The sequence below is a fragment of the Mobula birostris genome, chromosome 1 (assembly GCF_030028105.1).
Source record: "Mobula birostris isolate sMobBir1 chromosome 1, sMobBir1.hap1, whole genome shotgun sequence".
In the NCBI taxonomy this organism is placed as follows: domain Eukaryota; kingdom Metazoa; phylum Chordata; class Chondrichthyes; order Myliobatiformes; family Myliobatidae; genus Mobula; species Mobula birostris.
In genome coordinates this window covers 160280911-160569268 of record NC_092370.1, presented here as the reverse complement: position 1 = coordinate 160569268, position 288358 = coordinate 160280911, and the positions used below count along the sequence as shown (strand labels likewise).

The window sequence follows — 288358 nt, the reverse complement described above, 5'->3', positions numbered from 1 at the left end:
TTAGTTTGCAATACCTTCAGTGCTACGAGAAGGTCCTCCTACTATACGGATCGTTGTTTTGTTAACGGAGCTCTCTTTCTCCTTCAGCCATCTATTCACAAATAGAGCAGATGTCAAGTACCCAGACACCATCGCACTGACCTTCGACCCTACAAACCGCTGGCTATCATGTGTGTACAATGACCACAGTCTGTACGTGTGGGACGTGAAGGACATTAAAAAAGTTGGGAAAGTGTACTCTGCCCTCTACCATGCATCCTGTGTCTGGAGTGTGGAGGTGAGACTATGTCAGGAAAACCTGGGATCAACATTCCTCCATAGAAGTTAGGGAACCAATCCATGTAGGATCTGGAAGAGCACATCCATAATAGAATATGGGATCTTTAGTCAGTCCAAAGGAGATTGACTCTTGGCATTAGAGACAGTCCAAAATACAGACAGTGGCCAATTCTTGTGATGAGAGGATTGTCCTATCATGAGAGGCTAAAAAATTTCATCTCTATTCTCTGGAGTTTAGAAGCAGGATGGGTGCTCTAGTTGACACATGTATGATCTTGAGTGGGCACGATACAGTAAATGTCGAGGTTTCCTCTCTGGAGTTAATCTCGAAGGAGATAAAGAGTTGATCACTTAAAACTGCGTGTGTAGGAGCTTTTCCCCTTAGATGGTAGTGAATCTCTGGAATCTTCTACTCCGGGAGTTTGTGGAGGCTAGATCACTAGGTGTATTCAAAGAAGAATGATATAAATATTTGAAAGTTCGGGGAAGTGAGGGCTGTAGGGAACTGGCACTGTAGATGGGGCATGGTGTGATTAGGCATGATTGTGTTGGACGGCTGGGTGGGCTTAAGGAGATGTGGCCTATTCCTGCTCCTGTTTTCCTATGCTGTTGTGTCCTTTTCAGGTTTACCCGGAGGTAGAGGACAGTAATCGGGCATGCTTACCACCGTGCTCCTTCATCACCTGCTCATCCGACAACACCCTCCGACTCTGGAACACTGAGAGCTCCAGCAGCCACGGGACCTCGCTGCATCGGAACATGATAAGCAACGTAAGTATGCCACCAGTCCCCTTCAACTCCGGACAATCCGCTGTCCTACTGAGATCTGTTCTCCACAATCCGGCTGCAAATTGCAAGACGCCACGTTGGGACTGAATGTTTTGAGTGACAGTCTCTTTCACCCAGTACCACACATAGCCACTCAGCTAAAATCTAACAGGATAATGTCCCACCCAAGTCCTGAATACTTGCACTGCAATCAAACGGTGTGGAAGCAATTATAATTCCCTGAGCTTCATGTTCCACGTTTTGGTTTGTTCCTCAACCCTTGCTAATTTTCTTTGCTTATTTTAACTCAGAATTGTACTCAGGGTCTTAAAGTAAGAAGCTATTGAGCGATAATATCAGTAAAGACCACCCTGATAGGACTAGTGTGGAACCTCCGTCCCCCAACACATCGTTGATGCTGTTTCAAATTCATTTCCCAGGATCAAGCATTGATGCATCGATCAGCAGTTCATAGTTACCCCTGAACTCTTGGTGACCAGTTGGTGTTCCACCGGGATCTGTTCTGGGATCCCTGCTCTTTGTGACTTTTATAACTGACTTGGGCGGGGTAATAAGTTTGCAGATGACTGGAAGGTTGGTGGAGTTGTGGACAGTGTAGAAGGTTACAGTGGGACATCGACAGGGTGCAGAGCGGGGCTGAGAAGTGGCAGATGGAGTTCAAACCTGGAGAAGTGTGAAGTGATTCAGATTGGAAGGTCAAATTTAAAGGCAGAACATAGCGTTAATGCCAGGATTCTTAGCAGTGTGGAGGAACAGAAGCATATAGGGTCGACATTCATAGTTGCCACGCAAGTTGATAGGATGGTTAGGAAGGCGTATGGTGTGTTGGTCTTTATTGGCCAGGGGATTGACTTCAAGAGCCATGGGGTAATATTGTAACTATAAAATCCTGGTTAGATCACACTTGGAGTATTGTGTTAATGGAAGGGTGTGGAAACTTTAGAGAGGATGCAGAGGAGATTCACCAGGACGCTGTCTGGATTACAGAGCATGTCTTAGGTTTAGCTAGCTAGGGTTTTTCTCTCTGCAGCAAAAGAGGATGAGAGGTGAGTTGATAGAGGTGTACAAGATTTTGGGAGGTGTAGATGGAGTGGATAGCCAAAGACCCCCCCCCCCCCCAGTCTGGAAATGGGGGCATAATTTTAAGCTGATTGGAGGATGTCAGGGATAGGATTTTTACAGAGAGAGTGAAACGCCCTGTCAGGGATAGTGGTAGATGCAGATACATTAGGGACAGTTAAGAAACTCTTAGATTGACTCATGGGTGATGGAAGAATGGAGGGGTGTTTTGGAGGGAAGGGTTAGGTTGATCTTAGAATAATTTAAAGGTCGGCAAAACAGCATGGGATGAAGGGACCGTACTGTGCTGTAGTGGTCTATGTGTAATGGGATAGCTACAGAGTGACTAAAGAGTTCTTCCTCTGAACTATACTAGTGAACCAGAAAGGATCTCATAACAATCCAGTGGAGCCAAGGTCGTTGTTAGCCTTGGCTAAACTGTGAATAATCACTGACATGAAGTATTAACTCTCTGAGTATCCATGACATTTCCTGCCACCAATGGTTACTTAACCACCACACCACCACCACCACACCCTTCGATTGACCAGTGTACAGCTGGTGGCCAATGAATGTTTCTGAGTTTTGATGATTTTTTTTTATCAGACGTAGACATTAAAGTTTCACAGATCACCCATGACTGGTGGGACTACAGGAAAAGGTTCAAAGGATCACATGTGCATATTCCCTTTCTATAAATGCTTCTGAAATGTTTTAAGTGAACAGCCCTGCACATCTTTGGGTTGATCTAATAATAGGTGGCATTAATTAGTTAATTTGTTCCCTCTCAGCTCCCACTGATGGACATAAAAGGTCCCATGGCTCCACTTTGAATAAAAAGGGTTGAGTTTTCCTCAGTGTTCAACACTGATCTGTCAACCAGCTGCAGCACTGCAGGTTACCACGGTATTATTTCATTGCTTTAAGTGACGTCTTGTTTGGCCACAGTCCAATGTTTACAGAAGAGATCACATACATTTCCGATTACTTCGCTCAAGAAAGGGCTCTGGACATTCCAAATCTTCACGATTCAAAATAAAATTTATTAATCAGAGTACACACACGTCACCATATACAACCCTGAGATTCTTTTTCCTGCGGGCATGTTCAGTAAATCTATAGAACAGGAACTGTAAACAGGATCGATGAACAACAAGCTGTGCAAATGCAGATACAAATAAACAGCAATAAATAACGAGCATGAAATAACATAAAATAATAAGATAAAGAGAGACTATCAGTTGTGAGAACAGCAGAAGTAGGATGAGTATAGTTATCCCCTTTTGTTCAAGAGCCTGATGGTTGAGGGGTAGTAACTGTTCTTGGACCCAGCGGTGTGAGTCCTGAGGCTCTTGGACCTTCTACCTGATGGCAGCAGTGAGAAAAGAGCATGACCTGGGTGATATTCTTCCATATTCTCAGTCTTGCATTTTTGATTTTCACTTTGAGCACCTTTATGTTGTGTGGCACGTGGCCAAGTGGTTAGAGCATTGGGCTCACGATCTGAAGGTCGTGGGTTCGAGTCTCGGCCAAGGCAGCGTGTTGTGTCTTTGAGCAAGGCACTTAACCACACACTGCTCCAGTCTACCCAGCTGAAAGTGGGTACCGGCAAAACTGCTGGGGGTTAACCTTGTGATAGACTGGCGTCCAATCCGGGGGCGGAGGGGGGGGAGCCTCGTACTCTCAGTGGCTTCACGCCACAGAAACCGGCATGAGCACCGGCCTGATGGGCCACAAAGCCTTCAACTTTAACCTTAACCTTTATGTACACATATCAGACAAGCAGTTATTTGTGGACGTGTATATACTGGAGGTGTTCGTATGTATACAGAGAGTCGTTTGTAAATTCATAAATCTGAATGCACTTGTAAATTTGCTGATAATTGATGGGTTGAACAGATGTACAGATTTGAACAGATAATTGAACAGAATTGCATGTACTCGTGCTCATTCAAGTTTGAACACACGTCAACGTTCAGTTGCACTCACTGGCGTATTTATAGATATGAGCACATTTGCAGATATGCAGAGGCTCTTGGACACGTGCAGATGCTGAACACGCTTGTATGCAAGTATACTTGCACTCAGATTTAAAAGAATCAGATTCAGAATCAAAACCGGGTTTATTATCACCGGCTTGTGACGTGAAATTTGTTAACTTAGCAGCAGCAGTTCAATGCAATACCGTACATAATCTAGCAGAAAAAATAAATAAATAGATAGATAATAAATAAATAAATCAATTACGGTATACGTATATTGAATAGATTTTTAAAAAAACATGCAAAAACAGAAATACAGTATATTTTAAAAAAAGTGAAGTAGTGTCCAAAGATTCACCGTTCGTTTAGGTATCGGATGGCAGAGAGGAAGAAGCTGTTCCTGAATCGCTGAGTGTGTGCCTTCAGGCTTCTGTACCTCCTACCTGATGGTAACAGTGAGAAAAGGGCATGCCCTGGGTGCTGGACGTCCTTATTAATGGATGCTGCCATTCTGAGACACCGCTCCCTAAAGATGTCCTGGGTACTTTGTAAGCTAGTACCCAAGATGGAGCTGACTAGATTTACAACCTTCTGCAGCTTCTTTTGGTCCTGTGCAGTAACCTCTCCATACCAGACAGTGATGCAGCCTGTCAGAATGCTCTCCACAATACAACTATAGAAGTTTTTGCGTGTATTTGTTGACATGCCAAATCTCTTCAAACTCCTAATAAAGAATAGCCGCTGTCGTGCCTTCTTTATCGATATGTTGGAACTAGGTTAGATCCTCAGAGATCTTGACACCCAGGAACTTGAAGCTGCTCACTCTCTCCACTTCTGATCCCTCTATGAGGATTGGTATGTGTTCCTTCGTCCTATCCTTCCTGAAGTCCACAATCAGCTCTTTCGTCTTACTGACGTTGAGTGCCATGTTGTTGCTGCAGCACCACTCCACTTGTTGGCATATCTCACTCCTGTACGCCCTCTCGACACCACCTGAGACTCTACCAACAATGGTTGTATTGTCAGCAAATAGATGGTACTTGAGCTATGCCTAGCCACACAATCGTGTATATAGAGAGTAGGGCAGTGGGCTAAGTACACACCCCTGAGGTGCACCAGTGTAGATCGTCAGCAAGGAGGATATGTTATCACCAATCCACACAGATTGTGGTCTTCTGGTTAGGAAGTTGAAGATCCAATTGCAGAGGGAGGTACAGAGGCCCAGGTTCTGCAACTTCTCATTTACTTCTTGTAAATGTGCAGATCTGGACACACTTGGGTGTACAAGTATGCACAGACTGAGGTGTGGAAATGTCCTAAATTTCTTCTTTCCGAAACCCCAGGATTTGCTGAAAATTCTCTACATGGACTCCAACATGTTGGCATTGCTGGATTTGGAGAACAGTTCTGTAGGTGGTTCTGATAAGCAGGATTCCCAAGCTACTGATCTGAAGACGGGGATCAGGACACTGTGTGTGAGCCCCGATGGACAGCACGTGGCATCTGGTGACCGGGTGGGGACTCTGAGGTATGTTACCTTTGGCCAAGGAAGTAAGCGGTGTACAATATGGAACCAGAGAGATACTCAGACCATGCTGTCTGTGTACTGTACACCTCTCTGTAACTTGGGTGCATTTGTACTGAAATCGTCTGGACTTTGAACTTACAGGAATGATCTGCATCCTGTATATTACATGATTTTCTTGATCAGAGGTAATAATTATTATAATTTATATTGTATAATATTTCTAAGTTTGAAAAACAGAGCAGGTTAGCAGTAATTTGATGGCAGCTGGCACAAGCTTCAAAGTATTTAGTCACAAAAGTGTTAAAGGTTTCATAACTTTTTAAATCCTAGGAATTATTGAGATTGTGGGGGGGGGGGGGTGAGGTGAGTTACATTACCAAAACGTGCAGTGATCTCTTAGTTGCATCAGGGTCAGTAGGGTGAATTTTAAAAGTGTAAAAAAGACACATGGGTGTGACTATGTTGTATGTATAGTGTGTGCTTTGGGTTGTGGTTAGAATCCATAATCTGCAGCCATCTTTTGTCGCCATCGGTCCCCTCCCAGTCTCTATCACTGTCTCCACCTGGCTCCATTGACCCAATAACCCCTCCTGACCACTTGTCAGGCCATGCCCTACCCCATCCCCTTAGCTCTCAGTACTGCCATTGCCCGTCTACGATCTCAGATCTGAAACATCGACTATCCCCTCATCTTCCACAGCAGCTTCCTGACTTGCTGATTTTCTCCAGTTTGCTTTTGATTTTAACAAAGTGAGGATGTTAAGAAGGGTTTGAGCATACAGCATGATGTCATTTGACCATAAGATCATAAAACATGGGAGCAGAGCTAAGCCATTCAGCCCATCGAGTCTACTGTGCCATTTCATCATGGCTGATTTATTATCCCTCTGTACCCCATCCTCCTGCTTTCTCCCCGGAACCTTTGAAGCCCTGACTAATCAACCTATCAACCTCTGCTTTCAATATACTCAGTGTACCATTGTCCAGGGCAATGAATTCCACAGATTCACTACCTTCTGGCTAAAGAAATTCCTCTTCATCTATGTTCTAAAAGGATTCTCCTCTATTCTGATGCTATGCCTTCTGGTTCTAGACTCCCCCCAGTCGAGGAAACATCCTCTGTAACTCCACTCTATCTAGGTGTTTCAATTTTTGATAGTTTTCAATGAGATCCCCTCTTGTTCTTCTACACTCCAGTGAGTACTGGCCCTAAGCCATCAAATGTTCCTCATATGTTAACCTTTTCATTCCTGGAATCATTCTCCTGAATCTCCTCCGGACCTTCTCCAATGCCAGCACATCTTTTCTTAGATAAGGGGCTCAAAACTGCTCACAATACTCCCAAGTGCGGTCTGACCAATGCTTTATAAAGCCTCATTAATGCGCAGGGGGAAAGACAGCATCCCCTCAGACCCTGAGTTGAAGCATCAAAACTCTCGCAGGGATTGAATATGTTCAGGGTGCTCAGTAGCCCATGAGAACCCCGAAGGAAACTCCCGAATGGCGAGGAAGTAGAAACCAGAGCATTGAGGGAGAATTGTTAGGCTGGTCAGAAAAGAACACTATAAAAATACAAAGCAAAATAAAAATTATGAGAAGACTTCAAAAGCCCAAAATCAGAAATACAGTAAGAGCAGATGATTTAGAAATGCTCAGCAGGTCAGGCAGCATCTGATGAGTTGGAAAATTAATGTCTCAGCTGGATGACTTTCCATCAGGATTGAGGCCTTAAATGAAAAGGGGATGGACCAATTCCAGATACCCAGTGATATTCCTGATTACTGGATTTTAACTAATACTTGCAACACTCTTTTAATTCAGCTTTTTTTCTTGATGTTGCACAGTACAGTAACACAAACTTTCTAACAAACCCATTAGGTTTCAAAGGAACATGGCATACAGAAATAGGAGATCTTCTAGAGAGCATGGGAACCAGAGCACTGATGAGACAACTGCAAGGGATTGGGATTTTTGAGCAATTAGGTTATTTACTGAAGGGTTACATCAGAATGAAGATGTAACACCAAAGGAGCCCAAGGCTGGAGTGGAGTCAGAGTGGAATTAGAGAAAGTGTGGAAGGACCTTGAAAGGGCTCAGGATCCATCGCAATCTCCATAGAAGTTTTGCCATGAGTTGTCAGTGGTCAGGCAGACAGCCAAAATTGGGGAGTGGTTAACTGACATGTTTACCTTGATTGTCGACATCCAGTCATCCATCCATTCATGGTGGTGCAGTTTGGGATTGATTGACCTACTGGTGTTGCCTTGTGTCTGACAGGATCCATGATCTCCAGCTGCTCAGAGAGCTTCTTCAGGTTGAGGCCCACGACTCCGAGATCCTGTGCCTCGAGTATTCCAAGCCAGAAACCGGTGAGAACCTTTTGAGGGCTCCATGTTGTCTCACCGTCCGTGCTCATTCTGCTTGCGGCGAGGCTGATGGCTTCCTGTGCTCAGCGAATGTGAGATCATTTGAAAAGTGCTGCCAGACATCTAACTGAAAGCTGTCCCTCTCTTCCTCCACCCCTTGTATTTCAGTGGGCATGGTCTGTGAGCAGTGTCCAGGTTTCCCCATAACCTCCTACCCTTCATCAGCATCTCCCTCGTTAGTTCAAAGTTCATTTATGTCACCATATACAACCCTGAGGTTCATTTTCCTGCACGCATACTCAAAACATCCTTAATTGAATAATTACCATAATAGAATCAATGAAGAACTGCACTAACTTGGGCATTCACCAGTGTGTAAAACACAACAAGTTGTACAACTACAAAAAGAAAGAAGTAATAATAATAATAAATAAATATTCAAGGAATATCAAGAACATGAGATGAAGAGTTGTTGAAAATGAGCCCATCATTTGTAGGAACATTTCAATGATGGGGCAAGTGAAGTTATCCGCTGATGGTTGAGGGGTAATGACTGTCCCTGAACCTGGTGGTATGAGCCCTGAGGCTCCTGGACCTTCTTCCTGATGGCAGCAGTGAGGAGGGATGCGCGGTGGGGGTGCCTGATGATGCATGCTGCTTTCCTGTGACGATGCGTCCTTGGGGCGACAAGTCCTGGTTCAGCTTTGGATTTTGGTACTTCCCTGGTTGGAGTTGATGTACATCTGGCAGCCAGAACCCAAAGAACTGGAATTGTCTCCCTAAATGTCAACATCACTCCTCCCTTCACTTCTAGAAGACTCGCTCGTTGGTTTTCAATCACCTTGCGTAATATTATTTTATTGGCTGTCCTTTGATTTTTGTTTGGTAACTCTCCAATGAACTACCTTGCAATGAAAAAGGATCCATTTCTTTCCTGGTATATATGACAAATAAACTCTTCTCGGGCTTCCAGCCAGGTTCAGGTATCGATTATAACCGAGGTTTTGATGACAGACTTCACCATCTGCATCAGGGATGATGCCTGGACATGTCTAATCCGGTGGTATTTATACCCCTGTCATCCGTTCCTTCTGATTGGTTAGTTCTCATCCAGTCAGGTTTCCGCTGTCTCACCTTGTTTACAATCAAATTCCACTTCTTACCTAGAGCAAGACCTTTATCTTTGCTCAAATTCTTTTCTTCTTCTAGTTTTATTTCAACGACTTCATTCACCAGGTGGCCCCAAAAGCCATTGGTGCGGCGCAGTAGTTTTGTACCGTCAAAGTCAATCCTAGGGCATTGTGAATGCAATGTTCTGCTACCGCCGATTTCTCCAGGTAACCCAAACGGATACACCTCCTGTGCTCCTTGATGTTCGTTTCCACCGTGCATTTCATCTGGCCAATATATGCTGCTTCGCATTCACAGGGGATCCTGTAAATGCCAGCCGTCCTGACTCCCGGGTTGTTTTTGACCCACATAAGCTGCGACTTTAGCTTTCTTACAGGGTTCTGGACCTGGAGAGTCTCCCCGGGAAAATAAGAGGATTATGCACGATGTTCCTACAGAATGGCCACAAGGTGAAGGAAATCAATGGGCCAATGAAAAAAACAGGAACACTAACAACAAGGAGGAACTCATCGCTACCACCTGTCTTCCCTATATTCCACAGTTCCTGGAAGGATTGCCAGGATCCTGAAGAAATGCCGGATTAATACCATTCACAAACCTGTAAGGAAGCTCAAATCACAGCTTATGCGGGTCAACTATCCACAAAACAAGGCTCAAAGCAAAGACAAAGGTCTCGCTCTCAGTAAGAACTGGAATTCGATTGTAAACAAGGTGGGACGGCAGAAACCTGATTGGATGAGGACTAACCAATCAGGAGGGACGGACGATGGGGATATAAGTACCACCGGACTAGACATGCCCAGGCATTATCCCTGATTTTGTCTTTGAAACTTCAGTTAAAGTCGATACCTGTACCCGGCTGGAAGCCTGAGAAGAGTTTATTCATTATCTTGTAAGGCATTAAACTATCGTCATGCTTCTGCCAACTTTCAGATCAATGCTATTAATCCACTCCCCATTCCCTTATTTTTTCCCTGTAACTCATTCCCTCTTACAATCCCATCAACTCTACCTGATCCTCCTGCCTCATTCCTACATAAGGGGTATCTTGCAGTTGATAATTGACTGTTGTCCATGGATAAGGGTGGTGTAACTGCTACCTCACAGCCCCAGTGATGCAGGTTCAACCCAATGGGTTTCAAAAGAGTCCGGGGAACAGGCACTTCCAATCATCATACTAATCCTCCTCATCGGCCGTCCTCCTTCAGACCTACACACTAGGGACAACTTACAGTGTGCAGTTAACCTACTGATCTGCACACTGCTGGGAGGTGGGAGAAAACCAGAGTACCCGGGGAAAGCCATAGGGAGAATGAGCTCTGGGACCATCGGGCACTGCAGGGGATTAGTGTCATCATTGATAGAGATGGAAACATTTTAGTTCAATGTCACTTGTCTAGTAGTTGTGTTAGTCACTGGTTTTGTATATATTGCAGCATTGAATTCGTAATAAAGATATTTTGTTTTAAAAAAAAGGAGAATGTGCAAGTTCCAGGATTGACCTGGATCTCTGGGACAGCAGCTCCATTCGCCATGTCCCTTCACCACATTAGAGATCGGCTCTGTTGGGCGTGTTCCCCACCCAGGCCCCTACCATTCCTGTCATCTGTACCTGATCATGCTTTCGCCTCTTTCCTTGTCCACCGGCAGGCATGAAGTTGCTGGCATCTGCCAGCCGGGATCGACTGATCCACGTCCTGGATGCAGAAAATGACTACAGCTTGCTGCAGACCTTGGACGAACATTCCTCCTCCATCACGGCGGTCAAGTTTACAGGTACCCGTGTGTGTTCACACTCTTCTTGCTTGGTGCCTGGCGGTGCCCCGCCTTTCGTTCCACTTCTTCCCAGACTAGTAACTAAGGTGCCCCAGCAGAACCGTGGGATTTGATTGCAGAAGTGCAGGCAAGGTCGGTGCAGGGTTCCACAGAGATCAGCTTGGCTAATGGTGAGTGGGGCAAAGCACAAACTAATAGAAGGCCTGCTCCCTCAGGTGGAAGGGTGACATTGTTTGGGATCTAGTTAGCAGCAGTGTTCAACTCTAATGCTTAACGTCTGAGGTCCCTGCCTGGAAACTAGTTCTTGCTGCCAAGGAAGAAAACGATACTGCAGGCTTACCAGTTGATAAGGAGCTGCAGGGTTGTCAACTGGCATTAGAGGTGCACGTTATGAGGGAAGGGTGGGGAAATCCAGGAGTCAAAGTTAGTTCTGGTTTGCAGGTGCTCAATGGACACTGTAGTAGCCTAAACACCTTTGATCCCGTAGGCTCATAGAGTAACACAGCACAGTACAGGCCTCTTGTCCTATTGAGCCCATGGCAACAATCATGCTACCCAACCAGTCCCAATTACCTGTTTTTGGCCCATATCCCTCTAAACCCTACCCCTCCATGTACCTATCCACGTGTTTCTTTAATGTACCTGCCTCAGCCACTTTCCCTGGCACCATCTTTTGATATCCAGTCCCACTGAATTAGCGGAAGCGAATTTCAGAGGCTTGATGTATACGTAGCAAAGTTATGGTCATACCCCGGTATCTCACTGAGAGGTAAGACTTCTGCAACCTTCAGGCAGAGCTGGCAGTAGGGGGGGGGGGGGGGGGGTGCAAGAACCAAGCGATCAAAGCTGTGATGGAAGCACGTACAGCGTTTTAACATGTACACCAGCAGCACGCGGTGCAGCTCCTAGACCCGCGATCAACCCTGGGTTGAGCTTGCGCGTTCTCCCGGTGGCTCCCTGGACTTCCAATTTCCTCCCACATCCCAAAGATGTGCTGGCTGCCAGGTTAATTGGCCTCTATAAATTGTCCATAATGTGTAGGTGAGAGGTTGAATCCTGGTGGGGGGAGTGGGGGAGGTGTTGATGGGAAATTGTCTGGAATGTGTGGGTGAGTGGTTGACCTCTGGGGGGAGTGGAGTGGGGGAGGTGTTGATGGGAAATTGTCCGTAATGTGTAGGTGAGAGGTTGAATCCTGGTGGGGGGACTGGGGGAGGGATTGATGGGAAATTGTCCGTAATGTGCGGGTGAGTGGTTGACCCCTGGGGGGAGTGGAGTGGGGGAGGGATTGATGGAAAATTGTCCGTAATGTGTAGGTGAGTGGTTGCATCCCATTGTTGGGGGAGGGAATGATGGGAATGGTGAGAGACTGAAACGAGATTGATGTAGAATTACTATTAATGGGTATTTGGTGGCTGGTGCAGATTCCGTAGGCCAAGGAGCCAATTTCACTGCTTTTTGACTGACCGTACATTCAGCTGAACTAGTCAGAATCATATTGTTATTTAATGTTCTTTATCAATGTCACTCGAGGGAATTTAACCAAGACGTCATCTTGTTCAGCTTCAGTCCTGTCCACATGTTGGCTCCCACCTTGATTTGACAGACTTATTTTCAAATCTCTCAATGGCCCTTCCTATTTCTAAAACTTCTTTCCCCAGTAAAATTGAGTTTATGGGAACGTTCAGTGAGACCCATTGGAAAATGTCAGCAGGTCGGGAAACATCTGTGGAAAGGAAAACAGTTAATGTTTCCAGTCAAAGACCTTTCATCAGGTATTCTTACTCTGACTTCCAGTTCTGATGAAGAGTCTCGGCCCAAAGTGTTGACTGTTTGCTCTTTTCCCTAGATACTGCCTGGCCTGCTGAGTTCCTCCAGCATTTTGTGTGCGTTGCTTGGATTTCCAGCATCTGCAGATTTTCTCCTGTTTGTGCTTCGTCAGATATGAACTCTTTTTTTCTCTTTCCACATTTCTGCCTGACCTGCTGAACACCTCTGGCCTTTTCTGCTTCTTATTTCAGACTTACAGCAGTTTGATTTTCTTTAAGACCAGTCATTTGTTTGGGGTTAAGTGAGAAATTGTCCCAAAGTAGATGGTTTTAAGAAGTCTGAAATGATGTGTCTGCATTTTGTTGGAGTCTGTCTTCTGCTTCTGTGAAACTGGGAACAATAACGGGTCCCAACCAATTGCAGGTTACCATGGTAATCCAGTCACCTTCTGTTCTTCTTCGCAGCTAATGGAGGAAGTGTCAGGATGATCACCTGCGGTGCAGACAAGAGCATTTACTTCCGGACCGCACAGCAGGTAATAGACAGGCCATGCGTTTGTACGAATACATAGTTAGCTACAGGCTGGAGCCCCATCCATGGGCTCAATGTTTGTAAAATAATCAATACCCAGGGCGCCAGGGAAAGTCTGGGATCTAATTCAGTTTCAATATATGTAAAATAATTAGAGTTGCAAATTAAATCTAATCTAGAAAATATGGAATTACCAATAGGCTGAGAGTGACTTACGGATTGGAGTCTGGCCCCGAAGTTAAATATACACACTATAATCAATACATAGGATTGAGTCAGAGGCTGGAATCCATTCACCATGTTCAGTATAATCAGAACCCTCCCCGGCAGTGAGTTAAAGACCGGACTTTACTAAAGGGGAGTTCAGTTTGTTCATCTATCAGGTGCCAGAGTGAACTGTCTGTTGGAACCCAGCACAGAGGGTTGTGATGGTGGAAGGGCTGATAGGTATTGGTGTTCTGACATATTTCCAGAGTACAGTACTGTGCAAAACTCTTAGGCACATAAATATCACCAGGGTGCCCAAGACTTTCACTCAGTACAGTACTTGTCAGTGTGAGTTTATCAATCTGCTGGGCACAGAAGATGTTGGGAAGGGTGAGGGGGGACCACTACAGGAGGGGAGTGAGACAGGTAGCAGAGACCAAATGCCTCCCGGTGGGGGAGTGGGGGGTGGGGGTTGGTGGTGCAGTTGCAGTCACTCAGAACCCCGGCACACCAGGCAATGTCATTCGATTCTAAACAATTAGTTTACTCATCGCTACAGAATGTCTCTTTGTTGCTTCCCACTCCCTTCCATTTCACTTCCCCTTTTCACAACCTTGATTCCCCTCTCCCTGGCCCCTTGTCACTCTCAGTCCACATCTGAGACCCATGAAATTTGGTTTAATTGCAGTAGCAGTACAGTGAAATACATAAAATTACTGCAGTACTATGCGTAAGTCTCAGCGCCCAAGCTACATATGTGGGCCTCAGACTTTAACACAGTACTGGAGGGAAGGAGGAGCTTTAACCTGTATAAATAATAAATAATAAAGGCACCTGTTAATCTTGCGAGACCATGGATCTGCACCTGGAAAGTCTTCACTCTGCAGGGCGCAGGCCTGGGCAAGGTTGTATGGAAGACCAGCAGTTGACCATGCTGCAGGTCTCCCCTCTCCACGACACCGATGTTGTCCAAGGGAAGGGCAAGGGCCGATACAGCTTGGCACCAGTGTCGTCACAGAGCACTGTGTGGTTAAGTGCCTTTGCTCAAGGACACAACACGCTGCCTTGGCTGGGGTTCGAACTCACGACCTTCAGATCGCTAATGGTATGCCTTAACCACTTGGCCACGTGCTCACATAGACAAGGAAAATGGGCAATTGGATACAAAACAAAATTCAACAGTAAATGTGGTTTGTTTCCATTTACTTGTTGATGGAGAAACCACTGTGTTTATTAAATGATGGAGTACAACCCTGTGCTTATTTGATGATAGAGTACACCCCTGTATTTATTTGATGATGGGCTACGTCCCTGTCCTTATTTAATGATGGAGTACATTTATGTACTTATTTGATGATGCAGTTCACCCCTGTGTTTATTTGATGATGGAGTATGAGTCTGTATTTATTTGATGATGCAGTACATCGCTGTGTTTATTTGATGATGCAGTACACCCCTGCGTGTATTTGATGACAGAGTATGTCCCTGTGTTTATTTGATAATTGAGTATGTCCCTGTGGGTATTTGATGATTGAGTATGTCTCTTTCTTTATTTGATGATGGAGTACGTAACTGTGTTTATTTGTGGATGGAGTCACCCTGGGTTTATTTGATGATGGAGTACATCCGTGTGTTTATTTGATGATGGATTACGTCCCTGTATTTATTTGATGATGCAGTACATCCCTGTGTTTATTTGATGATGCAGTATACCCTGTGTGTATTTGATGATAGAGTATGTCCCTTTGTATATTTGATGATGGAGTACACCCATTTTTATTCGATGATGGAGTACATCCCTCTGTTTATTTCGTGATGGAGTATGTTGCTGTGTTTATTTGATGATGAATTACTTCCCTTTCTTTATTTCATGATGGTGTACATCTCTAGGTCTATTTGATTGGGGAGTACCTCCGTGTGTTTATTTGATGATGGAGTACACCCCTATATTTATTGACGGAGTACATCCCTGTATTTATTTGATGATGGAATACATCCCTGTGTTTATTTGATGATGGAGTACACCCCTGTGTTTATTTGATGATGGAGAATGTTCCTGTATTTATTTGATGATGCAATACATCGCTGTGTTTATGTGATGATGCAGTACACTAAAATGTTTTTAATGATAGAGTATGTCCCTGTGTTTATTTGATAATTAATTATGTTCCTGTGGGTATTTGATGATTGACTATGTCTCTTTGTTTTTATTTGATGATGGAGTACGTCCCTGTGTTTATTTGCTGATGGAGTACATCCCTTTCTTCTTTTCATGATGGTTTACATTCTTGTATACATTTGATTGTGGAGTACTTCCTTGTGTTTATTTGATGATGAAGTATGTTCCTGTATTTATTTGATGATGCAGTACTTCCCTGTGTGTATTTGATGATAGAGTATGTCCCTGTGGGTATCTGATGAGTGAGTATGTCTCTTTGTTTATTTAGTGATGGAGTATGTCCCAGAGTTTATTTGATGATAGGGACACCCCTGTGTTTATTTATGATGGATTGCCTCCCTCCATTGATTTGATGATGGGTACACCCCTGTGTTTATTTGTTGCTGGAGTCACCCCTGGGTTTATTTGTTGCTGGAGTCACCCCTGGGTTTATTTGATGATGGAGTTCGTCCCTGTGTTTATTTGATGATGGAGTATGTCCCTTTATATATTTGATGATGGAGTACACCTGTTTTTATTTAATGATGGAGTACATCCCTCTGTTTATTTCATGATGGAATACGTCACTGTGTTTATTTGTTGATGGATTACGCCCCTGTATTTATTTGATGATGGAGTACGTCCCTTTATTTATTTCACGATGATGAACATTCCTGTGTCTATTTGATGGGGAGTACCTCCATGTGTTCATTTGACAATGGAGCACATCCCTGTGTTTTATTTGGAGAACACCCCTGTGCTTACTTAATGAGGAAGAACACCCCTGTGTTTATTTGATGATAGAGTGTGTCCCTGAGTGTATTCGATGATGGAGAACCTTGGTGTGTTTATTTTATGATGGACTACGTTCCTGTATTTATTTGTTGATGGAGTTACTCCTGTGTTTAACTGATGATGAAATACACTCCTGTCTTTATTTGGTGATGGGTATGTCCCTGAGTATATTTGATGATGGAGCACCTTGGTGTGTTTATTTTATGATGGACTACGTCCCTGTGTTTATTTGTTGATGGAGTTATTCCTGTGTTTATTTGATGATAGAGTACACCCTGTGTTTACTTGACGATGGAATATGTCCCTGTGTATATTTGGTGATGAAGTACCTTCCTATGTTTATTTGATGATGGAGTACACCCCTGTGTCTATTTCTTGATGGAGTACCTCCCTTTGTATATTTGATGATGATGTACGTCCCTGTGTTTATTTGCTGATGGGGAATGTCCCTGTGTTTATTTGATGATTGAGCACATCCCTGTGTTCATTTAATGATGGAGTATGTCCCTGAGTGTATTTGATGATGGAGCACCTCGGTGTGTTTATTTTATGATGGATTACATCCCTGTGCTTATCTGTTGATGGAGTCACTCCTGTCTTTATTTGATGGAGTACACCCTGTGTTTATTTGATGATGGTGTACATCCCTGTGTATATCTGATGTACCTTCCTGTGTTTATTTGATGATGGAGTAGATACTTGTGTATATTTGATGGATGGAGTACCTCCCTGTGTTTATTTGATGATGGAGTACATTCCTGTGTGCATTTGATGATGGAATACTTTGGTATGTTTATTTTATGATGGATTACATCCCTGTGTTTATTTGTTAATGGAGTCACTCCTGTGTTTAATTGATGATGTAGTACACTCCTGTCTTTATTTGATGATGGTGTACATCACTGTGTTTATTTCATGATGGTGTACGTCCCTGTGTCTATTTGATTGGGGAGTACCTCCATGTTTTTATCTGATGATGGAGTACACTCCTATATTTATTTGATGGTGGAGTACATCCCTGTGTTTATTTGGTGATGGAGTACATCCGTGTGTTTATTTGATAATGGAGTATGTCCCTGTGTTTATCCGATGATTGTGTATATTCCAGTGTTTATATGATGAGGGCGAACACCCCTGTGTATATTTGATGAGGGAGTAGATTCCTGTGGTTATTTGATGATGAAGTACACCCCTGTTTTTTTTTTGATGATGGAGTTGATCCCTATGTATATTTGATGTTGGAGTACGTCCCTGTGTAATTTGATGATGAAGTATCTTCCCGTGTTTATTTGTTGATGGAGTATATTCCTGTGTTTATTTGATGATGGAGTACATTGCTGTGTTTATTTCATGATGGAGTTCATCCCAGTGTTTATCTGATGATGGAGCATGTCCCTGGGTTTATTTGATGATGGAGTACGTCCCTGTGATTACTTGATGATGCAGTGCACCCCCATGTTTATGTGATGATAATGGAGTCTGTCCCTGTGTTTATTTCATGATGGAGTACATCCATGTGTTTATTTTATGATGCAGTATACCCGTGTATTTATTTGATGATGGAGTATGTACACATGTTTAATTCATGATCAAGTACGTCCCTGTGTTTATTTGATGATAGAGTACACCGCTGTGTTTATTTGATGATGGAGTATGTCCCTGAATTTATTTTATGATGGACTACACCCCTGAGTTTATTTGATGATGGAGTACCTCTCTTTGTAAAATTGATGATGGAGTACATGCTTCTGTTTATTTGATGATGGAGTAGGCTCTTGTGTTTATCTGATGATTGAGTACATCCCTCTGTTTATTTTGTGATGGAGTACGTCCCTGTGTTTATTTGTTGATAGAGTCACTTCTGTGCTTATTTGATGATGGAGTATGTCCCTGTGATTATTTGATGACATCCATGTGTTTATTTGATGATGCAGTACATCTCTGTGTTTATATGTTGATGGAGTACATCCCTTTGATTTTTTCATGATGGTTTATGTTCTTGTGTACATTTGATTGTAGAGTACCTTCTTGTGTTTATTTGATGATGGAATATATCCCTGTATTTATTTGATAATGCAGTATGCTCCAGTATTTATTTGATGATGGAGTATATCCCTGTGTTTATTTCACGATGGAGTTCATCCCTGTGTTTATCTGATGATGGAGTTCATCCCTGTGTTTGTCAGATGATGCAGTATATCCCTGTGTTTATTTGATGATGGAGTACACCCCTGTGTTTATATGATACTGATGTACACCTGTATTTGGGAGGTAACGTGTCAGGGGATATATTGTGACCAAGCAACACTGATATCATTCCTTGTTGAACTGCTGTCCAGTGTGGTGGAATGGCTGCCTGCTTTGCCACCCATAAAGCTTTGATCCAAAACTAAACTCTTTTTTTCTCGACCTGTTCCCAAGTGGACAGCCCTGCCCCTGATACTCAACGCTGTCCATTACTGCGTTGCATCTAATGTTTGCAGCTCGTTTGTTTGCATTTTTAAGTAAATCAAATCAAAGTACATTCATTATCAAAGAATGTATAAATTACCAGACAACGAGGTGACCCGTTGGGGCACCCTTTGAGAGAAGGGTAGTACAGTCTGATGTGACCAGAATGTACATTAAATTTTCCTGAATGCTATTGGTATTGCTCTGCTTTGGAAACTAAAGTAGAAAACCTCAGTTTATTAAAGAAGAACGACGCATAGCAAAGCAAATATAGCTCCTCCTCTTTTAACGAAGGACACTTTGATGGCATCATTTCTTGTTTATCTGCTGCCCTTGTGTCTCTTGATGTCATTCTGGAGACGTGCAGCCCTTTCATCCCCTGTCTCTTCATCTCTTCTGCTGTTTGTTCTTTGTCTCTGATCCTGGAGACGTGCATTTCTCATCTCCTTTGTCTCTTCCTCTCTCCTCCTTCTGTGCCTGTTTTTGTCATTCTGGAGACGTGCAGCCCTTTGATCCCCCGTCTCTTCAGCTCTTCTGCTGTTTGTTGTTTGTCTCTGATCCTGGAGATGTGCATGCCTCTCCTCCTCTGTCTCTTCTTCTCTCATCTTTTTCTGTCCTGACTCTTTGATCCTGGAGTCGTGCGTCCCTGGCCTCATCCGATTCTTGTTCTCTCCCTCCCCTTGCCGCTTCCTGACGACGTTTGGCATCATTCTTGACCATAATGTCCCCCTTCCCTTTCCACGCGGCATAATTAGGCTGACCATTTTTTTTACCCTAATTCTGGATAGATGATACGAAGCATTAACACCAAAGGATGCTGATTATTCTTGATGATGTGGTTGGTGCTCTCCTCAATGGACGTGATATAGTCACCACTGTCCTTTGACTGCAGCAAAGGGTTTTATGGGTGTCTCGAAGTACGTCATTACAATAAGATTTAATTATCTCTTATTGATGGGTGGCAGTTAGGTCTGTCCCAATCCTGCACATGCTGATGGTGATTAGCAGAATGTGACCCCTCGAACTAGAGAGCTGCCCTGCCCTTTTGCTCCACTAGGTTTCACTGCTGAGGCTGGCCGTGCGCATACGTCGGGCTGTCGCGTCCCAATTTCCATGATGGCTGATCGGGTCTCGGGTGAAAACCAGCCTGTTGATTTTTGGCGGATGAGCAATTTTATACGAATATTTAACCTGGAACTTTGCCTGCATTCTGTAAGTTAGCGCATTTTAATTCGATTTAGCCAAAAAAAGTGCCGCTATAATGCTCTGTTTGTGCTAACTGGAGGTCACAAACAGACAACCAGACAGACAGAGCATGAGAGTTTTAGTAGTACAGAGATACAACTTTGAAATTTGTCTGTTTACAGGCAATTGCAAAGCCAGAAACCCCAAAGAACCCAATTAAAATAAAAGTAAAGGCCAACTCCCAAAGCGCACAGCGTAAGAGAATAAAACACAAATCATGCAAACAACAGAAGCAAGCAACAACAGCAGCATTCCGAACCAAATTGAGATCCAAATCCCCGGAACAGCCCAGAGTAGGCCCAAAGCCTCGGTCTCAGTTCACCGTATTCGTGGGGCAAATCGTCACAAAGTCCGCAGACATTCTTTTGGTCCTTGTCGTCAAAATCATATTGATTCCCTGCTGCATAGCACGAGTGAGCTACATCTCCTGCCTTCTCCTCTCCTTGTATGTTAATGCTTTCTTCATTTGTTTGGGCTGTGATTTGAGCTTCTGTCTGGATAGCACCATTAAATTTTGTAGTGTCTTACACAGTTTAAATTCTCCTTTTGCTAATGAATACATCCAATATTCTCTGTGCACACAGAGTATTGCTTTGCCTAGATTTTCAGTGGGAACTGGAAGACAGCTGCGCAAAGATACATGGCATGCAGGAGCCAATGACATGTATTTTGAACCCCTGAGTTTTCTCTGTTTTATCAGGCTCTAGGAATCACTGGCCTCACTTCATTCCGGATTATCAATGGTGGTTAAGCAGCCTGAGTCAGCCACACCACCCAATGAAGCTACATCCACCTACTCCGTCTCTTGGTGAATAGTCTCCCCACTCATGCTCAGGTTAAAATGACCGAGTAGAACCCAAACCTCAAGGCTCATACTCAGCATGTGTCCCAGTATTTACCACAAATGTAAACAATGCTTCTCACAATTCCCCATAGGTTATAGCAAATAGAAATATACTCAGAACAACCTTAATTTATGCTAAATACGAGTAAGTCTGCAGATGCTGGAAATACAAAGCCGAGCTCCTTGGGCATTTTGTGTTGGTTGCTTTAGTTATGCTACATCTTTAACACACAAAATTTGATATGGAAACTAAAAGAGCATTTTATAGAAGGGGAGAGAGGTAAAGGAGCAGAAAGATTAGGAAGAAGGTGTGAGAGATTGGGGATTTGACATGATCAGTAGCCTGCTTAGGGCAAAATCTGTGGCAATCAAGACTGGTGATCCAGAACTATGCAAGAAGTTTAGGTATTAGATTAGATTAGATTATGAGGACACTCAGTCCTCATTTATTGTCATTTAGAAATGCATGCATTAAGAAATGATACAATGTTCTGCCAGAGTGATATCACAAAAAAACAGGACAAACCAAAGACTAACACTGACAAGACCACATAATTATAACATATAGTTACAGCAGTGCAAAGCAATACCATAATTTGATAAAGAGCAGACCATGGGCACAGGAAAAAAAAGTCTCAAAGTTCCAGTCGACTCCTGAGTCCCCAATAGCAGGCGGCAGAAGGGAGAAACTCCCTGCCATAAACCTCCAGGTGTGGAAAACTGCCGATGTGTTGAAAGCACCCGACCACAGCCGACTCTGAGTCCGTCTGAAAACTTCGAGCCTCCGACCAGCCCTCCGGCACCGAGCACCATCTCTGCCAAGTGCTTCGACCCCACCCCGGCCGCCGAGCAACAAGCAAAGGCGAGGACTCAGGCCTTCTTCTCCGGAGATTCTGGATCACACAGTAGCAGCGGCAGCAAAAAAGACATTTCAGAAGTTTCTTCAGATGTTCCTCCGTTCTCTCACGTCTGTCTCCATCAAATCAGAATTGTGCACGGCACCCTACTTGACAGATTACAGATATCATTCACTGGAGTGGCCGCTGCGAGCTGCGTCGCGCCACCACCTTCTCCTCCTCCAGGTATGGACCATGGAAGGCTATTTTAAGGGCAAGAGATGGAATTGGATACATATCAACTCTGGCAGGGTTTATATGCCATTACTGCCTACAAAGCAAACCCCAATGTCATGAATAGATGTGCTGCTTCACTCCCAGGTTAGCTCACTGCCTTTTGTGCTTTGAAAGGCAGAATAAAACCACCAGGGTAAATGCTGCAGCATTTAGTGACCCTGTGATCTCTGGCTTGGAGGCCAATGTTAGAACATCTTTCAAGAGGGGGAACCCTTGCAAGGCATCATGCCCTGATGGTGTACCTGATAGGGCACTGAAAACCTGTGCCAACCAGCTGGCAGGCATGTTCAGGGACAATTTCAACCTCTCACTGCTGCAGTCGGAGCTTCCCACCTGCTTCAAAAGGGGGGCAATCATACCAGCGCCCAAGAAGAGCAGGGTGAGCAGCCTCAATGACTGTCACCCAGTTGCACTCACATCGAATGTGATGTAGTGCTTTGAGAGGTTGTTCATGGCCAGAATCAACTCCTGCCTAAGCAAGGACCTGGACCCACTGTTATTTCCCTATCGCCACAACAGTTCTACAGCAGACGCAATCTCACTAGCTCTCCACTCAGCCTTGGATCATCCGGAGAACAGTAATACCTTCATCAGGATGCTGTTTACTGATTACAGCTCAGGGATCAACTCCATCATACCCTCTATACAAATCCACAAGCCTCCAAACTTGGGCCTCTGTTCCTCCCCCTGCAACTGGATCCTTGACTTCCTCACCAGGAGACCACAGTCAATGCGAATCAGAAATAACATCTCCTCCTCGCTCGCAATCAGCGCTGTCATCCTTACCCACTGCTTTACTCTCTCTACACCCTGAGTGTGTGGCTAACCACAGCTCAAACACCAGCTATAAAATAGTTGATGATACAACTATTGTTAACAGAATTTCATATGGTGACAAGGAGGTGTACAGGACTGAGATAGACGAGCTGATTGAGTGGTGTCACAACAACAACCTTGCATTCAATGTCCATAAGACCAAGGAATTGGCTGTGGACTTCAGGAAGGGAAAGTTGAGGGAACACAGACCAGTCCTCATCGAGGGATCAGTAGTGGAAATGGAGAACAGTATTAAGTTCCTGGGTCTCAAAATCCCTGAGGGTCCATCCTGGGTCCAACATATTGATGCAGTTACAAAGAAGGCATGCCAGTGGCTATATTTCATTAGGGGTTTGAGGAGAATTGGTATGCCACCAAAGACACTCATAAATCTCTACAGATGTTCTGTGCAAAGGTTCAGAAAAAGCTGCAGAAAGTTGCAGACCCAGCCAGCTCCATCATGGGCACTAGCCTCCCGTACATCCAGGATACCTTCAAAAGGTGATGCCTCAGAAAGGTAGTACCCATCATTAAGGACTCCCTTCACCCAGGACATGCCCTCTTCTCATTGCTACCATTAAGAAGGAACCACAGGTGCCTGAGGACACGCATTCAATGTTTCAGGAACAGCTTCTTCCCCTCTGCCATCAGATTTCTGAATGGACATTGAACCCATGAACACTACCTCACTATTATCTATAGTTTCCCTCTCTTTTGTACTACTTATTTATTTTTATATATACTTCTTATTGAAATTTAAGGTTTATATTATTATATATTGCATTGTACTGCTGCCACATACAACAAATTTGACAATATTGAATTGAATTGAATTTATTTCTTACATCCTTCAAATACATGAGGAGTAAAAGTATTTATGTTAGGTCTCCGTTCAAATGTGCAATGTGCCATCATAGTAATTTATGGTAAATATTATATGCTGGTGATGTTAAATCTGATTCTGATTGTGAAGAGTTCTCTCGGACTGATATTGTACTCTGTAGATGTTGCCTTGTAGGTGCCCTGTAGGCTGGAGATAACTGATTGTTTTCATTCCTAACAGTCTAGTGAAGGCATTCAGTTTACCCGAACTCATCATGTAGTTCGAAAGACAACGTTGTACGACATGGATGTGGATTCCACGCGGAAGTACGCTGCTGTTGGGTGCCAGGACAGGAGCATTCGGTGAGTTGGATCCAGCTGTTGTGATCGGCTTCAGGTTCATGCAAGAAAAACTCATACAGCTCCTGCAGTAGGGGCCATTACACAGAGCTACTCCTTGTCCCCTCTACCTCGAGGTGAAGAATTACTTTTTTAATTGGTTTAGTGAGTTCCAAGGACATTGATGAAGCCCAGGTGGGGCAGGAGATACTAGCTCGATGAGTGGGTAGCTGGTACTCTCCTTCCACCACTTCAGCAGGGCTTCTGTGTGCTCCCAGTGCACAGGCTCGAGATTCTTAGTGCTAGTGCCAGTCTGAATGATTCCTTCCACTTTGGACCACCACAGCCAAAGTGATATTTCCTTGAGACTGTTCCTTTGCTATCCTGGTCTTCTATTCTCATGATGGAGATACAGTAATTGTTTCAGAATCTGGTCTTGGGAATTTCAAAGTTCAAAGTAAATTTATTATCAAAATATATCCATGTCACCATATGCAACCCTGAGATTCCTCTTCTTGCAGGCAATCACAGTAGATACAAGAAAAGCAATAGAGTCTGTGAGAGACCACATCCAGCAGGGTGGACAACAGTCAACGTGCAAAAAAAAACACAAAGAAAGAGAAAAAAATTATAATTGTAATAATAAATAAATGAGCAATAAATACTAAGAACGCGAGATGAAAAGTTGTAGAAAGTGGGTTCATCAGTTGTGGGAATGATTCAGTGATGGAGCAAGTGAAGTTGAGTGAAGTTATCCCCTCTGGTTCAAGAGGCTGATGGTTGAGGGGTAATGACTGTTCCTGAACCTGGTGGTGTGAGTCCTGAGGCTCCTGGACCTCCTTCCTGATGGCAGCAGTGAGAAGAGAGCATGCCCTGGGTGGTAGGGAAGACTTTACCCATCATGCACTGGGCCATATTCACTACTTCTTGTGTTTTTTTCTGTCCAAGGGTATTGGTGTTTCCATAACAGGCTGTAATGCAACCAGTCCATATACACCCCACCACACACCTGTAGAAGTTTGTCAAAGTTTTAGATAACATGCTGAATCTTTGCAAACCTCTAAGAAAGCAGAGTCCCCCCCCCCCCCGAATTAGGGTCATGCGAAGCCATGGGGGCAGGTGGTGGATGGTTGTGTGAGCAGACGGTGCAAGTCACGAGTCCTGGTGATGTGATCACTGGCGACAGGCAGACAACCTCTGAAGAGTTTTGATAATGGCTGGGGTTACCCATCTTGTAAAGACGCTGCCCAGAAGAAATCAAAAGCAAAAAACAGTCATGATCATAAAGACCGTAATCAGCCACATCGTATGACAGGGCTCATAATGATGATGAATATAGTCCTCGGTGTGGGGACGGGTATACCCCACAGTGTGGGGACAGGTATTCCCCTCGGTGTGGGGACGGGTATACCCCACAGTGTGGGGATGAGACGGGTACACCCCTCAGTATGGGGACGGGTATACCCCTCAGTGTGGGGATGAGTATACCCCCTTGGTGTGGGGATGGGTATACCCCACAGTGTGAGGAGGGGTATACCCCCTCGGTGTGGGGACCGGTATACCCCTCAGTATGGGGACCGGTATACCCCTCAGTGTGGGGATGAGTATACCCCCTTGGTGTGGGGATGGGTATACCCCACAGTGTGAGGAGGGGTATACCCCCTCGGTGTGGGGACGGGTACACCCCCTCAGTGTGGGGACGGGTATACCCCTCAGTATGGGGACCGGTATACCCCTCAGTGTGGGGATGAGTATACCCCCTTGGTGTGGGGATGGGTATACCCCACAGTGTGAGGAGGGGTATACCCCCTCGGTGTGGGGACGGGTACACCCCCTCAGTGTGGGGATGAGACGGGTACACCCCTCAGTATGGGGACCGGTATACCCCTCAGTGTGGGGATGAGTATACCCCCTTGGTGTGGGGATGGGTATACCCCACAGTGTGAGGAGGGGTATACCCCCTCGGTGTGGGGACCGGTATACCCCTCAGTATGGGGACCGGTATACCCCTCAGTGTGGGGATGAGTATACCCCCTTGGTGTGGGGATGGGTATACCCCACAGTGTGAGGAGGGGTATACCCCCTCGGTGTGGGGACGAGTATATCCCACAGTGTGGGGACAGGTATACCCCTCAGTATGGGGACGGGTACACCCCCTCAGTGTGGGGACGGGTATACCCCCTCAGTATGGGGATGGGTATTCCCCCCCCAGTGTGGGGACGGATATTTCCCCTCAGTGTGGGGGCAGGTATACCCCCTTGGTGTGGGGACGGGTATTCCCCTCAGTGTGGGGACAGGTGTACCCCTCAGTGTGGGGATGGGTATTCCCCTCAGTGTGGGGATGGGTATACCCCTCAATGTGGGGACAGGTGTACCCCTCGGTGTGGGGATGGGTGTACCCCTCGGTGTGGGGACGGGTACACCCCCTTCGGTATGGGGACGGGTATTCCCCTCAGTGTGGGGATGGGTACACCCCCTTCGGTATGGGGACGGGTATTCCCCTCAGTGTGGGGATGGGTATACCCCTCAATGTGGGACAGGTGTACCCCTCGGTGTGGGGACGGGTACACCCCCTCAGTATGGGGATGGGTATTCCCCCCCCAGTGTGGGGACGGATATTTCCCCTCAGTGTGGGGGCAGGTATACCCCCTTGGTGTGGGGACGGGTATTCCCCTCAGTGTGGGGACAGGTGTACCCCTCAGTGTGGGGATGGGTATTCCCCTCAGTGTGGGGATGGGTATACCCCTCAATGTGGGGACAGGTGTACCCCTCGGTGTGGGGATGGGTGTACCCCTCGGTGTGGGGACGGGTACACCCCCTTCGGTATGGGGACGGGTATTCCCCTCAGTGTGGGGATGGGTATACCCCTCAATGTGGGACAGGTGTACCCCTCGGTGTGGGGACGGGTACACCCCCTTCGGTGTGGGGATGGGTATACCCCTTGGTGTGGGGACAGCACTGACAACCTAATCAGTACCGTCCAACTTTTTACAGTATTGTTTACCAATATATTTCTGATTGTGTTGTGTTTCTGAGTGCTCCATTAGCTCTCTGGCGTCCCCCAAACATCTGAAAATGAAACTGGCATTTCCCATGTGGTTGTGTAAGGCACTGAGATGCCGTACACCTTCCAGCTTAGCTTTGCATGATACCTCGCTACAGCCCCGAATGAATAAACTGAATACACACACTGAGCAATGGGCTGTTATGGAAGCACAGTTTCTACTGGCCTTACCTTGATTTCCCCGCAGGTTTATTGGTGGAATGGCTTTACATGTGTGTGTACGGTACATTTCTAGATTGCTCTCTCACTGTCGGCACTGTCTTCCCTGCAGAATATTTAACATTAGCAATGGGAAACAGAAGAAGCTGTACAAGGGATCTCAGGGAGAAGATGGAACGCTGATCAAGGTGAGTGTTCCTGGATCAGTGCAACGTGCCACTTCTCAAGGGCGAGCAACGGGACAAGTCGACCAGCAAGGAACATTTTGCACCCTTGATTCCTTTTGGATCACCTCTGTGCCCCTTAAGTCAAAAGTTCTGTTCCATTTGTTACCTTGGAGACTAGCGAGGCCGCTGCAGAAAGATGGTAAATGAACATCAAAGGAATACCGAGGCTGGAAATCGGAAATGAAAACCAGAAAATGCCATAAACACAAAGCAGGTCAGGTAGCATCTGTGGGAATGGAAGCAAAGTTAACATTTCAGGTCGTAGGTCCTTTGTCAGAGCCGAAATGTGTCTTTCTCCACAAGTGCTGCCTAACTGGACGAGTGTTTGTGGTATATCCTGCTATTATTAAGAGCAATGTAAGATCGCAGCTCTCCAGCCTGGGGTATTTCACATCTGGTCCAATGGATTTGTTGGTTACCAGTCCTACTAATCTCACCAGTACTTCTTGTAACTGGCATCTCTGTTATTTATATCTACCTCATTATAACTTCACATTGAACTGAGATCAATGATATGCCGAGCTAATTAAATTAGGGAATCAAATTTCCAGCTAAACAAATCCCCACAGCCTACACTGAATCCATATCCTTCCGTTTCCTGCACTATGGAACAACATTAGCAACTTGTCATTTCTCTGGGACTGCAGAAGACATGAAGATACTGCTTAATCTCACCTCTTGCCTTTCTCAATAGCCCAGGGTATATCCCGTCGGCCCTGGGGACTTATCTGCCTTAATGTTAAGAGACGCAACATTACTCCTTCTTTATCTCTGAATGTCGTAGCATTGTAGCATGCTCCACACAACTCCCTCTCCTCCACATCCTTGGGAAAAACTAAATCAAAGTACTCATTTAGGACCTCACCCCTGTCCTCTGTCTCCAAGCGCGTTACCTCTTTCATTTTTGAGTCCTACCTGCTTCCTAGTTATCCACTTGCTCTTGATGTATGTACAGAATTCCTTAGGATTCTCTTTAACTCTACTGCCAACGACGTTTCTTGGCCCCTCCTAGCTCTTCTAATTCCTTCTTGAGCTCTTTGCTGGCTTCTTTATAGTCCCCAAGAGTTCTGTTTGATTTTAGCTTCCTAAACCTCACATAAATTTCCTTTCTGTTCTTGACTAATTTCACCACCTCTCTCAACATCCGAAGTTCGTTTACCTTGCTATCTTATCCTTCCTTCTGACTGGAGCATACCTGTCCTGTACACTGTGCAGTTGGACTTTAAACACCTTCCATACGTCAGATGTGGACTTGCCCAAAAACAGCTGTTCCCAATGAACTCGCCCTGTTTCTGCCTAATTCTCCCATAATTTGTCCTGTTCCAATTTAATACTCTCTCCCAAAGTCCATACTTATCCAAATCTATAGCTATCTTAAAACTTAACAAGTTATGATCACTGCTCCCTAATTGTTCTCTCATTGAGAGGTCAGTCAGTTGGCGAAGCCCATTACCCAACACCAGGTCCCGTTTGGCCCTTCCTTTTGTTGGACCTAACAAAATCTGCCCTGCCTAAGCTGCTTGCAGTAAGGAGGTCGCAGTCTCTATTGGGGAAGTTGAGGTCACCCACTGCAACAACCCTGTTTTTTTATAGCTTTCACTAATCTGCTGGCATATCTGTTCCTCAATGTCCTAGTGGATACAGGGATACAGGGGGTGGTACCTGTAGTATAATCCCATCAGAGTGATACCTGTTCCTGAATATCCCAGTGGATACAGGGGGTGGAATCTGTACTATAATCCCATCAGAGTGGGATTATTATTATTATTGTTTTTTGAGTTCTAACCCACACAGACACAATAGGTGAGACCTGTTTTGTGCCCCTCTGAGTGCAACTGTGATATTGTCCCTGATTAGTAGTGCAACTCCTGCCCATCCCACCTTTAGCTCCTGCTCTCTCTTTTCTGGAACATTAAGCATCCATTCCTGTCCCTCTCTCAACCAAGGTTCTGTTATGGCCACTGCATCATAGTTCAGTGTACTGATCCAGGCTCTAAGTTCATCAGCCTCATGCTTAATGCACCTAGCATTAAAATATATACACTTCAACCAGCCCATCCCATTGTGTCTATTGTCTTGTTCTTACTGGTCATGACTTTCCTCTCAATCCCTCCACTTTCTGATTTGGTTCCCTTCACCCTGCCTAAGTAGTTTTAATTCTCCCAAGCTGCTTCTGTTAAGATACCCATGCTCGCTTGTACAAATTGTGTACCCCTTATCCAAAACTCAAAAATCTGGAAACCTCCGAAATCCAAATATTTTTTGAGTGTAGACCTGACTTCACAAATGGAAAATTCCACAAGGTGCTGGGAAGATTCCCAGGCGATGAGTGGGTCTCCTCTCACCACAGACAGTTCTGAGATGTGACCTCACATAGGTAATGAACAGAAGTTAATAAAAAAATAGAAAAACACTGCATAAAGCGAAATGAAGATCCCGATCGTGTATTGAAATAGCAACGTCAGTATGTCATGTCGCTTAATGATATGCTGATTGTGAAATAAGCAAAGATCTATCACGACGAGCTGAAAGTTGAAGATAATTGTTAATATACAGCAGGCAGCTTGAAGAAATTTAAGAAAAGGCACAGCGTCAAATTTCTGAAGTATCTGCTGATCACCAAGCAGCTGAATAATTCGAGTTTGCTGAGATCATCACTGATGAAAACCAGAACAAGTCTACAGTCTGATTGTTTTTATACCTTACATAAAACATTTAATAAGTAAAATACCAATACAGTGTACTGTAACCTTTTAATCAAAACACAGTATTGTAGGCAGAGATTGAAAGCCTGCTGTTGTTCGTCGTTGTTAAACAGCTGATTCAGGTATTCTCTCCTGATGCTGCTGTGCTGGTTTTGTTACTCTGCACACAGTATAGTTTCATTACATTAATGGTATGGTATCATTTTTACTGTTAAGTACCTGTGTGATGAAGTACAAGACAAAGACTGGTTACTGGTAGCACGTAAATTCGGGGTTGGAAATGATGGTCACCCCAAGTCATCCCAAGCTCTCTTAACAAAACCCCAAAAAATACAGAATCTGAAGCCCTTCTGGCCACAAACATTTTGGATACTCAACCTGTATTATTCTTTTCCAGTCTGTGCACGACAGATGCATCATTTTTTCCACAGTCTTACTTCTCAGTGGAATGTATACTGGTGAGGATGAAAATGGAGTCCTTCAAGAGATTTGCTATTACCTATTGATTAGCACAGCTTTAAGATAGGTTTTTAATTTTTCTTACTGTTTATCTGCAAAATGGGCTGTAATTTAATGAACCCTGAAACCATCACTCTGTGCTGTCCCAACACAATTTTCTGATGCTCGCTCTCTCTCTTTCCCACCCCCCTCTCTCCCTGTCTCTCCCTCTCTCCCCCCCCCTCTCTCTCTCTCTCCCTCTCCCTCTCTCCCTCTCTCCCCTGTCCATCTGTCTCTGCACTGACCAACCTGTTTGATCGGAGCTCCTGAGTTAACATAACTAATATGGTGCGTCTGATTTTATCCAGGTTCAGATTGATCCATCTGGGCTATACATCGCGACCAGCTGCTCTGATAAGAATCTTTCCATTTTTGACTTTTACTCCGGCGAGTGTGTTGCCACCATGTTTGGACACTCAGGTGAGTTGTGCCTCTGGGAGGCCACCTTTTTACTGCACCTGCGTCGACTGCCTGAATTTCCAAGCTTGCAGCATGCCCTTGCGCTCAGAGTGAGCTGTGTTTTCTGCTGACGCTCAGAGGTGTGTGTGGATCAGCGGTTGCTCTGCATTGTGGGTTCATTAAAGCACCAGGGAGCAGAGGAAGCTGGGGACTGGAGCACCAGCATTGCTGCCCTGACTTGTGTGGTGTAGCGGTGCGAAAATCTGTCCTTTGTTCGACTTTGTTTAGCGTTCTCTGGACTGACATGAGTGCAGTGGGAGAACAGACCAGGAACTCAGCACAGGGGAGAGGATTGTTGACTGTCGTAGTGGATTCTCACAGGGTCGCTGCTGTCCGGAAATGGAGGTGGGGGAGGAGGTAGCTTTATCTCTGTCGTGGTGTGTCTTGTCAATGACTAGGTGCAGAGGAATGGCTGACTCCCATGTACAGACGGAAAGCCATGCTGATTATCCCTAATCAGATTATGTCTCCCCACATGTTCATAAATCCTGCCTCTCAGGATCTTCTCCAAAACTTGCCCACTACTGAAGTAAGACTCACTGGTCTATAACTTCCTAGCTCTACTCCCTTTCGTGAACAAGGGAACAACATTTGCAAACTTTCAATCCTCTGGTACTTCTCCCGTCCCTATTGATGATGCAAAGATCATCACCAGAGGCTCAGCAATCTCCTCCCTCGCTTCCAACAGTAGCCTGGGGTATTCCTCATCCGGTCCGGGCGACTTATTACCTTTCAAAAGCTCCAGCACATCCTCTTTCTTAATGTCTATATATTCAAGCATTTCAGTCCATTGTAAGCCATCCCCACAATTCCTGAGGTCCTTTTCACTGGTGAATACTGAAGCTAAGCATTCACCTCTGCTCCCCACTCCAGCTCCGTGTGCACGTTTACTTGAACAGGTGACAGGAAAGCGCGCATCTTAGAAGGAATGGGCAAGATGAGCTGCTAGTAGGAAGACAGAGCATAGAGGAACAGGGAGAGAGTCCAGGGAAACAGGAGGCTCGAGATGGTGTCAAGACTTAAGTGACTCGACTCCGCAAAGTCAGTGCAATATGTATTCCACATTGCCTTCATTTCCTCAGATTCAGCCCATCAAGTGTGTGCTGACCCTCCTGATTCCATTACCCCTCCCCTTATTTCCCAGTAATCTACTTTTACAGACCCATAGAGAAACAGCAAGGAAACAGGCCCTTCAGCCCACTGGGTCCATACTATCAACCACCCAGTTACGCTAATCCTACAGCCATCCTTTTTATAATTCTCCCCACATTCTCAATCATCCCCCCCACCCCACAGATTCTACCACCCACCTACACATTACAGCAGCCAGCTAACTTAACAATCTGCACATCTTTGTGAACTAGTGGAAAGCTGGTGAGACCCACACAGTTACTGTCAGACAGGTGGAAACACTGTGTAGACAGCATCCAAGGTCGGGGTTGAACCTGAGCCCCTCCAGCTGTGAAACAGCAACACCGTGACAGGGCCCCTCTTCACCATTTTGTGGGAATTTTCAAAGAAGATATAGAGGGAACAACAATGCCTGATCTACTGTCAAGGTCAACAGGGTCCATATTGGGAGGGGGAATGGGATGTATTTGTGAAACTAACGGACTAGCAACCAATTCCATACCGTTCATCCAGAAATGAATCCACCTTGAATCTAGGTTCAAATCAATAAATATTTAATAAATAAATGTGGAATTATAGTAACAGTCACCTGCTGGACTTCTGAAGAAGTCAATTTGTTTCACTTCGGTTATTGCCATTGCCAAGCGACTCCAGGCCCATGAACATGGTAGACCTTAATTGGCTCCTTGGGCTCAAGGGCAATGAGGGATGGAGCACAAAAGCTGCTTTTGTTAGTGAGTGAATAAGTAAAAAAAAAGGAGGTGGACTGACCATCACCCTCTGGGGGCATTGTCAACAGCTGCAGTGGCAAGCACATGGATGGGCTTGTTGGGAGCAAGCTGGAAAGAACCTTTGGATTGGATCTAACATGGAGTGCAGTGGAAGAGGTGGGAGGTCAGGGACAGTAGGTTTGGTAGTGATCTGAGAAGATGTGGTATCTAAGGAGGGTGGAATGAGACTTGAAAATGCATTGGATGTTAGGAACTTGGGACAGGGAAGAAGGAAATGAAGGTGATGAGCAAGGCTTGGGGTGATGGCCAGAACAGAATAACTTCTGGTTTCATTGTCCCACTTATATATTTAGTGTAGGTCAGACATGTACAGGTATGAATATGGGGAATGGAGAGGTGAAGATAGGAAATTGTCCAGAGTTAAGCTGGAGATCCCAGGGTAGGTTGGGTTCATCTTTGAGCACCCAGGCTTGGAGAGGTGGGAAATCAGAAACAAGAGAAAGTCTGCAGATGCTGGAAATCCAAAGCAACACACACAAAATGCTGGAGGAACTTGGCAGATCGGGCAGCATCCATGGAAATGAATACAGTCGACATTTCGGGCTCCCTCAGGGATGGAAAGGAAGGGGGAAGACGCCAGAATAAAAAAGTGGGGGGAGGAGAGGGAGGATAGCTAGGAGGTGAAAAGTGATGGGTAAGAAAGGAAGGAATCCAGCAGGAGAGGAGAGTGTCTTCCTCTTCCTTTCCAGTCCTGAGGAGTGGTCTTGGCCAGAAACATTGACTGTTTATTCATATTTTATAGATGCTGCCTGATCTGCTGAGTTCCTCCAGCATTTTGTGTGTGTTGCTTTGGAGAAGTGGGGATGGGCAAAAATCTCCAGGAATGAGTGGGGGGGGGGGTGGAATCATTGATGGCATTCCATGAGAAGGAAGAACCTGGCAGTGTACAGAATCACTGAGAGGGCAGGAAAACCATGGTGAGGTCGGAGGTCACCTGAATCCCCAGAGCAACAGAGGAAAGACACCAGTGATCCAGAGGGCCCTACAGTAAATCTGAAACAGTGATCAGACAGGGCTGTCACACTGGGTAAAAGCATCTGTGGTGGCCAGATGTGGGTGGTGATACTCGATAAAGTGATCTTAAAATACCAACATGAACGTATGGAGAAGTTATCTTAGAGCACAGGTCCAGTGCTGAGGAAAACTGAGAACACGTGGAGTGTGGGTTAGGCCTGGTTTCAACAAGGATTTGGAACTATTGTCATTTACACCAGGGTAGAACGAATGGGGGAGAGAGGAGAGAGGCCAAGTGAACAGCAAGGCATTCCCGAAATATTTCAAAGAAACCACAGGTCACAAGGTAACCAGTGCTTTCTTTCCTCAAAATTAAATATTGCCAGGAAATTCCCTGGGAAGGGATTGGGAGCAAAACGTCTGCCAGGCTGCCAAGTGCCAGTGAAGCAATGTACAACATACTGCAGGAACGTAGCGGATCAGGAAACATCTGTGGCGGAAAATCGACCATCTATGTCTTGAGTTGGGATGAAAGACCTCGACTGATAACAATAACTGTCCATTTCCCTCCATAGTTGCTCCCTAACCCAGTAAGTTCCTTCAGCACCTTGTGTGCGCTCCAGATCCCTGCATCCACAGCCTTTCTGTCTCTAAGATTGGCTCGTAGACAAGTTGGTCGGACGGCAACGCATTGTGTGGTTTAACGTGCCTACTGAAGGCATCCGCGGCAGGTTACAGACGAAGGTTGTCTGCCAGGTAGGAACAGCTTCGTAGAGGGAGGAGAAATTTAAAATGTCAGCTTAAACTGCAGAAGAAGTAACCAATCTGAGTGGCAGTCAACCAGTGAGATTAGGCTGAAAGTCAAAGCGAGCGGGACCGCAAAGGAAATTATGTGTTTTTATTGGGTTCATAAATTAGCCTTGCTGTCCAGTAAAAACACAAGAGGAGACACGGGGGAATAAGCTGAATCAATAAAGTGGCCTGCTATGCTTTCCTGTTTAATTGCTCGGGGATGGGTCACATGTGTTACACCTGCAGCGGTCACATGACATCTTACAGTATGACGGCTTGCCACAGACTTGTGATATCCTCTTCAATGCCGTCTGCCGGGTGTTGCTTTGTTGCCATCTGCAGGCAAGAGCTAGCAACTGTCCCCACCCGCCACATCATTTGTTTGTTCTCAGTTTAGCTCCACTCTGGAATGGACAGCATTCCTCTGCTGTGAGAACGCGGCCTTCTTCCGTCACCCCATTCGAAATTGCGCCCGCAGCATTACTCTGCTGAGAGAACATGAGCTTTATCAGTCTCTCCATTCGAAATTGTGCCCGGTGTTGCAACGTTGATATTGTGGCCCAAGACCGCTGCTTTCCTCCTCGAAAACCTACATACTGCCTTACACAGTAGGGTGGCGGGGTGGAGGTAACATCCCTACCAAAGGAGGTGTAAGGCACTCCTTCCTTCCACTAGCCTGCAGGTCACCCTTGGGCAAGGTGTAGCACCGGCTTAGCCCCCCGATCAGGGTCATGCGAAGCCAAGGGAGCAGGTGGTGAATGGTCGTACCAGCTGCCGGTGCAGATCACAAGTCCTGGTTACATGACCACTGACACCAGACAGAGAATCTCTGAAGAGTATTGATAATGTCTGGGGTCACCCGTCTTGTAACGACACTGCCCAGAAGAAGGCAATGGCAAAACCACTTCTGTAGAAAAATTGGCCAAGAACAATCGTGGTGATGGAAGTACCACAATCACCCACGTCATACGACGCAGCACAGAATTAATAAACTGCCTTACATCCAGTTGGAATCAAGTTAATGTAAGACTTGGAGCTGGTGTCTGTAGTGGGTGGAGATGAATTTAGAAAGATTACTTGAAGGACAGGGAGCTTGGTACATACAGTGAAGCTCCAGTAATTGGCGATCCGAATATTCGGAAATCTCACTGGTCAGGCATCTGGCGCACTAGGGAGTTTTGTCACCTCCCCCCTCGCACTTACTCATGTCCCGGCTTCCAGGCTCCCAGTAAAGGTACCTGGATCACAGGAAAATGTATTACTGAGGGAAAGGGCGATTCGTCAGTTATACAGAACAGGAACAGGCCATGTGACCCACTGAACCTGTACAGGCCATTAATGCCACAAAAGTCCTGTTTTACTGTCCCCACAACCCCATCAACTCTCTCAGATTTTAACACTCACCTACACATTGGGGCAACTTTCAGCAGCCACTCTACGCAGATAGTACCTGAAGTCAGGATTGAACCTGGTTTCTGGGATTGTGAGGTGACAGCTCCACCAGCTATGACTGGATTTGTGCTTGCTGCCATTGTGCCTCCCTGGGTTGCTCTGGGCATCTCTGAGAGCCGTTATCTGAACAGATTTGAATGCATTGTGAAAGGTTTGACAGGGGTCAGTTGAAGAAGACAATAGAAATTGTCAGAAAGAAAGGGAGTAAAGCCCTGGAACAGGCCTGAATTTGAGAAATGAGGACGTGTGATCATTCGCGGAGGCTGATAACAAAGAGGCTATGATCATGTCTGCTGGTGCACTGTCCTGAGGATTTGAGAAGCAAAATAGATACAGATCTCATGAGGAAAGAGACTGAAGTCATGATCTGTTATGAAGAGATTTGGCAATTTGAATAGGAAACAACTTACACTTAGGGTGAAGATAGAGGGCGGATGGGGAAATGAGCAGGGTGTAGAGGTTATTGGGAGAGGTCTTATGAATGGTTCCTGTGAGGTATATATGATTCAGCTATGAACTACCAAGTAAGAATATTTAGTTATGTGTTATTTTAACAGTAATTTTGCAAGCAGAGAATATTTATGGTGTTGCTCTAAATGAGACTTCCAATCTCAGGGACCTGTCTGATTGGTTCATCCCCATGCTCTTTCTTTGGTCGTTCTTTATATTTTGATTTATAGCTTTTAGAATCTCTCATGGGAAGCTTTCTGCCTGCATTAGCTCATGTGCCTTGATCTGGCTGTGGTTCTAATTTATACCGCTGTGTGAACATCCAGTTTTGCATATGAAGAAGATTGTGAATCACCTACATATTAAAATATCTAATAATTTGATCTCATCAACAGAGGTACTTGGCGAACAGCACTAACCTCCCCCCCACCCCCGACCTGGTGTGGTCAGTAAGATGCTTCCTAACTTGCGGCAATTAACTGGTCAGAGTATTTCCCAATAATCTCCATTAGTTGGAGTAGTGCTTGTGATCCACTATCAGTCAAGATGGACCTTGTCAATCAGCATCAGTCTCAGAGGTGATCAGTAAATAACACCCATCAGTCGTCCTCACAAGCTCATATCACTCACACTGGCAGTCAATAACTTGGTTTCTATAACATTTTTTTATTCCAGAGGTTGTTACAGGAATGAAGTTCACCAATGACTGTAAACATTTGATCTCCGTGTCGGGAGACAGGTACGTGCAGCACTTTCCACGCAAAACCCTTCCAAGTAGATTGCAGGCCCTCCCTCCACTCCCTCTCTCCATTTCGTTTATCTGACACTGTAGACACAGCAGATGCTAAAAATCTATAGCAAGGCACAGAAAATGCTGCAAACACTGACCTGGTCAGGTGACACGTGGATTACTAATCACCCTCACCCTCACCTTCACTATCTCTTTCTCTCTCACGCTCTCCTTCTCCTCTTCTTTGTCTGCTTCCTTCCACCATTCCCTCTTCATTTCTCTCCTCCTTTCCTCCTTTTCCTTCCCTTCTTTTTTCCCTCCATTTCTGTCGCTGTCCTCTTCACACTCTCTCCCACCCCCCTCTTTTCCTCTTACAGAGAGAGAGAGAGGGAGATATAGATATGGGGCTGGTGTTATCTGAAGATGTGCCCAGGACCTGACCGGTGTATCATTGCTTCCCGCAGCTGTATCTTCATCTGGCGGCTAAGCTCCGAGCTGACCATCAACATGAGGCAGAGACTGGCCGAGAGCAAGCAGAGGGAGAGAAAGCAAACCAAGAGCCCTCCACGAAAACATTCCACCCCAAGCAGGTAGGTTCCAGGGCAAGGGACGAAAAGGGGGACTGAATGAAAGATGTTAGAGATGTTTCAGCTACATTTTAACCCCGATAGTTTTCAACAACATAACATGGACCTAATCCAGAATTTGGCCGTTTGGCAGCTTCCCTGAGTGCGATTCATTCAGCCTGCGCCTGTTTGATAGTAATTTATCCCTGTTTTATGAGCATCCATTTTTTTCACTGGCAAGGACAGGAAGGAAGAGGAGATGGACTAGGCACGGGCTAGGGAGTGACAGCAGGCCTTTGTGTGGGTCGATGGGCAGTGCTGTGGTCACCCCACTGCTTCACGCCTCCAGCAACCTGAGCTCAGCTCTTACCTGTGAGGAGTTTGTATGTTTTCCCTGGAAACATGGACTTTCCACAGGTGCTTCCGTCTCCTGTCTCACCCCAGAAATGTGCCAGAGGCACAGGAGATGGCAGATGCTAGAAACCAGAGCAATAAACACTTCCTGTGTATTCGTGTGCCTCCTGATCACCTTGTTCATACTTGTCTTCACCACCAGCCCAGGCAGTACAATCCAGACCCTCTCCATCCTCTGTGTAAAAGAAACCTAGCCCATCTCCCTCCTTTGAGCTTATCCCCACTCACCTTAAATGCACACCCTCTAGTTTTAGACATTGCAACTTTGGGAAAAAGATACCAGTTGTCTATGCTTCTCATAATCTTATGAACTTCTCACAGATCTCCCCTCAAGTTCTACTGCTCTAAAGAAAGCAACCCAATTTTTCCAATGTCTCCTTCTAGGACATACCCTCCAATCCAGGAAACCTCTGATGCGCAGTCTCCACATCCTTCCCATAATGGGGAGACCAGCATTGAATGCAGTACTCCAGCTGCAGCCTCGCTAGAGTTTTATAAAGTTGCAACATAACTTCCCGGCTCTTGAACTCAGTGCTTAACTCTTAACTCACACTGCAAGCTGCCATATGCCAGTGAGCTAGTGTTCATGGGTTCAATGTCCATTTAGGAATTGGATAGCAGAGGGGAAGAAGCTATTCCTGAATCACTGAGTGTGTGCCTTCAGGCTTCTGTATCTCCTACCTGATGGTAACAATGTGAAGAGGGCAAAGAGTTATGGACTGGGACCCCAAGGTCCCTCTGCACATCAGCACTGTTAAGAGTCTTGCCATTAACTGTGTACTGACCTTTTATATTTTGCTGAGTTCCTCCAGCAGGTTGTTTGTTGCTGCGAAGATGTGCTGTCTCCTCCACAAAGGGGCGACCAGCATTGAATGTAATACCCCCAGATACGGCCCAACTTGAGTTTTATAAAGGTGTAGCATAACTTCCCGACTCTCAGGCATTAACCATTGTAGATGCATAGTATTTGTCAATAACAGGAGGAGTAGAACCAGTTGTTTTTGCCTCTCGAAAGTTCTGGGCCTGTAAAGCCAACTAAGACAAGAGAGCTTCTGCACAGGTGACTCCTACCAGGGGTGGTGTCTCTGGATGACAACAATCAGCAGCAGTACAGCCGGCACACGCTTAATATCCAATGCATTTTTAAGCCTTTGTCTACAGAGACTGGGGTATATATATTGTGTGTCACACAAGGAGCTGATATTGTATTGAATTTTGAAGAATAATAATCATTTATTTTTTTTCTGTCACGGTATTATCTTCTCCTATTAACTTTCTCTTATCTCCCTTTATCATTCTTTCACCTCTTCTCTCCCCCTCTCCCCTCTTTGTGCAAACCCCTATTCCCACTTTACATCTACCTTTCCAATCTATCTTTTACACCCCTTCTCTCCATCTCTGTCCCTGCTTGTGGCAGTAAACCTATTCCCTGCCTTTTTTTTGTTCCCCTTCAGAGAAACGTTTGATGTGGCTGCTCAGACAGCCATGTCCTCTGATAGTGAGAAGGAGGCTGAAGAGGACGTAAACGAGGATGAAGAAGGCCAGTGTGAGGGTTCAAGGCCCATTACACCAAAACGAGGCTGCTCAGAGGGACGGAACGGTACGTCCATGCAGATCAGAAAGAAAACACAACCCGTGCACTTCAGCCTGTCCGCCAGCTCTCTGTTTTTGTTGTTAACCATGCCTCGTAGATCAAGCTGTATGTAGCATAGCACAACGCTTTACCATACAGGCGACCCCGGTTCAATTCCCACCACTGCCTGTTAGGAGTTTGCACGTTCTTCCTGTGAGTGCGTGGGTTTCCTCTGGGTGCTCCGATTTCCTCCCACAGTCCAAAGGCGTTCGAGTTGGTTGGTTTAATTGGCCAGTGTAAACTGCCCTGTGATTAGCCTACGGTTAAATGGGGGGTTGTCAGGGGCATGGCTCGAAGGGTCAGAAGGGCCTACTCTGTATTGTATCTCGATAGATAGATAAATAAATAGTGAAGAGCTGTTAATGGGATCTGTCTTTCTGCAAATCCCTTGGTTACTTGTGAAGTATCAGATTAGATTAGACTATAAGGACACTCAATCCTCGTTTATTGTCATTTAGAAATGCATGTATTAAAAAATGATACAACGTTCCTCCAGAATGATATCACAAGAAAATACAGGACAAACCAAGACCAAAACTCACAAAACCACATCATTATAACATATAGTCACAACAGTGCAAAGCAATACCATAATTTGATAAAGAGCAGACCATGGTCATGGCAAAAAAAAATATATGCAGAAGTTCAAAATTCGAAGTAGATTTTATTATCAAAAAACCTAAATGTCACCATATACAACCCTGAGATTCATTTTCTTGCGGGCATACTCAATAAACCTATAGAATAATAACCATAACAGAATCAATGAAAGACCGCCCAACTAGGAGGTTCAACCGGAGTGCAGAAGACAGCAAACTGTGCAAATACAAAAATCAGAAATAGTTATAATTAATAAATAAGCAATAAATATTGAGAACTTAAGATGAAGAGTCCTTGAAAGTGAGTCCAATCATCAGGGGATTAGAACGAGAATCGGGTTTAATATCGTCTGGCATATGTCGTGAAATTTGTTGTTTTGCGGCAGAAGTACAATGCAATTACGGTAATATTTGATGATTCCCACTGGAGCTGCAAGCAAACAGTCGCCCCTTAACAGTGCCCGCTTAACAAGAATCACCATACCATCTCACACCTCACCCAGGAAATGAGGTAGCAATCTAGACCGCCGTTGTATCGCAGTGCAACAATAACATATTGATACACCTCATCATTAAGGCAATGGGAACTGATAGTACTGTGACAGGTAATTGTGGTCAAATATTCATCAGGCTTAGTGTTACAAGAGCAGGGACCAACATCATGGATGAGATGTTTAGTGTCCTGGTGTTACAAATTTGAAACAAAGTGTGTGGTGTGGTTGTTCCTCATGTCCAACATGGCAGCATTAACCATGGCACAGTGTTGGTATGCTGATTGTGTCAAATCAGTAATACTCGGGCACTAAATGCCTTCCTGGTGGTGCTATAAGATAGGTGTCCAACGATGTACCAGTTGTCTACTGTTCAGTGGATGTAACATTGCCCCTTTTGTGGAGCTTGTACCAAGGGTATCCAACACTGTGTCATAGGTAGTGCCCGGCAGCTTGTGTTAACACTGTGCCTTTGGTGCCACTGTACAATAAAGGTCCACATTGCACCATACATGTAGTGTGCAACGGCGTCCAAGACTGCTCGAATGAAATCAGAGACAATGGGAGTCAGCGTTTTATTATTGGTGGGACACATCAGTTGGAATGCCAGTCCACTAAAGTGACCAGGCAGTGTAAGTACACCACCAGCCAGTGAAACTACAATCTCAGTGGGGGTCTTCCACTGAAGTTGTGAACTTCAATATAGCTTTAAATTAATACAGACTGATTGCATGGTAATAATTACCACTTCTGGAAGGTCTAATGTTACCCCTCTCAGAATACGCTTGTGGTCAATGTCTGATGCCCGTCTGTTCAATTCCAGATATCTCTACAGGCAGACATTACACTGGGAGTATGAAGAGTCTGAACCACTGGGACAATGGGAAGGTAAGATTAGATCTGGACGTAAAACACAGCCACGGATTCAAAATTAAAGGAACTGTTACATTCATTGTTTGCACTTTATTCAAATAGTTCTGAAACTGAATTGGCACTTCTTTCGCATCCAGTGAGCAGATATATTTGTTGTGTGTTTCTCTGGGAATGATTTACATACAGTATGTCACCAGGAGGGATGTTAGCATGTTGAGTAGAACTTTTATGTTTCATACATACAGTGTATGTTGAGCAGAGAAAGAGTGCCAGGTGTGGGGGATGGCGTGGATGCAGGCACCCAGCCCCGAGACACCAGACAAGGTCATTTGATTCCAAACTACTGGTTTATTGATCATCACAGAATGTCTCCCTGGTGCTTCCCACTCCCTCCCCTCTCCCTTCCCCTTTTCTCAACCATGACTCCCCTCCCCCTGCCCCCATCCCACTCTCAGTCCACAACAGAGACCCAAATCATGATCAGGTTTATCATCACTCACGTATGTCATGAAATTAGTTTTTTGTTTTATGGCAGCAGTACAGTGGAATGCATAAAATTGCTACAGTACTGTGCAGAAGTCCTGGGCACCCTAACTATATAGATGTGCCTAAGACTTTTGCACAGTACTGTAGGTGCAGCTGGCAGAGATGCTGCCTGCTAGGTTTAATTCTGTCACCAGATGCTGGTCTAAGTTTGCATATTCTCCCTGTTTCCTTTGAGTGCTCTGGCTTGCAAGCCAAAGAAATGCAGGTCGGTGGGTTAATTAGACTCTTAAATTGCCCCTAGTGTGCAGATGAGTGATAGAATCTGAGTGGATGGGAATGTGGGGAGAATAAATTGTCATTAGTGTAAGTGCGTTTGTAATGTCCGACTGAGCAAAAGTATCTGTTTTCCTGTTGTTTGACTCTCTGACTCTAAAACTCTCACAACCTCCTGCCCAAACTTCTTACCCAAGGAGTTGCTGTGATATTTATGAAGGGAGGAGAACGTGGAAAGTGAAAGGCAAGCTTGGCTTAACTGAACGTTGGAAATGTATGATTGCGTTGCAGTGCAAGGAAACTTTCAGCTCATTAATGTGGACTAGAGTGCCCAGGGAGAGTAAACCAGTGGTGTCACTCACTCACTGTTCCTCTGTTGGGTTGTGTCAGTCGTAGGCAATGGGAATACTTGCTACCAAAACTGCAATAAGCGATTTAGAGCTTTATGGCCCAGTTTGTAAATATGTAAGTCATGCATATGGCAAGAGTCTCCAATTATGAACTCAAGTTAAATTCAAGTTTAATTGTCATTCAACTGTATATGAATACAGCCAAAGGAAATAGTGTTACTTCAGGACCAAGGTGCAAAACACAGTACCAACAGTCACACACAGCACACACACATATAACACATATAAAACATCAGTTTAAAAAAAGTCACACAAAAAATATATAGTTTAAGACCCTGAGTGCATAAATGTTGCAGCAGTCTGCAGTGGAACTCAGTACAGCTTGTCTTCTGCCAAGTGAACACTGGGGGGCGGCACTGACTCCAGCTTGGACACTGCTCCACACCACCCCCAGCGCTTTGGTTGAGCCTAGCAACTCCAGTGCTTCTCTCCTGGGTGGCTGTAAACAGGCAACGCTGCCTAGAAACGGGGCCACGCAGCTCCCCTGTCATCCACCAATAAATCAGTGAATTGGATCTGCAGCATTCCACATTAACAATGTCCAACAGGGTCTTGCGATCACAAGAAAAGCGACTAAGGCAATCACTTGTTGTTAAACTGCACACCGCCTTCGCGCACCGACCCCTCCAACACCTTTCTGACGCAATCAGCAACACAATCCACACCAAGTCCTTCCGTTTCAAGAGCTAAGGTATTCAAAAGAATATCTTGGCCCTTGGTTCAGGGGCAATGATTGTTGTTGCTGTTCATTTTTGTGCAAGGGGTAGCATTTCAGTTGAGTTCAGTTTTTGTTTATTGTCATTTAGAAATGCATGCATTAAAAAGTGATACAACGTTCCTCCAGAATGATATCACAAGAAAACACAGGACAAACCAAGACTAAATCTGACAAAACCACATCATTATAACATATAGTTACAACAGTGCAAAGCAATACCATAACTTGATAAAGAGCAGACTAAGGGCATGGTGAAAAAAAGTCTCAAAGTCCTGATAGCCTCATCATCTCACGCAGACGGTAGAAGGGAGAAACTCTCCCTGCCATGAACTTCCAAGCGCCGCAAACTTGCCGATGCAGCACCATTGGAAGCACCCGACTGCAGCGGACTCTGAGTCCGTCCAAAAACTTCGAGCCTCCGACCAGCCCTCCGACACCGAGCACCATCCTCTGCCGAGCGCTTCGACCCCGCCCTGGCCGCCGAGCAGCAAGCAAAGCTAAGGACTCGGGACCTTCTCCTCCGGAGATTCTGGACCACACAGTAGCAGCAGCAGCGAAGCAGGCATTTCAGAAGTTTCACCAGATGTTCCTCTGTGCTCTCACGTCTGTCTCCATCAAATCAGGATTGTGCACGGCACCCTACTTGACAAATAACAGACATCACCACCGGAGTGGCCGCTGCGAGCTGCGTCGCGCTGCCATCTTCCGCCATCCATTTTTGCCATATCCATAGCTTTTGACTTTTTTTTTCCCGAGGCTGAGTTGCTAGCACGACGCCCAACCCAGCACAGATGGAAAGCCTGCAAGGGGCTGGCCGGATTCAAACTCGGTACCATTTGCCTCAAAGTCCAGTGCTAATGCCACTACACCACTGGCCAGCTAATTGGCAGTGATTGGTAGTAGCTTTCTCCACAGTGACCACCCTGAAGCTTTCCACCATGGACAGAACTGAGGGCAGGGGAGAGCCACGCAGCCAGACAAGTAGGGGGGAAGCGACTGCTTGCATCATACCCAGCAGGAGGTGATGAGTGAGAGCACAGGATCTGGGCTGCCCAGATCCGATAGTCTCACTTGTCACTCCCTACTGTTCGACCGACAGTAGCTGGAACAGACGCTGCCAGGCCCTAGCTGTGGCCACAATCAGAGCTCAGCCCCGAGTCCCATTCGCAGTGCTTTGCGGCCGCCTCACCCATGCAGGACCCCTAAACTCTTCCCCCTGACGGGCAGTCCCTCCTCACCGAGCCATGGGAGGTTCACTGTGGGGCAGAGCCAGCAGAAGGCAGTTTCCTTGCACAACCCGTCAGTAAAATATATACAAAAGACCCTTTCAATGCTGATGACATGAGCGCTCTTGTCCCTGAGGATGAATCGGGAGCAACACACACAAAACGCTGGAGGAACTCTGCAGTTCAGGCAGCATCCATGGAGGGGAATAAACGGCCGACGTTTCTAGCCGAGCCCCTTCATCAGGACCAGAATAAGAAGGTGGGGAGGGGAAGGAGTACAAGCAGGCAGGTAATAGGTGAGGGGGAAGGTGGAAGCGGATAGGTGAAAGAGATGAAAAGCTGAAGAAGAAGGAATCTATTAGGAGAGGACAGTGGACCACAGGAGAAAGGGAAGGAATCCTGAGAGCTCTGCAGAGCATCAATGTAATTACTGTGATGGGGGATAGTACCGAGAGTTTTGGTCTCCATTGGTAATGTTAACCTTTGACCCTCTCTCCCCGCCAATACAGACAGAAGACCTGCCAAAGAGACTGGATTCGGACAACAGTCGTGCCCCTCGGCCTCGGGGCCGTTGGTCCCATCGTGTCAATAACCTGGACCTGAGTGTGAAGTCAATGCTGGACCTGCGACACTTGAACTCCTTCTCCTACTCACCCCTGATGGACCCTGTCTCCCAGGCGGAAGCCTCGCCCCTCAGGAGCAGCGTGTGCGGCCTCCCCACTGAGCATGAACGCAGGCTGCGGGTCAGCGTAGAAACGCTGCTGAGTGACGTGAGTGTTTATTGCCTTGGAAGAGTTTCCCACCTGGATGGTTCCTTCACCCTTTCAGGCATGCTTTCCAGGCCACAACTTCTCCCTGCCTTCTTCCATACAAACTCCTTATTAACTTCAGCTCTTATTAATTTTCCAGCACTAATTGATGCAGTTCTGGATTATATGCACAAAAAACATCATGATTTTGGTCACTGTTTTTCAATCTCCCTTTGATCTTCTCTGCACTTAAATGGATCAATTCTAGTCCAATAACTGAAATCTCCCTGTAGTTGATCTTTTCTGCAGAATTTCCAAAGACTGGAAAAGTTCCTAAAGCTTAGATGCAGAGTATGTTAGCTGGACCTAATTAATGATTTACTAAGACTCAGCCCAATTTTCTAGTTAATTCTACTGGTTACAAAGTCAAGGATCCTAAATTGCTAGTGGGGTACAGCATGTAGCCCACAAGCCAGATGTCTGTGTCCACCTGCCAACACTTGCTGCTCCCCTACGCAGCCTTGCCCTGAACAGTTTCTCAAAGCTGCCTCCTGAGCAGTGTGGAAAGCTTTCCTGCTGTGAATGACGGGTCCTGCTGACAGACATTCTGGCAACTTCTAGACAACACACACAGCTTACAACCTAGTGGTAAGAGCACTGAATTTTCCAAATTCAGATAACTCATACCTCCAGTGCTCTCCCCCCCACAGCTAGTAACCTTTGTTCATCCTTGCAATCCCCTCCTGCACCGGATTCCATTGCCCACCAACGCCTTCCTATCTAGATCCACTTATCTTTGGGGCTACCTCCCTTCATATCTGCAATCTCTCCTGCTCTCCCTCTGTGCTGTTGCAGGATCACGACCAGAAACTTTGACATACACCTTTTGCTTCCGTAGATATTTCAAAACCCAAGGAGATATTCCAGTGTTCCCAGGTAACAGAGCACAAAGTCGAGCAGTTAGTCAAAACATGATGATAATGAATCATTATTTTAACAGGTTAAAAATTATCAGCTTTTCCCAAAATTATAATATTAACATACTTAAAAATGCTAGAAAACACTTAAGAGCATTTAACTTTATTTAATTTATTTGTTTAAAAATTGAAGAGGTTCAGAAAAATTTATTCAAAGAAAAGGTAAACCATCTGCTACTTCTTTTCCCCACACTGCCGCTCGCCGTTGAAGTCAGGGGTTGCAGGAACTTAGTGCTCCTTCCACTGGGTTTCACACTGTCGGCATCCCGGTAGAACGATAGCAGCCAGGACACTCGGGAGGTTTAGGACCTCCCTGTTTCGGAGCTTGACCTTGAGAAGGGGCTTGAGTTTGGAGCTCCTGGCGAGATGCTGTTTATAACTGTCTTCTCTATCTTATCTGTACCTTCATAGATCTGCAAGCTTACAGTCCCAAGTGCTTTTGTTGTAGAAATAGTGAGTTATTCTCCACACTAGTTCATATTGCTCATTCTGTTTTCCTATGAAAACATGAGGAAGAAGGTAAAGACTCACACCACCTGGTTCAGGAATAGTTATTACCCCTCAACCATCAGGCTGTAAAACCAGAGGGGGTAACTTCACTTTCCCTACCCTGTGGCCTCACTTTCAAGGACTCTTCACCTCATGATCTCGATATTTATTGCTTACTTATTTTTGTATTTGCACAGTTCGTTGTCGTTTGCACACTGGTTGTTTGTCTGCCCTGATGGGGGCGGTCTTTCATTGATTCTATTATGCTTCTTGCACTTGCTGTGAATGCCCGCAAGAAGTTGAATCTCACGTTTGTACAGTATATGGTGACGTAGATGTACTTTGAACATTGAATTTTTGAACTTTGAAAATCTACTCTTCCATACCTGTCTGCAGCTAGTGCTGCTGCCTCACTACACTAGGATCCCAAGTCCGATCCTGACCTCGGGTGCTGCCAGGGCAGGGCAGACATTTACACGTTCTCGCTGTTGGTTCACAGGGCAGAGACATTTACACGTTCTCCCTGTTGGTTCACAGGGCAGAGACATTTACACGTTCTCCCTGTTGGTTTTCTCCAAGGCAGAGACATTTACACATTCTCCCTGTTGGTTCACAGGGCAGACATTTACACGTTCTCCCTGTTGGTTCACAGGGCAGAGACATTTACACGTTCTCCCTGTTGGTTCACAGGGCAGGCATTTACACGTTCCCCCTGTTGGTTTTCTCCAGGGCAGAGACATTTACACGTTCTCCCTGTTGGTTCACAGGGCAGAGACATTTACACGTTCTCCCTGTTGGTTCACAGGGCAGACATTTACACGTTCTCCCTGTTGGTTCACAGGGCAGACATTTACACGTTCTCCCTGTTGTTTCACAGGGCAGACATTTACATGTTCTCCCTGTTGCTAAGACTTTGTAGGTTTACTCCAAATGTTCTGGTTTCCTCCCACATTCCAAAGGTGTGATGGTAGGTTAATTGGTTCCTTTAAATTTTTCCTAACTGTAGAAAGACTGGGTTTTGATGGGACCGATTGAGAGGGAATAAGTTGCAAGGATAATGGAAAACAAGGAGAGTGGGAATTGGACTGGCTGGATTGTTCTGTTGGGAGTTACAATGGATTTGAGCTGAATGCGCTCCTTCCGTGGCATGGTAATATCTTTATTCTGCCTGTTCTACTGGCTGGTGATATCTGTACTTTAACCATATCTCTGATTTTTGTATTGACTGTGAAATTATCGATGTAAGTTTGTAGATTGTTACTGAAGGCTAACTTTTCTGCTCCTCCCATGCCCAAACCGCAGACCAAATCTGTTAGCAGGCGTTACCATTCATCCACCAGGACCACGTTTGTCTCAGGCAAGGATCGGGAGGTGGGGGGGCGGGGTAGCACAATGTGGGGCCCTTACAGCCACTCTCAACAGCTCCGGTGCCCCCGATGCCTCTCGACTCCCTCTGCTGGCAGGTTTGCCTTCCGTCCGGGCCCCTCATACCAGCATTCTCCACAGACATCGATACGCTCCTTAACTCCAAACAAGCAACCACCCCCCTCTCCAACATCGTCATTCATTGGGTCATCACTGATCTTGCCCTTGAACCCACTTCTGTGAAGTGCCTGCAATTGTGCTCCTTGCGCAGAGGAGCAGCGTGTTTTCCAGCCTTCAGTATCCTTTGGAAAGAACGCACATCCATCGCAAGTTCGTGTTCCTGACCAGGAGTCAAACAGCATGTCTTCCGTCTTCTTATTTTTATAGTAAGAGGTTTCAGTTAAAGAGAACATGTTTTTATTTGTGCTTCCTGGAATGTAGTCTTTAATCCCTGAGGGATCATTAGGAGCATGGAGCCCTAGCCTGTTGCGTTTATCTCTCTGACAGATAGAGGAGCAGGAGTCGACGCACGCACAGAGCTCTTCCTCGGTCAGGCCCAGCAGCATCGCACTGCCATTGGATGAGGTTGGCGATTTCGGCCAGGATCTGGAAACTCCAGAGGTTGAAGAGTGCGTCATATACCCTGTACACACAGAGAGTGTTGCTGAGACTGAGAGGTGAGCGCCCCGTCAGTGTCTGTGGGCAGACCAGGGGTGTAGAAGGTGAGCGCCCCATCAGTGTCCGTGCGCAGCCAGGGGTGTAGAAGCTGGGTGAACCCAGAGCATATTAGGGCATCTTCGTTTGGAGATAAAAGAGTGTTTGTGATGCCTTTGCATCAGGTTGGTCAGTGCTCCAAAGCTAATGTTGGAATTAGACCTCACTTGTAAAGTCAGTGGGCAGTCCTACAGCACATAAACAGGTCCTTCAACTGACTGAATCCAGACCTGCCTTCAGCCATCTATCTATGTTAATTCTATGCTAATCCCATCTTATTCTATGAACAATCACCTCAACTACACCGCTTCCTATCTTGTCACTTGCAAGGATGCCATTCTCTTCTGCTCCTCTACCCTTGCACACCTGTTCTCATGAAGAGGCTTGCTAATCCAAGACATCTGAATTGTCATCATTTTTTTAAAAGCAGGGTCTCCCTACCACCGCTCTGCAATCAATGCAGCCCTCGACCACATCTCTCCTACTTCCTGCACATCGGCCCTCAGCCCTTTCCCCCTCCTCCTCCCCCTCCCCCTCCACAGATAGGGTTCCCCTTGTCCTCACCTAGCACTCCATCAGTTTCCTCACCCAAATTATCATTCTCTGAAACTTCCACCTTTTCCAATGGGATCCCACCACCAGACATATCTTCCCTTACTCTTCCCTTCCCTCTCCTTTTCCCCAGAGGTCACTCTCTCCCTAACCCCCTGATCCCACTGACCCAACCCCAGGGTCCCTGAACATCCTCATGCTCTCTAAACATGGGGCCCTAAACTCATCGGAGATTGCCTGCCTGGTGTCAGTGGTCGCCTAACCAGGACTTCTGATATGAACCAGCTGCTCATACGACCATCCACCACCTAGTCCCCGTGGCTTCATGTGACCCTGATCGGGGGGCTAAGCAGGTGCTACACCTTGCCCAAGGATGACCTGCAGGCTATCGGAGGGAAGGAGGGCCTCCCACCTCCTTTGGTGGAAACGCTTGTCCACCCTGTCACCCAGGTAGGGGTCCATGGTATAAAAAGGATTGGGGACCCATGCATTTGAGCATTCCTAAAATCAATTTGAGGATGGATTATTGGAAGACTATGAGTAGTAGACTCTAGGAACATCAGTGTAAAGAGTGTCTTCACTGCATAGACCATGGTGGTTGAAGACAATGCCTCACTCCCATCTCTTAGGGATGGGTAATAAATAAAGGTCTTACTAGTGATATCCTCGTGCTGTAGGTCACTTCCAAACAGTTCCTTTCCACTGGGGATGTATTACACTGCTAACTTGCAATATATACATTAATTCTTTGTATCCTTGCCTTCTTGACGTGTGTTTAATTTGAGCCGGGTCTCGCAATATTAATGCTTGCCATTTCTCTCTCTGCCAGTGAGTACCAGGTGAAGGAGCTGCAGAAGGGGATGCAGGAGAAGGATTACTGCAGCCACGGCCTGGTGGAGAAGCACAGTCCGGACAGTGCCTGTTCCGTGGATTATTCCAGCGGCCACTTCTCCAGCCCGGAACATCCACATGAAGGTGAGAGCCCAGCAGGCACTTTCAATCTGTGCTCATTACTACCACTGAGAGAGTGGACGTTTTGCTTTTTCCCTGTAAATCTCTGGTTATATTTGAACGTTATCAAGCGTAAGAGTCTGTCCATGGCTTTCCTGTCCTTATGACCTTCCCATCCTCATAAACCTCCATCTTTCATCTTATGAACTTCCAATCCTCATAAACCTTCATCTTTCATCCTTATGTCATACATTCATAGAATATAGATCACAGAACAGGCTCATAGCCCCAGCCCATCCAAGCCATACAGGGTGCCCATCTAAGCTAGTCCCATTGCCCAAATCCCTCTAAAACTTTTCCTATCCATGTATTTTTTCTAATTTGTTTTAAAATGTCATTATAATACCTGCCTCAAATACCTTCTCTGGCAGCTCGTTCCATGTATGCACCATGCTCTGTATGAAGTTGCCCTGTAAATCTTTCCCCTCTGTCATAACCCATGTTTTTGGTTCCCTTTCTCTGGGAAAGAGTCTGCATGCATATACCCTGTCTATAACCTTCATTGTACAGCTCTAGAAGATCAACAGTTCCACTTAATATCAGAGAATGTGTACAATATACAACCTGAAATTCTTGCTCTCTGCAGACACCTTTGAAACAGAAGAAAAATAAACCCCCAAGAATGAATGACAGAACAAAGATGTAAAAACCCCAAAGCGCCCTTGCCCCCCCCACGCCCAAACGGCAGCAGCAAGCAGCATCAACTCCCCGCACTTGCTCTAGCATGAAGCATCAGTGTTGCCATCACCCACCATGGCAGCAACAGCAAAGCCCCCAGAAAGAGGCCATGGTCTATAGTCCGTCAAAAACTAACTGTTCACTCCAACAATGTTGACATCCACCAGTACTCTCTCTCTCTCTCACTATCAAGGGAGAGACAGATACTGCTCCGCACAGTGACGGAGTCGCTATTTCAATGTTACAGTCAGTCTGAAGTGTTGCTTTTTATTTCAAGTTCCCCAACTTGACAATCAGCAAACTGAGTACAGAGCCCTCCGACAGCCACTCTCGCTGTCTTCAATATTCCAGCTCCTGCTACACCTCAGTACACAACACCGGTGAAAATCCATGTCCACAGGGCTGCGCAGGCCCCACAGTCAGCCTCTGTGCCAAGGAATAAAGGGCTGATGGCAGGGTTAAGGGTGTAGAGGAACAAAGGTCCTGTATATCGAGGCTCACGTCCATGCATTCCTCAAAGGTGCAGTGCATGTCAATAGGGTGGTTAGGAAGGCGCATGTCGTGTTGCAACTGGTTTGTGCTCCCGGTGTGGCCTCCTGCATATCGATGACACCCGATGTAGACTGGGAGACGGCTTCACCAAGCACCTTTGCTCCAACCGCCAGAGAAAGCAGAATCACCCAGTGGCCACCCATTTCAGTTCCACTTCCCATTCCCATGCCAACAGGTCAGTCCATGGCCTCTACTGCCACGATGAAGCCACACTCAGGTAGAGGAGCCACACCTTATATTCCATCTGGGTAGCCTCCAACCTGATGGCATGAACATCGATTTCTCAAACTTTCGGTAATGCCCCCCCACTCCTTCACCATTCCCCATTCCCATTTCCCTCTCTCACTTAATCTCCTCACTTGCCCATCACCTCCCTCTAGTGCTCCTCCCCTTCCCTTTCTTTCCTCTCCTATCGGATTCCACCTTCTCCAACCCTTTATCTCTTCACCAATCAACTTCCAAGCTCTTCACTTCACCCCCTCCTCCTCCCCCTCCCCCTCCCCCTCCCCCTCCCAGTTTCACCTGTCACCTTGAACTTCTTCCTCCCCTCCATCCACCTCCTTATTCTGACTTCTTCCCTTCCTTTCTAGTCCTGATGAAGGGTCTGGGCCGGAAATGTTGACTGTGTACTCTTTTCCATTGATGCTGCCTGGCCTGCTGAGTTCCTCCAGCATTTTGTGTGTGTTGCATTGGCCTTCATTAGTAGAGGGATTAAGTTAATGTAGCAACCCTGCAGCATTAAAACTCTGGTTAGACTACATTTGGGGTATCGCTCATTTCTGGTCACCTCATTATAGGAAGGATGTAGAAACTTTACAGAGGGTGCAGAGGAGATTTACCAGGATGCTGCCTTGTCTTATGAGGATAGGGCGAGCGAGCTAGGACTTTTCCCTTTGGATAGAAGGGAGGTGAGAGATGACTTACTAGATGTGTACAAACAGCAAGGGGCATGGACAGAGTGGAGAGCCGGAGACTTTTCCCAAGGCAGAGTCAGCTGATAGAAGAAGGCGTCCTTGGACTCACTTTACACCGCACGCTGTCGGAGCAGTGCTGCCAGGATAACCAAGGACACGACCCACCCAGCCAACACACTTTTCATCCCTCTTCCCTCCGGGAGAAGGCTCAGGAGCTTGAAGACTCGTACGGCCAGATTTGGGAACAGCTTCTTTCCAACTGTGATAAGACTGCTGAACGGAACCTGACCCGGATCTGGGCCGTACCCTCCAAATATCCGGACCTGCCTCTCGGTTTTTTTGCACTACCTTACTTTCCATTTTTCTATTTTCTATTTATGATTTATAATTTAAATTTTTAATATTTACTAATTTTAATATTTTTAATATTTAATATTTGTAATCAGGGGAGTGGGAAGCGCAGAATCAAATATCGCTGTGATGATTGTACGTTCTAGTATCAATTGTTTGGCGACAATAAAGTATAAAGTATAACCCTGAGGTGATTGGAGGATTGAGTAGGGGGAGGGATGCTAGAGGTAGGTTTTATACAGAGTGGTGGGTGCATGAAACGCATTGGTGGGAGAGGCAGATACATTCGGGACATTTAAGAGACTCCTGGATGAACGAGAAATGGTAGGTTATGTGAAGGGAAGAGCTAGTTTGGTTTTAGGGTAGGTTAAAAGTTCGCTACGGCATTGTGAGCTGGAGGACCTCGACTGTGCTGTACTGTTCTATGTTCTGAAATTCTAGCCAGCCCGGTGTCTCCCTGTAACTCAGGCCTTTGGGTTCTGGCAGTGTTCTCATAAATCGGCTTTCTACCCTTTCGAGTTTAGTGCCATCATTCCTTCAGCAAGGTAACCAAAACTGTACACGGTAATCCAAGTGTAGCCTCAGCAACATCTTGTCCCACTCCAGCACTGTTCTTTAACTTCTTAACAGTGCTCCCTGATAACATACCAATATTCCTTGTGTGTTAGTGCAGTGGCTGGTTCAGAGCCTCCCCCAGTAACGCCCACTGAACATCTGCACTTCACGCTAGTAGAATGCCGTGCGTGTCGAAACTTCTGCCACAAGGCAGAAGAGTGCCAGTGACGAGGTCCGGGTAAAAGTGCTCCTTTGTGTTAATGCGATAGATTCCGAATGCACAGAGCCTCTGAGTGTGGATGGGATCTCCTCCGACATGGAAGAGGAAGAGGATGAGCTCAGCAGGAGCTTCCCACGGGAGACAGTTGTGCCGAGAACCCCGGATCAGGAAAAGTTCCTGAAACAGCATTTTGGGACCTTGGCGGATGAGGGTGTTGGAGGTAAGAATGTCTCTGCTTTGAAGAGGGAGGGAATGCATTTATGACAGATCTTCATTGCACTTTGTAATTTTTCAGGACTTTATCTCCTTCAGCAATGCATTGAGAGTGTCAGCCTAGATCTTGTGCTCAAATCTGTGGAGGGACAAACCCACATCCTTCTAACTGAGAGTCCAGAGCTCTTTATCGCTGAGGCACAGCTAGTTCTACTGTCCTGACTGACTACAGGCTTGTAGCCAATCTGCACGCTGTACAGACCAGCTGAGTGTCTTTATTTGCTGGACAGGTGCTCTCAACACTTTGACCCACTTCTCCTTCCAGTGCTGTCCAGGGCTGCAGACTTAGCCCTTGACCACTAAGTAGGAGTGGCTTAGAGGGCTTGTCTACTGAGTCCTTATGGGTGGAGCTGACAAACAGGAAAGGTATGGCCACATTAGTGCGATTGTATTACAGACCACCCAATAGTCAACGAGACTTGGAAGAGCAAATCTGCAGAGAGATAGCAGGCAACTGCAGGAAACATAAAGTTGTGGTGGTAGGGGATTTTAATTTTCCATATATTGATTGGGACTCCCATACTGTTAGGGGTCTAGATGGTTTAGAGTTTGTAAAATGTGTTCAGGAAAGTTTTCTAAATCAATATATAGAGGGACCAACTAGAGGGGATGCAATATTGGATCTCCTGTTAGGAAACAAGTTAGGACAAGTGACAGAAGTCTGTGTAGGGGAGCACTTTGGTTCCAGTGATCATAACACCATTAGTTTCAATTTGATCATGGACAAGGATAGATCTGGTCCTGGGGTTGAGGTTCTGAACTGGAAGAAGGCCAAATTTGAAGAAATGAGAAAGGATCTAAAAAGCGTGGATTGGGACAGGTTGTTCTCTGGCAAGGATGTGATCGGTAGGTGGGAGGCCTTCAAAGGAGAAATTTTGAGAGTGCAGAATTTGTATGTTCCTGTCAGGATTAAAGGCAAAGTGAATAGGAATAAGGAACCTTGGTTCTCAAGGGATATTGCAACTCTGATAAAGAAGAAGAGGGAGTTGTATGAAGTATATAGGAAGCAGGGAGTAAATAAGGTGCTTGAGGAGTATAAGAAGTGCAAGAAAATACTTAAGAAAGAAATCAGGAGGGCAAAAAGAAGACATGAGGTTGCCTTGGCAGTCAAAGTGAAGGATAATCCAAAGAGCTTTTACAAGTATATTAAGAGCAAAAGGATTGTAAGGGATAAAATTGGTCCTCTTGAAGATCAGAGTGGTCGGCTTTGTGCGGAACCAAAGGAAATGGGGGAGATCTTAAATAGGTTTTTTGCGTCTGTATTTACTAAGGAAGGTGGCATGAAATCTATGGAATTAAGGGAAACAAGTAGTGAGATCATGGAAACTGTACAGATTGAAAAGGAGGAGGTGCTTGCTGTCTTGAGGAAAATTAAAGTGGATAAATCCCCGGGACCTGACAGGTGTTCCCTCGGACCTTGAAGGAGACTAGTGTTGAAATTGCGGGGACCCTGGCAGAAATAGTTAAAATGTCGCTGTCTACGGGTGAAGTGCCGGAGGATTGGAGAGTAGCCCATGTTGTTCCGTTGTTTAAAAAAGGATTGAAAAGTAATCCGGGAAATTATAGGCCGGTGAGTTTAACGTCAGTAGTAGGTAAGTTATTAGAGGGAGTACTAAGAGACAGAATCTACAAGCATTTGGATAGACAGGGGCTTATTAGGGAGAGTCAACATGGCTTTGTGCGTGGTAGGTCATGTTTGACCAATCTGTTGGAGTTTTTCGAGGAGGTTACCAGGAAAGTGGATGAAGGGAAGGCAGTGGATATTGTCTACATGGACTTCAGTAAGGCTTTTCACAAGGTCCCGCATGGGAGTTTAGTTAGGAAAATTCAGTCGCTAGGTTTACATGGAGAGGTGGTAAATTGGATTAGACATTGGCTCGATGGAAGAAGCCAGAGAGTGGTGGTAGAGAATTGCTTCTCTGAGTGGAGGCCTGTGACTAGTGGTGTGCCACAGGGATCAGTGCTGGGTCCATTGTTATTTGTCATCTATATCAATGATCTGGATGATAATGTGGTAAATTGGATCAGCAAGTTTGCTGATGATACAAAGATTGGAGGTGTAGTAGGCAGTGAGGAAGGTTTTCAGAGCCTGCAGAGGGACTTGGACCAGCTGGAAAAATGGGCTGAAAAATGGCAGATGGAGTTTAATACTGACAAGTGTGAGGTATTGCACGTTGGAAGGACAAACCAAGGTAGAACATACAGGGTTAATGGTAAGGCACTGAGGAGTACAGTGGAACAGAGGGATCTGGGAATACAGATACAAAATTCCCTAAAAGTGTCGTCACAGGTAGATAGGGTCGTAAAGAGAGCTTTTGGTACATTGGCCTTTATTAATCGAAGTATTGAGTATAAGAGCTGGAATGTTATGATGAGGTTGTATAAGGCATTGGTGAGGCCGAATTTGGAGTATTGTGTTCAGTTTTGGTCACCAAATTACAGGAAGGATATAAGTAAGGTTGAAAGAGTGCAGAGAAGGTTTACAAGGTTGTTGCCAGGACTTGAGAAACTCAGTTACAGAGAAAGGTTGAATAGATTAGGGCTTTATTCCCTGGAGCGTAGAAGAATGAGGGGAGATTTGATAGAGGTATATAAAATTATGATGGGTATAGATAGAGTGAATGCAAGCAGGCTTTTTCCACTGAGGCAAGGGGAGAAAAAAACCAGAGGACATGGGTTAAGGGTGAGGGGGGAAAAGTTTAAAGGGAACATTGGGGGGGCTTCTTCACACAGAGAGTGGTGGGAGTATGGAATGAGCTGCCAGACGAGGTGGTAAATGCGGGTTCTTTTTTAATATTTAAGAATAAATTGGACAGATACATGGATGGGAGGTGTATGGAGGGATATGGTCCGTGTGCAGGTCAGTGGGACTAGGCAGAAAATGGTTCGGCACAGCCAAGAAGGGCCCAAAGGGCCTGTTTCTGTGCTGTAGTTTCTATGATTTCTATGGTACACTGATTGGATTTGACTGTGGCTGAGGACAATGGGGAAATAAGCTGCCTACCTTCCTACATCACTGGCCGCTGGCAGTGTGCTTAATGATTGCCTGAAAGGTCTCAGTCCAACCCTTCACAGTCAGACGGCCCCCAGGTTGCCCTACCGGAGCCCACTGGACAACAATTTTTTTCAAAGGCTTTGCTTCCTCAGAAATTTTTTTGTTTATCAGAATCCTTTATTATCGCCAAGTATGTGGACACATACAGGGAATTTGATGCCGGTTTCCCTGAGCTCTCGCTGTACAGAATCAAAAAGCAAACAAAACAATAGTGCAAATAATCGTGAACTATATACAATGAGGTATACCTGTGTATGGACAGGTGGACTTGGTTTATAATAGACTAAAATTCAAGTGTTCATAAGACTGATGGCATACGGAAAGAATCTGTTCTTGTACCTATTTGTCCTGGCATACAGTGATCTAAAGCATCTACCAGAAGGAAGGAGTTGGAACAGGTGATGTCCAGGGTGTGATGGGTCTACAATGATGCTGCTTGCTCGCTTCCTGACTCTAGATGTGTATAAGTCCTGGATCGAGGGCAGCTTCACACCAATAATCCTTTCCGCAGCCCTGACGGTTCTTTGGAGTCTGTTCTTGTCTTGTTTGGTAGCTGATCCAAACCAGACAGTGATGGACGAACAGAGAACAGACTGAATCATTCCTGAATAGAATTGAATCAGCAGCTCCTGAGGCAGGTTGTACTTCCTGAGTTGACGTAGGAAATACAACCTCTGCTGAGCCTTTTTGATCAGAGTGCCCACGTTGGGTGTCCACTTCAGGTCCTGGGAGATTGTGACACCCAGAAACCTGAAGGTCTCCACAGCAGACACAATACTGTTGAGTATAGTGAGTGGGGGGAGTATTGGGGGGCTCCTCCTGAAGTCCACTGTCATCTCCACAGTCTTGAGCGTACTTAGCTCCAGATTGTTCTGACCACACCAGAGGTCCTCTTGAAGATAGACTCTTTATGATAGACCTCTTGAAGCCGAACACAGATATAATTTCAGACCTCTTGTATCACATAGGAATTTGGAGAAATGAGAAATTAACTTTTATTGAATATAATGCATTTAATTGTATAACAGTGCTGACACCTTGCAATAGTTCAACTAAGCTAAAAATGTTTTGTTGATGATTTTCATTTGTACTCGGTGTCACTTCAGTCTCCAACAATAATCATCCAGCATTGATGGATTCCAGTTGCCCTGATACCGTTTCTCCATGACCACAATGTCCTGTGAAACCTTCCACCATGCTCGTCACTGACAGCGCCAAGAGTTGCAGGGAGGAAGTCTAAATGGGAATGCAGAAAATAAATCCTTAGTGACATGCTGCACTTCATGGTTTCAACTTACAGTGGACTTGAATTATGAATTGAAATAACAAATATAGGGATTTTTTTTGTGGTGTTTGATAGGGAAATTGCACGGTGGGTTTTGTGACCAGCAGCCAAACATCCAAAAATATTCAGGAAGCAAGATCTTTATTGTCCAGTGTAATGACACCTGGGCAAGGAGCGCAAAAGGCACAGGACTGAGTGTAGCTTTTGGGAGAGGAGGGTAGGTGACTACTGAACTCTGCCGTTGGTTAGCATTGTCCACTTCAGCAGAGAGCTTCAAGGAGGATGGACCTAGAGTCTCCACGTCATGTGGTGTATCAGGCCCCGTGGGTTATGACTCTGTCCCTGACTCGGAAGCTGCAGACACAGGAGCACAGTAATCTAGTTGATCCTTTAGTCCGGCCATAGGGTTCATACGTTCGTTATGTGCTGTGCTGAATGACGTGGGCGATGGCGATCTTTCTATGACTATGATTGTTCTTGGCAAATTTTTCTTTAGAAGTGGTTAGCCATTGCCTTCATCTGGGCAGTGTCTTTACAAGATGGGTGACCTCATCCCATTATCAACACTCCTCAGGGATTGTCTGCCTGGAGTCAGTGGTCGCATAACCAGGACTTGTGATCTGCACCAGCTGCTCATACGACCATCTCATGGCTTCATGTGATCCTGATTGGGGGGCTAAGCAAGTGCCACACTTTGCCCAAGGGTGGCCTGCAGACTAGCAGAGGGAAGGAGAGCTCCACACTTCCTTTGGTGGAAGTGTATCTGTACCCTGGCACCCACCGGTCACAGAGGGGCGCTGCAGATCTCTCAGTTGGTTGGAATGTTTAAGCAGAGACTTTGCTGCCATCACAAGTGGATGTACAAGATCCCAGGACACTGTCCTGAAGAAGCACAGGGTGATCTCTATCGTAGTCTGGCCAACATTCATCCCCCAATGAATATCACTAAGAACGGATTGTCTCATCATTTTGATGCAGCTGTCTGCAGGAGCCATGTGTGGAATTGGACCCTGTATTTCCTACACTAATGTCTATACTTCGGACATTATTTTTTGTACATAAAATACTTCGTAAGTTATAGAAGGGATATGTTAGATGTTATTGTATTTGCATGCAGGAGTTTCTGTTTGTCTGTCCTGTGCCATCTGAGATTGGTACATGAACCTACTCCGTGTTTCCCTCAACACTGGTCACCCTTTCTTTTAAAAACGTCTGTTGTGTTGCAGTGAAAGCTGACCACTGGCTGGAAAAGCCAAAGTCACTGTCGATGGGAGACACTGAGGAGCTGCTAAACCCTCGACTGAGCATTTCTGCGAGATTCCTCTCTCGATCGTTAACTTCGAGTTTCAGGTCAGTGGGGGAAAATTGTCATGTAGGATGTGTAATTAATTCAGGAGTTGAATCATCCAGGGAGTGTGTGCTGCTACAAAAGGGTGCCTGACACATTATGGTCGGGATTCAGAAGACTACAACCAGCAGACCAATATACTGTATGTGATGTAGGATTTCACTCTCCATAACCAGGTGTCCCACACTGTGGCTCCCTCTAAACGAACTTCCACTACAGTGCCCCGTAACTGAAGGTCCAGCACTCCAGTGTGCCAGACTCACGTCTCCAACGCTGTACTGCAGGGCTACCCTGCCACATAGACAAAGTCCAAAACGCAGTAACTGAGTTTCTGGGACGTTATTGTGGAGCCCCAGAGCCCGTTATGACAGGCCAGCACCAATAAAGGCTCCAGCCCACCCTCAGCACCAGTTCAACATTGAATACTTGGGCTACAGTCTCTGAATGTGTGGCTGTGTGACTGCTGGTTGCTTTTCAGTACTCAACACGCGTGTGTAACTCAGCTCCTATTAAAAGAAGCCAAATGCTTTCCTCTTAAATTAGTAAAACCTCAGAACTGAACTTCCAGGCCCTCTGACTGGCAGTCCATTGACCTACTGAAACACCCAACAAAAAAAAAAACAAGGTGCTTTCCATAACTGAGTGAGACTGTATCACTCTCACCTCTAAACCATGACGTGGTCCACTTAAAAATCCAACCCTGCATGTGGAGTTTGGAAAACAATCCAACTAAGGCTTTATATCGTTTGCCTTGGAGATAATTACCAGAAGCTGGGAAACAGATCAATGAATTTGCCAAAGATGATCAGTAAGGCTCTCTTTTCCTCTTTTAATTGTGAGATTCCCCAAATGCTATTTCACTACATAGTTACACTGTTGACATTTTTTGTGTTATTAGGAACTCGCCAACTCATACCTCCAAGCTCTTGCAGAATGGAGAGGTCGGACCCATTCAGTTGACAGTTCCTACCTCAGAGCCGGAAGGGAAGGAGGTCTTCACGGTGAAGAGAGGGAGCAGCAGGCATGAGCTTCAGAGGCCAGAGGAAGCAGTAAAATACCAGAAACACCCTGATGAAGTAAGTACTGAATTACAGTGACCTCTTCTTAACCGCTGGCTTTACTTGTATTTAAATCACCACTTCTGATTCTGCTGTGGTCAAGTCTCTGGAGAACACATAGAGGAGCTTCAACTGAATAGTCAGGGATAAAGGATTTCATTGACATAAAGTCGTCCAGCAGATAGGGGCTGCTTGGGAACGATCCATTACCAGTGCTGAAACTAATGCTGGGTTTCAGGTTGAGTAAATAAGGAGAAACCTATCAATGGCAGGGAGCATGGTAACGGGAATATTTAAGATAAGTACCAAAGCAACCGGGGGTAGATGAGAAAGTAATTGTTCAACTTGGTGAGTAGTTGTGGTCTTCCATTCACCACCTGAAAGATTTAGTCATCATCATCATCATCATCATGTGACATGATGAATGACGTAGATGACCGTGGTGACCACGATTGTTTTTGGCAAATTTCTCTACAGAAGTGGTTTGCCATTGCCGCCTTCTGGGCAGTGCCTTTACAAGACAGGTGACCCCCGCCGTTATCAAGACTCTTCAGAGATTGTCTGCCTGCCGTCAGTGGTTGCATAACCGGGACTTGTGATATGCACCAGCTGCTCATACGACCATCCGCCACCTGCTCTCGCGGCTTCACGTGACCCTGATCTGGGGTAGGGGTCTAAGCAGGTGCTACACCTTGCCCAAGGGTGATCTGCACACTGGCAGAGGGAAGGAGCACCTTACACGTCCTTTGGTAGAGACAGATCTCCACCCTGCCACCCAGAAATATTTAGTAGAGACTTTTAAAGGCTAATTGGATGAATATTTAAAAGTTGTAGAAAGATTACAGTTCAATGGGGAAAGAGCAGGATCAAATGAACAGCTATTCAAAAGAACCAGCATGGGCATGAGAGACCAAATAACCTTGAATATATTGTTTTCTTAAGTGAAATTCGTCGTGTTTAATTGACCTGATAAACTACTAATGTGGGAGGTTGTTTATAGAAGACAACAGAAGCAATGTGCTTATAGACAAATGATTGCAGGCAAAATGAAAACTTTCACATTCATGACCCTTGCAGCACTGAGTCCCAGCAGTTTATAATATCACACAGCTTGGGAGGGATTGGCCAGTCAGTCCGTCAGAGACTTTATGGAAACATGTTTGTGTTTATCTTTGAGCACCTCTGCTAAGATATTACCTTGTCTTCTGTCTTTACCTGCAGCTTACGGCAAACCTGAATTCAACCCCATGTAAAATCTCAGTGAAAACCTCACCCCGAACGGAATCCAGTCTTGTTCCAACATCTGTCAGAGCAATACACACCCAGAGAAAACGAAGCCTGGCTCTGGAGACACGGAAAGTATCCGTGGTGTCAGTAAAAGGACAGTCTTCCTCAGCACTTCCCAGTCCAGCTGCATCACCCAGTCCATCCATCAGAAAGTCCCAATCAGTCCATGACTTGATTCATGAAGGTAAGGAAAAAGATGATGCACCAAAATGATGAAAAACTTTCACTTGTTCCTGTCTACTGGGCTGTGCAAACGCCAAAAGTTTTGAATTGGACTCTTTCCAAACAAAGAATTAGTAAGAGAAAGATCTCCTATTCAAATGTGTCTCAGATTGTAGCCATCCTGACAACAGTGTGGGAATAATCAGTCAAATGGATGAAAGATGTGTTCTGTGCAATAAAGTGAGCCCTTCTGAGCCCTCCGGTGTCCCTGACAACGACACCTGCAAGAAGTGCACCCAGCTGCAGCTCCTGACAAACCGCGTTAGGGAACTGGAGCAGGAGCTGGAGGACCTGCGGATCATTCGGGAGGATGAGGAGATTATAGATCGTAGCTACAGGGAGGTAGTTACTCCAAAGAAGCAGAGGACAGGAAATTGGGTCACTGTCAGGCGAGGGAAGAGGAAAGGGCAGGCAGAGCAGGGTTCCCCTGTGGCCATTCCCCTCAACAACAAGTATACCGCATTGGATACTGTTGGGGGGGGATGATTTACCTGGGACAAGCTGCAGTAGCCGGATGTCTGGCACTGAGTCTGGCTCTGCAGTGCAGAAGGGAGGGGGGAAAGAGGAGAGCGGTAGTGATAGGGGACTCGATAGTTAGAGGTGCAGATAGGAGGTTCTGTGGTCGTGACAGTGTATCCAGGATTGTTTGTTGCCTCCCGGGTGCCAGGGTCAAGGATGTCTCTGATCGCTTGCATGACATTCTGAAGTGGGAGGGTTACCAGCCAGATGTCGTGGTGCACATCGGTACCAATAACATAGCAAGGAAGAGTGAGGAGGTCCTGGACAGTGAGTATAAAGAGCTTGGTAGGAAGTTGAGAAGCAGGACCTCGAGGGTGGTAATCTCAGGATTGCTACCTGTGCTACGTGCCATGAGGGTAAGAATAGGATGCTCTGGAGGAGGAACAAGTGGCTGAGGAACTGGTGTAGGGGGCAGGGTTTCAGATTTCAGGATCATTGGGACCTCTTCTGGGGCAGGTGGGACCTGTACAAGAGAGACGGGTTACACTTGAACCACAGGGGGACCAATATCCTTTCAGGGAGGTTTGTTAGTGCTATTGGGGAGGCTTTAAACTAGATTTGCAGGGGGATGGGAATCAGAGTGCCAGAGCTGACAGTGAGGCTGGAGTGAAAATAAATGATATTGAAAGTTTAAGCAAATCCACTGATAGAAAGGTTGTGAGTGGTGGTAAAAATCTTCTGAGGTGTATATATTTCAATGCTAGGAGTATTGCAGGGAAGGCAGATGAGTTGAGGGCGTGGATTGACACGTGGAATTATGACGTTATAACAATTAGTGGAACTTGGCTACAGGAGGGGCAGGACTGGCAGCTTAATATTCCAGGGTTCCGATGTTTCAGATGTGATCGAGGCAGAGGAATGAAAGGTGGGGGAGTAGCATTGCTTGTTAGGGAAAATATTACAGCAGTGCTCAGGCCGGACAGATTAGAGGGCTTGTCTACTGAGTCCTTATGGGTGGAGCTGACAAACAGGAAAGGTATGGCCACATTAGTGGAATTGTATTACAGACCACCCAATAGTCAACGAGACTTGGAAGAGCAAATCTGCAGAGAGATAGCAGGCAACTGCAGGAAACATAAAGTTGTGGTGGTAGGGGATTTTAATTTTCCATATATTGATTGGGACTCCCATACTGTTAGGGGTCTAGATGGTTTAGAGTTTGTAAAATGTGTTCAGGAAAGTTTTCTAAATCAATATATAGAGGGACCAACTAGAGGGGATGCAATATTGGATCTCCTGTTAGGAAACGAGTTAGGACAAGTGACAGAAGTCTGTGTAGGGGAGCACTTTGGTTCCAGTGATCATAACACCATTAGTTTCAACTTGATCATGGACAAGGATAGATCTGGTCCTAGGGTTGAGGTTCTTAACTGGAAGAAGGCCAAATTTGAAGAACTGAGAAAGGATCTAAAAAGCGTGGATTGGGACAGGTTGTTCTCTGGTAAGGATGTGATCGGTAGGTGGGAAGCCTTCAAAGGAGAAATTTTGAGAGTACAGAATTTGTATGTTCCTGTCAGGATTAAAGGCAAAGTGAATAGGAATAAGGAACCTTGGTTCTCAAGGGATATTGCAACTCTGATAAAGAAGAAGAGGGAGTTGTATGACATGTATAGGAAGCAGGGAGTAAATAAGGTGCTTGAGGAGAATTAAGAAGTGCAAGAAAATACTTAAGAAAGAAATCAGGAGGGCTAAAAGAAGACATGAGGTTGCCTTGGCAGTCAAAGTGAAGGATAATCCAAAGAGCTTTTACAGGTATATTAAGAGCAAAAGGATTGTAAGGGATAAAATTGGTCCTCTTGAAGTTTAGAGTGGTCGGCTATCTGCGGAACCAAAGGAAATGGGGGAGATCTTAAATAGGTTTTTTGCGTCTGTATTTACTAAGGAAACTGGCATGAAGTCTATGGAATTAAGGGAAACAAGTAGTGAGATCATGGAAACTGTACAGATCGAAAAGGAGGAGGTCCTTGCTGTCTTGAGGAAAATTAAAGTGGATAAATCCCCGGGACCTGACAGTGTGTTCCCTCGGACCTTGAAGGAGACTAGTGTTGAAATTGCAGGGGCCCTGGCAGAAATAGTTAAAATGTCGCTGTCTACAGGTGAGGTGCCGGAGGATTGGAGAGTGGCTCATGTTGTTCCGTTGTTTAAAAAAGGATCGAAAAGTAACCCGGAAAATTATAGGCCAGTAAGTTTAACGTCGGTAGTAGGTAAGTTATTGGAGGGAGTACTAAGAGACAGAATCTACAAGCATTTGGATAGACAGGGACTTATTAGGGAGAGTCAACATGGCTTTGTGCGTGGTAGGTCATGTTTGACCAATCTAATGGAGTTTTTCAAGGTGGTTACCAGGAAAGTGGATGAAGGGAAGGCAGTGGATATTGTCTACATGGACTTCAGTAAGGCCTTTCACAAGGTCCCACATGGGAGTTTAGTTAGGAAAATTCAGTCGCTAGGTATACATGGAGAGGTGGTAAATTGGATCAGACATTGGCTCAACGGAAGAAACCAAAGAGTGAAAGTAAAGAATTGTTTCTCCGAGTGAAGGCCTGTGATTAGTGGTGTACCACAGGGATCAGTGCTGGGTCCATTGTTATTTGTCATCTATATCAATGATCTGGATGATAATGTGGTAAATTGGATCAGCAAATTTGCTGATGATACAAAGATTGGAGGTGTAGTAGACAGTGAGGAAGGTTTTCAGAGCCTGCAGAGGGACTTGGACCAGCTGGAAAAATGGGCTGAAAAATGGCAGATGGAGTTTAATACAGACAAGTGTGAGGTATTGCACGTTGGAAGGACAAACCAAGGTAGAACATACAGGGTTAATGGTAAGGCACTGAGGAGTACAGTCGAACAGAGGGATCTGGGAATACAGATACAAAATTTCCTAAAAGTGGTGTCACAGGTAGATAGGGTCGTAAAGAGAGCTTTTGGTACATTGGCCTTTATTAATCAAAGTATTGAGTATAAGAGCTGGAATGTTATGATGAGGTTGTATAAGGCATTGGTGAGGCCGAATTTGGAGTATTGTGTTCAGTTTTGGTCACCAAATTACAGGAAGGATATTAATAAGGTTGAAAGAGTGCAGAGAAGGTTTACAAGGATGTTGCCGGGACTTGAGAAACTCAGTTACAGAGAAAGGTTGAATAGGTTAGGACTTTATTCCCTGGAGCGTAGAAGAATGAGGGGAGATTTGATAGAGATATATAAAATTATGATGGGTATAGATAGAGTGAATGCAAGCAGGCTTTTTCCACTGAGGCAAGGGGAGAAAAAAACCAGAGGACATGGGTTAAGGGTGAGGGGGGAAAAGTTTAAAGGGAACATTAGGGGGGGCTCTTCACACAGAGAGTGGTGGGAGTATGGAATGAGCTGCCAAACAAGGTGGTAAATATGGGTTCTTTTTTAATATTTTAGAATAAATTGGACAGATACATGGATGGGAGGTGTATGGAGGGATATGGTCTGTGTGCAGGTCAGTGGGACTAGGCAGAAAATGGTTCGGCACAGCCAAGAAGGGCCAAAAGGCCTGTTTCTGTGCTGTAGTTTCTATGGTTTCTATGGTAAGTGGTGTCATGGGAGTCTTGGCAATGGTTAGTTCTCAAGCCACACACACAAAATGCTGGAGGAACTCAGCAGGCCAGGCAGCATCTATGGAGAAAAGTACAGTCGATGTTTCGGGCCGAGACCCCGATGAGGGGTCTCAGCCCAAAATGTCAACAGTTCACTCTTTTCCAGAGATGCTACCTAGCCCGCTGAGTTCCTCCAGCATTTTGTGTGTGTGGCATTTGATTTCCAGCATCTGCGGATTTTCTCGGGTTAGTTCTGAAGCCTAATTGATGCTAAAGTTCAGTCACCTCTGCATTTTAGCTTTAAACACAGGTTTAAGGCATTGGGGGAAGAGCCATCTCAACGACAGAAGTGTGGTGGAATGGACCCTAATGTCCCAAAGACTGCTGATAGAGCAAATGACAGACAGTAGGTTTAAATACAAAGAGAAAGTGCCAGCAGGTGGGCTCCTCAACAAATGAAGCGAATCACACTGATGCAGACCTGTCTCTACAGGAGGTGTTGTGTCTCTCTGTGTCCTAGGTCCTACAGCGATGACCTCTCCCTGTAGAGATCCCAGTCCTCACAGGGAAATTGTGTGTGATGACTATTTTGTGCTGATAAGAATCTGATGGTATTGAGGCCCCACTGTTCCCAGGCTAAGCACAATCTCTGTCGTGGGGGAGAGCCTGGCTAATACTACAGCATCACGATGATGAGGCCTCTGCACAGCTCAAGAGAGCAGCAGTGATGAGATTGATTGAGTGACACAGCCCTTGTGAACCTGCTTTTTGATTAGCTCTGACTTTTGTCTTTGTCCTGTTTAGTTTGCATAACCAATACAACGCCTGCTGCGGTCACAACTGTAAAGCTGTGTCCCCACTCAGTGGCCGCCCCTGAGAAGGATGCCAGAACGAGCCAGCGAAGGACCACACCCCCTGGGTCCGGCAAAGTGGACGTCCCGTCGTTACCACTGGCAAAGGAGAGCGCTCAGGGAAAGACCATGAAACAGAAATCCTACATGAACCCCACCACCAGCTCCATAGCCAAAATGTCCCGCAGTGTTTCAGTGGGAGACAGCCTGAACCTCACTGGGAATGGCGAGGATCCATCGATTGTGGAAAGCAGTGCCAACGGTCAACCTCTGGAATTGTCGCCCAAGTCTTCGCCTTTAATTGACACGGACATAGTGACTGAAATCTCCCACAAACAGGAAATGACAAAACAGAACTGGAGAGAGACTGCAAGCTCCAAGCCTTTGTTGCAGCAGTCTGCAAGTTCAGCAGTGTCCCCTACTAATAACTCTCAGCCTAAGCTAAACCTTGGCACAAGGGCCAACTTGTTCCTCGATCTGCCCAAGCCGCTGCCTGACAAACCTTCCTTGGCTTCTTTCTCACCACCCATCAAGTTGAAGGCTTCATGTCTATCAGAGTGCATCCGACTGCCAGATTTACCGGGAGGAACAAAATGGAGCTCTTTGGCAGGCAATGTGCCCGACACACACAGGGAAATCCAGGAGAGGAAGGGGGACACTGCTCCCACACCTGGACAGGAGGTGGCTACTCCCTCAACTCCACGGGCCTTAGCCCAAAGTCCCCAGGAGACACAGGGGGTTAAATCTCGTCAGCCAGCAGCTTCCCATTGTCCACCTGCATCCAGGTTTGGCAGACTGCAGAAAGAACCCTCGGACTCTTTACCCAGATTTCTAGCCGCAAGTGGCCAGGCTGTAGGTATAGCCACAGCAGCAACCCACCCTTCGTTATCTGAAAAATCCATTCCAAAGGATGCAGGTATGAATGGAGTCCCAGCTTCTCCCTCCTCCACTCCAGTCTTGTTCTGTTTCCTTTGCTTTTATTTCCGTGATGTACTAGATTGTGGCGTGTGTCCACTGCTGAACACGCTGCTCTAGAACCCTTCTCACTCAAGTTTCCTCTCACTCCCCAACGATTGTGGGTTAATTGGCTCCATGGTGTGGGTGAGCAATGGAATCCAGATGCTGTTGATGGGAATGTGTAAAGTGGTAAGAGTGAATAGAGTCTTGATGGTTAGCATGGACTTGATGGGCTGAAGGGCCTGTTCCTATGATATTCACTGATGCTTCTGCCTGCCTCATTCCTCGTTTGCTTTATCCTAGTTATCTTGCAAATGACGTTTCCAAGTGAAAGCACTAATTATTTTCTCCCCTGCTCCTTTGTTCGTTCTCCCTCTTCTGCCTCGCACCGTTGGGCTGCTGTAGTCAGCTAGGTGCTCCAGGGCATCCCCTCCTCTGGCACTCCCTCCAATCCTGTGCCTCGTGCAGGGAGCACTGGTCGGATAGAGCTCAGTGACTCGCTGTGAGGGTCAATCACATCCTGAGGCATGGTGCTGCAGCCCTGCTAACTCTTAACAGCACGGGACCTGCACCACACCTTAGCTTTCTTACTGTCAGCAAACTAAGTGTTTTACATGCCTGTCACCACACGGATTAGTGGCAATAAGCCACTCGGCCCCAGCTGCCTGCTCTGCCAGTTAATGGGATTGTGGCCGTTCTGGTTGTAGGCTCTGTTCCTTCAAACCCCGGTACCCTTTCCTCCCCTTGCCTTCAAGAATCTACCTTAAAAATAGACAGACATTGACTTCACCACTGCCCAGAGGGAGACTCAAAGCTTAAGACTCAGGAAATAGACTCAAAGTCTATTTCCTGAGGAGACTGAGGTCCTTTAACATCTGCCGGACGCTGCTGAGGATGTTCTACGAGTCTGTGGTGGCCAGTGCTATCATGTTTGCTGTTGTGTTCTGGGGCAGCAGGCTGAGAGTAGCAGACACCAACAGAATCAACAAACTCATTCGTAAGGCCAGTGATGTTGTGGGGATGGAACTGGACTCTCTGACGGTGGTGTCTGAAAAGAGGATGCTGTCCAAGTTGCATGTCATCTTGGACAATGTCTCCCATCCACTACATAATGTACTGGGTGTGCACAGGAGTACATTCAGCCAGAGACTCATTCCACCGAGATGCAGCACAGAGCGTCATAGGAAGTCATTCCTGCCTGTGGCCATCAAACTTTACAACTCCTCCCTTGGAGGGTCAGACACCCTGAGCCAATAGGCTGGTCCTGGACTTATTTCCTGGCATAATTTACATATTCCTATTTAATTATTTATGGTTTTATTACCATTTAATTATTTGTGGTGCAACTGTAACAAAAACCAGTTTCCCCCAGGATCAATAAAGTATGACTATGACTATGACTAAAAGACCTCTGAACCATCTTCGAGAGAAAAAAGTCCACCTTTTTTCTGCCTTGAATGGACGCCTCCTTATCTTCAAACAGCAACTCCTAGTTTTCGATTCTCTCCATAGCCACCTTTTCTAAACGAAGGGCCCGCACTGTGATGCACCTGGCCCTCGTGAGCCCCATGCAAGGTGTTCGCAAAGACTGATCCGTCGCAGCCCCTACTTCCACCACAACCCGGGAAATACTTGTCTGCCTTTGGAAAGGATGCAGAATCAGTCTACCAGGGCTTGAAGTTGTTCAGATTTGAGGATAGGTCGCATAAACGTGGTCCCTTTCCCATGTGATGCACAATATTAAAGCAATGAGTGACATTGGTTAAACACAGATTTGGTAACTAATGTGCAGAACACTTCCATTCACTGTGCAAGGGCAACTCTGAGCTTCCAGCTGCCTGTCACTCTTAACCCCATCCCACCCACCACTGCGATAGCCTCCCACTGAGTGCAGCGTCTTCAGCCCAGAAGGCTGAGCCGGCTAGAGGACTGGGAATATTCAGAGAAAGAAGATGCATGATACAAGGGGTGATTGATAAGTCTGTGGCCTAAGGTAGAAGGAGTCAATTTTAGAAAACCTAGCACATTTATTTTTCAACATAGTCGCCTCCTACATTTACACGCTTAGTCCAGCGGTCACGGACCCCCGCCTTGTAGAAGTCGGCGTCTACAGCAGGGGTGCTTGATAAGTTCGTGGCCTGGGGTAGAAGGAGATGAGTTATACAGCTCTCATTACATACACGTGCAGTTCAATGCTTTGAATGAAAAAGCAGAAAGTTTCAAGTTAATAACTCATCTCCTCCTCAGGCCACAAATTTATCAATCACCCCGATGTGAACCACTTTCTGGAGGTCAAAGACGCCGACTTCTACAAAGAAGGGATCTGTATGCTCCACGACCGCTGGACTAAGTGTGTAAATGTAGGAAAAATAAATGTGCTAGGTTTTCTAAAATTGACTCCTTCTACTGCAGGCCACGAACTTATCAATCACCCCTCGTAGACATGGTCTGGAAACCAAAGAACAGGTGGAACGGGTACAGACTGAGAGAAAAGAGCTGGAGGAGATCAGCCACGGTGATGATGAATGGCGGTGGGGGGGGGGGGGAGTAGTCAGGAGGGACCAAGTGGCTGTCTCTTGCTCCTATACTCATGTGTTTGTATGTTCTTGCCCTGTCCAAACGGAGCCCAGTCCTGACACATGGTCATCCACTTCCTACAGTACATTAACTCAGGTTAGCTCTCTCCACAGGTGCTCCCTCATCTTCTGGCTATTTCCAGGTCTCCCCGCTATTTCTGATTTCTGTTCTGCCCCTCACCTCTCAGTGGCCTCCCTCTACCAAACTGATCAGCTGTTATTAGCGATCATTCACCACCCTCTCCCAGATGGCATCTGCACTTCCTGTGTTCACTGGACAGCCTCGTTCTCCACCCTACCACAGACACTTCCTTTGTTCTCCCCGGCACCCCTCTCAACGTAAAAGCTGCCTGTTTCCCTCACCCTTCCGGTTCTGTTGTGAAGGGTTTTCAAGCTGAATCATTAAACCTGTTTCTGCCCTCAGTGATGCTGGCTGGTCTGTTGATTAATGACATTCTGTTACCAATCTGAGATCCCTGGCATCTGTAGGTTGTTGCTGCAGAGGGGATGTGGATTTCTGTTCATTGCTGGAAGTAGTAGAGGGGACCTTGGGAGAGATCGTTTCACTCAGCAAATACTGGAACTTCCTGCTAGAAAGGGGAGTCGAGGTGGACTATCTCAGCACAGAGGAGAAAAAAAACCTGGTGAAGACTGAGGAGATAACACCCGTGAGGCCACAGGCTAACAAAATCTGTTTTTATCTGGCATGGTCCCCATGGGCTGAACGGCTTGCTTCTGTGCTATTAATGTCTAGTTCATCCAGTGTAAAGGTATTGTGGGTACCAAATAGGAATTTTATTTTCTTGGCAGGTCCAACAGTCAGCGTTCAGAGCTGCAAACTCCTGGTGAGTGAGCTACACAGTTGTCTACAGAGGGCCCTGAACCTGTACCGGACGGTGAGTGGTAGCGGCTGGTTTATTATTGCCACTTACAGGGAAAAGCTTTCGTTTCCACGCCAACTAAACAGACCATTCTGACCTTCGGCACATCAGGGTGCTACAGAAGGAAAGCAGCAACAGCATGCAGAATAAAGTGTTACAGTCACGGCCTCAGAATAGAGGGACATCCATTTAGAGCGGAGATGGGGAGGAATTTCTTTAGCCGGGGGGCGGGGGGTGGTGGAGAATCTGTGGAATTCATTGCCACAGGAGGCTGTAAGAGGCCAGTTGGATGTAGTTGAGGCGAAGGTTGGTAAGTTCTTGATTAGTTGGGGCATGAAAGGTTACGGGGAGAAGGCAGGAGAATGGGGTTGAGAGGGAAATCGATCAGCCATGATGAAAACTCAATGGGCCGCATTGCCCAATTCTTTTCCAATGCCTTATGGTATTATAGTTACAGAGAAGGTGGCAGCTGACAGTAAGCTGCAAACGCCACGGTGTGTTGATTGGGAAACCAGCAGTTCATACCAGATGTTCATTCAAGAGTCTGACGGCAGTGGTATAGAAACTGTTCCTTGAGCCTGGTGGTACACCCTTTCAAGCTTTTGTATCTTCTGCCCAAGGGAGAGGGGTCTTTGTTCACATTGGCTACTTTCCCAGGGCAGCCAAGATACATCCAGATAAGATGCTTTCTATGGCGTATCTATAAAAATTAATCAGCTGGGACATTTTCTCAGCTTCTGAGGAAGTAAAGAGGTTGGTGAGCTTTCTTGGCCGTGGCACCAAACAGATGGGACCAGGACAGGGCAATGTTGATGTTTATACCGAGAACTTCAAGCTCTCAACTATCTCCACTGCGTTCGGAGCAGGTGCATGGCTTAGAGCAGTGTTAATTCCATGGGGTGTGGGTGTTGGCAGAGCCTCCTCAGAGAATGAGAAACCATTGCAGGTGCTCCCTTGTGTTTAAGCCTTGTTTCAATAATACTGGGTATGATCACACCTGTGGCACTAAGCACAGGTTCAGTTAAAAGGGCTACACTTGCAGTTCACTGAGCTGATTCATAAGATGAAGGGGTTATCTTAAGTGGAAAAGATGAATGAATTAGATCTGTACATCACCATCTATAGTCACCTGGGTATTTATACTCCTTGGGTTTATTGGAAAGAAGTGACTTTATTGGAATGTAAGGTTCTGAGGGGTCTCGACAGGGCGGGTGTCGAGAGGGTGTTGTTCCCTCTCCAGGGAGAATGGAGAATCAGGAAGCAAAATTTCAGAATAAGGACCGCTCTCTGAAGATGGACAAGAGGAGGAATTTCCTCTGTCTGAGAGCCTTGACTGATGGAATCCTCCAGCGCTTTTGAGAAATATGAGAGTCAAGGTTTTCGGGAAACAAGCAGGAAAGTGGGGCGAAGATCAGATCAGCACAAATTTTAGAGACAGTTGCACTTAGGAAGGGATGATGGCTTGCTCCTTATCTTCTTTCTCATTCTTTGCAGGTAACCAGTGATAAAGACCCCTCCGCTGAGAGCTGCCAGGTCAATGCCGTTCTCTCCGAAACATTTTCCTCTGTGAGGAAGGAATTGGACTGTCTTCTGTGGCCAGGCACAGGCCCCGAGCTACCTTCCCAAGGGCCAGGCCACATATCTAACCAGGCCAGTAATCCCCCAGTGAGGGGGCAGGGCTTTGAAGACAAGAAGATGCTGGCTCTGCTGGAACAGTACTCTGAACTCTTACTGCAGGCTGTGGAACGAAGGTTAGACCAGAAACTAGCAGCAGGGAGGCAAGATGCAGAGCTGTGAAGCCTACAGTACACAGTGCAATCATTGGCTTGCTCCTAATCCCTCCACAACCATATCAACAAACACAGTCTTTCTACTGGATCACCCTCCCAGCTTCCTGATCCCAAGGAACATGGGTCTGGTGTCTCAGTACGGCCATTCTTCCTACATTGATTTGCCAATTAGTCTCCTGCGCGTCTGACCCTGTAAGGCAGAGTTAATGGCTCCTCAGCAGTGCCCCCTACCACACTCTCCCCATTTGGACCCCTGCCCTCCAGTAGAGCCTGGAGAGAGATGCAAAGAGCTCCTGCCTTGGCCTACTGGCAAGGCTGGGAGTCTGGTGATCCTTGGGCATGAGGGGAGACCTGTTTTACTTTGTCACCCAGAGAATGAACTGTAATGACACACGGCACAAATGTGGGAAAGCTGAGGCGGAATGATGCAAGTGATACGTTGTCTCCTTCAGTCTTGAGATGAGGGTTAGGTACCTCTCTTTTTCCATTTCCCATCTGCTCTGCACTTCCCTTTCAACCCCTCTTGCATTCCTGGTATTCCCCCCCCCCCCCCCCCACCTGAGCATCACTCTGGAACAATGATTACTGTTGTGTGAACCCGGATATGAACGGGAAGACTGTAACAGTCAGACTGGCTGCGGCCACCAAAACTTTGCTGACGTTCCCCTTGAGGAGAGAGAAAGCTGATGACGCAGTATGTGTTGGACAAATTCCTTACCACCCATGACATTAATTCACATTCCTGTAGGACAGACCATCGACTCTTACCCACTCCTTCCCTCTTCCCCTGCTGCAACAATAATGTCTTATTTACCAAAACACCAATGTCTGCTTATATCTTGCTGAAATCAGAATGAAACTGCTGAAGGGTTTCTTCACCATGAGCATGATGTGCTAGCACGATCTCCATCTACACTTTGCTCTGTGAGAAATGCTCTCAGTCAGTCACTAAGCCGTGAAATTCAGGCCCCTCGGGCAGACTCGTCCTGAGCTGTGCTCTCTTTGAGATCCCAGCCCTCTGACGTTTTCCAGAAGTTATTGCCCCATCACATTCCCCAAGAATCATATTCCTTTAAGTTTAGTGGTCCAAAACACTGCTCCTGAATTGACTGCTGAATCATTACCCAAAATTCATCCTCCTCCACATTGTCCCCAAATTCACCCTCCTCCACATTCCCCCGAATTCACCCACTTCCACATTCCCCCGAATTCACCCTCCTCCATAGTCCCCCTGAATTCACACTCCTCCCCTTTCCCCAATGGATATCAGGCTGTGTTCAGATTCGAGGGGGAGCTGAGTGGTGTGGCTTCAGTACCAGTTGAAGAATAGAGATGCCATTTGTGATATCCTGTAGCAGAACGGGGAACTGCAGTGGTGTGACCTGTGTTTGATCAGTGGAGCAGAATGACACAGCTAACTAATGCCTTTGAATTGACCTCTGTGGTCCTTTTGGGATGGATTTGCTTGGAGTGTAGACCAAGAGTGGGCAGGAGTGTGAGAAGTGGGGGAAAGCTCTTCAGCCTTGGATTATGGACGAGAACTCTCAAACCCCGGACAGGAACATTATGCATGTAGAGAAAGTTACCAGAACTTTAGATCGTTGACAGTAATCTCCTAAACTCTGGACAGGAACCACAAGAATGGATGGATGGATGGAAACATTCGAACTCCAGAGAGGAGTCTGAGAATGTGACAAGAATCTTCTTACCCAAACCTTGGCAAAAAGGAAATGTTATCTAAGGACAAAGTCTTTCATAGTGTTCTGTACATTGCTGATGGCAGGAGCCTTATTTCTTTGCTATTCCTGACCTTTTAGTATCTCCTTGCACTCTATGCTCCCTCAGGAAGATGATAATGCAAAACTTTACTACATCAATTAAGAGAGAGCTTCGTTTTTTTTCTACAAGAAGCGAATCTCCAGTACTTTGCTGTGTGTGATCTAAACTGTGAGGTCTCTGCACATCATTGAAAGAACTTGCACCTGGTTGTCGGAATCCCTCAGCAGAGGTCACTGGCTTTTTTCCTTCCGTACAAGAAATGTCAATTAAAAAGACCAGAATTGAGAATAGACAAACTTTGTTTTTCTTTTTGTAAAGACTTCTTAAAAAAATTAACTTTAAAAAAAAACTGCACATTTCGCAGAGACTTCGTACAAATGTTCAAAGAAGCTGCATGCTTTTGGAGAAGTGTTTCAAGTATTAAAAACTGCCTTACCTGTGTGTGTAAAGAAATCGCGTGGTGTGATATGGAGCCGTGGATATCTGGAAGGATCTGTGTGACCCAGATTTCAGCCAGGCAGTGGTGGAAGAGGCAAAAAATGCCATTTCCCTCTGTTTTGCCAGGCTGGGGAAGATACAGGTCAATGCTTTCTGGAGATTGGTGCATGTTAATGCAAGGGCTGTGACCCTCGGTCACAGGGGAATTGGACCAACCGGTGTCAGGGCGTATGTGTGAAGAATGGCCACAAGGAAGTTAGCAGCTTGGGACCAGCAACCATTTTTTATCTGTTTTGTGAAATTCAATGTGAGCATGGTGGCATCCGCCTTTTGGTACCAGCAGAGTCAGTGCCTTCTCTCACAATTACCAGCAGAGTTGGTACTTTCTCTCTCGGGTACCAGTAGAGTTGGTACTGTCTTCCTCAGGTACCTGCAGAGTTGGTAACTTCTCCCTCAGGTACCAGCAGAGTTGGTACTTTCTCTCTCAGGTACCAGTAGAGTTGGTACTTTCTCTCTCAGGTACCAGTAGAGTTGGTACTTTCTTCCTCAGGTACCAGTAGAGTTGGTAACTTCTCCCTCAGGTACCTGCAGAGTTGGTAACTTCTCCCTCAGGTACCAGTAGAGTTGGTAACTTCTCCCTCAGGTACCAGTAGAGTTGGTACTTTCTCTCAGATACCAGCAGAGTTGGTACCTTCTCTCACAATTACCAGCAGAGTTGGTACCTTCTCCCTCAGATACCAGTAGAGTTGGTACTTTCTCTCAGATACCAGTAGAATTGGAACTTTCTCTCAGATACTAGCAGAGTTGGTACCTTCCCTCACAATTACCAGCAGAGTTGGTACCTTCTCCCTCAGATACCAGTAGAGTTGGTACTTTCTCTCAGATACCAGTAGAATTGGAACTTTCTCTCAGATACCAGTAGAGTTGGGACCTTCTCTCTTAATTACGAGTAAAATCGGTGCCTTCTCCCTCAGAAACCAGTAGAGTTGGCACCCTCTCTCTTGCTTACCAGTCGGGCTTTGTATTCTCCTTTCCATGGTGACGGCTGACTTTTCCTGAATGTGCCAATGATTGGGGTGCCTTCTAGCGGTATCTGCTGCCTGGGATTTGCTCCTGATAAATCTGTAACAGGTCTGCTACATGGGGTCTTATTTATAATTTTTTAATTGTTGTAGTCACTCAATCAGAGAAGCTCCGCGCTTACAATGTAACAATGGAGTTGTGTGGGTACTGTAATCCCAAATTCTTTTTCCGTGGTTGAAATGTGAAGAACTAAAGAGACCTCCGAAGAGACTGAATATCTCTTATATCTGCAAGGTGAAGGACCAGGGAACAACTTTTGTGTGCATGAAGAGTTTTTGCATGGTGCATTTGATATACACATGTTGAGAGTACAGATGGTGCATGCTGAGAGTCTTTTTCAACTCTAATATCTTTGAATCATTGTTCTTTAAGATTAATTTGTACCAATGTATTTTATAATGAAAGCAATGTTTCATTTCTACAGTGGGTTACCAAACTAATTTTTAAGCTGGTTGTTGTGAATGCGTTTTATCTCTGTGTTCCTTGCAAAAAGTGAGTTTTTTTAATCTGGTTTTTGTTTCCAACTTGTACAGCTTGTTGTTCATGAATTAAATATTTGCAATAAAATCCCAAAATTTGGGAGAAAAGATTTGGAAGAATTCTTGTTGAAGTGAACACAGCAATTCATGAACTAGTGAAATTTCTATTTGATTATTAAATCAATGTTAATCCCTCAGCTGAAATGGTCTGTCCCTTATCGTCTGAGTCTGTGTACTGTTGGCCCCACTACCACGGTGACTATAGTTCAGCACAGCAGATGCCCTAAAACTTGGTGCAGAAAGGCATGAGTTTTGTTAAAAGCACTTTTCACTCACTAAAAAATACATTGCAGTTAAATTAAAGCATCTTGGTGTTGCTGAACTTGCATATACTCTATATCTGTCTCCGTGAAAGTCTCTAAACATTCGAAAGTTTGTATGTTTTATTCTTCTCATGCCAGCTTGCCTTGATTTAGGTAATATTCTTGTTGCTCTTCTCCGGGCAACAGCCCTGCCCTTTCTTTAGCATTTGTCTGTGTTTCTTTTTAAACGAGGCAGAGTTACTAGCTCAATGCTCAAAAGCGTGCAGGGAGCCGACAGGATTCGAACCGGGGACCACTCGCCTCGGAGTCTGAGACAGATGCCAGTCACCACCGGCCAGCGGATCATGTAATTTTACATCAGGCTGACTAACAACACCCAGCTCACACATCTGCTTCATGAAAAGACAGCACTGAATTTCTTAAAAACACGAATCATAGTTTAGCCCATTTTATTCTCTCCATATGCCAATCAAGTTCCTCTCCCCATTCCCTCTGCTGGATTTTACCCCTCACCTGCGCACGAGCTACTTGTCTTTGGGAAGTGGGAGGAAATCAGAGCACCTGGGGGAAACCGATGTGTTCACAAAGAGTACGTGCAAGCACCACACAGACAGCACAGGAGGCTGGGATTGAACCCAGGACATTGGAATGGTGAGGCAGTTCCTCTGCTGACTGTGCATAAATAGTGACAGAAATAATAAAGTTAAAGGGAATGGTTTCTCCTTTCTCATAAGATCTCGGCAATCTGTGAGAACAGAGCAGGTTTAATATCACTGACACACGTCATGAAATGTGTTGTTTTTGTGGCAGCTGTACATTGCAATACATAACAACATAAAAAACTGATTTACAGTAAGTGTATACATGAAATAGTTAAACAGGCAGTGCAAAAAGGTAGTGAGGTAGACGGAGACGTAACGTAAGGTTTTTACTCCTCATGTATGTGAAGGATGTAAGAAATAAAGTCAATTCAATTCAGGTAGAGTTCATGGGTTCAACGTCCATTTAGAAATCAGATGGCAGAGGGGAAGAAGCTTTTCCTGAATCACTGAGTGTGTACCTTCAGACTCCTGTACCTCCTTCCTGATGGTAAGTGAGAACTAGGCATGTCCTGGTGCCAGGGGTCCTTATGGTCACTGTGTCCCTCGAAGGTGTCCTGGACACGACGGAAGCTCGTGGCCATGATGGAGCTGACTAAGTTTACAACTCTCTGCAGTTTATATCGATTCTGTACCCTAACACCTCCCCCTCCATGCCAGATGGTGATGCAACCAGGCAGAACGCTCTCCACTGTACATCTGTAGAAATTTGCAAGTGTCTGTGGTGACATACCAAATCTCCTCAAACTCCTAATGAAATATAGCCGCTGTCGGAAACAGTGGGAAAAGCACCATTTAACATAGAAACTTAGAAAACCTACAGCACAATACAGGCCCTTCGACCCACAGAGTTGTGCCAAACATGAAATTACCAGGGTTACCCATAGCCCTCTATTTTTCTAAGCTCTATGTACCTATCCAAAAGTCTCTTAAAAGGCCCTATCGTATCCGCCTCCACCACTGTTGCCGGCAGCCCATTCCACACACTCACCACTCTCTGCATAAAAAACTTAACCCTGACAGCTCCTCTGTACCTACCCCCCAGCACCTTAAACCCATGTCCTCTGTGGCAACCATTTCAGCCCTGGGAAAAAGCCTCTGATTATCCACACGATCAATGCATCTCATCACTTTATACACCTCTATCAGGTCACCTCTCATCCTCCGTCGCTCCAAGGAGAAAAAGCTGAGTTCACTCAACCTATTCTCATAAGGCATGCTCCCCAATCCAGGCAACATCCTTGTAAATCTCCTCTGCACCCTTTCTGTGGTTTCCACATCTTTCCTGTAGTGAGGCGACCAGAACTGAGCGCAGTACTCCAAGTGGGGTCTGACCAGGGTCCTATAAAGCTGCAACATTACCTCTTGGCTCCTAAAATCAATTCCATGATTGATGAGGGCCAATACACCATACGCCTTCTTAACCACAGAGTCAATCTGTGCAGCTGCTTTAAGTGTCCTATGGATTCGGACCCCAAGATCCCTCTGATTCTCCACACTGCCAAGAGTCTTACCATTAATACTATATTGGGCCATCATATTTGACCTACCAAAATGAACCACCTCACACTTACCTGGGTTGAACTCCATCTGCCACTTCTTAACCCAGTTTTGCATCCTATCAATGTCCCGCTGTAACCTCTGACAGCCTCTACACTATCCACAACACCTCCAACCTTTGTGTCATCAGCAAACTTACTAACCCATCCCTCCACTTCCTCATCCAGGTCAGTTATAAAAATCACAAGGAGTAAGGGTCCCAGAAGATCCCTGAGGCACTCCACTGGTGACCAACCTCCATGCAGAATATGACTCGTCTACAACCACTCTTTGCTTTCTGTGGGCAAGCCAGTTCTGGATCCTCAAAGCAATGTCCCCTTGGATCCCATGCCTCCTTACTTTCTCAATAAGCCTTGCATGAGATACCTTATCAAATGCCTTGCTGAAATTCATATACACTATATCTACTGCTCATCTTTCATCAATGTGTTGAGTCACATCCCCTCAAAAAATTCAATCAGGCTCGTAAGGCATGACCTGTCCTTGATAAAGCCATGCTGACTATTCCTAATCATATTATACCTCTCCAAAAGTTCATAAATCCTGCCCCTCAGGATCTTCTCCATCAACTTACCAACCACTGAGGTAAGACTCACTGGTCTATAATTTCCTGGGCTATCTCTACTCCCTTTCTTGAATAAAGGAACAACATCCGCAACCCTCCAATCCTCTGGAACCTCTCCCGCCCTCATTGATGATGTAAAGATCATCACCAGAGGCTCAGCAATCTCCTCCCTCGCCTCCCACAATAGCCTGGGGTACATCTCATCCAGTCCCGGTGACTTATCCAAATTGATGCTTTCCAAAAGCTCCAGCACATCCTCTTTTTTAATATCTACATGCTCAAGCTTTTCAGTCTGCTGAAAGTCATCACTGCAATCACCAAGACCCCTTTCCATAGTGAATACTGAAGTAAAGTATTCATTAAGTACCTCTGCTATTTCCTCCAGTTCCATACACACTTTCTCACTGTCACATTTGATAGGTCTTATTCTTTCATGTCTTATCCTCTTGCTCTTCACATACTTGTAGAATGCCTTGAGGTTTTCCTTAATTCTGCCCGCCAAGGTCTTCTCATGGTCCCTTCTGGCTCTAAAATTTCCTCCTTAAGCTCCTTACTATTAGCCTTATAATCTTCTAGATCTCTAACATTACCTAGCTCTCTGACCCTTTTGTAAGCTTTTCTTTTCTTCTTGACTTGATTTATTACAGCCTTTGTACACCACAGTTCCTGTACCCTACCATAACTTCCCTGTCTCATTGGAACGTACCTATGCAGAACTCCACACAAATACCTCCTGAATATTTGCCACATTTCTTCTGTACCTTTCCCTGAGAACATCTGTTTCCAATTTAAGCCTCCAATTTCTTGCCTGATAGCCTCATAATTCCCCTTACTCCAATTAAATGCTTTTCTAACTTGTCTGTTCCTATCTCTCTCCAATGCTATGGCAAAGGAGATAAAATTGTGATCACTATCTCCAAAAAGCTCACCCACTGAGAGAACTGACACCTGATCAGGTTCATTTCCCAATACCAAATCAAGAACAGCCTCTCCTCTAGTAGGCTTATCTACATATTGTGTCAGGAAACCTTCCTGAACACACCTAAAAACTTCACTCCATCTAAACCCCTCGCTCTAGGGAGATGCCAATTGATATTTGGGAAATTAAAATCTCCCATCACGACAACTCTGTTATTATTACTCCTTTCCAGAATCTGTCTCCCAATCTGCTCCTTGATGTCCCTGTTACTATTGGGTGGACTATAAAAAAACACCTAGTAGAGTTATTGACCCCTTCCTGTTCCTAACTTCCACCCACAGAGACTCCGTAGACAATCTCTCCAAGGCATCCACCTTTTCTGCAGCCGTGACACTATCTCTGACCAGCAGTGCCACACCCCCACCTCTTTTGCCTCCCTCCCTGTCCCTTCTGAAACATCTGAAACCGGGCAGTTGAAGTAACAATTCCCGTCCCTGAGCCACCCAAGTCTCTGCAATGGCCACTACATCATAGCTCCAAGTACTGATCCACACTCTAAGCTCATCTGCTTTGTTCACAACACTCCTTGCGTTAAGATAGACACATCTCAAACCATCAGTCTGAACGCGTCCCTTCTGTATCACCTGCCTATCCTCCCTCTCACACTGTCTACAAGCTTTCTCTATTTGTGAGCAAACCTCCTCTTCCCAGTCTCTTCAGTTCAGTTCTCACCCCCCAACAATTCTAGTTTACTCTCCCCAGTAGCCTTAGCAAACCTCCCCGCCAGGATTTTGGTCCCCCGGGATTCAGGTGCAACCCGTCCTTTTTGTGCATGTCACGGACCCCGTGACGGGGATAAAGAACCAGCAGAGATGGAAAACACTTTGGAGTCTCGTATTGCTATAAACTACTAATATTTATTAGTAACTATGCAATACAGTAATATGAGTGTAGATAAATCAAACAGGTTAGCATGATTATATATAAAAGTAAGTGTGGAATATATATGTATGAAAAACCAAGCTTCTTTAAGTCTAGGGGTAAAAAGATACAGTCTTACGATGTTGAGTAAAGTTCAGTTCGTGGTATTTAGTTGAGTAGTGATGGAGAGAGAGTGAGTGAGTTGAGTCTTCAGGTAAGCTGATGCCGTCGATCTTCTCATCGTCCTCCGAAATCCTTTACAGGTCACCGACTGTGACTTTAACCAGGGGGACCGGTCTTCTGTGGTGGAGCTATCACCCAGGCGAGGGTGGACACATAGACAGCTCCCCACCAGTCAACCCCTTCTCCTCAAACTGGAATAGCAATTTGGATCAATCCGCCTGATCGATCCTCCAAAAACCCACTTTCTCTGCGGGCCCAGCAATGCTCATTCAGTGTCCAGATCATGTGTCCTGAGGTCTGTATCATCTGGCCTCCCATTTATTTCACCAGGCTGAGCATCACCTGTCACTCAAGGTCCCTCCCTCCTTTGTCTGTAAAGGAGTACAAGCAGGCAACAAGTCCTTGGAAGTAACATCAACAACCAGCTGAAAATCATAACATCGAGTGTCCACCGCCTTCGGTCACCATAGCAACCTTCGAGCTGCTTGGTGCTGTCTCTAACTCCAAACTCAGTAAAAATCCAAAGCTACTTCCAATGCCTTAAAGTGACAGTCCAACCGTTAACCTTCGTCTCTCTCTCTCTCTTTTCAAAAGCAGTTGTTCGTCCATTGTTGACGTCGATGAGGACCTCGACACCATTATGATGGTGTCGAGACTAGCGCGTGATTTGGATTTAAGTGAGGGAGAGTTGCGCAGTGTCAGCCTCACTCTCTCTTCCCAATTCCCATCTGGATCCAGTGGCAAGACAAGAGTCGAGACAGCTGGAGATGGGACTAGGCGCAGTGGCTGACCAGGATGTCTTCTGTGTCTTGTCCTGCTCTACACGGTCCACGACGCTTGCAGAGACCGCCTTCTTGACCATTGGACCTTCCATAGGTCTCGTCCGCTCAATCTGCCGGAGTCTGTCTTCACATGCTGGGATAGACAACTCCCTATCTCACCGAGGGTTTGAGACCCGTCAGCTCCCCTCACCTGGTTTGGCCGGCTTGTCAAAGCCGTTGCCCGGGGTGTGGCCGCTGTCGCATGCAAACAGCTACGGGGAGCCACAGGTGAGAGCTGAGTGCCAGGTGGGGACCAAAGCTGGACTAACCGCCCTGAAAAGAACGCGACATGTTCCCCCACCAGAGGTGCTACCCCTCCCTGACACCCCATACACAAAAGCAACATATCGGTGGTAAATACCTGTCTCTCCCTCCTTTCCAAACAAATCATCACTGATAAATGTCTCTATCCAAACAGTTAATAGGGGTACTCCTGGATCCCCTCACAGTACAGGTCACACCTGCCCCATAAGGGGTCCCAATGATCCAGAAATCTGAATCCCTCCCCCTGCTCCAATCCCTCAGCCACTCATTTATCCTCCACCTCATTCTATTCCTATTCTCGCTGTCGTGTGGCACAGGCAGTAATCCCGAGATTACTACCTTTGCGGTCCTGCTTCTCAACTTCCTTCCTAACTCCCTGTAGTCTTTTTTCAGGACCTCCTCCCTTTTCCTACCTATGTCGTTGGTACTAATTGGTACATATTAAAAAAAATGATTTTACAATAAATAAAATGGAAATGAACAAGAGAGTAAAAGAAAACCTATTTCCAGCATAGAGAGATGCTGGAGAAATGCAGCAGGTTAGGCAGCACCTATGCAGACAGTAACAGTTGACTTTGAGTTGAATTCACTCAGCAGAACTGCAAAAAAGTTGGGAGATAAGTATGTTTAAAGTTGCAGAAGGGGTGGATGTTATGGGACAGAGACCAGAAAAGCTAAAGCACTTTGAGCTCGGAATCCCAAGATGGTCTCAAGAGAATGTGTCAAGTGAGGGTTAAGAGTTTGTGTTGCTCCAAAAATAATTTATTCATTTCGCAAAGCCCAATCCAAATTGCCATCTCCAATGGGATCCCACCACCAATCACATCTTTCCCTCCCCCCCCCCCACATTCTGCTTTCTGCAGGGATCGCTCCCTATGCGACTCCCTTGTCCATTTGTCCCTCCCACTGATCCCCTTCCTGGCAGTTATCCTTGCAATCAGAATGAGTGCTACACCTGCCCCTACACCTCTTCCCTCACTACCATTCAGGGACCCGAACAGTCCTTCCAGGTGAGGCGACACTTCACTTATGAGTCTGTTAGGGTTATCTACTGTATCCAGTGCTCCCGGTGTGGCGTCCTGTATATTGTTGAGAGCCAATGCAGATTGGAAGACCGCTTCGTCAAGCACCTACCTCCATCTGCCTGAAAAAGCAGGATCACCCAGTTGCCACCCATTTTAATTCCACTTCCTGGTCCCAATCCCATTCCGATAAGTCTATCCATGGCCTCCTCTACTGCTGTGATGAGGCCACACTCAGGTTGGAGGAACAACACCTTGTAATTCATCTGGGTAGCCTCCAACCTGATGACATGCACTGATTTCTCAAACTTGCGGTAACACCAACCCCCCACCTTCTCCATTCCTCATTCCCCATTCCCAACCTCCTTTTTCCTCTCTCATATTATCTCCTTGCCTGTCCTTCACCTCCTTCTACTGTTCCTCCCCCTTTATCTTTCTTCCATGGTCTTCTGTCCTCTCCGATCAGATTCACCCTTCTTCAGCCCTTTATCTCTTTCACCAAATCAACTTCCCAGCTCTTTACTTCCTCCGTCCCCCTCCTGGTTTTACTTTATGTTTCTCCCTCCCCTCCCCCAACTTCTAACTCTTGACTCCTCAACTTTTTTTCTCCAAACCTGCCAAAGGGTTTCTGACTGAAACATCGACTGTACTTTTTTTCATGGACACTGCCTGGTCTGTTGAGTTCCTCCGGCATTTTGTGCGCGTCCTTAATAGTGTGATGGTGAGCTGTTGAGCATGGAGCCAGAGTTTGGATCCAGCGATAATATTTACATCCACATCGAGAATATGTCCAGCTGGGAGGGAAACGTGTGGGCTGTGCCTCGATCACGAAACAGACCAGCAAAACAGATCTCCTAAAGCAGGGGTCCTCAACCGTTTTTGCACCACGGACCGGTTTAATATTGACAATATTCTTGCGGACTGGCTGACGGGGGTGATGGGGAGGATGTCGTTCAAGTTCAACAGTCAGTGACAGGGAATGAGGAAAGGTGTGGCTGACTCATATCGTTTCATATCGCCAAATCATATCGTTTCCTCGCGGACCGGTAAAACATGCTTTGCGGCCCGGCGGTTGGGGACCACTGTCCTAAAGAACCGTGTATCTTCCCGGCCGGCAGGTGGCGTAGCGATGCGGGCGGTGCGAGACGTAGCGGTGCTGCGCCACCCGGCCGCCAGGTGGCGCAGCGATGCAGGCGGTGAGAGACGCAGCGCGGCGGGTTGCGGAGGAGGCGCGTGGTAAGGCTGTGCTTGGGGCGGGATTGGAGCCGCTGTTTCCCGGCGCTGAGGCCCTAGGTAGCACCGGAGTGTCCTTATAGCCGCCACCGACCGGACCCGGCCTACACCGCACTGACTTTACACCCAGCCGGCTGAGGGAGCCCGGCCTACTCCGGGTGTCCTTACACCCAGCCGGCAGAGCGATGCACCCGGGCTGTCCTTACACCCAGCCGGCTGAGTGAGCCCGGCCTACTCCGGGCTGTCCTTACACCCAGCCGGCTGAGGGAGCCCGGCCTACTCCGGGTGTCCTTACACCCAGCCGGCAGAGGGAGCCCGGCCTACTCCGGGTGTTCTTACACCCAGCCGGCTGAGTGAGCCCGGCCTACTCCAGGCTGACCTTACACCCAGCCGGCTGAGTGAGCCCGGCCTACTCCAGGCTGACCTTACACCCAGCCGGCTGAGTGAGCCCGGCCTACTCCAGGCTGTCCTTACACCCAGCCGGCTGAGGGACCCCGGCCTACTCCGGGTGTCCTTACACCCAGCCGGCAGAGGGAGCCCGGCCTACTCCGGGCTGTCCTTACACCCAGCCGGCTGACCGGCTTGGGATCCGGATCTGGAGACCAGGGATTTGCTTAACTCGATCCAGGCAGGGTGTTGTGGGAGGCCAGTAAGTACCGGCCGTGGGGTCACCCGAACCAACACTGACTGCTAACCCTGGTATAAAACGCTCAGACCCTGTCTGCATCTTTTAACCTGCGGGGTAACCATTCTGTTCTACCCGCGCCTTCTCTGATAACAACACTTCCTTCGGCGGTACCATGGTTGACGGAGTCTCCAGTTGCATTTCACTTCCTACCCCCGCTCACACTCCTCTTCCAACAGAAAAAGTAAACATAGTGTTCCCCTGCACCCGCCTTCCAGCCAGCCAGCATCCACATTGGACAGATTATTCTGCGACACCACAGGGTACCCTCCTCGCCCCCGTTTTCAGCATTTCGAGGGGCCCATTCCCTTCCCACTCATTCTTCTGCCCTTCCGTCTCCTCCGACTAATCGCCGTTTCGTGCAGCTGCTGGAGATCCAACACCCATCCATTCAGCTCATTCATTCCCACCTCCTTTCATTACCCACGTCCACTGAGCACAATGTTATCTTTACATTTGAGAAACCATTTTGCGGAACATCTCCACACAGGATGTTCGATTCTATGCTGCCGTCTTAGTTCCCACTCCCACTCCTACCTACCTACCTGTGGCCTCCCTCATGCCACTGTTACAAAAAAAGACCAACAAGGGACAACATAGTTTCCCACCTGGGCATATTGCGGCCTTCTAGACTTATTAACCAATTCAACAACTTCAAATAACTACTTCCTCCTAAGTTTCCTGTGCATTTTTTCTTTACTGGGGCGAGTACAAATGTCTCGGGGGGGGGGGGGGAGCGTGAGACGGGTGAAGAGCCTCTATGGCAAAGGGCTGTGGAGACCTGTTAATTACTTCACATTCAATCTATAACTTGCAGAATATTTGAACAATGGGGGGGGGGGATAAGGGTGTAGGGTGGGGAAAGGGTATTGTGTTAGAAAATCAGCCTTAATCCTATTCAATAATAGAACAGGGAAAAGGAGTTGAAAGGGAGGCTTGTGTGAAAATGTGTCAGCTGACGGGCCTACGTGTATGAGCGCAGCTCATGTGTAGAGACAAATTTACTTTGAACTTTAATGCAAGAACCAAAACCTGCATTTTGTTGGGAATTGGGAATTACTGAGGCGTCAACACTACAGCTGGGCTGTCCAGTGTGGAGGCGGGTGAGGGGTGAGATGATCAATTCTGCTGCTCTGGTATTCCGACTGGACGTGGCAACTACTGGCTGTTGGTGAGGGAGCATTGTAAGGCTTTTGCTTTATTGAGGGCTTTAACATCAAGTGTGCTGCATAATAGAACACTGAATATTGTACCTGGTCTTGTCCTGAAGCTGACTCTGACAGGCTTCTAAGAAGCAGCCTCGGTATGGAAAGGTGAATGCATGCGCATATGTTATTTTTATTCTATGTAATAGAAGATTATTTGATAAAGTGGTGGGACTATGAAACCTGTAACTTGATACAGATGCAATTAAGGGCAGGCTTGAAGCATATGAATAGAAAGAAGTTACAGAGGTTTCTGGGATTGTTATAAATCTGTAACAGGTGGTTCTGTGCAATGGCTGCACTGTTTTCCTCTGGGTATCTGACAGTGTCTTTAGAAGAGCAAGGCAGAAGGTACCTAGTAGTCACAGAGTTTCTCCCTACAGCGTGAATAACTTTTAGAAGCTCCCCAACTTCACTACTTCGAGTCAAACACTTCAGTGTGATTCTGTAGGGTCAGCTCCAAAGTGACCTCTCTTTTCCCGTGAGCTTTGCATAACATTGTCACTTGCCTATCAGTTCTTGACTTTGTGAATGCAGTGTTTCTGCTTTGTTCCCAGAACTGTACTTGAACAATTCGATACCTTACTTGGAGCAGCCTCCTACCCCATTGGAATTCTGGCGAAGTTGGCTGTGTCCCAACAAACCCTTCATCGTGCAAAATGGCATCAGTCACTGGCCAGCCGTCTCCAAATGGACATTCTCCTACCTCAGGTACGATACCTACACTCTTTAGAGCCGGAGGATCACGCAGCTCCTTGACCCACTATTGTTACCCAGTGTTTATTCAAATCTATATCTAAACTTAATCAGCTTTTTCAGCGTTTACTATCCAATAATGGACCATTGTTACACAGTCACATTTTTCTTCCTCCAGATGTGTTGTGGGGCAACTGAGGATAGGATTGAAGATCCTCTCCGACTTTAGCCAAGGAAAATAGCTCTGTTTAAGTTCCTTTAAATTAGTTTTTTGTTATTTTCTTTTCTTTCTGATTTAAGAGTTTAAAATTATCTCTCTTTAAGTTCCTCTTCCTTTGTTTTACAATTCCTCTGCGACCTTGCTGCCAGTTTACTTCCATTATCTCCTCCAGTCCCACAGCATTCAGAAATCTCTGCTTCTGCAATCTGAAGCTCTAGTGGCCCCTGATCTTCCTTGTTGCCCGGTAGGTGGCCATTGCTAAGCTCTAACCCATGGAATTTCCTATATTGCCCTTCTACCTCTTTCTCACAGTGCTCTTTCAAACCACACCACTTTGACTAAGCTCAGTAAGAAACTTTGGCAGGTTACACTCCAGTGAAACCTCTGTTTCCATCCAGGGGGTCAGTGTGGACATGGTGGAGGATTACACATACCTGCGGATATGAATTGACAATAAACTGGACTGGTCAAAGAACACTGAAGCTGTCTACAAGAAGGGTCAGAGCCGTCTCTATTTCCTGAGGAGGCTGAGGTCCTTTAACATCTGCTGGACGATGCTGAGGATGTTCTACGAGTCTGTGGTGGCCAGTGCTATCATGTTTGCTGTTGTGTTCTGGGGCAGCAGGCTGAGGGTAGCAGACACCAACAGAATCAACAATCTCATTTGAAAGGCCAGTGATGTTGTGGGGATGGAACTGGACTCTCTGACGGTGGAGTCTGAAAAGAGAATGCTGTCTAAGTTGCATGCCATCTTGGACAATCTCTCCTATCCACTACATAATGTACTGGTTGGGCACAGGAGTACATTCAGCCAGAGACTCATTCCACCGAGATGCAACACAGAGCGTCATAGGAAGTCATTCCTGCCTGTGGCCATCAAACTTTACAACTCTTCCCTTGGAGGGTCAGACACCCTGAGCCAATAGGCTGGTCCTGGACTTATTTCCTGGCATAATTTACATATTACTATTTAATTATTTTTGATTTTATTACTATTTAATTATTTATGGTGCAACTGTAACAAAAATCAATTTCCCCCAGGATGACTATGACTATGAAGTGCTTTGGGAGGCTTTACGCTGTGTCAGGGCTAACACTGAATTGTTTAACTTGCAGAGAAAGGGCTGGAGAGCAGAGAGTGAGTGTGGCAGTGACTCCCAATGGTTACGCTGATGCCGTGTACCGGGACCGATTCGTCATGCCTGAGGAACGGCAGATGCTGTTCAGGGAATTCCTGGACATTGTTGAGAGGAAGCAGGCAGCTGATGGAGTGTTCTACATACAGAAGCAGTGCTCAAATCTGACCGAGGAATTCCCTGAGCTCCTGAAGGATGTAGAATCACACATCCCGTGGATGACAGAGGCACTGGGTATGACATTGCACTCTTGTTGGTCACGGAATCAATGACAATACCTAGGCATCATTACAGAAAAGTCGTACTCAATTTCCCTTCTCCCCCTCCATCCAACCACCACACACAGAAGTTATGATCTGTCACAAAGATGGTCACTACTAGAAGAGAGTGCTGATATAAGGTAGATTTACTGTGGTCAGACAGGTAACTTTTTCCTGGATAAGGCTCAGAGTATGCTCCAGGCAAACTTAAAAGCTGGAGACTGCAAATAACTTTGGAAAACCCGGAGGTAGCTTGCTTCTTGGAGGCTCTTTTCTCTTTATCAACCGCTGGACTGGATTATAGAGATGTTCAAGTCCTGCAGCACCAGCAACTCACACCAGTTCCTCCAGACCCCTCAAAATTAGAGGGCTCTCCCTTTAGAGATTCCCACACACCAGCTGACTCTGACTGCCCATTCGGTGGTTCTGGTTAGTTTTACTTACTTAGTTAGCAGGTTGCCCTCAGGCCACTGTCCAGAACATCTATGCAAAGGATCCTATTAAAATGGGTCCTTTGCTCTTCCATGAACCTTACCCACTGGGCTGAAAATCTCATTGCCCAACATACCGTCTGGCCAGTAGGGTGATGACTGCGAGGTTTTGTTCATTTTATTGTAGGATTCATCTGCATTTTCTGTTTTTTTTTAAGGAAAGAGCCCTGATGCAGTAAATTTCTGGCTGGGGGAATCAGCTGCAGTGACCTCATGTAAGTAACCAGAGCTAGTGTATGAGGTGGGTGCAGGATGAGGGAGGAGAGACAGCAGTGTGCTGGAAATCCAAGATAACGCAGAGTGTTTCATAAATATTTCAGATCAGGCAAGAGATCCAAATTTAATCTGTTGGATAGATGGTCTTGCATCAGCATTGTTAAGCGTAGAGAATGGGGGGGAAAAGAAAGAAAGGACTAAAAGGAAACTTCAAGATCCTTCCCTCTAAGTCAACCATATAAAATAATGGAATTAAATTTATAAGGTTAAAGTACTTGCAAGACTGAGAGGCAGGATTGGTGATAGAGGCAATTGAAGGGGAAAATTGAAGTGAACATTGCAAATCAGAGACTAAAAATGCCCAAATGTTCATTATCCAAATTCCTGGAGCACCGGGAAGCTGTAGTGGATCTAGATGGAGAATGAGATGCCATTCCTTCAGTTCATATTGACCTTTGTTGGAAGAGAACTAGAGGCACAGCACAGAGGGGTCAGAGTAGAGATGAGAGGGACACGCTAAAATTAGAGTCAACTTTATTGTTGTCTGCACAATTACATTTGTGCACGTGTGCAATGGAAAACTTGCAGCAGCATCACTTCAGCTAAGCAGTGTTCACAAGAAAAACATAAACATAGATTATATACAACTTTTTACGAGAAAGAACAGAATTATATCCAAAAAATGTCCATTTTAGTGCAAAGTGATCGAAGTGGACATTGGTAAACTATTGTGATCAGAGTTTTGCCAGTTTACTCAAGAACCACGTTATTGAAGGAAAGTAGTTGTTCTTGAACCTACTGGTGTGGGACTTGTGTCCTATACCTCCTGCCGGATGGTAGCTTGAGAAGATGGCATGGCGTGGCCTGGATGGTGGGGATCTTCAATGATGGATGTTGCCTTCTTGATACAGTGCCTCCTGTAGATACTACCAGTGGTGGGGAGGGATATGCCTGTGATGTTTTAGACTGAGTCCACTACACTGCAGGTTCTTATGTTCTCCGAGCATTTCAATTGTCCCTCCAGGCCATTCCCCAACCGGTTGTCCAATGACAGGGAACTGACAGACTGCTGATGGGTTCGGGACGTAATGTCTGCAGAAGCCTGAGATGGATAGTAAGTGTGTGTGATAAATTATTCAGATACAGTGCTGTTTAGTTCCAGAGCCAAGAGTTGTAGTTGAGCTGCTTGCTAATTTTAAATCCAGAAATGATGTATTTTGTTAAACCAAAATGTTAAAGACATTCTTAACAAATTTAGGCAGGTGCAATTAGTTCAAAGGTCAACCTCATGGCAGAACTGGGTTTAGGAGCTGAAGGGTATTCCCTTCTTCACACTGACCCCACTGTGGATCCCGATAGATCAGGGTAAACCACACATCAGGTGCAGTGCCTCCATGTGTGTATCTGTGTGATCTGCTGTAGCCTCCTGATACAGCTTGGTGTGATGGGATGTAGAAGGCTTTGTCTGTGGATTGTAGTTTTGCAATATGTTATGAGGTTGGTCGCATAGCCTTATGAATATTTCTTCTACTGAGGGTGAACACAGGTTTCAGGGAAGATCAGAACTGAGACTCTGGTTCTTGCGGAGACTCACTTTCTTGGAACCTGATATGTTCTTGCCTCAGTGGAGATGGATGCGTGTTGTTTCCTGACCTGTGTTGATGGCATATAGACTCAGTCAGCAGTGGTGCTATTTTGATTCACAAAGGTGCGGCACACTACCCTATGCATCTAAACCAGCAGACAGAAAATTGTACGACGCTTGCTCATGCCTGCTGAGGGATGGAGGAATGGAGCAGGTCAGGCAGCATCTGGGAGGAAATGGATAGACACAGCCTGACTGGCTGAGTCCCTCGAGCACAGAGGTTCCCAACCTCTTTTATGCCATGGACCGAGGGGTGGGACCCCCTGCTCTAGCAGCTTGCTTTTGACTCGGGGTCCCAGCACCTGCAGTCTATGATGTCTCCTGACAGATGGGACTGGGGTCATGTGCCTGTGTCTGGGGCAGGAGGGTGCTGACTGGTGATGAGTTAGTATTAGAGGTACAATCTGTAGCTTGGAGCGCGGGGATGAGGAATACTGGGTGACAATGTGAGGAAGTTCAATTAAGGAAGTAATCAGTAATGTGTAGTTCTCGGGGAAGGTTACTGGCCAACTGAGGGAGCTTGATAATCTTCATGAATCAGTAACACAGTGTACTGGACACAATTGACAGTGTGAGGGAGGTAACTCACATCAGTTAAGTGTAGTTATTAATCAGGGTAGACTTGACAGGATTGCTGAGAGATGTTCTGGGGAGCTGGAGTAATTGGTTTAAGTACAGTAACTAACAGTGCTGGAATGGGAGTGGGAGTTAGGTAGTAACAGTATGATTCTGTGGTGGCCAGTGCTATCATGTTTGCTGTTGTGTGCTGGGGCAGCAGGCTGAGGGTAGCAGACACCAACAGAATCAACAAACTCATTCGTAAGGCCAGTGATGTTGTGGGGATGGAACTGGACTCTCTGGCGGTGGTGTCTGAAAAGAGGATGCTGTCTAAGTTGCATGCCATCTTGGTCAATGTCTCCCATCCATTACATAATGTACTGGTTGGGCACAGGGGTACATTCAGCCAGAGACTCATTCCACCGAGATGCAACACGGAGCGTCATAGGAAGTCATTCCTGCCTGTGGCCATCAAACTTTACAACTCCTCCCTTGGAGAGTCAGAAACCCTGAGCCAATAGGCTGGTCCTGGACTTATTTCCTGGCATAATTTACATATTACTATTTAACTATTTATGGTTTTATTACTATTTATTATTTATGGTGCAACTGTAACGAAAACCAATTTCCCCCGGGATCAATAAAGTATGACTATGATTATGGCACAGAAATAGACCATTCAACCCATTTTATCATACCAGTAACACACATAAAAGTTGCTGGTGAACGCAGCAGGCTAGGCAGCATCTCTAGGAAGAGGTGCAGTCGACGTTTCAGGCTGAGACCCTTCGCCAGGACCAACTGAAGGAAGAGTGACTCTTCCTAGAGATGCTGCCTGGCCTGCTGCGTTCACCAGCAACTTTTATGTGTGTTGCTTGAATTTCCAGCATCTGCAGAATTCCTGTTGTTTATCATACCAGTGTTTATATTCTATTCTGCTTCACCTATTGCTGTCTTGTCCATAGTGACTGCTTTCCTTTCTCCCTCATTAATAGTTAGCTTCCATTATACACATCTGTGCCTCTCATCTCAGGGGAAAAAACAATTCTTAAAAAATTCCCATTGCATTTACTAGTGACTACCTTGCAATAATGGCCTCAGAATTATCATTAGTTAGATTTTTACCCTGCACGTGGGCATGTGATGAAGGTTCAATTGTACGGATGTTCTGATGATCAAGACATTTGGCTCCATCGGACCAGAATGTTCTGGAGAGTGGGGCTGTTTTGGGGTCCTGCAACACAAGGGTCAGGAATGTGGATAGGTCTGTGGCTGGAGCCAAGGTTTGGAGTGCTCGAGTACTTTCTGCTCCTTTTAGACTCATTCGGTTATAAACTCTTCTCAGGCTTCCAGTCGGATCCAGATGTTGATTTTAACTGACGTTTCGATGACAAACTCTACCATCTTCACAGCAGAAACCTGATTGGTTGAAGACTAACCAGTCAGGAGGGACAGACGATGGGCATTGAGTATATATACCACTAGACTGGACATGCTTATACCTCATTCCTCATGAACATCGTGGAGCTTGCCATCGAAACATTGGTTAAAATTGACACCTGGACCCAGCTGGAAGCCTGAGGAAAGTTTATGCATCATATATGCAGGGAAAGCACTAGATACTTGCACGTTGGTTTAATTGGAAAACTGTGTAACATGCAATTTAAAAATGAAATAAAGGACATTTGGGTAATGATCCAATGATCTGGAAAATTTACTAGTCCAGCACCATCTAATTCCCAAAGGAGATGGATTATCAAAAGTTTACTGTATATAATATTTATATACAGTATACTCACCATCTGTTGTTCATACTGTTTTCTCATTGTAATGGGATTGCAAGAGGTTCCTAGTTAAATATTTACTTAAAGTAAATTACAAGGTACAATGTTTATATATGAAATCCGTTGTGTATATATAAAATAAATCCTACATGTAGATAATTCTATAAGTAAATATTAAGTGTTGAGGGGTGAGCAATTCTACAAAGGCATCATTTGTTTACTGAGGGAAATGGTGGTCCAGTGAGCTTATGCCTTCAGTGATAGAAGTCCATTGATTTGCCTACACTGGATTTCCTTTAACTTTGTATTGTTATTTGACTGACTTTGACTTATCTTTTTTCTCAGTGCATAAAGATCACTATGAGAACCTGTACTGTGTGATTTCGGGAGAGAAGCATTTTATCCTCCTTCCGCCCACTGACAGACCCTTTATCCCCTACGGTAGGTCAGGCATTCCCAGCAGCATCCATCCGCTGCCTCTGAGTTTCCTGATTATGGTTAGTCTCAAGCCATTCTTGAGCACTGGTCTATGAATCGATTTGTACACGTATTACCAGAGTGGTAGGAAATAGAAAAAGATGGAATAATCTTGGTTTGCTACAGGAGGTTAATCCTGATATAGATGTCACATCAACTGTTGAATTCCCAGTAAATTGCTGAGCACCCAGCTTCCTGTACCCTGTTCACCAAATACAGTGGATTCTGGTTAACTGGGCCATCGGTTAATCAGGGCAGCCACTTATTTGGGACAACTCTTAAACAACAAAAACAAATCAAGAAAATAGCCAGGATTCCCTTAGTTTATTCGGAACATTATTCAGCTTAATTGGGGCAGAATATAGCCTGTATTCCTGCCTCTACAATTCTCTAGGTATCTTATTCCACCCCTTCCTCCCTTAAATGCTGCGCTTTTCTGTATCTGGCTTTCATCCCTCCACTGGTTCTTTCTTGCCTGACTGCTTGTCCAGTATTTGGAGTACAGTAAATTTCAATAGGTTAGATTGGTAAGGTATTGTCACATATACAGATGTGGAATGAAAAGCTTTGTTTTACATTCTATCCATACAGATTATTTCGTCAATCAGTACCAGGCATTCCACCTCTCCCGGAAGTTCCGGGAGTCTTCCGCATATTGCTAGTGGCTCCCTATCAGTTTATATACAATATCCCAGAAATCGATTTTTTTGTGAGCGAGCGAGGGGGGAGAGAAACAGAGAGAGTGAGTGACAGACGTAGCAAGAGAGTGACAGAGAGAGCATCCTGATTGGTCTCTCTTTGTGCTAAGTAGACCTATCAGTGTTCTCTGTGGGCGGGCTTTACAGTCGACCTCTCTCTCTCTGTCATTGTCCATCAGTTCAATTTTGTGTCCTGCAGCGCCATGGCAGAGTGTTCCAGAAAAAGAAAATATAAAACGTACTTCACCCCAGACTACACTAAAGTGTACCCCTGCCTAATAGGGGTCAAAAATAATGACAGTGTTGCTCGCTGCACTGTTTGCAACAGTGACTTTTCTATTGCCCATGGTGGGTTAAGTGACTGTAAAAGACATGTTGAGGTGAGTTTAACAGGTGTCATTCGTTCATAGCTAACGTTATTTAAGCTAGCTGGCTAGCTGCTAAGGAGCTACTCTACTCTGATATCCTACAAAAGTTTGCTAGTTGATGAGTTCTGGGGGAAGCTGTCCAAAGTAAAATCTGTGAGCACAGGGCAGTTGAGATTCAAAGAGCTCTGCCAGTTGATTAAGCTGCATTTGGTGCTGCCAAATTCTAATTGTGATGTAGAAAGGGCGTTCAGCATGGTGCGTCACATTAAGACAGAATTCAGAAGTCAGCTGTCTCACAAAACATTTGTGAATCTGATGTCTTGCAAAATTAACAAATTCATTGACACTGTGTGTGTGTGTGTATATATATTATTTTTTTACAATATGTGATCAAATAAGTTGTTGTGTTCTTTCATAATCAAATGTCCTGTATACATACACCCTTGGAGGTCGACCGGGGCTGGGGGTGGTGGTGCTACCTCCCTGAAATGAGTTTTTGCAGAGTAGGATGTCTGCAGTACAATGAGGTAGTATAAAGGAAAACCAATACCAGAACACAGATTAAATTTTACAGAGAAGATGCAGTGCTGGCAGATAAGATGCAAGGCCACAAAGAGGTCGAGAGTCCATTTTATTGTGTTAGGGGCCTGTTGAATAATTGTATAACAATGGGATAAAAGCTGTCCTTGAACTTGTTGCTATGTGGTTTCAGGCTTTTGAATCTTCTGCCTGATGGGAGAAGAGAGGATGTCTTAGTGGAGTCCTTGATTATGTTGGCTGCTTTACTGAGGCAGCAAGAAATGTAGACGGAGTCCATGGAAGGAGGACTGGTTTCCGAGATGTGCTGAGCTGTGTCCACAACTTTCTGCAGTTTCTTGTAATTATGGACAGAGCAGTTACCATACCAAGCTGTGATGCATCAGGATAGGATGCTTTCTATGGTACATCTATAAAAATTAGTGAAGATCAAAGGACATGCCGAATTTCTTCACCCTATTGAGGAAGTAGTGGTTCTGGTGAGCTTTCTTGGCCATGATATCTAGATGATCCCCTCCGTCAGCAGACTCATAGTTAATGTGTTCAGATCTTCTCATGACTTCTTCCCATTCTACCTTTATAACCTTCTCTAGCTTTAGGATTAATGGAGAGCTCAGTCTTCCTCGCATTCCCTGAATATTCATTGTGACAGATGTGGCTCCAGGCCATTTCCATTTCCAGTTCCATTTCCAGCATCTCCATCTCAAACAACTCCACTTCAATGCCTCACTTTCCTCCTCCATATTCATCCCAAATGCCACTTTGACCAAGTGTTTGATCATGTTTTCTAGCATTACTCATGACCACATTTCCTTACTCCTCTGTGCAGGACCATGGTATAGCACTCCACGTTGAAGGTGCTCTGAGCTTGAATTTGTCATTTAGATACCTCAAATAAATCAGTTTGAAAACAGGCCCTTCAGCTCAACTGAAGACTGTTAAGCACCCATTTACACTAGTCCCATTTTATTTTTCTCACATTCCCCTCAAAATCGGCAGGTTCCTACCACACAGCTTCCCTTGGAGTCGGTGTACAGTAGTCAGCCTGCATGTCTTTGAGATGTGGCAGGGGAAGCCATGAGGTCAAAGGGAGAATGTGTAAACTCCTCACAGACCACCTCCGAGCCCAAGATTGAATTCAGCTTACAGGAGCAGTTAAGGAGTGCCTGCTCCCTGTCACAAAGCACTGTGGCTGACCCATCAGTCCAATGTGCACATGAACTGACTTAAATTGTATTGCTTTCCCACTTTTTGGGCAGTCTCTGCCTGTGGTATGGCTGAAATCCCAATAAACAAGTGATGCGGAGAGGAAAGCTTTTGGCACACTGGCCTTCATCAGTTAGAGCAGTGATCCCCAACCTCCGGGCCACGGACCGATACTGGGCTGCGAAGCATACAGGGGTGCAGCAGTAGCCAGAGAACCACCCAGCATATCTTTAAGAAAAAAGCCAAAATAAACAAGCTAATTAATTAGGTGCCGCCCAGATCAGAGGCGATTGTCAATTTCACTTGCTCTACGCGATGTTCTCTCCTCTTTCCAGGGCGCTGGAGCCTTTAGCTGTTCCATTGTTTGGTCAATTTAAGCACCAGCCCAGACAGGCTGAAAAGACAGGGCTGTCAGGATCGAGGTGACATGTTGAATCTACACAAACTTCTAATAAAGTATAGGCGCTGCCGTGCTTTCTTTGTAATGACAGTTACGTGCTGGTCCCAGGACAGATCCTCTGACACTTTTCGGAGAGAGAAATGTCGATCCTTAATGCCGAAGAATTTAAAGTTATTGACCCTCTCCACCTCAGTTCCTCTAATGAAGACTGGCTTCTGGGTGGCACCTAATTAATTAGCTTGTTTATTTCGGCTTTTTTCTTAAAGATGTGCTGGGTGTGCTCGGGCTACAGCTGCACCCCTGCATGCTTCACGGCCCGGAGGTTGGGGACCACTGAGTTAGGGCATTAAGTACAGAACTTGGGAGGTTATGTTGCAGCTGTTCAGATTTGTTCACCCTGCTATAGGAAAGTTGTTTTTAAACCGGTAAGAGTGCAGAAATGAATTACAAGGACTCAAGGGACTGAGTTACAGGTGTATAAAATCATGCGAAGCATAAGGAAGGACCTTACAGGGCAACTTTTTTTTTTAATATGGAATGTGGTATGTATATGGAATGAGCTACCAGAGGAAGTGGTCAAGGCAGGTAAAATGACAATTTTTAAATGACAGTTGGACAGGTACATGGATGGAAAAAGTTTAGGGGGATATGGGCCAAATGCAGGCAAATGGGGATACCTTAGATAGGCATCTTGGTCAACGTAAATCAGTTGTACTGAAGGGCCTTTCTCTGCTGTATGAATTTATATGAAGCAAGCTCCCCTTTCTCTAGCTGCATACTGTAACCTGGCATAAACATGTATGGGGATACCTAGCACAATGCAGCCTTATACCCTTATAAACAGAAATCTATTGTTCCTTTTGCAGAACTCTTCCAACCTGCAACATACAAGGTTAATGAAGATGGTTCCTTCGATGTGATAGATGTGCAGAATGCAGAGAAGGTAAAGCAACTAACACAGTGATTTGAAAGATTCTGTGGAATTGTGTATTTACAATGAAGCTATTTTTCAGTTTGATGTCCCTTTGTGTTGTCACTTCTTCACTGGCTGTCTGTAGCTGCTATAAACCAACTGTTCTTTATGATCCCCTGTAATTTTTGCTCTCTTTCAAAGAGGGGAGGCTACAGCCTCTGTTTGAAAGCCTTTCTGTTTCATATCATTTTAACTGATTCAAAGTAACGTCTTCCTACTGCATAACACAGTGAAAAACTAGCAGTTAACCTGGTGTGAGCAGTATAACAGATACAGGAAGTGGTTCTCTGTTGATGCAGTCAGGCTCACCAACTATCTGAAGTAAAAAGATAACAGTACAGACATTTGAAAGACAACATTAAATGAAGTTATTATCGTACACATTTTGTTTTAGTCATAATTAGTTAAAGGCATCCGTTAGTCTTGCGAGACCACGAATCTGCGCCTGGAAAGTCTTCACTCTCCAGGGCGTAGGCCTGGGCAAGATTGTATGGAAGACCAGCAGTTGCCCATGCTGCAAGTCTCCCCTCTCCACGACACCAGTGTTATCCTAGGGAAGGGTATTAGGACCCATACAGCTTGGCACCAGTGTCGTCGCAGAGTAATGTGTGATTAAGTGCCTTGCTCAAGGATACAACACGTTGCCTCGGCTGGGGCTTGAACTCACGACCTTCAGATCACTAGTGGAATGCCTTAACCACTTGGCCACATGCCCACACAGTCATAATTAGTATGTGTGATGTTACAATGAAATAATGCAATTTTTGGCTTTTTAACTTTGTTTAGAAGTTTACTTTGGATATCAGAAATTAAATTTGCTGATTGGCGAATGTATTTCTTTTCAAAAAGCATTTTGAATAATTCAATTGTTTCATCAAAGTATTTCGATACATAAAGAATTTTCTAGTTATAAAAAGTATTCATGTATTTTGATGCCAAATGTAAATATAAACCCCACTGAAAAATCTGAATTGAAGAAAGGCTTATGAACTGAATGTTTATGTGTAGAACTTCTTTTCAACATCTGGATAATTTAGTGTTTTTTTTGTTATAAATATGTCAATCCACAAGATATTACTATTTCTTTTCTTTATTAATAACAGGAATCTACAATCTTAAATAATATGGTTAGACCATAGACAGGTAGGCAGTTTCAAAATTACTGTATATTTATTATAACGACACACAAAATTATCTGGTAAATAGTCCAACTTTTGACACTTATTAAGGAATAAGTAACAACTAATAAATTGTTTCAAATTCTTTAACTATAGGTTTCTCTGTGTATCACCCTAACCCTGTTAGAGGGAAATCCCCAGTCAGGTTGGCAGCAATGGATGCCACGCTTCACCCTCCCAAAGCTAGAGATTCGAGAAGTTGGTCAGGATTCCTCCTCTAGTTCAGTAGTTCTTGACTTGTGTTGGTAAATGTGGATGTATATGTGTTTGGCAGGCAAAGCATGGGGCTAAGCTATGAGGTCCCCTATAGTTGACTTACAACTCCCAAATAAAGAATGGACACTAAGGTGAGATGTCACCATCTTGTTGCTGGGCACAGAAATGCATTGCACATGCACTGGTTCCTGCAGGAGTGGGATTAAGCAGTCCTAAGTATATTAGTACTCTCAGTTTCTCTACTCTAAGGTGGAAACTTAAGATAAAGCCTTCTCCAGCAATACAGGACTCTCCGATCTAGCTACCTATCTAAAGCACAGTCCTTATATTGTCCAAAGTAAACATGGTTTTTGTGCTTTGGTACTTTGTTTAAAAAACAGCTTCACTTGAGATACCTGGTTAGGATGATAGAACTGTTTTCTTTCCTCAACTTCATTTAAATTCCAGCTTCAGGGTTGAGCTTGTAATGAATAAACAAGCTAAGAGTGTTTAGCAAGATGGGATGTTTGGGTCTGCCTCCTCACAAATCACAGCTAACATTCATATGGCTAATAGTGAATTCTTTGTCAAAGGGCCTATTTGTTGATGAGATACTATATAAGAAAGTTGGGCACAAATATGACCACCAATAATAACATGGAATTGTGTCAGGAATAAACCTAAAAGGAAAAAAAAACACTGGTTAGGTAAACAGTAATAATAGTCAATAAAGATCAAACTTTAAGAATTTGAATAAATTGCATTTACTGGCTTGTGTGTTGTTAATTCACGTAAGTTAAGACAGGAGTTCAGGAGGCACATGAGGAAAATGGGAATAAAATTAAGTTAATTGGTACCTATCATCCATTTGCTTTTCTTCCAATTGAATTGCCAGGAAAAATAATTGAAATAGTCAAAAATGTGACAATGTATTGTGTGCATTTATGCAGAGGCGTGGAAATGAATAATATAGCAAGGAGCTGTAATTTAATTTCCAGCATAAATGCTGCGACTAGTAATGGTGGTAATCTGGTCAAGTGAATTATCTTAAGGCAACTACATTTGAATCTCTGGATCTCAACATATGTTATGCAGTGGATCCAGTATGATGTTTTCTCTCTACTGATAAATTGACACTACAACATTTAATGTGAATTAATCTCATCTGCTGCTGTGCCTGTATTATTTCTCTTGAGGTTTTGGAAGTGCTGTCTGCCCAATCAAACCCTGCTTTTGATGATAGGTCCTTGGATGATCAGTATGGCCTTTATAGTGTTGTACACTCCTTTTGCTTTTACACCTCTTTTTCTCTCATCCACTATAAGAGACTTCTGTGTCCAAGCCAGTCACAAGGTGGATAGTACTATTCTACACTACTGTACTTGAAAGAATACAGAGAAAATTTACAAAGATGTTGCGGGGACTGGAGGACAGAAGATTGAATAGCTTAGGACTTTATTGCTTGTAGAAGAATGAGAGGAGATTTGATAGAAATATACAGAATTATGGTGGGTATAGATGGGGCAAACGCAGGCAGATTTTTTGCACTGAGGTTGGGTGGGACTACAACCAGAGATCATAGGCTAAAGTGTAAGGGGAATATAAGAGGAAACTTCTTCACTCAGAGTGTCGTGAGGCTGGAATGAGCCGCTAACACAAGTGGTACATGTGAGCTCGTTTTCAACATTTAAGAGATGTTTGGATAAGGACTTGGATAGTAGGGGTATGGAGAGCTAGGGTTCAGCATGGACGGGATGGGCTGAAGGGCCTGTTTCTATACTGTACTAAGTCCTCTCTGTACCTGAAGAATATGTAGGCATGGGAAAATAATGATTCCTTTTAAGATTATAAATTAAGTAGCTCATAAGCATTCATTAGATAATGTGGATGTATTATTGCAAGAGTACAAAAGTAGAGACTCCTTGCTTCAGTTTTAAGGGGCCTTGATGACACTGAACCTGGATTATTGTAGTAGGTCAGGTCAAAACAGGATATGCTTGCAGTAGATGGGGTGCAGTGAATGTTCACCTGATTGACGCCTGGGGTAGTGAATTTGCTGCATGAAATGAGATTAAGTAGATTAACCCATTTTCTTGAGTTTAGAAGAATAAGAGGTTGACAGATTAGTTACTAGGTCAGTGTTACCTTGGGTGGTATGTCTTGAACTAGGTCACTCAGTCTTCCAGAACCAATGATTAAAATAAATTTTTTCTTTCAGAATGTGGTAAATATTTGGAAGTCTTTACCTTATGCATGTGAAGTCTCAGTTACTAAGTATATTCAAGACTGAATTTGATAGATTTTTATATATTAAGGGAATTGGGATATGGGATTAGTGCAGAAAAATGAAATGGGTAAAAGATCAGTCATGATCTGAATGATGGAGCAAGTATGAAGCATATTTCTACTTTTTAATATTCTTGAAACTTGCTGACATATTAACAGTACAGTTTGCTATTTTTAAAGCTAGGATTTTTTTCTAACTGATATAACGAATGGTATTAAGGCTGATTCATAATTGCAAGGCTACAGGTGCAAATCTCTTGAATATCATTTGCATGGAGTGCAGTGCTGACTTCATGAAGCAAGGGATTTCTGTGTTGCCATCAGGACTTGGGGTGACAATTTAACCACACAGCTATCACTAGATTTCAGAGCTTGCCACCTGTTTCCTGTCATCAAAGGGAAGTACTTGTGCAGTGTTATTTTGCTACAGAAAATGGAATTTCATTTCATTCCCATTGAAGCTCCCTGCTACAATCTATTGCAGCCATGTTGATTAATGATGAGCAGGTTTTCTCTTAAAAATATTACAAAATGTGAGATTTAGTTTGATAGGAGGGATTGATGTGTTGGGTGAGAGTGCCTGAAGGCAAGTTCATAAGGGGGCTCAGATTACATCACTATAATGATTACCCGTGGATCACCACAAGCGATCACTTCTGGCCTGGGTATTCTGCCAGGAAGTATTTTCACCACCTTGGGTAAAAGAGCTGGTTGATGGTTGTGTCCTTGCAACCATGTGAGTAAAGTACAGAAACACTCTCACCAATGTGTATGGCCCAGCCATTGAGAAGGAGCAACTCACTGACGGCTGGTGACATCCTTGTGGGTAGTCATCTGACACATGAACAGGTAGGGAATAAAGGGATATGGACTCTGTGAGTGGCATCATGGTCAGTGTCGATATGATGGGCCGAAGGACCCATTACTGTTCTGTATTGTTTGATATTCGATGTGCCTTGTGCAGTGATTGAAGACAAAGCAATGTCTTGCATTGTACGACCTATTTTATGAATACAGCAAACAAAATCATATCCCACGTAATCATAAGGGGGATTGGATGTTGTTTCCCAAACAACTGTCTTACAGCAGGAGGTCAGTGTATCAAAGCCAAACATTTTTTGTAATTTCAACAGAAAAGAAGTCTGTTCTAAGAGCTGAATTAATGTAATGGTCATTGGCACTACATGCACAGCTTCTTTTCATTCATTCTCATAGTTAAGAGTCTCAATAAGCCTAATTTATCTTCTACTCACGTTCATTCTTGTACAGATTTTCAGTGGGCCAAACCCCTGTTCATTCATTCTGTGATTACATAATTCTAGCTAACACCTCCTCATTTACTTCCAATCAATGCAGCTGCAAAGCCCTATTTTTGTCTACTCCCAATTTAGCATTCGGTAGAATAAGTACTTCCTATTCCCTTTTATTTGGCATATCTCTGTTTAGTGCTCTATATTTGCAGTGATTTGTTAATTGATCAAATGGTCTAAGATACTTTGCCACCAGAGGACCTCATCATGTTGTAGTCCTTCTCTTCCAGTTTTTCCCCTTTCTATCCCAATGGCTTTAATCTTTGGTGGGTTATTTCTATAGGCATCATACCACATTGAAAGGTTCATACGATCAGTTTTGTGCAATGACTCTCCTGCAATAACAAGGTCAGAAGTGGAGATGATTCCACATTGTTCACTTCTGTGGGCAACTCCTTAGCATGTGAAGCAGTCCACTGCTTCATGCTTGAATGTAGCAAGACCAAGATAACTTTCTGGCATAGACTGGGAATTGGCAAATAACAATCATAATTTAGATGTCCGAAGTACTGACCATCTTCAAGGAGGAGGAGGCTAGCAGCTACCTTTGACTACCATTTTCAAGTTCTCATTATCAATATTCCAGAGGTCACTGAGCAGAAACAATACTGGAAGAGCTACATGAATAGTTTAACACTAGATCAGAGGCCGATATTCTTTGGTGAGTAATTCACTTTCGCACAACCTCAAGCCTTTCTACCACCATCTACAAGCATAAGCCAGGTATATGATGGAGTACTTGCTGCCCACTCAAATTTGGGAAACTAGGCATAATCCAGCACAAAGCTATCTACTTGATAGGGACTCAACCCGCCAACGTAAACATTCCCTCCACCACCAATTCATAGCGGCTGCAGTCTGTCTAATGTACAAATGCTTGACTAAACTCCTCAACAGCACCTCACAAACCCTCAATCTCAATCACCAAGAGGAGACATGGGCAGCAAGGAAATAAACCTATCACAATGAGCTGGTTCACTACCAAGATGTGCACTATCTGGAAAAATGTTGCTGTTACTTTACTGTTAGTTGACCTAAATTCTGGCACATTCTATCTATCAGCATTGGGAGACTACCTTTAGAAGGACTAGAGAGCATAGGTTTAAGGTGAGAGAGGAAAGATTTAAAAGGGACCCAAGGGGTACTTTTTTACATGGAGGGTGGTGTGTATATAGAATGTGTTGCCAGAGGAAGTAATTGAGGCAGGTCTGTTAACATTAAAAAGGCATTGTGACAAATGCATGAATAGGAAAAATTTAGAGGGATATGGGCCAACTATGGGCAAATGGGACTAGCTTAGATGGGAATCTCACTCAACATGAAGCAGTTGAACCAGAGGGTTTGTTTCTGCACTGTTACATGTGGGAACTCAGGAAGGCTGACAGTGTCCCTGAAGACCACGTGTGCAGGAAGTGTGTCCAGCTGCAGCTCCTAATAGACCGCATGGCAGCACTGGAGCTGCGCATGGACTCACTTTGGAACATCAGAGATGCTGAGAATGTTGTGGATAGCACATTTAGTGAGTTGGTCACACTGCAGTTTAAGGATCTAAGGAAAGATAGGGAATGGGTGACCAACAGGAAGAGTAGTTGCAGGAAGGTAGTACAGGGGTCTCCTGCGGTCAAGATATACCACTTTGGAGTCTGTTGGGGGAGATGGCTCATCAGGTGAAGGCAGTGTAGCCAGGATCATGGCACCGTGGGTGGCTCTGCTGTGCACGAGGGCAAGAAGAAGAGTGGCGGAGCTGTTGTGGTAGGGGATTCCATGGTAGGGGAATAGAGAGGAGCTTCTGTGGCTGCAAATGGAACTCCCGTATAGTGTGTTACCTCCCGGGTGCAAGGGTCAGAGATGTCTCGGACAGGCTGCAGGGCATTCTGAAAGGGGAGGGTGAGCAGCCAGCTGTCGTGGTGCATGTAGATACTAACAATATAGGAAGAAAGCAGGATGAGATCCTACAAGCTGAATTTAGGGAGCTAGGAGATAAATTAAAGAGTAGGACCTCAAAGGTAATAATCTCAGGATTATTACCAGAGCCACGTGTTAGCCAGAGTTGGAATAGCAGGATAGCTAGAATGAATATGTGGCTTGAGTGATGGTGCAGGAGGGAGGGTTTCAGATTCTTGGGGCATTGGAACTGCTTCTGGGGGACGTGGGATCAGTACTGTACGGACGGTGTTCATCTGGGCAGGGTCGGGATCAATGTCCTCAGGAGATTGTTTGCTAGTGCTGTAAACTAATATGGCAGGAGGGTGGGAACCCACAAGAAAAGAAGAGGGAAGTGATGCAGAGACCAAAGCTAGAGTTAGTGAAGAAAATAAGAGTAGAGTACATAAAAGTAAAAAGCAAAAATTGCATAGGTCACTAGATTCTAAAAGGACAATGAGTATAAGGGCACTTTATCTAAGTGCCCGTAGTATTAGAAACAAGGTTAATGAATTTGTGGCACAGATCAGTACCAAGGCATATGATTTAGTAGCCATTACAGAAACCTGGTAGCAAGGTGGAGATGACTGGGAATTAAATATCCAAGGGTATTAGGTAATACAGAAAGATAGGCAGGAAGGCAGAGGAGGTGAGGTGGCGCTCTTGATTAGGGATGAGATCAGGGTGATTGTGAGAGACGATATAAGATCTTCAGAGCAGAATGTTGAGTCCATCTGGGTAGAGATGAAGAATAGTAAAGGGAAAAAATCGCTGGTGGATGTTGTCTATAGGCCACCTAATAAAAATATTGCAGTGGCAGCGGCGATTAACCAAGAAATAACCGAGGCTTGTAAGAACGGAATGGCAGTTGTCATGGGGGATTTTAACTTCCACATAGATTGGGTGGATCAGGTTGGTCAAGAAAGTCTTGAGGAGGACTTCATAGAGTGCATCCGTGATGGCTTTCTTGAGTAGCATGTTAGTGAACCTACAAGGGAAAATGCTATCTTAGATCTCGTCCTGTGCAATGAGACAGGTAAGATTAACGATCTTGTCAGGGATCCTTTTGGAAAAAGTGATCATAGTATGATTGAATTTCGCATTCAGATGGAGGATGAAATAGATCTAAAACTAGTGTATTATGCTTGAACAAGGGAGACTATAACGGGATGAGGGAGGAATTGGCTAATGTGGATTGGGAGCACAGGCTATTTGGTAGGACGGTTGAGGAACAGTGGAATACTTTCAGAAAGATTTTTCACAGTGCTCAACAAAAGTATATTCCAGTCAAAAGTAAGGACAGTAAGTGTGAAGAGAGCCAGCCTTGGATAACTAAGGAAATAAAAGATAGTATCAAATTAAAAGCTTGTGTACAAAGTCGCAAAGAGTAGTGGGAGACTGGAGGATTGGGAAAACTTTAAAAAGCAACAGAGAACAACTAAACAAGAAATAAGGAAAGGGTAGAAAGAGTATGAAAGTAAATTAGCACAAAATATAGAAACAGATAGCAAAAGTTTTTATAAATATATAAAGTGGAAGAGGGTGGCTAAAATCAATGTAGGTCCCTTGGAAGATGAAAAAAGAAAATTGATATTGGGTGATAAGGAAATGGCTGCGGCATTGAACGACTATTTTGTGTCGGTCTTCACGGTGGAGCACACGTCTAATATGCCAAAGAAGGATGTTATGGATGAAATGGGAGGTGAGGACCTTGATAAAATCTCTGTCACTAAAGAGATAGTGATGAGCAAACTAGAGGGCCTGAAGGTAGATAAGTCCCCTGGTCCTGATGGAATGCATCCCAGGGTGCTGAAGGAATTGGCGGAGGTTATAATAGACGAGTTGGTAATCATTTACCAAAACTCTCTAGACTCTGGGGCAGGTCCCGGCAGATTGGAAGACAGCAAATGTCACACCACTTTTTAAAAAAGGGTGTAGGCAAAAGACTATAGGCCAGTTAGCTTAACTTCTGTAGTCGGGAAAATGCTTGAAGCTGTCATTAAAGAAGAAATTGTGAAATATTTAGAAAGGGGTGGTTCCATTAGACAGATGCAGCATGGATTCAGAAAGGGCAGGTCCTGTTTGACAAACTTACTGGAGTTCTTTGAGGACATAATGAGTGCAGTGGATAGAGGGGAACAGGTGGATGTTGTATACTTGGATTTCCAGAAGGCGTTCGATAAGGTGCCGCACAAGAGACTTATAAATAAGATATGGATGCATGGAGTCGGAGGAAGTGTACTGGCATGGATAGTGGATTGGTTAACCAATAGAAGGCAGAGAGTTGGTATAAATGGGTGTTTCTCTGGTTGGCAGTCAGTGGTGAGTGGGGTGCTGCAGGGATTGGTGCTGGTCCCACAGCTGTTTACCATTTACATTGATGATCTGGAAGAGGGGACTGAGTGTAGCGTAGCAAAATTTGCTGATGACACTAAACTGAGTGGAAAAGCAAGTTGTACAGAGGATGTGGAGAATCTGCAGAGGGATATGGATAGGTTAAGTGAGTGGGCCTAGGTCTGGCAGATGGAATACAACGTTGGTAAATGCGAGATCATCCACTTTGGAAGGAATAATAGAAGAGTGGATTATTATTTAAATGGTGAAAGATTGCAGCATGCTGTTGTGCAGAGGGACTTGGGAGTGCTTGTTCATGAATCGTAAAAGGTTGGCTTGCAGGTACAACAGGTTATTAAGAAGGCAAATGGAATAGCCTTCATTGCTAGAGGGATTGAATTCAAGAGTCGGGAGGTCATGCTGCAACTATGCAGGGTATTGGTGAGGCTGCACCTGGAGTACTGTGTGCCGTTCTGCTCTCCATACTTGAGGAAGGATATACTGGCTTTGGAGGTTCACCAGGTTGATTCCAGGGATGAAAGGGTTAACCTATGAGGAGACATTAAGTCACCTGGGACTATACTCTCTGGAGTTCAGAAGAATGAGAGGGGATCTTATAGAAACTTACAAAATTTTGAAAGGGATAGATAAGATAGAAGTAGGAAAGTTGTTTCCATTGGTAGGTGAGACTAGAACTAGGGGACATTGCCTCAAGATTCAGGGGAGAAGATTAGGACGGAGATGAGGAGAAACTGTTTTTCCCAGAGAGTGGTGAATGTATGGAATTCCCTGCCCAGAGAAGCAGTTGAGACTTTTTCACTATATGTATATAAGATACAGTTGATAGGTTTTTACATAGTTCGGGAATTAAGGGCTATGGGGAAAAGGCAGGTAGATGGAGCTGAGTTTATAAGTTTCCTCGACGTTCCCCTTATGGACAGATCAGCCATGATCTTACTGAATGGTGGGACAGGCTCGATGGGCCGGATGGCCGACTCCTGCTCCTGTTTCTTATGTTCTAACTCCATAATCATCACCTTCACAAAGGCACTTGGAGATGAGCAAAAAATACTGGCTTTGCCAGCAATGCCCATAAACTATTCTTTTATTGGTGACTATTTTTAATTAAAGAATCTGAATCATATTCTCACCTGACCAGTACTCTCCAGCAGGGAATACACAGTGATTACCATGCATAGGTGCTCTAGATTTTTGTGCAAGTACTGTTTTCCCCTGAGGTCAACAGAAATCAATTTCAGGATGGTCCAAGAGTATAAACCTTCATTCCAGCGCAGGTTAGTGATCCAGCAGATAGCCAGGGAGGTATTTTGGGAACATTATGATGTAATTGAATTTCACTGGAATGTAATTATATCTAATTATTACTGAGTCTCCAACCTGAACATCTGATACTTATTATATTTTGTTACTCATCAGCTGGGTTTTGTGAAAAGCTCCAGGACACAAATTAAGATATTCTAGTACAACAGGAAATCTGCAATATCCAAGCTGCTGCCAATTGAATGAAATATTAATCTCAGGCTCTGTTCACTCACACACCATTACTCAGGATTGCATTATACTGGTTGAATTAGTCCAATGTTTTCACAGCCAAAAAGAATGAAATGATTATGTACTTTAACATTCGGAGATTTTGGTCGTAAATGTGTAGTATAATCATAATTATTATGCATGAAGTACAGAGTGAAATATGAAAAGATCTTCAAGTTGTAGCCTGACATACTCTCATTTAATATAACTAATGGCCTCTGCTCATGCCTAATCCCAGGTACCTTGGATTCCTTTGGACCCTCTGGATCCTGACCTCAGTCGTTTCCCTGAGTATGCCCATGCAAAACCGCTCCATTGCACAGTGAGAGCAGGCGAGATGCTATATCTCCCCTCATTGTGGTTTCATCATGTTCGCCAGTCACATGGCTGTATTGCAGGTACAGAATTAATATGATCATACTGTACACTACTGTGCAAAAGTCTTAGGCACATGTAAAAAACATCTGTAAAGCAAAGATGTTTTCAAAATAATAAAATGAAAAGTTTCCAAATATTAAAAAATATTATAAAAACCAGTGATCAGTTTTTTAAAAAAACTAAGTAAAATCAATATTTGATGCAACCACCCTTTGCTTTTAAAACTGCATCAATTCTCTTAGGTACACTGTTGTGTAGTTTTATAAGAAGATTGGCTGGTAGATTGTTCCAAGCATCTTGGAGAACTTGCCATAGTTCTTCTGTAGACTTTGTCTGTCTCACTTGCTTTTGTGTCTCTAGATAATCCCAGATAGTCTCAATGATATTGAGATCAGGGCTCTGTGGAGACCATACCATTTGAAAGCATGTAAAACATCTATAGTGCCTAAGACTTTTACACGTGTAAAAAAAACGGCTGTGTTCTCTTTACTTAACATATTGAGGAATATGTTAGATAGGTATGTGCTGAAACAGTGTTGTACAGGAAGTTGTACAGTCCAGATTCCAAGCACACCCTGCGTGAAAAAGTTCTTCCTCCGATCCCCTTTCAACCTTTTATCCTAAACCTATACCCTCTAACTTTAGATTTCTCTGTTACAGAATTATACAGCATAAAACAGGCCCTTTGGCACAATGTCCATGTGGAAGAGTTTCCCACTATCTACTCTCATGTATGCCCCTTCTAATATTCTATACGGCTGTTAAATCCTACCCTGCCCCTGCCCCAACCCAGCCCCCTCCCCTCAAGTGAATACAACTCAGCCTTTCCAGTTTTTGCTCATAACTGAAACACTCCATCCCAAGTCAACATCTTCTCATATCCCTTTTGTACCCACCCTATTCACTCACCTCCTTCCTATAGTATAGCAACCAGACCTACATAGCACTCTGCCTGTGGCCTAATGGTTTAAAGTGGTACGATAACTTCTCTCTCTTATATTTTATTCACCTTCTAACAAAGTCCTGTATGCCTTTTTCACTACCTTATCTACCTGTGCTGCCACCTTCAGATATTCTTGAACTTGCATCTCAACTTATTGCGGCCTACCTTTCATTGTAGTCCTCAAAGTACATCTCCTCACTTTAATCTGGACACCACTCTTTCTAGCTCTTTATAAGGACTATTGATCCAAACAATGAAAAGTCTCGCAAATGAATAGGCATTCCTGGATCAGCTATGTGGCAGTTACATTACATAGCAAATCTCCCAACAGTGTGCCTATGCTTTCCTGCATCCTCCTGTACCTCTGCTGCCCTGTAGTCTCTCTGGCAGAGATTAGCAATTCAGTGCCTGATTTAAATCCTGTGCTAATTACGAATGGACTGAGACAGCACTTTAAGAGCCAAGCAGAAAGCTGGGATTTTTTTTTAAGAAATACAATGTTTTGTTCTGAGAATCAATATGAATAGAGCATGGATTTCAGTTTCATCTCTCTCTGTTTCAGTGAATTTCTGGTATGACATGGAGTATGACATCAAGTACAATTATTTCCAGTTCCTAGACTCAGTAACAAAAATGATGAATGCACTGTAATCTTCCCAGGATTCAGCCAAGATTGAGTGAACTGCACCATGGGCTTCTGTCAGATATGGGCTAGCTTCTTCACTGTGTTCCAGATGAGTCACCAAGCAGCCAATATCAAATTAAATATTTGTACTGTATTCACTTTGGAGAGAGTAACTGTTATAGGAGGAAATCAATGTTACAAATGCAGAACACTTTTCATCACATCTGCAAAACTCATGTCTTAGCACATCAGAAGCTTGAAGATTTTGTATGTTGGTTATGGGTGGGTAAATATACTGACATTCTGTGAACAAATGTGGTGCTCCCCAAGTGAAGATCTTTCCAGTGATTCTCAGGATTGTGCATACCATATTCATTGCTTGAAGATAATTGACAATTTTATATAACTACTTAATTGAGATTAGCGAGACAGTGTCTTGAATGTACTATTCAAAGCTGGCACCATGTGAATTGCAGAACTCCTGTTAAGATGATCGATTTCATGGTTAGAATAATGCAGTCGCACAATATCCTGACTGTATCAAGCAACCTATTTATTCAAGGTAATTAAGGACAGTTTTTATTTCTACCTCATCAATTTCAATGGAGGATTGACAATGTGGAACAATGGAATACCAGTTACATTTTGCAGGAGAAAATGATAGGTGCAGTCTTCTGGAATGACCTGCCTATTTCTGTTTTTCAATGTGAATCCTGTCTGTCATTATATTAAAATCTGAATATAGGTTGGCATTTACAATGCATTGTCAATATCAGTCTGATTATTTTCAACAGATCAAGAGGGTAACATGCACTTTGTCTGGCAATTCAATGACATAACACAGTTTTTAGTGTTATACCACTGAAAAGTCAATTTTAGCGCAAAATAGAAACATAGAAAACCTACAGCGCGATACAGGCCCTTCAGCCCACGAAGCTGTGCCGAACATGTCCCTACCTTAGACTACCTAGGTTTTACCCATAGCCCTCTATTTTTCTTTTTTTTTTATAATTTTATTTTTATTTGGATAAGGAATTCACAAATATCATGTACTTTTTTCACACATATAACCTTTTCCATTTTTTTATATGTATAAAACTACAATTATTTATACATTCTTAAGTACACATTGAGATGATATAAAAGGAAAATAAACATTTAAATAGATAATTATGTACTGTGGTAAATCTAATCTATTAGGCTGAGTAATGGAATTAGTTGTTAAGAAAAATGGTAATAATAGTTTCCATATAACCCTTCTGGACCATTTCCACTGGTCCAAAATGTTGTATATAAGCCTTATGTATCAACCATTGTAGGTGTTTATATCCTAATTTGTTCATGCTTGCTCCTGCCCCCAGACATAATTATCCAATCCCTATGTACTTATTTACTTAATTTTTTTCTTTTTTTTTATCCCTTTCCCAAATCTTTCCCTTTACTTGTGTTAATTCTCTATTTTCCAAAAGAAAACAAAAAAAAACAAACATTTAGACTAGGGGTGCTTACGTTAGCAATATTACTGTGTTGATGAGAAGAGCAGTATAAATCATTAGGAGAGTCATCTAAAGTCTGCTCGCATTGGGGTTATATATTCAATCCATTTATTCCAGATTTGATAAAATTTTTCTTTTTGAGTTCTCAGGGAGTAAGTCAACTTTTCCATTTTAAATATTTCCAAGATAATTTCGTACCAATCTTCTAATGTAGGTGGTATTGGATTTAGCCATTTTCTAGTGATTGATTTCTTACTTGCCGCTAAGAGGGCCTGCAGCAACTTTATATCTTCCTTCTGTTCAAGAAACAATACATGCCCCAAATAGAGTGTCTCAAACTTCAGAGGTATCTGGGACCTAAGTACCTTAACTAATGTTCTATGAATACCTTCCCAAAATAGAATTAATTTAGGACAATCCCAAAAAATATGAAAATGATTTGCCTCCTTGGAGCCGCACCTTCTCCAACACATCACATTTGTATGTTTATATTTTTCCTGATATGGGGTCTTGAAGTATCTTATAATGTTTTTCCAACAATGTTCTCTCCAAGTCAAAGAATTAGTCGAGGACCATTGAAAGCTGCAGATTTTCTCCCAAGCCTCCTCTGAAAGTACCGACCCCGCTTCTTTCTCCCACTTCTCTTTAATATACAGTGTATTTACATTTTTAGCATGGGAGAGTGCATTATATAATCGAGAAACTGATTTACTAGGTATCGAACTGCAAGCCGAATTCAGAATCTTGAAAAATTCTAATTCTACTGTTGATAGGTCTGTATATCTACAACTCTGGTTAACATAGTTTCGTACTTGAAGGTACCTAAAAAAGTCATTATGTTCTAGACCATGTTTGTCCTGCAGGATTTGGAAACTTTGTAATACTCTTTTATCTATAAATGAGAGGTAGGTTGTAAGACCTTTCTTTATCCATAGCTCAAATCTTTTATCTCCTCTGTTGGGAAGGAATTCGGTATCATATGCACACCATCTAAAGGGTTTTAACATGTTATTAATTCCACATGAATTAACCACCTTCTGCCATACTTTTAATGTAAGATCTATCCAAGCGTTTTTAAATTTTTCCAACTGGGCCATCAATCCTTTGTCAGCTATTGAGGCCTGAAGAGGAAAACTGTCAACTAATCCAAATTCTATTTCGTTCCATCTAGCCTTATATTCCCTATTACACCAATCTAACAGAGGGGTTATCTGTGAGGCATAAAAATAATTTCTCAGGCAAGGAAGAACCATACCTCCTCCTTCCTTCCCTAACTGTAAGGTGTATCGAATTCTAGGTTTCTTTCCTTGCCAAATGAAGCGGGAAATCCATTTGTCCCATTCCCTGAATTGATTATCATCCACCTCCACAGGTAAAGTACGGAAAAGATACAATAACCGAGGAAGAATATTCATTTTTATAGTATTTATCCTTGAATTTATACTTAAAAAGGGAATAAGATTCCATCTATGCATATCTGCTTTTATCTCTGAGATTAATGGCCCATAATTTACCTGTGACAGTGTTGAAAGATCCTTCGGCAGGGTTATTCCTAAATATTTTAATGATTTAGCTTCCCACTTAAGATCATATGTATCCTGCAATTTTTTGGATGGTGTATAATTTAGGGACATAACCTGCGTTTTCTTTACATTTATTTTATAACCTGATATTTTCCCAAAGTCATCCAACAGTGTAAACAATCCTATAAATGATTTTTCTGGTTCACTCAGATAGACCAAAACATCATCTGCGAATAACGCCACTTTCTGTTCAATCCCTGCCACCTTGATACCTTTTACGATTTTGCTCTGTCTTATTAGTTGGGCAAGCGGTTCAATATATAGCGCAAAAAGGAGAGGAGAAATTGGGCATCCCTGTCTAGTGCCTCTCTCTAAGATGAAGGAGTCAGAGAGGTCCCCATTTATCTTAATTCGGGCTGTAGGGCTGTCATATAGAGTCTGAATTACTTTAATAAACTTTTCTTGAAAGCCGAATCTTCCTAACACTCTGTAACCGAACTAACCGAATCAAAAGCTTTCTCATCTTCCAATCCTACTACCATTGTCTCTGTCTCGTTCTTATTAACCTGTTCTAATATGTGTAGAGTTCTCCTTATGTTATCCTGTGTTTGTCTTTGTTGAATAAATCCAGTCTGGTCTAAGTGGATTAGGCCAGGTAAAAGCTTTTCCAATCTGCGCACTAATATAGATGTAAATAGTTTGTAATCTAAATTAAGAACACTAATTGGCCGATAATTGCCACATTCTAGTTTATCTTTACCCTCTTTAGGAATAACTGAAATAATCGCTTCTCTCCAGGAAGGTGGAGTTTCTCCTCTCTGCAAGATCCAGTTAAAGGTGTTAAGTAGTAGTGGGGCTAACTGTGTCTTCAGGGACTTGTACCACTCTGAGGTAAACCCATCAGAACCCGGGGACTTTCCAGCCTTTAACCTAGAGATGGCCACGTTCAGTTCTTTGACAGTTACTGGTTCTAATAAACTTTCATTTTGTAAATCTGTAAATTTAGGTAGATCTAAAAAATTCAATACACTGTCTATATAGGGCTCATTGGGGGCCCGGGGTTGGGAGTACAGCTCTCGATAATATGTTTCAAAACTCCCTTGAATTTTCCCTATTGTACTCTCCACAAGCTTTGTCTTTGGATTCTTTATTTTATGAATTGTATTGTCTGCTTGTTGTTTTTGTAATTTATATGCTAATAATCTAGCTGATTTACCTCCTACTTCATAATTCTTTTGTCTCAGGTAAAGAAAATTTCTTTGAGTTTCCAACGTATAAATATTGTCAATTTCACTTTGCAATTTCCTAATTTCCTGTTTTAGATTTGAATTACTTTTGTTGCTATCTACAACTTGAAGTTGTTTTAATTTTCCTTGAAGGTCTGCTAATTTTTGTGCATTGATTTTTTTCATGTGAGTGGTAATGGAAATAATTTTCCCTCTCAGTACAGCTTTCAATGTATCCCATAAGATCACTGGTGATGTTTCTCCTGTGTCATTAAGGTCTAGATATTCTTTGATTTCTCCCCTTAATCTCTCCATTACTTTCGGGTTATTGCGTATATGTGAGTTTAGCCTCCATAGTGTTTTCCTCATTTTCCTTTCCAGGATTAGAGACATAGAGACTGGGCTATGATCCGACAGATCAATTGTTGCAATATTACAGTTTTTTATCCTGAGCCTATCTGTATTAAAGATAAAGAAATAGTCTATCCTTGAATAGGCTGAATGAGGGAAAGAGTAATACGTATAATCTTTACTAGTAGGGTGTAATTCCCTCCAGACATCTATAATTCCCAACTCCTCCATCAATGAATTCACTTTCCGAGTCAGAGGTTTATTCTGAGTAACTATCCTTGAAGAATCTAATATAGGATTTAATCTAATATTAAAATCCCCTCCACAAATTACTACCCCTTGAGAACTGACCATTAGGTCAAAAATGTGTCTTATAAAATGACCATTCACAACCTGGAGGAGCATAAACATTCAGCAATGTTATTTCTGTACCTTCTATTCTTCCTGTGATTTTTACGAACCGTCCTTCTTTGTCTCTAGTCTCTGAAATATGTTCATAATTAAGAGTACTTGATATTAAAGTAGCTACCCCTCTTTTGTGACTCAATTTATATGATGAATAAAATACATGCTTAAAGCCCATTCTTTTTAATTTTCCATGTTCAGATTGGCTTATGTGTGTTTCCTGGAGGAAAGCTATTTGTGCCCTCTCTTTTTTCAATTTAGACATAATCTTATTTCTTTTAATTGGATTCAAAACCCCATTAACATTATAGGAAATTATTTTTACCAATTCAGTTTGCATTTTTCTCTAGTAGAAAAAAAACACTCTCTTCTTCTAACCAAACAATAAGCAATCCCTTCTCAACAGTAAACCAAGACATATAACCACACCCTAGACATTTTTGAACGTGCAACATTTGAAAATTTTTCCCGACTTCCCACAGTGAGTCCTGAGCACCGACCCGCCTCAGTTCAGAGGGATAACCTCTATCTTCACCCTGTGTTAGAGGGCCCTCAGCAGTTTGAATAATCATAGAGAATTTTCTCCTATTTATGTCTCGACCATATTGCTATCATTCAAGTTATTCCGTCTAGTTTATTTTCAGTTACCAGTTTTCATTTTATCTTTAAGTCCGATTTACTCTTTTCAGTCATTTCTCTTAATTAATCTGTGTTCTCTGTACATTCGCGTCTGAATACTTGCAGCTTTTTCTTGTAGTTTGACATTCTGGTTCGTGTGGAGCGTCCTCGCCGCACTAACTGCCACGACTTCTGCCGAATCCTCTCCAGTAGTGACTCCGGTTGGGTGATAACTTTAATAGGTAGTCCCCGGTCCGCCAGGTCCAACGTTGCCTCCTCCGCCGTAGTGTAAGTTTTTGTCCCTTCGTCGTAAAAGACTCTCAGCCGAGCTGGATACAGGGTCTGGAATTTGATGTTGTTTTCCTTCAGGACCCTCCATGTTTCTGTATATTCCTTCCATCTGGCAAGAATCCCCGGTGCGTAGTCGTGATCTAAACTGATTTTACAGTTGTTCCACATGAAACCTTTCTTTTGCCATGCCCTTTTAAGCACCTCTTCCTTCGTTCTGTAACTGAGAAATCTGACCAGAATCGACCTGGGCTGGACGCCTGCTGGAGGCTGTGGTGCCAATGCGCGGTGAGCTCTTTCTATCTGTAGGTCTTTTGCGGCCGGTATATCAAGGTTCTCTCTAAGTAGCTTCTCCACGAAGGGAATCATCAATCCGGGTTTACCTTCGGTTCCTTCGGGAACTCCGTAAATCCTCACATTTTCCCTTCTCGAGCAGCCTTCTTGATCTATTAGTTTCCACTGGAGCTGGTCTTGCAGCTTCAGCATTTCTGCTATCACCTCCTCTGCGTTTTGTAGCTTCTCTTCAATTCCAACAATCCTCGCTTCGGCTTCATCTATCCGCGAGTTAGTTTTTACTATTTCTCCTTTAATATCTTCCAGCTGTTTGCTGTTATCTTGTCGGAACTCGCGAATCTCTCCGAGAATCAAGGACAGAGTCACCGATTCCCCCTCGTTATCTCCGTCCTGGCTTGCCGTGGGGGAGCTAGGCCCGTCGCCTGCTGCATCTTTTTATGTTTATCAGCCTTCGGAGCGGACTTTTTAATCTTGTTTTTAGACATCATCCTTGCCCCTTTTATTAATATAGTTATGCAATATTAAGTATTTGTCTAAATTCGATTATGGGGCAGTTTACCTTCTTTTTTGTCGAGAGACCTTTTCCTTACGCCGCCATTCCCTTGATGACCTGGAAGTCCCCTCCTCAGCCCTCTATTTTTCTAAGCTTCATGTAGCCATCCAGGAGTCTCTTAAAAGACCCTATCATTTCTACCGCCACCAGCAGCCCATTCCACGCACTCACCACTCTCTGTGTAAAAAAAAACATCCCTTACATCTCCTCTGTACCTACTTCCAAGCACCTTCAAACTATGCCCTCTTGTGCTAGCCATTTCAGCCCTGGGAAAAAGCCTCTGACTATCCACACGATCAATGCCTCTCATCAACTTGAACACCTCTATCAGGTCACCTCTCATCCTCCATCGCTCCAAGGAGAAAAGACCGAGTTCAGTCAATCTATTCTCATAAGGAGTGCTCCCCAATCCAGACAACAAACTTGTAAATCTCCTCTGCACCCTTTCTATGGTTTCCATGTCTTTCCTGTAGTGAGGCGACCAGAATTGAGCACAGTACTCCAGGTGGGGTCTGATCGGGGTCCTATACAGCTGCAACATTACCTCTTGACTCTTAAACTCAAACCCCTGATTGATGAAGGCCAGTGCACTATATGCCTTCTTAATCACAGAGTCAGCCTGCATAGCAGCTTTGAGAGTCCTGTGGACTTGGACCCCAAGATCCTTCTGATCTGCCACACTACCAAGAGTCTTACCATTAATGCTATATTCTGCCATCATATTTGACCTACCAAAATGAACCACTTCACACTTACCTGGGTTAAGCTCCATCTGCCACTTCTCAGCCCATTATGCATCCTATCAATGTCCTGTTGTAATCTCGTGACAGCCCTCCACACTATCCACAACACCCCCAACCTTTGTGTCATCAGCAAATTTACTAACCCATCCCTCCACTTCCTCATCCAGGTCATTTATAAAAATCACAAAGAAAAGGGGTCCCAGAATAGATCCCTGAGGCACACCACTGGTCACCGGTCTCCATGCAGAATATGACCTGTCTACAACCACTCTTTGCCTTCTGTGGGCAAGCCGGTTCTGGATCCACAAAGCAATGTCCCCTTGGATCTCATGCCTCCTTACTTTCTCAATAAGCCTTGCATGGGGTACCCTATCAAATGCCTTGCTGAAATCCATTTAGCTGTGAGAGTCAGTAGGCTTATAGTAGACATCAGTGGATAAGCTGTCTCCAGAGACAGAGACAGAAAGATCTAGAAAGGGGAGGGAGGTGTCAGAAATGGACCAGGTAAACTTGAGGGCAGGGTGAAAGTTGGAGGCAAAGTTAATAAAATCAACGAGCTCTGCATGCGTGCAGGAAGCAGCGCCAATGCAGTCGTCGATGTAGCGAAGGAAAAGTGGGGGACAGATACCAGAATAAGGAGGCAAAGTTAATAATTTTCCGACACCTCCCTCCCCTTTCTAGATCTTTCTGTCTCTGTCTCTGGAGACAGCTTATCCACTGATGTCTACTATAAGCCTACTGACTCTCACAGCTATCTGGACTATTCCTCTTCTCACCGTCTCTTGCAAAAATGCCATCCCCTTCTCGCAATTCCTCCGTCTCCGCCGCATCTGCTCTCAGGATGAGGCTTTTCATTCTAGGACGAGGGAGATGTCTTCCTTTTTTAAAGAAAGGGGCTTCCCTTCCTCCACTATCAACTCTGCTCTTAAACGCATCTCCCCCATTTCACGTACATCTGCTCTCACTCCATCCTCCCGCCACCCCACTAGGAATAGGGTTCCCCTGGTCCTCACCTACCACCCCACCAGCCTCCGGGTCCAACCTATTATTCTCCGTAACTTCCGCCACCTCCAACGGGATCCCACCACTAAGCACATCTTTCCCTCCCCCCCCCGCATTCCGCAGGGATCGCTCCCTATGCGACTCTCTTGTCCATTCGTCCCCCCCATCCCTCCCCACTGATCTCCCTCCTGACACTTATCCGTGTAAGTGGAACAAATGCTACACATGCCCTTACACTTCCTCCCTTACCACCATTCAGGGCCCCAAACAGTCCTTCCAGGTGAGGCAACACTTCACCTGTGAGTCGGCTGGGGTGATATACTGCGTCCGGTGCTCCCGATGTGGCCTTTTATATATTGGCGAGACCCGACGCAGACTGGGAGACAGCTTTGCTGAACACCTACGCTCTGTCTGCCAGAGAAAGCAGGATCTCCCAGTGGCCACACATTTTAATTCCACATCCCATTCCCGTTCTGACATGTCTATCCACGGCCTCCTCTACTGTAAAGATGAAGCCACACTCAGGTTGGAGGAACAACACCTTATATTCTGTCTGGGTAGCCTCCAACCTGATGGCATGAACATCGACTTCTCTAACTTCCGCTAATGCCCCACCTCCCCCTCGTACCCCATCTGTTACTTATTTTATACACACATTCTTTCTCTCACTCTCCTTTTTCTCCCTCTGTCCCTCTGAATATACCCCTTGCCCATCCTCTGGGTCACCCTCCCCCCATCTTTCTTCCCGGACCTCTTGTCCCATGATCCTCTCGTATCCCTTTTGCCTATCACCTGTCCAGCTCTTGGCTCCATACCTCCACCTCCTCCTATCATTTTGGATCTCCCCCTCCCCCTCCAACTTTCAAATCCCTTACTCACTCTTCCTTCAGTTAGTCCTGACGAAGGGTCTCGGCCTGAAACATCGACTGCACCTCTTCCTAGAGATGCTGCCTGGCCTGCTGCGTTCACCAGCAACTTTTATGTGTGTTGCTTGAATTTCCAGCATATGCAGAATTCCTGTTGTATACATATTTAAAAAGTGAGGTAGTGTTCACAGATTCAATGTCCATTTAGGAATCAGATGGCAGAGGGGAAGAAGCTGTTCCTGAATCACTGAGTGTGTGCCTTCAGGCTTCTGTACCTCCTACCTGATTGTAACAGTGAGAAAAAGGCATGCCCTGGGTGCTGGAGGTCCTTAATAATGGACACTGCCTTTCTGAGACACTGCTGCCTAAAGATGTCCTGAGACTTTGTAGGCTAGTACTCAAGATGGAGCCAACTGAATTTACAACCCTCTGCAGCTTCTTTTGGTTCTGTGCAATAGCCCCTCCATACCAGACAGTGATGTGGCCTTTCAGAATCCTTTTCACAGTACATCTATAAACATTTTTGAGTGTATTTGTTGACATACCAAATCTCTTCAAACTCCTAATGAAGTATAGTCGCTGTCATGCCTTTATAACTGCATCGATATGTTGGGACCAGGTTAGGTCGTCAGAGATCTTCACACCCAGGAATCTGAAACTGCTCACTCTCTCCACTTCTGATCCCTCTATGAGGATTGATATGTGTTCCTTAGTCTTACCCTTCCTGAGATCAACTATCAGCTCTTTTGTCTTACTGACATTGAGTGTAAGGTTGTTTGCTGTGAAACCACTCCACTAGTTGGCATATCTCGCTCCTGTACACCCTCTTGTCTTCATCTGAGATTCTAACAACAATGGTTGTATCGTCAGCAAATTTATAGATGGTATTTTTTTTTCATAGTCATAGTCATACTTTATTGATCCCGGGGGAAATTGGTTTTCGTTAGAGTTGCTCATAAATAATAAATAGTAATAAAACCGTAAATAGTTAAATAGTAATATGTAAATTATGCCAGGAAATAAGTCCAGGACCAGCCTATTGGCTCAGTGTGTCTGACCCTCCAAGGGAGGAGTTGTAAAGTTTGATGGCCACAGGCAGGAATGACTTCCTATGATGCTCTGTGTTGCATCTCGGTGGAATGAGTCTCTGGCTGAATGTACTCCTGTGCCCAACCAATACATTATGTAGTGGATGGGAGACTTTGTCCAAGATGGCATGCAACTTGGACAGCATCCTCTTTTCAGACACCACCGTCAGAGAGTCCAGTTCCATCCCCACAACATCACTGGCCTTACGGATGAGTTTGTTGATTCTGTTGGTGTCTGCCACCCTCAGCCTGCTGCCCCAGCACACAACAGCAAACATGACAGCACTGGCCACCACAGACTCGTAGAACATCCTCAGCATCGTCTGGCAGATGTTAAAGGACCTCAGTCTCCTCAGGAAATAGAGACGGCTCTGACCCTTCTTGTAGACAGCCTCAGTGTTCTTTGACCAGTCCAGTTTATTGTCAATTCGTATCCCCAGGTATTTGTAATCCTCCACCATGTCCACACTGACCCCCTCGATAGAAACAGCAGTCACCGGTACCCTAGCTCTCCTCAAGTCTATCACCAGCTCCTTAGTCTTTTTCACATTAAGCTGCAGATAATTCTGCTCACACCATGTGACAAAGTTTCCTACCGTAGCCCTGTACTCAGCCTCATCTTCCCTGCTGATGCATCCAACTATGGCAGAGTCATCAGAAAACTTCTGAAGACGACAAGACTCTGTGCAGTAGTTGAAGTCCGAGGTGTAAATGGTGAAGAGAAAGGGAGACAAGACAGTCCCCTGTGGAGCCCCAGTGCTGCTGATCACTCTGTCGGACACATGGTGTTGCAAGCGCATGTACTGTGGTCTGCCAGTCAGGTAATCAAGAATCCATGATACCAGAGAAGCATCCACCTGCATCGCTGTCAGCTTCTCCCCCAGCAGAGCAGGGCGGATGGTGTTGAACGCACTGGAGAGCTCTGCCTAGCCACACAGTCATGGGTACAGAGAGAGTAGAGCAGTGGGCTAAGTACGCACCCCTGAGGTGCACCAGTGTTGATCATCAGCAAGGAGGAGATGTTATCACCAATCCGCACAGATTGTGATCTTACGGTTAGGAAGTCCAGGATCCAATTTCAGAAGGAGGTACAGAGGCCCAGGTTCTGTAATTTCTCAATCAGGATTGTGGGAATGATGGTATCAAATGCTGAGCTATAGTCAATGAACAGCATCCACACATAGGTGTTTGTGTTGTCCAGGTGGTCTAAAGCCTTGTGGAGAGCCATTGAGATTGCGTCTGCCATTGACCTACTGTGGTGATAGGCATATTGCAATGTGTCCAGGTCCTTGCTGAGGCAGGAGTTCGGTCTAGTCATGACCAACTTCTCAATGTATTTCATCACTGTAGATGCGAGTGCTACCAGGCGATAGTCATTAAGGCAGCTCACATTATTCTTTTTAGGCACTGGTATAATTGTTGCCTTTTTGAAGCAAATGGGAACTTCTGCCAGTAGCAGTGAGAGATTGAAAATGTCCTTGAATGCTCCTGCCAGTTGGTTGGCGCAGGTTTTCGGAGCCTTACCAGGTACTCTGAAATAATCAAATACTTTAAGAGGCTGGTTAAATCAGCAGCATGCTACCACCCGCACTGGACCCCCTACAATTCGCCTGCCAACAGAACCGGTCTACCCATGACACCATAGCCACAGCACTACACACTGTCCTCACTTGCCTGGAGAAGAGAGATGTATACGTTAGAATGCTGTTCCTGGACTACAGTTCAGCATTCAACACCATAATTCCCTCCAGACTTGACAGGAAGCTCAGAGACCTCGGCCTGCACCCCGCCTTGTGCAGCTGGATCCTAGACTTCCTATCAGATCACCGACAGGTGGTAAGGATGGGTTCCCTCACTTCTGCCCCTCTGACCCTCAACGCAGGTGCCCCCCAGGGTTACGTTCTGAGTCCCCATCTCTACTCCTTTTACACCCATGACTGTACTGCCACATACAGCTCCAATCTGCTAATCAAATTCGCAGATGACGTGACTTTGATCGGCCTTATTTCTAGCGGTAATGAGACAGCCTACAGAGGAGAGGTTAACACCCTGACACAGTGGTGCCAGGATAACAACTTCTCCCCAATGTCCAAAAATTACGAGTTGATTGTGGATTACAGGAGAAACGGAGACAGGCTCACCCCGATCAACATCAATGGGTCTGCAGTTGAGAGGGTGAGTAGTTTCAAGTTCCTCAGTATACACATCACCGATGATCTCACCGGGACTGTACACACTGGCTGTGTGGCAAAAAGAGCACAACAGCGTCTCTTCCATCTCAGGTGACTGAAGAAGTTTAGCACGAGCCCCCAGATCCTTAAGACCTTCTACAGGGGCACCATTGAGAGCACATTGACTGGCTGTATCACTGCCTGGTACAGAAACTGCACCAACCTTGATCGCTGGGAACTGCAGAGACTGGTACAGACAGCCCAGCACATCTGTGGATGTGAACTTCCCTCCTCTGAGGACATTTATAGCAGCAGGTGCAGGAAGAGGGCCTGGAAGATCATTGGGGACACCAGTCACCCCATAATAAACTGTTTCAGCTGCTTCCATCTGGCAAATGCAACGCTAAAGCCAGGGCCAACAGGCTACGGGATAGCTTCTTTCTACAAGCCTTTTAAACTTTTAAATTCACGTGTCTGAACATTGCAATGGAGTCATAATGCAAAGATTTTTACTCCCTCAAATTGTGGGATGGATATAAAATTGAAATAAATTCTAAATTCTCATTTTAATTCTAACTATACAGTGAAATGCATTGTTTGCATTTAACAACCAACACACCAGAGGCAGCCCACAAGCGTCACCACACATTCCAGCAATGACAGCATAAACAAGCCCCGTTCCTCTCTCAACCATGTACATACACAGTCCTCTAACCCCAGGGCAAACCTCCAGGGGACATCAACTGGGACCTGTAGATACAGAGCATCGATGTTCCCAGCACACTTGCAGCTCTGGGCAATTGGCCTCGACTTCCAATTTGATCCTCAATGATATATCTGCAGAAGCCCTTGGGATTTTCCTTCATCTTGTCTGCTAGAGCAACCTCATGCCTTCGTTTAGCCCTCCTGATTTCCCTCTTAAGTGTTCTCTTGCATTTCTTATACTCATTGGGTGCCTCATTTGTTCCTTGTTGCCTATACCTGCTCTGCACCTCCTTCTTTTTAACCAGGGCCTCCATATCTCTCAAAAACCAAGGTTTCCTAAAGCTGTTAGCCTTGTCTTTTATTCTGGCAGGAACAGGCCAACCCTGTGCTCTCAAAACTTGAAAGCCTCACACTTGCAACTTACCACATACACTTAAGGGTTGATACTTCTTGCATGGAAAGCTCCCGTTGATGCTTTGTAGAACTTGAATTAAGATGCAATACTCTCAATCACAGGAAATAAGAACTTGGTCATCGAGTACAAAGTCCCTGTCTGCTCATTATTGAATGCTGTTGGCAGAGGAGTGACCCATGCATTGTAGCAGTTACTTGTGATCATTTCCAATTTAGCTAGAGTTGAAATTAGATCAAATTCACAGTACCTGGAATGTACAAAGCTCCAGAAAAAGGGGGAAAAGTGCACCCAATGAGACTTGCATTACAGTGTGCCCTGAACCAGTGTACATAGATAACAACTGCTAAGGTTCTGTATGCCTGCAGAATGGGCCTGACCACATTGTTTCAGGACAATTCTTTCAGATGAACTGTACCACACTACCCATTGTTCAGACAGCACCACAGATCAATCAGACAGCAATCCACACAGAATGTCATCAGAGCCCTGCCAGGAAAGGATATCGTGTTGGGTTCTTCATTGAACATTTGTCAGAGTCATTTGCTAGAATACTTCATAACTGGAATTTTCAGACACCAACACTTGGCCAGGCTGGAGATGAAGAAAGACCTACTAGGTATTGGTAACACCCCACAATGCCCTCTCCAATAGCTGTGCTAGAAATAGAACCGATACTAATTTCCTTCTTAAATGCACTTTTTAGGGAAGGTGAGAGGAGGTTTCGGGATAAATGTAGAGGCTCATCATAACAGCTGTTCTCTGGGTTATTCACATACACAATTATCCACTGCCACTGGGGAACTCTCAGGCCTGCCTGAAACTCACTGGTGTTCCAGAGCTGTGAGTAAATTTGTTCAACTGGCACGCTCCAGGGCCAGGACTATTGCTGAGGGACCTGTGAAGGCTGAGCAGCCGTCGCACGGACTGTGGGCAAGGACAACTAAACAATTTCCTGCCATTACTCACTAAGTGGTTTGAATCTGCTTTGTAACCCCATGAACTTTGCTTGGGGTTTGTGTTCGAATGATTAATACTGTTGTGTTAACATTTTAATTAGAGTAACATTAATTTTGCTGAAAATGTTGACTTGACCTATATCAAATATTTGAAACTTTTATGACTATATTCTGAGATTTAAAAACACTATTCTGAGAATATGTCAGTCTGTCATTGAGTATTTCTGGGGCAAAATATCAGACTGAAATACTTGCAGGTAAGTGATACTGTATACTTACCAAACCTTGTTCTCACCCCAACAAACCATTGTCAAGGGAAGTCTTAATTCCCCTCTTGCTCTCACCACTCATCATTGATAAGAAGTGTGCCAACACACAGATATACATTTCAGAGTGCTGGAGTACCACACCCACAGAGCTGATTGGGTCAGTGTCCAACCTCCAGAACTGGACTTCAGGAGTGGAAGGCTGGACTGGGCATTACATTTTTGAAGAGATTAATGGGCACCTGAAGGCCATTGAACTTGAACACTGATGCAACAGAAAAGAGCTCCATATGATCTTTGCCCCATCCTATCCACATCCACTTCTTGGCTACTATACCTAAATCACACTAAGAATTAACAGTTTCATTCCTTGTCTATGATTCTGCATGGTGCCAATAACAGATTCCAGTTATTAAACTACAAGTTATAAGTAATGGATACACTGTCATGAGTTGATTTTATTAATAAAACTCTTAAGTGTCAATAGTAGTTTCAATGCTGCAGTAAGAAGTGTGTTGAAGCCTTTAAGTGCCTGTAGCCACTAAACCAGACCATCACGTCTTGAAGCAGCGAGGATAACTTCACTCACCTCAACACGGGCCCTCCCAGTCAGATCCCTCCTGTACGCCCGGAACGTCGTCTCTGCACCCCACTGCCCACGGGAGGACTGCAGTGAGGAGGAGTCTGTGAGCCACCTCTTTGCACACTGTCAGTTCGCAGAGAGGGTGTGGAGGAGGATGGACGGGCTAGTGTCACACTTCATCCCCAGCAGCTGCGTAACAGAGGACTCTCTGATCTACGGGCTGTTCCCGGGGACGCACACGGAGACCAACATCCGGTGCTGCTGGCAGATCATCAACTCGGTGAAAGACGTTCTTTGGTCGGCCCGAAACTTGATGATCTACCAGCACATGGAGATGTCCGTGGGAGAATGCTGCCAACTGGCACATTCTCGGCTGCAGGAGTACGTGCTGAGGGACGCGCTGAAACTCGGTGCAGCCACCGCAAGGGCCCGGCGGAGAAGGACCACGGTATAGTTTCTCCACCCGTGGGAGTGGGAGGGGTTGGGTGGCGGGGAGTATACCCCTCAACAATGATATGGTAAGCTGAACTACTGGAGTGCCACGTGGGTGGCCATAAGTATGGATATGTAGAGACCACAATGGAAACGTATGTCAAGGATGGAAAGTTATTGAATGGTTTATTGTATATCATTTATTTTTGAATAAAGTATATTTTGAAATTTAAAAAAATACTGGACTGATTCTACAACGGATGGACTCACTTTCAAGGACTCTACAAACCATGTTCTCAGTGTTTATTTATTTATTTGTTTGGGGGTTTTTTTGTATTTGCACAGTTTGTCTTCTGCACGTTGGTTGTTTGACAGTCTTTGAATGTAGTTTTTCATTGATTCTATTGTATTTCTTTGTTCTATTGTGCATGCAAGAAAATGAATCAATGGTGCTGTATGGTGATGTATGTCAAGGGTAGTATATGGTGACTTCACTTTGAAATCAGAAAATTGAAAACTGGTCTCTACCACAGAGCCGCACTCCTGAACCATTAGTCAAGAAGCATGCTGTAATGGATGAATAGAAGTTAGGAATAGGCAGATAAGTACTAGAAGAGCTAGGTGTCAGAGATAATGAAAATGCAAAGGCAGGTTGGTTCTTTGGGCATCCAATGCCAAAGAAAAGTTGCTTTGCAATGTTTTACCAAGCCAGTCATAGAAGCGAGAAGTCCACATTCCATTACTGTTGAGCTTGATGTATTTTCTCCAAACTCTCACTATGGGTCAAACCAGATTCAAGTCTGAATGGTTTATACAAAGAATGTTATTATTGGCCAATTTGTAAGTGGCAGACAAGCAAGTCAAATTTTCTGTTGTTTGATAGTAGTTAAAGAGTCTCAACAGCCATCTTTCAGGAAGGGCAAGGTTGTCCAATTAAAAACACAAGAGAATTGGCAGAGTAACACCCACAAAATGCTAGAGGAACTCAGCAGATCAGACAGCATCTATGAAAAGGAATAAAGAGTCGGCATTTTGGGCTGGAAACCCCTCAGCAGAACCTGCTGAGTTCCTCTATCATTTTGTCAAATACTACAATGAAGTGACATAATTCAGATTTTACTTGTCTTCCCACTTAGAACATAGAAGAGTACAGCACAGGAACGGGCCATTTGGCCCGTAATATCATGCCAAACCAGGTGAAAAGCAAATCAAGAGCACCCAAACACTAATCACTCCTATCTACACCATGTCTACCTCCATCTTCCTTACATCCATGTGTCTATCCAAACAGCTCTTAAAGGCCTCTGATGTATTTGCCTCTACCTCCATACCAGGCAGTGCATTCCAGGTATCTACCACTCTGAGTATAAAACTTACCCCTCACATCCCCCTTGAACCTACCCCGTCTTGCCTTCAATTCATACCCTCTAGTTTTAGACATTTCTACCCTGTAAAACAGATACTCTATCCACTCTATCTATGCCTGTCATATAAATCCCTATCAGGTCTCCCCTCAGGCTCTGGCGCTCCAGAGAAAACAGCCCAAGTTTATCCAGCCTCCAGTGATAGCACATGTCCTCTCAACCAGGAAGCATCCTGGTAAACCTCTTCTGAACCCTCTCCAAAGCCTCAACATCCTTCCTATAATGGGACAACCAGAAATGTATGCAATAATCCTGATGTGGCGTAACCAGAGTTTTATAAAGTTGCAACATAACCTCCTGACTTTTCAACTCAATGCCTTGACTTATAAAAGCAAGTATTCCATAAACCTTCTTGACCACCTTATCGACCCGTGTAGCCACTTTCAAAGAGCTATGAAATTGGATTCCAAGATCTCTCTGCTCAGCAACACTGTTAAGGATCTTGTCCTTAACTGTGTACTGCTTCCTTGACTTTGCCCTACTAGGTGCAACACCTCACATTTATCTTAGTTAAACTTCATCAGCCATTTCTCTGCCCATATCGGCAAATGAACTATATAGCGCGGTATTCTTTGTCAGTCTTCTACACTATCCGTAATTCCACCAATCTTGGTATCATCTGCAAACTTACTCACCCACCCATCTACATTTTCATCCAGATTATTTATGTACATCACAAACAGCAGCGGTCCCAGCACAGATCACTGCGGAACTCCACTAATTACAGACCTCCAGCTGGAATAAGTCCCTTCAACCACTACCCTCTGTCTTCTATCTGCAAGCCAGTTGTGAATCCAAACAGCCAATTCACATGGCCCACATGTATCTGAATCTTCTGCAACCTCCCATGAGAGACTTTGTCAAACGCCATACTAAAATCTATGTGGACAACATTCACTGCCCTACCCTCATTAATCTCTTTCGTCACCTTGTCAAACTGGTAAGGCACGACCTGCCATGTACAAAGCCATGTGGTTTAATTAGGTCATGGGTTTCATAGAAACATAGAAAACCTACAGCATAATACAGGCCCTTTGGCCCACAAAGCTGTGCCGAACATGTACTTACCTTAGAACTACCTAGGCTTACCCATAGCCTTCTATTTTTCTAAGTTCCATGTAGCCATCCAGGAGTCTCTTAAAAGACCCTATCGTTTCTGCCTCCACTGCCCGCCACCGGCAGCCCATTTCCCACACTCACCACTCTCTGTGTAAAAAACCTACCCCTGACATCTCCTCTGTACCTACTTCCAAGCACCTTAAAACTATACCCTCTCGTGCTAGCCTTTTTCAGCCCTGGGAAAAAGCCTCTGACTATCCACACCATCAATGCCTCTCATTATCTTGTACACCTCTATCAGGTCACCTCTCATCCTCATTGCTCCAAAGAGAAAAGGCCGAGTTCACTCAACCTATTCTCATAAGGCATGCTCCCCGATCCAGGCAACATCCTTGTAAATCTCCTCTGCACCCTTTCTATGGTTTCCACGTCCTTCCTGCAGTGAGGCGACCAGAATTGAGCACAGTACTCCAAGCGGGGTCTGACCAGGGTCCTATATAGCTGCAACATTACCTCTCAGCTCTTAAACTCAATCCCACGACTGATGAAGGCCAATGCAGCATATGCCTCCTTAACCACAGAAAGGCCAAATGCTTGTATCTCCTATCCCTAAGAATTTTCCCCAGCAATCTCCCTACAACTGATGTGAGACTCTCCGGTCTATAGTTCCCAGGATTTTTCCCTTGTTCCCTTCTTAAACACAGGTCGAACATTAGCACCCCCCAGTCTAGTCTATGCCTAGAGAGGACACGAAACTACTGGTCAAGGTACCAACATCTTGTCTCTTGCCTCTTTCAATAACCTGGGGTAAATTCCATCAGGCCCTCGGAGCTTATCCACTTTAGTATTCATTAGGAGACCCAACACCCCCCCCCTCCTAACGTATTTATACACTCAGCACTGATCTCATGGTCCTCCAAATCCTTTTCCTTGCTAAATACTGAAGCAAAGTACCTCATTCACATTCTCTGCATCCAAGCAAATGTTCACCCCCCCCTTTATCCTTGAGTGATCCCACCCCTTCTTTTGATGTATGTATAGAATGCCTTGGGACTCACTTTAATCCTACTTGCCAAGAACTTTTCATGGCCCCTCCTGGATTTCCTAATTCCCTTCTTTAGTTCTTTTCTGGCTTCTTTGTACTCCTCATGTGCTTTGTTTGATCCTATCCTCCAAAGTTTTACATACATTTCCTTTCTCTTCTTGACGAAATTCATTGTCTCTCTGACATCCAAGGTTCTCTTATCTTTCCATCCCCATCTGTCCTTCTAACAGGAGCATACCTTTCCTGTACTCTGTGCAATTGATCTTTGAACACCCCCCACATGTCTGATGTAGACTTGCCAGAAAAAAAGGATTTCCCAGTTAACGCTTTTTAGTTCCTGCCTAATGCCCTCATAATTTGCCCTGCTCCAATTTAAAACTCTCCTGCAAGGACCATACCTATCCTTATCTATAGCTTTCCTGGAAGTTAAGGAGTTGTGGTCACTGTTCCCTAACTGTTCACCCAGTGAAAGGTCAGTCACCGGGCCAGGGTCATTACCCAACACCAGGTCCAGTACAGACCCTCCTCTTGTTGGACTGTCCACATAGTGATTTAATAAACCTTCCTGGGTACGCTTAACAAATTCTGCTCCATCCAAACCTCTTGCACTAAGAAGGCCTCAATTTACATTAGAGGTTGAAATCCCCCATGACAACAAGCCTATTAATTTTACACATTTCCTTATTCTGATTACATATCTGTTCCTCAATGTCCCGGTGGCTATAAGGGAGTCTGTTGTACAATCTCATCAGTGTGATTGTACCCTTCCTATTCCTGATTTCCACCCAAATGGCCTCAGTGTCTGAACCCTCCATGATGTGATATTATCACTGATTAGCAGTGCAACTCCCCACCCCAACCCACTCCTTTTACCTTCTCCTCTATCTTTTCCAGAACTTTGAAAACCTGGTCATTAATCACCCATTCCTGACCCTCTCTCAACCAAGTTTCAGTAATGGATAAAACAGCGTAGGTCCATGTACTCATCCATGCACTAAGTTCATCACCCTTACCCATAATACTCCAAGCATGAAAATATACACAGTTCAAACTATCCAACCCATCATACCTGTTGTTTCGATTTTGCCTTTCAATACTTTCCCTGACATCTACCTTCTGGTTCAATCCTTACCTTACTGACCTGGGGCTCTGGTTCCCATGGCCCTGCAAAACTAGTTTCAATTCTCCCAAGTAAGGTGGATGATCTTGTCGTACAGCTACAGATTGGCAGGTATGATATTGTGGCCATCACTGAGACGTGGCTAAAGGATGCATGTCTCTGGGAGCTGAATGTCCAAGGATACACGGTGTATCGGAAGGATAGGAAGGGAGGCAGAGGGGGAGGCGTGGCTTTATTTGTAAGAAATGATATTAAATCATTAGAAAGAGGTGACATAGGATTGGAAGGTGCAGAATCTTTATGGGTTGAGCTAAGAAATCGCAGGGGTAAAAGGACCCTGATGGCAGTTATATACAGACCTCCAAACAGCTGCTGTGATGTGGACTACAAATTACAACAGGAAATTGAAAAGGCTTTTCAGAAGGGCAGTGTTATGATAATTGTGGGGGATTTTAACATGCGAGTGGATTGGGAAAATCAGGTTGGCACTGGATCTCAAGAGAGAGAATTTGTAGAATGTCTGTGAGATGGCTTTTTAGAACAGCTTGTTGTTGAGCCCACTAGGGGATCAGCTGTACTAGATTGGGTATTGTGTAATGAACCGGAGGTGATTAGAGAGATTGAGGTGAAGGAACCCTTAGGAGACAGTGATCATAACATGATTGAGTTCACTGTGAAATTTGAAAAAGAGAAGCCAAAATCTGATGTGTCGGTATTTCAGTGGAGTAAAGGAAATTATAGTGGCATGAGAAAGGAACTGGCCAAAGTTGACTGGAAAGGAACACTGGCAGGAAGGACAGCAGAGCAGCAGTGGCTGGAGTTTATGCCAGAAGTGAGGAAGGTGCAAGACAGGAATATTCCAAAAAAGAAGAAATTTTCGAATGGAAAAAGGATGCAACCGTGGCTGACAAGAGAAGTCAAAGCCAAAGTTAAAGCAAAGGAGAAGGCATACAAGGAAGCAAAAATTAGTGGGAAGACCAAGGATTGGAAAGTTTTTAAAAGCTTACAAAAGGAAACTAAGAAGCTCATTAAGAGGGAAAAGATTAACTATGAAAGGAAGCTAGCAAATAGTATCAAAGAGGATACTAAAAGCTTTTTCAAGTATATAAAGAGTAAAAGACAGGTGAGAGTAGATATAGGACCGATAGAAAATGATACTGGAGAAATTGTAATGGGCGATAAGGAGATGGCGGAGGAACTGAATGAGTATTTTGCATCAGTCTTCACTGAGGAAGACATCAGCAGTATACCGGACACTCAAGGGTGGCAGGGAAGAGAAGTGTGTGCAGTCACAATTACGACAGAGGAAGTACTCAGGAAGCTGAATAGTCTAAAGGTTGATAAATCTCCCGGACCAGATGGAATGCACCCTCATGTTCTGAAGGAAGTAGCTGTGGAGATTGCGGAGGCATTATTGATGATCTTTCAAAAGTCAATAGATTCTGGCATGGTTCCGGAGGACTGGAAGATTGCAAATGTCACTCCGCTATTTAAGAAGGGGGCAAGGAAGCAAAAAGGAAATTATAGACCTGTTAGCTTGACATCGGTGGTTGGGAAGTTGTTGGAGTTGATTGTCAAGGATGAGGTTACAGAGTACCTGGAGGCATATGACAAGATAGGCAGAACTCAGCATGGATTCCTTAAGGGAAAATCCTGCCTGACAAACCTATTACAATTTTTTGAGGAAATTACAAGTAGGCTAGACAAGGGAGATGCAGTGGATGTTGTATATTTGGATTTTCAGAAGGCCTTTGACAAGGTGCCACACATGAGGCTACTTAACAAGATAAGAGCCCACGGAATTACGGGAAAGTTACATACATGGATAGAGCATTGGCTCATTGGCAGGAAACACAGAGTGGGAATAAAGGGATCCTATTCTGTTTGGCTGCTAGTTACCATTGGTGTTCCACAGGGGTCCGTGTTGGGGCCGCTTCTTTTTACATTGTACATCAACGATTTGGATTATGGAATAGATGGCTTTGTGGCTAAGTTTGCTGATGATACGAAGATAGGTGGAGGGGCCGGTAGTGCTGAGGAAACGGAGTGTCTGCAGAGAGACTTGGATAGATTGGAAGAATGGGCAGAGAAGTGGCAAATGAAGTACAATGTTGGAAAGTGTATGGTTATGCACTTTGGCAGAAGAAATAAATGGGCAGACTATTATTTAAATGAGGAGAGAATTCAAAGTTCTGAGATGCAACGGGACTTGGAAGTCCTCGTACAGGATACCCTTAAGGTTAACCTCCAGGTTGAGTCGGTGGTGAAGATGGCGAATGCAATGTTGGCATTCATTTCTAAAGGAATAGAGTATAGGAGCAGGGATGTGATGTTGAGGCTCTATAAGGCACTGGTGAGACCTCACTTGGAGTACTGTGGGCAGTTTTGGTCTCCTTATTTAAGAAAGGATGTGCTGACGTTGGAGAGGGTACAGAGAAGATTCAATAGAATGATTCCGGGAATGAGAGGGTTAACATATGAGGAACGTTTGTCCGCTCTTGGACTGTATTCCTTGGAGTTTAGAAGAATGAGGGGAGACCTCATAGAAACATTTTGAATGTTGAAAGGCATGGACTGAGTGGATGTGACAAAGTTGTTTCCCATGATGGGGGAGCCTAGTACAAGAGGGCATGACTTAAGGATTGAAGGGCGCCCATTCAGAACAGAGATGCGAAGAAATTTTTTTAGCCAGAGGGTGGTGAATCTATGGAATTTGTTGTCACAGGCCACAGTGGAGGCCAAGTCATTGAGTGTATTTAAGGCAGAGATTGATAGGTATCTGAGTAGCCAGGGCATCAGAAGTTATGGTGAGAAGGCGGGGGAGTGGGACTAAATGGGAGAATGGATCAGCTCATGATAGAATGGTGGAGCAGACTCGATGGGCCGAATGGCCTACTTCTGCTCCTTTGTCTTAGGTCTTATGGTCTAAGTAGCATCAGCAAATCTCTCAGGCAGGATATTGGTGCCCCTCCAGTTCAGGTGCAACGCATCCCTCTTGTACAGGTCACCCCTTCCCCAGAAAAGGTTCCAATGATCCGAGAACTTGAAACCCTGTCCCCTACACCATCTCTTCAGCCACTCATTCATCCGTGCTATCACCCCATTCCTACCTGCACTAGCCCGTGTCACAGGGAGTAATCCAGAGATTACCGCCTTGGAGGTCCTTCTTTTCACCCTTTCCTAACTCTATATACTCACTATGTAGGACTTCTTCCCCTGTTCTGCCCATGTCATTGGTACTAATATGCACCACGACCTCTGGCTGATCCCCTTCCCAATTGAGAATATCCTGCAGCTTCTCTGATACATCATGGATCCTTGCGCCCGAGAGGCAACACACCTCTTTCGCAGCCACAGAATCTCCATTTCTGGTCAGATGGGTTTCTTGGTCCATTCTATGTTAGATTCACTCAGAAAAATATGCACTCCTTGTTGGTGAGGTGGACTATCAGACTAATTCTCCTCTCTGTCTGCAAGCAGAACTCACCAAAAACAAGCCTTGGTATGAATCCTCTCTTCCCTTCCCCTCAGGGATAGACATCTGTGATTCACCCAGAGTTCTAATAAGACCTTCTCTAGTGCTAGGGAATTTATCATTACTGAATTACAATTTCTATGCTTGCTATGGGATTTGAATTCAACTCTTTCTTGAGGTCAAGTATCAAACTCCACTTGTACAGTTCTGCTGCTCTGGATCAGGGATTGGGATACTCTCTGGAAGTGAGAAACACTCCTAAAATTGTGGATTTGACTCAACCTACCAATCCTGACCAATACACTCCAAATTAAAAATCTGACAGTATGATGCTCCTCCCCTACTGAAATTCAGTGAGACAAACCGGTCAGTCAGGCTGGATTCTGGGTGTGCAACACAAAGGACAAAATACATCCTGGGGACTTTGAAGCAAATGTCACACCAAAAATCGACTTGCACCGGTGATGTCAATTCTTGCAAATTATAGGCATCCAGTCATTTGCATGTAATTGTTTTTTTAATCGCATTGCTATTTTTGCACTTTAGCAGATGGCACATCCAATTTTTAAAAAACTTGGATTGCAGGGTTAAATTTAGTTTCTGATTTCATAACTCGCAGAATGAATACTCAAAGGACTAGGCAATGAAACCAACTTTTCAACCTCAAAGGGAAAGTTGAGTTTATTGTCCTATACACAAATACAATGAAATAAATACAATGCACAAATGCAATGAAAAAATTACTTGCAGCAGCATCTCAGGCACATAGCTTCACACAAGTATCATTCACAATAAAATATAATTTGAACGTTAGTTATACACTCCAGTATATTCACCAGGATGTTCAATTTCAACTAGGGCAAAACACAACCAGTGTAAGCTGGAAATAGCAGGTCCGGGAATGTCTGAAACAGAATCATCGACCAGAAACACTAACTCTACCTTTTGTGATGTCACTTTGTTTTGATACTTAAATCAGGTCCAGTGTTCTTGTCCTTTAACTGGGCATCAACATTTAACTCTGCAGTGGACTAGTTCAGCTGAATTGTTTTGGGTCCAACACTTTAAAGCTCAAAACTGTCCTCAGTAACTGACATTATGAACACCAGGAATTCACCAACAAAACATTTGCTGCTGCACACACAATCCCATTACAGTTGCTTAGTGCTTCAGTGTTCAAACACCACTCTAGAACAGTTACCCTCACTGCAATCCAGGTAAAAAAAAATCGCATTAGACCCTGTTATATCAATTGCTTCACATGCCTGGGTGCTGGTTCTTTGTGTTAAACTGCTAACACTGTGGAAGCTGTTAATTCAGATACTAAAGCGGGATATTTGGCAGTAAACCACAGCCTTCCAAAACTTTTCCAGATCGCCCTCCCAAAAGCATTTGATCATATTTTCTCTAATATGTAGATGAAGATTTTCTAAAAGCAAGTTTGGTAATTTGTGCTTACCTTGTTGGAACAGTATCACAGGAGAAGCACAATATAATGATGATTAATCTGACAGAGTTCAGTGAATGAAATTCAGTCATAGGAGTCAGATGCACAATCTGCCCTTTCCGTTTTCAAATGACAATTAGTGTAACTTCTATGTGACTTAATTAGTGTAATGATGGCAGTGTTGAGACAGTGGTTGTTTATTTGGGAAGAAAATAAAATGAAGCTACGGCTAACACTTTGTACTCTGCCTGAAACCCAAATGTCACCATGGATCCAGACTTCCAATTTGTGGGATCAGAATCACTGAGGGGTTGGAAAATACTCCTTTGCAGAAACGTGGCCAGTGTTCTTTATTGCCCATCCATAGTCGGCCAAAAAAGATGCCATCTCTGATTAGATTTATTCTTCACATTACATGATCTACTATAATACAAAAGAAAATAGTCACTTATCTTAAAATCTCCATTTTAGTTTTCAGCTCATTTGGGTGCTGACCTAAGCAATCTCCTTCAGTGCATTTCGCTTTGTACATTTTGCATGTCTTTTATTTCTCTTACTATGTCATGTTTCGCCTTCTGCTATTATTTCAATATTTGCTGCAAGGATATTGAGTGGTAGCATCTCTCTGACTGAGTCAGAAGATGCAGAGTTCAGATGTGTTGTGGGTTGGACTGGCACAAAATTGACATTGGCAAGTAGGTGTGGTGGTATGGTTTGACCTTTATTACAATCTGTGGTTTATTTTCGTGCTGCTGAAGATGGATAGTGTCACATGATTGGCAACAAAGAATATCAATCCAGTCAGGTTTTATAAAAACATTCAAACTTTTATTAAACTCTGCTCAATATTAAAAAATAAACAAATGAAAACCTTAACCGGAAGTAAACTGCTATGCGGCCATTTAACAATCCGCCACTCAGTACTAGTTCTTAAAGTGATAAATGCGAAAACAGTTCTTAAAGTGGTAAATTCAAATACAGTTCTTAGAATGGTAAATTCGAAAGTCCAAGAGAGTTATACAGTCAATTAGGAGAGACTTCCCTGAAGTAAAGAATTCCTCGAACACGACGTCACTGCCGATTCCAGCCGGATCCTGCCTTGTCCGCAGGATTCATGACGACGGAACTAAAATGGTTTAAAGGCACTGACCTTTCCTTCTGGATACTAGATACTGCATAGCCTTTTCTGCTGCTTTTAGCAGAGGCTATCTCATGCAGACCACTCTTTCTTGAACAAATTCAATAATGGTCGATTCTCTCCAAAACCGTCAAAAGACTCCTTCAGGTTCCTGTCTTCCCCCTCCAATATTACTGAAAAGGTACATCAACAAATCTGGCAGCTATTGGTGAAACTGCCAGCCCAACACTTCTGTACCTTACATTAGAAAGTAAAACTCGGTTTTAAAACTATACTGCATCATGAGATTAATAAGCAATGTAGCGGAGTATTTGATTGATGAGCTAACTGAAAACTAACTGCGTCACCAGGGGTCTACACTTATATACCTGGTGAGAACAGGTCATCATGTGACCTCACATCGGCGGGAAAATTACATCAGGTGACCTCCAAAAGACCATTACATCATCCTCATAAGACAATCACAAGATATCCATGAAGTATGTAACAATAGCAACTTACTGGCAGTTCCCAAAGCAAGAAATACAACAAAATACTTTATTAATAACACTTTTTCTGTAAAAAATTATAGTAAACGATCACCACGAACAATGAAGAGATGAGCAAAGGCGAGGCTGACTCGAGGGTTGAGGCATGCGGGTGCGAGCGAGGTCAAGGCATGTTCGAGGATGAACTGAGGCTGAGGCTGGGGGCCTGCTCTGGGTTTCGTGCCTGAGGACTCACTCTCGTTCTGAATGCTGTTTGCTTGCTTTGATTGTTTGCACAATTTGTTTTTATTCTCTCTCTGCACCTTGGGTGTTTGTTGGATTTTTTTAAATGGGCTCTTTGGGTTTCTTGTTCTGTGGTTGTCTGTAAGGCATTGAATCTCAAGGGTGTATAATGAATACACCCTTTGATAATAAATGTACTTGAACTTTGAACCATCTAACCCATTGGCTCTGAAAGACCAGCCATGCTATTGACAGCTATAACAACTGCTATCATAAAGTGTTCACAGCATCACCTGACAGACAGTTAATTGGCTTTCAAATCGTTCTGCAGGAAATTGAATGTAAAGACATGACCACACCACTACTATTCTTTTATACTGATGTTTGGCTTTCTTCCAGTTCTGCAATATTGATATCCCTTTCTCCCAGATACTGCCTGACTTGCATGATCACAGTTGCATTTTAAACATTTATCCAGGGCTGTGGTGATTTGTATGAAACTTACAAGCTACTGAAATCTTATGAGATTTCTGCTTGAGATGTTTGCATTGTGCTGTACCAAAAGATCATTGCAATTTCTCAACTAGACCACTAGATGATGCAAGTGAGCTGTTCTAAAGGAAAGGCTCCCCTTGAACCAGACAACGCACACAAAATGCTGGAGGAACCCAGCAGGCCAGGCAGCATCAATGGGAAAAAAAGTAGAGTCAATGTTTCGGGCTGAAACCCCTCAGCAGGACTGGAGAAAAAAAAGCTGAGGAGTAGATTTAAAAGTGGGGGGAGGAGAGAGAGAAACACCAGGTGATCGGTGAAATCTGGAGGGGGAGGAGATGAAGTAAAGAGCTGGGAAGTTGATTGGCCAAAGAGACAGAAGGCCATGGAAGAAAGAAAAGGGGGAGGAGCACCAGAGGGAGGCGATGAGCAGGCAAGGAGATAAGGTGAGAGAGGAAAAAGGGGAAGGGGAATGGTGAAGGGTGGGGGGGGGGCATTACCAGAAGTTCAAGGTCAATGTTCATGCCAACAGGTTGGAGGCTACCCAAACGGAATGTAGGGTGTTGTTCCTCCATTCTAAGTGTGGCCTCATCATGACAGTGGAGGAGGCCATAGATGGACATATGAGAATGGGAAGTGGAATTAAAATGGGTGGCCACTGGGAGATCCCATTTGTTCTGGCGGATGGAGCGTAGATGCTCGGCAAAACAGTCTTCCAATCTATGTTGGATCTCAGCGATATACAACAGGCCACATCAAGAGCACCAAACACAGTAAATGACCCCAACAGACTCACAGGTGAAGTGTTGCCTCACCTGGAAGGACTGTTTAGGGCCCTGAATGGTAGTGAGGGAGGAGGTGTAGAATTTGTTCCACTTGCAAGAATAAGTGCTAGAAGGGAGATCAGTGGGGAGGGACGAATGGACAAGGGAGTTGCGTAGGGAGCGATCCCTGCGGAAAGCTGAAAGTGGGGGGGGGTGTGTGTGAGATGTGTTTGGTGGTGGGATCCCATTGGAGTTGGAGGAATTTTCGGAGAATTATGTGCTGGATGCGGAGGCTGGTGGGGTGGTAGATGAGGACAAGAGGAACCCTATCCCTGGGAGGGTGGTGGGTGGATGGGGTAATTCCCACTTCCATATTCCCATTTTAATATGTCCATCCATGGCCTCCTCCACTGTTGTGATGAGACCACACTTAGGTTGGAGAACACCACCTTATATTCCGTTTGGTTAGCCTCCAACCTGATGGCATGAACATCGATTTCTCGAACCTCCGGTAATGTCCCCCACCACCCCTTCCACACCCCCGTTTGCCATTTCCCATACCTTTTTCCTCTCTCACCTTATCTTCTTGCCCGCCCATCACCTCCCTCTGCTGCTCCTCCCCCCTTTTTCTTTCTTCCATGGCTTTCTGTCTCTTTTGCCAATCAACTTCCCAGCTCTTTACTTCATCCCTCCCTGTCTAGGTTTCACCTATTGCCTGGTGTTTCTCTCCCCCTCCCCCTCCCCCACCTTTTAAATCTACTCCTCAGCTTTTTTTCTCCAGTTCTGCTGAAGGGTTTCGGCCCGAAACATTGACTGCACTTTTTTCCACAGATGCTGCCTGGCCAGCTGGGTTCCTCCAACATGTTGTGTGTGTTGCTCGGATTTCCAGTGTCTGCAGGTTTTCCACCTGAACCAGAGTGGGCTCAGTACATGAGAACCTTTAGAAGTAGACATACACCATTCAGCACTGTGAGCCAACACCACCATTTTTTCAGTGGTACTTTTCTGCACCATATCCTTTGATTCACTCAGAATCTAAAATTCTATTAAGATCGTAAAGGGACATGACAGGGTTGAAGAGCTGATATAGTTAAGAATGGGAGGCAATCATTTAAAACTGGGGTGTGTGCAGCCTTGTCTTACAGAGGGTAGCAAGGGTCTGCAATTCACTGCTCCAGAGACGTGCAGAGGTTAAATCACCTGAGAAGGATACAGAGGAAGTAGACACACTTTTGAAATATTGGAGAATTGAAGGCTAAGAGGAATTGGGATGGGAGATGAGGCCAGGAGCAGATTAGCCATAATGATGATGAATGATGGAAGGTTAAGCAGCGAAGTAGCCCACTCCTACTTTATTAAACGGCCTTGAATGATCTCAGTGACTGAGCCTCCACAACCCTTTCAGCACTCTTGTTTTGTTTTTTGTTGTTCCTTTTCACACCCTGTGGCACAATAGGTGGTTTTTTTTTGCTGTTGCCTTAGCATTTATCTGTTTTCAGTCAGGCCAAGTTGCTCGCTCGACGGTCAACCCAGTGTACAAAGGGCCAGCCAGATTCGAATCGGGACCATTCACCTCAATGTCTGGTGCTGATGCCACTACACCACCGGTTGGCAATCTTTTAGCCCTCTGAGTAGAAAAAATTCTTCTCATCCCTGTCCCAACTGGATGACTCATTATTTTGAGATCACCTGAGGAAAATATCAACACTGCCATGTCAAGTCCTTAAAGAATGTTTTGTTTTTATCCACTATGGCCAAGAAAGCACACCTGCACCTCTACTTCATCAGGAAGTTTGGCATCTCTCCTCTGGCTCTCACCAACATTTTTTACAGATGCACCATAGAAATCACCCTATCCAGATCCAGAATTGCTTGGTATGACAGCGACATTGTCCACAACTGCACTAAACTACACAGAGCTATGGACCCAGCTCAGCACATCATGGAAACCAGCCTCCCCTCCAATGGACTCTGCCTACACTTTTCACTGACTTGGTAAATTAACCAGCTTTATCAAAGACCCCACCCACCCCAGACATTCTCTCTTCTCTCCCCACCCTCCTCTACTGGGCAGAAGGTACAACAGCCTAAAAGCACCAGGCTCAAGGGCAGCTTCCATCCCACTGTTGTGTTGTCCCCTAGTACAATGATCTGACAATCTACGGTATCTTGTTATGGCCTTGCACCTGCAGGCACTTTCTATTTAACCGTAGCACCTCACTCGGCATTCTGTTACTGCCTTGCCTCATGGACTGATGTCACAAAATGATCTGTATGAATGGCATGCTGAACTAAGCTTTTCACTCTGCCTCAGTACGTGTGACAATAATAAACCAATTTACAATTTAATAAAGTTACCTCTCATACTTCTACTCCCCTAAGAGTTTAGCCCTTAGCTGCTTACTCACTCTCATATGACAGATCTGCTACTATTTTCACTCTTCCCTCCTCCATCTGCCTATCACATACTATATATAGCACACATATGGCCAGCTCTTTCTCCACCCTCTCCCCTCGCCTCTTTAAACTGGCCATCTCCCCTCCATCTATCAATCTTGATCCACAATGTCACCTGTCCATTCCTCTCATTCATGACCCCCACCCCCAATAGTCACAGATGTTGCTTGACCTGGTGAGTTACTCCAGCTGTTTGTTTTGCTCCAGATTCCAACATCTGGAGTCTCTTGTGACCCTGCACTTACCATGCATGCCATCAGCTGAAGTATATCCTTCCTTAGATAGGGAAGCTGGACCTGCACATAATCTTTGAAATAGGGTCTCACCAGGACCCTCTGTAACTAGAGCAAGACATCTACTCTTTAACTCAACTTATCCTGTAATAAAGGCCAACGTGTTGCCTTCCTCAATGCTCGCTGAATAGGCACAGTAATTTCCAGTGATTTGTGTACAAGGACATCCACGTCCCTCTGAGCACCAACATCTTTCAGTCTCTCATCACTCCATTTCTAATTGTGGCAAGGTGGATGACTTCATTGTTTCCACATTATGTTCCATCTGCCATGTTGCTGCCCATCTGTTTCGACCATCTATATTTGCTGAAGACTCACTACATCTTCTTTGCAGCCTGTACAATAATTATCAAGCCTTGTGCAATCAGCAAGCCCGCACACACTACCTGATTCTTCCATGCAACAATTCTTTAAAAATTAACCATCACTGGTTTAGTATCACAACTTTTAACATACACTCAGTGGCCACTTTATTAGGTACACTTGTACGCCTGCCCGTTAATACAAATAACGAATCAGCCAATCACATGGCAGCAACTCAATTCATAAAAGCATGTTGATGTGGTTCAGTTGTTGCTCAGAAGAACATCAGAATGGGGGAGAAGTGTGATCTAAGTGACTTTAACCACTTACCTTGATTTGTGCGGTATGGTTGACTATCTCAGGATCTTCAGACCCCTTTGGATTTTCATGCCTAGAGTTTACAGAGAATGGTGCAAAACATTAAAGAACATCCAGTGAGCAACAATTCTGTGGGTGTTAATGAAAGAGGTCAGAGGAGAATGGCCAGACTGGTTCGAGCTGACAGAAAGGCAACAGTTACTCAAATACTGTAACGCCAGATTACAACAGTGGTGTGCGGAAGAGTATCTCTGAACACACAACACGTCAAACATTGAACTGGATGGCTGCAGCAGCAGGAAGCCACTCTGGGTTCCATTCCTTTACCGAATAAATTGGCAACTGAGTGTAGTTTCCCCATGTATCAATTCATGTCTTTGTAGTTACCTTCGTTCAAAGTAAGACAGTTTTCAAATTAAACAACTTTCAATCTTTACATAGAATTCCATTGTGATAGTACCCCAAAACTACCAGATTTTCAGTTATCTCAGTTATCTATGTAGACATTATTCATTCAGTTGCTCTGTTCAGATCAGTATGTGGAAGAACCATCTCTATGAATTTGCCCTTCACACTTTTGCTGAAAGTTTGGTTTGTCCAGTCTAAATGTGGATTAAAGTACTCTGTAATAATTATAATGCCCTTGCTATTTGAAGCTCTCATTTCTTGATTTAAATCATGTTCGAACTTATTACCATTGTCCCAGTAAAGTTTGCTTCCCCTTTACTTCCAGCACACTGAATCTGCCTTCTGATTTTCTTGAGCCGAGTTCCTTCCACTCTGCGACCTTTATCTCACTCTTTAAGATCAGGAATTTCCCACCTTCTTTTCCATTTGGCCTACTTCATCTAAAAGTTAAACTTTCTGGAATATTTAATTCTCAAGCTTAGATTAGATTCAGATTTATTTATCTATCGCAATGAAATGTGTCATTTGCATTAACAACGAACACAATTTAAGCATGCCCTGGAGGCAGTCCACAAATATTGCCACACGCTCCAGAACCAACATAACATGCCACTACAGCTTGGTCACTTTGCAGACACATCTCTGTTCTGGCTAATAAACTGCACTCCCATTTACCTTGAACTGTACCATTAATTCACCCACCTTCTTACAAATGCTGCCTTTGTTCAGATAGAGAGCCTTGAATTTTGCCTTTGCACCATTTTTCCCCAGTGTGATGCTAATTGCATGTATTTGTTTCCCTGCCTTTTCCAGGTTATCAGTTCTAGATTCACTATCCATGCCAACATATAGAGGATGTCTAATCGCAAACAAGAGAAAATCTGCAGGTGCTAGAAATCCAAGCAACACACACAAAATGCTGGAGGAACTCAGCAGGCCAGGCAGCATCTAGGGAGAAGAGTAAACAGTTGATGTTTCGAGCCAAGACCCTCTAGTAGGACTGGAGGAAAAAAGATGAAGAGTCAGAGTTAGAAGTTGAAGGCAGGGGAGAAAGAAACACAAGGCGACAGGTGAAACCGGGAGGGGGAAGGGAGGAAGTAAAGAGCTGGGAAGTTGATTGGTGAAAGAGATACAGGGATGGAGAAGGGGGAATCTGTTAAGAGAGGACAGAAGGCCATGGAAGAAAGAAAAGGGGGAGGAGCACCGGAGGGAGGTGATGAGCAGGTAAGGAGATAAGGTGAGAGAAGAAAAATGCGAATGGGGAACAATGAAGGAGAGGAAGTGGGGGGGCATTACTGGAAGTTCGAGAAATTGATGTCGGTGGCATCAGGTGGAGGCTACCCAGACAGAATATAAAGTGTGGCTCCTCAGCAGGTGGATATGAGAACTGAGGCTGGGGCTACACTTTCCTCTGGGTGCAATGTTGCTCCAAACCCCTCTCCTAAACTCTTCAACAGTAGAAACATACAAAGGATCAGCAAGCAGGAAGCCATTCACCTGCAGAGCCAAAGGTGCAGTCCACCTATACTCCTGGACAAACATGAAAAAAAGTCCCCTTATAGAAGGAATTTTAGCTAGGCCAACATTAATATTCCAAGAAACATAGCCTAAAAAAACATTCTCCTTCCATTCTCAGTTTACTGGTCATGACAGCCTGTTAAATGATGGGCATAGTTCCCACACTGTTCAATAGTGACTGCACTTCAAAAGTATTTCATTGACTGTAAAATCCTGTTAAATATCCTGAGGTTGAGAACAATCCCTCAGAAATGTTGCAGTTTCAATCTGGAATACTGTACCTCAATTGACCTATCCACCCACTCCTCCCTCCCCGATAATATATAACTTACTTTGGGGGAGAGGGTTCCGGATTTTTGTTGTACTTGGGTGAAGATCTACTTTCTTAAATGATTGGAGGGTTGTAGATGTTGTTCCCTTATTCAAGAAAGGGAGTAGAGATAGCCCAGGAAATTATAGACCAGTGAGTCTTACTTCAGTGGTTGGTAAGTTGATGGAGAAGATCCTGAGAGGCAGGATTTATGAACATTTGGAGAGGTATAATATGATTAGGAATAGTTAGCATGGCTTTGTGAAAGGGTGGTCGTGTCTTATGAGCCTGATTGAATTTGCATTGGCCTTCATCAACCGTGGGATTGAGTTTAAGAGCTGAGAGGTAATGTTGCAGCTATATAGGACCCCGGTGAGACCCCACTTGGAGTACTGTGCTCAATTCTGGTCGCTTCACTACAGGAAGGATGTGGAAACCATAGAAAGGGTGCAGAGGAGATTTATAAGGATGTTGCCTGGATTGGGGAGCATGTCTTATGAGAACAGGTTGTGTGAACTCTGCGTTTTCTTCTTGGAGCGACGAAGGATGAGAGGTGACCTGATAATGAGAGGCATTGATCGTGTGGATAGTCAGAGGCTTTTTCCCAGGGCTGAAATGGCTAGCACAAGAGGGCATAGTTTTAAGGTGCTTGGAAGTAGGTACAGAGGAGATGTCAGGGGTAAGTTTTCTTTACGCAGAGAGTGGTGAGTGTACGGAATGGGCTGCCGGCGGCAGTGGTGGAGGCGGATACAATAAGGTCTTTTAAGAGACTCCTGGATGGATACATGGAGCTAGTAAAATAGAGGGCTATGGGTAAGCCTAGGTAGTTCTAAGGTAAGGACATGTTCGGCACAGCTTTGTGGGCCGAAGGGCCTGTAGTGTGCTGTAAGTTTTCTATGTTTCTATGATTCAGTTCAAATTCTAAGAAATACAAAACCAGAACTTGTATAGTATGACAATAATAATCTCAGCATTCGTTTTTGGTTTGGTATGCTTGATTGGTTTTTATTTGTTTCTCTTGGTATTGCTGGGACCACTCCTACAAATAGTACACTGATAGCTATCAGGAACCTGCTGCTGTCAGGGTGTTGCGCCATTATGCAAAGTAAAGAGCAAGCCTGAATATTGGTGGAACAATGTGGAGGCTGATGACAAAGAGTTTGAAGGAGGGTGGAGAATCACAGTGACAAGAGAATGTAAGCTTTGCAAATGTAATGTAAGCTTGAGGAACACCTTATCTTTTCTTAGGGTATGTGGAAGTCCTTGGAGCTCAGTATTGATTTTAACCATTTCAGGTAATAATTCTGATCTGTTCAGACAGTAAAACTGCAACAATTCATTATCCCATTGTGACATAAATTAACTGTCCATGGTCCCTGTTCCTATACTCCTTTTAATCTCACCAAGACCATACTCCCACACACCCTTTAAACACAGTACAACCCAGTTTCCAGTCCTTCCTCTAAGCAGTGGATTTTGGTTACCATGCTTCCTGGTTGACTGGAAAATGTATTATACCACTGTCTAGGAATTACATTAAATGTCCAAGTATTCATCCCCACCCATCCCTGCCTCTCCCTGGCTGCTTTCCCCTATAAAAGCAAGAGATTTATCTCCTCCCTCTCTAACATCCTGGAATCCAGGCAGCCCTTCCAGGTAAGGTAGACATTCACAAGCATTCCCCCCACACCCCTTCCCCAGCCTTGTGTTACACCCAGTGCTCCCAATGTCCATTGCTCATGGCTCATTGAGTTCCTCCAGCATGGTGTTTTTGCTCTCTAAACTAAATGTTTGTTAGGGTTATTGGAATATCAACAGGAGTAAAACCCAATCATCCAGAAAGTATGTTCTATGGTTTAAGATATGCCAGTATGACACCACCAGAAGTCCCGAGCGTGCTGGGTTATTGGGGTTTACCTGTATGTGAGGGGGGCCTAGATTCAGACTAAACGTGGAGCTGAGGAGTAATTTATCTTCACTGAGGGTTCTGCTTCTTTAGAATTTTCCACTTTAGATTCATGACAACTATTTACACAAGGGAATGGAAAGACAACGAGTTTGGCACTGAGAGCAAGATTGGATCAGCCATGATCTTACTGAATGGTGGAACAGGCTAAAAGGGCCAATTGCCTCCACCTCTCCTGTCTCTTATTCCTTTATTCCTTACCTCCTACCAAGTCTCTCCCCTCTCCCCTACCCCTGGAATTACTTTCCTCTACCCTGCTCAAGGGCAACTTCTTGATTCCAAGGATTCTTCCCACCTACCCACTGCAAACATTGCAGAACTTCCCTCAAGCTCCATGAGGTAATATGAGTGACAGTAAAACGCCCAACAATCTAGCACATGTTGGGACTTTGTCAGTGCTGTACTGGCAGAACTTTCGGACATTATTTCTAATTATACCATAGCACATTTTTAATTAACTTTTTTCATAGGGAATATATTTCCCAGTGAAATGAAGAAGTTTAAAGAGAACATATGTAGGAAATGATGCCCTCTTTATCTTAAGGTCAGTGTGTGGAAAGCAGGGCTAGGTGAGTGGAAGGGAGCGCAGGAACAAGAATATTGGCTGGGAAGGCAGCACAGAAATTAGAGCCCTTGATGTTGAAAAGGGAGTGTGGGAATCAAGCCTCTGTGGTGGGGAAGGAAGCATGGCATACAATACCTGATGAATTAGATGCCAAAACATCAGAATTGACAATAGTTGGACAGTGGGTTATTGGAGTATTAGTTATATTGTAGACGAGGCACATAAAGGAGGATAAATGCCAATGGTTGGAGAAAATGTATCCTAGGATGTTGTGGGAAGTAAGGAAAGACACTGCGGGGGCCCTGGCAGGTACTCTTGTACCTTCCTTTGCCATGGGTGAGACACTGGAAGACTGAAGTGTGATTACTGTTGTGCCTTCATTTAAAAAGGTTTGCAAGGACGGGAGGGAATTCTGAGAGACACAATTAATCTCTATTTGAAAAGGCAAAGAATGATTAGTGATAGTCAGCATGGGGAGTAGTATCTCACAAATTTAAATAAGCTTTTATTTAAATAGATGACCAAGAGGATCGAAGGGGTTGCACTGTAGCCATTGTCTACATGAATTTCAGTAAGGCCTTTGACATAGTCCCACATGCTAGGCTGTTTGGAAGGTAAGATCGCATGGAATCCGGGATGAGCTAGCCAATTGGATACAAAATTGGCTTGCTGAAAGGAAGCAGAGCATGGTAGTGGAGAGTTGTTTTTCAGACTGGAGACCTGTGACCAATGGTATGCTGCAGGGATAGGTGCTGGGCCCACTGTTGCTTGACATCTATATAAACAATATGGATGAAAATATAGTTTGAATGATTAAGTTTGCAGATGACACTAAAATTGGTGGTACGGTAGGCAGAGAACAAAGAACACTACAGCACAGCAACAGGTTTTTTAGCTCATGATATCTGCGCAGACCATGATGTCAAATTAAACTAATCGCATTGTCTGCACATAACCTGTATCCCTCCATTCCTTGCCTGTTCATGTGCCTGTCTAAATGCTCTTAAATGATAATATCCTATCTGCTTCTACCTACGCCCCAAGTAGCACGTTCCAGGCACCTACCTGTTCCCAGAATGCTCTCCTATTGAAACCCCAATCACCTGGCCAGATTCATTTTTCAATACAAGGTCCCGTATGGTAGTTTCTCTATCTGCTTGCTGTTTCAAGACATCCTCCTGAAGGCACCTAACAAATTCTGCTCCATCTAAGCCTCCTGCAAAAAGTAAGTCCAAGTCAATATTGGGGTCATTCACTCTCAGAGTGCAGCTGTGACAATGGCAACGCAACTCCTCCTCTACTTTCACATCCCCATCTATCATGTTTGAAACATCGGAAACCTGAAAAGATGAGCTGCCAGCAATGTTCCCTCTAAGGTATGCGTGTGTGCACGCGCACATATCTTTTGCTACTAGCACACAAAGGAATTTGAACTGCACTCAGAAGGTTGTCACCTTCTACCTTGTTGGCATGTTAAGTATAATTCATGATCATACACAATCACATTTCCTTTTCTGGTTTCTGATGAGGATGGTGTTGACAATGTGGAGTTTGTGATGATTTGTCTGCAGATTTTAGAACTGGCTTATTTATACTCCTTTCATTGGAGAAATTATTCAGTATGCACAAGTTGTTGTCACTGGACAAAAAATTGCACAGCACAAGATTTTTTTCACAGACTGGTCATTACAAATTAGTGGGAACATCGGCTGCCAGTCTTGCCCCTTTCAACCAAGCCTCTGTAATGGCCACAACATCACAAAGCCTGATCCAGGCTCTAAGTTCAGCTACCTTATCGAAAATACTCCTTGAAATAAACTCACTTCAGCCGATCTGTTCCACAGTGTTCATTTACCTGGCTCTGCCTATTAGGCTTACGTAGCTGAACAACTTCTTTCACTTTAATCCTTCCTTCTCCTGACCTGTTGCTGTAGTCCCCACCTCTACCGCGCTAGTTTAAACCCTCCTGAGTAGCACTAGCAGATCTCCTTGCAAGGATATTGGTTCCCTGCAGTTTAGGTACAACCTGTGCTTGTTGTACAGGAACAGAGCCCAATAATCTATGTACCTGCAGCCCTCCCTCCTGAACCAGCTCCATAGCCATTCAAATGTACCATGTTCTCATTTTTGTCTGAGATTACCACCCTAGACGACATGTTTTTCTTTAAATTTTCCACCCAACTCCATAAGTTCACTTTGCAGGATCTTGTCTCTCTTCCTGCCTAGATGTTAGTACAAAAACAGATCACAACTTCCAGATGCTCAGAGTTCTTTGTTAGAATGTCTGCTCCGAGATAACCTTGACCCTTGCACCAGAGTGGCAACCAACCAACATGGAGTCTCACTCATAGCCACAGAAACGCCTTTCTGTGTCCCTGACTGAAGAGTTCCCTATTACTATTGCTCATCTGGAGTTTGACGTAACCTTCTGTTCAATAGAGCCAGCAATGCTGCTACTCCTCCCCCATGGGGCTAACTCCCACCCTACCATCCCAGCACCAATGGTATCTAAACTAGTATACTTATTCGAGGGGGAAAGCTACAGGAAGCTCCTGTCTGCCTCACCTGGCAAGCACACACCGAGCTGGCTGAACCTTTAATGTGACCACCTCTCTAAAACCCCTGTCTGGACCACTTTCTGACTTCGGTATGTTCCTTAACGACTAACCGCTACTCCAACTGGTCCATGTGGTCTAAGAGGACAAACTTCCTGAAAAGATAATTATCAGGAACATGTGAAGAAGATTGTCTAAGATTGCAAGATGATTCAGATTAATTTTGAAAGGATGTCAAGAAATCGCATTTGGAATTTAACTCAGATAAGTATGATGATTCATTTGGAATTGGGATTGGTTCACATATACCAAGATAAAGTGGAAAACATAGTTCTGCATACCATCCATACAGATTATTTCAAAAGATACGTACTTTGAGACAGTACAAGAGAAAATCAGTAACAGAATGTGGAATAGTGTTACAGTTACAGAGAAAATGCATTGGATGTACTATAGAAAACAAGGTGAAGAGGCATGACAAAGTAGCTTGTGAAGTCAAAAGTTCAAGTTTATATGTCCAAGAGTCTTATAACAGTAGGATAGAAACTGCCCTTGAGCCTAGTGATATAAATTTTCAAGCTTTTGTATCTTTGGCCTGATGGAAGTTGGAAGGTGAGAATAATCGGGATTAGAGACCAATATCCTTGTGGGCAGGTTTACGAGATCACTTGGGGCGTGGTTAAACTAATTTGGTAGGGAGATTGGAACCAGAGTGAGAGGGCTGAGGATGTGGAAGCTGGTATACAACTAAATGCAGGAAAGGACAGCCAGATGATAGTGGAATGAGTTGCAGTGAACAAAATAAAAAAGGGTGATGAATACAGGACTGAAGATATTACATTTGAATGCACACAGTATATGGAATAAGGTAGATTATCTTGCAGTGCAGTTGGAGGTTGGTAGGTATGATGTGGGCTGAAAGAAGATCACAGTTGGGAGCTTAGCATCCAATGATACACATGGTACGAAAGGACAGGCTGGTAAGCAGAGGGGATGGGGTGGCTCTGTTGGTTTAAAATGAAATCAAATCTTCAGAATTAGAGAATGTAGAATCCTTGTGGGTAGAGTTAAGAAACTGCAAGGGCAAAAAGACCCTGATGGGAATTATATACAGGCCTCTGAACAGTAGCGAAGATGTGGGCTACAAATTACAACGGGTGATATAGTAAAAGCATGTCAAAAGGACAATGTTACAATAGTTATGGGGGATTGGGAGTGAATTTGTAGAATGCCTACAAGATGACTTTTTAGAGCAGCTTGTGGTTGAGCCCCCTAGGAGAAAGGCAATTCTGGATTGGGTGTTATGCAATGAACAGAATTTCAATAGGGAGCTTATGGTAAAGAAACCCTTAGGAGGACGATGCAACCGTGGCTGACAAGGTAATTCAAAAACAACATAAAACAGAAAGATAGGCATATAATAGAGCAAAGATTAGTTGGAATTGAGAGAATTGAGAAGCTTTTAAAAACCAACAGAAGGCAACTACAAAAGCCTTAAGGAGGGAAAAGATGAAATATGAAGGTAAACTAGCCAGTAATATCTTAGAGAATACCAAAAGGTATTTCAGATATATGAAGAGTAAAGAGTAGATATCCGTCTGATAGAAAATGATGCTGGAGAGGTACAGTAGTAATGGGGGACAAAAGGAAATGGCAGACAAACTGAATAAGTATTTTACATCCTTCTTCACTGTGTAAGACACTAGAAGTATGCCTGGAATTTCAAGACTGTCAGGGAGCAAACGTGAATTCAATTGCTATTACACCGGAGAAGGTGTTTGGGGAACTGAAAGGTCTGAAGATAGTATAGTGAAGTCACCTGGACCAGATGGACTATACCTCAGGGTTCTGAGAGATGTAGCTGAAGAGATTGTGGAGACATTAGTGATGATTTTCCAAGAATCACTACACTCTGGCATGGTTCTGGAGGACTGAAAAATTCTGTTACTCCACTCTTCAAGAGGGGAGGGTGGCAGAAGAAAGGAAATTTTAGGCCAGTTAGCTTGATCTCAGTGGTTGGGAAGATGTTGGAGTTGATTGTTAAGGATGAGGTCTCAGGATACTTGGAGGCACATGATAAAATAGGTCAAATCCAGCATGGATTTCTTAAGAAAAAATCTTGCCTGACAAATCTGTTGAAATTCTTTGAGTAAATAACAAGCAGGATAGACGAAGAAGAATCAGTGGATGTTCTATACTTGGATTTTCAGAAGGCCACACATAAAGCTGCTTGACAAGATAAGAGCTGGTGGCATTACAATAGAAGATTGGCTGATTGGCAGAAGGCAAAGAATGGGAACAAAGGGAGCTTTTTCTGGTTGTCTACCAGTGACAAGCGATGTTCCGCAAGGGTCAGTGTTGGGACAGCTTCTTTTTACGTTATGTGTCAATGATTCGGAATTGATGGCTTTGTGGCCCAGTTTGCGGATGATACAAAGATAGGTGGAGGGTTAGGTAGTGTTGAGGAAGCAGCGAGGCTGCAGAAGGACATAGGCAGATTAAGAAAATGGGCAAAGAAGTAGCAGAACAAAATACCATGTTGGGAAGCGTATGGTCATGTACTTTGGTAGAAGGAACACAAGCGTAGATTATTTTCTACGTGGGCAGAAAATTCAAAAATCCAAGGTTCAGAGGGACTTGGGAGTCTTCAACTGGATTCCCTAAAGGTTAACTTATAAATTGAGTTGGTGGTGAGGAAGGCAAATGCAATGTTAGCATTCATTTCGAGAGGACTAGAATGTAAAAGCAACGATGTAATGCTGAGGCTTTATAAAGCACTGGTGAGACACGCTTGGAGCATTGTGAGAAGTTCTGGGTGCCTCATCTAAGAAACAATGTGCTGACATCGGAAAGGGTTCAGAGGAGGTTCACGAGAATGACTCTGGGAATGAAAGGCTTATCATATAAGGAGCATTTGAAGGCTCTGGGCGTGTACTCACTGGAATTTCGAGGAATGAGGGGGATCTCGCTCATTGTTGAGAGAGTTATCAAATGTTGAAAGGCCTCTGAAACACACCAGTTTCCTTGGCTGTGTAAGTCTAGGGAAGACAACCTCCGGCCCCGCCAAACTTTAGAGATTGAAGAGCACTGGATCCCACCCCAAACTTTGGTTTGTGTGAATGCTGTGTCATTTGCTACCTTGTTCCAAATTAATGCCAAGAAATAACAGACAGATCACTGCATACGATTAAAGGAATTATATTTATGAATCTTAAATAAAGGGTTAGTAAAGAATAACAAAAAGAAGAGGGCCCATTCTAATTAAACAGTCAAATGTGCACAAGTTGGAGCTCATCTTGAACTTCCCTGTTACTCATGCGCTGGGTCCCAGGACAGCGTGAAAGCACACACCACCTTCTGAACGTCGCTTGTAATCCATTGGGAACAAACAGGTCTCCCCCCGGATCGTACGCTACAATCAGTTCTCCCCAGCGTGTTCTCTCTTCATCTCCTCTCGAGCCCAAGACCAACTTTATTGTCCCTCACCAAGAAAACCTCCCACTAATTGCATGGCACATATTCCACATCATCCCTTATCTTCAACACTAACCCAAACAGCCTGAAAGCAGAACAAGCAGCTCTTATAGAGCTGCACAAAATGAAATACATGAAAAATATGAACCAGGGCATTACAATTAGATAGAGTGGTTGTGTAGAGGATGTTTTCTATGGTAGGGGAGTCTAAGACCAGTGAGCACAGCCTCAGAATAAAGGAACATCCATTTAGAACAGAAATGAGAAGGAATTTCTTTAGCCAGAGGGTGGTGAGTCTGTAGAATTCATTGCCTCATGTGGCTTTGGAGGCCAGATGAATGGTTGTATTTAAGGCGGAGATAGATAGGTTCTTGATTAGTCAGGGTGAGAAGGCAGGAAAATGGGGTTGAGAGGGTAAATGGAACAGCCATGATGAAATTGCAGAGCAGACTCGATGGGTTGAATGGCCTAATTCTGTCCTTATCCCTTATGGTCTAATGGTATTATAGGTCTTCAATTATGTTGGCTGCTTTTCCAAGGCAGGGGAATATGCAGACACAGTCCACAGAGGTGAGGTTGATTTTCGTGATGGACTAAGTTGAGACAATACACCTCTGCAAATTATTTTGGTCTTCAGGCTCCTGTAACTCCTTCTTGATGGTAACAATGAGAAGAGGGCATGTCCTAAGTGATGGGCATCCTTAATGATGGATGTTGCCTTCTTTAGGCATTACCTTTTGAAGGTGTCCTGGATGCTGGGTAGGCAAGTGCCTTTGAAGGAGCTTGAATGAGTTTATAATTTTCTGCAGCTTTTTCTGATCCTGTGCAGTGGGCCTTCCATCCCAGGTGGTGATGCAACCAGTTAGAATGCTCTCCACAGTACATCTGTAGAAGCTTCTGAGTGACATAACAAATCTCCTCAAACCCATAATGAAGTATAGCCACTGTCGTACCTTCTTTGAAATTGCATCAATATATGCTGGGCCTGGGATAGATCCTCAGAGATGCTGACACCCAAAAACTTGAAACTGCTCACCTTTTCCATTTCTAATCCCTTGATGAGGACTGATGCGTGTTCCCTTGACTTTCCCTTCCTGAAGTCCACAACCAATTCCTTGGTCTGACATTGAATGCAAGGTTGTTGTTGTGACACCATTCAATCAGCTCGTCTATCTCAGTCCTGTACACCTCCTTGTCACCATATGAAATTCTGTTAACAATAGTTGTATCATCAACTATTTTATAGCTGGTGTTTGAGCTGTGGTTAGCCACACACTCAGGGTGTAGAGAGAGTAAAGCAGTGGGCTAAGCACACATCCTTGTGGTACCCCAGTGTTGATTGTCAGCAAGGAGATGTTATATCCCCTCTGCATTGACTCTCATCTCCAGTTTCAAAGGTACAGTTAATGTCAGAGAAATGTATACAATATACCCCCTGAGATGCTTTGTCTTTGCAACCATCTATGAAAACAGAGGAGTGCCTCCAAAGAATGAATGACGGTTAAATGTTAGAACCCCAAACCCAACCCCAGCTCCCTCCACACACGTAGGCAGCAGCAAAGCAACAATCCCTCCCTCCCCACCAGCAAGCACTCAATTGTGCAGCAAAGCAACAGCAAAGACACAAACTTACAGTACCCCAAAGACTACTTGTTCACCTGGTATTCGACATACCACAGGCTCTCTCTCTCCCCCAATAAGGAAAAAAGAAATATCTCCATTACACAGCGAGAGAGGAGGCATAACAAACAACTCACTGATTTCCAATGTTAAAAGTCCTTTAAAAGTCGCTTTTTCCAAGCTCTGTTCCCAAAGTTCTTGGGTCTCTGGGCACATAGCCAGAGATCTTCCATTTCCCATGACCCACCTATTTCCCGCCGGGACATTGACTGTCTCCAGAGCCACGTGGTCCTGGAACCCTGAAGGCGAGCTAATTTCTTAGGCTGCATCCTTGGCATATCAAATAATGGCCAGTCGTGAAACCCCGAAAGTGGGTCCCATTTCCGCAAAGAACCGAAGTCAGTGTGTAACTCCAGGTCAGGGTCTTCAAAAGAACCCTGAAAGGGAAAAATAGAGATATTAAAGATAGAAATGAAGCTGTTTCCGAAGATGCAAGCAAAGGAGTTGCCGTTAGTCGCCATTGTCTCCTCCTAAGCTCCTCAGTTGCATAGGGAGCTACAGAGGCCCAGGTTGTGGAACTGAGGATATTATAGTGTTGAACACTAATAAGCACAGCCTGACGTAGGTGTTACTATTGTCCAGGTGATCCAAAGCCAAGTGGAGAGCCAGTGAGATTGTATCCACTGTAGACCTATGGTGGTGACAGGCAAACTGCAGCAAGTCCAGATCTTTGCTTAGGCAGGAGTTGATTCTCGTCATGACCAAACTCTCAAAGCACTTCATCACAGATGATGTGAGTGAACTGGATGATAGTCATTGAGGCAGCTCACCCTGCTCTTCTTGGCCACCGGTATGATTTTGAAGCAGGTGGGAACCTCTGACTGCAGCAGTGAGAGATTGAAGATGTCCTTGAAGACTCCTGTTAGTTGGTTGGCACAGGTTTTCAGTGCCCTGGCAGGTAGGTACATCGACAGTGAATGACGGGGCCATGTGGAGTGCAGTAGAATGGAGAAACGTGAGTAGTTAGTTCCCTGAAGGTGGTGACACATTTAGACCTGGTAGTCAAGAAGGCATATGAGATGCTTGCCTTCATTGGTTGGGTACTGAGTGCAAAAGTCATGATAACACAAAATAATCTGCAGGTGCTGGGATCAAAGCAACACTCACAGAATGCTGGAGGAACTCAGCAGGTCCGGCAGCATCCGTGGAAACGTCGACTCATCGTTTCCACGGATGCTGCCCGACCTCATGATATCACTTTATAGCTGTATAGGACGTTGGTGAGACTGCACTTAAAATTTTGAGTGCCATTTTGTTCGGCATACTATAAGAAGCTTAAGAAGATACAGAAAAGATTTACAAGGGTCTTCCTTGGTCTCAGGGGAAGGGGGGGGGCTTAAATTAGTAAGGAGAGACTAGATAGATCGGGACTATTTTCCCTAAAGCGTTGGAGGCAGAGGGGTGACCTTATAAGGCAAATAGTCAGCTTTTTTCCCCCAGGGTAGGGAATCTAAAACGAAAGACTATAGGGTTAAGGCAAGAAGGGAAAGATTTAAAAGGACCCGAGGAGCAATTTTTTTCCACAGCGAGTGTTTAGTACAAGGAACGCGTGGCCAGAGGAAGCTTTATCGCACACCCCGCTCTGGTCTTCTGTCTGCTCTGGATCGCTTTATCGCTAACTGCCGACGGGACATTAACCATCTCCACTTCACCGCACCTTGTCCCCATTCCAACCTCACTCCTTCCGAACGCTCTGCTCTCCACTCCCTCTGCACTAATCCTAACCTTATTATTAAACCCGCCGATAAGGGGGGTGCTGTTGTAGTCTGGCGTACTGACCTCTACCTTGCCGAGGCACAGCGACAACTCGCGGATACCTCCTCTTATTTACCCCTCGATCGTGACCCCACTAAGGAGCACCAGGCCATTGTCTCCCACACCATCACCGACTTTATCCGCTCAGGGGATCTCCCATCCACTGCTACCAACCTTATAGTTCCCACACCTCACACTTCCCGTTTCTACCTCCTACCCAAGATCCACAAACCTGCCTGTCCTGGCCAACCTATTGTCTCAGCTTGCTCCTGCCCCACCGAACTCGTTTCTGCATACCTCGAAACGGTTTTATCCCCCCTTGTTCAATCCCTTCCTACCTATGTTCGTGGCACTTCTCACGCTCTTAAACTTTTCGATGATTTTAAGTTCCCTGGCCCCTACCGCTTTATTTTCACCATGGATGTCCAGTCCCTATATACTTCCATCCCCCATCAGGAAGGTCTCAAAGCTCTACGCTTCTTTTTGGATTCCAGACCTAATCAGTTCCCCTCTACCACCACTCTGCTCCGTCTAGCGGAATTAGTCCTTATTCTTAATAATTTCTCCTTTGGCTCCTCCCACTTCCTCCAAACTAAAGGTGTAGCTATGGGCACCCGTATGGGTCCTAGCTATGCCTGCCTTTTTGTTGGCTTTGTGGAACAATCTATGTTCCGTGCCTATTCTGGTATCTGTCCCCCACTTTTCCTTCGCTACAACGACGACTGCATTGGTGCTGCTTCCTGCACGCATGCAGAGCTCGTTGACTTTATTAACTTTGCCTCCAACTTTCACCCTGCCCTCAAGTTTACCTGGTCCATTTCTGACACCTCCCTCCCCTTTCTAGATCTTTCTGTCTCTGTCTCTGGAGACAGCTTATCCACTGATGTCTACTATAAGCCTACTGACTCTCACAGCTATCTGGACTATTCCTCTTCTCACCCTGTCTCTTGCAAAAACGCCATCCCCTTCTCGCAATTCCTCTGTCTCCGCCGCATCTGCTCTCAGGATGAGGCTTTTCATTCTAGGACGAGGGAGATGTCCTCCTTTTTTAAAGAAAGGGGCTTCCCTTCCTCCACTATCAACTCTGCTCTTAAACGCATCTCCCCCAGTTCACGTACATCTGCTCTCACTCCATCCTCCCGTCACCCCACTAGGAATAGGGTTCCCCTGGTCCTCACCTACCACCCCACCAGCCTCTGGGTCCAACATATTATTCTCCGTAACTTCCGCCACCTCCAACGGGATCCCACCACTAAGCACATCTTTCCCTCCCCCGCCTCTGCTTTTCGCAGGGATCGCTCCCTACGTGACTCCCTTATCCATTCGTCCCTCCCATCCCTCCCCACTGATCTCCCTCCTGGCACTTATCCGTATAAGCGGAACAAGTGCTACACATGCCCTTACACTTCCTCCCTTACCACCATTCAGGGCCCCAGACAGTCCTGCCAGGTGAGGCAACACTTCACCTGTGAGTTGGCTGGGGTGATATACTGCGTCCGGTGCTCCCGATGAGGCCTTCTATATATTGGCGAGACCCAACGCAGACTGGGAGACTGCTTTGCTGAACACCTACGCTCTGTCCACCAGAGAAAGCAGGATCTCCCAGTGGCCACACATTTTAATTCCACATCCCATTCCCATTCTGACATGTCTATCCACGGCCTCCTCTACTGTAAAGATGGAGCCACAATCAGGTTGGAGGAACCACACCTTATATTCCGTCTGGGTAGCCTCCAACCTGATGGCATGAACATCGACTTCTCTAACTTCCGCTAATGCCCCCCTCCTGTCTTCTCCTATCATTTTGGATCTCCCCCTCTCCCTCCCACTTTCAAATCTCTTACTATCTCTTCTTTCAGTTAGTCCTGACGAAGGGTCTCGGCCCGAAATGTCGACTGTACCTCTTCCTAGAGATGCTGCCTGGCCTGCTGCGTTCACCAGCAACTTTGATGTGTGTTGCCAGAGGAAGCTGTATAGGTGGGTACAGTTACAAAATTTAAAATACAGAGACATGGACAAAAAAGGTTGGTAGAATGTAAACCCACTCTCTCCCCTCCAAAGGCTGCAGCCACGGTCCGCTCAGCATCAGAGGCCCTCACTTACCATGGCAACCCGCTGCCGGAAGTGACGGCAGCCCAGATCCCGATCCCGATCCCGCGGCCTGCCGGAGTTGCGTGCTTGTGCTTGCGTTCGCCGGGCCCCGAGGCTGCGCTGGCGGTGATGGCCTCTCTCCGTGCGCTCTCTGGGCAGTTGCTGGCAGTGAGCTGGCGGCGGACCGTCGCTGGGTTCCAGCCTGCGATCCGACTGCATGGTCACAAGCACATGAGCAGTCTGCCTGGCATTGATGATGTGGTTAATGGGCTTACGGAGGAGCAGAGACAGGTAACCAGCAACCGACTAGAGCCGTGAAACACATAACCACAGAGATCAGCCAGTTAACAATTGACTGGAGAACAACTGGAGTTATACAATTGGGAAATGAAACAAAGACTCTTAGAAGAAGAGCGTCCGTGGGGAGAAATTTTTTTTGATCGTATTATAGGTCAAACGCCCTTTGTCAGAACTAGGAAAAATCAGGGTTTTGACCTGAAACATCGACAATTTCTTCCCCCCACCCCATGCTGTTGGACGTGCTGAGTTCTTTCGGCAGATTGTTTGTAGCTCTTGGTTAGGTCTGCAGCCTTTTGTCTAAGTAACAGAAAAGATGAGGAAGTTTGTGCTGTGTCTTGTAACGTTACAGTGAGACATTAGGAGTGGAATGGGGAATTAGTGTGACGGAATCAGATTTAATATCACCAGCATATGTCCCGGACACTGGGAGCTCAAGGTCACTCTGTGCCCTGAGCCCAGATGCTCTCCTCAGCAGTCACCCAACCAGTGTTTGGGTTCTCTGGGGTAGAGGAGGTCACACTGTGAATGCCAAATGCAGTACACTAGATTGTAGAAGTGCAAATGAATCACTACCTTAACCAACAAGGACTGTCAGGATTCCTGGAGTTGACCAGAAATCAACTCAACTCAAGTGTTCATCAGTTAATCAGAGATTGGTTCCAGTTTTTCTATGGCAGATAGTGGAGGTAACAGAAGTGAAACCAAATAGGTAACTAGACAGAAAGTTGAGGCAAAGAGTGGAGATAACAAGTGAAACCAAATGGGTAACCAGACAGCAATAAGAATATATAAGAAAAATACTGAAATGTCCAGCAGTTTAAGTAATAACTGTGGAGAGTTAACAAATAACCACACAGATCAATGACTATTAATCAGAACTAGGTAACCAGATACTACAGATCGAGAGAGTGGGTTACCAGAAACTAATAACTAATCACAAGCAGTAATTGACCATGAGCTAATTAAACATTAAAGCTTGGAGTGAAGGAAAAACTATGCAGAATGTAAGCCTCCAACAGACAACTTGGCTTAAACAATCCATGTTGTTTACACACAAAAAGAAACCACAGACTCTGTTATATCCTGGCTGAATGCAGATGAACTACTTGGGCTAATCCTACTTTTCAGTGTCAGTATGTAGACTTGTAGATTGCAGCACATATCCTCATGCAGATGCTATTTAAACGTAGTGAGTTTCTGCTGTCATAAATCTTTCAGCCAGTTGTCTTTGACACAAAGGTTGAGGGTGTTGTGGATAGTGTGGATGGCTGTGAGAGGTTACAATGGGACATTGATAGGATGCAAAACTGGGCTGAGAAGTGGCAGATGGAGTTCAACCCGGATAAGTGTGAGATGGTTCATTTTGGTAGGTCAATACGATGGCAGAGTATAGCATTAATGGTAAGACTCTTGGCAGTGTGGAGGATCAGAGGGATCGTCTTTGAGGACACTCAAAGCTGCTGTGCAGGTTGACTCTGTGGTTAAGAAGGCATACGGTGCCTTGGCCTTCATCAATCGTGGGATTGAATTTAAGAGCCAAGAGGTAATATTACAGCTATATAGGACCCTGGTCAGACCCCACTTGGAGTGCTGTGCTCAATTATAGTCGCCTCACTACAGGAAGGACGTGGAAACAGTAGAAAGGGTGCAGAGGAGATTTACAAGGATGTTGCCTGGATTGGGGAGCATGCCTTATGAGAATAGGTTGAGTGAGCTCGGCCTTTTCTCCTTGGAGTGACAGAGGATGAGAGGTGACTTGAGGTGTACAAGATGATGAGAGGCATTGATCGTGTGGCTAGTCCGAGGCTTTTCCCCAGGGCTGAAATGGCTAGCACGAGAAGGCATAGTTTGAAGGTGCTTGGAAGTAGGTACAGAGGAGATGTCAGGGGTAAGTTTTCTTACACAGAGAGTGGTGCGTGCGTGGGAAGGCGGAATCTGTAGTGTCTTTTAAGAGACTCCTGGATGGCTACATGAGGCTTGGAAAAATAGAGGGCTATGGTTAAAGCCTAGGTAGTTCTAAGGTAGGGACATTTGGCACAGCTTTGTGGGCCGAAGGGCCTGTATTGTGCTGTATGTTTTCTATGTTTATATGTTTCTATGTTTCAGTAAATTTAAGATACTGATAACTCTTGGGTGACAATTATTTTTCTTCAACTCTTTTCTAGTTTGGAAACTTACTATTTTAAATCAGTGTCCCTATTATGGATTGGGAGGAGTTACAGTCCTTCCAAAATATGCATAACAGATTTGATTATGCAGAGGACATTAAAAGGTGATCTTGCCATTATTTTGTACTGATTATTTGTAAAGTTTACAAAATATAAAGTGGATGTTCTAACTTTTTTTTTAATTTACAATTACAATTTGTTAATACATTAACAATAAAATTGTGATAATTTGATCATCCTCTGAGGGCACAAGTAGTATGCTGTGACGGTGGGAGAGATTGTGTAAGAAAAGGACTTTTCGGGAATGATGAGTTTTTTTTCACCTTTTTGGGGTGTGTCAGGCTTTCTAGATTGCCATTGGCTGATTAAGTGTGCTGACTTTTGAACCTGAACTTGAGTTATATTAACTGTTAAGGTCCTGCCTTTAATTTTCATCTTTAATTATTATAGGGAGAATTGAAATATTTGTTTAAAGGGTCGCTTATGATTCTGACTATGCTTAAAAACTATAAGGACTTTTCTTTTTGAGGTTTTTCTCTGCGATTTTAATCTTCTTCCAATTATGACAAGAAGGCTTTTCAGAATCAGTATCATTAACACTGATTTAAGTATGATGTGAAATGTTTTGTTTTGTGGCAGCAGTACAATGCAAAGGCATGAAATTACTATCTTCCTTTTCATGTGCCTTGCACGTTACACACCTGGCCGATCATGGCTTTACACATCGAACGATCCCTCGCAGCGTCAATGATATCTGGCACACTTAGATCTGTTAGTTCTTTCACAGTGTCCATATATTTTCTTCTTTGCCTTCCTCTTCCACGTTTCCCAGGCATACGGCCTTGTGATGTAAGGCATTCTATTTCTCCCTTTCTGATGACATGGCCCAGGAATTTATGTTTCCTCTCACTTAATGTTCTCATTAAAGATCTTCTTGTATGTGCACGTTGGAGTACTGTCTCATTAGTTACCCTATCTCTATATGATACTTTCAGCATTCTTCTAAGAAACCACATTTCTGTTGCTTCTAAGTTTCTTTGGAGTTCTGGTGTTACATTCCATGTTTTGGAAGCATACAGCAAGATTGACCAGATGTAGCATTTTAGTAGCCTAAGCCTTTTTGTTATAGAAATGTGTCTGTTGGTAAAATTGGGTTTCATTTTTTGGAAGTTGGTTTGGGCAATGGCAATTCTTCTTTTTCTTCTTTTTTTTCTACTTATAGCGAAATTACTATAAACGATAAAAATCAATGAATAGTGCAGAAAGAAGAAATAGCGAGGCAGTGTGCATGGATTATTCAGAAATCTGACAGCAGAAGGGAGACAGCTGTTTGTGAATCATTGAGTGTGGGTCTTCAGGTTTCTGTACCTCCTCCCTGATAGTAAAGGCGAAAAGGAGTCAAGTTCCAGATAGTAAAGATCCTTAGCAATGGATGCTGCCTTCGTGAGACGCCGGCTCTAGAAGTAGTCCGTGAGCCAGTAGGGTTGATCGGTACCATCTGGGGGGAATAATGCTCACAGTGATTTTTGGCAAGGTATACATCTCTAGAGTTAGAAAACGTGATAGCATTGCGCCAGTGGTGGCTTTATTACTTCAAATAAGTAATCACATTTTGTATATATTCCATATTAACATCAGTACAGCAGAAAATGTTACCCCACCCTCCAAAAGGTAAAAAACCTCATTTGGAGAGATTTCTGGAGTTTTATCAATGTCATGATACTTTCCATACTGTTGTATCAAATCAAAACAATCTTAAGCTTTTGTCATAGCATATAGAATTACAGTACAATAATTCAAATGTGTGGTTCCACACGGCCATATCCTAGGCCCCATTTGGTTATAAAATGAATATATTTAATCAAAGACGGCTTTCCATACTTTGTTTTCCATAACCTATTTTCATAACCTATTAATAATTATAATAATTTGCCAAGTCTTCCACGTCTTCCACATCTTCATCTGAACTTTCCACACTCTCTGAGGTGGATGCCTGGTTCTCATAGTCTGCCAGTCTACACATGTCAGTACACCTGAGGCCATTTGCAACCTATGTTCCCTCTAAGCTGTGGGCACACGCACACGTCTTTCAACCAGCGCACAAAGGAAATTAATGTGCGCACAAAAGGTTAGTTACCTAAAATAATGTAGTAATTAATAATTATACTTATTGAAAATAATCTTTTAGCTAAATATTTCTGTTAACTAGTTAGTCGGTTTTTTCAAATACCACAATGCATGTCACTAATTTATGTCATGTCACCTCACCTTTCCTGTTCCGGTTTGTACAGCCGCATCACGGCGGCAGCCATCTTTGTTGGACAGTGTTCATATCGTAAAGTTTACAAAGATCTGTTTCAAATCCTGTAGATAGCTTACTAAGTTTTTATTGAAAAAGATCAGTGAAATGACCCTCTGGCTAAATACTGTCACAGGAAATTGATAAACCTCACATACAAAGTAGCTTTACAGGTTTTAAGTGATGCATTTGGTGAGCATGTGGCCAAGTGGTTAAGGCATTGGACTAGCGACCTGAAGATCGTGAGTTCGAGCCCCAGCTGAGGCAACGTGTTGTATCCTTGAGCAAGGCACTTAATCACACAGTCCTCTGTGACGACACTGGTGCCAAGCTGTATGGGTCCTAATGCTCTTCCCTTGGACAACATTGGTGTCGTGGAGAGGGAGACTTGCAGCGTGGGCAACTGCTGGTCTTCCATACAACCTTGCCCAGGCCTGCGCCCTGGAGAGTGAAGATTTTCCAGGCGCAGATCCGTGGTCTCTCAAGACTAACGGATGCCTTTAATTTGATGAACTGGCTGCACTGTGCAAGATTCTGCAAAAGGGTGGCCTGACAGTGATTCACTTCATTTTGAGCGAGGCAAAATTAACAAGATAAGAAAGCAGTATCTGGGAGGTAATGTTTCGTGGAGTGACAAAGTTAAAGTTTTGCTAAGCAAACAACGTGAAGAAAACGTCACAGTAGATACAAGTTCACTGTTGATTTTTATAAATAGTCTTTGTGTTCATTTAGAAGAAAGGTTTCCTGAAGATGAGGTTCAAGAATGGTCAGCTTTTGATTCCTCCGCAATTGTAGGTTGTGACTTCACATTTGGCAATGAGCAAGTTAATGCCTTATGTCTAAAATATCATGATTTTCTAGCTCAAAATACTGTAATAGTTAGATAGTTTAATGATTTCAAATTTTCAGTACAAGAAAAAATTAAATCCAAACTGATTTCAAACTTACCGTGCATTCTAACTCCTCTTTGCCTGACGCCAGCCCCCTAGGCCTGAGTCGACATAGTAGTAGTACTAACTCCTCTTTCCTAATCACATGTCCAATGAAGTTACGTTGCCTTTTCATGATCTTATACATTATTTCTCTTTTTGTGCTTGCTCTGTTCATGACATCCTCGTTAGATATTCGTTTCATCCATTATGTTCTTTGCATCCTCCTCAAAAACCACATCTCTGCTGCTTCAATTCGTTTCCTTTATTGTTCAACATTCTGAGCCATATAACATAACTGGATAAATGTAACATTTCGGTACTCTGAGGCGGGTTGTCGTGCCTAGTTTAGTATTGGTCAGTATACTCTTCATTCTCGTAAAGGTGTCTTTTGCCATCCCTATTCTTTTGATGTCCATGTCGCACCTGCCATCTGATATCACCCAGCTTCCTAAGTAGGGCTGTATACCTTGCCAAAAATCACTATAAGAATTATTCCCCCCAGATGGTACCGATGGCCCAAATTTGGGGTCCTGGCTCATGGACTAAAGATGTTCTCAATGGTGGAGAGGGTTGTGCCCTTAATGGAGTTGGCTGTGTCTGAACCCTCTGCAGCCTTTTGCATTCCTTTTATTCTGATTCTTCATACCATGCTGTGATGCGCCAGTGAGAATTCTCTCCACCGGACATTTGTAAATATTTCTAAGCATTTTGGGTGACAACCAAGTTACCTCAAAATCCTAATGAAGTAGAACTGCTGGCATGTCTTCTGCATAATTTCATCAAAATGTTGGGTCTGTGTTAGATCCTCTGAGATTTTGACACCCAATAATTTGAAACTATTCACCCTTTCCACCACCTTCCCCTTAATGGTGTGTGTTCTCCCGTCTTCCCTTCTTGAAGTCCACAATTAATTCCTTGGTCTTGCTGATGTGAGTGTATGGTTGATTGGCATTGTTTCAACACCGATGAACCAGCTGATATATCTAACTCCTGCACGCCTTTCCGTTGCCATGTGAGCTTCTACCCAGATGTTCAAGTTTATTGTCATAGCCATGTATACCCATGGTATAAATGTCATAAAATTAACTTTTTGCAAGAGTGACACAGAATGAGCAAAAGACCCTTCCTCCAAGCCATGACAAAATCTTGATATTGATTTTCATGCCTGAGTGCTACTGTGAAAGGTGCAGTTCCCATCAGGATAAGAATGGTCTTCAGTGACTGACAGTGACTATTCCTCAGCTTTCCCTTGATAACCTCTGGCTGCAGAACTTAACATTGATAAGTGGCAGACCCAGCTCATGTGAACTTACCTCTATTATATGGTGTCTTCAGAATTAACTTTGACAATAACTTGTATTTTCTCATCAGTTTTAATATGGAAATGCATTATTTTTGTCATGGTGATGACCTATAACTACTTCAGGGCCCCTTGGTTAATGGCATTAAAAAAAGGTTGGAAAGCCCTGAGCTAGTTTCACCATCCATCAGTGCTTGAGCTCCTAAGTTTGCTGACAAAAGAAAACTGTGTGAATTGTAAAGAAGGTACAAAGAAGTTTTAAGGTTTTGACGTTAAGGACTGAGATGAGGAATTTTTTTCCCCACCTGGGTGATGAACCTGTGGAATTCTCTCAAAAAGAAGGCTGTGGAGGACAATTCGCTGAATATTTGTACGAAGGAAATATATTTCTATGACCATAAAGACATAGGAGCAGAATTACACATAAAAGTTGCTGGTGAACACAGCAGGCCAGGCAGCATCTCTAGGAAGAGGTGCAGTCGACGTGTCAGGACGAAGGGTCCGGCTGCGTTCACCAGCAACTCTTATGTGTGTTGCTTGAATTTCCAGCATCTGCAGAATTCCTGTTGTTAGGAGCAGAATTAGGCCATTTGGCCCATCGAGTCTGCTCCACCATCGATTCATGGCTGATACTTTTTTTCCCTCCTCAGCCCCACTCCACAGCCTTCTCCCCATAACCTTTGATGCTGCATCCAATCAAGAACCTACCAAGCTCTGCCTTAAATATACCCAACAACCTGGTCTCCATAGCTGCCTGTGGTAATAAGTTCCACAAATTCACCATCCTCTGGCTAAAGAAATTTCCTTGTATCTCTGTTTTAAATAGATGCTCCTCTATCCTGAGGCTGTGTCCTCTTGTCCTAGGCTCCCCCACGATGGGAAACATGTCTAGACCTTTCAACATTTGAAAGATTTCAATGAGTTCCCTCCCCACCCCCCCCCCAATCCTTTTAAATTCCAGTGAGTACAGACCTGGAGCCATCAAACGATCACATGTTCCTCGTATGATAAACCTTTCGTTCCTGGAATCATCCTTGTGAACCTCCTCTGAATCCTCTCCAATGTCAGCACATCTTTTCTTAGATGAGGATCCCCACAATACTCAAGGTGAAGCCTCACCAGTGCCTTATAAAACCATAGCATCACATCCCTGCTTTGTATTCTAAACCTCTTGAAATGAATGCTAACATTGCATTTGCCTTCCTCACCACCGACTGTACCTGCAAGTTAACCTTCAGGGTGTTCTGCACAAGGACTCCCAAGTCCCTTTGCATCTCAGATTTTTGGATTTTCTCCTCATTCAGAAAGTAGTCTGCACATCTATTTCTTCTATCAAAGTGCATGACCATGCATTTTCAGCATTGTATTTCATTTGCCACTTTCTTGCCTATTCTCCTCATCTGTATAAGTCCTTCTGCAGCCTGCCTGTTTCCTCAACACTGCCTGCCCCTCCACCAATCGTGGTATCATCTGCAAATTTACAACAAGGCATCTATTCCATTATCTAAATCATTGATATACAGCATAAAAAGAAGTGGTCCCAACACCAATTGCTGTGGAACACCACTTGTCACTGGCAGCCAACTAGAAAAAGATACATCGGACTTTAGCTTCTCCTTCTCAAACTGCACGGTGAATTCTATCATACTACGACCCAACATCCTAACATTATTGTTTTGCCTTATTCTACCCCAATGCACTGTGTAATGAATTGATGCGTATGACCAGTATGCAAGACAAGCTTTTCACTGTACCTCAGTACATGTGACAATATTAATCCAGTACAAATACCAGCACCAATATCCTGACTTGGAAATCAACCCAGCTTTCAGACAACAGTTCCCAAGGGAATTATTGACTAACTGTATGACAACACAGCAGATGGGAATGAACTTGAGCTCATACCTTCCACATTGGACTTATTGAAGGTCTGGATGCACTTTGTGTCCGGTCCCTCAAGCTTACCCCAGCAATAGCTGGTGTATGTATTGTGATCCCATTCATTCGAATGTGGTCACTGATCTTAACGGAAAACATGCGGGAAGTAGATTGTTTATCTTTCTTTGTTTTATTTAATTTCAAGCACTTAAATATGTTGTGAAGAATGCTTAAACAAAATTAAAATAATTTAATAATCTAAATCCGCTGAAGCAATTTTCAGATAATCAGTGACATTTAAAATGCTCAAAGGCTTTTCAGAGGGCCCAGAGGAGGTTCATGGGAATGATTCCAGGAATGAAAGGGTTAACATATGGGAAGCGTTTGATGGCTCTGGAGTCACTGCAGTTTAGAAGAATGATGGAGGATCTCATTGAAACCTGTTGAAAATTGGAAGGTCTAGATAGAGTGGATGTGGAGAAGATGATTCCTATAGTTGGGGAGTCTGGGACCAGAGGGCACAGCCTCAGAATCCCTTTGGAACAGAGATGAGGAGGAATTTCTTTAGCCAGAGGGTGGTGTATCTGTGGAATCCAAGCCATTGGATATATTATTGCAGAGGTTGATAGTTTCTTGTAAACACAAAATACTCTGCAGATGCTGAGGTCAAAGCAACACTCACAACACACTGAAGGAACTAAGCAGGTCGGGCAGCATCTGTGGAAACGAACAGTCAAAGTTTCGGGCCGGAACCCTTCGTCATGACTGAAGAGGGAAGGGGGCAGGGGCCCTATAAAGAAGGTGGGGGGAGGGTGGGAAGGAGAAGGCTGGTAGGTTCCAGGTGAAAAACCAGTAAGGGGAAATCAAGGGGTGGGGGAGGGGATAGGCAGGAGAGGTGAAAAAGGAACAGGGAAAAGCACGATGGGTCGTAAAAGGAGGCGGAACCATGAGGGATGTGATAGGCAGCTGGGGGAGGGGGCAGAGTGAAACAATGTTCATGCCAAGGAGCTGGAGACTACCCAGATGGTATATGAGGTGTTGCTCCTCCAACCTGAGTCTGGCCTCATCATGCCAGTAGAGGAGGCCATGTATGGACATATCCAAATGGGAAGCAGAGTTGAAGTGGGTGGCAACCGGGAGATCCTGTCTGTTGTGGCGGACGGAGTGGAGGTGCTCGACAAAGCGGTCCCCCAATCTGCGTCGGGTTTCACTGATGTAGAGGAGGCTGCACCGTGAGCACCGGATGCAATAGATGACTCCAACAGACTCACAAGTGAAGTGTTGCCTCACCTGGAAGGTCTGTTTGGGGCCCTGAATGCTGGTGAGAGAGGAGGTGTAGCACTTAGGATTGCAGGGATAAGTGCCGGGTGGGAGATACGTGGGGAGGGATGTGTGGACCAGGGAGGCGCGGAGGGAACGATCCCTGCGGAAAGCAGAGAGGGGTAGAGAGGTAAAGATGTGCTTAGTTGTAGGGTCCTGTTGAGGGCGGCAGAAGTTGCAGAGGATAATGTGCTGGATCCGGAGACTGGTGGGGTGGTAGGTAAGGACAAGGGGAACTCTGTCCCTGTTGTGGTGGCGGGAGGATGGGGTGAGGGCCGAAGTGCGGGAAATGGAGGAGATGCGGGTGAGGGCATCATTGATGACGGCAAAGGGGAAACTGCGATCCTTAAAGAAAGAGGACATTTGAGATGTCCTGGAACAGAAAGTCTCATCCTGGGAGCATATGTGGCGGAGATGGAGGAACTGGGAATAGGGAATGGCATTTTTGCATGTGGCAGGTGGGAAGAGGTATAGTTGAGGTAGTTATGAAAGTCAGTGGGTTTATAGAAGATGTCAGTGGACAGTCTGTCTCCAGGGATGGAGACCGAGAGATCGAGAAAGGGGAGCGAAGTGTCCAAGATGGACCAAGTGAATTTGAGGGCTGGGTGAAAGTTAGAAGCAAAGTCGATGAAATTGACAAGCTCAGCATGGGTGCAGGAAGCAGCATCAATGTAGCGAAGGAAAAGTTGGGGGGCAGTACCAGTATAAGTTTGGAGCATCGTCTGTTCCACATTACCAACGAAGAGGCAGGCATAGCTGAGGCCCATGCGAGTGCCCATAGCAACACCCTTGGTCTGAAGAAAGTAAAGAGAAATAATTAAGTGTGAGTACCAGTTCCGCCAACCGGAGGAGGGTAGTGGTGGTGGGGAACTGGTGAGGTCTATTGTCCAGAAAGTAGCAGAGGGCTTTGAGGCCTTCTTGATGGGGAATGGAAGTGTATAAGGATTGGACATCTGTAGTGAAAATGAAGTGGTCAGGATCAGGGAACTGGAAGTCATTGAAGAGGTGGAGGGCATGGGATGTATCCCGGATGTAGGTGGGGAGGGACTGAACTATGGGAGACAAAATGGAGTCCAGGAAGGCTGATACAAGTTCGGCGGGGCAGGATCCGGCTGAAACTATGGGTCTACCGGGACAGTCAGGCTTGTGGATCTTGGGGAGGAGGTAAAACCAAGCAGTGCAGGGTGTGGGAATCCTGAGTTTTGTGGCTGACGATGGATGGTCTCCGGAGTTGATAAGGGTGGTGGTGATGGTATGGGAGACGATGGTTTGATTTCCTTCTCCACCTTTCCTGCCTATCCCCTCCCTGCTTCCCCTACCCCACCCCTTGATCTTTCCCCTTATTGGTTTTTCACCTGGCACCCACCAGCCTTCTCCTTCCCACCCTCCCCCCACCTTCTTTATAGGGCTCCTGTCCCCTCCCTCTTCAGACCTGACGAAGGGTCTCGGCCGGAAACGTTGTCTGTTCATTTCCACGGATGCTGCCTGACCTGCTGAGTTCCTCCAGCGTGTTGTGCGTGTTGCTTTGACCCCAGCATCTGCAGAGAATTTTATGTTTTGATTCGCTACTCCACTGTGAAGTTTCTTCGAGGTATGCCTACCCTGAAGAAGTTTAAATCTTCCCTTTGACAGGAGTTCAGTGAGACCCTCTCTCACTCTGTGCTCTCCGCCTCTTAGACCACATTCTGACTCAGACCTGCTACCACAGCCACGTCTCCTTCCTGAGAACGTGTCTCCGCTGCCATCTTGTACCGCAGGGATTCCAGCTCCGGTTCCAGGCCTCCCAGTTTTGGCCCATCGAGGATCCCAAGTACCTCAGCTTTATTGACCGCTGCTCCCACCGAGGGCCACGGACTCACTCGCCTCCGACTCCGACCTCAGTTCTGGGGCCCTGCAGGCCACAGGCTCTGCCAACCTCAGCTCCAGATCCAGCTCGGACTGAGGTCCTGACCCTCTCCAGACCAGGACCGCTCTTACTGCTGCTGGTTCCTACTGCTCGTCTTATTCCTACACTACCCTCTATCCTCCCCTAACCCCACTCTCCCTAAATATCCCAACCCCCCTCTCCCTCCTGAGACCTCCCACTCTTTACCCTCCTCTGACCCCAGCCCCAACCCTTGCCATGTCTTCACCATCACATCTGACCTTCCCCTCCCTGACGCAGAATGTTCTATCCTTAGCAGGGGCCTTACTTTTGTCCCCCTCCGTCCACACCTCAGTGAACTCCGTGCCCGTCATGACGCTGAACTCTTCCGTTGCCTACGTCTCTGAGCCTACTTCTGTGGCAAGGATTCCCCTCCCGCTTCTGATGACCCGTTCTCCCATCTTCAACCCTCCTCTTCCTCCTGGACACCCCGCCCAGGCTTTCTATCTGCACTTGATCTTGTCATCTCCAACTGCCGCCGAGACATCAACCATCTCAACTTCACCACTCCTCTCTCCTGTTCCAACCTCACTCCCTCTGAACGCACTGCCCTCCACTCTCTCTGCACTAATCCCAACCTCACCATCAAACCGGCTGACAAAGGTGGTGCCGTAGTAGTCTGGCGGACGGACCTCTACCTCACTGAGGTCAAAAGGCAGCTCTCTGATACCTCCTCTTACTTACCCCTGGAACAGGACCCCACCCAAAAAATTCAAACCATTTCCTCCCGTTCCATCACTGCCCTTATCAACTCCGGAGACATTCCATCCTTAGCCCCAAAACTCATGATTCCTACACCCTGCACTGCTCGGTTTTACCTCCTCCCCAAGGTCCACAAGCCTGACTGTCCCGGTAGACCCATAGTTTCTGCCTGCACCTGCCCCACCGAACTTGTATCTGCCTACCTGGACTTCATTTTGTCACCCATAGTTCGGCCCCTCCCCACCTACATCCAGGATACATCCCATACCCTCCACCTCCTCAATGACTTCCAGTTCCCCGGTCCCGTCCGCTTCATTTTCTCTATGGATGTCCAATCCTTATACACTTCCATTCCCCATCAAGAACACCTCAAAGCCCTCTGCTACTTTCTGGACAATAGACCTCACCAGTTCCCCACCACCACTGCCCTCCTCCGGTTGGCAGAACTGGTACTCACACTTAATAACTTCTCTTTTGGCTCTTCCCACTTTCTTCAGACCAAGGGTGTAGCTATGGGCACTCGCATGGGCCCCAGCTATGCCTGCCTCTTTGTTGGTTATGTGGAACAGTCTATGCTCCAAACCTTTACTGGTACTGCTCCCCAACTTTTCCTTCGCTACATTGACGACTATATTGTTGCTGGTTCCTGCACCCATGCTGAGGTCAGCAATTTCATCGATTTTACTTCAAACTTCCACCCAGCCCTCAAATTCACTTGGTCCATCTCGGACACTTGGTTCCCCTTTCTCGATCTCTCGGTCTCCATCTTTGGAGACAGACTGTCCACTGACATCTTTCTTAAAATTTTTTATTTTTATTTGGATAAGGAATTCGCAAGTATCATGAACTTTTTTCACATGTATAACCTTTTCCATTTTTTTATATATGTATAAATCTATAATTATTTATACATTCCTAAGTACACATTGAGATGATATAAAAAGTAATTAGGCACTTAAATAGATAATTATGTGCAGTTGTAATTCTACTCTATTAGGCTAAGTAATGATATTAGTTGTTAAGAAAAATGGTAATAATAGTGGATTAATAAAAATTTCCATATATCTCTTCTGGACTATTTCTTTCTGGTCCAAAATATTGTATGTAAGCCTATGTAACTACCATTGTAGGTGTTTATATCCTAACTTGTTCACGTTTGCTCCTACCCCCAAACATAATTATCCAATCCCTATGTACTTATTTACTTAATTTTATCATTTTTTCCCCTTTCCCAAATCTTTTCCTTTACTTGTGGTAATTCTCCGTTTTCCAAAAAAAGAAAAAAACAGTAAATATTTGAACCAAGGGTGCTTAAGTTAGCAATATTACTGTATTGATGAGAAGAGCAGTATAAATCATTAGGAGAGTCATCTAAGAACACTGAGGCTGTCTACAAGAAGGGTCAGAGCCATCTCTATTTCCTGAGGAGACTGAGGTCCTTTAACATCTGTCGGACGATGCTGAGGATGTTCTACGGGTCTGTGGTGGCCAGTGCTATCGTGTCTGCTGTTGTGTGCTGGGGCAGCAGTCCCGGACTTATTTCATAATTTACTGGCATAATTTACATATTACTATTTAACTATTTATAGTTCTATTACTATTTATTATTTATGGTGCAACTGTAACGAAAACAAAGTTCCCCCGGGATCAATAAAGTATGACTATGACTGTGACTAAAATCTGCTCGCTTTGGGGTTATATATTCAATCCATTTATTCCAAATTTGATAAAATTTTTCTTTTTGAATTCTCAGAGAGTGTCATCTTTTCCATTTTAAATATTTCCAAGATAATTTCATGCCAATCTTCTAATGTAGGTGGTATTGGATTTAGCCACTTTCTAGTGATTGATTTCTTACTTGCTGCTAAAAGGGCCTGCAGCAACTTTATATCTGTCTTCTGTTCAAAAAACAATACATGCTCCAAATAGAGCGTCTCAAAGTTCGGAGGTATCTGGGTCTTAAGTACCTTAACTAATGTTCTATGAATACCTTTCCAATATAAACTTAATTTAGGGCAATCCCAGAAAATATGGAAATGATTTGCCTCCTTAGAGCCGTACCTTCTCCAACATGTCACGTTTGTGTCTTTATATTTTTCCTGATATGGGGTCTTAAAGTATCTTATAATATTTTTCCAACAATGTTCTCTCCAAGTCAAAGAGTTAGTCGAAGACCACTGAAAGCTGCAGATTTTCCCCCAAGCCTCCTCTGAAAGTACCAACCTCACTTCTTTCTCCCACTTTGTTTAATATACAATGTGTTTATATTTTTAGCATGGGAGAGTGCATTATATAATCGAGCAACTGATTTACTTTGTATTGAACTGTAAGCCGAATTCAGAATCTTGAAAAATTCTAATTCTACTGTTGATAAGTCTGCATATCTACAACTCTGGTTAACATAGTGTCGTACTTGAAGGTACCCAAAAAAGTCATTGTGTTCTAGGCCATGTTTGTCCTGCAGGAATTGGAAACTTTGTAATACTCTTAACTATAAATGAGAGGTAGGTTGTAAGACTTTTCTTTATCCATAGTTCAAATCTTTTATATCCTCTGTTGGGAAGGAATTCGGTATCATATGCACACCATCTGAAAAGTTTTAACATGTTATTGATTCCACATGAATTAACCACCTTCTGCCATACCTTTAATGTAAGATTTATCCAGCTGTTTTTAAACTTTTCCAATTGGGCCATCAATCCTTTGTCAGCTATTGAGGCCTGTAGAGGAAAACTGTCTACCAATCCAAATTCTATTTCCTTCCATCTAGCCTTATATTCCTTATTACACCAATATAACAGAGGGATTATCTGTGAAGCATAAAAATAATTTCTCAAGCAAGGAAGTACCATACCTCCTCCTTCCTTCCCTAACTGTAAGGTGTTATGTCAGATTCTAGGTTTCTTTCCTTGCCAGATAAAGCGGGAAATCCATTTGTCCCATTCCCTGAATTGATTATCATCCACCTCCACAGGTAAAGTACGGAAAAGATAAAGTAACCGAGGGAGAATATTCATTTATGTGGTATTTATCCTTGAATTTAAACTTAAAAAGGGGATAAGATTCTATCTATGCATATCTGCTTTTATCTCTGAGATTAATGGCCCATAATTTACCTGTGACAGCGTTGAAAGATCCTTCGGCAGGGTTATTCCTAAATATTTTAATGATTTAGCTTCCCACTTAAGATCATATGTATCCTGCAGTTTTTTGGATGGTGTATAATTTAGGGACATAACCTGCGTTTTCTTTACATTTATTTTATAACCTGATATTTTCCCAAGGTCATCCAACAGTGTAAACAATCCTATAAATGATTTTTCTGGTTCAATCAGATAGACCAAAACATCATCTGTGAGTAACGCCACTTTCTGTTCAATCCCTGCCACCTTGATACCTTTTACAATTTCGCTCTGTCTTACTAGTTGGGCAAGTGGTTCAATGTGTAGCGCAAAAAGGAGGGGAGAAATTGGGCATCCCTGTGTAGTTCCTCTCTCTAAAATTAAAGAGTCAGTGAGGTCACCATTTATCTTAATTCGAGCTGTAGGGCTGTCATATAAAGTCTGGATTACTTTAATAAACTTTTCTTGAAAGCCGAATCTTCCTAACGCTCTGTATAGGAATGCCCAACTAACTGAATCAAAAGCTTTCTCAGCGTCTAATCCCACTACCATTGTCTCTGTCCCGTTCTTAGGGTACGTCCACACTACACTAGATAATTTTGAAAACAAAGCCTTTTCTCTTTGTTTTGCCCTCCCGTCCACACTGAGCCGGCGTTTTCAGCCCCGGAAAATGGAGATTTTGGAAAACACTCCCCAGAGTGAATAAATCTGAAAACGCTTAATAGCCGGTGTAGTGTGTACAGGGTAAACGGAGAGATTTAAAAACGTTGTCATGACAACACCACAACAATGCTTTTTTCTGCTTCTGCTTGGTACTGTGCAAGCTGTTATAACGCGCAGTCAGTGTGAACGGCGTGAGAGTTAAATTGTAAAGTGAGCTTTTTTACTATTTAAAAACGCTGTCATGACGTGCCGGAACAGATGTTCGTTGTTTTCTTGAACGTCACCACCTAACAATTTCAGAACAGACAGACGAGACTGAAGCCAGAAGGGTTAGAAATGTACTCACCAAGTACTTTGACCCATAGCTTACTGAATAAATAAGTATACTCACTTCGCCCTGTTTTCTGTCCTGGCTTGTATGAAGGTGCTTTACCTATTTATGCAAGTACTTCTCTGACAATAGATCTGTAACAGTCTAATGTAGCATTGTATGGAAATACAAGATAACATTGATGCAGACAAGTTTTATACATTTAACAAGGTGCTTTATTAATGCAACAGAGTTAGTTTTTCAATGTTTGTCATCAGCTGGGTCATACTGTCCGTGAACTCCCTGTCAGTTGCCTCCATACGCTCCAGTATTTGTTTTTTTTAAGTTTTAAGTCCTCCTGCGTGAGAGCCAAGAGCAATTCCTTTAAAGTTTTTCTACTCTGTAATTGGACAAACACGCACTAAGTATGTCGTTACCTCTTTGCTTGTTTTCTGTGTGTCCTGCGCATGCCCAGTAGGAGGAGATTCGCCCAAATATCTGCCTAATGTGGACGGAGATATTTTGAAAAACGCTTAGTGTGGACGCCTGTCGTTTTTACTCGAAACCAGCGTTTTCAAAATTATCTGGCGTAGTGTGGACGTAGCCTTAGTCACCTGTTCTAGTATGTGTAGAGTTCTCCTTATGTTGTCCTGTGTTTGTCTTTGTTGAAAAAATCCAGTCTGGTCTAAGTGGACTAGGCCAGGTAAAAGCTTTGCCAATCTGCACGCTAATATAGACGTAAATAGTTTGTAATCTAAATTAGGAATGCTAACTGGCCAATAATTACCACATTCTAGTTTATCTTTACCCTCTTTAGGAATAACTGAAATAATCGCTTCTCTCCAGGAAGGTGGAGTTTCTCCTCTCTGCAAGATCCAATTAAAGGTGTTAAGTAGTAAAGGGGCTAACTGTGACTTCAGCGATCTGTATCACTCTGAGGTAAACCCACAGAACCTGGAGACTTTCCAGCCTTTAATCTAGAGATGGCCGCATTCAGTTCTTTGGCAGTTACTGGTTCTAATAGGCATTCATTTTGTGAATCTGTAAGCTTGGGTAGATCTAAAGAATTCAGTAAAGTGTCTATATAGGGCTCATTGGAGGCCCGGGGTTGAGAGTAGAGCTCTCGATAATATATTTCAAAACTCTCTTGAATTTTCCCTATTGTACTCTCCACAAGCTTTGTCTTTGGATTCTTTATTTTATGAATTGTATTGTCTGCTTGTTGTTTTTGTAATTTATATGCTAATAATCTAGCTGATTTACCTCCTACTTCATAATTCTTTTGCTCAGGTAAAGAAAATTTCTTTGAGTTTCCAATGTATAAATATTATCAATTTCACTTTGCAATTTCTTAATTTCCTGTTTTAAATTAGAATTACTTTTGTTGCTATCTACAACTTGAAGTTGTTTTAATTTTCCTTGAAGATCTGCTAATTTTTGTGCATTGATTTTTTTCATGTGAGTGGTAATGGAAATAATTTTTCCTCTCAGTACAGCTTTCAATGTATCCTATAAGATCACTGGTGATGTTTCTCCCATGTCAGTACGGTCTAGGTATTCTTTGATTTCTCCCCTTAATCTCTCCATTACTTTCGGGTTATTGAGTATATGTGAATTTAACCTCCATAGTGTTTTCCTCATTCTCCTTTCCAGGATTAGAGACATAGAGACTGGGCTATGATCCGACAGGTCAATTGTTGCAATATTACAGTTTTTTATCCTGAGTCTATCTGTATTAAAGATAAAGAAATAGTCTATCCTTGAATAGGCTGAATGAGGGAAAGAGTAATATGTATAATCTTTACTAGTGGGGTGTAACTCCCTCCACACATCTATAATTCCCAACTCCTCCATCAATAAGTTCATTTTCCGAGTCAGAGGTTTATTCTGAGTAACTATTTTTGAAGAATCTAATGCAGGATTTAACCTAATATTAAAATCCCCTCCACAGATTACTACCCCTTGAGAACTGACCACTAGGTCAAAAATGTGTCTATAGAATGACCATTCACAACCTGGTAGAGCATAAACATTCAGCAATGTTATTTCTGTACCTTCTATTCTTCCTGTAATTTTTACAAATCGTCCACCTTTGTCTTTAGTCTCTGAAATATGTTCATAATTAAGAGTACTTGATATTAAAGTAGCTACCCCTCTTTTGTGGCTCAATTTATATGATGAATAAAATACGTGTTTAAAGCCCATTCTTTTTAATTTTTCATGTTCAGATTGGCTCATATGTGTTTCCTGGAGGAAAGCTATTTGTGCTCTCTCTTTTTTCAATTTAGACATAATCTTGTTTCTTTTAATTGGATTCAAAACTCCATTAACATTATAGGAAACTATTTTTACCAATTCAGTTTGCATTTTTCTCTAGTAGAAAAAAAACACTCTCCTTTTCTAACCAAACAGTAAGCAATCCCTTCTCAACAGTAAACCAAGACATATAACCACACCCTAGACATTTTTGAACATATAACATTTGAAAATTTTCCCCGACTTCCAACAGTGAGGCCTGAGCACCGACCCGCCTCAGTTCAGAGGGATAACCTCTATCTTCACCCTGTGTTAGAGGGCTCTCAGCAGTTTGAATAATCATAGAGAATTTTCACCTATTTATGTCTCGACCATATTGCTATCATTCAAGTTATTCCGTCTAGTTTATTTTCAGTTATCAGTTTTCATTTTACCTTTAAGTCCGATTTACTCTTTTCAGTCATTTCTCTTAATTAATCTGTATTCTCTGTATATTTGCGTCTGAATATTTGCAGCTTTTCCTTGTAGTTTGACGCACTGGTTCGTGTGGAGCGCCCTTGCCACACTGGCTTCCACGACTTCTGCCGAATCCTCTCCAGTAGCGACTCCGGTTGGGTGATAACTTTCATAAGTAGTCCCCCGGTCCACCAGGTCCGACGTTCCCTCCTCCGCCGTAGCGTAAGTTTTTGTCCCTTCGTCATAAAAGACTCTCAGCCGAGCTGGATACAGGGTCTGAAATCTGATCAACACACACAAAAGTTGCTGGTGAACGCAGCAGGCCAGACAGCATCTCTAGGAAGAGGTGCAGTCGACGTTTCAGGCCGAGACCCTTCGTCAGGACTAACTGAAGGAAGAGTGAGTAAGGAATTTGAAAGTTGGAGGGGGAGGGGGAGATCCAAAATGATAGGAGAAGACAGGAGGGGGAGGGATGGAGCCAACAGCTGGACAGGTGATAGGCAAAAGGGATAAGAGAGGATCATGGGACAGGAGGTCTGGGAAGAAAGTCAAGGGGGGGGGACCCAGAGGATGGGCAAGGGGTATATTCAGAGGGACAGTGGGAGAAAAAGGAGAGTGAGAGAAAGAATGTGGGTATAAAAATAAGTAACAGATGGGGTACGAGGGGGAGGTGGGGCATTAGCGGAAGTTAGAGAAGTCAATGTTCATGCCATCAGGTTGGAGGCTACCCAGACGGAATATAAGGTGTTGTTCCTCCAACCTGAGTGTGGCTTCATCTTTACAGTAGAGGAGGCTGTGGATAGACATGTCAGAATGGGAATGGGATGTGGAATTAAAATGTGTGGCCACTGGGAGATCCTGCTTTCTCTGGCGGACAGAGCGTAGATGTTCTGAAATCTGATGTTGTTTTTCTTCAGGACCCTCCGTGTTTCCGCATATTCCTTCCGTCTGGCAAGGATCCCCGGTGCGTAATCGTGGTCTAAACTGATTTTACAGTTGCTCCACATGAAACCTTTCTTTTGCCATGCCTGCTTAAGCACCTCTTCCTTCGTTCTGTAACTGAGAAATCTGACTAGAATTGATCTGGGATGGGCGCCTGCTTGGGGTAGCGGTGCCAAGGCGCAGTTGGCCCTTTCTATCTGTAGGTCTTTTGCGTCTGGTATGTCAAGGTTCCTCTAAGCAGCTTCTCCACGAAGGGAATCATCAATCCAGGTTTACCTTCAGTTCCTTCGAGAACTCCGTAGATCCTCACATTTTCCCTTCTTGAGCGGCCTTCTTGGTCTATTAGCTTCCACTGGAGCTGCTCTTGTAGCTTTAGCATTTCTGCTATCACTTCCTCTGCATTTTGCAGCATCTCCTCAATTCCTACAGTCCTCGCTTCGGCTTCATCTAACCTCACATTAGTTTTTACTATTTCTCCTTTAATATCTTCCAGCTGTTTGTTGTTATCTTGTCAGAACTTGTGAATCTCTCTGAGAATCAAGGACAGATTCATCGATTCTTCCTCATTATCTTCGTCCTGGCTTGCCGTGGGGGAGATAGGCCCGTCGCCTTGCTGCGTCTCTTTGTGTTTATCAGCCTTCTGAGCAGACTTTTTAATCTTGTTCTTAGACATTATCCTTGCCCCTTTTATTAATTTAGTTATGCAATATTAAGTATTTGTCTAATTTCGATTTTGGGGCAGTTTATCTTCTTTTTTGTCGAGAGACCTTTTCCTTACGCCGCCATTCCCTTGATGACCCGGAAGTCCCCACTGACATCTATAAGCCCACTGACTCTCATAACTACCTCGACTATGCCTTTTCCCACCCTGCCACATGCAAAAATGCTATTCCCTATTCCCAGTTCCTCCGTCTCTGCCACATATGCTCCTAGGATGAGGGGTTCTGTTCCAGGACATCTCAATTGTCCTCTTTCTTTAAGGATCGTGGTTTCCCTTTTGCCATTATCAATGATGCCCTCACCCAGATCTCCTCCATTTCCCGCACTTCGGTCCTCACCCCATCCTCCCATCACCACAACAGGGACAGAGTTCCCCTTGTCCTCACCTACCACCCCACCAGCCTCCGGATCCAGCACATTATCCTATATAGGGCCCCTACCCCCTTCCTCTTCAGTCCTGATGAAGGGTCTTGGCCCGAAACGTTGACTGTTCATTTCTATGGATGCTGCCCGACCTGCTGGGTTCCTCCAGCGTGCTGTGCGTGTTGCTTTGACCCCAGCATCTGCAGAGAATTTTGTGTTTCCAATGAAGTTACATTGCCTTTTCATGATCTCATACATTATTTCTCTTTTTGTGCTTGCTCTGTTCATGACATCCTCGTTAGATATTTGTTTTGTCCATGATATTCTTTGCATCCTCCTCAAAAACCACATCTCTGCTGCTTCAATTCGTTTGCTCATGTTACTAGATATTGCCCAACATTCTGAGCCATACTACATAACTGGATAAACGTAACATTTCAGTACTCTGAAGTGGGTTGTCATGCCTAGTTTAGTGTTGGTCAGTATACTCTTCATTGTCGTAAAGGTGTCGTTTGCCATCCCTGTTCTTCTTTGATGTCCATGTCGCACCTGCCATCTGATTTCACCCAGATTCTTAAGTAGCAAAAGTTCTGTACTTGTTTTATGTCTTCCCCGTTTATTCTCAGCCTTCAGATAGGATTCTCCTTCTTTTTGGATATCACCATACATTGTCTTCTTGCAATTGATAGATAGACAGCAGTGTGTTTTCTCCCCTGATTTGTTTAATGTGTACAGTGAAACAATAGTACAAAAAATAAGAGACATCTTGGGAATCAAAGTTGGTGGTGAAATCATCAATAATTTCGGATGTGCAGATGACACTGTGTTAAATGCAAGTACGGAGGAAGAACTGCAAAACTTAATTGATATAGTTGTTGAAGAAAGTGCAAAAATGGGTCTATCTATCAATTGCAAAAAGACTGTATGTATGGTGATATCCAGTAGAACAAGGAATTCCATTATCAGCATTGCCTCAGAGTCATGGTCAAGGGAGGGTGAGGGGCACAAAATGCCTTCCTCCACCATCAACTCTGCTCTCAAACGCATCTCCCCCATTTCACGCACATCTGCTCTCACTCCATCCTCCTGTCACCCCACTAGGAATAGAGTTCCCCTGGTCCTCACCTACCACCCCACCAGCCTCCGGGTCTGACATATTATCCTCCATAACTTTGACCACCTCCAACGGGATCCCACCACTAAACACATCTTTCCCTCCCCGCCTCTCTCTGCTTTCCGCAGGGATCGCTCCCTACGCGACTCCCTTGTCCATTCGTCCCCCCTATCCCTCCCCACTGATCTCCCTCCTGGCACTTATCCGTGTAAGCAGAACAAGTGCTACACATGCCCTTACACTTCCTCCCTTACCACCATTCAGGGCCCCAGACAGTCCTTCCAGGTGACGCGACACTTCACCTGTGAGTCGGCTGGTGTGATATACTGTGTCCGGTGCTCCCGATGTGGCCTTCTATATATTGGCGAGACCCGACGCAGACTGGGAAATCGTTTTGCTGAACACCTACGCTCTGTCCGCCAGAGAAAGCAGGATCTCCCAATGGCCACACATTTTAATTCCACATCCCATTCCCATTCTGACATGTCTATCCACGGCCTCCTCTACTGTAAAGATGAAGCCACACTCAGGTTGGAGGAACAACACCTTATATTCCGTCTGGGTAGCCTCCAACCTGATGGCATGAACATTGACTTCTCAAACTTCCGCTAATGCCCCACCTCCCCCTCGTACCCCATCCGTTATTTATTTATATACACACATTCTTTCTCTCTCTCCTTTTTCTCCCTCTGTCTCTCTGACTATACCCCTTGCCCATCCTCTGCGTTCTCCCCCCCACCTCTTTCCTTCTCCCTGGGCCTCCTGTCCCATGATCGTCTCATATCCTTTTTGCCAATTACCTGTCCAACTCTTGGCTCCATCCTTCTCCCTCCTGTCTTCTCCTATCATTTCAGATCTCCCCCTCCCCCTCCCACTTTCAAATCTCTTACTAGCTCTTCTTTCAGTTAGTCCTGAAGAAGGGTCCCGACCCGAAACTCGACTGTACCCCTTCCTAGAGATGCTGCCTGGCCTGCTGCGTTCACCAGCAACTTTGGTGTGTGTTGCTTCTATCTTCCAAGTTTCTTAGCTATTTTATAAGGCTTTGTCTTGCCATAGAGATTACAGATTACTCGAAAGATTGGAGTCATAAGGTGAAACAGTATGGATGCAGGCCCTTTGGCCCAATAAGTCCATGCCGACCATGGTATCTGTCCGCTTCTCCCATATTTGAATTCTTCCAATAGCCCTCTCAGCCCTGTCCTTCTATATACCTATCCAAGTGCTCCTTAAATGAAATGATTGTACTTGCTTCAACCACTTCTGGCAGCTTGTTCCATATACTCACCAACCTCTGCATCCAAAAATTGCCCCTCAAGCACCTTTAAATTTCTCACCCTAAAAAAAATGTCTCCTAGTTTTGGTCTCTCTTACCCTGGGGAGAAAAGACTGTTATCATCCATCTTATCCATACCTCTCATATCTGCTCACTTTTCAGTTTAACCACATTTTTCCTATAACGTTGTGACCAAAACTGTGCATAGTACTTCCAAGTGTGGCATTTACTCCTGTATGCTCTATCTAGGCCTTTCAACATTCTGTAAGTTTCAATGAGATCCCCTCCATTCTTCTAAATTTCAGTGAGTGCAGGCCAAGAGTAATCAATTGCTTCTCATACGATAACCCTTACGTTCCTGGAATTATTCTCGTGAACCTCCTCTGAATCCACTCGAATGTCAGCACATTCTTTCTTAAAGGGGCCCAAAAGTGCTCATAGTATTTAAAGTGAGGCTTCACCAGTGCTTTATAAAGCCTCAGCATTACCTTCTTGCTTTTATATTCTAGTCCTTTTGAAATGAATGTTAACATTGCATTTGCCTCGCTCACCACCAACTCAACCTGCAAATTAATTTTAAGGAATCCTGCATGATGAATCCCAAGCCCCTTTGCTACTCAGATTTTTGAATTTTCTTCCCATTTAGAAAATAGTCTGCACGTTTACTCCTTCTACCAAAGTGGAAACATACACTTTCTGACGCAGTATTTCATTTGCCACTTCCTTGCCCATTTTCCTAATCTGGTCAAGTCATTCTGAGGTCTCCCTGTTTCCTCCACACGAACTGCTCATCGACCTATCTTTGTATCGTCTGCAAACTTGACCACAAAGCCATTAATTCCATCATCATTGACATACAATGTAAAAGAAGCGTTTCCAAGACTAATCGCTGTTGAACACCACTAGTCACTGGGAGCCAATCAGACATTTGAAATTTTCCAGTCCTCCAGATCTATTCCTGAATCTAGTGATTCTTGAAAGATCATTACTAATGCCTCCACAATCTCTTCTGCTACTTCTTTCAGAACCCTATGGTGTAGTCTATCAAGTTCATGGGAGCTATCTACCTTCAGACTATTCCGTTTCCCAAGCACCTTCTCCCTAGTAATAGCAACTATGCTCAGTTTTGACCCTGACAGTCTTGAACTTGCAGCATACTGCTGGTATCTTCCACAGTGAAGACTGATGCAAAGTACTTATTCAGTTTGTCTGTCATTTCCATATCCCCAATTACTATATCTTTAGTGTCATTTTCCAGCAGTCCAAAACAGTGGTGCTAGAAAGTTTGTGAACCCTGTAGAATTTTCTCTATTTCTACATAAATATGACCTAAGATGTGATCAGATCTTCACGAGTACTAAAACTAGATAAAGAGAACCCAATTAAATAAGACAAAAAACATTATACTTGTTCATTTATTTATTGAGAAAAATGATCTAATATTACAAGTATTCGTTGGAAAAAGTATGTGAACCTCTGGGGTAAAGCCATCTACAAAACCTATTTGGAGTCAGGTATACCAACCAATGAGATGAGATTGGAGGTGTGATTTGTAGAGGGGCCCTGCCCAATAAAAAGATCTACAAAGTCAGGTTACTGACAAAGCCTGCTCTTCTCAAGAAAGATCTGTTTATGTGAGCTATGTCTTGATCAAAACAACTTTCAGAGAACCTTAGAAGGAGAATTGTAGAGATACATGAAGCTGGAAAAGGCTATAAAAGCATTTCTAAAGACCTGAGAGTGCATTAGTCCACAGTAAGAGAAATTGTCTACAAATGAAGGAAACTTAGTACTGATGCCACTCTTCCTAGGAGTGAGCATCCTATAAAGGTCACACCAAAAGCACAACGTGCAATGCTGAAGGAGGTGAAAAAGAAATTTCTAGAACTTGATAAAGTCTTTGTTCATGTGTCCATTCTAAGAAAAACACTGACCAAGAATGCTGTTCATGGAAGGACATCACGGAGGAAACCACTGCTCTCCCAAAAAAACATTGCTGCAAGTCTCAGGTTTGTAAAAGACCACCCAGTTGTTCTACAACGCTTCTGAGACAATTTCGTTTGAATAGATGAAACAAAAGTTGAACCTTTTATTTTTTTATTAATTATTTATTGCAATACCAACAAATTACATTCAATACAACCAGTTGCCAATTACATTTTGACTGCTTAACCCAGCGACCCCCCCAACCTTCATCACCATCCCCCTGCACCCCTCTCTCCCCCCATCCCTCTCCCCCCCACCAATCAACTGAATAGTAGTACCTACACAGACATAGCATTCCTATTTTAACAAAAGATCACTTAAGGTAGATATCAAATTTGTCCACATTATAATTGTGTTTGGTCGTGCATCATTTATTCTTGCTGATGAAAGTTCCAGGTAAGAAATGTCCAAAAAGCTCCAAAGCCAGTGAGTATTTGAAATATCATGGGGAGGTTTCCAACGCTGGACTACAAACTTCTTAGCTGCAGTCAGGCCTGCCAGCCAGATTTTGCGTGTTTTTTCCGTAAGGGAAAGGTGGGACTCATCACTTAGAAGATGTACAGCAGGGTCCATTAGTAATTGTACCCCTGTTAGTTCTGTAAGAGTACTGATAACCTTCCCCCACAAATCAAAAACCCCTGGACATTCCCATACAACATGTAAAAAAGAGCCAATAGCTCCATGGGGGCAAAATGAGCAATAAGGGTCAGGAACCAGTCCCATTTGATGTCTAATTCTCGGTGTTAAATATGCTCTATGACAAAATTTCAAGTGTATATACCGATGATTTGGGTTTTTCGAAGCACCGGCAGCGTTATCCCAAATCGCATCCCAGTCTAAGTCTTGTCCCAATTCAGATATGTCCCTATCCCAAGCTTTCATTCCCGATGTGAGCATATAATTCTGGGAATTTAATTTATCATAGATATATGACACTATCTGTCCTGGAGCACTCTGTATTCAATTTAAAATGGGATGGTCCTTTAAATCTGACCCCCAGGGAATGCCGTAGGCTTTACAAGCTGATCTTACTCGAAAGTAGAAGAAAAGAGAATGTTTATCAATATTATATCGAGAAATCAGTTCTTAAAAGCTAAGGATAGTACTTGTCCCATTAATATCTTGAAGAGTAGTAATACCTTTATCCTCCCAAGTTCTGTTAGTGAATGGTTTCCCCCCAGATAGAAAACGATTATTGTTCCATAATGGAGATGATTTACACCATACGCTTTTAAATTTTAGGAATTTTTCTGCTGCTCTAAACACTTGTAGTGTATGGGTTAAAATTGGACCGTAATACAAATCACATTTTTTGGTAGACATACCTATAAGGAGAAAGTCCTTCAACCTTATTGGTGCTATTAGCTCTTGTTCTATATTTTTCCAGGATGAAACTTTATCCTCCTCCATCCAATAGCTAAGACTTTTTAATACAAATGCCCAGTGATATAATTTAAAATTTGGACATGCCAATCCCCCATTCGACTTTTTGAATTGTAGAGCTGACCATTTTATATTGGGTCGTTTACCATTCCAAGCATAGCATCATAGTAAGGAGTCCAGTTTTTGCCAATATCCTGCTTAAGGTGCAAGTGGGATCATTGAGCTGATAAAATTAATGCAGGGTAAGATGTTCATTTTAATGACTGATATACAGGCCGGGACTGATGCTGGCAGGTGTCTCCATCTATTAATATCCTCTTCTATTTTTTTCAGAATTAAGGAGTAATTTGTTTTAGCCACAGCTGATAGGGAAGTACTAACTTTAGTACCCAAGTAGAGGACTTCATTTGTAACTTTAATCTGGGGAGGAAGAGAAACCTTACTTTTATCCGTATTAATCAGCATCAGTGCTGATTTTAACAAATTAACTTTGTATCCTGAAAGAAATCCAAATTGCTGCAGTGTTTTTAAAACATAGGAGAGAGTTTGTTGAACATTCGCCATATAAACTAGCGTGTCGTCCGCGTAAAGTGATACTGAATGTGATGATATACTTATTGTAATAGGGGAGATCTGAGGAGAGTTTCTAATTAAGTGTGCAAGCGGTTCAATAGATATATTAAAAATTAAAGGAGGCAAAGGGTCCCCTTGTCGTGTGCCCCGTCCTATGTCAAATAACTCTGAGAAACCTCCTCCTACACATACCCCTGCTGAAGGATTAGCATACAGTGTTTGAATCATATTGATAAATTTATTGCCGAACTTAAATTCTTTTAGAACTCTCCAAAGATATGGCCATTCAAGGCGATCGAACGCTTTTTCAGCATCTAGAAATAACAGGCCACAGGCAGGTGGGATTTTATGTGTTGCACTCAGTATGTGTAAGAGCCGGCGAATATTATCAGATGGGAGATGCCCCTTGATAAAACCCGTTTGATCTGGGCTAATTATTTTCCCAACTACTGTCTCAAGTCTACCGGCTAAGACTTTGGAAAATATCTTGAGGTCGGCATTTATCAAGGAGATTGGACGGTAATTGGCACACTCCAAGGGGTCCTTACCGGGCTTAGGTATAACTGTGATCAGGGCTGTGTTTAGATCTCTATGGAAAGCGCCATTTCCAAAAGCATAATTTAATGTTTCTAACCATACTGGTCCAAGAATATCCCAGAGTGCTAGGTAAAGTTCCACAGGTATGCCATCTATGCCTGCCATACGGCCCTTATTTGTAGCTTTAACTGCTTTAAGTAGCTCATCCAGTGTAATAGGAGAGTCTAGAGTTTTGGTGTCCTCTAACGACAACGTAGGGAAGTCTAATCCACTAAAAAAAATCGTGAAGTCATTCTCAGAAGGAACTGAGCCACTTGTATACAATTCTTTAAAGTAATCCTTGAATATCTCGTTTATTTCCTCTGTTGAAGATACTATTCCACGTTTAGCACATCTAATCGCTGGTATAGGCCTTTTAGTTTCCTGTTGTTTGAGCATTAGAGCTAAAAGATGGCTCGGTCTGCTGCCTTCTGCGTAATACTTATGTTTGGTTATATGGATCGTATATTCTGCCCTGCTTCTTAATAAATCATTTAATTCTGCTTGTTTTGTTCTGAGCTCGTTTTCTTTTGTTATGGTGTATATCTCTTTGAGATCATTTTCCAAAACCTTACATTCGTCTTCTAAGGTGGAAATCTTTTGAAGCCGGCTTTTACGTAGGTGAGAACTGAACCATATAGCGTTATTTCGTAAGAAACCCTTGATGGAGGCCCAAATCACTGTCACATCTGAGACACTTTTTTATTTAAATTTATAAATTCTGTCAGTTTTGTTCTCAGTTGTGATAGAAATTCATCGATTTTTAGAAGGGTGGAGTTAAACCTCCACCTAGTAGCCTTATTTTTAATTTTGCCATAATTAAAAGTAGATATGACTGGGTTGTGATTGGATAGATATCTGGGCAAAAATTCTATTGAGTGTACTAAAGGCAGCAGACCGGAGGATATAAGAATGTAATCTACCCGAGAGAAAGTTTTATGTCTTGTGGAGAAGAAGGTATAGTCTTTAGCAGTTGGATTATGCACCCTCCACACATCCGTTAAAAAAAGGTTAAGTGCTTTGGAAGCAGATTCTTGAGAGCTTGATATAGTTGAGGAAGATTTATCCAGGTTAATATTTACCAAAGCATTCATGTCTGAACCAACATATAGTTGGTAGTCACTTAACTTCAGTAATTGTGAGGTAATTGAGGGAAAAAATTCAACCTCGAATATAGTTGGGGCATATAGGCTAATGAATGCAACTTTTTTTTTACCCTGAATGGATGTGCAGCAAAAAGCTAGACGTCCTTTATTGTCGGCGCCCATCCTTTCAATTGATACATTAATATTACGTCTCATTACTATCATAACTCCTTTCGTACGAGTACCATCAGCTGATGCCACAACGGGTTGATAAAAACGGTTTTGAACCCTGGGAATGTCATTAGGTTTAAGATGTGTTAACTGTAACAGCGCAATATCTATTTTCTTTCTACATAAGAAATCTAAAACCTTTGAACGCTTGTAGGGAGAGTTTAAACCTCTAACATTAAATGATACAATAGTAAGATTTTGTATTTATCTGTGTTGCTCATCTTCCCCTGAATCTGTTGTTGTAAGTTGGTGGTGAAGCTCTGAGTTATCCCTTTCCCACCTCCCTCCCATCACCACTCCCATTCAACCCTTTACTTTGTAACATCTGTGAGTGTCACTTAGCAATGTCAGACACTGAACACTGACATCAACCGCTCCCCTTCCAGCACCAACAAATTAAAAAGACAAAGCAGTTCTCATAGACAATCATATCAAAGAGACAAGAAAAAAGAAACCTGGGAAAACCCGTTAACCTATATAAGTAAAACCGTTTCCGTCTCACATATACCACATGATCAAGAGCCCAACTGCTATCTTGCAAGAAACTGTTGCTTCAATAGACCGTCGCTTAGCGATGGCACTAATGACGTTTTATCTGGTGCCCAGAAATGTAAACAAGTCTACTGGAGACATAACATTTTAAAGTTAGTCAGAACAAACTGCTGTTTCACAGCTTCATTCCTGATGAGGTATTACATTTGGATATATTGAATATTACCTTAAAACTCTGACCTGCAATACTCAGAAACAAATTGCCTCCTTAATTAATTAAATACAAAGGTGCAACAAATGACTTTCCGATAAAAGAATAACCAGAAAACTTCACACTTAGAATGTTAACTTGCCCGTGCCTGATAGATTGCACAGACAGGCAAGTCCAAGCTCTTAATGCAGTTCCATCTCTTCCCGAGGGACGTGTGGACTTTGCCCAGGGTCTTCTTCCATATCTCCCAGCACCGATAATTTCAGAACTTCTCTCGCTTCCTCTGCCGAGTTAAATGACATCTTCATGCCCTTGATATTCACTCTCAAGATTGCTGGATATATGAGGAATGAGTTAATCCCCTTCTGTCGAAGCTTAGCGCGGATCTCCTTGTATCCCTGCCGTTCCTGCATAGTGCCAGGGCTATAGTCGGCGAAGAACTGTAGCTGGGTGCCATCATGGAGAGTAGATTTGGCGTTCCTTGCACCCTCCAGGATAGCCTGCCGGACGGAATACCGTAGAAGCTTAAAAATCAAGGTCCGCGGTCTTGAGGTGTTATTGGAAAAGATCCTATGTGCTCTGCCTCCAAAGGAGTGCTGTGGGAATTCTTGAGCGCTGAAATCCAATTTAGGCAGCATCTTCTGGAGGTAACCTCTTGGATCGTCGCCCTCAGTGCCTGTCGGTAAGTTGACCAGCTGCACATTGTTTCTCCTGGATCTGTCCTCCAAGTCCTTTAATTTCTTCCATATCTTAGACACCTCCGCGAGACAGGAGTTAGTAACTTTCTCATTATTGCGTAAGCAAACCTGAATGTTGTCTATTTTATTGAAGACTGTATTAAATTTTTTAGCGTGAATGTCCGCTTGCTCCTTTAACGACCGGAGAATGTTGCCATTCTCTGCCATATGCTTCCATATGGGGTCGAGAGCCTTTTACAGCGACTCCTTTAGCATGTGTGCTACCATTTCTTGCAGCGATTCCATCTCCGTTGCCATTGTTTGTTTAATTAACATAGCTATTTCTTCGGATGAATCGCTAGCTTGGTGCCGTCTGCCGCTATCTTGTTTCCTGGTTGAATTTGTATCTTTTTTTGAAGCCATGTTTTTCATTAGATCTTTCTCCAACTCAACCTTGTATTCAGACCGTCTATGAGCCCTGAAGAACTTGAAAAAGGGGGTTGTATGTCAGCGCTCAGTGCCGTGCTGCCATCTTGTCTCGTGCCTCACCGGAAGTCCCCAAAAGTTGAACTTTTTAGAAAACATAGAAAAACCTACACCACAATACGGGCCCTTCGGCCCACAAAGCTGTGCTGAACATCTCCTTACCTTAGAAATTACTGAGGGTTACCCATAGATCTCTATTTATCTAAGCTCCATGTACCTATCCAGGAGTCTCTTATAAGACCCTATTGTATCCGCCTCCACCACTGTCGCCGGCAGCCCATTCCATGTACTCACTAACCTCTGCATAAAAAAACTTACCCCTGACATCTCTGTGCCTACTTCCAAGCACCTTAAAACTGCCCTCTGGTGCTAGCCATTTCAGCCCTGGGGAAAAGCCTCTGACTATCCACATGATCAATGCTTCTCATCATCTTATACACCTCTTTCAGGTCACCTCTCATCCTCCGTTGCTCCAAGGTGATAAGGCCAAGTTCGCTCAACCCATTCTCATAAGGCATGCTCCCCAATCTAGGCAACATCCTTCTAAATCTCCTCTGCACCCTTTCTATGGTTTCCACATCCTTCCTGTAGTGAGGTGACCAGAACTGAGCACAGTACTCCAAGTGGGGTCTGACCAGGGTCTTATATAGCTGCAACATTGCCTCTCAACTCCTAAACTCAATCCCACGGTTGATGAAGGCCAATGCACCGAATGCCTTCTTAACCACAGAGTCAACCTGCGCAGCTGCTTTGAGTGTCCTATGGACTCGGGCCCCAAGATCCGTCTGATCCTCCACACTGCCAAGAGTCTTACCATTAATACTATATTCTGCTGTCATATTTGACCTACCAAAATGAACCACCTCACACCTATCTGGGTTGAACTCCATCTGCTGCTTCTCAGCTCAGTTTTGCATCTTATCAATGTCCCGCTGTAACCCCTGACAGCACTCCACACTATCCACAACACCCCCAACCTTTGTGTCATCAGCAAATTTACTAACCCATTCCTCCACTTCCTCATCCAGGTCATTTACAAATCATGAAGAATAGGGGTCCCAGAACAGATCCCTGAGGCACACTGCTGGCCACTGACCTCCATGCAGAATATGACCTGTCTACAAAGGCCTTTGCCTTCTGTGGGCAAGCCAGTTCTGGATCCACAAAGCAATGTCCCCTTGGATCCCATGCCTCCTTATTTTCTCAATAAATCTTGCTTGGGGTACCTTATCAAATGCCTTGCTAAAATCCAAATACACTACATCTACTACTCTAACTTCATCAATGTGTTTAGTCACATCCTCAAAAAATTCAATCAAGCTCATAAGGCACGACCTGCCCTTGACAAACCTCTCCAAATATTCATAAATCCTGCCTCTCAGGATCTTTTTCATCAACTTAACAACCACTGAAGTAAGACTCACTGGTCTATAATTTCCTGGGCTATCTCTACTCCCTTTCTTGAATAATGGAACAATATCCGCAAACCTCCAATCCTCAGGAACCTCTCCCGTCCCTATTGATGATGCAAAGATCATCGCCAGAGGCTCAGCAATCTCCTCCCTCACCTCCCACGGTAGCCTGGGGTGCATCTGGTCCAGTCCTGGAGACTTATCCAACTTGATGCTTTCCAAAAACGCCAGCGCATCCTCTTTCTTACTCTATATGCTCAAGCTTTTCAATCTGCTGTAAGTCATCCCTACAATAGCCAAGATCCTTTTCCATACGTCTGCTATCTCCTCCAGTTCCACACACACTTTTCCACTGTCACACTTGATTGGTCCTATTCCCTCACGTCTTATCCTCTTGCTCTTCACATACTTGCAGAATGCCTTTTGAGATTTTCCTTAATCCTGTCTACTAAGGCCTCTCATGGTCCCTTCTAGCTCTCCTGTTTTCATTCTTAAGCCCCTTCCTGCTAGCCTTATAATCTTCTAGATCTCTATCATTACCTGTTTTTTGAACCTTTCGTAAGCTTTTTTCTTGACTAGATTTACAGCACCCTTTGTGCACCATGGTTCCTGTACCCTACCATCCTTTCCCTGTCTCATTGGAACGTACCTATGCAGAACTCCGCACAAATATCCCCTGAACATTTGCCACATTTCTTCTGTACATTTTCCTGAGAACATCTGTTTCCAATTTATGCTTCCAAGTTCCTGCCTGATCGCCTCATATTTCCCCTTACTCCAATTAAACGCTTTCCTAACTTGTATGTTCCTATCCCTCTCCAGTGCTATGGTAAAGGAGATAAAATTGTGATCACTATCTCCAAAATGCTCTCCCACTGAGAGACCTGACACCTTACCAGGTTCATTTTTGGCAGAGATGCACATTGCTATGATTGGAGGAAAAAGGGCACTACAGTTTGCAATCGTTGAGGGAACAATGAATTCAAAATTGTGTCAGTACATTTTACAGGACAATGTCCGGTTAGCAGTCTGTCACCTGCAGCTTAATAGAAGTTGAATAATGCAGCAAGACAATGATCCGAAAGACAAGACTAAATCAGCAACAGAATGGTTTAAAAAGAAGAAAATTTGTGATTTGGAATGACTGAGACAAAATCCTGATCTTAATCCTATAGAAATATTGTGGAATGACTTGAAGCAAGCATTTCATGCAAGGAACCCACCAACGTCCTAGAGTTGAGGCATTTTTGTATGGAGGAATGGGCTTAAATTCTTCCAAGCCAGTGTGCAGTCCTGATCAACAGTTACCGGAAATGTTTGGTTGAAGTTATCGCTGTACAAGAGGGTCACATGATTTCTGAAAGTAAAGGTGCACATACTTTTTCCAACAAATTCATGTAATATTGGATCATTTTCTCAATAAGTTGATGAAAAAGTATAACTTTTTTGTGTTATTTATTTAACTGAGTTCTCTTTATCTAGTTGTAGGACTTCTGTGAAGATCTGATTACATTTTTGGTCATATTTATGCAGAAATAGTGAAAATTGTACAGGGATCACAAACTTTCTAGCACCACTGTATCTACTCTTGCCTCTCTTTTACTATATATATATATATAAAGTGAAAAAGTGGTATCCTGTTTGATATTGTTCGTTTGCTTAACTTAATATTTCATCTTTCCCCCCCCCCCCCATGGCTTTTTCAGTTGATCTTTATAAGTTTCCCAATCCTTTACCATCACATTAATTTTTGCTCTATTATATGCCCTCTTTTTTTTATTTTAATGTCGGCTTTGACTTCTCTTGTCAGCCACGGTTGCAACATCCTGCCTTTAGAATATTTCTTCTTTGGGATGTATCTATCCTGCACCTTCCAAGTTGTTCCTAGAAACTCCAACCATTGCTGCTCTGCCATCATTCCTGCTCATGTTCCCTCCAGTCATCTTTGGCCAGCTCCTCTCTCATGCCTCTCTAATTTCCTTTACTCCACTGTAATGCTGGTATATTTAACTTTAGCTTCTCCCTCTCAAATTGCAGGGTGAGTTCTATCATATTGTCATCACTGCCTCCTGAAGGGTTCCTTTCCCTTAAGCTCCCTAATCAAATTCGATTCATTACACAACACCTATCCAGAATAGTTGATTTTCTCGTGGGCTCAACCACAGGCTTTTCTAAAAAGCCACCTTGTAGGAATTCTACAAATTCTTTCTTGGGAGATGGCAGAAGTAATTTAAACTTCTTCAGGGTAAGCATCCCTGGAAGGGACTTCTGCCATCTCCAACTAGATCCTGTCCCTAAGTGTGTCTTTCCCTTCCTACCCACTTTCTGCTTTTCACAGGGATTGCTTCCTATGCAACTCCCTTGTCCATTCATCCCTCCCCACTGATCTCCCTCCTGGCACTTATCCTTGCAAGTGGAACAAGTGCTTCACCTGCCCCTACACCTCCTCCCCCATTACCATTCAGGTCCCAAACTGTCCTTCCAGTGGAGGCAACACTTCACCAGTCAGTCTTTTGGGGTCATCTACTGTATCTGGTGCTGCCAGTGTGGCCTCCTGTATATCGGTGAGACTGGACGCAGATTGGGAGACCACTTCGCTGAGCACCTATGCTCCATCCACCAGAAAAAACGGGATCTCCCAGTGGCTACCCACATTAATTCCACTTTCCATTCCCATTCCGACACCTCAGTCCATGGCCTCCTCCACTGTCATGATGAGGCCACACTCAGACTGGAGGAGCAACACCTTATATTCTGTCTGGGAAGCCTCCAACCTGATAGCATGAACATTGATTTCTCTAACTCCCCCCCACTTCACCATTCCCCATTCCCATTTTCCCTCTCACTTCATCTCCTTACCTGCCCAACACCTCCCTCTGGTGCTCCTCCCACTCTTCTTTCTCTTTTGCTAATCAACTTCCCACCTCTTTACTTCACCCCTCCCCTCCCAGATTCACTTTTCACCTTGTTTCTTCCTTCCCTGTCCACCTTCTTACTCTGACTCATCTTTTTTTTCCAGTCCTGATGAAGGGTGTTGGCCCAAAATGTTGACTGTACTGTTCTCCTTAGATGCTGCCTGGCCAGCTGAGTTCCTCCAACATTTTGTGTGTGTTGCTTGGCTTTACCATTTATCAAGAGTATGACTGATCTTCTGCTTCAGCCCCATTTTACAGCGCTGTCTCTAATTCCATTCACATCCAGAAATATTTTGATCTGTAATTTGAATTAACTCAGTGCTTAAGCCTCCACAGTCCTCTAGGGTAGTGAAGGCCAGTGATCCTTCATCGTCGGAATGAAGAAATTTCTCATCATCTCAGTCTGAAATGTCCTGACACTGTGACTTCTGATTCTAGACTCTTCAGCAGGGGAAACATCCACCCTGTGTCCAGTATCTGGAACCCTTTCAGAATGTTGTATGATTCGGAACCAGGATCAGGTTTTTTTATCAGTGGCATGGTATGTGAAATTTGTTAACTTAGCAGCAGCAGTTCAATGCAATACATAATCTAGAAGAGAGAAAAATAATAAATAAACAAGTTAACCAAATGTGCAAAAATCAGAAATACTGTATATTTTTTAAAAAGTGAGGTAGTGTCCAAGGATTCAATGTCCACTTAGGAATCAGATGGCAGAGGGGAAGAAGCTGTTCTTGAATCAATGAGTATGTGGCTTCAGGCTTCTGTACCTCCTACCTGATGGTAACAGTGAGAAAAGGGCAAGCCCAGGGTGCTGGAAGTCCTTAATAATGGACGCTGCCTTTCTGAGACACCGCTTCCTGAAGATGTCCTGGTACTTTGTAGGCGAGTACCCAAGATGGAGCCGACTAGATTTACAACCCTCTGCAGCTTCTTTCGGTCCTATGCGGTAGCCCCTCCATACCAGACAGTGATGCATCCTGTCAGAATGCTCTCCACAGTACAACTGTAAAAGTTTCTGAGTGTATTTTTTGACATGCCAAAACTCTTCAAACTCCTAATGAAATATAGCCGCTGTCATGCCTTCTTTATAACCCGTCAATATGTTGGGACCAGGTTAGATCCTCAGTGACCTTGACACCCAGGAACTTGATGCTGCTTGCTCTTTCCACTTCTGATCCCGCTGTGGGGATTAGTATGTGTTCCTTTGTCTTATCCTTCCAGAAGTCCACAATCAGCTCTTTTGTCTTACTGACGTTGAGTGCCAGGTTGTTGCTGCGGCACCACTCCACTAGTTTGCATATCTCACTCCTGTACGCCCTCTCGTCACCACCTGAGATTCTACCATGGTTGTATCGTCATCAAATTTATAGATGGTATTTGGGCTGTGCCTAGCCACACAGTAGAGCAATAGGCTAAGCACACTCCCGAGGTGCGCCAGTGTTGATCGTCAGCGATGGGAATATGTTATTGCCAATCTGCACAGATTGTGGCCTTCTGGTTAGGAAGTCAAGGATCCAATTGCAGAGGGAGGTACAGAGGCCCAGGTTCTTCAACTTCTCATTCAGGATTGTGGGAATGATGGTATTAAATGCTGAGCTATAATCACTGAACAGCATCCTGACATAGATGTTTGTGTTGTCCAGGTGGTCTAAAGCCTTGTGGAGAGCCATTGAGATTTCGTCTGCCATTGACCTATTGTGGCGATAGGCAAATTGCAATGTGTCCAGGTCCTTGCTGAGGCAGTAGTTCAGTTTAGTCATGACCAAGCTCTCAAAGCACTTCATCACTGTCGATGTGAGTATGACTGGGCGATAGTCATTAAGGCAGCCCACATTATTCTTCTTGGGCACTGGTATAATTGTTGCCTTTTTGAAGCAAGTGGGAACTTCTGCCCGTAGCAATGAGAGGTTGAAAATGTCCTTGAATACTCCCACTAGTTGGTTGGCACAATTCTTCAGAGCTTTACTAGGTACTCCATCGGGACCTTCCGCCTTGCGAGGGTTCACTCTCTTTAAAGACAGCCTAACATTGGCCTCTGAGTCAGAGATCACAGGGTCATCAGGTGCAGCAGGGATCTTCACAACTGTAGTTGTATTCTCCCTCTCGAAGCAGGCATAGAAAGCGTTGAGTTCATCTGGTAGTGAATTATCACTGCCATTCATGCTGTTGGGTTTCGCTTTGTAAGAAGTAATATCTTGCAGACCCTGCCAGAGTTGCCGTGCATCCAATGTCGGCTCCAACCTCATTTGAAATTATCTCTTCACCCTTGAAATAGCCCTCCGCAAATCATACCTGGTTTTCTGGTGTAGGCCTAGGTTGCAATACTTAAATGCCACAGATCTGGCCTTCAGCAGACTACATACCTCCTGGTTCATCCACAGCTTTTGGTTTGGGAATGTACAGTAAGTCTTTGTGGGCACACATTCATCCACACAGATTTTAATGAAGTCAGTAACAACTGCAGCATACTGATCCAGTTTCGAAGATGAATCCTTGGATACAGTCCAGTCCACTGATTCAAAGCAGTCCTATAGGCGCTCTTGTGCTTCCCTTGTCCATACCTTCTTGGTCCTCACTGCTGCAGTCTTCAGTCTCTGCCTATTCTCAGGGAGTAGAAGTACAGCCAGGTGATCAGACTTCCCGAAGTGAGGGCGTGGAATAGCACGGTAGGCATTCTTGATGGTTGTGTAGCAATGGTCCAGTGTGTTGTTTCCTCTGGTATTGCAAGTGATCTGTTGATGGTAGTTGCTTAGTGATATTTTTTCAGACTGCCTGGTTAAAATCTCCCAAAACGATGGTGAAGGCATTAGGATGCGCTGTTTCATGGATGTTGATCCCATTACTCAGATCATCTAAAGCCTGATTGACATTGGCCTGAGGAGGAATGTAAACAGCTATCAAAATGACCCCAGAGAACTCCTGTGTTAGGTAGAAGGGATGGCACTTAACTGCTAGATATTGCAGGTCTGATGAGCAGAATTGGGACAGCACTGATATATTTGTACACCAAGAAGACTTGATCATGAGGCATACTCCTCCACCTCTACTTTTGAGACACTCTGTAGATCTATCTTGACGGTGTCTCGTAAACTGTTAAGAAGCCTCTCTCATTCCTCTAAACTAGACCCCTGCCTAGTCTGCTCAATCTCTCTTGTTCCTCTAAATTACACCCTCTGCTCAGTCCCATACACCAAATCAAGCATTCCTAAAGTCGGTTAGTATATCTTTACTGCAGTCCCTCTATGCCAAGTATATTCTTTAAGCTAAGGAGACTAAACTTGTACCCAGTAGTCCAGGTGGAGTCACAACAAAGGCCTGTATAGTGCAGTAAGGCACCTTTATTCCTGTACTCACATCCTCGTAATACAGGGCAACTGTATGTTTCCTTCCCTAATGATCTGCATATTGGGTTTTGGTGATTTATATACAAGGATATCTAGATCCCCTTAAAAATCAATATCATTCAATATCTCATTACATTAAAAAAAAACCTCTTCTTTTTTTGGGCACCAAGGGGAATATCTACACTTTTCCACATTACAATACACCTGCCCACTCATTCAGCTTGCCTGTATCCCCTGAAGCCTCTTTACTTCCCCCTCCTTCTTGCTCACAATCCCATCAAGTTGTGTATCATCAGCAAGTGACAAACTCATTGTTTCTTTCCCTCACTGGGGAGATGGTTGATAATACAGTAGGTTGTACTGTCTTTACGGCTTAAGCATTAAGGATAATCACATGCATGCAGCAAGGAAAATCTCTGTAGAATTGCACAGTCCTTGAAAACTGCTGTATTTCTCTTTTATTCATTTTATTGCATTTCTTCCAGCTAATTTTCGTCTACATGGATGAACAAATTAAATTATTCTTTAAATTCTAGTAATAACTATAGATTTTTTTTCTCTCTCTCCACTAAATAGCTTCGACAGATGGTTCAGAAATTCTGCCAAGATCACCTCATTCCCAAGGCCCAGGAAATCGACCAGAAGAATGACTTTCCAGAGTTGAGGGTAAATGTGATGTTACATATGGCTCAGAACTTTGTCTATGTCATTAGTTGATAATCTGAAAGTTTAAAAGTAGACGCCAGTATAATTCCCTAAAATGTCAAAGCATCACTTGAAAAGAACCAAATGTTACAATGGGGTAAAATTTGACTTGGAATGCTTTGGTCTTCACTTTGTAACTCATTAATTTACGGTATTTTACATCTAAAAAAACAAAATCTTTCTACATCCTTGAGATTCAATCTAACAAACCATCAGTTGTTTCTTTCTTAATTATAGCCGATAAATCCAATTACAGACACCGGAAATTTTATTTGTAAAATGTCAGTGATCACAATCTAGGTACTGTTACATACCCCGTAACTGGGTTGCCAAACCAGCAGAATTGGACCACTTAGTTGGAGTCTGGATTACTGGAACTAAGAAAGTTTTATTAAAGAAATAAGCAACACAGTACTCTAATCATAAGGATATAAATGCAACAGGTTAGCAATGATAAAACACACATGTACACAGAACTAGGATAATAGGATCAATCAAGCTCTATCGCAGTCTAGGGGTAAAATGATCAGTCTCAAGTGACACAGAGTTCAGTTCAATTTAGTTCAATTCGCAGTAATCGCTGTTGTGCCATTGGGGAGGGAGAGAGAGCGAATGAATATGCAAATCGGATTCCAAACAGACCTTCGATATTCCTCGCAGTTAGCTTTCGGGCGAGCCCTTTGTAATCTCTTCTGAGGTCACCGACTGTGACCCCTCCGTTCCAGATACGATCATTCTTCTGCGGTGAACCCAGCACCCAGGCGAAGGCGGACACACACACTAGGTTCCCGCCGACCGTATCTTTCCACCCCGTGCGTCTATGGCTGGTCCTGCGACCAGACCTCCAAAACTCCCACCAACTTGTGGGGGCACACTGCTTCCAGGGTCTTGTTACGTCATGGTGTTGTGGTGTCTGTTGCCTTAGCGAACCTGTCCCTTTTATCCCCCTGCTGGGGTATCGCCTGTCCATCACTTCAAACAGTTCAGGTTCAAAGCAACTGGTCTTGACAATACTCGGAACTGTGTCTCCTTTTCGTTAATCTCTCTCGTCTCCCATTAACATTTCTGAATGTTCCCCCATTGTCCTCTTATCGGCATCAATCTTCTGATAATTTGGTCTGTTGTCACAGTACCTTTCATCTTCCTGCATCTCTTGCATTCAAGTCCATGGTGACTACCTACTCCTTGTCCATCATTTCATATATAGGACCTTGGTCAGACCCCACTTGGAGTACTGTGCTCAGTTCTAGTCGCCTCACTACAGGAAGGATGTGGAAACCATAGAAAGGATGCAGAGGAGATTTACAAGGATATCCCCCATTTCACCATGGCAAATCTATTTCCCTCTCAACCCCATTCTCCTGCCTTATGTCCATAACCTTTCACGCCCTGACTAATCAAGAACCTGTTAGTCTTTGTCTTAAATGAACCCAATGACCTGGTCTTATAGCCATTTGCGGCAATGAATTCCACAGATTCACCATCCTTTTGCTAAAGAAATTCCTGCTCATCTCTGTTCTAAATGACATCCCTCTATTCTGAGGGTGTGTTCTCTGGTCCTAGACTCCCCCACCAAAGGAAACATCCTCTTCGCATCCACTGTATCTAGGTCTTTCAACATTCAATCTGTTTCAATGAAATTCATCCTCGTTCTTCAAAATTCCACTGAGTATGGGCCCAAAGCCTTCAATCACTGTTTATATAATAACCCTTTCATTCCCAGAATCATTCTTGTGAGCCTCCTCTGAACCCTCTCCAACGTCAACACATACTTTCTTAATAGGGGGCTCAAGTTGCACATAATACTCCAAGTGAGGCCTCACCATGCCTTATACAGCCTCAGCATTATACCCTTGCTTTTATACTCTAGTCCTTTTGAAATGAATGCTAACATCGCACTCACCTTTTTCACCATAGATTCAACCTGCAAATTAACCTTTAGGGAATCCTGCTCGAGGACACCCAAGTCCCTTTGCACCTCAGATTTTTGAACTCTGCTGGAATGAAAAACATAATTGCATCTGGGTCATAGGCACAGAAGATCATGTAAAGAGGATTCACAAAAAAGAAACCAGAGGTTGTGGTCCACATTGGTACCAATGACATGGGTAGGAAGGGAGATGTGGTCTTGCAAACTGAGTTCAAGGAGTTAGGTGCCAAGTTAACTGACAGGACCTCCAGAGCTGTGATCTCAGGATTGCTACATGTGCATGTGCTATTGAGGCAAGGAAGATCATACAGTTTTACACACAGCTAAGAAGGTGGTGCCTGAAGGAGGGCTTCAAGTTTCTGGATCACTGGGAAGGTGGGACCTATACAAACGGGACAGTTTGCATGTGAACTAGAGGGGAACTAGTATCCTTGTGTGAAGGTTTGCTGGTGCTGCATGGGGGGTGGGGTGTGGAGAAGGGTTCAAACTAGAGTTGCAGGGGGATGGGAACTAGAGCAGGTAGTGGGGTGTTTGTGGGGAATGTCGTAAAGCCTACATACAAAGTCAGGAGTTGAAAGGTTGAGCATGGTGGGACCAATGTTCTAAGTTGTGTATATTTCAATGTAAGGAATATTGTAGGAAAGGTGGATGAGTTAGGGTGTGGATCAGAACATGGAATTCTGATAGTGTAGCCATTATTGAGAATTACCTGCATGAGGGGCAGGACTGGTAGCTCCATATTCTGGGGCTCTGTTGCTTTAAATGTGATAGAGTGGGAAGGATTAAATGGGGGTGGCATTATTAATCAATGGAAATGTAATGGCATTGCTCAGACTAGAGGCTATATGGATGGAACTGAGGAATAAGAAAGGGATGACCATATTCCTGGGATTATGTTACAGACTGCCAAGAGTCCACAGGGTTTAGAGGAGCAAATTTGTAGAGAGATCACAGACTGTTGCAAGAAACATAAGGTTGTAAAAATAGCTGATTTTTAACTTTCCAGGTATTGATTTGGACTCCCTTACCACGAAAGGGCTGGATGGAATAGAGTTTGTCAAATGTGTTCCTGAAAGTTTCCTTAATCAAATTCCCAACTAGAAAGAATACGACACTCGATCCCCTATTAGGAAATGATATAGGGCAGGTAATAGATGTTTGTGTAGGGGAACCATTTGTAGCTAGTGATCATATTGCCATTAGTTTCAATATAATTATACAGATTGATAGGTCTGATCCTCAGACTGAGATTCTAAATTGGAGAGCAGCCAATTTTAATGGTATTAAAAAACATCTGGCAAGCTGGCAAAGGTGTACTTGTTAAGTGGGCAGCCTTCAGAAGTGAAATTGTGAGAATGCAGAATTTATTTACTTCTGCTACAGGCAGTTGGAATAAAAGGCAAGGATAACACGTTTAGGGAACCTTGGTTTTCAAAGGATAGAGGCCACGGTTAAGAAAAAGAAGGAGGTGCATAGCAGGTATAGGCAGGAAGGAGGAAATGAGGTACTTGAGTATAAGAAATGCAAGAGAACTCTTAAGTACTCAACTTCTGGAGCAGCAGTACTCTCAATCGATACAATTAAATATTCCTGTTTCAGCGTGATACAGCTAAAAAGCACAACTGCTTCCAAGGTCAGTACAGTCATCAAAGATGACTGAATGCATTTAAACGAACTGTTGCTGCTTAAAACCAACGGAAACAACACCTTGTGGTCAGAAGCACTCATGGAGGACACCTCGGAGGAAGCGTAGGCGTAGATCAGAATTACAAGTGAGTTTAAGAAAATGGGGTTTTAAACTCCCTATACCGACTATCTTGCTGGCGAAGGTGCAGACTCTGGTGAATAAAATCAATGATCTCAGAGCCAGGGTGCTGAATCAGAGGGACATAAGGACCGCGTGTGCCTTTGTTTCACAGAATCCTGGTTAACCTCTTCCATACCAGATGCAGTGTTTCAGATCTGTGAGTTTACTATACACCATCAGGATAGATCTATAGAGTCTCTCAAAAGCAAAGGTGGAGGAGTATGCCTCACGATCAACTCTTCGTGCACAAATATATCAGTGCTGTCCCAGTTCTGCTCACCAGACCTGGAATATCTAGCAGTGAAGTGCCATCCTTTTTACCTACCACGGGAGTCATTCTGGTAGCAGTTTACATTCCACCTCAGGCCAATGTCAAGCACGCTTTAGATGATTTGAGTAATGAGATCAATATGCACAAAACAGCGCACCCTTATGCCTTCACCATCGTTTTGGGAGATTTTAACCAGGCAGTCTGAAAAAATATCACTAAGCAACTACCATCAACAGATCACTTGCAATACCAGAGGAAACAACACACTGGACCATTGCTACACAACCATCAAGAATGCCTACCGTGCTATTCCACGCCCTCACTTCGGGAAGTCTGATCACCTGGCTGTACTTCTACTCCCTGAGAACAGGCAGAGACTAAAGACTGCAGCAGTGAGGACCAAGAAGGTTTGGACAAGGGAAGCACAGGAGTGCCTATAGGACTGCTTTGAATCAGTGGGACTGTATCCAGGGATTCATCTTCGAAACTGGATCAGTATGCTGCAGTTGTTACTGACTTCATTAAAATCTGTGTGGATGAGTGTGTGCCCACAAAGACTTACTGTACATTCCCAAACCAAAAGCTGTGGATGAACCAGGAGGTATGTAGTCTGCTGAAGGCCAGATCTGTGGCATTCAAGTCTGGCAACCCAGGCCTGTGGCATTCAAGTCTGGCAACCCAGGCCTGTAACAGGAAAAGAGGTATGATTTGCGGAGGGATATTTCAATTGTGAAGAGACAATTTTGAATGAGGTTGGAGGCGGCATCGGGTGCACGGTAATTCTGGCATGGTCTGCAAGATATTACTTCCTACAAAGTGAAACCCAACAGCATGAATGGCAGGGATGCATCACTACCAGATGAACTCAAGGCTTTCTATGCCCACTTTGAAAGGGAGAACACAACTACAGCTGTGAAGATCCCTGCTGCATCTGATGACCCTGTGATCTCCGAACCAGAAGCCGATGTCAGACTGTCTTTAAAGAGAGTGAACCCTCGTAAGGCGGAAGGTCCCGATGGAGTACCTGGTAAAGCTCTGAAGAATTGTGCCAACCAACTAGCGGGAGTATTCAAGGACATTTTCAACCTCTCACTGCAACAGGCAGAAGTTCCCACTTGCTTCAAAAAGGCAACAATTATACCAGAGCCCATGAAGAATAATGTGGGCTGCCTTAATGACTATCGCCTGGTAGCACTCACATCTACTGTGATGAAATGCTTTGAGAGGTTGGTTATGACTAGTGTGAACTCCTGCCTCAGCAGGGACCTGCACACATTGCAATTTGCCTATCGCCACAATAGGCCAATGGCAGAAGCAATCTCAACGGCTTTAGACCACCGGGACAACACAAACACCTATGTCGGGATGCTGTTCATCAACTATAGCTCAGTATTTAATACCATCATTCCCACAATCCTGACTGAGAAGTTGCAGAACCTGGGCCCCTGCATCTGCCTCTGCAATTGGATACTCGACTTCCTAACCAGAAGAGCACAGTCTGTGCGGCTTGGTGATAACATATCCTTTTCGCTGACGATCAACACTGACACCTCAGGTGTGTGAGCTTAGCCCACTGCTCTACTCTCTATATACACATGACTGTGTGGCTAGGCGTAGCTCAAATACCATCTGTAAATTTGCTGATGATACAACCATTGTTGGTAGAATCTTAGGTGGTGACGAGAGGGTGTACAGGAGTGAGATATGCCAACTACTGGAGTGGTGCAGCAGCAACAACCTGGCACTCAACGTCAGTAAGACAAAAGAGCTGATTGTGGACTTCAGGAAGGGTGAGATGAAGGAACACATACCAATCCTCATAGAGGGATCAGAAGTGGAAAGTGTGAGCAGCTTGAAGTTCCTGGGAGTTAAGATCTCTGAGGATCTAACCTGGTCCCAACATATCGATATAGTTATAAAGAAGACAAGACAGCAGCTATGCTTCATTAGGAGTTTGAAGAGATTTGGCATGTCAACAAATACACTCAAAGGCTTCTACATTTGTACAGTGGAGAGCATTCTGACAGGTTGTATCACTGTCTGTTATGGAGGGGCTACTGCACAGGACCGAAAGAAGCTGCAGACGGTTGTAAATCTTGGGCACTAGCCTACAAAGTACCCAGGACTTCTTTAGGGAGCCATGTCTCAGAAAGGCAGCGTCCATTATTAAGGACCTCCAGCACCCAGGGCATGCCCTTTTCCTACCATCAGGTAGGAGGTACAGAAGCCTGAAGGCACACACTCAGCGATTCAGGAATAGCTTCTTCCCCTCTGCCATCTGATTCCTAAATGGACATTGAAGCTTTGGACACTACCTCACTTTTTTTTTAATACACAGTATTTCTGTTTTTGCACGTTTTTTTACTCTAGTCAATATACGTAATTGATTTACATGTTTATTATTTTTCTCTCTCTCTCTGCTAGACTATGTATTGCATTGAACTGCTGCTGCTAAGTTAACAAATTTCACATCACATGCCGGTGATGATAAACTTGATTCTGATTCTGAAGTGGGAAATTAGGAGGGCAAAAAGAACACATGAGGTTGCTTCAGCAGAGGAAGTGTAGGAGAATCCCAAGGGCTTCCACAGATGTATTAAGAGGCATGTCCTTTTCTCACTGTTACCATCAGGAAGGAGGTACAGAAGACTGAAGGCACACACTCAGCGATTCAGGAACAGCTTCTTCCCCTCTGCCATCCGATTCCTAAATGGACATTGAAGCTTTGGACACTACCTCACTTTTTTTAATATACAGTTTTTTCTGTTTTTTGCACTTTTTAAAATCTATTCAAAATACGTATACCGTAATTGATTTAGTTATTATTATTTTTATTTTATTTATTATTTTTTTCCCTTCTATATTATGTATTGCATTGAACTGCTGCTGCTAAGTTAACAAATTTCAAGTCACATGCCGGTGATAATAAACCTGATTCTGATTCTGAGTAAAAGGATAGCAAGGGATAAAACTGTTGCAATTGAATATCAGGGTGGTCATCAGTGCATGGAGCCTAAAGAGATGGGGGAGATCTTAAATGGACTTTTCATATCTGTGTTCTCTCAGGAGACAAACACAGGGTCTATGCACTAGTGAAGTCATGGACTGTATACAGAGGTGTTTGCTGTCTTGAGGCAAATTAGGGTAGATAAATCCCCAGGTTCTGACAAGGTGTTCCCTTGCTCCTCGTGAGAGGTTAGTGCAGAAATTGCAGGGGCCCTAGCAAAGGTATTTCAAACATCCTTGGGCACAGGTAATGTTCCCACTAATTTGTAATGATCAATGTGCACAAAAATCTTGTTCTGGTCATTTTTTTCCCGGTGACAACAACATGTGCGCACTGAGTAATTTCTTCAAAAAAATGGTATAAATAAGCCAGTTCTAAAATCTGCAGACAAATCATCGCAAACTCCACGTTGTCAACATCATCCTCATCAGAAACCAGAAAAAGAAAATGTGATTGTTTACGATCATGAATTATACTTAACACGCCAGCGAAATAGAGGGTGACAATCTTTTGTGCACAGTTTAAATTCCTTTGTGTGCTAGTAGCAAGAAATGTGTGAGCTTGCACACGTGCTCACCTTAGCGGGAACTTCAGCCATGGGTGAGATGCCGGAGGATTGGAAGATAGCTAATGTTGTTCCATTGTTTGAAAAAGGCTCTAAGAATGGGCCAGAAAATTATCGACTGGTGAGCCTGACATCAGAAGTGGATAAGTTATTGGAAGATATTCTAAGGATCCAGATATTTAAGTACAGGTTTCCCCCACTACCTGAATGTAGAACATTCCTATGAAACTGTTCGTAAGCCGAAATGGCATAAAGCAAAAAAGCAATTACCATTAACTTATATGGGAAAATTTTTGAGTGTTCCCAGACCCCAAAAAAACCTACCAAATCATACCAAATAGCACATAAAACCTAAAATAACACTAACATATAATAAAAACAGGAATGATATGATAAATACACAGCCTATATAAAGTAGAAATAACATATGTACAGTGTAGTTTCAGTTAACAGATTTGGGAAGTTTGAGCCAAACTTGATTTGTCGGAAAAAAAACGGCACGTACATGCATGTGCACGTCACGCATGCGCGCACACCTGCCCGCTCAAGGCTTCACGGTCATAGTAATCTTTCTCGGGGTAAACACAAGTTTAAAGCGAACGTCTTTTTTCGTAAAAGTGAAAATCCTCTTTCCGTTAACAAAAGCAAGTACTATTGTAGGCCTTTCGTAAAAGCAAAATGTCACAAAGAGAACGTTCGGAAAGCGGGGGACACCTGTATTTCGATAGATAAGGAAGATTAGGGATAGTCAATATAGTTTTTGGTGTGGTGGATGTATCTCATCAATCTTAGAGCTTTTCAAGGAAGTTGATGAAGGCAAGGCAGTAGATGTTTTCTACATTAATTTTAGTAAGGCTTTTGACAAGATCCTATCTGGGAGGTTAGTCAAGAAGGTTCAGAAACTTGGCATTCAGGATGAGATAGAAAATTGGATCAAACATTGGCTTCGTGGGAGAACCCAGAGAATGGTAGTCGATGGTTGCATCTCTAATTGGAGGCCTGTGACAAGTGATATATCGCAGGGATCTATATTGTCGTCTCAATCAATGATCTGGATGATAATGTAGTAAATTGGATCAGCAGATTTTCAGATGACACTAAGATTTGGGGTATAGTGGACAGTGAGGAAGACCATCAAAGCTTGCAGTGGGATCTGGACCAGTAGGTAAAATGGGATGAAAAATGGCAGGTGGACTTTAATGCAGACAAGAGTGAGGTGTTACACTTTAGGCAGATAAACCAGGGTAGGGCATACATGGTGAGCGGTAGGGCACTGAGGAGGGTGATAGAGCAGAGAGATCTGGGAATACAGGTCCACAATTCCTTGAAAGTGGTGTCCTGGGTTGATAGGGACATAAACAGAGATAGAAACATAGAAACCCTGCAGCACAATACAGGCCCTTCAGCCCACAAAGCTGTGCAGAATATGTCCTTAGAAATTGCTTAGGGTTACCCATAGCCCTCTATTTCTCTGAGCTCCGTATACCTGTCCAGGAGTCTCTTAAAAGACCCTATCGTATCCGCCTCCACCACCATCACCGGCAGCCCATTCCACAACTCACCACTCTCTGTGTTTTAAAAAAAAAACTTACCCCTGACACTTCCTCTTTATCTACTTCCAAGCACCTTAAAACTGTGCCCTCTCGTGCTGGCCATTTCAGCCCTAGGATTTTGGCACGTTGACCTTCATAAATCAAAGTATTGCGTACAGGAGTCAGGATGTTATGGTGAAGTTGCATACGACGTTGGTGAGGCGTAATTTGGAGTATTGTGTGCAGTTTTGGTCACCTACCTACAGAAAAAATATCAGTGATTGAAAGTGTGCAGAGAAAATTTACAAGGACGTTGTCAGGACTTGAGGACCTCAGTTATAGGGAAAGGTTGAAGAGCTTAGGATTTCATTCCCTAGAATGTAGAAGAGTGAGGGAAGATTTGATAGAGGTATACAAAATTATGAGGGGGAGAGATAGAGATAGCACTTTTTCCACTGAGGTTGGGTGAGACTAGAACTAGAGGTCATGGGTTAGGGTGAAAGGTGGAATGTTTAAGGGGAACATGAGAGGAGGAAACTTCACTCAGAGGATGGTGAGAGTTTTTAATGAGCTGCTAGCAGAAATGATGGATGTGTGTTCGATTTCAACATTTAAAAGAAATTTGGATAGGGGCGTTAATAGGAAGGGTGTGGAGGGTTATGGTGCATTGCTGGTCAATGGAACTAGGTGGATTAATAGTTCAGTACTGACTTGATGGGTAAAAGGGCCTGTTTCTGTGCTTTTGTGTTCTATGATATATAAATTAAAACTAAATTATGCGCAATTTTTACCGAGGGAACAAAATTTGAACAAAAAAACTTACCTCTTTTGATCTGTCTATAGCGAATATTCTGCTTGTTTCCTTCTGAGAATCTTTTACTGTTTTGTACAGGCAGTGTTGTACTTTTCCCTATGACATCCTCTTCAGCCAGTAAAATTGCTTATCCAGTAGACCAAGGACTCACTCATTACTTCTGTCCTGCTAAATCCACAAATCCAGTGAAGTTTCCTGAACTACACTATTATGTTACATTCTGTAACTCGCTCTTGTAATTGAGTGTGCACTCTGTCATTCTCTATTGAACCCTCCAAGACAATGAGATTTCATCCTGTAAGTTTCCATTATTTGGTGTAAAATTTATTTGATTACGTATGATTAAAATATAACCTCGACTTCATTAGCAAAGAATCAATGATCTAGCAAATGACCACTATACTTTAAGTTAGCGTGCTATAAAAATCCTTTAACAAACGAATCCTGTAGCAGTGATCTGTGGTAAAACTCCAACCATCTGCTGTCTGACTCTTTGGAAGTCTTAAGTGCTCTGGCTCATCAGGTAATCTTCCTGCTTTTGCTTTCTACTCACTGGGGTCCCAGCTCCCTTGCTCCCTTTCAACTTACCTGGTTCACTGGGTAATTTATTATCATAGAGTAGGTTTTTGTAAATAGAGATTTCTCACAGTGCAAGTTGGGCCTTGGCTTGTACAAACCAAGCAATGGCATTTTGCTCCCAAAACACTGACAGCTTCAAAGCGACTTTATTGGCTGACATGTTGAATAACTTTGGAATCATCCTAGAACATCGGGATCATCAATGTAGGTTTTTGTAAATAAAACGACAGAGGTGTTTTAAATTTAAGGGAAACTGTAAGAAACTCCTTTATTGTCAACCAAAAACAAAACATAAAGCACAGGTAAAGCCTGTACATTAGTATGTCATCACATCACACCAGCCTCTTAAAGTGAACCCCAACCCAACCCAACAATGGTAGTTGTAAAGTATCCATACCTTACCTTCTTTTGCATTACCTCATAATAGTATATAACATGCAGGAACAATAAATTAAGAGTTATGAACTATTAATAGAAATAACATGCAATAGTCCAAATTAGCAGATTACCAAAATGTAGAGCATGCTAGCTTATCGGAGTTTTACACTGTATCAGTGTGTTAAGTGTTTTAGATTTCATCAATTCCCATCAATTTGATTTATTGCTTAAATTCCTTCTTTTTGTTGTTTAGGAGTTCTGGAAGCGGCTTGGTGGTCTAGGAGTTCTTGGGATCACTGCTCCTGGTGAGTTGTAGCAGCCTCATTCTCCATTTTGGTTCACTTTGCATTACCCAGCAATAAGTTATGCTATTAGCTGGTGGTGGGATATTCAGCATGTGCCTTCAAGGCGCTCCTCACAGATAATGTGGCTAGTTGGACAGATAATTGAAACAAGGCTTTTGCACACAATCTTGGCTGGTACTTAAGTCCAAATCAAGTTTGCCATATTTTCAATCAGAACTATTTGAATGGAATGCGAAATGAAAAGCTTCCTGTCCTGCTTGTGGATAGTGGGACTTCCATTCAAATGGTTGTCCTGACCGGCATTTGATTCCTCAACAAGCACTTACTACCTGAAATATTTAATTAGTTGTATTTAGCTAAACCAAATTAGCTGTCGTATTTGTAGTCTTAAGTCGCTGTGTCCCAAGAAAATGCTGGCTGGTAGGTTAATAGATTCCCATAAACCACTTACAGTGCTATTAAATAGAGAAATGGAGAATGCAATGAACATATGTCAGAATAAGATAAAGGAGATAAGTGGGGGAATAGGACAAATGGGCATGCTCACAGAGGATCCCAAACTGGGGTCCATGGACCCCTTGGTTAATGGTAGGGTTCCATGGCATATAAAAAGGTGGGAACCTCTGCTCAAAGAGATGACCCAGAAAGGCTGTGTGACTGTCTCCTACGTTGTGTGAACATATGAGTGAATGAATTAGTTGTGTGAAATGCTTTGGGAAGTTCTGAAGATTTGCTAATATTCAGCATAAATGTGACAATTTCCTTTTGTGGGCACTCATCATTTTTGGATATGGATGGTCAATGATGGACCATTTTCTTTCAGAATCAGAATTGGGTTTAATATCACCAGCATACAGTAGTGCTAGAAAGTTTGTGAACACTCCAGAATTTTCTCTATTTCTGCATGAATATGACCTAAAATGTGGGTCTGTACTTGCTGGAATTTAGAAGGATGAGGGGGGATCTCATTGAAACCTTTCGAATGTTGAAAAGCCTGGACAGAATAGATGTGAAAAGGATGTTTCCCATGGTGGGGGAGTCTAGGACAAGAAGGCAAAGCCTCAGGATAGTGGGGCATGGGGAGGGAGTGTCCATTTAAAGCATCGATGCCGAGTAATTTCTTTAGTAAGAAGGTGGTGAATTTGTGGAATTTGTTACCACAGGCAGCTGTGGAGGCCAGGTCATTGGGTATATATAAGGCAGAGATTGATAGGTTCTTGATTGGCTACGGCATCAAAGGTTATGGGGAGTAGGGCTGAGGAGGGGGATAAAAGGATCAGCCATGTTATTTCTTCAGCGGTTTAATCGGGGCACGACTGCGTAAGCACATGGACGTCAGCCAGTGAGGAGGTGATAGAGAGGAGCTGTAGGCAGGTGGTCACACCGGGGCCTGGGGAGACAGATAAGTGGGTAACAGTCAGGAGAGGGAAGGACAGGAGTCAGAGGTTAGAGAGCACTCCTGTGGCTGTACCCCTGTTGAGTACTGTTGGGGGTGATGGCCTCCCTGGGGGAAGCAACAGTGCCCGCGCCTCTGGCACACAGTCTGGCCCTGTGGCTCAGAAGGGTAGGGAAAGGAAGAGGATGGCAGCAGTGATAGGGGACTCTATAGTTAGGGGGTCAGACAGACTTGGGATGCAGGAAAGAAGCACGGATGGTAGTTTGCCTCCCAGGTGCCAGGGTCCAGGATGTTTCTGATCGCGTCCACAATATCCTGAAGTTGGAAGGCTATTGGGAGAGTTTAAACTAGGATTGCTGAGGTGTGGGAACCAAACTGAAGAGATGAAAGATGAGGCAGTTGGCTCACAAATAGAGAAAGCTTGGAGACAGTGTGAGAGGGAAGATAGGCAGGTGATGGAAAAGGGACGTGCTCAGACCGATGGTTTGAGATGTGTCTGTTTTAATGCAAGGAGTATTATGAACAAAGCGGATGAGCTTAGAGTGTGGATCAGTACTTGGAGCTATGATGGTGTGGCCATTACAGAGACTTGGATGGCTCAGGGGCAGGAATGGTTACTCCGAGTGCCAGGCTTTAGCTGTTTCAGAAGGGACAGTGAGGGAGGCAAAAGAGGTGGGGGCATGGCAATGTTGATCAGGGATAGTGCCGCGGCTGCAGAAAAGGAGGAAGACATGGAGGGATTGTCTATGGAGTCTCTGTGGGTAGAAGTTAGGAACAGGAAGGGGTCAATAACTCTACTAGGTGTTTTTTATAGACCACCCAATAGTAACAGAGATATCGAGGAGCAGATAGGGAGACAGATTCTGGAAAGGTGTAATAATAACAAGTTGTTGTGGTGGGAGATTTTAATTTCCTAAATAGAGCAAGGGGTTTAAATGGGGTGGAGTTTGTTAAGTGTGTTCAAGGTGGTTTCTTGACACAATATGTAGTAAACCTACAAGAGGAGAAGCTGTATTTGATCTGGTATTGGGAAATGAACCTGGTCAGGTGTCAGGTCTCTCAGTGGGAGAGCATTTTGGAGATAGTGATCACAATTCTATCTCCTTTACCATAGCGTTGGAGAGGGACAGGAACAGACAAGTTAGGAAAGTGTTTAATTGGAGTAAGGGGAAATATGAGGATATCAGGCAAGAACTTGGAAGCATAAATTGGGAACAGATGTTCTCAGGGAAATGTACGGAAGAAATGTGGCAAATTTCAGGGGATATTTGCGTGGAATTGTGCATAGGTATGCTCCAATGAGACAGGGAAAGGATGGTAGGGTACAGGAATCGTGGTGTACAAAGGCTGTTGTAAATCTAGTCAAGAAGAAGAGAAGAGCTTACGAAATGTTCAAAAAAAAAAGGGAATGATAGAGATCTAGAAGATTATAAGGCTAGCAGAAAGGAGATTAAGAAAGAAATTAGGAGAGCCAGAAGAGGCCATGAGAAGGCCTTGGCAGATAGGAATAAGGAAAACCCCAAGGCGTTCTACAAGTATGTGAAGAGCAAGAGGATAAGATGTGAGAGAATAGGACCAATCAAGTGTGACAGTGGAAAAGTGTGTATGGAACTGGGGAACCGGAGGAGATAGCAGAGGTACTTAATGAGTATTTTGCTTCAGTATTCACTACGGAAAAGGATCTTGGCAATTGTAGGGATGACTTAGAGCAAACTGAAAAGCTTGAGCATATAGATATTAAGAAAGAGGATGTGCTGGAGCTTTTGGAAAGCATCGTTGGATAAGTCACCGGGACCGGACGAGATGTACCCCAGGCCACTGTGGAAGGTGAGGGAGAAGATTGCTGAGCCTCTGGCGATAATCTTTGCATCATCAATAGGGACGGGGGAGATTCCAGAGGATTGGAGGGTTGTGGATGTTGTTCCATTATTCAAGAAGGGAGTAGAGATAGCCCAGAAAATTATAGACCAGTGAGTCTTACTTCAGTGGTTGGTAAGTTGATGGAGAAGATCCTGAGATGCAGGACTATGAGCATTTGGAGAGGCATAATATGATTAGGAGTAGTCAGCATGGCTTTGTGAAAGGCAGGTCGTGCCTTATGAGCCTGAATGATTTTTTTGAGGATGTGACTGACACATTGATGAAGGTAGAGCAGTAGATGTAGTGTATATGGATTTCAGCAAGGCATTTAACAAGGTACTCCATGCAAGGCTTATTGAGAAAGTAAGGAGGCATGGGATCCAAGGGGACATTGCTTCGTGGATTCAGAATTGGCTTTCCCACAGAAGGCAGAAAGTGGTTGTAGACGGGCCATATTCTGCATGGAGGTCGGTGACCAGTGGTGTGCCTCAGGGATCTGTTCTGGGACCCCTACTCTTTGTGATTTTTGTAAATGACCTGGATGAGGAAGTGGAGGGATGGGTTAGTAAATCTACTGATGACACAAAGGTTGGGGATGTTGTGGATAGTGTGGAGGGCTGTCAGAGGTTGCAGCGGTTCATTGATAGGATGTAAAACTGGGCTGAGAAGTGGCAAATGGAGTTCAACCCAGATGAGTGTGAGGTGGTTCACTTTGGTAGGTCAAATATGATGACAGAATATAGTATTAATGGTAAGACTCTTTGCAGTATGGAGGATCAGAGGAATCTTGGGGTCCGAGTCCATAGGACACTCAAAGCTGCTGTGCAGGTTGAAACTGTGGTTAAGAAAGAATATGGTGCATTGGCCTTCATCAATCATGGGATTGAGTTTAGGAGCTGAGAGGTAATGTTGCAGCTATATAGGACCCTGGTCAGACCCTTCTTGGAGTACTGTGCTCAGTTCTGGTCGCTTCACTACAGGAAGGATGTGGAAACAATAAAAAGGGTGCAGAGGAGATTTACCGGGATGCTGCCTAGATTGGGGAGCATGCCTTATGAGAATAGGTTGAGTGAACTCGGCCTTTTTTTCCTTGGAGCGACGGAGGATGAGAGGTGACCTGTTATAGAGGTGTATAAGATGATGAGAGGTATTTATATTATGGATAGTCAGAGGCTTTTTCCCAGGACTGAAATGGCTAGCACGAGAGGGCATAGTTTTAAGCTGCTTCGAAGTAGGTACAGAGGAGATGTCAGGGGTAAGATTTTTTACGCAGAGAGTGGTGAGTGCATGGAATGGGCTGCTAGCGATGGTGGTGGAGGTGGATATGATAGGGTTTTTTAAGGGACTCCTGGACAGGTAGATGGGGCTCAGGAAAATAGAGGGCTATGGGTAATCCTAGGTAATTTCTAAGGTAAGGACATATTTGGCACAGCTTTGTGGGCCGACAGGCCTGCATTGTGCTGTAGGTTTTGTATGATTGAATAGCGAAGCAGACTCGATGGGCCAAATGGCCTAATTCTGCTCCTATGTCTAATGGTGATCAGATCTTCACGTGTCCTAAAACTAGATAAAGAGAACTTAATTCAAAGGTTTCAAAGGTGCACTTAATGTCAGAGAAATGTATACGACATGCATCCTAAAATGCTTTTTCTTCGCAACTATCCACAAAAACAGAGGAGTGCCCCCAAAGATGAATGACAGTTAAATGTTAGAACCCCAAATCCCCCCGCAGCTTCCCTCCACCAGCAAAAAAAAGAATCAGCACCCACCTCTGAGCACTCAAGCGTGCAGCAAAACAACAGCAAAGACACAGACTTGCAGTACGCCAAAGACTACACGTTCACCCAGTATTCGACAAACCACAGGCGTTCTCGTTCTCTCTCTCTATCTCTATCTCTATCTCTATCTCTATCTCTATCTCTATCTCTATCTCTCTCTATCTCTATATCTCTATCTCTATCTCTATCTCTATCTCTATCTCTCTCTCTCTCTATCTCTCTCTATCTCTCTCTATCTCTCTCTATCTCTCTCTATCTCTCTCTATCTCTCTCCCTCTCTCCCTCTCTCCCTCTCTCCCTCTCTCCCTCTCTCCCTCTCTCCCTCTCTCCCTCTCTCCCTCTCTCCCTCTCTCCCTCTCTCCCTCTCTCCCTCTCTCCCTCTCTCCCTCTCTCCCTCTCTCTCTATCTCCCTCCCTCTCTATCTCCCTCCCTCTCTATCTCCCTCCCTCTCTCTATCTCTCCATCTCTCTCTCCCTCTCTCCCTCTCTCCCTCTCTCCCTCTCTCCCTCTCTCCCTCTCTCCCTCTCTCCCTATCTCCCTCTCTCCCTCTCTCCCTCTCTCCCTATCTCCCTCTCTCCCTCTCTCCCTATCTCCCTCTCTCCCTATCTCCCTCTCTCCCTATCTCCCTCCCTCTCTATCTCCCTCCCTCTCTATCTCCCTCCCTCTCTCTCTCTCTCTCTCCCTCTCTATCTCTCTCTCTATCTCTCTCTCTATCTCTATCTCTCTCTCTATCTCTCCCTTTCTCTATCTCTCCCTCTCTCTATCCCTCCCTCTCTCTATCTCTCTATCTCTCTATCTCTCTATCTCTCTCTATCTCTCTCTATCTCTCTCTATCTCTTTCTATCTCTCTCTATCTCTCTCTATCTATCTCTTTCTTTCTTAGCGAGAGGGGAGACATAACAAACAGCTCACTGGTTTATGATGTTAATAGTCCATTGCATAATTTTTTCCGAGCTCTGTGCCCAAAGATCTCAGGTCTCTGGGCACACAGCCATAGATCTTTCAACTCCCAGAACACACCGATCTCCTGCCAGGACACCGACCTTCGATCCACCTGTCTCCAGAGCCATGAGATCTCGGACTTCCAAAAGCGAGCTGAGCTCTTAGGCTGTGTCTTTGGCGTGCCGAATAATGGGCAGCCATGAAACCCCAAGCTGGGGTCCCATTCCCACAAAGAACCGAAGTCAGCGTGTAACTCCAGGTCAGGGTCTTTAAAAGAGCCCTGAAAGAGAAAAATAGAGACATTAAAGATGGAAATAGAGCCATTTCCAACGATGCAAGCAAAGGAGTCGCCATTTAGCGCCATCATGAATTAAATAAGTAACAAAAAAACATTATACTTTTTCATTTATCTGTTAGAAAAATAATGCAATACTACTTATATTTGCTGGAAAAAGTATGTGAACCTTTGTTTTAGTAACTATTGATCAGTCCTGAACGTCGGCTTGGAGGAATTTTAGGCCATTCCTCCTTACAAAACTGCTACAACTCTCGGATGTTGGTGGGCTTCCTTGTATGAGCTGCTTGCTTCAGGTCCTTCCACAACATTTCTATAGGATTAAGGTCAGGACTTGACTCGTCCATTCCAAAACACGCATTTACTTCTTTTTAAACCATTCTGTTGTTGATTTATTCTTGCCTTTCAGATCATTGTCTTGTTGCATTATCCAACTTCTATTAAGTTTCAGATGATGGACTGCTACCCTGATATTCTCCTGTAAAATGTCTTGTTACAGTTTTGAATTCATTGTTCCCTCAATGATTGCAAGCTGACCAGGCCCCGAGGCAGTAAAGCAGCCCAAAACCATGATATTTCTTCTACCGTGCTTCACAGTTGGGGTGAGATTTTGGTGTGGGTGTCCAGTCCCCTTTTCCTCCAAACATAGCAATCTGCATTTCTGCCAAAAAGTTCAACTTTTGTCTCATTTGTCCACAGAGCATTGTCCCAGAAGTGTTGTGGAATATCCAGGTGGTCTTTTGCAAACTTGAGACATACAACAAATGTTTTTTTTTTGGAGAGCAGTTGTTTCCTCCAAGGTGTCATTCCATGAACACCATTCTTGTTCAGTGTTTTTCTTATAGTGGACACATGAACAGAGACTTTACCAAGTTCTACAGATTTCTGCACGTCTTTTGCTGTTACCCTTGGGTTCCTTTTCCACTTCTCAGCATTGTATGGTGTGCTTTTGGTGTGATCTTTGCAGGATGCCCACTCTTTGGGAGAGGTAGCAAGAGTACTGAGTTTCTTTCATTTGTAGACAATTTCTCTTACTGAGGACTGATGAACACTCAGGTCTTTAGAAATGCTTTTATAGCCTTTCCCAGCTTCATGCATCTCTACAATTCTAAGGTCCTCTGAAAGTTGTTTTGATCGAGGCAATAGTACACATAAACAGATCTTTCTTGGGCAGGGCACCTCTACAAATCACATCTCCAATCTAATCTCATTGATTGGTACACCTCACTCCAAATAGCTTTTGTAGAAGGCATTACCCTCAGAAGCTCACATACTTTTTCCAACAAATACATGTAATATTGGATCATTTTTCTGGATAAGTAAATGAACAAGTATAACGTTTTGTGTTATTTGATCGAATTCTCTCTATCTAGTTTAAGGCTTGTGTGAAGATCTGATCACATTTTGGGACATATGTAGAAATGGTGAAAATTCTATAGTGTCCACAAACTTCCTAGCACCACTGTATGTCATGAAATTTGTTAACTTTGAGGTAGCATACAATGCAGTACATCATAATATAGGAGCCAAACTGTGAATTACGATAAGTATATATTTTAAGTAGTTAAATTTAATAAGTAGTGCAAAAACTGAAATAAAAACATTAATGAGGTCTCATGTTCATGGGTTCAATGTCCATTTAGGAATTGGATGGCAGAGGAGAAGAAGCTGTTCTTGATTCATTGAATGTGTGCCTTCAGGCTTCTGTACCTCCTTCCTGATGGTAGCAGTGAGAAAAGGCATGACCTGCGTGATGGGGGCCCTTAATAAAGGATGCCGCCTTTTTGAGGCATCACTCCTTGAAATGTCCTCGATTCTACAGAGGCTAGTGATCATGATGGAGCTGACTGAGTTGACAACTTTCTGGAGCTTATTTCGATCCTGTACAGCAACCACCCTCCCCCCCCCCTTCTTTCCACCCTCCCCCCCCTTCTTTCCACCCTCCCCCCCCTTCTTTCCACCCTCCCCCCCCTTCTTTCCACCCTCCCCCCCCTTCTTTCCACCCCTCCCCCTTCATACCAAATAGTGATGCTGCCAGTGAAAGTGCTGTCCAGGGTACATCTGTAGAAATGTACATGTTTTAGGTGACATCCTCAAACTCCTAATGAAATATAGTGCCCTCTGCCTTCTTTATAGTTGCACCTATATGTTGGGTCCAAATTAGGTTTTCGGAGATATTGACACCCAGGAACTTGAAATAGTCAATGCTTAAGGTCTCAAAAAATCTTAATGACTTGGTTCAAGGTGTATTATACTAAGTCATATGGATAGATACAAATTTATTTTAAACATAATATATCAGGGTTGAGTTAATTGGTCCTAGTCAAACCAGTATTGTCGAAAGTGAACATTTAAGAGCAAACTCACAACTGGTGATGCTATACATTGACTCTGGTACACAAAAGAAATTGGGCAAATGAGAAAAGTATTAGTTGAGTAAATATTATGAATTACAATTCTGTGCCTGATAGCACACTAGAAGCAGATTCAATTAATAAGCAACGAGTATATTGAATACTTAAAATCCTGTGAATGAAAAGGAATGACCGAAATCAATAGTAGCTCTTGCAATGTGCTGTTACTTTGGGCTGAATGCTGTTACCTGTGGAGCTAAATAGACACGGTGGCTAGGCCTTGGCAAAATGGAAAGCAATGAATCTGCCTGCAGCGACCCAACTACACCTCAGCTATGTCATTGTTCCTTAGAGTAGGAATGCAATTGATAAAGCAGCATTTATGGGCCTCTCCTGTGAAAATCGCTGATAACATTGTCTCGAACTGCAGTGATGTAGATTTGCTACAACTTTAGTTTGCTAGTCCACTCCTCACAAGTCATTCCTGTTATTCCAAGTCAAAGTCAAGTTTATTGTACATGAATGCATAGGTGCAATGAAAATCTTAGTTGTAGCAGCATCATAGGCTCATGGCATCATATAAGCAGCATTCACAAGACAAATGTTAAACATAAGTTATACAGGGTACACACTTTTTACACAAAAAACACAATTAGAACAAAAATAGATGAAGTATTCTGTAGTGCAAAGTGATCAAAAGTGGTCATAGTACTGCTACACTAAGACAATGATTATAGTTGTGTCAATTGTCTGAAGAGCTGTTCTTGAACCTGGTAGAATGTATGGGACTTCAGGTTTCAGTATCTCCTGTCCAATGGTAGTTGCAAGAAGATGCCGTAGCCCAGATAGTAGGGATATTTGATGATAGCTATTACCTTTTTGTGGCATCTTCTCATGTAGATACTATTGACGTAGGGAGAATTGTGTCTATGATGTATTGTGATGCTCTCTGTAGATTATTGTGTTGAGGGAGTGAAAAGGAATGAATTTCAGAAATAAACTTCCTTCTCCAAGTGAGTGAATAGTTTGATTTTTCTGATAGTCCTGCAGCTTTGTAGTCACTTTCATTGTGACAGCACTTCACTTCCAGATCTATTGGTACTGTATCCCTGTTCTCAAATTGCTTTAGTAAGGTTTCAGCTCTAATTTCCTGCATTATTAGTCCTGTAATTTAATTAATGTATTTAAATTCATGAGTCAATGACTTTGAAATTGGATGATTAAAAAAGTTACAGTTGATGTGTTTGCACCACTGCATGTGGATATGCCTCTGATTTTTATTCCCCACAGTATATAAAAAATTATACCTCTTTACAAGTTTTTATAGAACATAGAATAATACAGTATAAGAACAAGCCCTTCAGCCCACAATGTGATGCTGAACCAATTAAATTAGTAATCAAAAGGCCATCTAAACTTATCCCCTCAGTCTACACAATGTCGATATCCTTCCATTTTCCTCACATTTATGTATCTATCTAAACATCTCTGATGTATCTGCCTCGACCACCACCCTAGGCCACACATTCCAAGCATCCACCACTCTCTGTGTATTAAACAAAAATTTGCCCCTCACATCTCCTTTGAAATTACCCCCTCTCAGCTTAAATACATGCCTCTGGTATCAGACATTTCAAACCTGTACAAAAGATACAGACTGTCTACACCAGGGATGGCCAACCTACAGCGCATGCGGCAAAAGTGGCGCATTGGATGATTAGAAATGGCACATTGCACCCCAGTGATGATAATAAAAAAGTAAGCCTACTCCTGCAAAAAGTATTAACCAAAAACCGATTTGTAGAAAAAAAATCTATAACAGGAATTCAAGTAGTTTAGAGCTAGAAATGGGTTCTACTGAGAATAAATCTAAAACTTAGCAATTATTTTTAGTGATTTTATTATTTCGTGCACATCTTTTGGTGAATGTTATCTTCTTTCACATTAATCTGTTTTCAATTTTAAAAAATGTTCAATGAATCAAACTAGGAAAGAAGGACTTTTGTTCTGCAGTCGTTACACAACTGTTCAATACACGTTTGATACTTGTTTGATCTTGAGGCGCCAGGCATCTGCACCAGCAGTGCGTTGCAGGTTTTTGCCGGTCAGTTTACAATTGACACTCGTGCACTACGGAGTCGTGCTTTGTTCGTCCTTTGTGAACATTTGCAGTTTAGTACTTTTTCAAAAATTAAGCCTTGTTTTTACATTCAGTTACCCATCACAGTGCAAAAGAAAAGCAGAAAGTGATAGTAAGCGTGAATTCAATGAACAGTGGGAAAATGAGTTCTTATTTATAGCGGGTCTGTCAGGAAAACCTTTGTGCATTGTTTGTGAAAACATTTTTAGCCATGAAATTGATTAAAAACAAAATAAGGTCACGATTGACTGATACGAATTTGAAGAATTCTCTGCTGCTCTCAGTAACTAATTTAACTCCAAACATTGAAAGCTTGGCGAAATCAAAGCAGACTCAAAAGTCTCATTAAGGTAAGTAATGCTTATCTTGTTTTTATGTTAAATCTATATATCATGTAAAAATGCTAAATATGTCTATACAGGTTGACCTTCACTAATCCGGCACCACTAGGACCTGAGGAGTGCCGGATTAGTGAAAATGCCGAATTACAGAAGGATCACATTAAGTATAATCAGTGCCAGATTATGGAAGGAACCGGATTACAGGTAGTCGGATTAGTGAAGGTCGACCTGTATTAACATATTTTTACAAGAATTGAATGAGGGTACAAGAGTTGTATGGCTCATCTGAACTAGTGCATGAAAAAATTGATACATGGAACGTAAAAGGTTAGCACTATCTGTGCCTCTCATAATCTTATGAACTTCTATCAAATCTCCCCTCAGCCTCTGTCACTCCGGATAAAGCAAGTTTGTCCAACGTTTTGTTGTAGCACATACTCTGTAATCCAAGCAGCATTCTTGTAAACTTCTTCTGTACCCTCTCAACGCCTAACTGAAGTTTTATAAAGCTGCCACACAATTTCCTAACCTTTGAACTCAATGCCTTGACTAATAAGAGCAAACATGCCGTATGTCTTCTTAACCACCATATCAACCTGTGTAGCCACTTTCAGGGAGCGAAGAACTTGGACCCCAAGATCCCGCTGCTCATCAATACAGTTAAGGGTCTCCATCTCTTACATTTGATCTACCAAGATGCAACACTTTAGATTTGGCCGGGTTAAGCTCCATCTGCTATTTCTCCATACATATCTACACCCTGCTGTATTCTTTGCCAGTTGCCTACGCTATCCACAACACCACCAATCTGCAAACTTACTAACCCAACTATGTATATCTTCATCTAGTTCATTTAAATACGTTACAAACAGCAGAGGTTCCAGTACAGATCTCTGCCAGACAACACTAATTACAACTGAACACCACTAATCACAGACCTCCAGCTAAGATAGTTCCCTTCAACCACTACCATATGTCTTCCCTGGGCAAGTAGGTTCTAAATCTAAATGGCCAATTCACCTTGGATACCATGCATCTTAATCTTCTGGATGAGCCTCCTATGAGGGACTTCATTTTGTCAAATGCCTTACTAAATCCCATGTAAGCAACATCCACAGCTCTACCCTCATCAGTCACCCTTATCACCTCGTCAAAAAACTCATTCAAGTTAGTTAAATATGACTTGCCCCACACAAGTAGTGGATATGGCCTAGTCAATCATGGGTAAAACACTCCACACCATTAAGTGCATCTACACGAGGTGTTATCACAGGAAAGCAGCATCAATCATCAGGGAACCCCACCACCTAGGACGTGCTTTCTTCTCTCTGCTGCCATCAGGATGAAAGTACAAAAGCTTCGGGATTTGCACCACCAGGTTCAGGAACAGTTATTACCCCTGAACCATCAGGCTCTTGAACCAGATGGATGGCTTCACTCAACACTTGTCCCATCGTTGAGGTGTTCCTACAACCTATGAACCCACTTTCAAGGACTCTTCATCTCATGTTCTTGATGTTTATTGCTTATTTATTTCTATTTGTACTTGCATAGTTTGTTGTTTTATGCACACTGGTTAAATGCCCAAGTTGGTGCGGTCTTCATTTATTCTATTATGGATTTATTGAGTATGCCCACAAGAAGATGAATTAGGGTTTCAAGATGGCAACAATGATCATCGGCAACTTTCTTTGGGCTACAGAAAATTGTTCCAGATTTCCTCTTAAGTATACTACTTTTGAATTACTTTCACTGCAACTTGCAGCATGTAAATATCCTGTTAACAACAGAATTTTCAATGACATCAATGATCTTCAGATCACACGATCGATGATAAGACGTGGAGTTAAATGCAGTGCCTTTAAGGGTCACTGCCATGGCTGAAAACGTGGCAGGAGAGCAGGGATCCAATTCAGGCTGAAATGCAGAGGGATGAGGCCTCCGCTACCAAGCATCTTGTTGCCAAATGCGCAGTGGCTAGAAAATAAGATTGACGGTCTCAGGGCAAGGCTGCTGTATCAGAGGCAGGTGAGGCAGATCTCAGTTGTTTGCTGTACCAAAGTGTGGCTGTCTGTTGACACAATGGATGCAGCGGTCAGACCAGAAGGATTTATGATTTTCAAAATGGATTTTTCCATGAACTCTGCTAAGGAAAATGGTGGGGTAAAGAGGTTATTTAAAAGAGAGGACCCTGTGAGAGATGCAGAGTCCCAAGGTGGGTAGATAGTAGCGCAGGCTTTGGAAGTCTCAGTAACTTACTGATGGGTTTTGGAATGCCAGTAGATTGGTCAGACCAGTTAGGTTTCGCTGGGATTGAAATAGGACATTACATTGTTTCTGTTCTTAAATCGTTAGGTTTTCTCAGGAGGAAAGAGATGCTTTCGGGCTGTTTGTAATAATTCTAAGACATCAGTATAAAGAAATAGCTGGTATTAATGAATTGGAAGATCTGTTATTCTAAGCAAATCACTATTAATGGCGCAGAGTAGGGCTATGAAGTTAGAAGATCAAGTATACAGATAGCCTGTCGGCTCATGAAAGTACAGAATTTAGAGGCAACTTGAGGGGCCAGTTGAGAACCTGCTCCAGTGAAATTTCGGGCCATGTTGAGATGGGTCGATGATCCTACTGTGGTGCTGGGAGATGGGGATATTTGGCTCAATGATGAAAATGAGGGAGAGTGAGTAGTGTGGACCCCTCAGTTTAATCCTTGAAATGATTGCCCTCTCCCTTGTGTGCCGGAAACAGGATGGGCCAGGCCAATGATTATGTGTTCCCTCACCCACGATGGGGAGCATTGACCTGCAGATACTTTGTCTTAAGGGGAGGAGGCTAAGGAATGTGTTGGGGTATGGTGTAGTGGACACCTTTGACGCAACAGAGCTCAGAGAATTCTCCACTCAGGATTTAGTGAGTTTAGGGGATAGGTACAGACAAAAAAGGCTGGGGAATCTTTGGCTGTGTTGTTATTCAGAATATGGGATGGGGGGGGTGTACTGGAGTGATCCTACCTAACACATAGATGGGTGTTTTAGGGAGTCTGTTGTCCCAGCATGAAATCAATAACAGCCTGAGAACACTGCTTGCTTCTCTTGAGCATAATACATCACTATGGATTTGGGTAATGGCAGCAGTTAAACTTGGGTATCCCACTCTTACTGAATGGAATTTAAAACCCCGAGTGGAGTGGAGCAGAGTAGAGGAGGGTACTAAAGTTCTATGCCCATGGGCTCTTATCACAGAGATATACCACGATAGTGGTAGCCCACCAGACAATATTGAATTAACTTCTGAAGTTGTGGGTTAAGGAGGCAGTTTTCCCAATTAAAGGAGTAGTGCTGTCTTTAATAGCACCGGCTGTTGGTCACCCTATAAGTACAGCGATTCAATTATTACAAGGTTTAGAGTATGTAGAAGAGGGTGCGTGTAGCCAAGTACAGAAGTTAGATAAGCAGATGGGGAGTGGGGGGGTCCCTGATATCCCGTAAAGAAATGTTCTTAGCATTGCTTAAAGCTGGAGTTCCGGAGGAGCAAGTAAATGGGCTTTCGACCCCTACCCTCTATGCAATGTGGAGGAAGTTCTGTACAGAAAAGGGAGGCTGTTGTGGGGGAAAGGTCACTCAAGTCCTCTGCAGATAGGGGTTCCTTTTGTCCTCTGCCAGGTTCTTCGCATTCCATTCAGGGCTCCCTGCAAAGGATATTAGCTAATGTTCGGCAGCACTGGGGATCGGGGTGGTTAGTACATTTTCCACCTCGTTGTTGTGGGGAGTGGGGGGGGGGGGGTCATTCGACCTTCATCCATCTTTCCTGTAAATAGAATGTGAATGATTTGAATGTGGAGAAATGTGAGGTGTGGCCACACGCGTCAGTTTGTTTTTGTGTGCATGTGTCTATGGACTCTGAGTGTGTTGGGCCTCACCCAGTTGTTTTTTCCCTTATCAGTTGTTCTCTGATAAGTGCTGTTTCTCTGTGAGAAATTAACTATGTTTTATGTTTTTGCAATTCCATAGCAAGTTTTAAAATAAGACGAATGCACCCTGGGCTTTGTGTTCTAATCTGTTACGTGTTTATTGTTGTGTCTTAATCTGTTACTTTGTTTTTAGTAATTGGTTTTAGGGATGACTCATTTTTCATAGTGGCTATATGAAATTTGAGTTGAAATTTGGGCAACTTTATTCTGGATATGAGATGCCCACATTTCAGAGGAAATTGAGCATTTGGGGAGCAATTCTTGTAGTTCTATTGTTTTTGTGTTTTCTAAATGTCCAGCGACTAATCAGGAGTGAGTGCATTTGTATCTCCCTGCATTGCAGAATGGCAAAGAGGTGGCTGCTGATTTGTGGTGGGAGATCCTAGTCCTGTGGTTGGCATTTGAACTTGTGCACTGAACCAGTGGGTCAGATTGCTGAATTTGTTTGAAGACTCTTTACTACATCACAGAAGGAATGCCACTGATATTGATACCTTTAGTGACAAAGAAAGACTATTGAGGAAATTATCTGGCCTCTCAGATTTTGGAATTCTGTTTTGGGGGAGCTGAGAGGGGATAGTCTTTTACAGCCAACCTCAACCCACAGTATGGTAACAGCCTTAAGGGACTTAAACCTTAATAGCCCTGGTGGAGTAAGTGTTTTAAGGGCTGGTATGTCCCTACACACCACATGTTGAATTGGAAGGTCCTGATTCTTAAAGTGATTTCCCCGCCTGACAGAGTGCTGGTGTAGGTGGTATGTTCATTACAGGTACAAGGGGGAAGGTGGATGGCAAGTGTGAGCAGGAGCCGTATCCTGGGACAGCTGTCTATGCCAAATGGTGTTGTGAAGCTGGGCCCATGTTGGAAAATAAATGGCATTCGCTAGATATACAGTTCTACCCATTGTTCCCACAGGATGGTCCGGTTGATATGTGATGCCCTATGAATGCCACCCCAGTGCCTTGAATGAGCACCTTGCCCATGCTGGTCGGTAAGAGGGCTATTACGAAGGAAGGATGTTTTGAATGATAGCCTTTCTCAGCATGGAATGCCCAGATTGTCCCAGGAACTGATGCCTTGGATTACCTGCTCACAAAGGAATGTGGCACTGGTACTGTTAGTGGATAAGAATGCAGCACCTACATTCCTGATGGGTTGGTGAACATCACTTACCTGGTTGGTCGTATCTCAGAGTCTGTGTATAAAATTAAGTGGGGGAGCAGTTCATTGGCTATTACACTCCAGGGTGAGGCTGGTGCCCTTTTGGGACAAAGGGAAAGCTGGTGGGCTACTAGAGTATACCTATTGGGTTTACAGGACTGGGTATTGTACTTTGTGTTCCATGCGTAACTTAGTTGGGAGTTCGCAAGATTCATATTAGTCTGGGGATTGGATCATCACGTTCGCAACTCTCGAGGGGTGGAGTGTTCTGTGGGGGGTATGCCTTATTCTGATTGTTGAAAGTCACTTTCTGTTGTGATTGGTTAGTTCAGAAGCTGCAGCTACTTTTCCCATTGGATAGGTACCTGGTGTCCAGTTTTTAAAATCCTGTGTATATAAAATTGCACATGGAAGGGGCATGCTCTCTTCTTCCTTTGTTTAAGGCATGCCCATTGTGAAGGCATGCTCCACGTGTACTTTTAACTGAGTATGCTTGTCGAATATATGTATACTTGTTGAGTATTCAGCTTTGTATTGTCTGTAACTTGGGGGACATGAATGTTTGGTCAAATTTTTACCTTTTATAAATAAATGATTAACATACCTATTCGAAGTCGGTGTATTTCCTGTCTCACTTGCGTACCTGATTTAACATTATATCAGGTCATGCTGTTTTTTGGCTGTTGCCATCGGGTAGAAGGTACAGGTGCCTCAGGACTCGCACCACCAGGTTCAAGAACAGTTACTACCCCTCAACCATCAGGCTCTTGAACAAAAGAGGATAACTACATTTTTCTATTGAGATGATCCCACAATCAATGATTTCACTTTAAGGACTTTTTATCTCGTTATTTATTAATATTTCTTTATTTGCATTTGCACAGTTTGTTGTCTTCTATGGTCTACTTGTTCTTTCGTTGATCCTGTATGTAGTTACTATTCTATAGCTTTGCTGAGTATGACGACAGGAAAATGAATCTCATGGTTGTATGTGGTGACAGGTACTCTGATAATGAATGTTACTTTGAACTTTGAACAAAGCCATGCTGGCTCTCCCTAATTAGGCAATGTTTTTCCAAATGCTCATAAATCCTATCCCTAAGAACTCTTTCCTGTAATACCCCTATCACTGACCTGAGACCTACGAGTTTATAGTTTCCAGGAGTATCCCTGGTTCCCCTCTTGAATAGTGGAACAGCATTACCAGTCCTCCAGGTCTCACCTGTGGCTAGAGAGGATTTATTGGTTAAGGCCCCAACAATCTCTTCTTTTGCCTCTCTCAATAACCTGTGGTATATCACACCAGGCCCTGGGAACTTAACCACCTTAATGCTCTAAGAGACCCAACACTACCTCCTCCTTTACTTTGAAATGCTCTAGCATATCAATATACTTGACACTGATCTCCCTATCCTCCACATTCTCCTCCTTGATAAATAATGATGTAAGTATTCATTAAGGGCCCCACGCACATCCTCCACATCCAAGCAAACGTTTCTCTTATGTCCACGACCTATGGACTCACTTTCAAGGACTCTTCATCTCATCTCATTGCTTATTTATTTATTATTTTTTCTCTTTTTTGTATTTGCAGTTTGTTGTCTGCCCTGACAGGGTTTTTCATTGGTTCCATTATGACAGGGGTCCCCAGCCCTTTTTGCGCCGCGGACTGGTTTAATACTGACAATATTCTTGCAGACCGGTGGGAGGGGGGTGGGGGGGTGTTAATCATGACCGGAATAAAAGTGATAAGTTAACTAAGTCACTTTTAAGTGGCTAATACACTCAATTTTGTTTCTAAAAGGGTTTATCTAATGAATTTAATATTAAACACACACCACATATTTTCCCCATATGAACGTATAAAATCATTGCAACATACCAATATCACTGAATCGGTGGGAGCCCTGGGCTTGTTTCCCTGCAACAAGACTGTCCCATCGGGGGGTGATGGGAGACAGTGGTACTTGAAAGGGGTTCCTTATGTCCAGTCTATTCCACAATTTAGTTTTCGTTGCATTCATTGTAGGAAACCCTGCTTCGCAGAGATATAATGTTGGAAATGGAAGCAACGTTTTCAGTGCTTTCGTGGCTGTCTCAGGATATTCAGCCTTGACTTTGATCCAGAATGCCGGCAGAGGTGTTATGTCAAACATACTTTTCAGCCCACTGTCATTTGCAAGCTTGAGTTGATCATCTTCCCGCGCTGACATGGATGACGCGCGGGTAATGACCTCACGTGTGTTCAAGTTCCAACAGTGGGCGTGACAGGGAATGAGGAAAGGTGCAGCTGACTTTCATATCGTTTCCTCGCGGCCCGGTGGTTGGGGACCACTGTTGTTATGATTATTACATTTATTGAGCAGGAAAATTACTCTCATGGTTGTAAATGGTGACATATATGTATTTTGATAATAAATTTACTTTAAACTTTTATTTTTGAGTGGTCCTACCCTCTCTCTGATTATGCTATTGCTCTTAATGTATTTATAGAATACCTTGCGGTTTTCTTTAATCCTACTTGCCAAGGAATTTTCGTGGCTCTTCCTGTCTTGCCTAATTCCCCTCTTGAGTTTGTTTTTGGCTTCTTTATAATCCTCAAGGGTTCTGTTTGATTCTAGCTTACTAAGTTTTGCAAACTTTTCCTTTTTCTTCTTGACTAAATTTATCGCATCTCTCGATATCCAAGGCTGTCTTACCTTACCTTGCCATCCTTGTCCTTTCTTCTTGACTGGAAGATATGTGGACTGTACTGTACTCTGTGCAGTTGGTCTTTAAGCACCCTCCAAATGTCAGATGGGATTTGCCAAAAAAACAGCAGTTCCCAATTAACTCTCCTTAATTCTTGCCTAATATCCTCATAATTTGCCCTGCTCCAATTTAATCCCACAAAGTCCATACTTATTCTAATCTATAGCTATCTTAAAACTTAAGGAGTTGTGGTCATTGTCCCCTAACTCACCCACTGAAAGGTCGTTCATCTGACTAGGCATATTACCCAACAACAGGTCCAGTACAGACCTCTTGTTTGTTTGTTTGTTGTGTTGTATGTTTGTTTATTTATTTATTTATTTATGTATTGGGCTACAGCATGGAATAGGCCCTTCTGGCCCTTTGAGCCATGCTGTTGCACAGTCCCTCATTTAATCCAAGCCTAATCACAGGACAATTTATGATGGCCAATTAACCTACCAACTGGTATGTCTTTGGACTATGGGAGAAAACCAATGCAGTTACGAGGAGAACCTACAAGCTCCTTACAGGCAGTGGCAGGAATCGAACCCAGGTACCCTGTTCTGTAAAGCCTTGTGCTAACCACTACACTACCATGCTGATTATCTACAAATTGAATTAAGACGTCCTCCTAGATGCACCTAACGACTTCAGCCCCATCTAGACCTCTTTCACTAAGAAGGTCACAATTTATATTAGGGAGTTGAAGTCCTCCATGACAATAACACTCTTGCTTTTACCCCTTTCCTTAATCTGCCTGCATATCTGTTTCTCAAGGTCCTGGTGGCTACTGTGGGGTCTGTAGTGCAATCCCATCAAAGTGATTGCACCCTTCCTATTTTAGAGTTCTTTGACTCGGGACAAGCCCTTCATTATGTCTTCTCTGAGTGTAGCTGTGATATTATCCCTGATTAGTAATGCAATCCTCCCCTTCCCCCTTTTTTTTCCCTGTCTTTTCTAAAGCATCAATACTGTGGGACATTAAGCACCCAGTCCTGTCCCTCTGCCAACCAGGTCTCTGTAATAGCCACAACATTATAGTTCCATGTTCTAAAGTTCATCACCTTTACACATAATACTCCTAGCAGTAATGTAGCCATCTCATCATATCTATTACTTTGCTCCTGTCTGTTTTTATTAGTCCTGACATCTACTACCTTCCTCTTCATCCCTCCACTTTCTGACCCGGTGCTCTGGCTCCTAGTTTGTAGGGTATTGTTATGCCTCCAGTTTAGGTGCAACCCATCCCCCTTGTACTGGTTACCCTGCCCCAGAAGAGATTCCAATGATCAACGAATCTGAAGCCCTGTTTCCTGCACCAGTTCATCAGCCACTCATTTATCTGTATTATGATCTTAATTTTGTCCTGACTAACACGTGGCACCAGGAGTAATTCAGAGATTACTACCTCCCCTCTTCAGCCCCTTCCTCCATTCTACCCCTGTCATTGGTGCCAATGTGCACCACAAGCTCTGGCTGCTCACCAGAGAATATTCTCTTGAGAATATTCTGCAGCTGCTCTGAGACATCCTTGACCCTAGTATCTAGGAGGCAACACACCATCTTGGCCTCATTGTTGTTCCCACAGAATCTCCTGTCTGTGCCCTAACTATCAAATCTCCTATCACTATTGCTCTGCCTGACTTTACCCTTCCCTGCCGAGCCTCAGAGCCTGCCACAGTGCCACTGGCTTGGCAGCTGCTGCTGTACCTTGATAGGTCACCTCCCCCAGCAGTATTTGTTGCTGAGGGGAAGGGCCAATCCAGCTCCTTCGCACAGTCTTTCTTTCAAATTATTGGCTGTGGGCCTCATATTGAAGAGCATACGAAAGTGTTTGTATGCTGAGTTGCATATCTAATGACCATATGCTAATGGAGTCCTATTTTGCATGTTATTACAGAACCCATGAAAGAGTGGATTACATTGATTATGATGTACTTCCTAATTAAATGTTGCTTAGATTGCTGGTGAGAATCCCCTGTGCATCTTAATAAGAGTACTTATATCTACCCACAAGGATTTAACTTTTCATCTAAAGATGAATTAATTTTGATAGTAGGTTTCCTCTTTAGTGTTCACTCATTGAAATGCAAGTGAATTATATGTCAATGAACACAAATTGAAATTGTGAAATGTGTTTTGTATTTAGCTGAATGTAGAGGGCACATATTATTAGAATGTAAAGCATAAAGCAGTTCAAGGCCTTGGCCCCAATACCTATGCTGTACATGATGCCCAGTTATACTGGATTAATTTAAAATACAGGAGTAACTCAGCAGGTCTGGCAGCTTCTACTGAGAGGAATAAACAGTTGGCATTTTTAGCCAAGACCATTCTTCAGCAACGGAAAGAGGGAAGAAACCAGAAGAAGGTGGCACGGGGAGGGGAAGGAGTACCGGCTGGCAAGTGATGGGTAAAACCATGTGAGGGGCAAGATGAGTGGGTGGGGTACGTGGGGTGAAGTAAGAAGCTGGGAGGTAATAGGTGGATGAGGTAAAGGGCTGAAGAAGAAGGAAACTCAGAGAAGTGGACAGTGGAAGAAAAGGGAATGAGGAGAGGCATTAGAGGGAGATAAAGGGCAATTGAGAAGAGAAGTGGTGAAAAGAGAACCAGAATGAGGAATGGAAAAAGAGAAGGGGAAGTGGGGAAGAAATTATTGGAAGTTAGAGTTCGTGCTATCAGGTGGAGGCTACCAATTAAACTCTTTTCTCACTGAATATGATCCATATGCTTCATTTCCTGCTCATTGCACGTGATCCATTCATGTCCTTAGCTAAAAGCCCCATTTGCCACTCTCATAGCTACTTCCACCACCAACCCAACAGCCCATTCCAGGCATCTCGCACCTTAAAGCTGTGCTCTCTAGAATTGAGATTTCTACTCTGGCAAAAATATTTGGTGTGGCTTGGAATTGCTTGAACCAAGTTCTTGAATGGATTGAACTTTTTTTTAAACCTTTATGTTTAGCATAATATGAACTAAACTGTATAGTTACAGTTACTTGATTGCTGCAATGAAGAATACTTGATTGCTGCAATGAAGTTAAGTCACCTTCAGTCTTGCAGCATTTTATTATCAATAAATCATTCTATTTCTTCCCACCTCTTGCTTAGCTTTCCCGTAAACACATTTACGTTATTCCTGCTTGTTCCCTACAGCCATCATATGTCCTGCATATCTGGTTTGTGTTCTTGTTAGAGAATACTTAGTGGGCATCCTGTTTAAGTAATCCCATGGTGTCTTACAGTGGAGTATGGAGGAACTGGAGGTGGATACCTAGATCATGTCCTCGTTATGGAAGAAATAACCCGAGCTTCTGCTGCTATTGGCCTCAGTTACGGAGCCCATTCCAACCTGTGCATCAATCAGCTGGTGAGAAACGGCAATGAAGATCAGAAGAAGAAATATTTACCCAAGGTAAAGCAGCGCTTATTAAGTTTTATTTGAATAACCCTCCAACAATGTAAATATTTATATAATTTTACAGTCATAGTCGTAGAAGAGTACAGCCCAGAAACAGGCCCTTCGGCCCATCTAGACCATGCCAAAACTATTTAAACTGCCTACTCGCATCGACCTGCATACCTTCACCATCCATGTACCTATCCAAACTTCTTAAACATTGATATAGAACTCACATGCCCTACTTGTGCTGGCAGCTCATTTCAAACTCTCACAATCCTCTTGAATGAAGAAGTTTCCCCTCATGTTCCCCTTAAACCTTTCACCCTTAACTCATGACCTCTATTTGTAGTCCTACCCAACCTCAGTGGAAAAAGCCTGCTTGCATTTACCCTATGTATACCCCTCATAATTTTGTATGCCTCTATCAAATCTCTCCTCAATCTTCCATGTTCTAAGGAATACCTTCCTAACCTATTCAATTTTTCCTTGTAACTCAGGTCTTCCAGACCTGGCAACATCCTTGTAAATTTTCTTTGTACTCTTTCAACCTTATTTACTTCTTTTCTATAGGTAGGTGACAAAAACTGCACACAATACTTCAAATTATAAAAGTTTTTCTTATTCATAGTATGATAACCAAACTAATGGGTTACAGAAAAGTGGGCTTAACCTAACAGTTATTACAGAATTTGGCCGAATGGTGACAAAATGGAAAAGCGTAGAAAGGTGGGAGACCTGAAAACAAAGAATGACATAACACCAGTAATGCCAAATGGCATTGACTCAAACAAACAGAAAGCAAAATCAGTAAGGAGATGAGGGCATAATGTGGGCAAGTAGTGAAATAGTTTCATTTTCCTTCCCAGCCATTTCTGTCATTTCCAAGCCTGAATGTTTGAAACTACAGTAAGCAAAACAGTTCTGAATTCTCTTACTGCTTATTTATCGCCAACAATCAGTAACAAAAATCACTGATTTTTGAACATAAACACACACAGCTGGCACTATTGGAAGAACTGTTCTTTCTAAGCACGATGTAGTGTCTTAACAGTCACACAAGCGTACGTGACTGACGCTAGTCAAGAACTGTTTGGCAAAAGTCTCCTACCCCAACTAAGTGGTGCAGTATCCCAAATAAATGAAGAGAATCTGGCTCTTTTCTCAATTAGTTTTTGTGCTTTAAGAGTTGTCCCAAATCAGTGACTGCCTAGATTATCAGATGGCCTAATGAACCAGAATCCACTGTATTAAAGGAATTGAGGAATGTATGGGCTTGCTGCAGAAAAGTGATACTGAGATCAAATCTTCCATTTTTTGTGTTCTCATGATACCACAGTACTATGCAAGGTAAGGTATATAAATTTGTGCCATGCATCTGTCTGGACTAATTTTTATTAAACTTCTGTTGCAGTTAGTGAGGTTACAGGAGACGGGTGACAGTGCGTGAGTTAGGGTAATGACAGCTGGAGGGTGCATTCTAACTATAATAATAGTATGCAGTCAGTTGCACTGGACTAGCAAATTATGCCTAATCAAGTACCACCTGTATTAACAAAATTGCAAAGATGAAATAGGTGGACATTATAGAGTCATAGAAAACTACAGCCCTTTGGCCCATCTAGTCCATGCAAAACCATTTAAACTGCCTCGTCCCATCAACCATAGCCCTCAGTTCCCCACCCATCCATATACCTATACAAACCTCTTAAATGTTGGAATCGAAAGCACATCCACCTCTTGCGCTGGCAGCTCGTTCCACTCTCTCACCAAGTGAAGAAGTTTCTCCCATGTTCCCCTTAAACATTTCACCTTTCATCCTTAACCCAAGACCTCTACTTGTAGTTGTGCCTAACCTCTGGGAAAAAATGCATGTGTTTACCATTTCTCTACCTCGCATAATTTTGTATACCTCTATCAAATCTCCCCTCAATCTTCTACGTTTTAAGGAATAAAGTTCTAAGCTATTCAAACTTTCCTTATAACTCAGGTCCTCCAGTCTTGGCAACATCCTTGTATATTTTCTCTGTACTCTTTTAATCTTATTGATGTCTTTCCTGTAGGTAGGTGACCAAAGCTGGACACAATGCTCCAAATTAGGCCTTGCCAATGTCTTGTACATCTTCAACATAACATCCCAACTTCTGTACTCAATACTTTGATCTATGAAGGCCAGTGTGCCAAAAGCTCTCTTTATGACCATATCTACCTGTGATGCCACTTTCAATGAATTATGGACCTGTATCCCCAGATCCCTTTGTTTACTGAATTCCCTGGTCCCCTACCGCTCACTTTGTAAGACCTCCCCTGGATGGTCCTTTCAAAGTACAACACCTCACATTTGTCTGCATCAAATTCCATCTGCCATTGGTTATCTTATTATGAATAAGAGAAACTTTATTAATTTTATCCTTTACAGTCTTCCTCGCTCTCCTCACAGCAGAACAACATTAGCTATCCTCCAGTCCTCTGGGACCTCACCTGTCACTAAGGATGATTTAACTATCTCTGCTAGGGGCCCTGCAACTTCTGTGTTTGCCTCCCACAGGGTGTGAGGGAACAGCTTGTCAGGCCCTGGGGTTTTGTCTATCCAGATTTGACTCAGGACAGCAGACACCTCCTCCTCTGTAATCTGTGTAGTGTCCATGACCTAGCTGCTGCTTTGCTGCTATGGACCCTGTGTCCATCTCCCGAGTAAATACAGATACAAAAAAATCTATTTAAGTTCTCCCCCAAGTCTTTTAGCTCCACACATGAATTACCATTCTGATCTTCCAGAGGATCAATTATGTCCCTTGCAATCCTTTTGCTCTTAACATAACTTTAGAAGCCCTTAACTGCCTTTTAGCTCTCCTGATTTCTTTCTTAAATGTTCTCTTGCATTTCTTATACTCCTGTGGTACCTTATTTATTCCTAACTGCCTATACTTTCTTTTTCTTAACCAGGGCCTCAATGTCTCTTGAAAACCAAGGTTTGCAAACCTGTTATCCTTGCCTTTTATACTGACTGACACATACAAGGTTTATACTCTCAAAATTTCACTTCTGAAGGCCTAACCCAGTTACCAAGTGCACCTTTGTCAGAAAACAGCCTGTCCAAATTGACACTTGCTGATACCATCAAAATTAGCCTTTCTTTCTGGGCCGGCTGGTGGCACAATGACATCGGCGCCAGACCCGGGAGCGGAGGTTCCCGGGTTCAAAACTAGTCGGGTCCGCTCCCAAGTATGCTTTCCATCCGTGCTGGGTTGAATGTCGAGATCACAACTCGACCTCGTAAAAATCAAGGGAAAAATACTGCAAAAATGTCTGTGCGAGGAGTGGCGCGCCACACAGTCTCTCTCTCTCTCGCTCCGTGCCTTGTAAAAGCCATAAAAAGACATCATCACGGACGCACACGCACAGATGTACACGCACACGCACAGACTCGCATGCGCACAGGCACACACAAAAAAACCAAAATTAGCCTTTCTGCAATTTAGAATCTCAACCCGAGGACCAGACCTATCCTATTCCATCATTACCTTGAAACTAATGGCATTGTGATCACTAGATCAAAGTGTTCCCCTACACAAACTTCTGTTACCTGCCTTGTCCCACTCCCTAGTAGAAGATCGAGCACACTCTATTGTTGGGACGTCTACTTTTCTTGTAACAGTCTGTGATCTCTGTGCAAATTTGTTTCTCTAAATTCTGTGGACTGTTCAGTGGTCTATAATAAAGCTCTATTAATGTGACCTTACCTGTGTTATCCCTCAGTTCAACCGATAAAGCCTCATTAGACGAGTTCTCTGTCTGTCCTGACTGAGCACTGCCGTGACATTTTCCCTGACTAGTAACACCATTCTTCCCCCTTTAATCCCTCCCGTTTGTCGCATCTAAAACAACAGAACCCCGGAATATTGAACTGCCAGTCCTGCCCTTCCTGCAACCAATCAAGTGACCACAAAGGTTGCTGGAATTTTATTCCAACTGCCTAGAATTCCTCCATTCTGCATTATTTCCAAAAACAAGATTACATAGGTAGCCAGGATAAAATTTCAATGGAACAACAGGCCACAGCATTTTAAAGGAGAATTTCAACATACCAAACAAGATGAGTATTACTGAACTTGTCTACTTTAAGTGAACCAATAGCTCTTGAATTAGGAGATATATTTTGTATTTATATACTTTTTAGGATGTGGGGATTGCTGCCAAGGCCAGGATTTATTGCCCATCCTTAATTGCCCTTGGCAGAGTTGGTGGGGTAGACCGGAGTTGTGGGAGCAGGAAGCTGATCTTGAATTTCTTTTGTCCTTTATGTTGAAAGTGCTGTCATGGTGCTGTTGGAGACAGAGCTCCATGATTCAAACAAAACAATGACAGAACAGTGATATATTCCCAAACGAGAACGATGTCTTGTTTGACGTTGCTGCAGAGTAGCCCTGTTGAATACTGTACTGTACTGCATTTTGTAGATGCTACACTGCAACCACAATGTGCTGCTGCTGGGGATTGAATGTTTAATGCGGTGACAGTGAGATGGCAATCAAGTGGGTTGTTCTGCCCTTCTTTATTTTAGTGTGGCACTCATCTTGGCAAATTGGAGTGTACTTCATTGAGTTCCTGCCGTGCCTCATAGATGTTAGGCTTTGGGATATCAGGAGGTGAGTCACTTGATGCAGGAAAATATCCAAACTCTGGCCTGCTGTTGAAACCACAGGATTTATGCAGATAGGCATACGGGTTTCTGAGCAGTGGTGTCATTGAATATTACGGGTACATAGGTAGACTCTGATTTGTTAACAGATGATGATTGCCCAGCATTTTGTGGTGCATTAGTTACCACTTCCCAGCCTGTGTTTGAGTGTTGTCTTGCTGCATCATAATTTTTCCTGAGGCTCTGAGAATAAAATTTAACCCTGTAATGATCAGCAAACAATCCCGCCTCTGACCTTGAGGGAAGGAAACTTCTTGATGAAGCAGCTGAAAGTAGTTTGGCTTAGGGCCTGAACCCCTGAGGGTACAGCTGAGTGTTGGTGAATGGGATGAGGACAGTTGGGTAACATGATGATCTGCATGTGCACGGTAGACCAAAGTGTCTGTTTTTATTCTGTATGACGCCATGATTGACCACGCTTCTTTTCTTTATGCAAATTGGAACTGCAGCTATTGAAATGATTCCCCTTTCTTCCACTTTAATTTTAATAGAGACCCTTGATGTCACTCCAGATCAAATGCAGCCTTGATCTTAAAGCAAATAACTCTTGCCTCACCTCTGTAATTTGACTCTTTGGCCCGCATTTGGTATATGGTTGCATTGAGGTCCTCAGTAGACTGGTTCTGTCAAAATATAAGCTGGGCATCAGGGAGCAGGATAGTACCTAATAACTACTGCATCTTCAGGCTCCTCTACCCCTTCTCATTGCTGCTATCAGGGAAGAGCCTGAAGACACACACTCAACCTTTTAGGAATAGCATCAAATTTCTAAATCGTCTGGGAACAGTAGCTCCCTATTTTTACGGCTTTTTATGCTATTTAAGTGTATTGCACTGTACTGCTGCCACAAAATAACAAACTTCATGAACTTGTCAGTGAAAGTAAGTCAGATTCTGATCAATATTGCTGATTGGGAGTAGACTGGGTGATAATTAGGTGGGTTAGAATTGTGCTGCTTTTAGTGGGCATTATGTATCTGGGCGATCTTCCACTTTGTCAAGTAGACAGCAGAGAAGAAAAATCTGTAAAGCACAACTAGAAATCAAATGTATTTGTTGTATTCTATAAATTGCTTCTACTGCAGCTTCTGGCCTCACTCCAGTTGATTAGTGAGGTGAGTTTGCATCTGTTTAACTGATTTTTCTTTGCAGTTAATCAGTGGTGATCATGTGGGAGCTCTCGCAATGAGTGAACCGAATGCAGGCTCGGATGTTATCTCTATGAAAATGAGGGCAGACAAGAAAGGTTTGTGGAAGTATTTGCATAATGAGTAACATCACAAGATGTCTGGCAATAGATTTGTACACACAGTTCACCAATAGACTTCCTCCTGCCCTAGCTAGTTGTGGTTCCATCTGCCATTCACCCGTCCCCTAATAATTCCCATTATCACCTCCCTTACTTATCAGACTACAACAGTATTGGTAGCTCTTTGTGCCTCTGCTTGTCTTCCTCCAGTAGATGTCTCTAGCCTCCACGTTCTCCTCGCCACACTTTACTCTATCTGCCTTCCATTTTTCTCTGTCTGCCTCCATCAACCATTTCACCTGCTGCTTTCTCCCAAATCTGCCCTCCCCTCCCGTAGCTGGCACAACCTACATGTCACCCTTCACCTCCCCTCACTTTTCTTCGTACAGGCCACTTCTCCCCTCTCCTGTACTTCCATCCAAAACATCAAATATTTTATTTCTCGCAGAGATAAATAACTTCAATGGTTGGAGTTCAAAGCCACACCACAGAGTCACTCCAGCGGATAGCCTGTTGCTGCACATTCCAACATCTGCAGTCTGTTGAACTTTGATTGTTGCCCTTTGGCATGTATACCTCAATCCAATGCAGAAGGGTGAGATCAAAATAATCTTGCATCACAAGTCTGCACTCCTTTAACACTTCCCTGAATGGTAACAAAAACCTCCCTATGAGTTGGGTATATATTACTGTTTTCTCATTCTGTGGCACATGGGATTTAAATGCTTCCATCAACACTACACCAACCAGACAGTCACTGCTAGGGCAAACCAGAAACCAAGGCTGACTGCAGCGGTTTGTGCACTGCTTAGGCATCAGGACGCTGCCTTTAGATCAGGGGACAGGACCACTCTAAGGTCAGCACGAGCTACACTCTCCCATGCCATCAGGAAGGCAAGGTGTGAGTACGCATGGAAAATCCACAGACGCCTTTGTGATATCAGGGAAACAGTGGATGTGGCAGGGTTTACAAACCATAACCGATTACAAGTCCATCCTGTATGTCAACAACAGTGACACCTTCCTTCCTGATAGGCTGAATGGCTTCTATGCATGATTTGACACATTGATTGATGTGACATCAAGGAAAGTTCCCTCTCCCCCCCCAAAGAACGGGCACCCAGTCTGGCTGCAGCCGAAGTGAGGAGGATCCCAGCCAGGGTAAACCCACACAAAGCTGCGAGGTCGGACAACATACCTGATCAGGTGCTGAGGGACTGTGCAGCCCAGCTAACAGGGGCCTTAATAGACATCTTCAATATATTTTTGAAACAATCCACTGTCCCTGCAGTCTTCAGTGTAGCCACCATCATTCCCGTGCCCAAGAGAACGATGGTAACTGGTCCAAATGATTATCGTCAAGTGGCACTGAAGTGCTTTGAAGCAGCTAGTAATGGATCGTGTAAAATCCCACCTTCCAGATACATTGGACTGACCATATCCAGTTGGCTTTTTGCTTAAACCGGTCCATTGATGGTGCCATAGCCTCGGCCCTCCACTTTGTCCTGTCCCATCTAGAAGGTGATGATACATATGCCAGTTTGTTGTTTATTGACTTTCAGCTCAGCATTTAACATATTCATCCTTCAGAGGTTAGTGGATAAACTGTTCTCGTTGGGAATCATCACCCTTCTCTGCAACTGGGTCTTGGATTTCTTGAGGAATAGACCCCAGTCAGTCTGAGTTGAGAGCAACATCTCAAGCTCTTCACACTGAGCACTGGTGCCCCCCAGGGCTGTGTGCTCAGCCCGCTGGTGACTCATGACTGCACTGCCAGATCCAGCTCAAACTGCATCATCAAGTTCACTGATGATACGCAGTAGCTGGCCTCATCAGCAACAATGATGAGTCGGCATACAGAGAGGAGGTAGAGAGATTTGTCAAATGGTGTGAGAACAACAACCTGAGACTCAACATGGACAAGACAAGAGAGATGACTGTGGACTTCAGAAAGGCACAGGTTGACAATTGTCCATTGCTCTGCCGTGGAAAGAGTGAAGAGCACAAAATTCCATTGTGTGCACATAATGGATGATCTAACCTGGACTCTCAGCAGTGTCTGTAATTTCTGAGGAGACTGAGATGTGCAAGGCTCCCCTCCTCCATTCTAACCACTGTCTACAGGAGCACTACAGGACTGTTGAGAAGATCATTAAGGTCTCCCTCCCCACTATTTGTGACATTTACCAGGAGTGTTGTAGATGAAGGGCCCGGCCCAAAGCATTGATGAGGAGGTACAAAAGCATCAGGACCAGACTGGGTAGCAGATTCTTCCCTTAGGGTGTGAGTCAAATGAATACCGTGCTGCCACTGAGATCTCATCACTTGGACAGCAAGCAGTTTACCTGTGTTGTGCACCACACAGATTTTGAATTATATTTCATTAACTTATGGTAATATTTTTATGTGCTATGTGTGATATATGCTTTGTGGGTGCACCTTTGTCCAGAGGAACATTGTTTCGTTTGGTTGTATATATGTACAGTCAGATGACAATAAACTTGAACAAAGTTGACTCTATTTGGGATTTATCCACAAATGATAACTAGAAGTGTAAACTTGCATGGTCTGCATTATACATTCTCTTCTCACTGTTGGTGCCTTTTTAAGAATTCACTTTTAGGATCCAAAGGGAGAATCAGCATTCATTTCCCAGTCTTAGTTGTCCTTGACCAGATGTTGATAATCTGTCTTCTTGGATTGCTGCTTTCTTCATTTGGGTTAAGGTCCTTTCCCATCGCAGTTGGACAGGGAGTGCAAGGATTTACATTCAGTAACAAAGCAGGACAAACAATTTATTTCCAAGTCCGGATGATCTACAGCTGCGGCTAGTGGTGTTCCCCTGCACCTGCTGCCTGACCCTCCTTGGGGGAAGAGGTTTGGGAGGTGGACTCAGGGTAGTATTGATGAATAACTGCTATCCATTTTGTAAGTAGTATGCACTGCAACCATTGGGCACAGGTGGTGAGGGAAAGAAGGTGGAGATTGGGGTGCCAGTCAAGTAGACTGCTTTTACATTGGTGATGACAAGAGAATTGTTGACACAGCGGCCATTCAGTCATGGAGAGTATTCCATTATACTTTCTTTTAACTGTATTAGGAGGAGGAGAAGATGGCGGCGCGACACAGCGTGCGCGGCCGCTCCGAAGTGATATCGTATTTGTAAGTAGGGGCCGTGCACAATCCTGATTTGATGGAGACAGACGTGAGAAGCACGGAGGAACTTCTGAAATGCCTGCTTCGCTGCCGTTACTACTGTGGGATCAAGAATCTCTGGAGGGGAAGGCCCCAAATCCTCAGCTTTGCCTATTGCCTGTTGCTGGGGCCGGGGTCGAAGCACTCGGTAGAGATGGTGCTCAGTGCTCGGTATCAGAGGGCTGGTCGGATACTCAAAGTTTTCAGACGGACTCAAGAGTTGGCTGTGGTCATTTGCTTCCAGGGTGCTGCATCGGCAAGTTTGCGGCGCTGGAGGTTCAAGGCAGGAAGAGATTTTCTCTTCCTTCTACCGTCTGCATGAGATGATGGGACTTTTGAGAGACTTCGAGACTTTTTTTACCGTGCCCATGGTCTGTTCTTTATCAGGTTACGGTATTGCTTTGCACTGTTGTAACTATATGTTATAATTATGTGGTTTTTATCTGTTTTTTTAGTCTTGGTTTGTCTAATGTTTCTGTGATATCATTCTGGAGGAACATTGTTTCATTTCTTAATGCATGCATTACTAAATGACAATAAAGGAGGACTGCGTGTCCTCATAATCTAATTATAGATGGCGAAATCACTTTGTTGTGTCAGCAGATACGTTGCTTGCTATTCTCTGTCATTGCGAACTAAATCCTACTCTGCCTTCCCTTCTGGTGGCACAGGCCTACCCCTGAGATAAGATGTGCCCAGGAAATGATGGAGTAATCTGGCATATCATTGCAGATTGTGTCAGCCTGTTACCTGACTGGTCTCTTGGTCAGCTATCTCTCAGTTTAGACACCAGTCCCCATAGGTTTGTGAAGGGATTTTGTTCAAGCTCATATGATCTAGGGATGACTTTGCATGTCAGTATTCAACATCCATGTCACACACAAGAGTCAACACATGGAATATAAAGTTGCTTCTACACCAAACTGCAAAAAGAGTGCAGACTTCCTCTCTGAGGGGCATTAGTGAATTATTCACTTTCTTATGACAATTTGGTAGAAGATTGTTGCAATTGTCTTTACTAGTTACTTTTGAAAATTCCAGATGCTTAATCTGCAATTAAAATTTCACTGCAACCCTGGTGAGATTTGATCCTGGTTGGCCATTGTGCTGCCACATACTCCCTGTGTGGCATTGCCCACATTGGTAGCTTGTCATGTTTAATGTCAAACTAATTATTCCATTGGAATCCTGTTCAACAATTTTGCTTTTCTTTTGCAGTTTTTTTTTGTTGGCTGTCAGCATGTTCCCCCAAATGAGACTGAGTTGGTGTATTTTTGTGTTCAGGCTTATTCCAGTCTGTGAACAGTTTGTCTCTGGGGAAATCTGATTCCAAGTAGTATACATAACCATCTGACACCTACTGAACTTTGGATTCACAACCTACTTCTGAGCTGTTCGGAAAAGAAATAATAATTTCAAACCTAGTTTTAACCCCATATACATCTTGGAGGAACTCCCAGCTTAATCCTATTTTATAGCAAAGTGATCAAAAAACCCTGAGCTATACAAATTTACTCTTAATTTAAGAGGACAGAAATCTTATACATTTGGAAGATGTTGCATTTAATGTAGCAGTAGTTAAATTCTGAGGTTGGAAACACAGATACCTCATTCAGGCAGTGTATACTAAACCATGCTGTAAATGATGTTGCCAAATCTGAAAAATTGTTCAGTCCCCAGCAGGTTTAAACTTTATTTGCCTCAACGGAGAGATGGATTAATACAATGAGGAGCAGAGCCTTCCAGCTCACCAAATCCGAGATGATCGTCAAAGTTTATTGTCTTATGTAAAAGTACAATGTATGCACAGGTGCACTGAAAAACTTACTTGCAGCAGCACCACAGGCACATAGCACCAGATTCACAAGAAAACACATAAACTATGCATTTTTTACAAGAAAAATCACAATTAGAACAAAAAGCAACAAAGTCAATTGCAGTGCAATATAAAGGTTAGTTGTCTGCTTACACTGATCCCATTTTATTTTTCCCAACACACGAGGGGCATTTTACAATTGTCAATTAACCAGTCAAACTGCACTTCTTAGGATGTGGGAGGGAAATCTAAGCCTTCAGAGGAAACGCATACGCTCATAGGAGAACATGCAAACTCCATACAGACTACCAGAGGTCAGGATTGAACCTGGGTCACTTGGGCTGTGCTGTTATAGTTCTATTGTTCAGAAGAACATTTCTTTTAGCGTTTAGACAGTAAAGCAAATAGCATGGAACATGGATATGTCCAGGACTTGCTGCAGTGATCTTCCTGCTGCTGCCTTTAAGGAGTTTGTACATTCTCCCCATGATTGCGTGGGTTTCCTCTGGGTGCTCCAGGTTCCTCCCACAGTCCAGAGATGTACCAGTCGGTAGGTTAATTAGTCCTTGTAAATTATCCTGTGATAGGCTAGGGCTAAATCAGGTATTGCTGGGTGACACAACTCGAGGGACCTATTTCTGTGCTGTATCTCAGTAAATAAATCAAATCTTTTAATTGTTCTGATTCCAATAATCACTTTGTTTCACTGTCTTTGTCATTTTTCCTTCCTTTCTTAAGGTGATTTTTACATCCTCAATGGCAACAAGTTCTGGATTACCAATGGACCTGATGCAGACGTTCTGATTGTTTATGCCAAGACAGACATTAATGCCAAACCAGCGTCACATGGCATCACAGCTTTCATTATAGAGAAGGTAACATTTTACGCATTTCTCGTCAGGACTGTTTCTCTATTACCTTACAGCATGGGAGGTCATTTTGTCCAATCACCTCATAGACTAATCTACCAACGTTGTTCCCCTGTAACTGAATCCCAGCAAATCGCGTCACTTCTCGGCAGATTTACTGGGGGAAACTTACAGTGTCCAGTTAACCCCTCAATCCTCATACCTTTAGGATGTGGGAAGAAACAGTGAATTGCAAAGGTTCACAGAGGTCAGGGTTGTTACTAAATCACTCAAATCAGCTCTACTGCCTTTGCCTCTGTGGTGTTGGATATTTGTAAAACAGTATTACTTTCTATTTAACATAATGATGTAAGGTTTTGAATGTTCTGCTGAGCCTGCTGATGTGTAAAATTTACTATTTCCAAAAGTGAATCATGGTCTGGTGCTATTCTGTGAAGGCAAAGCTGCACTTGGCAGATTGGGAATCACTTGAGGAATTCATAGCTAACTGTGGTGATGAGGGATTCCCACATTGAGGATTCAAGAGATTTGAGGTCTCTTTGTGGAGTCCATTTATGGCCTGATAATCTATCATCACCATGTGCCAGGTGGAGTAGGTAATTTGGATTGCCCACTTTGACAAGTAGTTGAACCAGGTAGATTCCATATTTGGGCCCGTAACGTGGAATCCCTGTTCAAGGACCTTGGATTTCAACTGGTACTCAAGCATCACTTTGTGGACATTATGGCAGGACCAGAGCCTCTCACCCCCCCCCCCCCCCCCATTCCCATTCCCCCCATTTTCTCCAATTCCACGTAGCTGAGAGCTTGGCAGCTTGAAAAAAAATATATAGAGAACCTTTTGGCCTAAGGAATGAGTTCCCTGTCAGTGCTTTCTTGATAATAGATTCCTTATTTCTTCTATGCTGTAGGGACAAGAGGTTTTTTTCTGAAGGGAAATTTACAGGGAGGTTTAGCAAGCATCAGTCTAGAATAGATTTGCAGCGTGACTGACAAATTGCCAAAGGTTTAAGTTCTGAAGTGTAAATTGTATATTGAGTAGGTTTAGAGTGAATGTGGAAAGATAAATTTGGAGGAAGAAAGTAACTAGTTACAGGAGAAACCTGGTAATGAACATCCTTCTGTACGCTTATCCAGAAAGACACCATCACAGTGTTGTTCTGTGATTCCAGCATTGTTGCTTCCACTGAATTATCTTTCCATTTCTAGTGGTGTAACAAGGCAGGCTGGCTCGAAAGCTCTTGGTCTTGTTGCTTGTTCACCATGCATGTCCCTGCTCTGCATCCTGTGTGTTGGAATGGGATAGAGCCGTGGTTCTCGGCCTTTAAAACCCACTTGTTCACACAGTGCCCCTCCCTCCCCTGTATAAAGATCTAATAACATAAGCTGCTTCATTTGAGGAGTTGGGGCTATCCAAGTGACTTTTAATGCAACAGATGCAACAAGCATGACAGGTGTTTTACTTTTATGAACTTTTCGATTGTCTTAATTGGCTTAATATTCTATCACCTTTGCCTCACTCCCCAAAAGGCCAGACATCTCAAAGTGGGTACCAGTGGAAAAATCCATTCCAAGTCATGCAGCCAGTGTGACTTTGGACTATTGTGAGATGAGTACATGGGGGATTTTGTCCACATCCTTTCATAGCTGACAGATGGTCAAACCAATTACAGCAAGGCTAATTGTTCTCACCAGCTTCTCTTCATTTTGTCTTTATTCCAGTGTGTCTTGGAGAATTTTAGACCATTAGATTTGGGAGCAGAATTAGGCTATTTGGCCCATCAAGTCTGCTCTGCCATTCGATCATGGCTGATAATGTATATTATCTCTCTCAACCCCATTCTCCTGCCTTCTCTCCCTAATCTTCCCAAGCAGCCAAAATTTATAACTTCATTATTTGCTGGTATGATCCTCATACACATTTTGGAGACTTGCTATCCCCTAGCTTATATTTTGAGTATGTTTGAAATTCCTTAGAGGATTCTAGCCACCACAGAGAGAGATGTAAGGTGGAACGGGCTTGTTTTGTTGTAATGTTTCCTTTCTGAAGAAGATGGCAGCAGAAAGTATTGATGATGCATGATGAGCTGAGGTCTGTGTAGCCATAGTGGGGAGGTGGATCAGCTCTAAGAACAAGGCAGGCAATATGGGGTTAACCTCAAATCAATTACCCATTTTTGGTGGACTATGCTTCTTGTTTGTCTTTAAGGATATGCCTGGATTCAGTACAGCTCAAAAACTCGATAAATTAGGAATGAGAGGCTCCAACACATGCGAGCTAATCTTTGAGGACTGCAAAGTGCCAGGTATTAAATTGTTCCTCTATTTGAACTTAATTGTTGTGTGATCTAGAAGCGTGAAAGGGTGCTGGAAGTAATTTCAATAATATATTTTTGAAACGGAATTGGATATGCAATTGGAAAAATTGTAGAGTAGCACTGGGCTGGTAGGTGGGAGAGAATAATTAGATACTTCCAGAAAGCTAGCAGAGATAAAATGGGCTGAACATCCTCCTTGGTTGTATGACAGAAGAAAACGAATCTTAAGAACATTACAAGAGCCTGTTTCATGAGCCTTCATGCTGTTTTATGGCAAACAATTGAACCTTAAAATGGCAGTCACTGCCTACCACCACCTCCCTAGTCAATGAAAATAGTATTGACTAAGGGTAAAGCTGTCTGTTGAATATAATTAATGAAACAGATATGTGTGAGTGATCCCATTCAGTGTTTGCATAGCATGTTATTAAAAATACAGATTCAGCCTCGATTTTTTTTGGATCAGACATCCGTGATTAAGTCCACTTTGCATAAATCATCTTTTGAGAATTTGGCTAGGTATCAGAGCTAATCAGTGGCCTTGTAATCTGTGACATTCAACACGCTGATCTGAGAATGATTAGGTTCATCGCCCTGGCTGTGAGTTTCCATTGAGAGTTCCTAGTGAAGAGTGGAGGCCTTTTATTAGTATATAGCATCTGTATGGACAAAAGTCTACTTTTTAAATGTGTGATGTTGTTAGGTGCCTGATGTTAGCAAATCCTGACACCTTCACCATCGTTTTGGGGGATTTTAACCAGGCCAGTCTGAAAAAAATCATTAAAAAATTACCATCAACAGATCACTTGCAATACTAGGAGAAACAACTGGACCATTGTTACATCACCATCAAGAAAGCCTACCGTGCTATTCCACGCCCTCACTTCAGGAAGTTGGATCGCCTGGCTGTGCTTCTACTCCCTGAGTATAGTCAGAAATTGAGGACTGCAGCACCAGCAGTGAGGACCAAGAAAGTATGGACAAGGGAAGCACGGGAGCACTTAAGGAACTGCTTTGAATCGGTGAACTGGATTCAGGGATTCATCTTCGAATATGGATGAGTATGTTGCAGTTGTTACTGACTTCATTAAAACCTGTGTGGATGAGTGTGTGCCTACAAAGACTTGCCATACATTCCCAAACCAAAATCAATGAATGAACCAGGAGGTACGTCATCTGCTGAAGGCCAGGTCTGCGGCAATCAAGTCTGGTGATCCAGGTCTGTACCAGAAAACCAGGTATGACTTGCGGAGGGTTACTTCAAGGGCGAAGAGACAATTTCGAACAGTGTTGGAGGCGACATCGGATGCACAGGAACACTGGCAGGGTTTGCAAGACATTTACTTCCTACAAAGCGAAACCCAATAGCATGAATGGCAGTGATGCTTCACTCAATGTCTTCTTTCTTTTCTTTCCTTTATTAATCTTTTTATTGTTATAAAAGGAACATAAATACAAACAAGAGGAGAATTGTCTCAAATATATACATATCAATAACAATGCAAACAGAGATTGAAATAAACATTATCAAAATCTTACATAGTGTTAAGCTATTATATAATATATACTAAAGAACAAAATAGCAATTCTCCTCTTATTGATTCATGAAGAGGAAAGAAAAAACTTTGAATTTTAAATGAAGGGGGAAAAGACCCCCACTATACTATACCAAAGAAAAGGGACCGGGCAGTCCATGTTGAGGATACGACCAAAACAAAAAGACTTTCTGATCAAATCTAAAACTTCGAGAGAAAAAAACCAAAAAAAAATTGGAAGAGTAATAAATCAAATTAAATGAAAATATTGAATAAAAGGTCGCCATATTTGCTCAAATTTAAGGGATGTATCAAATGTCCGATTTATTTTCTCTAAACTTAAACAGGACATAATGGAGGAAAGCCAATAAAAGACAGTAGGTGGATTAGAATCCTTCCACTTCAGTAAAGTGGCTCTCCTAGCCAATAAAGTTGAAAAGGCTATCATATGTTGAGCAGAAATAGGAATATTTCCTGGTTTCGATGGGATAATCCCAAATATTGCCGTAAGTAAATTAGGTTGTAGGTTCAGATCCAGGAACACTCGATGTCTTCTATGCCTGCTTTGAAAGGTGCAGAAGATTCCTGCTGCACCTGGTGACCCTGTGATCTCTGTCTCGGAGGCCAATATTAGGCTGTCTTTAAAGAGGGTGAACCCTCACAAGGTGGAAGGTCCCGATGGAGTACCTGGTAAGTCTGTGAAAACTTGTGCCAACCAACTGGCGGGAGTACTCCAGGACATTTTCAACCTCTCACTGCTACAGACGGAAGCTTCAAAAAGGCAACAATTATACCAGTCCCGAAGAAGAATAATGTGAGCTGCCTTAATGACTATCGCCCAGTAACACTCACATCTATAGTGATGAAATGCTTTGAGCGATTGGTCATAACTAGACTGAACTCCTGCCTCAGCAAGGACCTGGACCCACTGCAATTTGCCAATGCTACAATAGGTCAACAGCAGACGCAATCTCAATGGCTCTTCACATGGCTGTAGGCCATCTGGACAACACAAACACCCATGTCAGGATGCTGTTCATTGACTATAGCTCAGCATTTAATACCATCATTCCCACAATCCTGATTGAGAAGTTACAGAACCTGGGCCTCTGTACCTCCTTCTTCAATTGGATCCTTGACTCCTAACCGGAAGACCACAATCTGTGCGGATTGGTGATAACATCTCCTCCTCACTGATGATCAACACTGGTGCATCTCAGGGGTGTGTGCTTAGCCCACTGCTCTACTCTCTCTGTACCCACGACTGTGTGGCTAGGCATAGCTCAAATACCATCTGTAAATTTGCTGACAATACAACCGTTGTGGGTAGAATCTCAGATGGAGACAAGAGGGCGTACAGGAGTGAGATATGCCAACTAGTGGAGAGGTTTCGCAGCAACAACCTTGCACTCAACCCCCATCAGTAAGTCAGAAGAGCTGATAGTTGATCTCAGGAAGGGTAAGATGAAGGAACACATACCAATCCTCATAGAGGGATCCGAAGTGGAGAGAGTGTGCAGTTTCAAGTTCCTGGGTATCAAGATGTCTGAGGACCTAACCTGGTCCCAATATACAGATGCAGCTACAAAGAAGGCAGGACTATGCTTCATTAGGAGTTTGAAGATATTTGGTATGTTGACAAATACGCTCAAAAGCTTCTATAGATGTACCACGGAGAGCATTCTGACAGGCTGCATCGCTGTCTGGTATGGAGGAGCTACGGTACAGGACCAAAAGTACCTTCAGAGGGTCATAAATTTAGTCAGCTCCATATTGAGTACTAGCCTACAAAGTACCCAGGACATTTTTAAGGAATGGTGTCTCAGAAAGGCAGCGTCCATTATTAAGGACCCCAGCACCCAGGGCATGCCTTTTTCTTACTGTTATCATCAGATAAGAGGTACGGAAGCCTAATGCACACACTCAGCGATTCAGGAACAGCTTCTTCCCCTCTGCCATCTGATTCCTAAATGAACATTGAACCCATGAACACTACCTCACTTTTTTAATATATATTATTTTTGGTTTTGCACAATTTTTAATCTATTCAATATACATATACTGTAATTGATTTACTTATTTTTTTCTTCTATATTATGTGTTGTATTAAACTGCTGCTGCTAAGTTATAGAATTTCATAGAAAACCCACAGCACAATACAGGCCCTTCGGCCCACAATGCTGTGCCGAACATGTACTTACTTTAGAAATTACCTAGGGTTACCCATAGCCCTCTATCTTTCTGAGCTCCATGTACCTATTCAGGAGTCCCTTAAAAGACCCTATCGTATCCGCCTCCACCACTGTCACCGGCAGCCCATTCCACGCACTCACCATTCTATGCATAAAAAAACTTGCCCCTGACATCTCCTCTGTACCTACTTCCAAGCACCTTAAAACTCTGCCCTCTCGTGTTAACCATTTCAGCCCGAGGAAAAAGCTTCTGACTATCCACACGATCAATATCTCTAACAAAGTTAACAAATTTCACGACACATGCTGGTGATACTAAACTTGATTCTGATGTCTGTTATTATTTTATGGTTTCAGCCACCAACATCCTGGGAGAGTTGAACAAAGGTGTGTATGTTCTGATGAGTGGTCTGGACTTGGAACGGCTGGTGTTGGCTGCTGGCCCTTTAGGGTAAGGAATTATTTCTGTCTGTTCCCATAGATTGTATAACACAGGACTTCCGGGTCATCAAGGGAATGGCGGTGTAAGGAAAAGGTCTCTCGACAAAAAAGAAGGTAAACTGCCCCAAAATCGAATTTAGACAAATAATATTGCATAACTATATTAATAAAAGGGGCAAGGATGATGTCTAAGAACAAGATTAAAAAGTCCGCTCCAAAGGCTGATAAACACAAGGAGACGCAGCAAGGCGACGGGCCTAGCTCCCCCACGGCAAGCCAGGACGGAGAGAATGAGGGGGAATCGGTGACTCTGTCTTTGATTCTCGGAGAGATTCGCGAGTTCCGACAAGATAACAGCAAACAGCTGGAAGATATTAAAGGAGAAATAGTAAAAACTAACTCGCGGATAGATGAAGCCGAAGCGAGGATTGTTGGAATTGAAGAGAAGCTACAAAACACAGAGGAAGTGATAGCAGAAATGCTAAAGCTGCAAGAGCAGCTCCAGTGGAAGCTAATAGACCAAGAAAGCCGCTCAAGAAGGGAAAATGTGAGGATCTACGGAGTTCCTGAAGGAACTGAAGGTAAACCCGGGTTGATGATTCCCTTTGTGGAGAAGCTGCTTAGAGAGAACCTTGATATACCGGCCGCAAAAGACCTACAGATAGAAAGGGCTCACTGCGCGTTGGCACCACAGCCTCCAGCAGGCGCCCAGCCCAGATCGATTCTGGTCAGGTTTCTCAGTTACAGAACGAAGGAAGAGGTGCTTAAACAGGCATGGCAAAAGAAAGGTTTCATGTGGAGCAACTGTAAAATCAGTTTAGACCACGATTACGCACCGGGGATCCTTGCCAGACGGAAGGAATATGCGGAAACACAGAGGATCCTGAAGGAAAACAACATCAGATTTCAGACCCTGTATCCAGCTCGGCTGAGAGTCTTTTATGACGAAGGGACAAAAACTTACGCTACGGCGGAGGAGGCAACGTCAGAGCTGGCGGACCGGGGACTACCTATTAAAGTTATCACCCAACCTGAGTCGTTACTGGAGAGGATTCGGCAGAAGTCGTGGCAGTTAGCGCGGCGAGGACGCTCCACTCGAACCAGAGTGTCAAACTACAAGGAAAAGCTGCAAATATTCAGATGCGAATGTACAGAGAATACAGATTAATTAAGAGAAATGACTGAAAAGAGTAAATCGGACTTAAAGATAAAATGAAAGCTGGTAACTGAAAATAAACTAGACGGAATAACTTGAATGATAGCAATATGGTCGAGACATAAGTAGGAGAAAATTCTCTATGATTATTCAAACTGCTGAGGGCCCTCTAACACAGGGTGAAGATAGAGGTTATCCCTCTGAACTGAGGCGGGTCGGTGCTCAGGCCTCACTGTGGGAAGTCGGGAAAAATTTTCAAATGTTATACTTTCAAAAATGTCTAGGGTGTGGTTATATGTCTTGGTTTACTGTTGAGAAGGGATTGCTTACTGTTTGGTTAGAAAAGGAGAGAGTTTTTTTTCTACTAGAGAAAAATACAAACTGAATTGGTAAAAATAATTTCCTATAATGTTAATGGGGTTTTGAATCCAGTTAAAAGAAATAAGATTATGTCTAAATTGAAAAAAGAGAGGGCACAAATAGCTTTCCTCCAGGAAGCACATATGAGCCAATCTGAACATGAAAAATTAAAAAGAATAGGCTTTAAGCATGTATTTTATTCATCATATAAATTGAGCCACAAAAGAGGGGTAGCTACTTTAATATCAAGTTCTCTTAATTATGAACATATTTCAGAGACTAAAGACAAAGATGGACGATTTGTAAAAATTACAGGAAGAATAGAAGGTACAGAAATAACATTGCTGAATGTTTATGCTCCTCCAGGTTGTGAATGGTCATTTTATAGACACATTTTTGACCTAATGGTCAGTTCTCAAGGGGTAGTAATTTGTGGAGGGGATTTTAATATTAGATTAAATCCTGTATTAGATTCTTCAAGAATAGTTACTCAGAATAAACCTCTGACTCGGAAAATGAATTTATTGATGGAGGAGTTGGGAATTATGGATGTGTGGAGGGAACTACACCCCACTAGTAAAGATTATACACATTACTCTTTCCCTCATTCAGCCTATTCAAGGATAGACTATTGCTTTATCTTTAATACAGATAGACTCAGGATAAAAAACTGTAATATTGCAACAACTGATCTGTCGGATCATAGCGCAGTCTCTATGTCTCTAATCCTGGAAAGGAGAATGAGGAAAACACTATGGAGGTTAAATTCACATATACTCAATAACCCGAAAGTAATGGAGAGATTAAGGGGAGAAATCAAAGAATACCTAGGCCTTAATGACATGGGAGAAACATCACCAGTGATCTTATGGGATACATTGAAAGCTGTACTGAGAGGGAAATTTATTTCCATTACCAATCACATGAAAAAAATCAATGCACAAAAATTAGCAGACCTTTAAGGAAAATTAAAACAACTTCAAGTTGTAGATAGCAACAAAAGTAATTCAAATCTAAAACAGCAAATTAGGAAATTGCAAAGTGAAATTGACAATATTTATACATTGGAAACTCAAAGAAATTTTCTTTACCTGATACAAAAGAATTATGAAGTAGGAGGTAAATCAGCTAGATTATTAGCATATAAATTACGAAAACAACAAGCAGACAATGCAATTCATAAAATAAAGAATCCAAAGACAAAGCTTGTGGAGAGTACAACAGGGAAAATTCAAGAGAGTTTTGAAACATATTATCGAGAGCTGTACTCCCAACCCCGGGCCCCCAATGAGCCCTATATAGACAGTTTATTGAATTCTTTAGATCTACCTAAACTTACAGATTTACAAAATGAAAGTTTATTAGAACCAGTAACTGTCAAAGAACTGAACGTGGCCATCTCTAGGTTAAAGGCTGGAAAGTCCCCGGGTTCTGATGGGTTTACCTCAGAGTGATACAAATCGCTGAAGTCACAGTTAGCCCCTTTACTACTTAACACCTTTAACTGGATCTTACAGAGAGGAGAAACTGCACCTTCCTGGAGAGAAGCGATTATTTCAGTTATTCCTAAAGAGGGTAAAGATAAACTAGAATGTGGCAATTATCGGCCAATTAGTGTTCTTAATTTAGATTACAAACTATTTACATCTATATTAGCATCCAGATTGGAAAAGCTTTTACCTAGCCTAATCCATTTAGACCAGACTGGATTTATTCAACAAAGACAAACACAGGACAACGTAAGGAGAACTCTACACATATTAGAACAGGTTAATAAGAACGAGACAGAGACAATGGTAGTAGGATTGGACGCTGAGAAAGCTTTTGATTCAGTTAGTTGGGCATTCCTATACAGAGTGTTAAGAAGATTCGGCTTTCAAGAAAAGTTTATTAAAGTAATTCAGACTCTATATGACAGCCCTACAGCCCGAATTAAGATAAATGGTGACCTCTCTGACTTCTTCATCTTAGAGAGAGGCGCTAGACAGGGATGCCCAATTTCTCCTCTCCTTTTTGTGCTATATATTGAACCGCTTGCCCAACTAATAAGACAGAGCGAAATTGTAAAAGGTATCAAGGTGGCAGGGATTGAACAGAAAGTGGCGTTATTCACAGATGATGTTTTGGTCTATCTGAGTGAACCAGAAAAATCATTTATAGGATTGTTTACACTGTTGGATAACTTTGGGAAAATATCAGGTTATAAAATAAATGTAAAGAAAACGCAGATTATGTCCCTAAATTATACACCATCCAAAAAATTGCAGGATACATACAATCTTAAGTGGGAAGCTAAATCATTAAAGTATTTAGGAATAACCCTGCCGAAGGACCTTTCAACGCTGTCACAGGTAAATTATGGGCCACTAATCTCAGAGATAAAAGCAGATATGCATAGATGGAATCTTATCCCCTTTTTAAGTTTAAATTCAAGGATAAATACTATAAAAATGAATATTCTTCCTCGGTTACTGTATCTTTTCCGTACTTTACCTGTGGAGGTGGATGATAATCAATTCAGGGAATGGGACAAATGGATTTCCCGCTTCATTTGGCAAGGAAAGAAACCTAGAATTCGATATAACACCTTACAGTTAGGGGAGGAAGGAGGAGGTATGGTTCTTCCTTGCCTGAGAAATTATTTTTATGCCTCACAGATAACCCCTCTGTTAGATTGGTGTAATAGGGAATACAAGGCTAGATGGAAGGAAATAGAATTTGGATTAGTTGACAGTTTTCCTGTACAGGCCTCAATAGCTGACAAAGGATTGATGGCCCAATTGGAAAAATTTAAAAACAGTTGGATAAATCTTACATTAAAAGTATAGCAGAAGGTGGTTAATTTGTGTGGAATTAATAACATGTTAAAACTCTTCAGATGGTGTGCATATGATACCGAATTCCTTCCCAACAGAGGAGATAAAAGATTTGAACTATGGATAGAGAAAGGTCTTACAACCTACCTCTCATTTATAGTTAAGAGTATTACAAAGTTTCCAAATCCTGCAGGACAAACATGACCTAGAACCCAATGACTTATTTAGGTACTTTCAAGTACGAAACTATGTTAAACAGGGTTGTAGATATACAGACCTATCAACAGTAGAATTAGAATTTTTCAAGATTCTGAATTCGGCTTGCAGTTCAATACCTAGTAAATCAGTTTCTCGATTATATAACGCACTCTCCCACGCTAAAAATGTAAACACATTGTATATTAAAGAGAAGTGGGAGAAAGAAGCGGGGTTGGTACTTTCAGAGGAGACTTGGGGGAAAATCTGCAGCTTTCAATGGTCCTCGACTAATTCTTTGACTTGGAGAGAACATTGTTGGAAAAATATTATAAGATACTTCAAGACCCCATAACAGGAAAAATATAAAGGTACAAATGTGACGTGTTGGAGAAGGTGTGGCTCCAAGGAGGCAAATCATTTTCATATTTTCTGGGATTGCCCTGAATTAAGTCTATATAGGGAAGGTATTCATAGAACATTAGTTATGGTACTTAGATCCCAGATACCTCTGAACTTTGAGACGCTCTATTTGGGGCATGTATTGTTTCTTGAACAGAAGGAAGGTATAAAGTTGCTGCAGGCCCTCTTAGCGGCAAGTAAGAAATCAATCACTAGAAAGTGGCTAAATCCAGTACCACCTACATTAGAAGATTGGCACGAAATTATCTTGGAAATATTCAAAATGAAAAAGTTGACTTACTCCCTGAGAATTCAAAAAGAAAAAATTTTATCAAATCTGGAATAAATGGATTGAAGATATAACCCCAATGCGAGCAGACTTTAGATGACTCTCCTAATGATTTATACTGCTCTTCTCATCAACACAGTAATAATGCTAACGTAAGCACCCCTAGTCTAAAAGTTTACTGTTTTTGTTTTCTTTTGGAAAATAGAGAATTAATACAAGTAAAGGAAAAGATTTGGGAAAGGGATAAAAAATGATAAAATTAAGTAAATAAGTACATAGGGATTGGATAATTATGTCTGGGGGCAGGAGCAAGCATGAACAAGTTGGGATATAAACACCTACAATGGTTGTTACATGGGCTTACATACAATATTTTGGACCAGTAGAAATGGTCCAGAAGAGATATATGGAAACTATTATTACTATTTTTCTTAACAACTAATACCATTACTTAGCCTAATAGATTAGAATTACCACTGTACATAATTATCTATTTAAGTGTCTAATTTCCTTTTATATCATCTCAATGTGTACTTAAGAAGGTATAAATAATTATAGTTTTATACATATAAAAAAATGGAAAAGGTTATATGTGTGAAAAAAGTACATGATACTTGTGAATTCCTTATCCAAATAAAAATAAAATTTTAAAAAAGAAGAAAGAAAAAATAAGATTGTATAACACATCTGTTAGGGACCATAATTGACGTTTTAATTTAAAATAGTGTTTGAATACAAGTATGTTCTGTACTGCCATTGGCAATTCAGGTCAAATTTACAATTCTGGTATCTGTATTTATCTTTCTTTATGATATAGGATATTGTTTAACCCATTGAGGTTATGCTTATTCCTATCAATCCCAGTCCCCAACCTGTTCCATCATATGTGCCTGGTAACTGTCCCAAATTCTTCACTGAGCTAAATTGCAGATAATTTACAGTTGCTAATTAGCTGACCAACCAGTGTGCCTTTGGGATCTGAAAGGAAACCCAGTGCCTGAGGAGACTTACGCCACATGTCATTACAAAGAAAGCACAACAGCTCCTCTACTGTTTTTAGGAGTTTATGAAGATACAGCATATCATCTAAAACTGTGACAAACTTCTATAGAGGTGTAGCAGAGAGTCACAACACACTGGAGGAACTCAGCAGGTCAGGCAGCATCCGTGGAAATGATCAGTCAACGTTTCGGGCCAGAACCCCTGATGAAGGGTTCCGGCCCGAAATGACTGTTTGTTTCCACGGATGCTGCCCGACCTGCTGAGTTCCTCCAGCGTGTTGTGAGTGTTGCTTTGACCCCAGCATCTGCAGAGTATATTGTGTGTAGCAGAGAGTATATTGATTGGTTGCATCATAGCCAGGTATAGAAACGCCACTACTCTTGAACGTAAAAACCTACAAAAGTTAGTGGATTCAGCCCTTTCCATCATGGGTAAAGCCCTCCCTGCCATTATGCATGTCTACTGTATGCGGAGCGTTGTCACAGGAAAGCAGCATCCATCATCAAGGACCCCCACTATCCAGGACGTGTTCTCTTCTCAGTGCTGCCATCAGGGAGAATGTACTGGAGCCTCAGGACTCACACCACCAGGCTCAGGAACAGTTACTACTCAACTATCAGGTCCTTGAACTAAAGGAGATAACTTCACTGATCTTCACTCGCCCCATTACGAAACTGTTCCCACAACCTAAGGGCTCACTTTCAAGGATTCTTCATCTCAACTTCTTAACAATATGGCTTATAATTTCTTTTTTTCCTTCTTTTTGTATTTGCACAGTTTGTGTTTTGCATATTGATTGTCCATCCTGTTGGGTGTGGTCTTTCATTGATTCTATTATGTTTCTTGTATTTACTGTGAATGTCTGCAAGAAAGTAAATGTCAGGTTTGTACATTGTGACATATATGTACTTTGATAATACACTTAGTTTGTATGTTGAGTGGGGAGAAGGTGCAATGTCCGCACAGACAGCACCTAAGGGTCAGCATTGATTCGGGTTGCTGGGTCTGTGGGGCACTCAAGACTACCTGCAGAGCTATGTTCCTCTTCTGTTTGCTCTCGGATTTTGAGAACATAAAGATAGGGCTACCGTATGATACTCCATTTCATTAATCCAAGAATGAACCAAGCTCTGTTGACCGCAGGCAACATGATCACTGTGTTGAAAATAACCAGTGCTTCCCATCTCCTCTACTTTACCCCAGTTTTCCCTGCTAATCTCTACAAAGTACAGATTCTGTCTGGGCTGAAGTTCAATGGCTGTCTGCACCCCTCTAATCAGCAGCCTGTGTGTGCTTGGCTATACAGTGCAAGCCTAGCAAAGAGTGTTGCCAGGCAATTTGAATGTAAAAACACATCAGCAAAGACTTATCAGTGCATGTGGTGTCACTTGTTGCTCAGTTTGCTCTGAAATGGTAGAGAACGAGGCTGAAATTCCAGAATGGTACTAAGGAACTGCTGTCGGATGCCATTTTTCAGATAATGTATTACACCAAAACACCATCTGCTTCTCAAAGGGATGTGAACGATTATTCATAAAATGCTGGAGGAACTTGAGTCTGGCAGGAGGTAAGTGAACAGTTTATGTTTCTGGTTGAGACCCTTCATCAGGACTATTAAATTGAGTTCCTTGAACAGTCAACTGTTCATTTCCTTTCATAGATGCTGCCTGACTTGTTGAGTTCCTCAAGCATTTTGTGTGTGTTGCTCCAGGTTTCCAGCATCTGCAGTCTCTTGTGTCTCCTTGCTGCTGCTCCTCTGCTAAGTCTCTTTGAGATATGCATAAACTTACAAAGTTTTCCTCCTCTCTTTAGGAGTCTTGTGAGATCCTCTTCCCTCTTTCACTGCTCCCCTCTCTGTGGTCAGTACTGCACTCTGGCTTTTCAACCATGTGTTCTCCCAGATTTTGCTTCCACAGCTATGTGTCCTTCCTAGCCACTTGTCTCTGCTGTCATCTTGCATCACATGGCTTCCAGTTCTATTTCCAGGCCCCAGTGAAGAGCCCAAGTAGATGTGTTTCTTTGACTGGTTCTCCCTCCAGTTCTCCTGCCAGATCCTATGCACCACCCTCACCTCACTCTCCGCCACCTGCCATGGACCTCTTTGGCATTTCGTCCTGCGTCAGATCAATGCCTTCAGCTGCCAATTTTTCTCCTTCTTAACTTACATGAAGGGTCAGAATCTCACCTGCCTCTTGAGTTGTAGCCCCCACTGCCTAATTCTGATTTTGGCCCCAGATGCCTCCAGACTAAGACCCCTCATGCTACCAGTAGCCTATTGCTACTTTTATTGCTCCACACTTCCCACCCACCCCTCATCCCCCTTTTACTCCTCTGGGCCCCCTTCTTCCCACCCTGTTTTCTCAATACGCTCCAGCCCTCTACCTTCCTTGATCCCTCCAACCCTGCCCCTCTCCTGAGGTCATCTCCAATCCCTGTCATATCTTTATTCCCTCAGACCTCTCCCTCTCTGAGGCCAAAATTTTGTCCTTAACAGGGACCTTGCCTTTGTCCCTTTGTAGCTACTTCTCAACAAGCTCTGCCACGCCACGATGCTGAGCTTTATTTCTGTCGCCTCCACCTCCTGGACTAGTACATTGGTAAGAATTCCCCAAGCCCCACAGATGACCCCTTCACCTGCCGAAGGCCCTCCTCCTCCTTGACGCCACACTCCGGCCTTCTGACTGCTTTCACAGTGAGGGGATATTAACTATCTTGACTTTACCACTCCCCTGTTCTAATCTCACTCTCCACTCTTGACACTAATCCCAACCTCACTGTCAAACGTAGAGACAAGCGAGGTGCTGTTGCGGTTTGATGATCTGATCTCTACCTTGCTAAAGCCAGATGGCAGCTTTCAGATACCTCTTACTTCTGAATCAGGACCCAACTAAGAAGCGTCAGTGCACTGTCTCCCATACCATCACCGACCTCATCAGACTAGAATTAGGGGACATTGCCCCAAGATTCAGGGGAGAAGATTTAGGACGGGGATGAGGAGAAACTGTTTTTCCCAGAGAGTGGTGAATCTGTGGAATTCTCTGCCCAGGGAAGCAGTTGAGGTTTCATCACTAAATATATTTAAGATAGTTAGATAGGTTTTTACATAGTAAGGGAATTAAGGTTTATGGGGAAAAGGCAGGTTGATGGAGCTGAGTTTACAGACAGATCAGCCATGATCTTATTGAATGGCGGGGCAGGCTCGATGGGCCGGATGGTCTACTCCTGCTCCTATTTCTTACGTTCTTATGTTCTTATTTATCACATCCAACATCTTCCTTTTACAGTCTCCAGCTCATAGGTTCCCTCTCCTACACTGCCTGTTTCTAAAAGTCCTGATGAAGGCTTTCAGCCCAAAACATCAACTATTCATTTCCCTCTATAGATGATGCCTGATATGCTGGGTTCTTTCAGCATTTTGTGTGTGTTGCTGAATTTACAGCAGCTACAGTCTCTTTTGTGGCCATAGCGTATTCTTTGGCGCAATCTTGAAAAGAACAGGAGTTTTTGCTGCTCCCCAGTTCACTATTTATTCTTCAGCCAACAATTCAGCAGTCACTGTCTTTCGAGAGTACCTGATAGTGTTCCGGGAGGACTCCAGGTCATCAAAGTTATTTATATGTAATTACATCTTTCTACTGGAATTGCATTGCAATTGGCTTTAGCCTCTTGGTGCAGTAGAATGACTAAAATGCTCCCTCAAAAAGTGTTTATTTACTAACACAAAAATACAGAAAATGAAGGAAACACTCAGCACATGGAATTAGAAACAGAGCTAACCTCTCAGGCTAAAGATCCTATCTTGGGAAGGACAGAACTCAAATTAGCCGGGGCATGGATGGATCTGACAAAAGGAATACCTCTAATAGGGTGAAGCTGGTTTACCATTGGGATAAGCTGTTGATAAAGCTGTCTGGTTAATAGGTTATTGGGGTTTGTTACAGAGAACACAAAGGAACTTGTAAAATCTATGCAATGCAGAGCTACAGGAAATGTCCAACAAGTCAGGCTATAATAGTGGGGAGGGTAAAACTGAATCAGTATTAGAGATGGATGACCTACTGACCAGTTCTGATGCATTGTGCAAGTGTAACTCTACAGTTGTTGACTTTGCTGTTATCTTGAAGGCTTGTCTAGATGGAAGATGAGGTGCTATCCCTCAAGTATACAATTAGGGTTCCTTACCACTGGACAGGAGGCCGCAGATGGTTAGTTCATTTGAAATAGGGAGAGATTAAATCCTAGTGAACTTGTGCGCACAATATAGACCGAAATTCAAGTATATTACTAAGGCATTCCTGTTGGAGGAGCCACCTTTCAGGTAAAACATTAAACCAAAGTCCCACCCATTCAGATTCCTAGGCACTGTCTCACCAAAGTGCAGTCAGTTCTCATTGCTCTGTTAACAATACAACAATAGAATCATGCCAACAGCAGGGTGGCGCTTTTACTTTCTGGTATTTAAAGGCAGTGACTTGGGAGGCGGTGAATTCCGATGTAAGCCTGGATTCCAGCATGCTGGTTGTCTAGGGCAATGTAGAACTGGTCAGAGCCAAAGGTATAGGGTGTAAAATACAGGACCATTCCAGATTGACTGGCTGTTACTGGCTCAGATGCCACAATCTGAATCAGTGGCTTGAGTAAGAGCATGGAATGTATTTGATCCAGCTTTCTGATGATGCACAGCCAGTGGGAATGCCAGCTATGAGGAGGATGTTAAAAATTTGCAAAGGATTCGTAAAGTAACTGAGTGGGCAAGTACATGACAAATGGAATACTATTTAGGAAATTCAAATTATCCACTTCTGTTCGGAAGAATAGCAAGATAGGATTGTTCTTTTACAGAAGGGAATGTGGGCAGCACAGCAATACAACTGGTAGAGTTGTTGTCTCACAGCTCCTGCAACCCAAGTTCAGTTCCAGCCTCGAGTGCTGTTTTTGTGGAGTTTGCATATCCTCCTTATGACTGTGCGTTACCTCTGGGGGTTTCCGTGCATTGGAAAGTTAACTCATGGGCCAAAAGCCCTGTTTTCATGCTGTATGACTTTATAAACTAAGAAAATTGGTAACCAGAGGGTGTGGATGTCCTTGTAATATGAGTCATTGAAAACTACAGGAACAGCAACTAGAAAATCAAATTAGGAGATTGGTGTGCACGATTAAGTAAATCTTACTACAATTATACAGGACATTAGCAAGAACATTACTTTTCATAGTATTAACCTCTTAACTTGATGTATTCCCATAAGGAATGCAACAAATGTTAACTGGACTTGTGTCTGGGAGGGAGTGGAGTGGATGCAGTGAGATTAAACTGTAGAGAAATTCAGAAAATTGAGAGATGATTTCATTTAAAGGACTTGATTGGGTTGATCCTGAAAAGGCATTAATGTTGACCGGCACTCCAGAACCAGAGAGTTAAAGCAAATCGCAGTGAGGGTCAGCTTTTTAGAATTGATCAATTTCTTCACTTGTGAATATGAATTCAATTCAAGTATAATTGTCATTTAGCCATATATAAATAAGTATAGCCAAATGAGACAGCATTACTATGGGGTCAAGGTGCAAAGACACATTACCAACAGTCACACACAGTAAATGCATACAAGATCACAATCATGAAATAAGAATCCTGATGCCACAGCTTGTTGCAAACAAGTTAAACCCACAAAGAATATCAGTAAAATTACGACACAGAATATGCATGTATACATAGTTCTGACCTCTCAGCCCATTGATTTCATCTGTCGACTGCCCCCAAGGCCCGTTAGACGACACCGTGGCTTTGAGGCCCAGACCTTACCCTGACACCTGACTCCCACTCGGTGAATCCGTGGCTTTGAGACCCAGTCCTCACATATACAAGCACATATAGAACATTAGTAAAAACACAACCAGATGAAAATATATGTATATAGTCCAGAGCCTTCAGTTCATTTTCAGTCTTCAGTCACCCCAATTGTGCTACACCGTCCCCAGCAGAGCGTGATGGCTTGGACACCTGTCCTCCGGTGGCTGGAAAGCAATCAATCCTGCAGCTTGGGGCCTGAGTCCATTGAGTGCCGCTAAGAATCTGCAGTTCACCACAACAGAGCTTGCCTTGTGCTGAGCAAAACCGTGGGAGGGCAGCTCCGACTCCATCCTGGAACCGTGCCACACTGCTCCCAGTGAAATGGAAGGGCTTTGCCCCCTCACACTGGGCGCTGCAGACAGGTGACACTGTGGCTTCAGGCCTAGTCCTTGCTACGACTGAGGACCAGGGAACTTCCCCGCCATCCACCGCATCCAGTAGATCAGTGAATCAGGCTTGCGGCTTACCAGATTAACAATATCCAAAGGGGTCTTGCGATCACAAGAAAAGCGACCATGACGGCCACTCGCTATTTGACTGTGAGCCTCTGTCAACTTGGGCAGAAACACGTTGCGCAGCTCCTTCAGTTATCTCCGCCAGTGAGTAACTTGCTGATGGTGTAGACCTGTAGTACTTTCAGTTCTTAACGGGATCTTGCGATCATTAGATGTACATTTAAGTTTAACAGCAGCACCTTTTGTTGACCCTGTAGAAGCCTTTGCAACCAGTCGCACTGCCATCTTGCCGGAATTGTTGATTATCAGAGTTGTGGGCACCTAAACTGTTCAGTACGTTCAATCCGGAGAGAAATATTTTTGAAACTAATAGAGTTAAAAGAATAACTGGGACAGTGTAAGAAGTAGATGATATGGAGGGCTTGAACAAGCAACTTGTGCCTCTTGTATGTTGTTTTAAAATTCTGTGGAGGTTCTGAGCGGTCTGCTTGGTCATACAGACCTGAAACGCCCATGACTAGAGCCCAAGTCTGCAAACTTCAATTACAGAAGCAAGTTGAATATCAACTGCACTGGGGCTCCTAAATGGATTTTGCTAATGACTTGCTGCAGCTTTTCTTTTGACCATTGTATTTTGATTAACTTGGTTTCAAAATGTGTTTCAATCATCTTGCAAACCGTTGAAAGGCTAAAAGAGAGAGATCAACTTTTTTGCCTGGGATAAATGTTAGTTATGGGTGGCATTAGATCTCCCCACCTGTTCCTCTGGTCACTCTATAGGATCTCGTACACCTAGATCAGGTGTTCCCAACCTTTTTTATGCCATGGACCCCTATTATTAACTGCTGGGTCTGCGAACACCTGACCTAGTGGAATCCCTAGTTCACTGCCTTGTCTGAAAGGCTACACCTCTATAGCATTCCTACTGTATTACTTTCATTTAACAATACTGTATAGGCTTAGTGCCATAAATCTCTAGGGTGGAACTTTAACTAGAATCTTTAGGTTCAGTAAGAGTCCTGCTCGTACAGCTAAGGTTGATGGATATGAGAAATTTTGTTACAGAGTTCTTTGGTTTGGAATACATTCCTATCTCTAATTGAGGTGTGAAAAGCCAAGGCTGAAGGCATTTCCCCCCTTGAAAATGAGAAGGATATTGAAGTCAGTGTAGGTTCCATAGTTTGGATTTGCTGTGCTAGTGGGTTCTAGAAGCGTAGCTGGACTGAAGCAACAGAGTTCCATGACATTGAAATCTGGGAAGGAATGAAGTTGTAGAGGAACATCTGGGCTCAGCTCTGTAATTTAATTTTAATTTTGGTGTGAATTCCTTGTGGTTCACTTGCAGCATCATGCAGGCAGTTCTGGACAATGCCATTCCTTATTTACATGTTCGAGAGGCTTTTGGCAAGAAGATTGGAGAGTTTCAGGTAAGATTCAGCAAGAATCTTAATGTAATGGAATAACAGATTTCTGTAAATCTGACTTTATGCAAATTCCTCCATAGACTTTTAAAGCTTTTTCAAACTGGTAATAAAATGTTTCATGGCATTCCTTAATGGCATGTATGGTACACATCCCACAAGTTTAATAATGGATCACCATCATTGGGGCTATTGTAGAGGATTGAAATAAGCTGCAAAGAGTTATAAACTCAGCTCCATCACAGGCACTAGCCTCCCTAGCATCCAGGTCACCTTCAAGGAGCAATTTGTCAAATAGGTGGCATCTTTAAAGACCCCCATCACCCAGGACATGCCCTCTTCTCATTGCCACCATCAGGGAAGAGGCACAGGAGCCTAAAGACACACAATCAAATTCACTTTTAATTATCATTCAACCATGCATGAATATAGCCAAGGTGCAAGACATACACAGCACATTCAAAACAGTGAGCAAAAAAGCATAGTCATGCTAAAAAAAAAAAACAACGCATATACACTATATAGCCCAGGACCCTCTAGCAAAATGTCCCATAAATTGATGGTACAGTTACCAGCAGTATGCAGGTGCACGCAATCCAGCCTGTTATTCCACTGATTGAACACCGGAGGGCGGCGCCAACAGGAGAGGCCAACCCCCAATGGACACCACACTGCACCACCTTTAATGTCACCTCACCTGGACTGCAGCAGCAGGCAAGCCCACGGCTTGAGGCCTAGTCCTCGCTACATCCGATGCTATGCAACTTCCCTGTTGCCTGCCGCGCCACCAAACAATGGAAGCAGGTTTGTGGCATCTTACATTTTCAATGTCCAACAATAGCTTGTGATTGCAAGAGAAACATCCAAGACAATCACCTACAGTTACACTGCTGACTTGTATCCAATTTCTTTGAGTAGCAGGCAGCAACACGGTTTGCACACCGGCCGACTCCTCTGACACCCTGAGAGGCACCCCTATTCGGGAATAGTTTCTCTCCCTCTGGCATCAGATTTCTGAATGGACATTGAATCCATAAAGACAAACAAACACACACCCACACACACACACACACACACCCTCCCTTCCCCCCCTCCCTCCCTTCTCCACCCCCCCCAAGAAGTTATCATGTTTCATTGTTTTGCAACATTGAATCACAGTGAATTTAATTTGGCTTTTTATTCACTGAGCAATAGAAAAAGACTCGTGTCAAAGTGAAAACAGTTCTCTACAAAGTGATCTAAATTAATTACAAATATAAAATACAAAATAATTCATTGCGTAAGTACTCACCCCCTTTAATATGACACACCAAATCATCACTGGTGCAGCCAGTTGGTTTTAGAAGTCACATAATTAGTTAAATGGAGATCTGTTTTTGGAGACCTGTGTACAGTCAAGGTGTTTCAATTGATGGCAGTAAAAATACACCTGTGTCTGGAAGGTCCAGCTGTTGGTTAGTCAATATCCTGGCAAAAACTACACCATGAAGACAAAAGAAACTCTAAGCAACTCTATAAAAAGGTTATTGAAAAGTACAAGTCAGGAGATGGATACAAGAAAATTTCCAATTCACTGCCTATCCCTTGGAGTACAGTTAAGTCAGTCGTCGAGAAATGGAAAGAATATGGCACAGCTGTAAATCTGCCTAGAGCAGGTCACCCTCGAAAACTGAGTGACTGTGCACGAAGGGGACTACTGAGGGAGGCCACCAAGAGACCGATGACAACTCTGGAGGAGTTACAGGGTTCAGTGACTGAGATGGGAGAGACTGCACCTACAATAGCTGTTGCCTTGGTGCTTCACCAGTTGCAGCTTTATGGGAGAATGGCAAAGAGAAAGACACTGTTGGAAAAAACTTACATGAAATTTCGGCTAGAGTTTGCCAGAAGTCATGTAGGAGACTTTGAAGTCAGCTGGAAGAAGGTTCTATGGTTTGATGAAACCAAAGTTGAGCTTTTGGCCATCAGACTAAACCTACATTTGGAATAAGCCAAACACCGCACATCATTAAGAACACACCATCCCTACCATGAAGCATGATGGTGGCTGCATCATGCTGAGGGGAGGCTTCACTGCCGCAGGCCCTGGAAGGCTTCTGAAGGTAGAGGGTAAAATGAATACAGCAAGATACAGGGAAATCATGGAGGAAAACCTGATGCAGTCTGCAAGAGAACTACGACTTGGGAGAAGATTTGTTTTCCAGCCAAAGCTACACAGGATTGGCTTAAAAACAACAAAAGTTAATGTCCTGGAGTGGTCAAGTCAGAGTCCAGACCTCAATCCAATTGAAAATTTGTGGCCGTTGAAAAGGGCTGTTCATTCATGATCCCCGTGCAATCTGGCAGACCTTGAGCAGTTTTGTAAAGAAGAATGGGGAAAATTGCAGTGTCCAAGTTTGCAAAGCAGACAGAGATCTATCCACACAGACCCAAGACTGTAATTGCTGCCAAAGGTACATCTTCTAAGTACTGACTTGAAGGGAGTGAATAGTTACGCAATCAATTATTTTGTGTTTTATATTTGTAATTAACTTAGAACACTTCCGTAGAATCATAGAAAACCTACAGCACAATACAGGCCCTGTTTGAACATGTCCTTACCTGAGAAATTACCTAGGGTTACCCATAGCTCTCTGTTTTTCTGAGCTCCATGTACTTGTTCAGGAGTCTCTTAAAAGACCCTATCATATCCTTTGTCAAGATCTGTTTTCACCTTGATATGAAAGGGTCTTTTTCTGTTGATCAGTTGATATATACGCACTGTAATTTACAGATTTTTTACTATTATGTGTTGCAATGTACTGCTGCCTCATAACAAATTTCATAACATATGCTCATAATATTAAATCTGATTCTGATTATGGATAGTGTAAGGGTGATTAATTGAAATGTAAGAATTATAGCAAGTACATGTAGAGTGATACGATCTGGGTTACTGTAGAAAACAAACATTTCTGACTTGTGGAGGAATTGGCTTATAGACAGTTCTCAGGAACAGAACTCTATCCAGGGACTGCCTGTAAAATTCCTTCCTCTGTTTTATTCACTGGGATGTGTGTTGTACTGAGAAGACTTCCTTTGACCTTGATTGCCTTGTGCATGGAGAGCATTCTGGAAATCATATTGAGCCACTTGTTAGTTTTAGTGGTGGTTAAGTGCTCTCAATCAGTAGGCCTGATGTTGCAGTATCCAAGTGTGTCTTTGGAAAATCTGTCCTGCAAGTGATAAACTGGATGTTTGAATGCCGGGGCCGTCTGGATTGAATAGACGGTGTCAGGACAGGAGGTGAGGGTCAGGCTGGGGCCAGCTGGATTGAACACTCACAGCACGATGGAGGAACTCAGCAGGTCAGGCAGCATCAGTGGAAACCAGTGATGCTGTCCGACCTGCTGAGTTCCTCCAGCGTGCTGTGAGTGTTGCTTTGATCCCAGCATCTGCAGATTATTTTGTGTTTTTGAATAGACGGTGTCAGCATCAGAGGTGAGGGTCAGGCTGGGGTCAGCTGGATTCAATAGACGGTGTGACCAGAGGTGAGGGTCAGGCTGGGGTCAGCTGGATTGAATAGACGGTGTGTCGAGAGGCGAGGGTCAGGCTGGGGTCAGCTGGATTGAATAGACGGTGTGTCCAGAGGTGAGGGTCAGGCTGGGGTCAGCTGGATTCAATAGATGGTGTGTCCAGAGGTGAGGGTCAGCTGGATTCAATAGACAATGTGACCAGAGGTGAGGGTCAGGCTGGGGTCAGCTGGATTGAATAGACGGTGTGACCAGAGGTGAGGGTCAGGCTGGGGTCAGCTGGATTGAATAGACAATGTGACCAGAGGTGAGGGTCAGGCTGGGGTCAGCTGGATTGAATAGACGGTGTGACCAGAGGTGAGGGTCAGGCTGGGGTCAGCTGGATTGAATAGACGGTGTGACCAGAGGTGAGGGTCAAGCTGGGGTCAGCTGGATTGAATAGACGGTGTGTCCAGAGGTGAGGGTCAGGCCAGGGGCAGCTGGATTCAATAGACGGTGTATCCGGAGGCGAGGGTCAGGCTGGGGTCAGCTGGATTCAATAGACGGTGTGACCAGAGGTGAGGGTCAGGCTGGGGTCAGCTGGATTGAATAGACGGTGTGACCAGAGGTGAGGGTCAGGCTGGAGTCAGCTGGATTGAATAGACAGTGTGACCAGAGGTGAGGGTCAGGCTGGGGTCAGCTGGATTGAATAGACGGTGTGTCCAGAGGTGAGGGTCAGGCCAGGGGCAGCTGGATTCAATAGACGGTGTATCCGGAGGCGAGGGTCAGGCTGGGGTCAGCTGGATTCAATAGACGGTGTGACCAGAGGTGAGGGTCAGGCTGGGGTCAGCTGGATTGAATAGACGGTGTGACCAGAGGTGAGGGTCAGGCTGGGGTCAGCTGGATTGAATAGACGGTGTGACCAGAGGTGAGGGTCAGGCTGGGGTCAGCTGGATTGAATAGACAGTGTGACCAGAGGTGAGGGTCGGGCCAGGCCAGCTGGATTGAAAAGATGGTGTCGGGACAAGAGTCAAGGGTCAGGCCGGTTGTGACATTTGCTCTGCTCTGCGCTGCACTGAGGTTGAGGCTGTAGCCTGCTCTGGCTGTTCCGGGCTTTGTGTCTGAGGACTCACTTTTGTTCTAAATGCTATTTGCTTACTTTATTGTTTGTATGATTTATTCTCTCTCTCTCTCTCTCTCTGCACGTGAGGTGTTTGTCTATATGGGTTCTTTGGGTTTCTTTGTTCTGTAGCTGCATGTAAGGAGACAAATCTCAAGGTTGTATAATGTATACATACTTTGATAATAAATGTACTTTGAATCTTAGAATAAACAATGGGCTTGGTAGGAACGGTGGCAATGCAATAAGATCTTAGTTTCCACTGCAACAGAGCAGTTAACATTCGGTTGCGGGGAGGGGGGGGGTTGTACATTCTTCTTCAGTGGGGGGAAAGCATGATAATAGGAATGGAGAATAAATTGCCCAAACTCAGTACGGACTGTGTAAACTGCTGCGTTTCCTTCCTTTGTCAAAACTCTTTTAAGGAAGCTTTTGTTCAGCTCAAGTAACATTCCTTTTACAAACCTTGGTGTTAATTTCAGTGTGATAATGTTCTTGTGAAACACCTGGGGATGTTTGGCTAAAGAAGTGCTAAGTGAACTACCTCAGGCTGCTAATTCAGGAGTGTGTTAAATGAGCCATCAATTTAAAAGGTACGGTTCCAGATTTCCAGATTACCTTTAACATGGCAAACCTAGCGTTTGATTACTGACTGCTGTTTGATAGACGTAATTTTTGGAGAGGCTGTCCATCTTGGTTGTTCCTATCCAGAAGTGACTGTGCTTTTCCTTGCATTGCTGAGGTAGTCATTGCAAGCTCACTACCTCCGTTTCCCTCAGTTCTTCCCACAGCTGAGTTGCAGTGTATTTCACTGAAATGAGTTGGTCATTTTAATTATTTCTAATAATAATGTGTTGTGTGTCACTGTTTCCTTTTCTGCAGCTTTTACAAGGCAAGATGGCTGACATGTACACCCGTCTAAGTGCATGCAGACAGTATGTGTACAATGTGGCAAGAGCCTGTGACCTGGGTCACATGAGTGCAAAGGTGAGGCTACAGACAGCTCTGCAGTCTCTTTCTATGAACTGATGGAAAAGCAACCTCATTTTCAATAAATACCTGGTAACTTTGCTGCTAAATTAACAAATTTCATGTCACATGCTGGTGATAATAAACCTGATTCTGATTCTAAATTAATCTCTCTAAACAGTTTACACAAATTCTTGATATTAGTTATTATCTCTTGGATCATTTCAGACAAATATTTTGATGATTTCTTCAATTAACTGCTTCTGCTGGAAGTGAGTTGGAATAATATTAATCTGGTGTCCCAGTAAAATTCAGTTCTAATTTGCTTTAAATTTACAGTCTGAGCCACTGGATCACTGGAAAAGGGAAAGGGGGACATTCTCAGTATGTTGATCTTCTCAAGCAATACACAAAAAGCTGGAGGAACTTGGTGGGTTAGGCAGCAGCTGTGGAGGAAAATGAGCAGTGGACATTCCTCTCTGTAGAAGCTGCCTGACCCCCAAGTTCCTCCAGCTTCTTGTATTGCCAGCATTATAGTTTCTTTTGTCTCCATATTATTCATCTGCATTTTATATTCAAGTATATTGTTGGGGAATGACTGAGTATTTGTTTTGAATCTAACAATACCATATCAGATGGGGGTTGGGTATTGCCGATCTGTTGTCGAAAATTTATTGATACTTGTCTTAACCCACCACTGACTTTGTTTTCTCTTACTCGGTGAGGATCTGGTGGAATTATTACCTCCACCAACTCCTTACTGAGCCTCTAATGGTTTTACGTTACAAACTAGTCAGATTAAAATATGAAAATATAGGATGTGGTTTTGGGTACTGGAAGCACAAGATAAAATAAGCCAAAGTCAGCATGGTTTCCTTATGGGGTTGGGGAGGGGGGAATCTAATCTGACAAATCTGCTGGAATTTGTTGAGATAGTAATAAGCAGGACAGGCAAAGGAAACTTTGAGGATGTTGTTTATTTGGATTTTCAGTAAGCCTTTGACTTCTCAGGCTGTTAAACATGATAGGAGCTCAGCATTTGATGGCTCTAGGCCTGTACTCATTGTTGTTTTGAAGAATGAAGCAAGGATCTCATTAAAATCTACAAAACATTGAAATCCCTAGATAGAATGGTTGTTTCCAGTAGTGGGAGAGTCTAGAAACAGAGGACAAAGCCTCAGAGTAAAAAGGCCTGCATTTACAACTGAGATAAGGAGGAATTTCTTTAGCCTGAGAGTGGTGAACCATGGAATTTAATGCCACGGATAGCTGTGGAGGCCAAGTAATTGGATATATTTAAAGCAGAGACTGATAGGTTTTTGATTAGTAAGCATGCTAGATAGCAGGAAGAAGGCAGGAAAATGGAGTGGAAAGAGAAAAACAAATCAGCCATAATCAAGAGGTGGAGCAGAATCCATGGGCACGAATGGCCTAATTCTTCTCCAGTATCTTATATTGTACTGCCCATAATTTAAAGCTGTTTTGCCAGGCTTACTTAGGCCTTGAGCATAGTGTGGCAATGAAATATTGCCTAGGAGCAGGTGGAGGTGCTTTTGACTAAGGAATTCCTGAAACTGAAGAATTCCCGAGTGCTTAAAGAAACCTGAGGAAGGATTTCCTACATAGCATTTTGAAACTTGTTTCAGAGCTACAAAGCAAAACACAGATAGCACTTTTTTCTGCTATTTTTGCCCTCAACTGGATAACCAGTGTCAAAGTTTATAAGTCAGGAGGTATAATAGCGCATTATGTCTAAGTAATCCAACGCTAGTGTCACTGCTCTTCTACCTTTGATTTTCCTTTAATGGATGAAGTGACCTCTCTTTTTGCCACTCTGTGTCAAAGCTTTTCATGTTGACCAGCCCTCAAGGGAAAGAAGTTAGGAGAACGTTTTTTTACTAGGCACTCTTAACAAAATTGAAGGCAACTTGGAAAGGCTTCCAGAAAGCAGAGGAAATGGTCTAAATCATCCTGTTTGTTGTTTTAAAAGCCTTGCATTCATAGTGCAAAAGGGCAGTGGGAAATCAGATGGAAAGAGAGTTGCAGATGTGTGAAATAGTGCTTCTTTTTCACCTTGCACATAAAATCTCTGTGACTCTATTCCGTGTTTATCTCTGCCTCTTACCATCCGGTGCCTCTCTTCCTTCCTTTGTATGGTTCCCGGACAGTGTAGTAAAGATGTAACAGAGGTTGAATGCCCCTAATCCGAAAACCTTCAAAATCCAACATTTTTTGAGCACTGACATGATGTCACAAATGGACAAAATTCCACAAGGTGCTGGGAAGTTTCCCAGGTGATGAGCAGGTCTCTGCTCACCACACCCAGTTCTGAGAAGTGACCTCACATATGTAGTAAACAGAAGTTAATGAAAAATAGAAAAACACTGCATAAAGTGAAAAAATAATTGTGTATCGAAAGGTGGATTTGTCAGCATCTGAGTGAACATATGTTAATCATGAAACAAGCAAAGATCTATCACGATAAACTGAAAATTGGATCTAACTGTGAATAATCAGCAGGCTGCTTGCAGAAATTTAAGAAAAAGACACTGCATTAAATTTTTAAATATTTGTGGTGATAAATCATCTGCTGATCACGAAGCAGCAGAGAAATTCATTGAGTTTGCCAAGATTGTTGCTGATGAAAATCCAACACCAGAACAAGTCTACAATCTGATTGTTTTTATACTTTATGTAAAACATTAAAAAAGTAAAATACCAATACAGTGTACTGTAACCTTTTAATCAAAACACAGTATTGTAGGCAGAGATTGAAAGCCTGCTGTTGTTCGTCGTTGTTCAACAGCTGATTCAGGTATTCTCTCCTGATGCTGCTGTGCTGGTTTTGTTACTCTGCACACAGTATAGTTTCATTGTATTAATGGTATGGTATCATTTTTACTGTTAAGTACATGTGTGATTGATAAGTGTAAGGCAAAACCTGCTTACCAGTGGCACATAAATTCAGAGTTGGAAATGATGGCGATCCTAAGCTACTTCATTATATATTCCAAAAGCTGAAACTCCTCCAGCTCCAAGCATTTGGGATGAGAAGTATTCAACCTGTTCTACGTAGGGTGCAGTTAATTATGTTTGGTAGTTAAGTTTAACCACTCAGCATCTCTCTCTCCTGTTTGTTTGAAAGATGGGAAATGTTTTTATACATCAGTTACCCTTCTGATTGCTTCGACCTCATGTTGTCTTGTAAGTGCTTATCAATCAGAAAGCATCACTAAAATGAGTTCTCTGGCTGCTGCCACATAGCTGTTGTAGGAGCTTGCTATGGCTAATGGGCTGACATTTTTCCAACATGACAGTCGTGTTCAGAACTACACCATAGATTGTAAAGTGCTCTATGGTCCTCAAGTTCCTGAAAAGTATTACTGTCATTCCTCAACTTAAGAAAGGGATGTTTTCCTGGAAAGCATTTCAGGATGTATATTGTATACATTTCCTTGACATTAAATGTACACTTCAGATCTAATCTAAAATTTGTATATCACAATCCATGACAGATGTATTGCAGATTTAATACATCTATCATACATATTTTAATATAGTAATTCTTAAGGATGCAGAATGGTATTCCATTTATTATAGTGAGAAACAGATTTGTAAATTGAAGGCATGTTACCCCAAAGAGTCAGTGGCATTATCACACAACTTCATAAATTAAACTTATGTAATAGAGTAATTAATACAAGTGTCTTTTTGTTGCATTGTTTGGACTTGGAAAGACATTAAAAGCTTGGTTGGGACAATTGCAGGGCGTTGACTAAGACTTAACAGTTAAAATCCTGAATTTTAAACACTGGGAACTCAGGATCTCATTTATATCTGCTTTCTTTTACAGGATTGTGCAGGTGTAATTCTTTATGCTGCAGAGTCAGCAACCAAAGTGGCCCTGGACGGAATCCAGTGTTTGGGTATGTGTTCCCTAAACAATAGCTCTCTGGGGGAGAAAGCAAAGGCTAAATGATTAGGAAGCCAACATCAATGGAAAGATGGGAAACAATAATTGGAAACCGGAAAGCATTTGGCGTGCGGTCCTTCAGAAATCAGGAACTGAGTATAGGAGCTGGAATGTTAATTTTCTATTAAATACTACTCATTCTTCTAAGTTGCAAATCAAGTTTACTCAATCTCTTCTCATCCATTAGGGAATTAGGTGGAATTTTCTTGGCCACTTTTACAGCTACACATTTCTATTTTTCATTTTTAGTTCAAATTGAATTCACATTCCAAAGGATTTCAGTTCTCTTGTTTACTGATAATGAATTCTGAAATGTTATGAATGGTCCTTTCTTCCAATGTTAGTTTTTAGTTCTGCACTTTTGGACATTATGGTACTATTAGAATCTATTCAGTGTAGTCTTTGCTAGTTGGGTCTAATCTGTTCATCCTTTTTTTGTTGTGTTTGGACTTGCAGGTGGCAATGGTTACATCAATGACTATCCCATGGGCCGTTTTCTGCGGGATGCTAAGTTGTATGAAATAGGAGCTGGAACCAGTGAAGTCAGGAGGCTCATCATCGGCAGAGCATTCAATGCTATTTACAAATAACCCATTCTCCCGGCATCCCACCAAGATGAAACCTGGCCATAGGCCTCCTCCTCCCACAAATTAGTACTTTATTCTGGCAATATCTCATATCAACTTTTTAAGGCATATATGCATTATATTTTGAAGTGCCTTGGTTTCTGTTGAGACATTCTTCAATCCTAGAGAAATATCAGCTGCAAAGCAAAATCATGAATGTTGACTTTAATAAAATGTGAAATATTCTACTGAAGTATCAGGAAGGAAAGGTACTGCAGTTAGCACAGCAGAAAAAGATGCGCTGTACAATACTAACTTGGCATTACTATTCAGGTCTGTTGGTTTAATCTACTAGGTGGTGCATTATTGTTAATGTGGAGAAAAATGGCATATTAACATATCCCCGTAGTGCTACGTGTTAAATAGGAGAGCTGGCTGCATTATTTGTTGCTGTGTACATATTCTGTACTTGTTCAGAGGTAGATCAGATTATATATGTAAATATTCAATTGCTGTTGTTGGGAAAGCTATAATGCAAATCATTGGCAGGTTAACTTTCTTAAATAGTAATTAAGATGCAGACTGTCCTAGTCAGCAACCTCTTGATGAAAACTATAAACTCTAATGGAGCTCTCATAGCGTTACACAGAGCCGGAAGATGCACTCACTCAGGTTGTACTGATGCAGCAGTTTGCATGATTTCACTGTTACAAGGAATGTGTATTTTAAAGATACAGCATCCCAATGCCTCTTGGGTTTAATTGCTTTTCAGTGAGACTATCTGGAGTAGGGGTTCCCAAACTTTTTTATGCCAAGGACCCTGACCGTTAGCTGAGGGGTCCGTGGACTCCTGGTTAGGAATCCCTGAGGAACGGTAATGGTAAGTTTTCTATTGCTGAAAAGATCCGTTCTTTACATTTTGTATTATACAAGTCATGTCCCATGTAACAAGCTATAAAACCTGTTTTTTCACTTTCAAAATGTCAGTGCCACTTAAACAGTGACTTCTGGGGGTATATATGTGGTATAGTGCAATAAGATGAATTTGAAATATCACTTTATTATTAAGTCGAACATGATGTCATTGAACAAGAACCCTTTTCTTGTACTACTGAACTGGTTAACAGTGGTTACAAATACAGGTAATCGTCCTCAGCTGTCATATGTTGTTCAAATCTTGCTACTACACTGACATGTTCATACTGGGGAATTCATTCTTGGTGAGACAACATGCTCATGTGCACAAAGGATTTGGTGCCGAGTTGCCTACTCTGTTTGGACATTTTCCTGCATATTTCATCAGATAAGCTCCTCTCTTTCCTGTTACTGATTTCCCAAAACTCTCAATATTACTGTAGTGTTTTTCCCCCATCAGTTGGGAAATGAGGAAACTCATTGTCCAGTGATTGGATGTTTCTTGACACTTGGGTAAAGAATTTTTTGTTGCTAGATCCAAGATTGTATTCATTAATGAATAAAGTGTTAACTGAAGGTGTTGCAAGCACTTTGAGCCATTCCTGTGACTTTTCTCTGTTTGTTTACCTGAAAATGAATCTTCATTACCAAAGACTCAAACCAGGAGAATTTTGAATATTCATATTGTAAATTTGATCAAATTATTGAAATCAATTACAAAAGGCAAATTGTGAAAATGGTCTGCCAGTTAAATCTTTGTATAATTTTGGCATTCTAGGCTCTCAGTTTGACGTTGAAAGATCTGCAGTTCTAAATCACAGCTGCTATGGGGTTGCAGAAGCTTCTTACAGACTCTTGCTGAAAGTTGTTCCATCCAATAATAGCTAAGTAAAACAGAGGGTTGGAGATGGTAGCTGACAAAGTGTTCATTTGGGTTGGAAAAGTACTGTACACATATTGTGTAGTAAAATTGCCTCAATGGACAATTTACCTTAATCGATACATTTAAACAAGAGCTTGTATATCTACTACACAGTAAACCTAGTAAAACGCCCAAACTTCTTTATTGGCATTTTTTAATGACTCCAAACTATATAAGAGAATATTGGACCAGATTTTCTAATATGCTTAACTGCTACTATTGTCTTGGTTTTTGAGCAGGAAGTTGGATGCCGTAGTCAAGACACTCTTCCATCTGTCCCTTTCAAGCACGCAATGTTAAGATTTCTTAGCCTACTTGATTGTCTGGAATGCCTGTGCTTGACTGAGACCTTTGGAACAAATAAGAAGTGATTAATTCATGTGCATCCTCAACACGACATTATTCAACTTAGTACTGAAATTTAAGTGAATCCTGGAGAAAAGTTAACGGCAGAATATTTTTAGACAAGATAAACAGAAGCTGGGCCTAAACATTTATTTAATTTCATTTTCCTCCAGGCAATAGATATGAAAGTCCCATTCCTCGAACCAGAGCTGCTGAAAACTGTCACCAGCTTTGGTCAGAGGTCAGATTTTATAAGCATCTTAAAAAAGGAAAGAGAGATAGAGGAGTACAGGGAAAGAAACATTAGCTTTTCATTCTTCAGTAACAAGTGACAACCTGAATACAAAGTTACTGTTTAAATTACTGCTAGGTTTCTGGACCTGAACCATTTCAATTATATAGGACTTTTTGAGTTCTAGATACACCAATGCAGCCTGCGATAGATGAGGCTGTGGTCGTGATTCCACAGTTCATTCAGTGTGTTCAAATAAAACCTACAGGTGATGCACTTTCCTCTATGACTGGTGCACTGTGTTTGAGAGGAGCAACTCTGACATTTACCTGTTTTCTATTACAAATGGTGTTTTCTGTATGAATGGATCAGGATAGACAATGAGTTTATTTAACAGCTATCCAACAAAATAGATATTGGGGTGGGTTCCCTTCATCCATGCACTGGAACACTGAATTATGTAGGTGCTCTCGACTCCATTTCTATTCCTGAATGGGTCAGTAGTGCTGGGGAGAGTAGGTATGTGCTCTCTAAAAAAGGATACAAAATGCTTAGAAGCCAGGCCCATTTGGGATGGAGGTTATAAGAGATAACATGAAGGAGTGTTTTGTGAAAGTTGAACAAATGATCAGAAATGACCAAACTGTAGAAGTTGATTTTTTTTTTAGCAAAGCTTGGAGGGGAATCCACTCGATACCCTCTGGACTTGAAGAAAGACCAGTACACGACCTTCACACCAGGTTATATCTCAAGACAGTGATTCTGGGCATTTGGGATGTAAATTTGAAGATGATGCCAATATCTTTGCATTGAAGTAGAGATTTGAAAATACTTGAAAGAATTCTAGAAGTGCGAGGTTAGTGGACTACAAACAGGCAAATGGCTTTTAATTTCAGTAAATATATTGTTGTTCATATTAGGGTCAACACAGTACATACCATTTACAAGGAGAACAAAGCAGTAGTGAGGAAAAAAAAGGTTATTGTGTTCCAGTCATAATGCTGAGGACTAATTAGAAGAATCCATTGCTGAAGGCAGCAAGATATTGGTTTGTTTTCACAGCACCATCCTGTATGATTTGTGTATAAGGACATGGTGTTTACCATATAAAATGCTGATCATTTGAACTTGTACGCAATTTAATTTTTGACCCCCATTTAGGGAAATAGGGTAACCATGGAGAAGATGCTGAGAAAGATTCCTATTTAAAAGAACCTCAGTTAGTCTTAAGGGGTACAGGACCTTGCTGTTTAGTGTGCCAAGCAGCCTTGGCCATCTCTGAAACCAAATTTGAAGGTTGAGATAAAGTCACAGTCAGCAGGAATGCAGGGTTGAGACACAAAATGTCCAGAAATCCTTCCTCCCCCCACTCCCCCCCCCAATACAACCGTAGTTGCTGCTCTATCTACTGAGCTCCTTCAGCAGATTGTTTGTTGCTACTAATTCATGGTCTACTGGGCAGCTGTGATCACTCCCCTTCTGAGGCATGGACTACTTCCAACAGGTGTCTCAGAATGCTGGCAAATTAATGTCAATGGTTTCTCTAAAAAAGAGTTGTGAAAATCCTGTGTGGCTAAGGAGATGGTGCAGGAGGGAGGTTTTCAGAATTCAGACCATTATGCCCTTTTCCAGGGATGGTGGGACCTGTACAAATGGGATGATTTGTAGCTGAAATGCAGGGGAACCAGTATCCTTGTGGGGTGATTTGCTGGTGTTGCTCTGGGGAGAGGTGGGCTGGGAACTAGAGTGGCGGGGCGGCAAGTGGAGAAAGTAGATATTAAGCCTACACGCAAAGACGGAAACCGAAAGGCTGAGGATACTGGGGCTGATGTTCTGAGTTGCGTATATTTCAATTAAGGATTATTGCAGGTAAAGCAGGTGACCTTTAAAGCGTGGCTAAGCACATAGAATTATGATGTTGTAGCCATTAGTGAGAGGGCTGCAGGAGGGGTAAGACTGGCAGCTCAGTGTGCTGGTGTTCTGTTGTTTCAGACCTGACAGAGGGGTGAGGGTGAGGGGTAGCATTGCTCATCAGGGAATTGGCACAGCAGTGCTCAGGGAATACTGGTGGGCCCATCTTCTGAGACAGTATGGCTGGAATAGAGGAATAAGAGAGATGACTATATTAATGGGTGTATATTATAAACCTCTCAATAGTCAGCAGGATTTAAAGGAGCAACATTAACAGTTGGAAGAAAAATAAGTGTAGGGGAACACTTTGGAGCTAGTGATCAGAATTCTAATGGTTTCAAGATAATTATGGAGAAGGATAGGTCTGGTGCCTGGATTGAGATTCTAAATTGGAGAATGGCCAACTTTGATGGCATCAGAAGAGAACTGGCACATGTGGATTGGTATAAGTTGTTTTCAGGCAAAGGGGTATTTGTTAAGTGGAAGGCCTTCAAAAGTGAGTAAAGAATTGTATGTTCCTGTTTGAATTAAAAGCAAGGCTAACGGATTTAGGATTCTTGGTTTTTGAGGGGCATTGAGGCTCTCGTTAAGGAGGAAGCTCATATTTGGTATAGGCAGTTGTAAGGTGTTGAGGTTTATTTAAAAAATGCAAAAGAACAGCTGAGAGAAAAGAGGAGGGCTCTAAGAGGACAAAAGTGGCTCTGGTAGACAAAGTGAAAGAGAATCCCAAGGGCTTTTACAGATATATTAAGAACAGCATAGCAGTTGGTTCTCTTGAAGATCAGTGTGGTCATCTATGCATGAAGTCAAAAGAGATGGGGGAAATATTAAATGTTTTTTTGCATCTGTATTTGCGTGGGAGACAGACGTAATCTGTAGAACTGAGGGAAGAGTAGTGTGATCATGGACCATAGCTAGATTATAAAACAAGAGGTGTTTGTTGTCTTGAAGCAAATTAGGGTGAATAAATCCCCAAGACCTGACAAGGTCTCCCCTTAGACCTTGAGGGAGGCTACTGCAAAAATTACAGAAATATTTCGAACATCGTTAGCTGTGGGTGAAGTGCTAGAGGACTTGAGGATAGCAAATTTTCTTCTGTTGTTCGAGAAAGGCTCTGAATAAGCCAGTAAATTACAGGCTAGTGAGCCTGATATCAGTTGTGGTAAATTATTGGAAGATAATATATGGGACAGGATATAATGTATAATAATTTGGATAGAAAGGGCCTGAACCAGTCTCAGAGAGTTTTATTAGGAGGTTACAAGGAAAATAAATGTTGTCTACTTGGACTTTAGCAAAGCCCCACATGGGCTGGTTCATTTGGTTAAGTTACTTGACATTCAGGGTGAAGTAGTAACAAATTGGATTCAGCAATGGCTGAACAGGAGAAGAGAGAGTGGTAGTAAATGATGCCTGTCTCTGATTCACGGCCTGCTTTTAGTGGTGTGCCACAGGGATTCGTGCTGGGTTCCAATGTTCCCTATCATCCACATTAATGATTTAGGTGATGTGGTAAAATGGATTGGGAAATTTGCCGATGACACCAGGACAGTGAGGAAGGTTATTAAAGCTTGCAGTGGGCTCTGGACCAGCTGAACAAATGGACTGAAAAATGGCAAGTGAAATTTTAATGCAGACAAGTGTGAGGTGTTGTCTTTGATCCTCAGAATCAGATTTAGTATCACTGGCATTTGTTGCGAAATGTGCTAACTTTGCAGCAGCAGTACAATGCAATACCTAATAAAATAGAAAAAAAAACACCATGAATTACTGTAAGTAGATACATGTATGCATATGTTTATGTACACTATATCAAATAGTTAAATAAGTAGTGCCAAAACAGAAATAAAAAAAGTAGTGAGGTAGTGTTCATGGTTTCATGTCCATTCAGAAATCAGGTGGCAGAATGAAAGAGTCTCTTTCACTAAGTGTGTGTGCCTTCAGGCTTCTATGCCTCCATCCTGATGGTTACAGTGAGAAGTGGGTATGTCCTGGATTGGTGGTGGTGGTGGGGGTTCTTTAATGATAGATGCCGCCTTTCTGAGGCAGCACTCCTTGAAGATGTCTGGGATATTATGGAGACTAGTACCCATGATGGAGTGGACTCTCTGCAGTTTACTTTGATCCTGTGCAGTAGCCCCCCCCCCCCCAACGGTAATGCAGTCTGTCAGAATGCTCCCTATTGTACACCTGTAGAGGTTTTCAAGTGTTTTAGGTGACATTCCAAATCTCCTCAAACTCCTGACAGAATATAGCCACTGTGTTGCCTTCTTTATGTTGGGACCAGGTTAGGTCCTCAGAGATGTTAACACTCAGGAACTTGAAATTGCTTGCTGTCTCTACTTCTGTTCCCTCTATAAGGATTGGGGTGTGTTTCCTCATCTTACCTATCCTGAAGTCTACAATCAGCTCTTTGGTTTTACTGACATTGAGTGCAAGGTTGGTGCAGCAGCGCTACTCGATTAGCTGGTATATCTTTCTCCTGTGTGCCCTCCCATCACCATTTGAGATTCTGCCAACAATGGTTGTATCATCAGCAAATTTATAGATAGCTTTTGAGCTATGCCTAGGCCACATAGTCATGGGTGTAGAGAGAGTAGAGCTGTGGGCTAAGCACATACCTCTGAGGGAAGACCTAATTAAAAGTGATTCATATTAGCATTGGGTTGCTGGAAAGGAGCCAGAAGACTCTGTTTAATATTTGAAGAAAAAATAAATGAAAATAGGAAATTAGAAGCAAAAATAAAAAAAATGCTGGAAACATTCAACAGGTGGGGCAGAATCTGTGGAGCAAGAATCTGAGTTAACTTTTTCAGATTAGACCCTTCTCCAGAGCAGTTCTAAATGCCTTGCCATAATATACTAGCTGTCATGATCTTTTGTGGTGTTGGGGAGGAGGAGAGAGTGTACATTGGGGAGGTGATGAGGTCAGTGCTAGTCATTTTTGCGTGTTCACTCAAGCATGTCAGTTAAGGATGAGTATTTTTAGGTGAATTGAAAGAGGTGGCTTATTTACTGATGGATGCTGTCTGTTAGAGGTAACAACAAAATACCAATCATCAACAGGCCTCAGCTAACCCTACACATGTCATAACACTCCGGAGGTGAGTATAAACCAATGGTAAAAAAAAATCCATTCAAAATGCAGAAGTTTTCTTAGAAGCTCTCAGCTCTATTACTCATTTCTGATCAACTAAGAGATCAAAGCTGTGAGCGATTTAGAGTATGTTATGCCTCTGGAAATGTAGCTGCCTAATAGAAATACATATGTGGGGCATTAGAAGTCATTGCCAACCCCTAGGATTGCAGAAGGAATGAGAATCTTCCTGACCACTCCTCCAATTGTGCCAGATTCCCTGAATGTATATGAATCGCAATGCTGAAAAACACATTGTTCAGAAGAAGAGTTTCAGCCCAAAACATTGACTGTTTACTGTCTTTCACAGATGCTGCCTGGCCGCTGAGCTCCTACAGCATTTCATGTGTATTAATTTGATTTTCAGCATCTGCATTTTTTTTCTTGTTTGTGCATCCTACCTGCCATCTTGACAATTCTTTGTGCCTGGCAAAGAATTCAGTCACTCTTTTAGCAGAGAAGACATCCCAAGAAGTGGAATATTTCAGTGAAGCTCTTCAGTAGCATTCCTGTCTCTGAGTCAGATTGTGGGTTAAAATCCTACTCTAATACAGGTTGATCATGTAGTCGAGATTGGCATTTTAGTACCACAGTGAGGGAGTGTTCCACTGCTGGAGGTGGTGTCTTTTGCATGAGACATCAAATCAAAGCACTATCTGCTTTACCAGGCATGCATAACACATCTTGCACCATGATTCAAACAGAGATGTTCTCCACAATCAGTACTTTACCTTTGGTCAATGTCAGCAGATCTTATAATCTGGTAAAGTACATCATTGCTTTTTTTAAACGTAGGAACTTGCTGTGTACAAACTGCAGCATTCTCTACTGTTTAGGTACAATTCCACTTGGCATTTAAAAGCGGAGCTATTGTATGTAGGAGTAACAGAAGCAAATTTAATAATTACTTTTAAAATAATTAGGTAAATAAGTAATGGAGAATTTTTTTGTAGGATTCTGGAGTGGCAGAAAAAGGGGAAAAACAGATAGCTCTTACAAAGGTCTAGTTCATGACAATGGGTGGAATGGTCTCTAGTTCCACTGTTACACACAGATGACACTTCATAACATCTAAATGGTTTTAAAGGGCTGGACTGTCCATGGATGTAAATAAAATATATTTTCTCATCTTTCATAATAAATAAAGCACATAAGAATCTGGTTTTGATATTCCAAGTGTAGACGGTGACTTAAACTGGTAAATGATTGCCTGCCCTTGTGGGAAAACTTCCCAGAAGAAGAATGTCCCCTATAATCCTTGATATCATAATTGTAGGTCAAGAATTGAAACAACTTCTGGCACTCAATAGATATAAATCAGCTTGCATCCTGAGGAATCAAACAGCCATGAAGGGGCAATCATGAATCATATAAATGGATCCCATAGAGAATGGATTCGGTAGATATCAACTACAATCCCAAATGTCTCCAGAATAGATTATTTCCTGTATGAGTTGCTATTAAGATCATGTTTAGGGTTGAAATTTAAAGTAATAAGGCTAAAAGGTGAAATATTTAAGCGGGATCTGAGGGGCAAATTTTAGAGGATGGTGAGAGTGTGGAACAAGCTGCCAGCAGATGCAGTGGATGTGCTTCAATTGCAACATATACAAGATGTTGCAAGAAGTATGGAGGGCTATGGTCCAGTGTGAGTAGATGGTACTAGACAATAACAGTTCAGATGGGCTGAATGGCCCGTTTTCTGCAGTAGTGCCCTATAACTCTATGTTCCATTTATGCCAAGTCAGGTCATGGGTTGCAATTGACTTCAGCAATCTTCCGTCCCACTGCTATTTAATGATAACCTGGATTACTAGCGCTTAGGGATTCCAATCACAGACCTAACATGAAAATCGGGTTTATTATCACTGGCATGTGTCGCAAAATTTGTTAGCTTAGCAGCAGTTTAATGCAATACATAATATAGAAAGAAAAAAGTAAATAAATCCATTACAGTAAGTATATATGTATATTGAATAGATTAAAAATAGTGCAAAACAGAAATATATTGAAAGAGTGGGGTAGTGTTCATGGGTTCAATGTGCATTTAGGAATCGTATGGCAGAGGGGAAGAAGCTGTTCCTGAATTACTGAGTGTGTGCCTTCAGGCTTCTGTACCTCCTTCCTGATGGTAACAATGAGATGAGTGCATTCCCTGGATGACGGTGGTCCTTAATAAGGGGTGTTGCCTTCCTGAGACACCGCTCCTTGAAAACGTCTTGGATACTATGGAGGCTACTACCCAAGATGGAGCTGACTAACTTTACAACTTTCTGTAGCTTTTGATCCTGTGCAGTAGCCCTCCACTACCTACCCCCCAAAGCTTTTGTTCCTGTGCAATAGCCCTCCACTACCTCCCCCCCCCAACTAGACAGTGATGCAGCCTGTCAGAATGCTCTCCGCAGTATATCGCAGTCTTCGATTGTTTTAATTGACAAACCCAATCTCTTCCAACTCCTGATGAAATATAACCACTGTCTTGCCTTATTTATAGCTGCATTGATATTTTGGGACTAGATTGGATCCTCAGAGATCTTGGCACCCAGGAACTTGCAATTGCTTACTCCCTCCACTTCCGATCCCTCTATGTGGATTGGTTAGTGTTTCCTCGTCTTATCCTTGCTGAGGTCCACAATCAGCTCTTTTGTTTTACTGACGCTGAGTGCAAGGTTGTTGCTGTGACACATCTCCACTAGTTGGCATATCTCTCTCCTGTACACCCTCTTGTCACCATCTGAGATTCTACCAACAATGGTTGTATTGTCACCAAGTTTATAGATGGTATTTGAGCTGTGCCTAGCCACACAGTCATGAGTATAGAGACAGAAGAGTAGTGGACTAAGCACACACCCCTAGGTGCACCAGTGTTGATTGTCAGTGAGGAGGAGATATCACCAACAATCTGTGCTGATTGTGGTCTTCTGGTTAGAAGTCAAGGATCCAATTACAGAGGGAGGTAGAGAGGCCCAGGTTCTGTAGATTATCGATCAAGACTGTGGGAATGATGATGTTAAACGCTGAGCTATAGTCAATGAACAGCATCCTGACAAAGGTGTTTGTATTGTCCAGGTGATCTAAGGCTGTGTGAAGAGTGATTGAGATTGCATCTGCCATAGACCCATTGTGGCGATAGGCAAATTGCAATGGGTCCAACTCCTTGCTTTGGCAATTGATTCTGGCCATGAGTAACATCTCAAAGCACTTCGTCACTGTAGAAGTGAGTGCTACTGGGCGATAGTTTTTAAGGCAGCTGACACTACTTTTCTCAGGCACTGGTATAATTGTTGCCTCTTTCTATCTTCATTGAGAGTTGTCAATCAACTCAGAATCTCAAAAAGATCAGAAAATAAAGCACGACTGATCCTAAAATGATATAACACTTGATGAATATCGTCCAACATATGCTTACGCAGTGATTCCCCCATTGACCTTTTATATATCCTCTGATGAACTCTGAGGAAATGCTTATTATCAGACTGTGTCAGAGGCTCAGTGTTATAGCTGTGGATGTTACTTGAAATAGTGAAATTTAATCTTTGCTCCCAGGTAGCTATTACAGTATAGTCAAAATAAATCAGCTGAATCTCCCAGTCAGATTCTGACCTTGCTACCAATTATTCTCCACCTGGAATAATTGCTTCCCTTAAATAGGATTTTGACTGCAACTCTTGTTACAAATGGGAGCAGGAAGAAAATGCAGTCCTATTCAGTATGGCCTGATCTCACACACAAAAGGAACATTAAGAGCGTTAGTGGGTGTCTGTATGTGATTAGTGCTTTGGTAGCCCATTGTGTGTTAAAAGGTTCATTCAATGGTGATTTTTTTTTAATCATCTTGGACTGCCTTGCCATCAGACCAAGACCTCAACTTGTTATGCTTGTGCTGCAACAGATCCCTCCATGCTAAAGAAGCCAACGTGCAGGTATCTTCTACTGTTCATGTTAGTGGAAACAGTCATTCTCAATTCTAGGTGACTGCCAATGCAGAGGAAAATGATTCCATAAATCTGAATTGAATTTTGAATTTGTTACCTGAACTCACACACACATTATTCTATATTACATAAATCAGTAACAAGCTCACAGATACACATTGTTACAT

The 288358-nt window shown here is 43.6% G+C and overlaps 3 protein-coding genes across 3 annotated transcripts in view; all 3 read left to right on the top strand.

Moving 5' to 3' along the window:
* mapkbp1 (mitogen-activated protein kinase binding protein 1) overlaps positions 1-77791 on the top strand; it is a 260224-nt gene extending 182433 nt beyond the window's left edge. The window contains exons 9-31 of the mRNA XM_072265081.1: positions 88-277; positions 904-1050; positions 5453-5637; positions 7915-8006; positions 10785-10910; positions 13142-13212; positions 23921-24042; positions 27354-27429; positions 30980-31091; positions 37376-37439; positions 37895-38020; positions 39865-40010; positions 41957-42021; positions 45629-45889; positions 49207-49376; positions 50795-50940; positions 54296-54466; positions 60086-60209; positions 61106-61283; positions 62487-62736; positions 67667-68629; positions 72057-72142; positions 73622-77791. Coding sequence (XP_072121182.1) covers positions 88-277; positions 904-1050; positions 5453-5637; positions 7915-8006; positions 10785-10910; positions 13142-13212; positions 23921-24042; positions 27354-27429; positions 30980-31091; positions 37376-37439; positions 37895-38020; positions 39865-40010; positions 41957-42021; positions 45629-45889; positions 49207-49376; positions 50795-50940; positions 54296-54466; positions 60086-60209; positions 61106-61283; positions 62487-62736; positions 67667-68629; positions 72057-72142; positions 73622-73924 — 4174 coding nt within the window. The 3' untranslated portion in view covers positions 73925-77791. The remainder of the gene's footprint in view (positions 1-87; positions 278-903; positions 1051-5452; positions 5638-7914; positions 8007-10784; positions 10911-13141; positions 13213-23920; positions 24043-27353; positions 27430-30979; positions 31092-37375; positions 37440-37894; positions 38021-39864; positions 40011-41956; positions 42022-45628; positions 45890-49206; positions 49377-50794; positions 50941-54295; positions 54467-60085; positions 60210-61105; positions 61284-62486; positions 62737-67666; positions 68630-72056; positions 72143-73621) is intronic.
* Positions 77792-86048: 8257 nt separating this feature from the next.
* jmjd7 (jumonji domain containing 7) lies at positions 86049-113527 on the top strand. Its single transcript, XM_072265069.1, has 8 exons — positions 86049-86109; positions 88554-88707; positions 90029-90282; positions 90958-91014; positions 95348-95443; positions 99555-99631; positions 110677-110836; positions 112322-113527. The coding sequence occupies exons 1-8, from the start codon at positions 86061-86063 to the stop codon at positions 112408-112410; spliced, it is 936 nt and encodes a 311-aa protein (XP_072121170.1). The 5' UTR covers positions 86049-86060; the 3' UTR covers positions 112411-113527.
* Positions 113528-160785: 47258 nt separating this feature from the next.
* Positions 160786-278307, top strand: ivd (isovaleryl-CoA dehydrogenase). Its single transcript, XM_072265095.1, has 12 exons — positions 160786-161023; positions 200725-200814; positions 211990-212041; positions 234262-234431; positions 240270-240363; positions 246116-246252; positions 248456-248552; positions 252649-252742; positions 266601-266682; positions 272170-272274; positions 276110-276182; positions 276686-278307. The coding sequence occupies exons 1-12, from the start codon at positions 160862-160864 to the stop codon at positions 276817-276819; spliced, it is 1290 nt and encodes a 429-aa protein (XP_072121196.1). The 5' UTR covers positions 160786-160861; the 3' UTR covers positions 276820-278307.
* The last annotated feature ends 10051 nt before the right edge of the window (positions 278308-288358 follow it).

What these genes read in the sequence shown, in the direction of transcription:
- jmjd7 (XM_072265069.1), top strand. Translation starts at nt 86,061, where the DNA reads ATGCAGGCGGTGAGAGACGCAGCGCGGCGGGTTGCGGAGGAGGCGCGT. An exon ending in ATCAGCTGCAGTGACCTCAT is followed by an intron (nt 91,015 to 95,347) that starts GTAAGTAACCAG and finishes CTTTTTTCTCAG; the next exon opens with TGCATAAAGATCACTATGAG. An exon ending in CAGACCCTTTATCCCCTACG is followed by an intron (nt 95,444 to 99,554) that starts GTAGGTCAGGCA and finishes TTCCTTTTGCAG; the next exon opens with AACTCTTCCAACCTGCAACA.
- ivd (XM_072265095.1), top strand. Translation starts at nt 160,862, where the DNA reads ATGGCCTCTCTCCGTGCGCTCTCTGGGCAGTTGCTGGCAGTGAGCTGG. An exon ending in AGAAGAAATATTTACCCAAG is followed by an intron (nt 234,432 to 240,269) that starts GTAAAGCAGCGC and finishes TTTTCTTTGCAG; the next exon opens with TTAATCAGTGGTGATCATGT. An exon ending in TGAGGACTGCAAAGTGCCAG is followed by an intron (nt 248,553 to 252,648) that starts GTATTAAATTGT and finishes TTATGGTTTCAG; the next exon opens with CCACCAACATCCTGGGAGAG.